A 288,358-nucleotide genomic window follows, 5' to 3' on the forward strand; every position below is an offset into this window, starting at 1 on the left:
ATCACAAACATGGTTGTGATTTGGTTGCCTGAAAAAGGATATGTGGCTGGGCATAGTGGCTTATGCTTGTAATCCTAGCTACTCGGGAGACTGAGACTGAAAGGATGACAGTTCAAGGTCAGCTCAGGCTCATGAGACTCCCATCTCAGAAAAAAGCTAGATGAGGTTGCATACACTGTCATCCTATCAGAGAAAGTATTTATGTAAGCACATACATAAGTTCAGGCCACAAGGAGCAAAAAGTGAGTCCTTATCTCAAAAACAGCAAAAGCAAAAGGTGTGGCTGAAATGGCAAAGCTCATGCCTAGCAACTGCTAGACTGAGTTCAGAACTCATTAACACTACTTCCATAACAAAAGAAAAACAAGGGGAGATATGTCTACTAAAGTCAGATATGTGTTTGTTGTTGTTGTTGTTGTTGTTGCTGCTGCTGTGTGTGTGTGTGTGTGATAAATCTAACCATTGTTGCATAATGAACAACTAAGGAGACCTATGCTAGGCTTATTAATATAATCCTAGCTATTTAGAGGCTGATATTTGGAAGCACAAGATCAGCTGAGGCATAAAAGTTCATCAAAACACTTCTGAAACAAGAGGTAGGTGTATCAGCATGCACATATTATCCTAGCTAAAACAGGAAACCCAGAATAAGTGACCATGATCACCAGACAGAATAACTCAAGAGAAGGAGATATTTATTTCAGCTCACAGTTTCAGAGATTTCAGTCTATAGTTCTTGGCCTTTGATGAGGAGTGGCAGTGACAGTAGGATCATGCAGAAGCCTCATGATAGACAGGACTCAAGAACAGTTTCTATCATGGCAGGAAGCAGAATAGAACAGTGACAGGAAGAGATCAGGGCCAGGCATGCCCCAAGTCCTCACAGACACGCCCTCAGGTACCCATTTCCTCCACAGTCCATAGTTTTCCAACTTTCAATAGCCCATTTGGATTTTGGTTGTATGAATATGTCAAACTACTCATAGGTCAGAGCTCTCATAACCAAATCTTCTCTGGAAACACCCATAAAGACACATCCAGATGTGTATTTCACTCATCTCTGTCATTTCTCAGTCCAATCAAATTGTAATAAAAGTTAACAATTACACTGCCCATTTAATTTAATATAATGGAGGCCAGTAAACATGAATGTAAAGAGAATTTAGATCCTGAGGTTTCTTTCTCAGTCATTCTTTGTAAATTACTGGGGTAGATAATCAATTGTGAAAAGACATGCTTGCTGTTTATACGTTGAATTTAGGGGAGAGAGCACAAGGAAGTAAAAGGGGCTATTAAGATATGGAAAGAAAAATAAGGAAATGGAAGGGAAGGATAATCAGTGGTAATAGCAGGGTGAATGTGATCAAAGTTTATTGTATCTATGTTTAAAAAGTCACAGTGGAATCTATTCTTTACATTAATATACACTAATAAAATATGTGCAATAAATTTATAAGATCATATTAAGCCTAAACTGTGATTTTGATGTCAAGGTTCTAACATTTATTGGTTGTATGACCTTAAAAACAGTTACTAAATTCTTCTTTATTTAGCTTCCGTATCTAGAGAAAAGTCAATGATATGGCCTACATTGTTAAAAGTCTAGACTCTCAATGGTTAATGTGTTAATAATTCAATTCATGCATGATTCAATTCATATAGTGTAATAACTGATCAACAAATTATTGAACATCTCTGAATAAAAATTTTGAGGATGGAAGCAAGCAATACTTGTTCAGTGGGCACGTATTGCATATAATGTGTACAAGTGAAAATTTATTTATCTCATTGAATCTTCATGACAATTACCTTAAGTAGATCTCATTAATTTCTTTCAATAGAGGAAGGAACAAATCTCAACTAGTGGCTGATATTGAACCTTTGATAAATATCAAAACTTTTGATATTTGCTTAACTTATATGTTCTCAAACAAAAATTTCATTCTCTGAATATTGGTGTGTCCCTTGGTCATTATTCATTGCTATTGTCAAAATATCTTATCATTTCTTATTGATTTAAATATTTCTGCTGATGCTGAGTCTGAATGCCCTGTCTTGAATTGGGGCTAGTAAATATGTATCTATCCATTTTAACTGTCAGGAAATCCATGTTAGTGATTTACTCGTTAGCAGATATAGGAAGAAGGGATGTGATTTATACAGGTTACGTTGCTGCACTAGTATTTATCTTCAAAAACAAACCCATTTATTGTACATGTATTTAATAAACAAAAGAACCAATGATAACAGATTCTCTGATCTTATCCTGAAAAGCCTCAAATGTAACAGATTTATTTTAAAATTTCATATTAAATCACATATGGCTTTACTCTTTAAAAAGGCAAGGTTTGCATATCTATGTCAGAAGCTGACATGGATAAAAGATGAAGTCATTCAGGATTGCCAGAGAATATTAATTACATGGCTCCCAAGAGTGGAATTGCTGTTATCTATGGATCCACCTTTCATAAAGCCTTGTAGTAAAGGTGTGGAAAACCAAAGGTCTGGCAGTTGTACGATGAAGACTAGTCCAAAATGATTTGAGAGGAGGAAAAGGACAATTATTGATTTTGAAATAGTCTGATATGTCAGTTCTAGCCTTAGCCAAATTCAATCTTTTAAAAGAAATGGAGAATTCAGACACAGGATAAGTTAAATTCATCTGTCACTCTTCCTCCCATCTTATGGCTAAACTTATATTTTCTTTGAAGATAGTTACTGGCAATGCAAAATAAATATTTCGCAAACTTAATTGGACAAACCATTGGATAGAGAATGCAAAGCAGTCTGGTGTTTAAAAGCATTTAAGCCTGAAAACCTTTAAATAATTTCATTTAAAAAGAAGCAACACAAAATAATCTTTTTTTTCATATATTTTTATTGTAATTAATAGAAGGGTTACATGATATTTGCCAGATAGATGGTGCATTAATTCCCATACATTGATACCCTTTCACATGTCTTGGTCCCCATTTCCCTCCCCCCCACCTCCACCCCTCATCTTGTTTTCCCCCGTTTCCTATCCAATTTCAAATAACCAAATACAAATATATCTGATATATCAGGTAACAAAGTGAGATACAGTTACAATATGAGATAACCAAGGGACAGCAAAAGAGATGAGAGATGACATGGTACCTTAAGAACAACAATCATTCATTATATGGCTTATGTTTCTATATTCCAGAGATCCTTTCATTTAGCGTCCTACTATATGGCCTTTGGTATCAAGGTTTTGCTCTATTGCAAATCTCTGCTAGGAGATTGCATTAAACTGCAGAGCTTTTGTATAGCAAAGGACATAGCTGGTAAACTAATTAGGAAGCCTACAAACTGGGAAAAGATCTTCCTTAACCATACAACAGACAAAGGCCTCATATCTGAAATATATCAACAGCTCAAAAAATTGAATCACTCCCAAACTAATCTCCAAAGAAACAACCATCCCATTAAAGATGGGCCAAAGACTTAAAGAGAATCTTCTCTGAAGAAGAAACAAAAATGGCCTATAGACACATGAAGAAATGCTCAACATCTCTGGTCATAAAGGAAATGCAAATCAAAACAACTCTAAGATTCCACCTCACTCCAGTTAGAATGGCCAGGATCAAGAAAACTAATAACAACAGATGCTGGAGGGGATGTGGCCAGGAGGGATCACTACTACACTGTTGGTGGGAGTGCAAATTTGTTCAACCCCTATGGAAAGCAGTATGGCAGTTCCCCAAAAGACTAAACATAGAGCTCTTCTATGACCCAGCAATTCCACTACTTGGCATTTACCCAATCATCCAGAAACAAGGACATACTAAATCCACTAGCACAACAATGTTCATTGCAGCACTATTTACCATAGCAAAGATATGGAACCAACCTAGATGTCCCTCAGTTGATGAGTGGATCAACAAGATGTGGTATTTGTACACAATGGAATTCTATGCTGTTGTCAGAAAGAATGACTTTGCCCCATTTGTTAGGAAATGGAAAGACTTAGAAAAAAATCATATTAAGTGAAATAATCCAGACTCAAAGGAACTTAGGCTCAATGGTTTCCCTCATTTGTCATAATCAGTAGAAAAATAAATCATTTTTTTAGCTTACAATCAGCATGAAAATGGAATTACCAATTACGTTAGTTTTGCTATAAAACATCATGGCATCTAGGGATAACATTCCTTAACTTCTCACATACTGCTCACAAAGCAAAATTTCTAAGGACTGAAGAGAACACAACTTTCAAATCTCTGTCTTTTACTGGTTCCATAGTCTACCCAAAACTTAGCAAATAACAGTGCTAGCAAGAAAATAGGACAGAACTCTCCACATTCTGCCCCACTATGCACTTCTGTGTCCTCCAGTTAGAAGAGAAGATCTGACAAAACTGGTTAATTCTCTAGTGCTGTATATCTCAGTTCCTCCTGTCACATTGAGTTTCTTAGGCCATTCACGATCCCCTGCTCTCTTTTGTCACTTATCTCCTTCTCCACTGGCTCCTTTAAAAACTATAAGCATACATATTTATTTTAAAAAAGCCTACTTAGTAATAGGACTTATTTTCTGCACAATGAAGAGGAAGTGTTGAGTGAAATAAAAAAATAGAAAATAAAAATGATCTACTCATATTGAAGTTAATATTTGGGAGGGAAGAAAGGAGAAAGTTTATGGCAGATTGGATAGGTAATAAGGGGTTTACTCATAAATCAATGTACTAGAAAGGCTTCCCTGAGAAGGTAATAGATGTATAAAGATGTATAAAGAGATACTCATACAAATTGTTTACAAATGGCTGAGGGTTCTTTTGCTTTCTTGTGACAAAATTTTGTAGACAGGCAATGAGTAGCTGGCCTGATATTGTCAGTGCTGAGCCTTTGATTGGGAGAGGCTTATAGGATATGCAGAAATGTATTAACTGAAATGATGCTTTCATGGGAGAATTGAAACTTTGTAATTCTTTGGAAAAATGAATTCCCAGCCCAACAAGATGAAGCTCATGAGAGGTGTTGGAGGGAGGTCATGGGGAAGAGGGAAAAGGGCAGAAGAATGAAGAGAAGTAGGGATAGGCAGTCAGGATATTCAATGGATAGTCATGAAAAAACAGGAAAATGAGAGGAAGGACGGAGGAGGGACTGGGGAGAATGATGAAAGCAGTGGCACTGATCAAAATGTATTGTACTTACAAATTGTTTGGTTGGATGGCAACTCCTTTGTAACAACTACTTAAAAATAATTTAAAAAGACAATAGCTTTGAGAACCAGACTTATAACTGTAGGTTTCCAAAGCTAGAGACTTGGGGTATAAGGACCTCATAGCCAAAGGCCTACTGTTCTCAGCTTTCGAGTACCCTCAACTTTCAAGCTGAGATGTCAACACCAGAGGTTCATCCCTCTAAACCCTGAGCACCAGAGACTTGCAGCTCTGGAGTTAAGGCAATTCTGGGTCTTGGGGAATGGTAATGGTCAGTCTTGGAGGAAGGTAAACAAAATTCTTATCATCTGACCGTGGCTTTTCTCAGTGCTGTGGTCTGAGGAGGTTATCTCTTATATTCTAAAATAGTCATGATGATATTTTTGCCTCTGAATAGTTACTAGTTTGGGAGATAAAAACAAAGGAATTCTGCCATCTTTTAGAAATCACCCAGAGTTTTAGTAAAAGACAATATGCCTACAATCTATTTGAATAGTATTTTACAAGAACAAGATGGTTAACTTTTTTTAAAACCCAATCCAGGGCATCTCAGTTTGTTAAACTCAGATGCTCATGAACACATATTTCTAAATATCTAGTGCTGTGTTTTATTTCTTTTTTGCCAGTCACTGGGCTTGAGCTCAGGGCCTGAGCACTGTCCTTGGACTTTCTCAAGGCTAGAGCTCTACCACTTGAGCCTCATCACCACATCTGGCTTTTTTCTATGTATGTGGTACCAAAGAATCGAACCTGCATCTTCGTGCATGGTAGGGAAACACTCTACCACTAGGCCAAACCCCCAGCCCTATTCTATCTTTTCTTGCTTTATATGGGAGCATCCAAAACAATTTGTAGGTACAGGGGCATGTCTTCTATCTGGATGCAATCTTTGGCTGTTCTTTCTTTTCTTCTCTGCCTTTAGAGTGTTACAGAGGAAATGTGAAGGGTAGAGAATTAATTAATTAAATTAACCATATATTTTAAAGAACTTCTATAACACACCTTTTCCATATGTTTTTTATGCTTATAAGCATCATCTGGGACAGGTATAATTCTTTTTTTTTTTTTTTTTGGTTGGTAGTGGGGCTTGAACTCTGGGCCTCGGCGCTATCCCTGAGCTCTTCAACTCAAGCTAGCACTCTACCACATTGAGCCACAGTCACTTCCAGTTTTCTGGTGGCTATTTGGAGATAAGAGTTTCACAGACTTTAGTGTCTGGGCTGGCTTTGAACTGCTATCCACAGATCTCAGCCTCCTGAGTAGCTAGGATTTATACCTGCCAGCCTGAGCTGGGCAGGTATATTACTTATATACCTTCCATAAATTAGATTTAGATATACTTTGTGACTTTCCAAACGGTTTGAAAATGTTGGAGTTAGGTCTTCTGTTTTGCTTTGTGCACGAACAAAGCAATACTCCTAACTATAATTAGCTATTATCTTATTTAACAAGTCACCGCATATCTAGTAATTTATGCTAATGCAATGCTAGAGATGAGGGCAGAAAGAAAAATTATCTACGTTTGATCCAAAACTTTCAGTCTTTGGATATTTCCCAGAACACCCACCAAATTTGTAGGAAGTACATTACAGATATATATATATATATATTCTCTTGAATTCAAGGACACTAGTTTGCTATGCCTTATTGACCTTGGAGATTATATAACATTATAAATTAAATTCATATACCCACTAAAATATTTATATACATTTACAAAGCTCATGTATGAACTATAGATATCTCTCTCTCTCTCTCTCTCTCTCTCTCTCTCTCTCTCTCTCTCTCTCTCTCTCTCTCTCTCTCTCTCTCTTTCTCTTTCTGTCTCTAGTCAAGAGACTGGGACACATTCAATACCTGAAATTTTTACTCCTCGGCTGGTGCTCTACCAACTGAACCACACCTCCAACCCTCTATTGCATCTCATTCAAACTCAATCAAGACTCCTGGATTCAGGTTCAGAACTTGACTTCTAAGGGAAGAACCATGACAGTAAACATGAAACCTTAACAAAGTCTTAATCACAGTGTGAAGTCATGTAGGCACCTTTGCCTATTATCTTAGCTGCCAGCCATTCTAAATGATAGTATATAGTACTGGAAAGTTGGAGAAAGATAAAAGACTTATGAGGAGTTAGAAGGCAACACAAGCAGCTTTTGCATAGCAGAGAAAAAATCACAATCATACAGAAGAGAGCACCAATTCCTGCCTTATAATGCCCTAGAGCCTCATAAAGCTTTGCTATGTTGGGTGACATGTTTGAGACATGGCAGATCTATCTAGGTATCATGGAGTTGTTGATGTGATTCATGAGGGATTTCCAAGAAAAATTTAAAAGTTAGACCTAAATGAGATGAAAAAAGAGAGCCTTTGTAACAATACTTGCTCGAAAACTCCCACATGTTCACACACACACACACACACACACACACACACGATCATTGTTGTTGCTATTATAATACCTTACTTTTATTATTATTATAATTATTATAAAATTGTAGAAGAGAGACTGGAATGTGAAGAAAACATTACTTAGCAGGGAAAACAGAGGAGAAACACACGAAGAGTGGGGTTTCCATTAGTGAAAGAACAAAGGTATTACTTAGAAAAGGATATAGACTTATATCTTCTATTCACTCTCTTTTTTTTCTCTCTTTTGTCATGGCCCTTTTTAATTATGCTGAAACTATACAAAATGCATTTCTCAATAGATTGATTTGTCAAACTATAAATGTATTGTCTAAGAGATTCATATTATTTACTGTAATTCAAATATCTGTCAAAATAAAATGTTAAGTGCCTCTCCAACTAGAAGAGTCTCTTTAGACTATGAGAGAAATGGTAATTAAAGAGACTCCCCACTGTATTCCATTGATATTTCGCTGAAGATGAACAATCTTTTCTGTAAGAAATCAGAACCAACATAACAAGTTAACACTTGCATTTAAAGTGTCAATAAGATATGAGTATTTAATTTTAAGAGCTGATTTCAAAAAGGAAAATAATATATCTCAAAGCAAATTGTCTGGCTTCATATATGTTGTCTCAATCTATAATCAAGGTGTATAAATTATGTGTTTTCTACAATGTTTCTAGGTTTTCAGTATTAAACTTGTATTATACAGGCACTAGTTATAGCACAAAATTGGATTCATTATGGTATTTTATATATTGTGTAATATACTTTGATCATAATCACCCTGTTACTCTCTCCTTCTCCCATGGTCCTTTTCTCCTTGTCAAATAGTTCTGCTTATGCTTTCATATATTTTTAAATCTATATCCTACAGATTAAAAATGTTATTTGTTGGTTATCATGATGATCTTTACTTCTATTTTCCACAAATGACATGATTTCAATTTTTCTCGCAGCCAAATAATACTCCACTAAGTTTACAAATCACATTATTTCCATTTATCTATCTCCAAAAATATGTCCTAAAACCAATTGCCTCATCTAGGAATATCATACTTACACTTCTGAAAAATAAAGATGAAGAAAACATCTTCAAAGAAGATAGAGAAAACGACATTCCTAGTAGATAAAGATTTAAAAAAAAAACTACACCCAAGTGTAGTTAGCTAGTAAACTAATTAGGAAGCCTACAGAATGGGAGAAGATCTTCACGAACCATACAACAAACCAAGGCCTCATATCTAAAATACATCAACAGCTCAAAAAATTGAATCACTCCCAAACTAATCTCCAAAGAAACAACCATCCCATTAAAGATGGGCCAAAGACTTAAAGAGAGTCTTCTCTGAAGAAGAAATAAGAATGGCCTATAGACACATGAAGAAATGCTCAACATCTCTGGTCATAAAGGAAATGCAAATCAAAACAACTCTAAGATTCCACCTCACTCCAGTTAGAACAGCCAGGATCAAGAAAACTAATAACAACAGATGCTGGAGGGGATGTGGCCAGGAGGGATCACTACTACACTGTTGGTGGGAGTGCATACTTGTTCAACCACTATGGAAAGCAGTATGGAAGTTCCTCAAAAGACTAAACATAGAGCTCTTCTATGACCCAGCAATTCCACTACTTGACATTTACCCAATCATCCAGAAACAAGGACATACTAAATCCACTAGCACAACAATGTTCATTGCAGCACTATTTACCATAGCAAAGATATGGAACCAACCCAGATGTCCCTCAGTTGATGAGTGGATCAACAAGATGTGGTATTTGTACACAATGGAATTCTATGCTGCTGTCAGAAAGAAAGACATCACTCCATTTGTAAGGAAATGGAAAGACTTAGAAAAAATCATATTAAGTGAAGTAAGCCAGACTCAAAGGAAGATAGGTTCAGTGGTTTCCCTCATTTGTCATAATCAGTAGAAACCTTGGGCTCTCCTAGCAGAGATTTACAATAGAACAAAATCTAGAGACATTAGACCAAATAGTACGACACTAAACTCCAGAATAAGGAAACAAAAAACATATAATGAGTGACTGTTGTCCTTATTGTACTATGTTATTGCTCATCTCTTTTGCCATCCCTTGGTTATCTCATATTGTTACGATATTTCACCTTGCTATCTGTTATATTTTATATGTGCTTAATTGGTTATTTGAAATTGGATAGGGAAGGCGGGAAATCAAGGCAAGCAGATGGAGGGTGGGAGGGAAATGGGGACCAAGTCATGAGAAAGGGTATCAATGTTTGTGAAGTTATGTACCTTCTATCTGGTGAATATAATGTAACCCTTCTATTAATCACAATAAAAATATGACTGAAAAAAATAGCCTTCTTGCCCAGGGACTTAAAAAAAAACTACACCCAAGTTCCCTTCAAAACCATGCAAGCAGGAGGAAACTAGAATGAAATGAAGTTCAGAAAGAATAAAAACCAGCCACACATGCAGTGCACTGTAAAATTCTCCTTCAAAAATACAGAAATTGAGACTGCATCAGGCTAACAAATTTGGGAGAATCAGAAAATGTTGTTATCTGAAATACCAAAAAATAAATAAAATCTTAACAATAAAAGTTGAATAATTGATCTTCAAATGGACAAAAGATTTGAAGGGATACCTTACCAGAGATTTAAAGATGTTATGCAAGAATAGAGAAAGATATTCAGTAGCACGTATCATTGATGAATTGCAAATTAAAGCAAGAATGAGATACTGAACACAGAATGGCAAGATTAAAACTATTAGCAATACTAAATGCTAACAAGAAAAGTAAGAACAGAAACTCTCATTTGTTCCTGGTGAGGAACAAAGTGGCACAATCACATTTATATGCTCTTTGAAAGTTTCTTATTAACAGTACTCTCACCATGCAATCCATTAATTTCAACCCTTTGGATTTACCTAAATAAGTTGAAAGCTTATGTCTCTCAGAAACTTATACATGGATGTTTATAGCAACTTTATTCATAATGGATGAATAAAGATGTCTCAGCAGGAGACGAGATAAATATTACAGACAATGGACTATCACTCAGCATTAAAAATGGAATGAGCTGACAAGTAGGAAAAGGCCTGGAACAATCATAGAGACAGATTACTAAGTGTAAGAAGCCCATCTGAAAAGGCTGCAGATTATCTAAAGCCAGCTCCATGACACTCTATAAAAGGCAAAAACATGGCGATTGTGAAGATGTGCGTAGCACTGGGGGGGTGAGGTTGTGGGAGCACTGTTGAAACTGTTCTGTACAGCAATGTGAATACCTGTCATGAATTTTCTCATAACTTTTCTTCATCCTGTTACCCTCAGATTGCAAGAGCCAATTGTGCAGAGGCTGGAAATGGCCGGGCTTGATGTACATTCTTACAATCACCAGGCCTCAAGGTCCTTTGATAGCTTTCCTTTCTACTTCATAGTACTCAATATATATGTTCAAGGTTTGTCTTTCCTGACAGTAGATAAGCAACATCAGTGGAGAGACAGGGCTGTCAGCCCACTTCCTCATCCTTAGTATCTAACCCAATGTGTGACACCTAGATTCAAATAGTTGTCAAATGATTCATGAATTAAACCAAGAATGGCAAGATTAGAGAATTAGTGACATAGCTGCAGTTTTTTTAAAACACAAAGTACATAGTTCTTAAATGGACTTAATAAATTTAGATAGAAAAGTAAGCTATACTATTGAGGCAACATAAGTCCTTAAGAATCCCATTGCCAGAGGGTGTGGGTGGCTCATGCCTGTAATCCTAGCTACTCAGAAGGCTGAGATCTGAGGACTGAAGCTTGAAGCCATCCTGACTAGGAAAGTCTGTGAGACTCTTATCTCCTATTAACTATCAAAAGAACAGCCAGAAGTGAGTTGTGGCTCAAGTGATAGTGTTAGCCCGAAGTACTACAACTCAAAGACAGCCTAGGCCATTGTCCAAGTTCCAGGACCAGCACACACACACACACACACACACACACACACACACACACACACACACACAGGTGTATGCGCACGTGCGCAGGCATGATCAGGTGAGAGTGCACATGCAAAGACAAGAAGGAATAAATTAAAAAGGGTAAACTAGGGACCAATTACTGTTGAGAACCAAAATTATCTTAGTCATTTTTTCCTGCTGAATCTATCCTTTCAGCTATGCAGTGATGACTGATGTATTGATGTTAGAATGACGCTTCCTTGTACATCATCAGTAACACACGGCCTGTGCTGTGAGCCCCAAATCACCATGACTGCTCCCATCTGCTCCCCAGGCTGAGAGCAGCAAATGGTTCATGGCCTTTAGAAGTATCGAGGAGAAAACCTGCACACCACCCCGCACCCGGGGGCCTCTTCCTCGGTTAAAGAGCTGGCCATTGCTCTCAGTCACAAACATCAGAAGGTTACAGGTAGTTTCTGAATAATTTGGGGGCAAAAAAGTTATAGAAGAAAAAACAGAGTAACATCAGCAAAAGTCAGTTTCCTAGGCTGGCTTGCTTTGAATTTTATCTACCACACTGAACCAACTCCAGTTTTTGGTTTCTAAATTTTTTTTTGAAGTCTTCTTCTTCTGTGAGCTGAATACACTTCACCCAATATAAATGCCAATTTGGGGTTGAAACATGGAAAAAGATGTGCTCAATAAGCATGAGACCTGGCCTCTAACTTGTACCATCTTTCCTTTGGGAGATAAAGAAACTTTGCTCCAGATAAAAGAATTAGGCTCTTTGGTGTGAGTTGAATAGATTCCTGAAGAGGAAAAGTCAATGTACATTGTCTGTAGCGATGTCTTTTTTTTTTTTTTATAGAAGCCTCATGTTAAAGCTTTAGCAGTTCCTTTACCATATGAAAGAATGAAAACTCTTTTGACTTTATCTGCTATAAGAACAGATGGTTTAGGTATTTTAAAATCCAGTTATAAAGTCTGTTTAACTGAAAATTCAAATTATATTTTAATATGTAATTATTTATTGATGAAGGTTACTTTTGATAAAAATTTTATTCACAATAGCAAATGACATAAAATAGAGCATAGCTTGTGGTAGTTCTGTCTTCTTTTTCATTTTGTAGAAGTTCATTTGGCATTTTCTTAAATGTTCCTGTAAGTTTAAAAGTCATTTTAGATTCCTAAGGGTTCATATATTATAGCTCCTTCAAAAATAGTCAGTGAGGGGCCGGGAGTTTGGCCTAGTGGTAGAGTGCTTGCCTAGCATGCACGAAGACCCAGGTTCGATTCCTCAGTACCACTTAACATAGAAAAAAGCTGGAAGTGATGCTGAGGCTCACGTGGTAGAGCTCTAGCCTTGAGAAAGTCCAAGAACAGTGCTCAGGCCCTGAGCTCAAGCCCAGGACTGGCAAAAAACAAATAGTCAGTGAAATTACCAAAGATGGCTAATAGATTAATAATGAGAAAGAAAAAAATAGGAACCAAAAAGTAGGAAATCTGAGATATTGACTGTAGTGGCCAATTCTGTTCATGCAACTGGACTTTGAGGTTCTGGACTTGGTGATTGCCAGACAACAGTCCAGTGAAGTGATGGTAAAGAAAGAAAGGTATCCAGGAAATTCATCTGACTAGTCAGAAATGCATTTCACCCTTAAAATGTGAAAACTGGTTTTGAGAAACACCTTTGTGAACTGCTAGGTGAAGCTCCTGGAGTCTCGCCCACACCCAGTGATGGTCAGAAGCCAAAGCTCTGTGCTGCTAGAATACTGCACTCCTCGTTAGCAAAGGAATCCGTTACTGTGGAAGTCATGATACTGTATAGTATGCTATCACTTCAGACCAGGATCTTCACAGCTAAAGGCTCTGGGATAGGAAAGAAAAAACCCTTTTATAATAAAGACAAAGGGAATTATAAGCTTGAAACAAGGAAGAAATACAAAGTTTAAAAAATAGTGTTTTAGAAGAATATACATGAATCTCAAGGAATGAGGTTGTATCTTATTTAGGCAGGAGTCCCAACATTAAAACTGATTTTAATAATAGGGTAATTTAAAAAAACTGAAAGAGAAGGAGAAAGGAAAGGGTAGAGAATAAGAGAAAGCATTGTGGAAATTGGGGAAAGACTAACACTTCCCTAAACTTTCAGACTTAAAATCTCTAGCTGCATTAAAAATTTCTTGACATGAAGCTCACAGATTGGCTCTTCATTTAGGCAATTTTTGCTAGGGTTTTGAGTTCGTTTACACGAATGTTTCACTTTCATTGTGTAAGATGACTAGTTTTCATTCCCACATATTTATTAGTCCTATGTATTAATGGAGCTCCGTGTCTCTAGTACTGATGATTTTATTTTCAGATTACTTTTGCTGTCTTTGTCTTCCACAAGTGAAATAAACAACACCTAGTACTATCTTCTTGGTCCATCTTTATTTCGCCTTTCCACCCAGTTCCACTGTTTTTGCTGAAAATGACAGGATTTCACCCTTTATAATTGCAAAATAGTCCACTATGTAATTTACACATTTCAAAAACAATCCATTCATCTCTTGATGGATACCTAGGTTTTTATGATATAGTAGTTATTGAGAATGGCACTGTAATAAACATAAGTTTGTGGGTTTTATTTCCCTTGGTATATATCTTTCTACAGCCAAGAGTGGAATAGCTGGACCTATTATTCGTTCTGTGAAATTTTCTAGTATATGTAACCAAATTTAATTTATACATTCATCCAATGACGAGAACCCTAGGCTGGTTCCATGAGTTAGCCATTATGAAATTGTGAATAATGTCACAAGGAGCAAGGCAATGCAAGTAACTCATATTGTATGCACACCTTGTTTCTTTGGGGGAGACATCTCAGAATGGTACTCTAAAGCTCAAATTGTAGTTTCGTTTTTAGTTTGTTGAGAAAACTTCTTTGCATAGTGCTTGAACTTACTTTCCTCTCCCTGTCCCCACTCCCGCAAACAGTGTTTCTTTTCCGTGACATCATCACCAACACTTGTTTTTTGTTGTTGTTGTTAATGATAGACATTTTGATGGATGGAAGCCCGATGGGATTTCAGTGCAGTTCTTATTTCCCTTTCCCTGACGGCTAAGAAGTTGAACGGTTTTATGTTTCTACTAGAAATGTAATGTAAACTTTCTTTTTTTTTTGTAGCCAGTTGTGGAGATTGAACTCAGGGCCTGGGCATTGTCCTTGGACACATTTTTGCTCAAGGCTAGTAATTTGTCACTTGAGCCACAATACCACTTCCAGCTTTTTTTTTTAATGTATGTGGTACCAAGGAATCGAACCCAGGGCTCTGTGCAGGTGATGTGAGCACTCTACCACTAGGCCACGCTCCCAGCTCAGAAATGTATACTTCTTTTGAGAATCATTTGTTCAGTTCATTTGCCCATTTATTGGTTGGAATACTTTTTATGGTTCCTATATTTTTGACATATTTATGTTTATTAATCCTTGTCAGAAGAATAGTTGTAAAGACGTTTTCTCCATTCCATTTCGTATCTCTTCACTGTGGCAGTTGGGTTTTTTTTGATGTATGGAAGTGATTTTTAAAAATTTTGATTCAATTCCATTTGCTGATTCTTGGTATTACTAGAAGCCTAATTATTAGAAGCCTACTTAGAATGTCGATATCTATTCCTATATCTGGAACTTTTCTCCAGGTATGCTCAACTAGTTTTCATTTTTTAGGTCTTACATGAGACTTTGATTCACTTTGATTTTATTTAATATAGCATGAGAGATTAAGACCTAGTATTTTTAATATGTGGATATCGAAACACTATAGGACCATTTGTTAGAGGCAGTCTTTTATCCAAGTTTTACTTGCCTTTGTTTGTTTTTAGGTACTCCATTCTATCCTATGTTTCTGATTTCATACCAGCACCATGCATTTTTTTAATATTGCTCTGTAGGATAATTTGGAATAATTTTTGGATGAAAGGGGTAATATTAGATGGTTGGACTCAGTAACTTACACTAGCACAGTGCCAATGTGCCACACCTCCAGTACTAAATTCTCTGTTCAATGTTGGGTTTCTGGCTCGTAACTGTACCTTCCTTCCCGTGGTGGTTCATTTTGGATTCACTATTCAGGCTAGTTTTGAAATTGTTGTGTTTCTGGTTTATGTTTGGTCTACATTTGGCTTATGTTTGCTCTGTGTGTGGCTTGTGATTCATCTAGACTTGTTAGCGAAACAGAAGTGGGCTTGAGACATACTAAACCTCTAGAAAGGGATGCTGAATCTGTAGCTAACCATCTGGGTGGAAAAGATCCTTCTTCCCTATGCGAGACAAGTTCTGGGTATTACATCCTCTTCTCCAACTCAAATCTTCTTTCCATTTTGGCCTGTAAGAAAGTATCTATTTTGCTCTTTGTCCTATCCAAGGAGCACATGGTATATAAGGCTGCTGATGTGGAGTAACCCATAGTCTCATTATGCATGTATCAAACTCTATGTTGTTAGCAAGTTTCCATCTTCCTCTATCAACAACTGCCCCCCCTCAACATGTACTTGAAATTATAAATTCATTTGGCATCCAGATATGCTTGTTCCTTCTTTCAAGAGTTCATAGTCGGTCATTCTTATAGCCTAGTGGGATTATATATTCATTAAAATATCCTGAAAATCATTTTTGTTCAGAGGCAAAAAAGAAACTAGTATTTAATCTGATATTTTGAAATTGAAGTCTTCATCTCCCAGTGATATAATAAAGAAATAAATAGTGGTGGAAATATTGTTTTAAAAACATACTGTTCATGTATGACAGACTAGCGTTCCTCATTTTTCCATTCACACTCACTCTCTTGTCATTAGACATGGCAAGACTGGATGAATATCTTAGTATGTGTTTGCATACTTAGAATTTATTCATTTAGAATTTAGAATTCCTTTATATGGCAGTTGATACTACTTCAGCATTGATTTTTTTCAACCATCCTGTATGGCTCCTTTGGTGAGCAAACTATTATTTTTCATGGACTTTTTTTTGGAATAAAGGAGGTAGTAAGAACTTTATAATACCACAACTATTTGGTATGTGAGGAAATAGACTCAGTGAAGTTTTTCACATGTAGAGAACTATTTTACAGTCATGCTGAACTTAAAGAGCCAACATTTGTCTGTCTACACACTCTTCGATGCACTCTTCCAGTTACTAGACTTTAATAGACCTCTGCAAGGAAATGATTTTCATTTCTCTAAGTTCGCATTAACTAATTCCCATTCTCTGCCTCACCCTCAATCTCTTCATTATCTGGTGGATGCTCTATATGAAATTATTGGTGTTGTTCGAAGATGGCCAAGTAATGGCAAGTTCCTTTGATTCTCCAGAAGCAACATATGCATTTTCCATATGAGCATCCTGAGCCTATTTTGAATTTATCTAAGTCATTTTTGAGATAGGCATGTCTTTTCCAGAAATGAATGCTGACATTTTAATGTAGGTAACTTTACCACTGAGATGAAGGGATAATGGACAGCAAGACACTTACTACAGAGGGCAAATTCTGAGACTTAGTGGAGGCCACTGCTTCCCCAGATCAAGTGAAGGACTCTCCAGTGCAATCTTACTTACATAGAACAGATGGTAGAAGTGTCTGATGGTATCCAAGACACTCTTCTTCCATCTGTGTCTGAGGCAGCAGCAGCACCATGTGTCAGGAGCTAGAGCTGGGTTTCCACAGATGGCAGTGGTAGGCATTCATTGAATGTTCATTGAACTAAGGAACAATCATCCCAATTATACTGTCAGTATTTCACTGAATGTCACATGGGATGATCTGAATTTCCTACAATGCCTTAAGCATGTGCTGAAACATGAAAGGCATTCATTAAAAGCTAGATTGTGATTGTCAGTCTATCAGCTTCAGAGCTGGTTTAAAAAAAAAAAACCACTGTCAAGATATGTAAATTAACCTTTGTCCCATGAATGATAAAATCATAAACTTATGAAAGTCACCTAAGACAATGGTGCCAGTCATTTTGATCGATGTATCTGTCACTTGAAGTTGAGGCTAATGCTAAATGTAGGAATACTTATTTCAGAATCTTTTAATGATTTCCAAGGAGTACCAGGGTAAATATTTTCCTGTTTATGCTTTGGTCATGCTCTCCATTACATAAGTAAGAGCCAATAATGTGTAAGCTTCTTAAATAATTTTCTTAGTGAATACAATTTTAAGTGTATGTGAATCATAAAAGGAATACAATTATTTAAGATAGATAATAACAAATCTTTAAGAATATTTTAAAAAATTCTCCACATAATTATCTTAATTTTTAACTACATGAAAACAAAGAATAGTACAAATTAAGATATTTCTGAATATTAAGATCCTCATTGCAAGAATATTTAGAAACATGCCCTGGCTTGTGTTTAAGATACTGGATCATTTCCATCACCACTGCCAATAGAGGCATAATGATATTTAGTGATAAGTAGAAATCTACTCAACAAAGGGGAAAGATCTGGAAGAAGAAAAGCACACATACACACACTCACAGATGAGATTAAATAATTTATTACCATTGCTAAGATGAACACATATACTTAATACTCAATTTTAGGTGGAACTTTAAAAAAATAGCTTTAATACAGTATCAAAATTTACACAAGTATTTTCTCAAAAGACGTGGGTCCCTCCAATTAGCTTCTTCAGGCTCTGCTGCCCACATAAACACTTGTTTCAAATGTCTTCAGGTGGAGGAATGCAACAAGTTCAGGATGAAAGTTCCTCTGTGAGGGAGGGTGTAAAGATGGCGAGCAATTTTCTTTTTCACAGTAATAATATTTAAAAATATAACATCTTAAAAGAAAGCTAAAACTCTAACCCAATTGTGATACTGAAAGAGATAATTTTATAGTAAATGAATTCACAAAACTTTTCTGAAAATAGAGGGCTAGTTTTTTTTGTCACAGTTAAACCTTTTTCTTTTAAGTACTACAAAATTCCTTCACATTTCCCCACTAATGAACATTAATACATTGTAGTGAGTCCATGTAGAAACAACAACAAATATCATTTGCTGTGATTTGGAAGATACACCCCAAATGGGAATTGTTGCATCCATAATTTTATAACCTTAAACTATAGTAAAAAGGTAGCATTCTGTCAACAGGCCTCTTGCACATTCATACAAGAAATTATCATTGCATTTAGAGAAACACAAAATATCTATTGTAGCATTTCTGATACACACATTCTAATATTATATATCTCTACCAAAAATAATAAGAAAAAACTAAGCAAAGCTAGCACGCCTCTTTTTCAAATCTCAAGCAATCTGAACAAGAGCTTTTAGCCTCAATAATGAAGGGCATGCGTTAGTTTCATAAAATATTAGATAGCTAGCTGCAGTAGACACAGAAAGCTTTTCTCCCTATAAATGCAGTGCAATATCTTAAAGTTTACATGAATTTTATTAAACATATGGCATGTCTAAAAACTAAGTTGTAGAAATTGATAGCACAGCTTAAAACACTTAGAAAATTATATTTGCTTGTCAGTTGAAATTGATATACTGAGTATGATGGTTAACACGTCCCCAAGATGAGCCTTTATGAGCAATCATCAAGATTAACAGAAAACACCTATTTATTTTGTTCAGCTGAAATAAGTGATGCTCTAGTGAGCACTTCACAATGTCTCTCTACCCTTCTAGCTGGCAAAACAATTTATGTGGTATATTTAGCACCTTGGAAGTCAAAACAAAATCCTAGAAACCCAATATTCTCCCATATCCATATTAAGTATACAGGAACTAATATTTCCTTTACTGAAGTGTAAGAGGTATAAGGGAGATTTTCCCAATTCTCACCCTCAGGAAGCTGGACAAAGCCTCTTCCCATCCCCTTACAACATGGTAAATGTTCGCACATTCAGATGCCACGAGTCAAATCTACCAAAGCCAGTGAGGCTCTCTTGGACACCAACAGTCATGAAGGTTTCCCAATTGTGATCTTAAGTCTGGGGAGCGAAAACCATATTCCATGTTAGCTCTAATGAAAACATTACTACTAAAATGGTTATTTTCTTTTCAAATCTACACTGTTTGAAACTGCCTGTTGTGAACACTGAAGTTAGACACACAAAATATCAGCTTGATGGGGAGAGTTGTAGAGGGGAGATATGTGCAATGTACAATCATTTCATGAGTCCAGGTTGATGGAAGTACACTCTTTCTTCTTCTATGTTTTCTCTGGCAGTGATGATCTTATATCTGAACAAAGAGTGGTTTTCACATTGGTCCTTTGTACTGGTTGCCTGACAAATGTTGCCTAATTCCAGGACATGAACCTGCAGCATCTCCAAGTTTCCTCCACACAACCTTAAAAAGAGAAAGGAAAGGAAAAGAAATAAGTATCTTACATGTCTTCTTCCACAAAGAGAGCTGTGCATCTCAAGAAGAATCTATGAGAAGAGCAGAAATGGATGTAAAGACAAGAGACAGGACAGCCACACAAATGAGTTCAAACACACGGAAAACAGAAGGACTAGTCTCTGAAACAACAGACCCGCTCTGCAGATGGGAATGACTATACTGTGCTAGCAACAAGGCTCCAAATGCAAGAAGAGCTCATTTATTCTGGTTGCCCAAGTGGCCCTCGGCTTTCAGTGTACTCCAAGTACTTCCGCAGTCATTCCTGCCCTCAGAATTTGTCATTTTACTGTGAAGAACCCTTGATTAAGGACATCCTGATTCCTATGTCATACATCTATAACAATAGCTATAAAATATCTATTTCCTATAGGAAGATGAAAAGGCATCTTCTCTTAAGCATTCTAAGCTAGAAGTCAGGCCTATGAGTAAGTTTGCCTACACACTGCAGCAAAATAGGGATTGTAGTTGTTACCCAGGTCCTAGTTACTGGAAATGTCCTCAGATTTCCAGAAAACAACCTCACTATAGAGAAAAAAATAAGAGTGAATGTAGGAATTATTGAAATAAATATAATTACAACCTGGTGAAGTGGGTTAATTTACAATTTATTGAATTGGGGCCAGCTTTTTTTAGGGCTGTTAGCAAAAAAGATAAAGAGTTACAGGAAAGAATAAAGTTCACCAGTAATATCCTGGTATACTAACATTAACTGTGTGCATGGGCACACACACGAGATGGCCATAAACTTCCTACAGTGTTTTACTACAAGAATCATGTTAAATTTGTTAAATCCACAACAAAAAAAAATTACAGGATGAACTGTGAAAGGAACAAAAATCCAGTTTGTTTTCTGCTTATTCACAAAATGTGTTTTTTAGCGTGCTTTTAGTATTCAGTGAAAATACTGAGGGAAGCCCAGTAACGTACATAGTAACATGCAAAAATATAGGGTTCTGCTTATCTTCATTTATATGTTAATGAACTCTATTGGTGTCTGTGTCAGTAGACACCACTACATGGCAAATATGGCCTGCCGAACTCAATGGAAAATTGTAATTATGTTTCTTAATTATTGGGAAAAGAAAATACAGCAAGGGACAGCTCAAGCTATGCAGAAAGAAGATCTCATTTTGTAATGTATTCACTGTAGAGGTATAAACAATGAATCAAGAAGTGAAAAGAGGCTGTGAACTTCCCCTTTCTACTCAGAACATTTGGTTGTCTGGTTTGGAAGCATGAGGTAGACACAAAGACCTCACAAGGATCAGAAACATGAAGCGTTATGCCGGTCACAACCCCAAAGTGTAACTGGATTCTTAATTAGTCCACTGCGGGACAAAGTGGGCCTTTCTCCAGACATCATGACGTGGTGGAAAGAGACTCTTGTAGTAGGCAAGAATAAAATCAAGGAACTGAAAAGAGCTACCGAAAAAAAAAAAACCTTACTACAAAAATAACTATTTGTTTATCTTTTAGAAGAGAGGAACCAACCAACCATACACTTACTATCCAACTGATGAGGCCATGGCACCCTGTACAGATGACAACAATTTATCTCCAGAAAGATTACTGAAAACTGTGATAAAACCTATTTGCTTAAATCCCCCCTGAGTCTTCTGAAAGCTATAGTCTCCTAACAGTGAGAAAACTTTATAATTCTATGGTATTATTATAAATTCATGCAGATCCTTCTATGGAAGCCAAGTCTTTGAAATATTCATTAGTTTCCAGGATGTTATTATTTATGAAATTGCCTTGTAATATTTTTTAATTCCCCAACATTTCCTATGTGGGTGAATTTTCTTCTTCACCATATCTGGTGGTACTGATGCTGAACTCAGAGCCTTGTATTTTCTTAAGCAGCTACTCTAGCACTTGAACAAAACTCAGCCGTGTTTCAGTGCACCTTGACCTTCCTATACCAGATTCTTATCTAGCTTGGAAAATAGGAATACACAGCCATAGCAATTTTATCATTGGTTGAGATGGAGATGTATATAAACTTTTATCCCCTAGCTGCCCTTGAATCGCCTTCCCTTCTTCCTCTCTCATGTATAACTAGGATTACAGGCATAAGCAAGAAATGCCCAACTACCATGGGTATTTGGCAGTCCTGTAATTTTTTCAATGACAGTACAAATATTTCATTTTTATTTTTACAAATATTATTTTAAATCCATACTTTTCTTCTTTCTTCATTTTTAAATTGTTTCCAAATATGAGTGCTTAAGAACAATTAACAGGGTTTCTTCCTCTGTGCATATTCTAGGGCTTAAAGACAATGTGGCCAGTCAGAAGAGACACTCCAGAGAATTGTAAAAGTATAAAAGAAGGCAGGTTAGCTTTATAAAAAATATCTATGTAGGGAAGAACAACACCCACACCACATGTTGCTCAAACAAGCAAGCGAGCAAACAAACCAAGCAAAATAAACTTACAACTAATAACGACCCAGTGCTGTGACATGTTTCTTCTGAGACTAAAGAAATGGAATTTCTATTATCCAGAAATCTTTCATAAGGAAGAAATAGGAGGAGGAGAAAGTAAGTGCAGGGAACAATTCTGGCATTTCTTTACAATGTAGGCATTGAGGACAAAAGGGATGGTTTTATCTATCAGATATATTTGGTTTTCATTCTCTAGAAAGGAAAATTGAAGTTTCCAGATTTAACATTCTAGGGAAAGTGGCAGGACCTGCTCCTCAAAGGCGACCTTGATCTACTCCCAACTTCACTGCTCATTCGAAAATAGCTGTTGCCAATAACTACTGGATCTTAGTTTTTTCCTTTAAAAACAAAATGTGAGTGCTGGCCTCTTACCTAGGGTTTCATCTCCGAATCACCTGTGAATGGACATTGAGCCAGTAGTTCTACACACTCCTCATTGGAGACCACTAGACTCATATAGTTCCTATTACCTGAACTTGACTTCTCAGTCCACTGCAATGGGGTGAGAAGCAGTCCTCCCTAAGTGACAAATGGATCTAAGGGAAATGTTCAAATTAAAAGTCTTAAGCCCAAGTTGAAAATCTACAGGAGGTGGAGTGGTAAATTATGACATCTAGATCTAGTGATCATTTCAAAACAGACAACATATATGCAGGAAAGCAAAATAACTAGGCAAACATTACAAAAGACAAAGCAGTTACAACACAAGCAAGTAGGAGGCTAAGATTCTCGCCCCAGCCACATACAAAATGCCCACAGGACGGATTATGTAACAAGCATCTACGCAAGGTAAAGAAGCATCTGAGAATACCAGGCCTTAATAGACCTAGAATTAAAGAACTCCGTGTGTGTGTGTGTGTGTGTGTGTGTGTGTGTGTGTGTGTGTGTCTGTGTGTGTGTGTCTGTGTGTGTCTGTGTGTGTCTGTGTTGTACTGTTACCAGAGCTAGAACTCAAGGCACAGACGCTGTCTCTGTGCTTTTTGTGTTCAAGGCTAGCCCTTTACCACTTGAACCATAGCTGTACCTTCAGCTTTTTTAGTAGTTAACTGGAGATAAGAGTCACAGATTTTTCTTTCTGTGACTCAGCTACTCAGACTACTGAGTAGCTAGACTTAGAGGCATGAGCCACTAGTGCCTAGAGATATATCTAAGCGAATTTGCTAAACTAACGAAGAATAGAATATATGAAGAAAAGCATAATACAAATGTATAATCATGCTTAATCACAACTAAGTCACAATTTTTAAATCATTTGTGGCATTTAAGAAAATGTTTCCTCTATAATATTTCATTTAGTTCTTTGAAAATTACAAATTGTATTCTTTATCAAATATTATAGCATGTGTACATTATTTATAAATTAAACTTTAGTCAGTGATTAGTAAGAAATTCCAGATACTAGCAATTACACTGGATAAATATAAAGAAATAACCTCAGTTCCGTACTGGTCCTCTCTGACCTCATGGATAGATTTGTATTTTGCTCTCTAATGCTCATCTCTGTCTCACCTCACTGTTTTCTAAGCTTGTGTCAACTATTGAAAAGTGCACAATGCTTTGGATGACATGAGGCACATATACGTATGAAGAGCTAAGCAAATATTACCTAGCAGAGTAGTGATATTTTTCTCAGAATAGATAAAAGTATGTCTGAAGAGGTCATTGGCTTTTAGTGGTCTTTTAAAAAAATCTTAAGAGTAAGAAATAGAAACCCATTTTTAAATAAAATTTAGTAACTGATGTTTGGAACAATAAATTTAGTATTTAGAAATATTCATAGATCATTTTGAACACAGAATTGGATAATTATTTTTATGTAGTTTTTATTTGCAGCAGGCTGGGGATCAAACCCAGGGTTTTGAATGTGCTGAGTAAATATTCCACTGCAAAGCCCTCTGATCTCAGTATTTTGTAATGTGATTGTTGTGTTAATAAACTTTCAATAAAAGGTAACAAAGGTTTAAAAAAGGTACTTATTACATTTTTTCATATAAAACTGTAAAGGCATTTGGTCAATACTTATAAATTAATGCATCAATAAAGCAATAACTAGGCTATGATGAGGCTTCCAACACAAAATACACAGTAAAGCACATCCAACTTACATTGCACATTTCTCTGACTATAGCTTTTTCTGTCTCACTAAGGTCATGTTCATACTCTTTACCCTGTGGACGATCTATAGTTTCCTGAACATCCAAGACCTGGATTTGTTGAAAAAGAAGAGCAAATTTCACATGGAGAAAAATGTGTTAGTTATGACAAAACCATCACGGAGCTCCATTTGTCACACCTTTTAGTTTCATCCATGTCTGTATATCAGAGTGGATTAGTATATGGCAAAATCATTTCAAAATAGTTGATTGTCCTGCAATGAATTCAATCTGATTTTCAGAAATGGCCATTCAAAGCAATCCTTTGTATCACTAATAGTCCATTGAACATGTTAATGTCTAAAATAGATGCATTTATTGTTGTCATTCAGATAATCTAAAAGTATCAACCATTTTGCAATGGTTGATAAAGCTTGGGCCCCTGCAATAGTGAAGCATAAGATTAATTATGTACCTAACAGTCCAAATGATATATAGACATGGCCTACAGATAAGGTGACTGAGAATGAACATCCACATAATCACTGACCTCACAATTCCTGACTGGACACGCTCCCCATGCCTGAGAGAGGAATGTGGAAATAGCTCTTTGACAGAAACAAAGAGAGCACTGGCTTTTTTTTCCCAGTGGAAATATTTAAGCAACATTACAAATATTTTTTTCACTAGAGCAAAAATATGTAGGGGATGAAATGCTTTTAATAATCTATGTTTGTGCTTCTCTAAATGGGTTGAAATGATAATGCTTTAAAATGTCTAATGTCTTCATGGTGATACTTTCTATGAAATTCTGGCTTTGAAATTGCTTTTGGCATGTTTTTCTATAGGCTTATAAATGGAAGCAGTACAGTAGTGTAAGACACTAGTGCTTTACCCACCAGCTTTTAGAATGTACACTGTGCAGGGAAACTACTACCCCATTGTCAGTACCAATGGCCACAACTAAAAGTGTCCTCTAAAAATTTGTATCAGTGAACATTTGGGACCTTCGTGTCAAGAAGACATGAAAATAATAAGGTTCTAAGCATCATAAATACTAAAAGTACCATAGATACTAAGACTAACTAGATGTCAGTCCTGAAATAACTAAGATATTTCCTTAGCTATATTCTTATTCATTCAAACATCCTACCTATACTTAGTATATAGTTCCCAATCATTTCTTAAATGTTTTGCTAGTCACTGCATATTAATTCCATATTCATTATTTACTTAGGAGAAATAACTGACTGTGTTCAGTGAATATTCATAGAAAATTTAAAGAGCCTCTTGAACCAGCTCACTTGCCTACAAATTCAATTTGTAATAAACCTCAGAGAAGTGTACTTCAAATCAGTTAATTTCTACTAAATGAAGTGAAGCTCTAATTAATAAAATCACGAGTTTTAAAGCCAGAGAAATATGATGTTATTACAAATGGGCTAATTTCTCACACTAATTTACAATACTTCCACAAACCATGAGCACAGAGTTCACTAAGCCTGGAGTTTTCTGTGAAAGTCCTTGGAAGAAAGACGCTAAGACTTTTTCTAAAATATATCAATTAGAATTAGATAGATGACCTTTAAATACAATGTTTTGTTTTTTTGTGGTCCTTTGTTGAGTTCACAACATTCACCCACAGTGTGTTTGCACATACTTATGTCTTCATGACACAGTTAAGCCATGGTTGCAAATACGTTTTATATTCAAGGGTTTCTAGTTATCCAATAAAGATGCTTCAGTTGCTCAGTCTCATCCATCTGCAGACCAAGGACACGTAGGTATTATCATAATATTTTCCTCTAGAGATAAAACTGTACATGGGAATTAAAGAATGAATTTAGAGAAAATTGGGGAACTTTTCCTTGTTCTCATGTCCTCTGTGACCACACTAACAGCTGCGCTGAAAAATCAGGGGCAGATTACAAAGTGACCTACTGTGCTCATCGGATCCAAACACTTGAAGAAGGCAACAAGCAGGCAGAAATGGCTTTCAAATGGTGTGAATAGTACAGCAATGAGCGTCTTTTGGGTTTCATGCAGAAACTAAAATGCTACAAAATCTAAACTAATCTCTGGTTCATTTTCCCCATTCTAAAGTGCTTTCAAGAGCGCCTGTGCATGATTTGTAGTACAGTGTGTCCACATGCCGCTGCAGAGAGCAACATGTTCACCTGTGGAAGAGCCCAAGCCCACCAACAGCTGGGGACTGCCCCTAACGACTGTGCCTCCCCACAGCTGCTCCCACGCACTCCCTTGGTGAAGCATTCTCACTAAAACTCCTACCTTCCCTCATCGGCATTCAGTGTTTGGTGTGGAAGCACAAACTCACTAAAGCAAAATATACCAAGAACTACTCATCACCAACAGAAGAGAAGAGCTTTTGAAGTTCTCATCTAAGATTTTGTTATATGCATGCTGCAAAAACTGTGGTCACTAAAAAATAAAATAAAAAGCATCTTCGGTCTCATGACCAGGCAGAAACTGAAACAGCTTTTACAAAAGGTGTGAAACTTATGCGGCATAGAGTTATTCTATCTACATTACAGTTGAGAAAGTTTTGATCAAACATATCAGAATTAAAGATGCGTTTGAAGGAGGAAGTTTTATACATTGGAATCATCTCAGATTTAAGATGATTTTCCTGGCTTCTATCAGCTGTAAGTTAATTATCACAGGTAAAATGTATTTTATACTTATTTTAGTTATATTTGTTTATCATTAATTGAATTTTATTAATTTAAAAATAAAAATAATGCTCAAAATTTTGTGAAGTCAAAGTAAAACTTAAATTAGCTTTACTTATGACTATAGTAGAAGAGCATAATAGGTTTCTTTGAACACCTTTGACAAGATGCAAAATTTCAATAAAGAAAGAAAAATATGGTCATCTTCCTTATTTTGTCACTCTACACTGCAGGGCATCTATACTAAGATACTACACATGTGAAACCTGTAACAATATTTTGCACACATGGATATACATGCACATTGGACTCTAGCTTCAATGCAGAGAGATATGAATCACATTACTCAAAATAAAATGATAAAGGTGTAGAGGTTCAACTGTAAGTATTCAAGCCCATTGTCAGTTCAAAGAAATTTAAAAATCACACTTAAAAAATAAGAATAAAAAGATACATCACAAAGATTCCAAAACATAAAGTATCTATGGTTCAAGCAAGACTGTGAGACTACCAGACCACAGCAAACAAGCCACGACACAACTGAAGTTCTGGAGAAATGGTGCATACAGTTGGTTACCTTAAGAGAATGTACCACAGGTTCAGGCTGCTGAGCAGGTGTGGTATGTCCACTGAAGCTAGCTGGAGAGTTGGATGAACTGTTACTCCCTTCTGCCCCTGAGGACAACCTAAAAGAACCCTTAGTAGAAAATCAACAACTTTGTTATTAAAACAAAAGTCGTTTATAACTACATAGATGTTATTCAATATTCAGTTGCACTGCCAGATTAGAATTAGCCATCTGATTATTTTTTATTCTCTATTATTCTAAGACACCATCACCTTGTTCTGTGGAATACATTTACTGTTCAACCAGCAAGAAATCTAAGAGCCATCACTATACATATCTTTATGTCGTCCCCAATTTGCCGAAGAGAGCAATGTTTCCCAAGAAATGGCCATTAACAACATTTCAAGAATGAGTTTTGAAATTTAAAGATACTAGAGAACAGGGAATTCATAAGTTTTTCCACAGCCAAGTTAAACATGCTCACTCAGCAGGTCAGATGTCATATTCCATATGTCTTAGGAAATGCAAACACAGCACATTTTGCATTTGTCTCTTATAATTCCCCTCTCTGCAGAAAAGATCTATAGTAAAACATTTTTAAAAAGAGGTATCCAATTCAATATTTTCCTAAAGAAGTAATTCTCTTATTTTCTAACCTTTTTTAAAAAATGAAAATCAATATTTTTACAAATTATACATTTTTAAGATAGTGGTCCTTCAATGCTATTGGTGAGAAATCAGAACTTAGGAGTGATGAATTAGACCTCTGTTAGTCACACCCATCTGTACTAGGAGAGCTCCCTCAGGGCTCTGTCCTGTATCTAATGATAGATTGCACACTGATGGATCAGTGAAGAAAAAAAAAAAGCAAGAGCAATAAGTATCTACTTTCCTTCAAAAGTAGAAAGGACTGGGGAAATGTCTAAGCCTGCTTTCCCTTTTGGAATTGTTAATATTAATCACTGCTCCTATCAATCACATTCCCTGAATTTCCTAAATACCCTACTGAAAGTGTATCATCTATGAATGAATAAATATAGAAACTTCAGAGGGACATTCAACTGCAACATCTCCATCGGGGCATTCAGGGTGTACGGGTTAGAGACTGTGCACACAATGATTATAGGGTGTGGGATGTCTGTGCCATGTACATAGACATTAATAACTACCATTCGTCTTAATAATGATCAGTACTTATGCAATTTGGAATATTCTTTTCCCTTCCCTTATTGCTGTCAATCCTTCCTGAGTTCTTGGAAGCTCCTTTCTTGACAAGTCTACTAAGGTCATGTTCTTTTCCTTGCTCAGAACTGTGCAAACAAATCAAGTCCACGCCCAACCTCACCAAACAGCAGCAAGAGGAAGTGCTGGTACATGACACAGAGATGACTTCTTAAAGCCTTTGTCCTCTACAGCTAAGCCTCAGTTAAGAGCAAGGGTTGAAATAGGTCCCTCATTGATGAAGTCCCATTCCCTTCTGGAGTGTGAAATTATAAACATTGTTTTCCTATATTTACAACTCAGATCAAACTGGACAAAAAAAATCTTTGACTCAAAATAACAGAAGGGAAATTATTTGAAGGGGCACTCCGTCCCTGCCCTCAAATTTTGTACAGTGTTTTCCTCTGTCAAGATTAAATGGTTCCCACGCAATTGGGTTACAGAGAGCTCTTCTCTGAGTAACACCAGTCCCTAGCTGTTCTCCTCTATGGACCGCCCCTGGAAGCTATTTTGAACACACTGCTGAGGTTATAGAGAATTCACATGTCTGCCATTTGGGAAGCAGCTCTGCAGTCCCCTTTCTCTTCTGACTCGTAGTAGAATTTGGCAGGCATTAAACCTTGCCATTCAGGGCTAGTCTCCTACCAAGTCTTCCTTTCAAGCATTTTATGCCAGCTTGGGTATTCAATGACATTACCACATTTGTCCAAAAGGTACTTATATCCATACTAGCACAATGTGCTTAGGCAAGACAGTTCTTTCAGGGTATTTTGGTTTGAGATACGCAGTAAAATCAGTGTTAAGAGCATCCTGTATCAGGTCATCTGGGTAGGCCATTAAGCATGATTTAAACCTACATAAAGTTCTATTCTGATCACATTTATTCAGATACAAAACAAATACTCTTTTATTAAAGCAGTTTCCTTTCAAATGTGCATGATGGAGGATTATAATTGGATCTTTCCTGGAGTATTCAGTGGGGAAAAGATGTATCTTTTCAAGATTAAATTTCTACTTCAAATTAGCCTTAAGAAACATGGGCTAGTGATCAAGGTTCATATTTAATGTTTTTCTTTTTGTCTTTTTCTATCCAAAGGTAATCAAATGCCTGGTAAAGTTTAGCAACAGGAGGTGCAGAATGTTTTATAATTATAAGAACATAATCTAGAACCTGATTTTATCTCATTTAGTACTATAACATAGAAGGTTAGCTTTCTTTATGCTTGGTTGAATAAGACAAATATTTTGAGAATTTTCTAGGTTTGGTTGCCATGTACTCTCAATCGACCAATATATTTTCAAAAATTGTTTTTTTCTTAGTGCTACTAAGGGGAATGCCAAGATACTAAATGATGGTAAGTAGTCTCTTGGAGCTTATTTAAATAAGATTAAGGCATTTTATTTAAATGGTACTTGGTACAAGGAATGTAAATGGTGGTTCCCAGCTCCAGTTGCTTTGAAGCTATTGGTAAATGCAGAGTGCTAATATTTGAGTATGCACTGCCTCAGTCAACAATCAATCAGAAAGTACAGGAACACTTTTCTGGACTGGCCTAGAAAACTAACATCGCAGGATGATAGCTCATTTTCATAGCCAGTGGCCTTTCATATCCTGTTCATTAAAGGGCCAAGATTCTTTTGTACTCCTCTCCTGTTTGGGATGATTCAACTTAGGGAAAAAGCAACACTGAAGACCACTGGTTAGGAATTACAGGGCTTATTCCCATCCTCCCTCCCCAGTTTTAGACATGTGCTTACTTCCACGTGTGCAGATGTATGCTCTACCCCCAAGTGTAACTTTTCTGGTTATGCACAAGCAAATGCAGGCAGCTGACTTGTCTTCACTCACCGGGAGAGTGGGCAGGCAGCGTCCTACTCCTCGGCACCCTTGCCACCATTGCAAGACCCGCCGGGCTCTGGGCCCCCAGCCTTTCTCCACATTTGAGCTGTTTCTAGTTGGAGGTTGCCTTCTATTCTGGGTGGCCTTATATTTGGAACAATATGGTACAATCACTCAGAAAAGTACTCTTTCCCATGACTCAAGAAAGCAGATAGAATGAGACGCTTAATGAGATGAACCACAATGACCACAATGGCAAGCTATAAACAAGCACCCCTTCGCTAGGCAAAAATAAATAAATAAATAAATACATACATACATACATACATACATACATACATACATCACACATACATACATGAATGCATACATGCATACATAAATAAGTACATAAATAAATCTAACAACCAAATGAATCCCTGTATGTTAGTACTAATACCTCCCTTAACTGTTTCACAAAAATGCAATTACACTCTACAGCTATCAAAAAGGTAGATGACAAGAGGTAGAAGTATAGAAAAATCTAGAAACTACTTAAATAACTTTAGTTTGTGGAGTTTACCTACAAGAAACATGATTATCATATGTCTTCCAGGTAAGTTGTGCAACTTCCGAACTTAACAGAAATTGTTTAAAATGCATTTGGAAATATTACACTCTTTTGTAAAGTATTACAGATTATATATATATATATACACAAATACATGGAATCTAGTAGTCATCTATAAAATCTATATAAGGACTAAACATATATATATATATTCAATAGTACTCAGAAAAAGTTGACACCATCCAATTTTCATCAACATTCCTGCATAAAGAAGAGCATAGTAAGCTAAGAGGACATGATTACATTAAAGTAACTGCATAGGATATTCACATAATTAAAAAGTTTTCTACTAGTCAATTCATTCCAAATTTTTATACTTATTGGAACCAAAGGTCACTAGAGTCATAATAAACATGTCAACATAAGAATATTAATTTGAACATAGCGCTTTGGGCCATTGTTTTATATATAACTGCCTATGCCATTTCCATCATCAAAATAATTATATATAAATGTTTATAATATAGTTGACGGCCTCAACTTTACTACCTACCCCAATCTATATAGTTCTCAATGACCATTACGTAATAATACAAATTTTGAAACTGCTTTCACTACTAAGAACATCTGTCATCTGTATTTGGCTATTTCCATGGTTTAGACGTGTTAGATTTTATGTCTTTCACTTTCATAAACCAAACAACATTATATGAGTTACTGCTTTTATCCTTTCATACTCATGACACTGAGGTGTGTCTGTTTTTTAGAGTCTACATAAAGAATGTACAATATATTTTCTTTTTGGGGGGGAATAAAAGTTTATTCCTGGAGGAGTTAAATTTATCATTTAAATTGGTTATGATATTGTGAACTTCAACTGATAAGACTTTCATGCTAGTGAGAAATGACTTTGTATGTTAAAATATTCATTTCCTGTATTCTTTATATCTGAAATTACAATATGGCATGCACAACAATAATTTAAAAGCACTTAATGTAAAATTATTATAAGAAAAACAACTATCAGATCAGGAGCTTAAAATTCTGTAATAACAGCGAATCTAGAGGGAACTTAGTATATTCAGCAGATTATAGTTTAAAGACAATGGAAAGATTATATTTAAATAGTAAAAAAAGGTCCAACATGTATATATTTTATGAAAACTCAAAGATTTGTTTTATTTTCAACTTATGTGATCTTTATTAGATTCACTTCTTGTATCATCTCTTCTTTTGAACTTAAGTTTTTATGTAAAAGTTAGCATTTCCATGGAAACACTCACCCCAGCTAGAGCTAAAAGAGCCTGGTGTGGGCAGTAAGTGGACTCCTACTTAATGGTGGAACCAGAGAGGCAGTGATATCAAAGAGAATCCATCACTATTAAGAAAAGCTTCTGTGCTGTCTAGGTGCCAATACTTGGAGCTTGGGCGACCGTCAGTGGCAGAGCACTCACCTAACATGAGGCTCTGTGTTCTATCGCGAGCACAACCAGAAAAAAGACAGCCACCACTTTAGGTGAATGATCTTCCAGGACAAGAAGAAAGTACCTGGTGGAAAATGTCCTGAACCTCTTCTGAACAATAAACTAGCCTCTTTAGAGTCACATTTGCTTTCATTCAGATGTCTCACCTGTCCTTGGGTAAAGTCATGGTGCTATTAAGTTAGAGCCCCAAATGAGTGTCAGCAACATGCCTAAAACCTTGAAACTTACAGGAAAGAGTAGGAAACAGACTAGAAAATAAAGTATCCATATCTGCAGGAACTGCAGAAGAGAGCTTCGATGACCAAGAAGCTAAAGAGACATATTTTCAGAAGAAATAGAAATGGCAAATAAAGACATAAAGTAATGCTCAACATCCCTTTCCATAAAGGAAATACAAATCTTCATATTAAGGGTCTACTCACTCAAAGTCAAAGTAGTCATCATCAAAAATAGGAACAATGACAAATTCCATTGAGAATAAAGGGAGAAAAGAAACTTCGCACACTCCTGGTGGAATGTAAATTAGTACAACCACTAAGCACATCAGTTTGGAGGTTCTTCATAAAACTAAAAATATGATCCAGCATCTTCGCTTCCATCACCACTGCAGCACTATTCCTAATGATCAAGTTACAGACAAAGGCTCGATGCCCTATGACTAACAAATATAGTAAGTGAATCAATAAAATGTGATATTCTCTCAACCAGTACACATCATCTCAACCAATACAAACAATGGAAGAATAATATTATCTCATTTGCAGGGAAATGGATAGCCTAGTCACAGCGAGTAAAACCGACTAACATATGGTATGTAAAAGAGTTAAGATTCCACGTTCTAGTTTCTTTAAACGATTAAGAATTACTTTAATGAAATGGATTCCAGGAAGCTAAAACATGTCTTGACTAGGGAGATGTCAAAGTTAGAAGGAGGAGCCAAGACAAATGCAAAGAGGAATGGTGAGTAAAAATAGCTATAATACTTAAGGTCAATGTGAAAATGGGTCTAGGATACTTGATGAAATAGGGACATGACATGAAGATGACAGAGGAATAAAACTCCCATACATCGCCTTTTCAAGAATGTACAATATATTTTCACTTTCACAGGCTGAATGGTAAGTATAATGTCTGTACATTTAAGCCTTTAAGAGGCTCTTCCTATATAAAATATATGACTTACTTATCTCCAAAGAAGGATAAATACACAAGAAACAAATTTTTGTGGAGGAATAAAGTATTTGATCATCTGTTTTACAAGCTACTTGTGTAGAACTGGTATTATTGATTTTCTATTCATGTCACCAATGCTTTATTTTTAAATCTAGGTACAGACCAACCATCATCTTTGACCTTCAAAATATACTATATCTGAACAGAATTTATATACTCGCTAGCTCAACAATCATCCATCATGGTATTTGCTGGACACAACTTCATAAAATATAAGAAGCCTTCAGTAACTCAGCTGCTGGGAGTTGTTTCTGGCCAACACTGGTGCTCAAAATGAGAAAATACAATTTAATCAAATCAGAGAACTATGCAAATTATTTTTCTGTTTTCTGAGTAGGGTCTTTTTTTTGCTTAGTTTTATTTTCTACAACTTTCAAAAATTCCAAACTTAACTTTTAAAGTCAGATACCTGATGACCTCAAAGAAATATATCTATTGGCAGGCTATTTCATATAGAGATATAAATCATATATTTATATATGTGCATATACATACATATACAGATGTACATATTTTTGCTATATGGTAAATGTTCATTACAGAAATCATTAGTCAATATTATCAACAAACACCCTTGATTAAGAAACAAAAGCCTGTGTTCATATCCTTGAAGAATAAAAATACACAAATACTTCTGTAACTCTTATTACATTTCTGAAAGTTGAAGTTTGGCATGCTTTCTAATTGACCTCTATTTCAGAATCAAGTAAGAAAAGTATATCTTAAAAGATCATCTGCACAGACAAAAATTTATATTATATATTGTCTTGCTAAGTTAAAATTACTGTAATTTAGAATATAACTTTAAAGAAAATTGACACGATAAAACTATTATGATTAAGTTGTGTTTTTGCTCTTGTGTTATTTTGAATGCAGTTATTTTTAGAGAAATTATTTTAATTAACACTCTTGAAGTTTCCATTCTTTTGTCTTAGAGGATAAACTAAAGCTTTTAATAAAGAGGTTCTTAAATTTTTTGTGACTGCTCTGGCAGTAAAATAAAAGAGAATGTAGGAGTCTTATGTTTTAAATATTTTTGTTAGTAGTATTATTTTCAAAGCAAAAAGATAAATGCAATTCTGTTGCTGTAGAAACTATACATTTACACCTGGAGTAAGGCAATTATCATATCACTATTTTAAATCCTAGTGGGATCCACAAGTTTTATTGGAGAAACTAACATAATCATTAGTATAATTCAGGGACTCTCTTCATAAGGGTGAGCATTGTATCTCAGCATTCCAACCTGTTTTCATCCTGAGCCCTAATCTTTTTTATGAACAAGAAGAATTTATCATAAATTTCATTTGGCTAAAAACCTATCTAAAAAGTAATAATGTCCTATAAAACATAAGATTTTCACTTGATATAAATCAGATGCAATGCTCTTGAAACAAATTTTACAGCCCAGGCTTCTCATCTATGATAGGAAGTCTGAAGATTGATCGGTTAAAGTGGTTTCCTGTTACTTAAAGATGTTTAATTTTTTATAAGACTTGCAGTTTGGTCAAACTCACAGAGATGCTTCCTCCCTCACTAGAACACATGCCTAGTTTGAAATGAGGGATAAATTCAGACTTTCCTAATCATAGGTCAAGAAAGGATGTGTAGCTAAACCTCACTAGGAAAACATTATTTTTCAAGTTTGGCCAACCTCCATTCTGACATATTATAAAATTGCACCAGCACAGAATAGCAACTCCCATTAGATAAGAGACTTTAAAGGTCACCTTGGAAAATTCTATCTAGACATTCTTGTTTATAAGCTTAGAGCTGCTGTGACTCTATACTGCAGCCTCAAGATAATAGATAGTGGTTGTTTTTAATAAGATATCATTTCTTATTTAAATTGCCTGACTAGTCTATTCAATACTGAACTAAATTAAAATCTTTGAAAATTTCATGGATTTATAGATTCATTTATATATTTATCAAGTGCTTATTAGAGAAAGAATGTATTAAATTTACAGAATTGTTTATTCTAATGTAGTTTTATTTAGAAAGAAACAGTGGGTTCAAATCAATACTGGGGTCATACTGCTTAAAGTGTGTGCATGTATGTATATACGCATAGATGATAGATAGATAGATAGATAGATAGATAGATAGATAGATGGATAATAGATAGAGTTTGCTAGTTGGTCATGGGGCTTAAACTAAAGGTCTGGGTACTGTCCTTAAGTGTTATGCTCAAAATTATCTTTCTGCCCCTTTGAACCATAACTACACTTAATTACACACTTCTGGTGTTCTTGGAGGTTGATGGAGATGGGAGGCTCATGACATTCTTGTGGTCCGTACATCTCAGCCTCCTGAGTATCTAGGATTACGAGCTTGAGCCACCTGCACCTGGACTATGTACAGAATTTTTTTTGCTGTACTGCTCTACCACTTAAGCTCAACCCCACCCACATTTTTCTTTCATTATTTTTGAACTTGATTCTTGCATTTACCACAAGGTTGGCCTGACCGTGCCCCTCTTATTTATACTCACATGTGGGTGACCTAATAGGTGTGTGCCAGCACATCTACCTTTTTATTGGTTGGAATAGGGAGTCTTCTTTTTTCCCTAGGCTGTTTTGAATCATGAACTTCCTACACTCTGCTTTTGGAGGAGCTCAGCCTAGGCACAGGTTAGCTAGCTAGTACCCAGATAGGCATGAGCCACAATACCCATAATAAATTATTAAACTGACATCTGTGAACTACATGACTTTGGACCAATTTTAAGGCCGCAGTCGACTCATTTACAAAATGTTGACAATGATTGCACAGTGGTTAGTTGTTCTGTGGTTTTAGTAACTTCTCTGAAAAGAGCTCTCAGGAGAGAACCTGTGTCATATAAGTTTTTGCCATCATCACTGTGAATGTTTTTGCTTTGGCTGTCAACACATTTTATCACGTCTCAATCACCTCTATTATACAGAGAGAAGTAGGTCTCAACCAGTAGCAAGTTACTTACCAGGGTACCTTTGGTAATCATGTCAATAGATAATTTCAGTTCATTTACTGGCATATACCAAGGATGCTCCAAAGTATCATGCAATACACAAGACATTTCCTGCCCGATCAAGAATTATCCAGCCAAAACAAAATGTATGCATCTCTGAACTTGAGAAACTTGATTTAGAGAAAGAGAACTATGCTAGAAAACTGAAGCAACACTTCTGCTAACAGCTTAGTCCCTGTACTAGAGAAGTTGATCATCAAATTTTGAGTTTAAAGTGATTTAAAAGGAATCTCCTTAAGCTTCAGCCCTTACATGGTCTAACCAAAAGAACAGAATTTCAAATGTCCAAAACACCCTACTCTAACACTAGAAGAATGAGAACATTGAATAGACAAGCACACCATAGCAGTGCAAAGGATAAAAGGTTCTCTAGGTCCAGAGATACAAGGAGCTGCATCACCTTGAAAATAGAGCCAGCAAGCCCACACAGAGAATGAAACAGGAAGTCAGTGTTTTATCAAAATAATGGAAGAAAATAAGGGTTCTTTAACAACACACCAGCAAACATTTTCCACTTAACTTTAAACAAGACACTAACAAAATTGTGAGTCAATGTAAGGCTTGACACACAGAATGAACGTCATGCTGCAGTGTGTCATACAGAGAACAAACACAATGAGAAATTTGGTCATCACAGCAGTGATTCTCTCCTTGATACATGGCTGAAGGAATAATCTGTTTCCTCTATGGGTAGAAAACAATTTAGGGCATATCTTAGTCATAACTTCTCTCAGTCACTAAATTCCCACGACAAGCGAGGACTGCCCAAATTTTGTTAATTAAAACAATAAGATGGCCTATAAAGAGTTTCTCATACATATGAATTCCTTATATGATACTGTGACTAGCCAAACTATATAAGGAATAAACCTAGGTTAAAAATGGACAAAGAATCTGATTAGACATTTGTCAAAGAAATCCAATAGATATATGAAAAACACCATTAATCATCACTGAGAAAATGTAATGAGATACCCTACCAACTCACCCCAGTTAGAATGGCTGCTATTAAAAAAGAAAGGATAACAAGTGTTGTGGCAAGGGTGGAGGGAAAGTGGAACTCTTACACACAGTAGGTAGGAAGGCAAATTATCACAGCTATTGTGGAAAGCAATGTACAGCTTCTCATAGAACTAAAATTAAACTGTTTGATCCAGCATATCAGCACTGGGTGTATACCCAAAGAAGGAAATCAATAGACAAAGGCAGTATGCATTCTCACATTTAGTCACTGCATTAGTCACTGCAACCAAAATATGGAATCAACTCACATGTCTATTGAGGGATGAATGGATGAATGTGCAAAATACATATACACATATGTATATATGCACACACATACTATATATATACTATATATAGACATTCTGTAAGTATGCATGTATATACATATATACACATAAAATGTGTACGTATATAGTATGTATATATATTCTGTATGTCTGTATATGTATATTATGGAAATATGTATATAGACATGGAATGTGTATATACACACATATATATACACACAAAAGTAGATATGGATATACATACACTCACATAAATAATAAAATGCTATCGGTCATAAACTGTGTGAAACATTGTCATTTGGGACAATAGGGATGAACCTGAAGGGTACTACGTTCACTCAGGTAACTCAGATATACAGAAAGATAACTATCACATCTTCTCACATAGAGAATCTAAAACTGGTGATGTTAAAGGAGTTGACTGTAGAGTGATGGTAAACTGGGTAAACAGGTGGTAAACAGGCTGGTGAGGTGGGGAGTATCTGAAAGATGTCCGAAACATAATACTTTACTGAAAATGAGTATGTTCAAGAGACAAGGCATTCTTGAATATTGCTGAGAGTCCCAACCACAAAAATGCTAATTGCATGAGAAAACCTAGATGCTAATCACCTAGATTTAATCATTCCCTAAAACACTTGTGTTTCAAAACATCAGATCCATCGTGAACACAATTTTATCCACCAATGTGGAAAATATTTATGTTCTCAACGATATATAACCCAATGTCTCCTTGTTTGTCTGGGACCCTAGTGAGCGTTTAGTTTTGAATTCACATTGTAGCTCTTGGCTGAAGGGAGGTGGCCAGCACGGTTGAAGAATCAGACGAGGAGCATTATCATTAATAACTAGCATGGATGAACTTGTCCACAGAAGCTGAACATCAGCTCCATACTTGTGTGACTTTCTCCATTCCTGGAACATGGCTACTGCATACCACTTCCATACAGTCTAGCAATACAGACAAGATTGTTGTTGACTCTTCCAATTTTACAAAATTACCTAAAAGAATTGTTGAGAATCATTGATAAACCTCTTTGGAATACTGCATAGATCATGCTGCAAATGAAATAGAATGGGAGCTTTGTTAAAAGAAAAAAAAAAGTGGTCTTGGGCCAGGAGTTTGTCCTAGTGGTAGAGTGCTTAGCAGCCTTGCATGCACAAAGACCTGGGTTCGATTCCTTGCTACCACATACATTGAAAAAAGCCAGAAGTGGTGCTGAGGCTCAAGTGGTAGAGCTCTAGCCTTGAGAAAGTTCAAGGACAGTGCTCAGGCCCTGAGCTCAAGCATAGGACTGGCAAAAAAAAAAAAAGTGGTCTTATCAAGAGTACAGTCTGACTCCTGTTTTCATGTCCTCTTCTTTGGGTTTTACGTGCCATTGCTACTATTCTGGGTCCCATGCTTTTTTATATCCATTGGCCACTGGATGTCGCCTCCTTTTTTTGGTTTTGGTTTGGGTTTTGTTTGTTTTGTCAGTCCTGGGGCTTGAATTCAGAGCTTGGGCACTGCCCTTGAGATTCTTCAAGGTGAGCAGTCTCACTTAAGCCACAGCACCACTTTTGGCTTTTTCTGTGTATGTGGTACCAAGGAATTGAACCCAGGCCTTCATTCATGCTAGGCAGATACTCTACCACTAGACCAAACTCCTGGTAATGTCACCTTGAATCTAGTTCCTTATAGTTCCTTATTCATCATTACATTCTCTCTCTCTCTCTCTCTCTCTCTCTCTCTCTCTCTCTCTCTCTCTCTCTCTCTCTCTCTCTCTCCTCTCTCTCTCTCTCTCTCTCCTCTCTCCACTAACTCTTCACTTGTGATGTCAGATGACAGCTAGGACTGGAAGTCTGTAGAGTTGCATGCAATACAGTTAGTGAGAAGCTTCAATTCAGAGATTCAGAGAATCTGATTACATACCCCAGGAAACAAGAGTAATCCCAAAGGATGTGAACCCAACATGTAAAGAAAAGACCAGCAAAAACTGAGAATGAGATGACAGGAGGAGCTATACGACATAGGAAAATACTCTATGTCCCATTCATGTTACTAAGTAATAATATATGCATTGTGAAATGTCATGGGAAGACTCCTTTGTCTATATGCTGAACCATTTTCTTAAAAAATGAAAGAGATTGCAAGGATGGGCAGGTCCTAGTAGGAGTGAGGAAGGCTAATGAATATGAAGTTCCCACAGCGAATGAGGGCAATTGTGGTCAAAACACTTTATGCACAAGAATGAAAACAGAACAAAGCAACCTGCTGAAACTGTTTTAAGGGGAGGGAAGTCTAAGGGATGCAATAGAGAAGATGAGTTTTATTAGAATCCAGTGTGTGTGTGTGTGTGTGTGTGTGTGTGTGTGTGTGTGTGTGCGTGTGTGTGTGTGTGTGTGTGTGTAGCTTTCCTTGTAGAATGAATATACATTCATAAGATAAAGGCTGTAACAAAATCTGATTTGCATTATATAGACTGATCTAATAATATGAAGAATGATTCAGGTCAGATAAAACTAATTATACTATAAAGTTCTAATTAGGAGATTAGCAATAGAGATAAGTGAAAAATAATTGCTTATAGCCTATGCTGGATAGTAACAGAGAACCATAAAAGGAATGATGGATTCAAGAAAGGGTAGAACCCTCTGATTCTCACTGTTTACTTGAATGTAGACTAGACAGTGAGGTGGAAAGGAATGTAGGATTCGCTCCCAGCTTTCTGGCTGACTCCAGGGCTAAATGGTCACTCCATTAGCTGAGATAAGAAACAGCAAGGGAAGTAACAGAGTTTACTTCTTCCTCAGATTTTTAATGTTAAGATCAAAGAGACGATTATGAATACAAAGCCCTGAAGCATTCTTTCTCACAGATACCTTCCAAATGTTTTTCTCTGCACAAATAAGATAAAAAGGAGTTTACAAAACATTTAAATTATAAATGATTCTATAATATTTAAATTATAAATGATTCTAACTTCATGCAATGATAACTGCGCTGATGATTAAAGTATCATATTAAATGTTGCAATGTTCTTTGAAGAAAAAGAAATTAATTTAGAAATATTTGTTATCCCAAGGGAATTTTCAGACATATAAATATAGTTCCTGGAGTGGGTGGGGCAATGAAAGTAATTACACAAGACTAGCAAGATGCCTTTTGATAAGAACTATAGAGGGTAAATCCTAGGAAGAAAAGTATTCACATCTTGAAAAGGCCAAGACAGCAAACAACAAATGCCTTTGTATATCTGGAACCAGAGTAGCAACAAGGAATAAAAAAGGTCTCTCCTTTTCTCTCTCTTTTGCTTAAGCAGGTGCTAAACAATAGATAGGAAATGTGGATAACTGCTTTTACGTACATTCTGTTTCCAGGTAGTAAGTTTATGTGCTTAATATTTTTATTCCTATTAACCTTTCCATTCCCAGTGAAAAAAAAACACAGAAATCTCTAGGGAAAAAATTATACATTTACCTTGCTTTCTGATCAGGTATACAAAAAGTAGTAAAAACATTCTGGCACTGTTCAGAGAAATATCTATCTGAAATAGGTCTTGGGCTTACATAGAAGGGAGGGCGGTATCAGGACAGGACACAGAGGTTAAAGGCACTGTGTAGAGAATAAGTGAGAAAAATAAGTGGTGCTACTTAACTCTGCACTGGACTTGCAGAGTACAACCTATAAATACTTGAATTAAAAACCTCAGCATGCCATCAGTATCCAATAGAACAAGGTACAGAGCTGGAGCCCCAGAAACTAAACAGCTATTAAGAGTATACACTTGTTGAGCTTGAGTAACAAATATTACAAAGTATGGTGGTGTTTGTTGTTCTGGTTTTAGCAAAGAGAATGCAGACTTTTCAGTAAGTCTAGTACATTATAAAGCTCACACAATAAAATGGTAATGCCAGTTCACAAGATAGATCAAGGGAGAAGCAGAATGTCAAAAAGTCAGCTACTTTTCTAGGATAATTATCAATAATTTAAATAAGTACAATTGTCTGTTAGACTGAAATTTCACTGGTGCCATCTGTTGAAAGCTGTGTCCAGAGTTTTAATGATGACCTATGTTTAAAGGTTTATAAACATTAAGAGGTTCTAAATTATTTTAAATGCATCTAGATCATAATGATCTACAGTATAGCCTCTGCCTACTTTCTCTTGCCAATAGACAAAAAATGAACTGTGCAAATAGTAAGAACATCTTTGAAGCACAAAAGTAATCTCACTAATTCTTATCACAAATACCACTTACTCAGAAGAAAGTGATTTCAGAAGTGTTTATTTGGGAATTGAATCTGTGAATTAAGTGGCAGGGTACTAAACTTCAGAAGAAAATGTTCAAGCCCCATTACCAATACACACACACACACACACACACACACACACACACACACACACACACACACACACACACACAAAATCTATCTTTGCTGGACATCAGTGTCTCATGCCTTTAATCATAGCTATTCATGGGGCTGAGATTGGGGCATCCTGGCTCAAAGCCAGCCTGCACAGGAAAGTCCATGAGACTCTTAGTTCAACCACCAAAAAGCCAGAAGTGGAGCTGTGGCTCAAGTAGTAGAGTGCCAGGATTGAGAAAACAAAACTAAACAAACAAACAAACAAAAACCTAGGGGAGAGCACCTACACACTGAGATCAAGTTCCAGCATTGGCAAAAACACAACATTTTCTTGCACTCTACTTTTATATAAAAATAACTTATGGAAATAAGATTTTTCTGAATCACAGAATGTTCACTTAAGTGTATGACAGGTTTTATAAAAAAATTAAACAAGGTAAACATAAAACAACTCTAAAGAGCTAGTTCTTTATGTAAGTCCTCAACTGGCTCATAAAACTGAGAGGATTAAAAAATCCAAAATGAGTTTCATCTTCAGGTGTGTGACACTTGATCTTTTCTTGTGGTCTACCTTTAAATCTTGGTATTCTCTATGACAATCTAAAATCTCCTTTTATTCCTCACTATTCATTCATGAGAAGTTTCATCTAGTTATATGGTCTTAAAATATCTGTAATAACAATTATACTTGCACATAAATACATTTCATTCTTCCAATTTTTTTTTCATTCTTCCAAATTTTTATCTCTAGCTCTGATTTCTCACCTGGGATCCAGATGCACCCCTCCAACTCTATGTGGGATTTCTTTGTTGATATCTACAACCTCACATTTGCCATGTCCAAACTAGAACTTAATTTTCTGGAACTGCCTAAACTGTTCCTCCCATCCTCCCTAATCCCAGAAAACAGTAATACCAATCAAAAGCCATGGCTTAAGTCAAAATCCATGGAGCACTTCTGTCCCCTACAGGGCTTCTACACTGCACCATGGCAACACAGACTTTGTATGTGGCTCTTTTGCAGCTCTCTGTTCCTAGCCTTGGAAGCCACATGCAGCTTCCTTTCTTTATACTCCATGCAATCTCTCATTAAGCATGATTAGCTCTACCTCCATATATACTGACTCCAAGTTATCCAAGCCATCTCTCCTATACCATTTAGCTCAAGACACTATCAAATCCCTTTGTCCAGCAAAGGAGCTCCATGATGATGGTTTTGAAGTGCCTTGTCTCTCTCTGCCTCTACCTTCTTCAAGATGATCTCCCAACATGAGGAGTTACCTTTGGAAAATGTAAATAGTGAATAATGTGGCTCTTCCCTTCTACTTTCTTTCTACCTACTCAGACCCAAATCCAAACATGATCTTGGGCAACAGGTTTGGTTCCTTTACCTATCCATCCAAATTTTCTACCTCCACATCTTATACTTTCTCATCCCTGTCACTCTCCAATTCTATGTCTTGCTTTGGTTTTCTTCAGTGATTACCACTTCCAGGTATTATATTTTTATGGTTTAAAAATAAAAATTTACTAATCAATATTATAAATATACATATATACATATCTCCAAGAGGTGAAACGTAATAAATGGCCTTCAATGATCTGCAGAATTTTATTCTCTATCAATTAAGGGTTGCTTGGTTGGTACACTGAGAATACTAAAGAACTGCCATCACATATCCTTAGATGAGTACCCCTGAGGCATTCCAGTGAGCAATGTCAGCATTTCTGATTCTAACCAGCAAGGCCTACATAATACGCTGTGAATAAAAATCACTACCAGAAGCAGATGAGTGGAGAAAGAGAGAGAAAAAATATGGGCAAATATAGTCATGATACTCAATGGACATATGTAAAAAAGCATCCAGGTAACCTGAGAGGAAGAAAAGGACTGAGAGAGTTGGTGGGGGTCTGATCAAGGGGTGATGCTGATCAATACACACTGTAATCATAAACTGACTTATTCAGTTGAAAACCCTTTGTATACCACTTAAAGATAATAAAACTACAAACACATGGATAACTGGAACAAAAATATAGTTTCACCTCATTTCTCCAAACAAGTTTTAACCATAGGGAAATCCATTAACTAAGGCTGTCTGGTTAAAATCTGTTCCATTTTCCCAAGGTCTCTAGCTGAGGGGCTTGAAAGGATTCAAATGGCCCAAATCCTTGAATGTATTACCTCAACAAAAGTAACTTTAAGTAACTTTTTCTGAAAAGTTGACTGAAAGTTCTGAAAACTAACACCATAAAGTGGTGGACATATGAAGAGAAGAGGAAGAGAATGTAGTCAAGAAACCAGTGTAAGCTGGGCTCATGCCTGTAATCCTAGCTACTCAGGAGGCTGAGATCTGAGGATCAAGGTTCAAAGCCAGCCTGGGCACAAAAGGACCTGAGACTCTTATCTCCAATTAATCTCTACAAAACAGGAAGTGGAGAGAAATCAGGGACAATACCCAGGCCCAGGGGTAGGATAATAGCCTTGAGCTGAAGATTCAGGAACAGTACTCAGGCTGAGTTCAAGCCACATGACCAAAAAAAAAAAAAGGAATCCAGTGTATACCCTACAAAATTTAGAAGTGTAAGAGAAGAGGTTGGCAGGGGAAGGATGGGTGAGAATACTGAAAGAGATAACATTGATCAAGATAGAGTGTATTCATAAACTGCCTTGTTAAGTGGCAACTCCTCTGCAATAAAAAATAAGTAAGTAAAGCACATTATGAAAGGTCATGGGATAAGAGAATATTAATATAAAAGACATGAAAATGCAGAATTATGCTAGAAATGCACTTCTACCAACCAGTGGTCTGCCAATTTCTCATTCTTCCCTAAAATGCTTTTGCTTAGGGAAAACAGGACATTAACTGATTTCAGAATTTCTCTTTAGCCAGAATGGTTTTACTCATTCATTCATAAACATGGATGAAGGACTACATAAGAATTCATGGTCTTTCTGAGCTACTCTCAAGTGATGGCTTTTTAAAAATGAGCCTGTCCCATGTTATTTTCCTAGCAATCTCTCTAAGACATGCAAGAGTAGCCAGAACATGAAATTAATAAAATCAATCACTCACTGAAATCTAGCTATAGATACATGTTTCAGAGAATTTCTTATGCAATGGAACCATAACAAATGCCTCCTCCATACAAAATGGCAATGCCTTTTCAAGTAAAATACAACTAATTCTAAAGATAATGGTTTCTCAAGTAATTAGACTTTGTCTCTTAATACTAAACTACCTCCCTGGTTCAATCACCAGACATTATAGATCTCATACTGATAACTTAGGGCAGATTTGGAGACAAAAGGACAAAGGTACTTAGACTAATTTTTAAAAAAACAGCAAACATTTACCGAGAAGAGTCTTTATGAACAGATGAAAATTTAAGTAATATAGAGACCACCTATTTTTTCTTTTAAGAAATTAAAAGGTAATGAGAGTAACTGGTAGATCGATGATTAGTTTTCAAATTAAATCCATGCTATTGCTTCTTTAGTAAGTAGTTTTATTCAAAACACCACACATAGTATTTGTTTATTTTCTTTTTTTAATATGTCTTTTATTTTTTTAAACTTTTTTATTGTAATTAGTAAAAGGGTTACATGATATTTGCCAGATAGAAGGTGCATTAATTCACATACATTGATACCCTTTCACATGTCTTGGTACCCATTTCCCTCCCCCCCCACACCCCCCACCCGTCTTGGTTTTCCCCCCTTCCCTATCAAATTTCAAATATCCAAATACAAATAAATTCAATATATCAGATAACAAAGTGAGATATTATACCAATATGAGATAACCAAGGGACAGCAAAGGAGATGAAAGACAACATAGTACATTAAGGACAACAATCATTCATTATATGGCTTTTGTTTCAATATCCTGGAGGTTCTTTCAATTAGCTTCACATTATATGGCCTTATGTATCAAGATTTTGCTCTATTGCAGATCTCTGCTAGTAGAGCCCAAGGTTTCTACTGATTATGACAAATGAGGGAAACCATTGAGCCTAAGTTCCTTTGAGTCTGGCTTACTTCACTTAATATGATTTTTTCTAAGTCTTTCCATTTTCTAACAAATGGGGCAATGTCATTCTTTCTGACAGCAGCATAGAATTCCACTGTATACAAATACCACAACTTGTTGATCCACTCATCAACTGAGGGACATCTAGGTTGGTTCCATATCTTTGCTATGGTGAATAGTGCTGCAATGAACATTGTTGTGCTAGTGAGTTTAGTATGTCCTTGTTTCTGGTTGGTTGGGTAAATGCCAAGTAATGGAATTGCTGGGTCATAGGGGAGTTGTATGTTTAGCCTTTTGAGGCACTGCCACACTGCTTTCCATAGTGGTTGAATGAGTTTGCACTCCCACCAACAGTGTAGTAGTGATCCCTCCTGGCCACATCCCCTCCAGCATCTGTTGTCATTCGTTTTCCTGATCCTGGCCATTCTAACTGGAGTGAGGTAGAATCTTAGAGTTGTTTTGATTTGCATTTCTTTTATGACCAGAGATGTTGAGCATTTCTTCATGTGTCTATAGGCCATTTTTGTTTCTTCTTCAGAGAAGACTCTCTTTAAGTCTTTGGCCTATTTTTTAATGGATGGTTGTTACTTTGGAGGTTAGTTTTGGAGTGATTCAATTTTTTGAGTTGTTGATATATTTTAGATATGAGGCCTTTGTCCATTGTTTGGTTGGTGAAGATCTTCTCCCACTCTGTAGGCTTCCTGATTAGTTTACTAGCTATGTCCTTTGCCATACAAAAGCTCTGCAGTTTAATGCAGTCCCACTTATCCAGCCTTTCTCTGATTTGTTGTGATTCTTGGTCCTTATTAAGAAAGTTTCGACCTGTGCCAAGGAGGCCTAGTGTATCTCCTATTCCTTCATGTAAAGTTTTTTTCTGTGGTTACTGTTTGACATTCTTTGGCACCATTGAAGGGCATGAATGTGGTTATGATAGGCTGTTCCTGTGGTACAAACAGCAGCCTACCCCAAAACCCTGAGAATACTCACTGTTGAGACCCCTCCAAAAAGTGTGATTTAACATTCTAGGCACAACGAAGATATATTACTATAATCTTGGAGGTTTATTTGTTGTTTTTATTGCTATTTTTGTTTGTTGTTTTTTGGTGTGTGTGTGTGTGTGTGTGTGTGTGTGTGTGTGTGTGTCCATGTACACATATGCTAGTATGGAGGCTTGAACTCAGCACTTCATGCTCTTTTGTGGCTTTGTTATTCAAGGCTGGTGTTCTATCACTTGGGACACAGCTACACTTCCAGCTTTTTGCTGGTTAATTAGAGATAAGGTTCTCTTAGATTTATTTGCATGGGCTGGCTTTGATCCTCAAGTTTCAGCCTCCAGGGAAACTAGAATTATAAGTGTGAGCCACTGGCACGTGACTACTCTGGAAAACCAGAGTCTCAAAGAGATGCTGCAAGTGAACCAGAAGGAAAGTGTTGGGAACACAACTAATCATTTAATTTGGGGATTAATACTATCCCTAAGATTTGCTAAGAAAATGCTATCTTATCATGCTGAATCAATTACTATTACAGTAATGGAATTTCATGGTGAGTATCAAAACATATGGACCAGAAACACCACCAGATTTCTTGCATAACTCTCCATTCAGACCACAATGATACCACACCAAGAAGTTTGTTTTGGCGAGGATGGTGGTGAGGGAGACAGTGGAAGATATGCCACCTTCACAGCCCATCTTGCTTCAAAAGAAAGAAACTTGCCACATGTCAGATTTGAACAAAATGGGAAGAACAGGAGATTACTAGTAAAAGAAAATATCAACAGAAACCTTGCTTCTAGCCACTAGTGAACACTTAGAGAAGCGCCAATTTCAACCTAGAAATTATCATCAGACTGGAATCGGGGTCAGTTTCCTCGTATTCTGGCGATAGTTAGTATCTGAGACAGACAAATGTTCAGGATGAAAAGAGTAAGTCCACTGATTCTATCCGCACAATCACAGATAGACTTCTCTAAGAGGTTGCAGATTCTTATAAAACACCATAATTCTACGGACCAAAATCTGTTCCTCGTAGAAATACAGGCCCATTCCATGAAAATTAAAGATAGTGGACACTATTATTTTTATAACTTACAGTATCACCTCTTGAACCACAAGACTCATTGAACACATAATAAAAAAATATTGATTGATGCTTCAAAAATTAAATCATCTAATAATATAAATTAACAATATGAAGCAATGTTATATATCTCATATATGTGACATAGTATCTGATCTATCTCAATTCATATGACATCAATACTGACCAATATTCATAACTAAAGGCTTTAAAAATTTTGGTGCCTGTCCTAGGGCTTGAACTCAGGACCTGGGCACTGTCTCTGAGCTTCTTCTGCTCAAGGCAAGTATCATACTACTTGTGCCACAGCTCCATTTCTGGCTTTTTTGGTGGTTTATTGGATATAAGAGTCTCAGGAGACCTTCCTGCCCAGGCTGGCTTCAACCTCTGATCCTCAGATCTCAGCCTCCTGAGTAGCTAGGATTACAGGGGTGATTCACTGGTACCCAACGCATAGCTGAAGTCTTTTGACTTAAACTAATGTGGCATTATTGATAGTCTTAAGAAACTATAAGTGAATGAAGTCCTATTTCACAATAAACTGATTCTCATGGATTCTACTGATATTAAGATCCTAACTAGGATCCAGATTTACGTGAGTAACATTTGAGGACTAGCAACCTTTACATGCTCTTATACCCATTTCTGCTACATCTGTAAATGTCAAAACTGATTTTCCTAACCAAAAGAATCTTCTCCAACAAAAACCAATTCCCCTAGAGCCTAATGAACCCTCGTCTTCACAAGTGGCCAATTCTCCCGCCCTGCCTTACACACATGTCCCCAAGGTCAACTCCAATCAACCAAGATCCCAAGCGGCCCTCAGCAGCTATCTCATCCCGGTAAAACTCACAAGAGCAAAGACATCTTTTTGGTTAAGAAATCCTGGGTGACAATAGGCGAGGACTTGTTTCAAATGAAATAACACATTTCAAAATGCATTACCAATCCCCCAACCCTCTGTTTAAAGCTCCTGCCATCCAAATTCCAACTGCAACTTCTGTTAACTTTTGGCACTTGATCTTTGTAAGGCACCCAAAAGAGTAAAAGCCTATCATACCCACCCAATTTAGTCAGATTTACTGGATCATAATTTATTTCTGAGTGTGCATTTTATGTTTTCCACTTAGGAGACTTTTATAGTAGTTATGGATAATAAACTTCACAGCATATGAAAATGTTTAAATGCAAAAAAATCTCTATTTGACAGTAAGATACACCTGCCTTGGGTGCCAAAGCAGTTGATAGATCTTGGCTATTAAAGAGCCTTCTATCTCAGAGCCAGCTTTTATATCAGACCAAAACGGTTCCCATCTGGCCTTAAGTTTATTAGTTATTTGTTATCTGTCAAACACTAGAATTCCTGCCTGGAATGTTGTTATGTAGCAAATGAGGGGCATTTCAGGTTATAAGAAGACAGAGTTTAATCATGTATTTGTGCTCCTGAATTTGAATAAGATTTATATTTCTTTTGAAATCTGCATAACTCTCTGTACAATATTTTCCCAATGTAACTGATAAGAATAAAGTAGGAACAAGAGGTTTATCTTGTGTGATTGTTGTTCTTAACCTACTGTTATTTCTCTTCTTTTTGCCCTTATGGTTAATCTTATGTTGTTACTGTATCTCACTTTGTTACCTGGTATATTATATATACATTTATTTATTTATTTATTTGAAATAGGGAAGGGAAGGGGGAAGCAAGATGATTGGGAGGAAGTGAGGGGAAGGAAAGGGGGACAAAAACATGAGATTGGGTATCAATGTGTGAGAAGCAACGCACCCACTACCTGATGAATGTAACTGTAACCCCTCTATACATTATCCTGACAATAAAATTTAAAAAATAAAGTAGGTAAATATGACAAAAATAATGACCCCATGTTTTCAGTGAAGATGTATGCTGTCTGATTCCTTTATATAGTTTATATTACCTATTTTTCTTTTATATTTTTATGCTAATCCTGAGGCTTGAAGTCAATCTGGGCACTGTCTCTGAGCTTTCTTCTTCTCTTTTTCCTCTTCCCTCTTCTTTCCTCTTCCTCCTCCTCCTCCTTTTCCTCCTCCTCCTCTTCTTCCTCTTCCTCCTTCTCTTCTCCTCCTTCTCTTCCTCCTCCTTCTCTTCCTCCTCCTTCTCTTCCTCCTCCTCCTCTTCCTCCTCCTCCTCCTCTTCTTCCTTCTCCTCCTCTCCTTCCCCTACCACTGTGGCTCATTGAGCCATAGCATCACTTTTGGCTTTTACTAAGTAGTTTATTGGAGATAAGAGACTTTCTTACCCATGTTGGCTTTAAACTACAATCCTCAGATCTCAGCCTCCTGAGTAGCAGATGTGAACCACCATTACTCATTCCATTTGAGCCTTGTTTCTATGCCACTAACTGTATGGTAAAGACAAAAAAAAAATCTTAAAGTGATACCAAGTTTGAAAGAGGGCTTCACTATGTGGATTTCTCCATTCAGCATGTCTTAAATAAACAAATAACTGAGGTGAATTGATTTTTGTACAGTATTTGAAGTTTGGGGACAGAGTTCTCCACGGAATAATTAACCAACTAGGCCTAGATTAATAAAACATAATGAAATAAATTAAAAGGGAGGAAAATTTTTGCACAGATAGTCTCTTGGTAATTATTACTTCATACCTATTTCCTGAATTTAACACTAGAACCCTGGAGTAAGGATTTACATTATGGATTTGGTCCCTATAACACAGAGAAACCCAGAAAAAGTGAGGGAAGTTCTCTCTGAGAACATTTGGAAGCTGCAACTGCATGAGCCATGCCAACAGCCAGAACATTGCTGTGAAAGACAGGCTAGAACCAAAGTCAGTCCAGGGATTGCAAAGCTTAGACCTGAGGTAGGGAGTGAAAAACTGTACACATTAAACGGAGGAACTCCAAAAGGTGAGCTCATAATGGCTGATCCTCTGGAGGATCCAGATACCACCTCTGGGACCCCAATTTGGGCTGGGTTGGCCCTGAGAGAACACAGTCTACTATTCAATGATATTACTCAGTAGAGTAGTTTCTCCAAAATCCTCAAAATCCTGCCAATTCTGTTTTGTAGACTTTCTAAGGTAAATTCAAAACAACCCCTAATTCTTCTTCCAATAATTATTTACCAAGCTACCATTGAAGGTAAAACAAGTAAGCAAAAACTTGTCGTTTGTTTAATAGGCTATCTTTGTCCTTTTTCCCTAACCATACTTTAATTAGTGGTCTATCTTATCATGGTACATCCTATTATATCAGCTCCATAACAAATCTAAAAGGTACTCTATACACATTATACACTGTAAAATTGATAATTGTCCCAGAATACAATGAAAACTTTAATTTCATTCTCTGTCTCAACAGAATACACCTAAAAAAGCCTCCGACCATTGCTTTTAGGCTATTCCAAATGTGCTGGTTTACAGAACAGAGTTAATAAATCAGAGATCCTTTGAGAAAAAAAAACAATTTTTTCATCTGCACATTGTTTTCTCATGAGTAACACAACTTAGCTGGCTTTGATTTATATTCAAGGTCTCTTACATTATTCTTTTCAGTCTAGCTACAATGCAAAATACTAAAGTGTGCTATTTCCTGTTTCTGTCATCAGTTTTGCGTAGTATTTTATCTTGGCATATCTCAGAATTGAATTTCTGGAAATTATTTATATTATTAAATAAAGAACATTACTGTTTAAGTATAAAGTAAAGATAGATAAAAGTTTCCTTTCATCTCCTGTTGTTCTTTGTAATCATTAAAAAAATTCCTTCTGTAAAATGGCCCATTTATTACTTCTTTTAATATACTTCCAAGTGTCATTCTTTTAAAAAACATTTACCTAAACATTTTCTTTAGGACTGTGAAAAAAAATATACTGAATTCAGGTGATCACTAGAATTCATATCAAACTTATAAAGGTATTTTCTTCTCTAATAATGGTACTTCATAAAGAACATTGTCTATCCTAAAATACAGTGAGGATGATCATATTAAACTCCCTCTGAAACACTGCATTAATGAACTATTTTTAAAGTATAGTTTGATAGTCCTCACGGGATCCCATGAGGCCATGGAATGGCCTGCCATGATGTTTGGGATGAGATTCTACCTGTAATTCCTGTGACTGCTTCTCATCACTGAATGGATTCAACTCATTCATCTCTAATTTCTCTTCTTAAATAAGGAACCTACATCCCAGGACTTTGTACTTTTCATAAGTATAGTGTATAAAATTAAGCCTTTATTATATTTAGACTCAGGATATTCAAGGCTAGAAGGAATCACACAAAGAAGTGGGAGGAAAAGGAGCTTTATATAGAGATAGTATCTATAATGATCACATTTTTATTTTAAATCTGTATACTGTCGGGGGAAATTAGTATCATATGTTCATTGTGTATGATTTCACATCACAAAAAAGCATTAACTAGATTAGATTGCATCCCTTGAATAGATATATGCCAACCAATGTTCAGACTACATCAACCTACCACATGTGTACATAATTTGATGGTGCCTCAAACATATATACCTAGGACTGACATTTAAACTGATTCATTAGCAATCTGAAAAAATCTATTAACTTTAGGGACAGTGGGTTAAATAACCTATGATAACAGAAAAAGGCATTTTAAAATAGAACACTCTGCAGAGTGAAATGTTGAAATTTAGGGAAATTTTAGTGTGAGGGGCCAGGAGTTTGGCCTGGTAGACTGCTTGCCTAGCATTTATGAAGACCCAGATTCGATTCCTTGCAACTACATACATGGAAAAAAGCCGGAAGTGGTACTGTGGCTCAAATAGCAGAGCACTAGCCTTGAGAAAACCTAACGATAGTGCTCAGGACCTGAGTTCAAGCCCCTAAGACTGGCAAAAAAAAAAAAAGAAATTTTATTGTGAAACAAAGAACATACTAATTCTACATATACCTTATATATAAGCACAGATTCTGATAACTACTGAACTTCAGAGCTTATGCAACCACATTCATAGGAAGGTATTCAAGGTACACAGAAACTAAGGAATGTTAACATCAAAGCTCAGATACAGTTCCTATAAATCCTACTCTCTCTTCTTTCTAGCATGTCTGCCTCTTCCAGTCATTTCTTTACTAACAGGGTCAGCTTTCTCAGTATGACATTTAGATTCTGACCCTGTTTCACATAAGGACAATTCTTTAAGAAAGTCTCTCATTCCTTAGAAACAGATATACTTACAACTATTCTGTTAAAAGAATATAGATACTTGCCTAAATTGAATTTACTATACATAATAAGGTTTTAGCTATGTAATATAGAAACTGCCTATATCTTTGGCTAAGTCTCTGTGTAGAAGGGGGGATGTGGTGAAGACTTCAATGTATATCCTACAAAATTAGGAAAAGGAAGATAGTGGTGGGTAAGACCTTGTATCATCTTAGAAAAGTTCCTCTACTGACATTCCTCTTTCTGATATTTTCTCCAGCAGACAAACTTTTCCCCTAATTTAGTTTTCATTCATTTAGGTTTTCTAGCATGAACCCCCCCACACACAATTTACTCAGTATTATCTGCTTTTAATCTTCTATTCTGATATACTGACATCATTTATGAAGCTCCCCTTTGTTCCTTTAAAGCTTAATTGAACCATTAGACATTTCCTTTTTCTGAATATATGAATTGTTCACAAGCACTATGCACTTGTGGTGCCTAATTTCCCCAAATCTAACTCTAGGAACAATCAATTTTTAATGGGTTTCTCTATTTCCCTCTCAGTCATATCCAGATTCCACTCAAGCCATGTGACATAATTAAGGCTTCTCTATAACAGAGAGGAGAATTATGTATAAACTGATCTTTAGGATACTGGGGTGGCAATTTCCACACAAAACACGATTTAAGAAGATATTTGCTTTAAGTATCCTGCGCAGCCTTACTCTGTGACTGCTTTTTTGTGCAAGAGTTGCTGATTTTTCTTTTTCCAAAGCAGTTCTCCCTGTAAGAGAGACATATGCTTATAGCCCTATAAGACACAAAACAGACTGGCAAAACATAGATATACAAGGGAAAAAGAAGGAAAGAGAAAGAGAAAGAAAGAAAGAAAGAAAGAAAGAAAGAAAGAAAGAAAGAAAGAAAGAAAGAAGACAGACAGACAACAGTGACTAAATATATTCTCTACAGAAAAGAGAAAATTTCGGACTTGGAAAGAACAAAGAGCCCTCCCATCTCTGCCCAGCACCAGTGCTGTCTGCCTGCACTGGTAGGTGAAGGAGTGCTTCTGAGACGTGACTGGACTGGGCTGTGTTGCCATGGAAGTGAGAGGTACAATTTCCTCAGCTCCTGCGTATCCTTCTCAGCACTTCTGGCAACTGTGACAGGTTCCTTTCCCTTTGTTCAGAAACAGCTCTGGAAACAGCCCTGACTCCTCCACGAGGCACTGAAAGACCACATCATGCAGCCGCATTGTAATCAAATTACATGAGAGGGACGTTTTTCATTTCCATTCCTAAAATTAGCCTCTTTCTCTATGTGCTCACAGCACAGAAATAGTAACACTTGCTGAAAGGGGCCCACTCAGCCCACAGCCCTGTGGCCCTGCCTCTCAAGCGGGTCTCCCTGGGCCCTGTGCCTAGGGGGGCAGGCAGGTGGGCAGGCATAGGACACCTGGCAATTCCCTGTTTGCACTGATTCTGTGAGCCAGCCCTCAAGCGCTGGGCGCAGGGGTGGGTGGTGGTGTGTTTCAGGAAGGGCCTCCAAGGTGCAGAGCACATACAGTGCTTGCCAAGCAGATGTTGCTGCCAGAGCATTTGATCAAAGGGAACAGATTTCCCAGTAGGACTCTAAACAAATGTTCTTAATTGACTCTGGGCCAGCAGCAAACTGTTTGCTGCATGTCTCCAACCCTGTTCATGATGCAAAATCTAGTCAATGTGGAATATATATAAGAATAGTTTAAACATGATAATCTACGTACTTCGGGCGGGCACGAGTAACTAAAGTCTTCTAAGGGAAGAACTAACTTTTTCTAATAATACATCATCCGAAATCTAAAGAAAGTTTCTTTTTAATTAAATAGAATTCTTCACTACAGGTACAGTACATAAGCATTAGCTGTGCCTGAATTAATAAATCAATGTGACCATCAAGTGAAGCACAATGCAATAAGTAGAGAAGAGAGGTAATCAAAGTTTTGTATCTAGGCTAACCAACCACAACTCAATCTTCGAATTTCAATATAAAAAGCTCTGTTCTATCAATCCACCTCCCACCTACAAAAAGACCTTTATGATCATGTTCTTTATATATTCATTTTCCACACATTTGTGAATATTTGTGAGTGTGCAAGACAACTCTATGACTGAAGTATTTTTGGAAGGTGTCAGGAAGGAAGGACGTGGCCCTATCTTTTGTGATAGAAACAGCAATGTAATCTATCACAAATGGAACAAAAAATCGAGCATTAGGCAGGAACAGAATGAATAATTAACAAATCTTAGATTGCTACATATATACAACATTAAGATAAATGTTGAAAGAAATGAATTTGACAACAAGTTTTCAAAAATAGCTTTAGTAGCTTAGTACACTGAATTGCATTAATGGTGTTAAATGATAACAGAGGGCACTGTGCATACCGCTAAAAAGAACAGAAGCTCAGGATACATCTTGGCCTGAGTCCATCCTTAATTAGCTGTCAACCACTTCAATGCCCCTAACCTCTGGCAACCTGATATACACCTTCACTAGAAAAGGAATTATCCTGTGAAATCTATGGAGTTCTATTCATCTCTGAAAAATCTCTAACTCTGTATCCAAAAAAAGTCTGTGTCCAGAGCTAAGTATACTTTTTAATGAAAACAAGTCTATCCTTGAAATTGGATAGGGAAGTGGGGAAAACAAGATGGGGGGTTGGGGGGAGGGTAATGGGGACCAAGACATGTGAAAGGGTATCAATGTATGTGAATTAATGCACCTTCTATCTGGCAAATATCATGTAACCCTTTTATTAATTACAATAAAAAATTATCAAAAAAATTAAAATGTTATACTATATAGGATCTTTTCTAAATGGCATTCATGTTATTGTGGGTAATGCTATATTTTTGAAATCAGAGTTAGAAGAAGATCTTTATTATTTTTTGCCAACTTTTTTTTGTTGGTTGGTTGTGGGGCTTGAACTCGGGGCCTGGGCACTGTCCCTGACCCTTCAACTCAAGGCTACCACCCTATCCCTGGGCCTGGGCATTGTCCCTGAGCTCTACCTCTTGAGCCACAGCCCCACTTCCATTTTTTCTAGTGGCTAATTGGAGATAAGTGTCTCACAGACTTTAGCGCCTGGGCTGGCTTTGAACCACGATCCTCAGATCTCAGCCTCCTGAGTAGCTACGTCACCATGTCTGGTGTGAGTCACCACATCCGGTACCAACTTTTAAAAGAAATATTTCTTGTGGGATAAAATACCAAGCAAGGGCTGGGAGTTTGACCTAGTGGTAGAGTGCTTGCCTAGCATGCACTAAGACCTGGGTTCGATTCCTTGGTACCACATACATAGAGAAAAGCCAGACGTGGTGCTGAGGTTCAAGTGGTAGAGCTCTAGCCAAGGACAGTGCTCAGGCCCTGAGCTCAAGCCCAGGACTGGAAAAAAAAAATGCCAAGCAAATAATACTGCCTTTTCTAAAAATCACAAAACTGTTCTTACTGTAGGATACCACTGAAATCCACTAAATACCATTAAGTCCACAAACTGGATTTAAAACGCAATTCAGTGACAGCTCGGGTGTAGGACATGGCAGTCAGTACGGTGGCGGAAGGCCAGGGATGACCTGCCCTTATTGGAGCACTGAAATCCCCTTAGACTGGGTAGAATAAGCTCAACCTTTACCATTGCTCTGAGTGACATAAGATAGTAAGACTTTGTTTACATCCAGGAGCACACCATAGAAGAGTTGAGAGGAACTTTGTCTACATCTGAAGAAACTTTCCCTGACCAGAAAGAAACCAAAAGCATTCCATTCCACCTCGTTTATTTTTAAAAATGTATGTTGCAAAGGCAAGGTGGTAGCATTTTCATTATTCTACATAATACAAGGATTTTTGAGAGGAGCTACTTTCCTCAAAAATCACTTTTAATGACTGAACTATCATCAGCAGAGAACCTGGAACTGGCCATTAAAGATTACCTGCTTAAAAAAAAGAAAGAAAGAAAGAAAGAAAGATACCTGATATACTTGCTATTCAAATTGCTAATTGTATTCTGGGGGAAGTGGACACACTTCTGAAGATTTGGGAATAAAAAAAACTTCTAATCAAGGCACAGTGAGCAATCTCTCATAATTGAAAATCAAATGTTCAAATACTGAGACTAATATATTCAAGAATGTCAGCATGTGGCACTGAATTGACCTTGTAGCTAACACTGTACAGTCAGAAATAGTCTCTACAGGGAAAACTCATCTGACCTTACTTATAATATTTTTTATAATATTTATAATAGTACAAATAATCTCTGAATAACTTGTACATGACTTTGTGCTCTCTGGGACAAGTCTCGGCCTGTCACAGGCTGACATGTGGATACCCTTTAAATGATGTTCATTGCTCTGGGATCTCTTTACCTGGTTTAATCCTAGGATCTGATGCTGATGTTTACTTTAGTTTGAGCTTATAGAAGTAATTATGAATAGTGGTGCTATCATATCTATCTTAGCTGTAAATAAAGGCAATACTCAACTTAGCATTGTTAAAAATTTAACAAATATTCTTTTAAAACAGACCTATTACAATGTTTCTGTGTACCTACTGGCATACTTCAAACAATGGATTTTCTCTTTTCTCTTTTGTACTCAAATACACTGATAATATAAATGCATGTTTAATTAAATCTAAGACTTCTTTCCCATTTTTAATATCTCTGAAATCAGCAAGAATCCAACATGGTATATTGGCATCTTTACTCTTTTGTAATGATATACACAATCATAGCACTTCATGATTTTTGCTTGCCATTACTGGGAGGGAAAACTAAATAACATAAAGAACACCTTCTTCGACAGAAAAATAGCAATGTGTTTAAAAGCATTCCATTGACCAGTTGAACTTGATAAACTGTTTAATCTCTTATAATCTTAACTTTGCAAGCATTACAGTACTTTGTCTTAAATAAATAATTTCAATATAGCTAAGGAATATTCAGGTTTCCTTCAATGATTTTTAAAATGCTACAGATCTTTAAAAATCAAACTTGTCCTTCTGATAGCTGTTGGGCCTCTTTTTTTTTAATAATATAGCATACGTGCTAACAGTTCAATGGTTGATACAACCCTCACATCCTACTTAGAGAAACTAGAGAATTATTTATGGATTTGTTCTTGTTTCTTTGATACTCCCTATTGCCTGAAAAAAGACACAGTCATGTCTTATATCAAGGGTCGTATAAAAGTTATAGCATGAAACCAACGTAAAGAGAAAAGAAACAATTTAAAAAATGAAAAAGAAAAAGGGGAAACAATTTTTAAATCACTGCATTGTATCCTATTTAATAAAGAAGTAATCTCTTCCCTCATTGTAAATGTATACATATATATATATACATCAATAATTTGAGAAAGAGGAGATTAATTTTATTAGTCCTATGATTTCTAGGCAAATAGCTGGCTAAACAATAAGAGAAAAAGTCTTTTTTATATACAGTATATGGTAGTCAAAACAGTCATAAAAGATCAAAATAAGTTTTTATAAATGAGCTTAAAAAGAATTTGAAAAGCGTTTTTCCATTAGTGTTTAAATCTTTCTTCCTGAAATATACTGTCTTAAATTACTGTTTACTAGTTATCTGAAGTATAGTTTTCCCTTAGTATCTTCTAAAATGCAAAAAATAAGCACCCTAAAGTGTCTTTACACTTTAGAAAACTCACAGATGTCAAAATACATCATGTCTTTACTTTTACTAAGGAAACTAACATAGAATCAGTTAAGGTGTTCAAGTCCTCAACAAAACATTTTCAGTAAACCTCCACCTCAAAAAACATCATTCTCCCAAATTTATCATCCTACAGAAACAACTGTGAAAGCAGAATATAAGACAAGGTATTAAATATCTCAGAGAAAGAGCTCCATTTTATATTCACCAGGGGGAGAAAAAGGAGTAAGGTTCCAAAGTAAAAACTGTCAGTTACTGTCAATACCTTGTTGCACTAAAAGAGCTCAATTCTGTCACAAAGAAATTTAGAAAGTACTAATTTAATTAAAATATGGAACCTTCGAACTTCCTCCAACTTTACCTGGCTCATAAATTAGCATTTTTAAGTTAATCATTTCCCTGTCTCCTCTGACTGCATGTATGATGTATATGGAAAGTACTACCAAAGTGTCATTTATTTTCCTATTCTCCTTTTAACATTATTTCACATGTTTATATCAGCCCCCCACATACTCCAGTATACCTATTGGAAATCTGGGTAGTAGGATGACCATAGTGAAACATTATCACACTCTACATGATGAATGGCTATTTACAAAATGATGTCTACCATTGAAAGGAGAACATGAAATTGAGACTACATTTCAAATAAGAAAACTAAATTCCAAAGGCACTGACTAGCTATGAGCTTCTGGAAGTCACCCACCTGGGGCAGCATGCGATTTTCTTCTTCCAGCTGTCTTACTCTTGCCTCCAGCTGCCTAACATAGGACAAGGTTGATTCTAAAATTGAAAAGAAAGAACTCACATTATCCACATAGGTCTTGTTCAGTACAGTCTCAGGATACTTCTGGCTTGATTTATTCAATCAGACTAAGTAATTACTCAGTCTGTTATTTTAAAAAAGAAAAGGAAAGAAAAAGACTCCCCAGAAAAAAACAAGAGCAGAAACTATCGAAGCTGCACAATTGAACAATGTTAAGCAGAATTAAAGAAACTTCTAGATCATGAGATTGATGGGTTTTACACAAGTGAGCATTCTGAACTCTAGGCATCTTGAAGACAGTTACCCATGTTTTTTCATTTTGTGCATTTTTATTTGTTCCACACACTAGGCATTTTTTGCAATATAATCCACAAGCAAGATAAATTACCAGGAGTATTAAAAGCACAGTACAAACAAAAGCATCAAATACCTTATCATTGTTTTCCATTAAATTTTCTGAGTTTCAAGAACTACATTTGTTCTTAGAAATCTACAAGTATTAACTATAGTAGTTAAACGTAAGGTGAATTTTCACTCAAATTAGGTTGTCACAGAGACCCAAGTTGGTGTTTTTTTCCCCTTTTCAAACTCTTGGGGTAGAACTAACACTGATTTTCATTTTCAATTCTTCATGGACCACATGGATGCTTAGATCTCAGAATCAGCATCAAACCCAGCTTTTGTTCAGCACTCAAACTCTTAATAACAAGAGGTGATAACATTTTGTCAAAAAGAGAGTTCCAGATAGAGAACTATGGCATTTCATTTTGAAGGAAGAAATTTATAGTAACTCTCCACCACTAAAATAAAAATATGCAAGCATACTAGAGTACATAGCTGCAAGTTTTTCAGTATCCAGGAACATATTTTGGGTGTGATTAAAAGTACATAATAACAGAATCCCTCCAGAACATAATTCCATTAATACTAATGCTGTAGAATCTTCTGGTTCATCTTCTTTGGCCCTCGAAACACACAAAAAAGCATAAGCCTAGATGGCAGTGCATTCAAGGAGCAAATATGGAGCCCCCTAATCCAAAGTCAGGAAACATACTGTCACATCAAAACCTTGACTTGAAACCCATCATGTACAAACAATGCTATTTAGTCTGGGAAGTGCTTATATAAATCCAGCTCCTATTTTGTGTATCTCAAGATGTTTTTTGTTAAGTCTTAGACTTTCTAAACAAACCATTCCTTTCTATGTATTACTGAATCTACATGTAAAAGCTTATAGCAACTTTATTTTTACAATAAAACAAATGCCAGAAATGTGCAAAATAATTCTTCTAAATACTGCATTTTCTAAATAAGTCCAGTGTTTGAGGTAGAATTTATCTTAGAGGTTTCCAGAATCACCCTGTCTCACAAGATCTACACTCACATAGGAAACAAGAGAAGTGCATGAGCCCATGACATTGACCCCTACAAATGAGATATATTTTGTCTCAATAAGAAGGTACCACAGTGATTCTCATGTGAGATCTAATCATGTGAGGTCTAGCTTCTTGTAGAGATGACTAAATGCTAAATACCCCGTTCTCCTTGTTTTGGATATTTGTGTCAGATTTACTTTTGAATAACTTCATAGTTTTATTAGAAAATATTCTTAACTTAATTTCACTTCAGTTCTCCTGAAATGTATTCAATGATACAACATAGCTCAATGTTTTCCTCTGCCACAGCTCTGAGCTCAAGGCCCTGAATTCAACCTCCAGTACTGTACCATAGAAGTAAAAGCATTTGGGTAAGAGAAAATTTACCCACTTTACACATTTTGACATTCCATTGTCATTATAAGGGTATTAAGGGATTATTTATGAGGGTTCTCCTCTTATGGGTAGGATAGGCATCTCTATAATAAAGAGTAAATTTGGCCCCTCTCTCACCTTTTAGCCATCAATGATACTGCAAGAAGATCCTTACTAGATGCTGTCCATTGATTTTGGCCTTTAGAGATGTAAGGTAATACATTTCCGTTCCCTATAAGTTACCCAGGCTATGAGATTCTCTTATAGCAGCACAGAATTGACAACAGACTCCTCAACAAATGGTGCTTGCAGAATTGACTATACATGTTCAGAAAGCTAAAACTAGGTCCTTATATATCATCCTGCACCAGAATCAATCCAAAATGTATGGAAAACCTCACTCAATGTAAGGCCAAATACCATAAAAACATTACAGGAAGGCATAAGAGAAACATTAAGAACTCTTGGCATGGGACAAAACTTCCTAAGACCCAGAATCACAACAAATCAAGGACTAGATAAATTGGGATTGCATCAAACTGAAGAGTTTCTACATGGCAAAGGACAAGATAAATAAAATGGCTAGCAAGATAAACACAAAAGTCCAAAGAATGGAAGAAGATCTCTATTAGATATGCATTAGACAAGGACCTCATATCCAAAAAATGCTTGGAGCTCAAGAAAATTAAACCCTCCAAAGAAAATCCTCAATGAAACAGCAAACCAATAAGTAAATGGATAAATAACTTAAAGAGAGACTTTTTCCAATGAAGAAATAAGAATGGCCAACTGACACACAAAGAGCTGTTCAATATCTCTGGCCATAAAAGAAATGTAAGACAAAACAACATAACAGTTCCACATTATCCCAGGTAGATGCTCATTATCAAGAAAACTAACAATAACTTGCTGTTGGGGATATGCCTAAAAGGGAACACTACTACACTGTTGGTGGGAGTGTAAACATGCTCAATCAGTCTGGAAAGTAGTATAGATGTTCCTCAAAAGACTAAAGAAAAAATTCCTTTTGACCCAGAAATTCCACTCCTGGGTATTTCTCCAAATGACCACAAACCAGGCCACACTAAAGCTACCAGCACAAGGATGTTCACTGCAGCACTATTTACCACAGCCAAGATATGGAATCAACCCAGATGTCCCTCAATGGATGAATGGATCAAGAAAATGGCAGATACACACAATGGAGTTCTATGCTCCCATCAGTAAGAATAGCATCATCCTATTTATAAGGAAATAGAAAGACTTGGAAAAAAGTATAAGTGAAGTAAACCAGACCCAAAAAAACGCAAGTTGCATGGTTTACTTCATTTGTAGTAATTAGAATGTGCCTATAAATCTACAAATAAATCCAATGGAAAGTAAAGGACAAATTATACTTGGCTATAAGTTAAACAGGACTCTAGATATTCACAGCATGAGACCAAAGGAGTGCATTCTTAGGAGAAATCACAACGCCTCAATAACTATGTGTATATGACAATATACAATGATGCTTATGGAAATGAACTCCAGGAAATCAAAACAAGAGTTTTTATTTTATTTTATTTTTGTCCCTGTTTTTGATTTCTGTACCTTCTGTCTTGTAGGAAGGTTTATCTGTTTTGGGGAGGGGAAGCAGAAGGACTGAAACGGTGGAACAAAGGGTGAACTCAATTAGCAGTGATACTAGACACTATGTGAAAATGAACTATGCAACTTACAGAGGAGGGAAAATGCTGGGAGAAAAGGAGGGAAGAGGTGATACTGTTCGAAAAGAAATGTACTCATTACCTGACTTATTAACTATAACTTCTCTGTACATCACCTATTCAACATGAAAAGATATCAAGCACAAAATAAAAGTAAAAAAGTAAAAATTTAAAAAATGAAAGAATAGACAAACATAAATTCCTTCAGCAAGAACCCAACGGACAGCCATTTGATTTCCAGTTCATAAGCAATCACTGCAAGAAACCCCAAACTCAAAACACATGCTTGTACTAGTTCCAGGTTAACCCTACTACTCACAAGCCTTTAGACATTCCTATGGAAATTACTTCAGAACTATACAGTTAAGGATATTCTGACAAAATGCTTTTCTTTCTCAAGCAAAGGTCAGCTTCCAATTAGAATTCATATTATCTCTACAAGTACAGTGATCACATTTCATAGTGTAATTTTGTGTTTTTCTTACTTTACAAAAACCTCCAGAGTCAGCATGTTTAGAGGTGTCTGGATTTTTAATTCAGACTACACAAAGGGAAGAGATAATTTTATTTTAATGGCGCTCTGTATCTTAAGTAAGTATAACTGACATCTGGTTTTCCTGTAGTCTACTATCCACCCATCAAGTTTCAATCTTTCCAGACTCATTTTCTCTGCCAGCCTGAAGGGGATAGGAAGAGTTCTTTTCTATTCCTCCTCCAGGGAGGAGAGTTGTCCAGTGTTCCACTGGCCCACACTTCTCTTAACCCTGTCTCTACCTATACTAGCCACAAGTGCTCCCCTCCTCTAGCCAGCCCAGAAAATTTTCCCCTATTCTAGCCACAGAAAAACAAGTCTTTCTAATGATTAGAACTGCCAAAAGTTTAGAAGGTTTTTCTTTGTATAAGCATGTGTTTCCCATCGTTCCGGCAGTCAGACACAACTAACACAATATTACAAATAGTTCTGCACTGAGTGCTGTTGGGTTGACCTCTGTAAATATGAAGGTTAATATTTTTATAATTTTAAATTCACTCTACAAATCTCATCTGTTTAGTTCTCATGTCCCACTGAACTATATTGACTGCCTTGTAATTCCTCTACTTTCTCCTATTTTTATTCTCACTGTTTTCTCAAATATACCACATGAAAATATTCCTCTATCTCCCCACACAGACGAGCACTGCTCCCTGCAAGGGTTAATGCATACTAGCATCATCTTCTTTGATATTAAGGAAGTCTTCATCCCTTAGTGATTGTCTGTTGTATGTCAGATGCTCTCCTAGGTACTGAAGCTAAAGCAGCACTTAAGAACGATAAGATTTTGGTGTTCAGGGAGCTCACATTCAAGGAAGAGAGACTAACAATAATAAAAGGCAGACAATTAAGGTATTTTATGAAGTGCATCAGATCAGAGTGCTAGAGAAAGGCATCCTGGAAAGAAGCTTTAGGGAGCAAAGCCAGGGGAAAGGCTCTCTGAGGACACTGACCTGAGAAAAGGCTCACTATGGAAAGATCCTAGAGAAAATCCTAGGAGAATGAAGAACACTGCTAAGATCTTGTCTGAGAAGACCCAGATTCTGGAACCCAGGCATGAAGAGAAGTGACAGCAATGCACAACAGAGATCTGTTTATCATCTCACCTTCTTCCACTGCTTAAATTTCTCAAACCTTGTGTTCACTTTTGGCTGTTTACACTTAGACCTCATTTTAGACTATTTGACTCTTAAGCTTTGCTTGTAACAAAAAACTCAGCATTGTGTGTTGGTCTTTTCTCACAATCTACTTTCCATCCGCTCAAAAGATTTGCTAATGCCACCTCAGAATTCAATTTCAGAAGAGACTATACTGATTGTCCCTGTTGCCATTCTTGCCTCCCTCCCAGATGTGTATTTATTCGCAATCAATTTGAAAACCACAGCAGCCAGAGTTTTCCTTCTGAAGAGCTAAGCCTGATCATTTCCTTCATTCCAAACTCCACAGTAATTTGATCTACATAAATCCCAAGTCCTTAAAACCTCGAGCGGGGTCCAACATGATCAAAACACTCGCTACTTCCATCCCAGCTATGAAATTCCTTTTCTCTTCCCGAACACCACAGGTATGCTCTGCCTGGAGATTTAGCTCTAATTTCCCCTCTTAACAAGTTCTTCCCCTCATAGTTGTATCTCATCTTCACACAAGCTTCTCTATTTTTAATCCAACAATCGCCTACCACATCTCCTTGACCCTGTTGCACTTCTCTTTGTCAAAATACCACATTGACTTCTGTTCTGCAAATTAACATGTTCATTTTTTATGTTTATAACAAAAGTTCTATCTTTCCCATTAGCATGGAAGTGTATAAGACAAGGATCTTTGTCTAAGGTGTTACTTGGCAAAGTCCAACTTCTTCAAACAGTGTCTAGCACTGTGAAATTTTACAGAATGAGCAAATTATCTAGTTATGTAGACAAGGTCCCGAGAGTACATTATTTCCTAATACAAGTCTACATTTTTTAAATCAATTCTGGCAAGGCTATGTATTTAAATGAGGGTAATACCAATTCTGCTGTGTTTTTTGAAATTATTTTCTGGATGGAAATTTAGGGCAAATTTCCAGTGATATCAGATTCAACTATTTGTGGCTAATTTCTCTAAGAAAATGTGGAAGTTATTCTCATCAGGCTCTGAAAAATGTATGTGTGTAGGTGGGGGGTACGCCATCATCTGAATGCCTATGTCCCAACCAAAACTCCCATGTTGAAATCTAAGCCCACAGTGGTGCGCTTATGGGGCCAACAGCAGGATCTTAGGAATGGGAATGATGAGGAATGAGATTATTGCCCCTTCAAGAATGGCAGGGAAGAGCTCTTTTCCCTCCACGATGTGAGGACACTGAGCAGGGTACCTTTGAGGAGTAAGACCTCATCAACACCAAGTGTGCTTGTGTCTTGATTAGACTTTCCCACATTCGATACTGTGCACAATAAATATGAACTCATAAGTAACCTATTTGGAGCTATTTTGTTACAGCAGCTGAAAAGAACTAAGACAAGGCTGGGGTGTAGGGAGATACGAACAGAGAGAAAACTTAGCAGGAGTGCAGGGTGTGTGAATTATTCCTAAAAATGAAATCTAAAGTATACAAGTGTCATTATTATCTTGGACTATAAATGCCCTTCAGCTGGAAAACTGCTTATGTCATTAAGGTTCCCTTTTGGTCATAAATACCTACTGAGAGGAATCTCAAGTTCGTCTGGACATTTTCTCCTTGCTTGTTTCTTCACAGAGTCTATGGAGGGAGGAAGAGCATGGGGGCATGGAGATGCTGCAAGGAGCAGGTGTCGCACAGGCAATGATGGAGGGGCTCTTGGCTGTCAAAGGCAGTGGTCCATATCAAAACAGGGGTAGTTTTTTTTCATATATTTATTATTGTAATTAATAGAAGGATTAAATGATATTTGCCAGATAGATGGTGCATTAATTCCCATACATTGATACCCTTTCACATTTCAAAGGGAAATAAAAGCCAAGCAATGTGCTGTCTTGTTTGTTTTAATTAGAATGAAGGTAGAAAATACTGACTCATGTTCTGTAAGGGGTTTGACAAAAATAATGCATGCTATGATAATGCCATGGAAATGCTGCATTTTTTAAATAGGACTAGTGTTGTTCATTTATTATTTTCTGTAAAAGAATCACTACATGGATATCTGACATGATGATTTATATAATATACATGTATTAAATATACACATAGAAACTATTCGTATACTTATAGTATGGACTTTTTATATTTTTTCTGATAAAAATCTGCCTATATGCTAATGCTGGTACCTGAAAACAATCACTAAAAACTTGTCCCTCTTGTCTCTTGCCTCAAATGAGGCTTTTTAAGTGGGAGGAAAAGGACATTTTTGCTGCACATGTGTTATCATCTACATACATACTAACTCATTCTTCGAGTCTGTAGGTTGAATGCGTCCCCTGAATTTTTTGTTTGAGAAAGTTAATCCCAAAGCCATGTGTTAATGGTGTCTGAGAGGTGGGACAGAGTTCTCATGAATGGGTTAATTCATTTGAGATTTTATGGGTCATGAAGAGTCTGGCTTTATTACATAAATGAGCCTTCAGTGGCATGCTTGCCTTGCCTCCTCATGTCATACTCTCTACTGACCACACTATACCTACGGAGCAGCCCTTAGGCTAAGTTGAGCAAATATCAGCACCCAACTTGTGGACTTCCCAGCCTGCAGAAGCTGTAAGAAATGTCTCTTTATTATATATTATTCAGTGTCCTATAGTCTGTTATAGCAATGGAAAATTGGCTGGTAAGACACTAAGGAATTGGTGCCTGGTTGGTCTAGTTTCATTTCTCTCTAGGTAAAAGCTGGAGGTTCCATGTGGCAAGGCCCTGCCTTATAATTCTTTTCCAAGTTGCCCTAAGATATCCACAGTGCTATGTGTAGATAATATCCAGTGACTTATGCTTGAGTGAAGGAATGAAAGTCTTAGTCTGTTCCAATTGTATGGGTGTTACTAAATGTTTTGTGTTCCCAGGACAGTTTAAAGCACTTAGCCCATATGCAGCCAGAGTTCCACCTATAAAATACACAATAACAAGCAATCTCACTAAACACTGGCTTAGAGGAACCTTTTTATGCTCCGAAATTGCATTCACTTTTACTCTTCCCTTTGCAGTGTCAATACCACAAAGGAGGTAGCAATAAAGTGAGCTAAAATAAAAATGGGAGCTCTATGGGGAAAAAAAGGCTCAAACTCTAAAAAGCTATTTAGCATGAGTACCACTTCAATAGCTATTCAGGGTTAGAATGGGTCTTACTTCCCACTGTTCTGTTGCTGCTGTTACTGTTGTCATTTTCCTAATGCCAAAGGATAAAAATGGATGTTATTTTAATAAATGTAACAATTTCCTCTCCCATATGTGGCCCTCTTGTAAGTACATCTGTCAGTATTGTCAATAAATGCAATAAGGAAATCTGTTTAAAACTTTTTTCAAAATACAGTAAATCTATAAAAATATTATTTTCTCTTAGGAAAATTAGTATTCCTTTTTAGGTACATCTAGATATCTTTATAAACTTTTTCGAGTTGCTTTCTATAGACATACTTTTAAGAAAAAATAATTTTTTCAGATCAAAAAGTATTGTTGAATATAGCTTTTATGTGCTCTCTACAGTAGCAATGAAACAATAGTTGGCAAAAAGAAGCTCAAAGTATCATAATGCAAGAATAGTTTTCATCTATAAGGAAAGAAATATAAGGAAAGAAAACAGACACACACATAGATACAGTCACAAAAATAAATACACTGCTTACCCCATATACATCTAGATCACCCGAGAAATCTCAAATATCCTGTTGAACATGGCCAACACGTTAACCTGAATGTTCTTGCTCTGTTCCTCTAGGGCCCTTGATTTTAGGGACATTGTATGACAGTGTGATATGAGAAGGTAAGCTCTGGCCAGGAAAGTCTATGCTGACCTCGAAGTTCATTTGGGCTCTTCTCCTCCCATACAGATTTCATTGTTTTGTCTTTGCTTAACAGTTACTAGGCAACAGCAGAACAGTGAATACTTTCAGGCAAGCAAAAGCAAAAGACATAAATAATGGCTAATAAGTTCCATTTGATTTATCTTGTCAAATATTCTGCTAAAAAGGTATAAGCATTAATATAGTTAATCTTTATTTAAAAAACTAAGGGACAAACACTTTGTCCACACTGGAGTGATGGTGAAGTCTTCAATATGGTAAGTAACTTCTCAAAGTCATGGGGATAGTGCACTATAATTCTAGAACTCTGGCTAAGGTCTGCTTTATAGTTACATTACAAATACTCCTCAATGCTGGAAAACATAAACCCCACAAAGAGACAAAGTCTAGGCCAAATTAAGCAATTATCAAAGAAGTTAAACTGTGACAAAACAGCCTGGTTAAAACCATCTTCTTTATCATTAAATCTGAGTTACTGCTCTGTCTCTTACCTGGTCTATTTGTTGAAGGAGTAAAAATGGCATTTTTCCTAATGGATGACTCATGCATCATCTTTTCAGTTCATTTGGTGATGCCCCTGGGTCAACAGGAGAAGCCAAAGTAAAGACAACAAGTGTCACAATCAGCAACTAAGCCAAGTGCCAGTATCATTGAAGTCAGAAATGGGCATAAAATTTTCACACACTTCTAGGAAGACTACAGAATCAGGAGGAAATGATAGACACAGGTGCGAGTTTCTTCTGCTTTTTAGTATCTAATTTTAGTTTTTAAAGGGACTGTTCTCTAAAAGCTCTCCTGCATTCTCTTCTGGACATCTAAGAAATCCAGTGAAGACCCTTTCTACTTAAAATCATGTTTGCTGAGGCTATTGGCATTATTCGTGAGGGAAAATAAAAGAGAATTTGATGAGTATTCACCTCACAAAAGTAAGCACTGGCATTGAACAGAAGTTAACATTTCCCCAAATCAAAGATCTCAATGCATGGTTTTAAGAATAATAATTCTTATGTACAAAATCCTACATATTCTTTAAGTATCTATGTGTATTAATGATATTTGGGAAACTGGAGTATATATAATAAACTTTTGTACTGAAAGTAACCATAATGTTCAAATAATAGAGTCTTATGGTAAAGACAATCCCATAAGCCTGTAATTATACACAACAACCAAGCTGGTATATTAAATTTGTTTTGATCATTTTGTTATGTTTTGTTACATTTTGTTCTGCTTGCACTGATTTTCAGATTGATTTTACATAGCCACAGAAGTATTCCATGCTGCATTATAAAATGGCATTGTTATTTTAATTGTTTGTATTTACCTTCACAAAATACAAAAGCATTGTTTTTACTTCTAAAGCACAGCTGGTTGATGATAGCTTATACCTACAATCTTAGCTATTCAGAAGGCTGATAGCTGAGTACCACAGTTCACAGTTGGCCAGGAAGAAAAATTAGAGACCTATCCCCAACAGACAAGCAAAAAGCCTAAGTAGAGGCACTGCTTGAGTGGCAGAACATCAGTCAGCCATACGTGAAAAAGTAAAAACAGAGTGTGAGGCCTTGAGTTAAAATATCAAGATGCACAGAAAGTTAGAATTGAATGTCTAGACACACAAAAAGTTAGACACACAAAAAGTTAGAATTGAATGTCTCTTTTTATTTTAGTAACTTATTTTCAGAAGTCATTCTATATAAGGAAATCCTTAAATCATAAATTTACAAACTGGACAGTTAAAAAAATTTAAAGAAACTTCAACATTCTAAAATAGTTGGGAATTTACGTCACTTGGAAGGATTGTGTTTCTAAGCTTGTGTTGTAACAATATTAATATACCCTGAAGAGTCACTAAAAACTGAAGTGTATATCTCTTCAATATGAATATTACTACTGAGGTTTTTAAGACTCAAAATATCTAGCATTCATCCAGGAGCCAGATGGCTCATACCTCCAATCCTAGCTACTCAGAAGGGCTGAGATTTAAGAATCATGGTTCAAAGCCAGCCCAGGTAGAAAAGTCTATGAGATACTTATCTCCAATAAACTACTTAGAAAAGGTCAGAAGTAGCCAGGCATGGTAGCTCCCACCTGTGATCTTCGCTACTCAGGAGGCTGAGATCTGAGGATCAAAGTTCAAAGCCAGCCAGGCACTGAAGTCTGTGAGACTCTTATCTCCAATTAACCACTAGAAAACCAGAAGTGGGGCTGCATCTCCAGTGGTAGCCTTGAGCTGGAGGGCCCATGGACAGTTCTCAGGCCCAGAGTTCAAGCCCCATGACAAACAAAAAAACAAACAAACAAAAAGCAGGCCAGAAGTGGTGCTGTGGCTCAAATGGTAGGGCATTAGTTTGAGTACAAAAACCTTCAGGGATGGCACTTGAGCCCAAGTTCAAGCCCCATGACTGGCCCCCAAAAAAGTCTAGCATTCAAGCTACTGACTGCCAAAATAAAAGACAAGCAATTGGTTTGTGGAATAAATAATATTGTGACTATAGAAAGTATAGGGGGAAAATTACAATGGAAACATTCCTCTTAAGGACATAGTAAGATTAGAAAATAATCCAACTTGCACAAGGTGATTTGGATGAGACATCTAAAACTAATGATAATAAAATGATCTTTTATGATCTTGGGAAAATTCCATTCTGATAAACTATTTTGAGATTTTCTAAGTAAGAGGAAACTAGTGTTATTTAATATTAATGTTATTCCCTCTTGGCTCCTCTGAGAATACATAGCCAGTGTATAAAGTGTGTTATGAGTCTGTTTTCCCAGTGAGAGTAAACAAAAGTTATTCAAGATTTAATGATTATGCAAGAAATTGAAAGATCTGCTGATAGGATTCCTTGTAAATATATCCTTTTCTTCCTCTGTTGAAAGCTCAGCTTTGTCAGTACCAACAACCCAACTGGGACTTCAGTTTGAGACTCTTAGCAGAATAACTAGGAAAGGCTTCTTAAATCATCATGTTAGATCGAAGAATAGAACACAGAGTTGTTTTTAATTTGTAGTCTGTGCTTACAAATTAACCAGGAACACTAACATAAAATAAAGCAATAGACACACAGCCTGTGTAAATTTGAATCTGTGGGAAATGATGGATTCCTCTTACATTTACAAATGTATATAGCCCTCCATAAATGATCACTTTAATGAACTGTTCTACAGAAGATTAAGATTAACCTACCGAGAGATTAATCTTCTTAGTCTAAATAAGAAGTTACTTGAAGTTTTTTCTTCTCGGTTCTGTCTGCATGGGGGTGACTAAGAAACTCATTTGTCACTGAGACTGAGTTCTCATATCTCATCATTGCAATCAAGCTTGGAATCTAGTTCCTCATATACATGGAGGGTAATGATTTACTTGGAATGGACGCACACAGTCATTCCTAAGCAAAGCTCCTCCATTCTGTGTAATAAGATTCAATCAGCCTTTTGAATTAAGATGTACAAAAGAACTCTTTTTGTGATCACAATCAGGAGCCTACTTGATAAATCTGGAAGGAAGGAAAGTAATTTCAGACATATAGAACACCCCATTTTAGAAGCTGAGAGAAGGTTCTCTGACAAAAAAAAAAGAGGGGCACTTAGAACTTCCTTCCACAATCAGGGGTTTTCTCTTTCTTCTCATCAGCTTGGCCTAAACTGGTGAAAACGTCCCCTAAGTCTCGCATTTTGTTTGGCTCTAGAACTCCTCCCCTACTTTTTAGAAGGTGAGTTCTCTTTCTGTCCATTCTCTCAGCACCTGAGATCAGTCACTTTATATGCAGCTGTCAATGAATTCCCTAGGCAACATCCAGAACATTACCAATGGATCCTGTTCTGTATAATACATGTCTTCTACCTGACTTCCAAGGAAACTCAGTAAATATTGAATTCCTTTGATAATGGCTGGCACAGTTTAGTTTATCTTAGTTCCTTACATCATTACAAGTGCCAGCAGCATGGGATGCTTATTTTATTGTCTTTTCCATATACTTGCTCTTAGCAGCATCTGAAAAAAATCATAAAGTACGTATTGCAAAATACAAGAAGTTAATGTTCTCTTTTTAAAATCATGTTCAGGTACTTAAATTTGTCTGTGCCAATATTTCTTTTATGCTATTATACAACAGCTAGCCTTCTAAACGTATTTGTCTAGGATTTGATATAGACTAGGAGAGAAAATCCTGTGACCCACAGCTAGACTTCTTGGATTTGACTCTGCCTCCATCACCTACACTGTGGTTTGAATGTGTTATTAACCCCCCTGTCTCACTTTTCCCACTGTAAAATGAATGAAAATAATACTTGTCCAAGAAGATTACTGTGAGAATTAAATTACAATGTACAAATTACCCACAATGGTGATTGGATTATGGTGAATCCTAGCTATTTATCATTGCAAACATTTATTCTAATATTAATGGTGGCTTTGATATCACTACCACCCTAGGCTTTGGCCTCCTCTTGTACAGCAGATGGTTTGCTTTTGCTTTATCCTCTTGCTCCCATGCCATAATTAACAGTGGTGTATAGTCCTATAATCCTTTCCTCAGTAGCCAGTGTTCAGCTTAGCTTCCTGTCCTTGACCTACACAGGCTGCTCTATCATTCACCCACCAATACTTAACACCAGCAAGAAACTACTGCAGCTGTCAATGAGAACATCTTGACTGTAGTATGGTGCTGTATACTGTGGACTAAACACAACTGAGAGATCTGTGAAAATCTGATGACTACAAATGGATAAGAAGCTTCAAAGGAAAGTTCATGCCTTATATTTTGGAGCAACAGTGACTGAATGACTCTGTACACAGAATTTTTTCAGCTAGCAATATAAAACTAACAGACTAGATACAGTCTGATTATTCATGAACACTAAACTCAGGTGACAATAAAGGTCATTTACATAAATAGTATATTGATTTACATAACTAACATATGAATGTTCCAGAACCTAAGGTATAATAGAGAACAAAGAAACAATGGCTAAAAAATGAAATAATTTCACATATATTAAGTGCTAGAAGGAGATGAGCAGATGGTCTCAGGAAGCATTTTTTTTGACAGTCTCAGGGCTTGAACTCAGTGCCTGAGCACTATTCTTGGGTTTTCTCAAGGCTAGAACTCTATCTCTTGATCCACAGTACCACTTCTGGCTTTTTCTATGTATGTGGTACCGAGGAATCGAACCCCAGTCTTCGTGCAAGCACTCTATCATTAGGTCAAACTCTTGGCTTCAGGAGGCATTTAATTGATAACCCAAATAGTGAATGATAGCCACAATTTGAACCTAAACAGCCTGTCTTCAAGGGAAGCTCACACTAAGGCTCTTTGGTGGGAATGAGGAAGTTTGGTATGATAGCAACTGAAAAGATAGAACCTAATTAATAAGGCTATAAAGTAAACAAGAGTAACCCCACACAGAGTCAGGCAATAGGCTAGGCAATAGGAAAATGACAAAGTATTTTTTAAAAGAATACCAGTAGAAAAGAGTGTCCATAAAGCATGAAGTCCTGTGTGTGTTGTGAAACAGCTGGTTTATTAGGGACATGTGATTTCTTCCAGCTGCTAAAATTCTATAAATCTCCATAGAAAGTAATATAGGCAGACAAACAGATTGATTGGCTCCAGTAGCTTGAAATAATAATACACAAATGCCAGGGGAAGATGGGTCAGTATTTGACAAGCCCAGTGGGTGTCAGCCTTCCTTACAGAAATAAAGAAGAAAGGCTAGATTTGGGGCACTGCAACAATCCCATTGGTCAAAGAGTAGAGTAATTGTGCATGCAATCTCCCTACTTCAATCCCAGAAGGCCTCCTTGAAGGCACAGTTGATATGGATGGAGGAAGCAGGAAGCAGGAAGCAAAGATTACGAGGCACCCAGAAACCAGGTTTAGGGATGACCTAGAATCTTAAATGTTATTCTAATTCTTTCTTCTAAACTGATTTTTTTAAATTTAAACTCCAAAAATTGTTCACCAACTTTAGTCAAAATACTCTGCTGTGAAGTAAGCACCTCCTCAATTCATTTCTGAAAAATTTATTTCCAATTACAAGTCTAATTCCTGTTTTCAGATATAAATTCTTCTTGGCAAGAAAACAGAAGAGGTCAATAACAGATTAACTGGATTGCCTGCGTAGGTATTTAATTTTCCACTTAGCTTTGTAAAAGAAAGGAGACAACTACATTTAACACAGAATATTTTTAAAAATGGCATAAACTTCCATTTGCAAGGAAGATTTGGGGCATCCAGATAATGTTAGTTTAGCCTTCAAGATAGTTCCATGTTAGCATAGGTGTGCTCCTAACACAGAAAGTAAACCTTCAATTAACATGGAACTTACTTAGTGAAAATGTCTTTATAGATAAATTGTACAAATGGATGGCTAAGAAACCATAGCAACTATTTTTCCTTTTTTCATATATTTTTATTGTAATTAATAGAAGGGTTACATTATATTCACCAGAGATAAGGTACATTACTTCACAAACATTGATTCCTTTTCTCTTGTCTTGGTCACCATTTCCCTCCCCCCACCCCTACCCTTCATCTTGTTTTCCCCCCTTCCCTATCCCATTTCAAATAACCAAATAAGCATATATACAATATATCAGATAACAAGGTAAAATACTGTAACAATATGAGATAACCAAGGGACAGCAAAAGAGATGAGAGATAACATAGGACAACAATCACTCATTACATGGTTTTCTTCATTTCTATATCCTGGAGGTCCTTTCATTTAGCGTCATCCTATATGGCCTTATGTATCTAGGTTTTGCTCTATTGCAAATCTCTACTAGGAAAGCCCAAGGTTTCTACTGATTAGGACAAATGAGGGAAATCATTGAGCCTATGTTCCTTTGAATCTGGCTTACTTCATTTAATATGGATTTTCCAAGTCTTTCCATTTCCTTACAAATGGGCAATGTCATTCTTTCTGACAGCAGCATTGGATTCCATTGTGTATAAATACCACAACTTGTTGATCCACTCACAACTGAGGGGCATCTGAGTTGGTTCCATATCTTTGCACCATAGCAACTATTTATCCGCATTAAAATTTTCTGCTTGAAGAAAAAAATTTTTCTAAGTACGTGGTGCCTACAAATCTTTGCTGAATTGGGTTAGATGAGAGATAAACAGGGTTTTAATAACAAGGAAATAAATATTTTCTCTGTCATCTTTATGTATGCATCTGTTATAAAATGAGATAATCTGAGTGAATTTCCTAATATTAAAGTCCTAATATATAAAGTACATTTGAACACAAGAGAAAAAAAATTATGTCTGGTTTAGGAATATTTTTCTAGCCATATTTGTTTGATAAGACAAAATAGAAAAAGGCATTGAAAAAAGAAAGCAAACTTTTGTGACAACTAATATTAAGACCTTCAGTTTAATGAATGTTGATGATATCTATTTACTGGAGAAAAGTGACACTTTGCCATTTTGGGAATAATTGTCTGAGACAGAAATGAGAATCTGCAACCATAGATTTATTCAAACATTGATGGGCAGTCAACTTACATGTCTGTACTAAAATAAAAATCCTCAGAGTATATTTAAAATAATATTCCTTGAGGATACAATTTTTGACACATTTTTGTTTTATCTTAATATTAGTGCCTCTCGTCAACAACTAAGACACATGGGATTTACCAAAGTGACTATTTCCAAAGAACCATGATCATATGAACACCTGTAGACCAGATGATGTCAACAGAACTGACTACTAACCCTTTCCTTAAAGTAAAACAGGTAAGTTATTGCACTAGTTCTTCTGTGTGAGACCTCAGACACTGGCTAAAAATACTATGACTTGTACAAATAAAGGAGAAGAAAAAAAAGTTTTGTTTCTGCTATCCAAAAGCATTCTGTTAAGAGAATCATATAATCTAACAGTCTCCTGGCAAATACTAATCCCTAAAAACTCCAATTAAATCTGATACTGGGTCAGCTCTTAGGATGATTTCAAATGAAGACCAACTGTCAGCATTTTATGTGGTTTATAAAACTTATGAGTTGTTAACCAATTCAAATCTCTAAGTTCTTTCAATAGATGTGTCTCAGAGACCATGTTTATCTTATGTGATCCTGTCATCATTTTATCTAAACCTAAGAGCAAGTGTATCACTGAGCTTATCCTCTCTAGCTTTTTCACACAATTCTACCATGCTTGGAAAGTATAAACTATAAGCAAGACTGGGATTTGGATTTTCTTTCAGTCTATATTTTATGTACATTCATTCACAGGGATCCTGTAAGCCTGCCTGCCACTTCAATGATGGAATTAGGGGTTTCAAATATATTTTGTCTGATAAGAGTTTACTTTGTTATGCTAGTTATTTTTTCCATCTAATCATTATCTTCTTTCTCTGAGAAATGTACAAATTCCAACTGTATTTCAAGATGTACCCTTTACATCTTCCCATCTTGGGGAAATGCCTCTTTTGATCCATTTTGAATTTATACCCCACTTTCCTCAGTGCAATGACTATTGCATTATGATCAATGCTGAGCCCCATTCTCACTACTCAATGGTGCTCTCACTTTCTAGGTTGCACAAATTCCTTAAGGAAAGGATTTTGGTAGATAGGTATTATGACTACTTAAATGCTTACTATCTAGGTAAAAATGGGAAGTAACAAATGGGGCTGGGAGGGAGAAAGCTTCAGTAACGACATAGAAGTAGATATGGAAATGCTAACTTTCAGTACAACATCTAGATGCAGAGAAGACAAGGAGGGAGCAATTAAGGCACTGATCACACCCCTTCCTTTAAATGATGATCTGGTGCCGAGAGAGTCTCTGCTTCAATATGGGGAGACAGGAAACTCCAAACAGCAGCGGGGTCAAGAAATACCAAGTTAAAGTTATGAGAAGGAAGAGCACCACCCTGGCTGCTCCATGGGAAAGACTATTTTTTTGTTCATCAGTAGCCCATAAATGAATGGTAGATGTCCTGGGGAAGATGCTCGATCATCAGGCATCTGAGAAAACACCAAGTCCCATCTTCCCACTCTATTTCCTTCAAACTCTGGATTCCAACACCAACTCAACAGTTTCCCAGTAGGAAGTACCATCCATATCAATAAGTTTGATGGCTAAGCTAAATAGAATCCATCAAAGTTCAGCTTGGATATATTAAGTTAATAATGAGCATGGTAAATCTTAAATATGTTGAGTTAATTTTAGAGTTAATACATGGAAGAAAAGATATTCGAATGCAGAATTTTTCAGTTCAGTTTTCTCTCTCTCTACATATATATGTACATATATATGTATTATGACTGCCCAAATGCTTGCTGTTTAGGTAAAAATTTTCACTTTAAAATCATTACCATAGTGTGTGTGTGTGTGTATGTTCTGACTCCAGCTGTGGTCACTGGTGCAATTTCATTCAGCAGATGCTCCTTTGTACCCCACCCCTTCTAATCCTGAGGTTCTGCTTTCCTCCTCTCCATTTCTTACCCCCAGGTCTAAGTGTCAGAGTTCACGCAAGACTTCCCCTGACACCCGTTCCTGATCTAGTCCACTTGATATTAAAAACCCAGTCTCTCCTGCCAGCTTACTCGCAACTCTGCTGATGAACTGCCACCAGAATCCCCATCCTAACATGGCTGACCACCACCCCAACTATCACCTACTACCTAAGTGACCCCCTCACTGTTAATTATCTGCTTGCATCAGTATCATCTTCTGATACCACAAACTTTCTCCATAGACCCAGACAATTCTGACTACCTGAAAAAGAACGAGTCCCTTAACCTCTGCTAGGTCCAACCAAAGTCCCTCCCTGAACACCTAGTACCAGCCTTGTTCTTCCCACCACCCATTGAACTATTTGTTGCCATAGGCAACATCATGTACCAGTGCCTGTAGGACAACCTTCTGCCACAGCAAGTATCCATGGCAACCAGATGGGGCTGGAAGATAGAATTAAAGCCCATAGATAATTCCTCTAAGTTAGCCTAGCCAACAGACAATTTATCGGAGCAATGAACATTTGGAAAACCTAAGTATAGTGTGTTCCAAATCCTCTCTGCTGCACTATGGCCTGTTGGGCAATGACATGGCTTAAGTAAAGGCCTGGACAGAGGTCAGAGAGGCCCAGGCTTGACAAGGTCTGAAGAAATAACACTTTTCAGAGTGGGACAAATGATGATAGGATGCAAATCAGGCTATCAGTTCTTCTTACTCCCACCTACATCCTACTCAGTAAATTGAAGGCCCTGTTCTCAAAGGAATACCATATGCGTAAAACTTGCAGGTTATTTGGCAAAAATAGAACCAAAATATACAAATAATAAATATAGCCTGAAGATTATTAAGATGAAGACAGAAAGCAGAATTATCCCAAAAAGCAACATGAGTAATTGCTAATGGGGCTCTACAAGATAAAATGATTGACATGAACATTCAGGATAAGATAATTCCTCATCTCTAAATGTAAGAAAAGACTCTCAGAAGGAACAACTGCAATAGCATCATCTGACTAATCTTTCTATAAAATAGGTATATTAAGACAACCAATAGGAAGACTCAATAAAATGGTATCTATAAAGGCATTCTGAAGCATAACAAATCTAACAAACAGATAAAATTCTGGAAATGCTATATCAAACTCAATCAGTGGTATTCGGTCAAAATTTTTTTAAGATTTTCAAAATTAGAAATGAATTTACTTAGTACATAGCAAATACTCAACATGCATCAAAAATTAATGTTTGCATGAAAGTTCTTTATAATCAGAGCAATGAGACAAAATCTTACTCAGTTAAAATCCTTAAAAACTACCGGGCACCAGTGGCTCATGCCTGTAATCCTGGCCACTCAGGAGACTGAGATCTGGGGATAATAGTTCAAAGCCAGCCCAAGCATGAAAGCCCATGAGACTCTTTCCTCCAATTAAACACTAGAAAACTGGAAATGCCACTGTGGCTCCAGGGGTAGAGCAGTAGCCTTAAGCTGAAAAGCTCATGGACAGTGCCCAGGCCCAGAGTTCAAGCCCCACAACCAACAACAATGAAAAAAATCCTTAAAAGCCATTGTACGAAGTACATGTGTGTCAATCCAATCATGCTTTCCTAATAAAACTATACCATAGGTTGAGGTTTGTCTCTGGCCAATGATCCTGTATAGTAGCCATCACAAATGTGATATAAATCTTTATAATGGTATAAAGTTATTAACATCTGTAACATGGGCATTGGGCATGGTACACTCTGATTATACAATGGGCCTTAATACATCACAGATAATACCTACATTACAAATGGCAATGCTATTATATTCTGCATTCAAACCTAAAATACTATGGTAGCAATAATAAACATTAAACAGTTGATTAAGAATTACTTTTTTGTTTCTAGTACTATCACAAAGTGTTCAAATACTGTCCATGAATCTCTGCCTTGGGTTTCCATTTTCTCATAAAATCTCTTTTGGAGAAATGAAAGCATCCTAAATCATTTCATCAACTGAAAGCTGCCTTCCTTCCAAACCTCAACCATTGATGGAAAGGTATTGGAGCACAATGGATATGCTCATGGCTGCTCATCCTGCCCCAGGTGTAAGACATTGAACCATTCCTCACACTTCAGAACTGAAACCACATCCTGAATCCTTCGGTATTATGACGAGGAAAACAGAACTCCTACAAGCATGGTGCCTGAAACATGGTTACATTCTTACTAAAGGTTACTTTGTCTTCATTGAAGTCATTAAAACACAGTAACTATAGCAGCAATTAATACTATATTAGCTTGAGCTTTTAGAAGTACTTTGAAAAATAACTGGTCAGAATTTTTCTTTTTCTCCCCCCCCCCTCTCTCTCTTTCTTTTTTGTGCCAGTCCTGGGGCTCAAATTCAGCTTTTGTGAGATGTCCCTGAGCTTTGTGCAAAGCTAACACTCTACTACTTTAGCCATAGCCCCATTTCCAGCTTTTTCAGTGGTTAATTACAGATAGATAATAGGCTCACAAACTTTCTTGCTGGGGCTGGCTTTGAAACATAATCCTCACATCTCAAGTTCCTGACCAGCTAGGATTACAGGCTCTGATTATAGTAGCTAGGATTATAGTGTCCAGAATTTACCAGAATTTCTAAAGCCAGCAAAAGCCAAATAATGGGTTTGATCATTGGTGGAAACTGTTAAATAAATGGAATAAGGCATTTGGAACCTGATAAATGGTGTGAATTATGCAATGTGAATGAGGGAAGAAGAAAGGAAGGAAGAAAAGAGGGAAGAAGGAAGGGAGGAAAGGAGGGGAAAGCTGCCATTGGTGATTGATTACAGAGTTAGAGGCATGATTTCTTTTCTCTTTCTTGCTTGCCTCTCCTTCAAGGCATATTTTTAAATGGGCATTCTGAAATGTTCAAGTAGGTCAATTCCTTTGTCACTGATTGACTTGGTTATTAATGAAGAATCATCATTATGACTCAATGTTGCAAAAGCCTCATTATAAGTTTGAATAGGGAAAAACATTTTGCCTACAAAGAATTCTCCTGAAACACGTATCAGATTCCAGATAAACACTGGGATATCTTGCTTCTGGCAGCCAACAATGACAGAACAAAGCTAAAATCAAGCAAGAATGCATTCTAACCTAGGTCAGAAACTGCTTTTTTATACTTGGGTGGTCCCTGCCTAAATCTATCCTCCCTGTCAAAGTAAGCAAGACCCATTCAAAAATCAGTGGACATGGACAGGACATACCACCCAAGGCATGTCCCTGTCTCACTGGAGACTGTGTGTACGCTAAACAGTGGCTGGAAATAGAGATGGAAAATGACTCTAACCTGTCATGAATTGGATGGGTCCTAGAACAAACCATTTCTGTAGGTCTATGATTCTTTTTGTGTCATGCTGAACAAACAAATACGAGTGGGTGACAAGTGTGACTTGGCTCAAGGGTAGAGGTATAGCCTTGAGATGAAATGCTCAGGGACAGTTCCCAGGCCAAGTTCAAGCCCCATGACACACAAAAAAGGCTATACCTTTACCCTTGAGCCAAGACCCACTTCCTGTTATCTAGAGGTTAATCGTGGGATAAGGGTCTCAGATGCTTTTGTACCTGGGCTGGCTTTGCACCTTAATCCTCAGATCTCAGCCTCCCTAGTAGCTAGGATTATAGGTGTGAGCCACTGCACGCAGCTAGCACCAGTAATTTCTGAGCAACATCTTAAATTATGGCATTAAATAATCTATCGATATATCATAAAACATTTTAGAAACCTAGCCTATCATACTAATGAAGGACAGTGAAGCTTCCATAATAATTAAGGGAAGGTGAGCAAATACAGCCATTATATTAAATATACATTATGTAAAAATTGAACTATGTGACTTTAGGATAGAAGTGGGATGGGAAAAAGACGAGGAAGCATGATGGAAGGGGTGATACTGGCAGCATGCAGTTTAATGATAACCTGACTTCTGGAATTGAAACCAGATGTATAATTGCTTAATAAAAATAGGTAAATACTTCAAAACACGAATTCTGATCTATAAATGAAAAGGCCTTTCCATCTTTAATATCTTTTATAATTTCTTTTTGTAGTGCTTTATGGTTTTTACTGTAGTACATTTTGATGAATATCAATGAAATATATGCCTTGCATGACAAAGTATTGAAAATGATGACCTATACAAGCCTCTTATGACTGCATACAGGAACTGTCAGGACTTACCCAAGAATTCTCCAGAGATCTTCCTCAGAGTTCTCCTCTGGCTATCAGAATGAAAAGTAGAATATTGTTGGAATGAATGTGCTTCAGATATATAGCATGCTGTGAATCACGTGAAAGGTAATCCCTACAGACAGCTGTGACAATGGCACCATCACAGTCCTGTTCAGAAATGTTTTCTCTATTCTTGAATACACCCAGTTTTGTTTTAACTGGCAATAGCCATTGCTCAAAGCACCCAAGAAATTAATCCTATATGTGAGTCATATTTGCTTGTCTGCATTAACAATAAATTATATCGAAGTTTCTATATGTCAAGTTATCTTACATTGGTTTGCTTTAGTCAGCTATCCAATATCTTCTACAGCAATGCTGGAAGCAGGCAGCAAGATACTGGGTAGTGAGTGGATAGTTGACTAGAATTAAACAACAACCATTAGACCATATTCTACTGGCTTTGCTCCACTTCAGAACCATGTTGCAACGCCTCTAACATCTCCATCGTCTGCAGTGCTGACATCATAGAAATGTGTATTCTAATCCTGCTGCAGAGCTGTAAAGATAAAAATTTACTAAACTAGAAACAATTTAGTTATCCAATATGCTAATTATCATCACTTTATATGCCTATGTTAATGATTAGTAGATTCCATTTTCATAAATCACAGCCACTCAATATAAGAAAAGGGCTGGTTTATTTAACAACTTAGTTCATTGACTTTCAGTATTCTCTCCTCTCATTGACTTGGAACTGTGGGTTTTCCGATAAATGAAGGGAGTTTGCAGGGGCACTGCTGCTGCTACTGAAAAGCTGTTCTTAATTTCCCTGGGACTACACTAGCTGTTGGGTTTTTTAGGCATGTTCAATATTTTCTGTACTATAAAATGAACATTGTTCATCATGATAAATGCTATCACCCATTTCTTATTTATTTCCTACTTAAAAGTAGGATATCTCTGTAACTGGTAAAACTATATCTACAAAGAAAATATAAGCTCACAATTTCTTCACAAAAATCTCCAATTGTATATACATTCAAAGCATAGGCACTAAATTACAAAAATAATTCTTTAGATTTTTCTTTTCTTATTTTGTTTAGTTCTTGAAATTTTATGTGCTTCACCTTCTTTCCCATCTTCAGGTCTAAACTTAGACTATTACATACAATCTATATCAAGCAAAATGGTTAATTCTGATTTATCAATCTATAATAAACTAAGATTTTCTGATCTAGGCTAAATGTCTTCAGGAGAATGTTGAAAAAGGAGAACTATAACCCAGTAAGTTCGGATAATAATTTCATCAAACGTAGCAGTATACTAACTAGTCATTTGATCAGGAGGGCAAACTCTGATTCTTACTGTAATTTACTATATAGTGCAGACTTGGCACTGAGTAGCTATTCAATAAACAGCTCCTGCCAAACCAGTGAATATACTTAATGAGATCTACAATTGGAAGATCTCCAGTTAGAATAGTATTGGTCATTATGTAGGTTAATACATACCATAAACAAATAGTAATAAAGGATTTGTAATTCATCATTTTACTACCTTAAGCTTATAACTGCACAATTGTTTTGAACATCTGGATATATGATTTTATAAATGATTACTTAATGTGGTTAAAATTTACATATTATGCCAGCTATTTCAAACCAATTCAATAATAATTATTAAGATCTGATTTAAAAAAAAAAAACCTGGGTGCCAGTGGCTCACACCAGTAATCCTAGGTATTCAGAAGGAATCAGTTTGAAGCCAGCCTGGACAGAAAAATCCATGAGGCTCTTATTTCCAATTAACCATCAAAAAGCCAGAAATATAGCTGTAGCTCAAGTGGTAGAGCACCAGCCTTGAATAAAAAGCTAAGGAACAGTGCCCAGGCCCTATTATTCAAGCTCCAGTACTGGTGCACATGCAAGTGCACAAATACCTCCCCCCCCACACACACATTTGATAAAGAAGTCCCACAGAAATTATCATAAAGGAAGAGAAGCCATGGCCTTCATATTCCATTCACCCCTGTAGCTGTTACACTTTAACAAAATCTGTTGGACATAGCAAGACTTCATGCAATGTTTCTGAAGGCTGTGAAAGAGGTTGGGGAGAACAGGACAAAGAGGGACTTGCTCCATGGAATATGCTCACTTAAAAAGACCTGTGTCGGGGCCGCGAGTTTGGCCTAGTGGTTAAAGTGCTTGCCTAGCATGCATGAAGACCCGGGTTCAATTCCTCGGTACCACATATAGAAAAAAGCCAGAAGTGGTGCTGAAGCTCAACTGGTAGAGCTCTAGCCTTGAGAAAGTCCAAGGACAGTGCTCAGCCCTGAGCTCAAGCCCAGGACTGGCAAAAAAAAAAAAAAGACCTGTGTCATATTGTTACAGTATTTCACCTTGTTATCTGATATATTGTATATATGTTTATTTGGTTATTTGAAATTGGATAGGGAAGGGGAAAAAACAAGATGAGGGGCAGGGTGGGGGGAGGGAAATGGGGACCAAGACATGAGAAAGGGTATCAATGTATGTGAAGTAATACACCTTCTATCTGGTGAATGTAATATAACCCTTCTATTAATTACAACTAAAGTATATGAAAAAAGACATGTGTCAATCTTCAAATTGTCAATTTTAGGTGCCTAATATCATTATCAAGGAAACAGGAGAACTTGATTATTACATCAGCAATGCTGATTACAGAATGAGAAGCACTCTCTACCAAATTAAATTCAGCAATTAATCAAAGCCAATGTGCCCACTTGTATAATATCAATATTGAGTTTTAAGCATCTAAACCAGCCAATCAATTAAAACAGAGACCATGACTTTAATCAGTAAAAGTTGAGATACAATTTGTTGAATTCTACAAGTAATGAAATTTAAGTCATTGAAATCTAATCTCACTGCCTGTGAAGCAGATATACAAGTTACAGAATCTCCTGGAAATATCATCTATGTGCTGTACCCTTGTCTTTGAATAACACTAGCTGCCATGTTATGAAGTATTCTTCTAAGTTCAAACTCAGAGGGAAGAAAACTAGAGTGTCTAAAAGCATGAAAGGGTATCAATGTATGTGAATTAATGCACCTTCTATCTGACAAATATCATGTAACCCTTTTATTAATTATAATAAAAATATCAAAAAAGAACTCTCAAGTTCACCATATACCAGCCAAGTGACCCTAGACCTGTGATATAAACTTTCTATATTTTAGGTTTTTTAAATTGGTTTTATTGTCAGGGTGATGCATAGAAGGATATAGTTACATAATAAGATAGTGAGTACATTTCTCACGTTTTTCTCCCACTTATTTTGGTGTGTGTGTGTGTGTGTGTGTGTGTGTGTGTGTGTGTGTGTGTGTGTTAGTAAGCTGGGTACAGTAATAGTATTTGCCTCATTTGCTTATTGGAGGATCAAACATTAGCAATCACGAAATATTTGCAAGAGTATTTCCTAAACTGAGACTGTTTAGTAAACATTAACCATGACTAATAAATGTATACATGATGAATTCACCTGTTTTGCTTAAATTCAACTTATAACCATCATTATTCTCTTTTTTTTTTTTTGCCAGTCCTAGGCTTGAGCTCAGGGCCTGAGCACTGTCCTTGGACTTTCTCAGGGCTAGAGCTCTACCACTTGAGCCTCAGCACCACTTCTGGATTTTTTTCTATGTATGTGGTACCAAGGAATCGAACCCGGGTCTTCGTGCATGCTACGCAAAGCACTCTACCACTAGGCCAAACTCCTGGCCCCATTATCCTCTTTTATTCCCTAACGTTCCTATGTGCGTATGAGCGCACATGTATGTGCACATCAGTCTGAGGGCTTGAACTTAAGGCCTGACCACTGTCCTTGAGTTTCAAGGCTCTACTATTTCAGTCCAGCTCACTCTGGCTTTTTTTTGGTAGTTTATTATGGAGACTCTATCTCTCCTCTCTCTCCTTTGTTCCTCTTCCTTTTCTTCTCTCTCTCTCTCCCTGTCTCTAATTTCTACCTGGGTTGGCTTTACATCATGATTCTCAGAGCCCAGCCTCCTGAGTAACTAAGATTACAGACATAAGGCATTAGTGCCTAGCTTTTCCTAATATTCTTGAAGGTAATATATCATATAATTTCATTTAAAATACGTATTAAAGAAATAGATTAAATAATGGATGTCTTCTTTAAAATATTTGCAAAGTGTTTCTACCTTTCAGATATCCCTATGACTATACAACTATTTTTTGTATATTTTGCTGCTTCAAACTTCCTTGATTTCATTTTCATTAAATTGTTACAGGTAGCCAATAGTTCCTCCTAATAATTTGAATTTCCTATCGTAACACAGATGCAAATAAAATCACCAACTATTCCTTTACCTCATAATTGAGTCTATTTGGCCCAGTGAACTCTCACATAAATGCTGAGTCCTAGAGGAAATTATCAGTGTCACTGCACAAAAGTCAAATTTTCATGCATATCATATTTCTCAGACTTAAAATTCCACTCAGAATGTATCTCCAATGTCATTGTTTAACACAAGCAGAAGAGCATCTCAAAAATAATATTTGTGTGAAATGCCAGTTGTATAAATTCTCCTTATGTCCAGAAAACCCTGCTTACAGGTGCTGCATTCAGTTATCACTACAGAAAGAAAGGCGAAACTTACAGCAGCAGCACAGGTCACAAAATGGGATGGGATTTCAGATGCTCTGTCCTATTTGCTGATGAGAATGTTCTTACAACTCCATTCACAGCCATGCAAGGAACAATCACAGCTGTAACCTAATTGAAATAATTTACATGGCTGCTTGCATTTGATGAAAATACAGAGCACACAGAAATCCAACAAGTACTCTTTCCTCTTTTTTTTTGTTCCATTTCTTATCTCTCAATAGTGCCTTCTAGCTTTACTTGATACCATAGACTGTCTTGTCTCTGAACGTCAGTCTCCTAAAATGTCCTTGTGGACTGATGGCTCCTATGCAATTTCCATTAGGAGACAGTCACATCAACCCACATATTACTTGTCCATTGATGATGCTACGGCACAGCATTTTAAAGCACACCTTATCTTTACCAAGCAAGCGATCCTTAAATTCTGCCAACACAGTTCAAACCCTTTATAGATATAGCAATTTTCATCTCTCAATCAAAAATAAAAGGGCTTGGTGATGTCTCATCTGCACTATAAACATAGCAACCATTCAGAGGAAAAATAATAATGCAGTTCCCATAAGAACGAACTCTTCCCTCTCCTAAGTACTTTGCTCACAGCAAATCTCATCCATGGAATGCCTTTCCTAATAGTGCTCACTGGCAAAGCCAAGGGCAAAGCCAACTTAATTTGAACAGATTCAGGGTTCAAATCAAGTCCTTTTCTATTTGCAACAGCCCTTGCTAAATTTTCTCTATTTTTCCATGCAATAAACACCCACTGAGTGCTTACTGTGTGCCACATATTATGCCAAGAATTAAGGGCACAAGAGAAGAGAAAATAACAGCTGACTGTTCTCTGAGCTCATATAGTCCAGGATTATGTTTTTCAAACTACTTTTATTTAATTAATCTTTTATGCTAGTCCTGGGGACTTGAACTCAGCACCTGGGAGCCACCCCTTAGCTTTTGTAGTCAAAGCTGGCCCTCTACCAATACAGCCACACCTCTACTTTCACGTTTGCTGGTTAACTGGTCTCATGGATCTTTCCTGCCTGGGCTGGCTTCAAACCACAATCCTCAGATCTCAACCTCGATTAGCTAGGGTTATAAGCATGATGCCCCAATGCCAGTTTATTTTTAATTTAACCAAAGAATTATTTCATTTAACCTTTCATTTAACCTCACGTGGTGATTATTTACTACCTGTCAGGACTGGAGATAGACACAGAGATCTAACCCATAGCTTCATAAAGCTCACTGTAAATCTAGTACAAGGGATAGTAAAATAAATGAAGAATAGTGATGCAAGGAGACGGGTCTGTATAAAGATTACCTCTGGGATGAGAATAAGATTGGGGACATCAGCAAATCCATAAAAAAAAAAGAGTCATGAAGTATAAGAGAAAATCCACCGGCTTTGGAATCCCAAAACTTAGTTCACTCCTCCCTCCGGCAGTCAGGCATGATACTGAGCACAGGGTTTAACTTATTGCCTCAACTTGGGTTTTCAGAGCTAACGTGCCCTAATAAAGCCTTCAATTTCATCTATCTGGCAGGGCTAGTATGAACCTCCAATGAAAGAGAAAAGAAGAAAATGTGACTTGTCTAGGCCCTAGTCTCAATTCTTACACTAGGCTGGCTATGGTGAAGAATAAAAGCAAGATAAAAGCTTCTTTAACATGTCCAAATAAATATGATGCATATACACACACTACATCCAACTAAGGTATTTGCCAAAATGAGCTTTATGTTAAAGTTACAGTCTAAGAAAATTGTCTTTCTATTGGAATGATAATTCTGGTAAAAGTAAATTCTGTCCAGAGCTCACAGTACTAAACAACTAGTCTAAAACCAAAAATATTTCTACCAATATTTATTTGATTTTTTCTAATCCGAAAGAATATATCTATTTCAGTCTTACAGATAATCAAAAAAACCACCAGCAACCACAAAAAAAGAAACAACTCAGGTATGTCAGCGTACTGCATGCTACCTTCTTCAGCAGCTTTTCTGGACTTATTCCTGTCCCCAGGCCCAACTCCAGGCAATTTCTCTCACAAAAGCCTCATCATAGTTATCTTGCATTCACTGACCTACTGGACTATGCCCTTTCACAGCTCTAGATGAAGTAAGTCCTTCACTCTCCTGGGGAAGATGTCTGAGCTTTCAAATTCCACCTTTTGTTTACAGCCATGACTATGCATGAAATGTTTGCCTCAACACCTAGAAAAAAATCAGATTCTGTATTTTCTCCAAGGTTTTCTTCCAGAACTACTGATACTATCTCCAGTGACTTTTCTCTTCTTACTTCTTATTCACTTGATGTTAATCATATATTGCCCAAAAAAGTCATGATTCATTACTATGTGTCACACTCACAGAAGAGAGATGCTTGCTGGAGAGACAGAACCTCAGCTTCAAAGAATTCTGACTTATCACATGTGGCTAAAAGAAACCTACATTCAAAAAAGTACCCAAGTGATTCTGTCACAAGTAGTACAATGATCATACTCTGAGAAACAGCCAAATCTATTTTATGATAGTATTCTGTAAACTCATGTAATTTGTTTATATATAGCACACCACGTATACATTAAACATACATAACACATTCAAACACACATGCACACACATCACATTCTGTTACAAACACAGCTCATTCACACACAATATACATTATAAATATAACTATCACTGCCAAGTTATTTGCTTTGATTCATGAATTCATCATGGAATTCTAGGAAATATTACTTTGAGTAGGAAAAGCTTTTAGGGCAAAGCCTTTTATTATTTCAAGGAAAGCATCAAGTGTAGATGATGAATATAAAATTTTAGTTGTACATTTATCTGTGGCTTAGATGTAAATGAAGCTGTTGAATATTTTGCTTTCCACTCACTGCTGCTTATTAAATAAAACCAGGGTTTCAAAAATCCAGTTTACTTAGATGGCACTCAGACTAAACATGGTGGCTTGTGTTTACAGAAAAAAATAAATATCATTAAATGTGACTCAAAATATAGGCAAGATTTCTTGATTGCAGGGAAAACATGATAAATGAAGATACACTTAGAAAGGGTTCATTCCCAAGAGGAACATTAGATATCACTAGAGTGGGCCAAATCCACACTAACTCTAATGGGGTTTTATTTTGTTGTTGTTATTCTTTTGATATCACATCCCATTATGTTTTGTGTACTTTTGGATTCCTCACATCGTCTACTGAGCAAAAAGAGCATACATTCATTGAGTTTATAAACTGAAAGCTTTTCTGTCCTTGAAAGTTAAAGCACAGTATGCTTGAGTAAGTATCTGTGTGCCTGTGTTTTCTCCTCCTGTGTCTCTTCAACCCAGCTTCTAACATTCGACCAAGCCTGGTAATCATCAGACTAGGAATACCCAAACCAGCTCATCAAAAAATTAACTTTATATTATTCTTGCTGCTGGACTACAACTGAGTGCATTCATTGTATCAAGAAACCCCTTCTGGGCCACAAGTATAGCCTAGTGGTACAGCTTGCCTAGCATGCATGGAACCCTGGGTTGAATTCCTCTGTTACACATACACAGAAAAAGCCTCAAGTGGCTCAAGTGGTAGAACACTTGCCTTGAGAAAGCTCAAAGACAGTGCCCAGGCCCTGAGTTCAAGCCCTAGGACTGGCAGAAAGAAAAAAGGAAGGAAGGGAGGGAGGGAGGGAGACTGGGAGGAAAAGAGTGAGAGAGACCTATCTCCAACTTAGTTTTCTTTAAAACTCTACTACTTGGTAGGATAACTTCCAAGGGTTTATAATCTATATAAACAAAATCAAACTTTATCTATCTTTCCTTCCCCTGTGGTCACACTGTTTCATTTGACTACCAAGGCTTGGAGCCTTGTCCTAATAACTTATCTAGTCAGCTAGTTCCTCTAGCTCTTAGGAGCCTGACTAGATTTACATATTCTGATTATTTCTGAATATTGGTCACCTCCAAGGTGATATACCTGTACTATCACCAAGCGTCCCCTTTCACCTCCCACCACTCTCTCGCCCTTCCAAGAATAAGGCCTACTGAACATGCCAAAGACCAAGTGTCGTACTCAGCAGCTCACCTCTTCCAGGTCTCCCCAGCTTGGCAGGGTGAATTCATCTCTTCTGCCTGAACAGTCTGAGTCACTGATTAAGGAAATTCTGAGAAATGAGTCCCCATTGTACTTACACTGAACCATATCAGGCCATTGATTGATTGATTAAAACTCAACGCCTAGCCCCATTTTCAACTTAAGAAAAGGAGGCATGAGGTGGTAACTGGGCACCAGGGGCTCACAGTTGTAATCCTAGCTGCTGAGGATGCTGAGATCTGAGGATTGTGGTTTGGAGCCAGCCAGCCCTAGTGAGGGACCGGGATGAAATAGGAGCCAAGACCGGCTGTAAATTTTCAGACAAAGAGCTAGGCCTAAGTTTTGCTTTCCCGCCAATGAGTTGCAGTTTCCTGAATGTCTTCTGCCATCCCATAATATTAGGTCCCCTAGCAACAGCCACAGGAATGCAAAGAATGTGGGCTTAAAACTATGGTCCCAGAAGACCAGAAGATATTGAAACCAATCAAGACAGGACAAATCTCTTTGTTCAAATTCTATCCAACCAGGGTATACTGGAATTAGACCTCCCCTAGACATCCAGCCCTTGATAATAAAAACCCCATCCCCACACCATTCTGGCCTCCCTCCCAGCTGGCCCTGCTACACTGGGATGCGCTGGTGTGGCTCGAGCTTGCCCTTCAGTAAAGACCCTTTGGCATTTTGCATCAGTGGTGGTCTCCTAGTGGTCTTTGGGGATACCTCAATCTGGGCATTTCACTGGCAGGAAAGTCCCATGAGAACTCATCTCCAGTTAATCACAAAAAGCCAGAAATGGACCAGTGGCTCAAGTAGTAGAGTGCCAGTTTCCAGCATATGATGCTCAGGGAACAGGTGCCCAGGCCCAGGATTCAAGCCCAAGGACCAGACATAAAATGGGCAGGGGGGGCACTCATAGGAGAAAATGCCTAACTAATATCACTTTCTGTCTTTTTACTTAAAATGACCTATTCTTTAGAGTATTGGGCTTCTCAATTCAGAGCAAGTATCCCACTGACTATAGCCCTTTCTAATCCATATATTCACTGGACTCTCTCCTTGTGGTCACACAAAAGACAACATTTTATCTCTTAGTACTTTCTCATACTCAGTCAATGATCAGCTAACTTGCTAGGAATCTGTTTCCAGTGACAAAATATGCAGAGACAAAAAGACATCTAAGCTCCAGAACAGAGTACATCCTCAGAGATAATGAATTTTAATTCTCCACAGTAGCACAGACACATCCAGACAAGAGCATCAGGGAAGACTAATCAAGGAAGAAATCAGCAGGGGCATCCAGGCCGAGGATTCTTGACAGTACTCTAAACTTAGCATAGTCAAGGCTAATAGCCTCTTTTACATCCTCTTCTCCCATTAAAGATGCCCTGGAAACAAGCCACCCAAGAATACTGCCGCAGTTATCACAGTTACCAAATTGGTAGGCAATGTTCTCCAAGTGTGTGGGGCCAGGAGCAGAGGATTTCCTGTGCACCCTCTTGCTGTTCCAGACTGAGTGCCATTATAAGAGGAGCAAAAGCAGAGACACCAGCCATAAATAATGCATGAGAACTTCAGGTGAAAAAGCTCTATTCAGCTCTGCCACACACTAAGGCATGCTTAAGCCTGGCATTTGCTACAGTATGCCTGGATTTGCTACCCTGTGTTTCCACGATGGTAATGAGAGTGACAGGGTTGAGGAAGAAGCTATACCTTTGATCTCATTCTTAGCTCCTTCTGCACTTGGTGTCCCTAACCAGACCTGTTCCCAATAGACCCTTGAAATTTGGCTAGCTAATAAAGACCACTGCACTTCAAAGGCCAAAGGTAAAGCAATGTGAAGAGCATGGATAAATTTCTCTATTTGTAAGACCCCAAACTGCAGACCTATTGTAGCAGCCTCTCCTGATTCCCAACCATTTTCTGATCTTCTCACCAGTAATCTTTTCTACAGTTTGGATGATTTCTGGGACTTCAGTTGTCCTAGAAGGAACTGAAGAAAATTTGAAACTGGCAAAGGGTTAGTGGGTTTAACACATCAAATTCAGAGGGAATACACGCATTATACCATATTTATTAGAAGTTTGTCTTAGAGTTATCTGAATTAAAATTTAGCTAAGCACTAATACAGGATTCAGGATCTAAATGCTTAAAGTGTCAATTTGCTCTTTGAACCAACTGTGTAAACCTCATCACACTGTATTCATTATAAACACTTACACTGTGGCTGAAATGAAGACTTTCTGCCACATAGATTCCTTTCTGATCTGACATTCCCAAGCAATGCAAAGTTTATTCGTACACTGGAAGCCTCACTTCAGCAACATCCAGCCCCTCTCCTGAACTCTGAGTACTGGCTTTAAGGAAAATTCCTTTTCCATTCTCCTCCATTTTCCTTACACTGGCTATCACTTCAATCTTCTCTCCCCTGCTGCCATTCTGCAAATAGTATGACTCTGTCAGATTCCAATTACATGAAATTTCTTTGCCACATGCTGATATTCAACTACCTTGTTTACTAAGGTAGAATTATTTCTCAATAGATCATCAACTCCAGGAAGACTCTATGTCTATGCAAGCTGGCTCTTATACCAAGGGCATGACCTTGGGCCTTCTTCCTGTAGTCTGAGTGGAGTGAAGAGCCAGATATCACAGCTTTCCCAGGCATGAATATTCAGTTGATAGCAGAGCATGGTGTCCCAAACATGGAACAGACTGGAAAGTACTCCCATTTCTAGTCCTTGTTACAGCCTTAAGCACTGCCAATGGCTAAAGCCAAGCTCCAGTTAGCAATCTGTCAAACACAATCCTGTTTGGTTAACTGGCCAGAAGAAGAATAAAACTCCAGACCCATTTCTACCTATCGATACCCAGGCACCTACATCATATCAAGCAACAAAATTTGAAAATCACCTGAATATTTTGCCCATTGCTCTGTACTTTTAGACTTTCCCAAGGTGAGGGTACCCTGACCTTCAGGACCTCACAGTTTAACACAGAAACCTGGCCAATAAGGACCCCCTTTCCATAGTCAATTAATTCTTGCTGTCCTGTTATACAGTCAATTAATTCTTGCTGATTGAATAGCTACTACACAAATGCACCAGCACATGTCTACATGCTCTGGAAAGAGAATGTATGCTTTATTTCACACAAGGATCACACATAGTACAAGAGTAAGTACCCCAACAAACCAAGAGAGGAATGCGGTTTTTTAAACATGTAGCTAGGAACAGAGAACTTCCTCCCCAAGCTTTTGGATTCACCCGTAACCCACTTAGCATACTGGTAAGAATGCATGACAGTGCAGCAAACTTGCCAGGCTTGACTCATTTCCTATGATCATTTTAGTATCACTGTGGGAAACATCTGTAAAGCCCTCACAGACACATGCCCCCACTTCTCAACCAATAAGTATTACCTCAGTAAATCCCACCACTAGCACACTCCAGAAAAACCAATGCTTGCAAAACATCTCCTGTTTATTTCTCAGAATTCAGAATGAAGTGACTAACCCCTGACATACAATAAAAATGATTAAAGGCAAATACTACTGAGCCTGGATAATAAATATTTTATACATTAATATGTTTCCAAAAGTCTTATTTCACTTTCACTGCTTTTCTATATGGAATTATTCTATTTTAAGTACATGCAAAGAAATAGTTTTCCATGCCAAAAAAGTAGGCATTTTTGGACCATTTTAAATAAACCAATGGATAATTATTGTGCTGTGTGAATAGCTTCAATTGGTGAGTTTTTTTCCCTTCCCATTATTGGAGACAACTCACTCCTTCTCAAGGAAAGTGGAAAATTACTTTCTAAGTAAACTTTTCCTTCATATTCAAGATATATAAGCCAGGTGCTGTATAAGGATTCTTTTCAAAACAGGCCATAATCCCAAAGCAAGCTCATACAATGTTCATCTCATAGCACCAAATTCCTTCCCCACTCTACAATCGTTCACCTTGAGAGAAGGAAAAATTCTTACTGCCTGCATGCTTCACATAAGTGCCAGCAATGTATCCTGGCGATAGCTCAGCTCCCTCCATCTTCTGCAGGCCAGGAACACTACACAAGCACCTCTTCCCATTTTCACTTGCTGTTTATGGAGGGGGGCAGGGGAACATACCACAACCTGGGACATCTCAGTAAATACAGTAAAAAATTCTTTCCTAATGTCCTGGTGTAGTTGGGCAAAAGGATCATATTTATCTTTGGAGTCATCCTTTAATGTAAGTGCTTGATGTGACAGCAGATGAGGGCACGTGTGCACTTGCCACACCTATTCTGAAGCTCCTGTAAGTAGGGAAGATTGAGGAGAGAATGAAAACTGTGCACGAAAGCTACCTGTATGACATCCTTTGGCACACTAAAGTTCTTGGAGTCATTTTCACATCAAGAAAAACTGCAACTTGCACATTCCTCATATTTAAAACTAAGTTCTTTCTCATTTTTAGAGTGGCCTGACTCCCTCTCCTTTTCATGTTGTAAGAAAGATGTCAACACTTACAGACTTAATTGGAAAGTCATAGGAGAACCTGTCCCCTGCAGACATGGATCCTGCACAGTGCAACACCGGAGGCCTCTAGCCTCACCCTCTCACACTGGCTTGCTCAGGAAACTTTGCCTGGAGCCAAATGCTAGTATAGTCCAGAAGGGTCAGGGATTCCAACACGCATGGCCTGCCACTCTGTACTTCCAAAGACTTCCCTGACATTGGACAGTGATGCCCAAGCTCTCCAGGAAATGACTCTACACAGACACACTGCCTACTTAATTTGGATCTGGAATAATGGAATGCCATACTTCCAGAGAGAGAAGCCCATTTCTCTTGTCCAGGTAGAGTCAGGTACTTGCTATCTATACCTACTGCCATTCTTCTGGGTCCCTATGGTGGAACCCAGTGGCATCCTTCCAGAAAAAGCACAGCTTCCTCTCTAAGAACTGTGGGTAAAACAAGTTATAATACCACAAAAACCATCTGCATGTGATTAATCAGTTATAACTATATCTTGTGAAAAATCCAACCAGCCACTGGGAGGAAACCAAACCATAACAGATGAACATGGTATAGAAAACACTGAAAACCTTATTTAGATCTTAGTTGCACAAAAGAAACATCCATTTTTTGTTGTAAAGTTCAGATCTCGGAAACAATTATGAGGTTAGACATGGTAGAATGTGCCTACAACCTCAGCTACTCAGGATGCAGACAGTCAGAAGTTCATTGTTTAAGGGCAGGCCTGGCACAGAGTTTGTAAGATCTCATCTCAAGAAAAACAAAAGATGGGATGTGGTTGTATGCATCTGTAATCCCAGCTGTTTGGTGGATAAGAGGATACCAACTGGGGGTAGGAGGATCACAGTTCAAAGCCAGGCCGGTGTGGGGGGTTGGGGGGTGGAAACCATAAGACCTTATTTAAAAAATAGCTAAAACCACAAACAGGGTCTATGAAATGAGCTCAAGTAGTAGAGTGGTATCTTTCTAGCAAGTCTTCAGCCCTAAATTCAAATCATAATGCCACCAAAAAGATAAAAGGTAAACACACTAGTCAAATGTCCTTCTTATTTTGAGGATGTGAGTCAATACTTTTTGAGAAATGGGTATTAAGGGAGAAGTTTGACTCATTGAGAAAAAAAGCAGGAAACAAAATCTGATCCACTCTGAGAACAATGTAATCAAAGAACCTCAGAATTAAGATCAATATGATATACATGGTGCAATGCTTAGAATCTTACTCATATCTGAGATACACACAACTCAATGATCCATTGACTGAAGCTTTATGTTATTAGGACTTTATTTAGTTTTCAACATTGCCAAAAGCAATCCCCTAGCTACTATTAAGACTAATAGCACTCACCTATCCTGGGGATCCTGGAGACCTAGAAATTGAAGTATGGGCCTGAGGTAACACCATATTCTCCCTTGCAACTAACTCTCTCTTCAAAGCATCTGTGTTTCTAATGAACTTTGTCTTAAATAGGAAAAGTTTCCACTTCTCCTTTCCAGATCTTCAACCTGAAAACATGATCATCCTTTCACACATAGATGATGCTTAGATAAGTGTTTTATCTTTCATAGGCAGTTGCTTCCTATGTGATCACAGAGCAAGTGACTAAAGAAAGATGTAAATCAAGCTGTCAACTCTGAATGAGTTATCTGATTGAGATGGGCAGAAAATAATCTAAGTCCAAGACACCACTCCCACACCAAGAATGTTTGGGAGAAGATAACACTGGCCTTACTTACCATTTCTACACAATGAAAATGCATGTCAGTTTTAGGAAACTGAGTTGAAAAGCTTATCTCTAGCATATCCTTAACATTTCTTTATATGGAATCCTGCAAGCATAGAACAATCCAATTGGCATATTGAGTAGGTAGCTTATACTTCTCTGCCATCAAAACTGTCACCCAACTACCCAGAGAAGGTAAGCTCTAACTCTGGTCTTCTTCATCTGGGAGCAGCTCAGTCTACTAATTCCACTGCCCTGCACACTGGCTTTTCTATGTGTGCTATGTACACAAAAGGCTGGAGTACTATTTTAATCCCCTTTCTTGGCCATCAATTCATAGATTATGTACTCTGTTTAAAAATCTAGGGCTGGGAGTCTGGCCGAGTGGTAGAGTCCTTGCCTAGCATGCACAAAGACCCAGGTTCGATTCCTTGGTACCACATACATAGAAAAAGAAGCTGGAAGTGGTGCTGAGGCCCAAGGGGTAGAGTTCTAGCTTTGCGAAAGTCCAAGGCTCAGGCCCTGAGTTCAATCCCTAGGACTGGCAAAAAATAAAAAAATAAAAATCTGTGAGACAATGTGAGACCTACATAGTTTTCCACGTAACCTCATTCTAGCCTTTTTATAGAGACAGTATCATTAATGTTGGTCCTAATGAAATGTCATTTAACTGGGAACTAAATCCTACAATGCAGAAATCCTGACACAGCACATCCTGTGTTTCCTGAGAGGCTGTGTGTTCTACCGATGTATCCAAGGAACTCAAACTACAAAGTAGACTCTTGGTAATTTAGTACAGATGACATAGAAATTTTTTATTTTGACATAGATGATAGACAGGTACAACTAGCCTACAATGATCAAATCAAGGAAAATTAGTTTCTCATCCTTTACATTCAACTGAATATTTATGTCACTCTCATCTTCTCTGGAGACTGAGAAGGTTATAGAAAGTAGAAGAGTTTGTAACTCCTTGTAAAGTCCAAAAACAACCACTGCAGACACCAGGGAAATAAGAGAGGAAATGTTGAGTCCCCTGTCATGTCCCTTGACAAGCTCAGAATTGCACTGCAAGTCAAAATGTATCTTTGCTCTCATAATGAATGTTTTAATTGAGCATCTTTTCCATGGAGACATATGTTTCCCATTTGCCCAATCCCTTCTGTCTACCTCTATAAATATCACCCTAATAAATGCTATTCTTTTCTATCTCTCACATGACCCTGCACTAGACTCCCGCCTGCCTCTTCATTCTACATCTTCCCCTCAACAACTCTCTCTCAGCTGACTTGTAACATGTAAGTCAGGATATGAAGATATGAGGTACATCATCATTCTCCATAAAACTCTATTTCCTCTTCCATTTTTTTCCTAATGAAATCTAAACATAACTCAGCTGACAGGGCCTCAAATGTACTACCTATGCTTATGACTTTCATTTCACTTACACTCCCCTTAGTCTACAAAGCTCTAAGCCATATTAGGGGCTAAAAACCACCGAAATGTTCTTTTATTAGCCTTTCTTTTTGTTACTTCTTCCTTCTTTCCTACTAGTTTGTAACAAGATTGCTCAAATCATGTCCCAAATTTTCAAGAGAACAGTATCTTCTCATTTTTTATCTCAACTAAAATATCACCAACTCAAAGGACCTTCTCTAACTATACTACCACAGTAAACCCCATATTGTATTTCCATAGTATTCATCACTAGCTGTTTTCATTATCTAACCATGTGTCCTATTTTCATGACTTTGAATGACTCATTAAGATTGTCTTGCACACCATTGTGCACCCCCTCCAAGCACAACAGAGCCCAGCTCGGAGTAGAGGTATCACAATATTTGTCAAAAGGTTAATAAATGAGAGCCATAAAATCGTTGGATCCACTTATTCATTCCTTGTTCTCACTGAGCCTCTGCTCACAGATTGGGATATCATGACTTTTACTTCTCTTAGTATTCTATTTCTAGTCAATGTCTGTCACTTAAGAGAGAAAGCAAGCAATTTAAATTTTTGTAAAATTGAAGTTCCACAACTCATCATCAGTTGTGTTAATAGTGATTATTATCATACAACTCACAACATTTGTTCTGAAAATTATGACCTGAAATAGTTTAGTGGTCACATGATTTCTGGAACATTTTCTTTTCTTTTTTGGAAATTCACAATGCACATTAGCATAATAAAGGCTAATAAAATTACAGTGAGAAAATTTGATTGTTTAACCTTAGAATGTTATACTGACTTGACAGTGGAAATATTTTGGTTTTTAACTAATAGCAATCAGTATCTCTCAGAACTAACATTTTTATAATTATACACAAGAAATGTCAAATGTATTTTCTTTCTTGCTTTTGCTTTTATTAATTTATTATTTATTTATTTATTTATTTATTTATTTATTTATTTGTGTTAGTCAAGGGGCTTGAACTCTGGGCCTAGGTGCTATCCCTAAGCTCTACAGCTCAAGGCTACCACCCTACACCTTGAGCCACAGTGCCAGTTCTGGTGGTTTTTTGTTTCTTATGGTTTTTTTGTCAGTCATGGGGCTTGAACTCTGGGTCGATGTTGTCCCTAAGCAATTTAGATCAAGGCTACCACCCTTCCCCTTGAGCCACAGCACCACTTCTGGTTTTCTAGTGGTTAATTGGAAATAAGAGTCTCATAGACTTTAGTGCCCAAGCTGGCTGTGAACCTCAATCCTCAGTTCTCAGCTTCCTGAGTAACTAGGAAAATGTATTTTCTTTAAAACTATCTTTTAAACTATCTTAAAGACACCAGCACTGGTGATCTATATTGAAAATCCTAATAATGATGGTTAAAAGTTGATCTTTCTATATATTAAAGGTATTTTAACTATACATGATTTTTGAATTATCTGTATTAATTATCTCCTCATTCTGATACATTCTTTTTTTTATGAATGATGTCACTGAGTAAGATTGGCATTAGTAAACAACAAAAATTTCACACACACACACACACACACACACACACACACACACACACACAAACTTCATTTGACTTGATTAGTCATAATGAAGAGGCAGTGAGGAAAACTGAGTTATCATGTAAAACATGGCGAGTTCTCTTTCCCAGCCCCTCCTCACCCAATAATGGATCTTTATAGGACTCTCCCACCAAAACCAGGAGATATGTTTATTATTTATTTGAAATAGGATAGGGAAGGGGGGAAAACAAGTTGAAGGAGGGAGGGAAATAGGGACAAAAGCATGAGAAAGGGGATCAATGTTTGTGAAGTAATACACCTTCTATCTGGTGAATATAATGTAACCTTTATATTAATTAGAATAAAAATATATTTAAAAAGAAAGCAATTGGAGCTCTTCATAGTACAAGACAGGTATGAATGTTCCAATAAGCCATGCCCTGGATTCTTAATACTTCTTATATTATTATGTTTTGGAACCATTAATATTGTACAATATGTCCCTTTTTTAATCAGCAGAGCCAACTTTTTGCAAATGAATCATACAGCATATACAATACATTATTGGAATATTTTATATTATAAATACTAAACCCCACTTTTATTACTTTTTTAATAAAGGAATGTTGTTTTCTCCTAAAGGAAGAGCACATTGAAAGAAACACAGATGTCCTTCTAATACTTTCAAAAAGTCATAATTCTAGAATTTAAATACATTAGGTAGTTAATAAAGAATCCCAATAGCTAGAATAACCAAAAGATGGCTAAAATCTAAGGACTAATCTTTGAATGATTATAGAGCCATGGAGAACTTACTGTGAATAAAATGGTCTGTACTGATGCAAGAACAAGAGCAGTAAGTTGCAGAGGGTCGTGACTAAGGTGTGGCCAGACTGAGCAGAAGATTGGAGTATACTTCAGCAGATTGGAGTATACCTCAGAGCCAGAAAAGAACAGGAAAAGAGGGTCTGGGTCTGGCCTGGAACTAAGACAATCACAAATCCAATTCCAAGAAAAGCTCTTCAATTTCATCTGTACATGAAATACAAAACACTTAAACTGAAAGTACCTAATAAAGAGATTACAGTTTACTACAAGCATGTTATTAAAGGATTCAAAAACACTGGCAGACTTTAAAAATAATAATACCACTAAATTAAGTGCCACTAACTGACACTTGAATACATGACAAGTTAGACAACAAAGATGAAATTGATATACTCTAGCAAAGCACATGAGAAACAGATGAATAGTGAAGAAAATACAGTAGAATAGCAAGTAATCTGGCCTTTTTAGAACTAGTCAGCCATATTTCTTCAATGTCATCTCTCCTTCTTCATGCCACCTATACCACAGATGTCCCAACTACCTCTGACTATACTTCCTAATGATGCCATATGCTCTTTGCCTAGAACGTTCCTATATCACCCACACCACCTCTCTCTATCCAGCTATCAAGATTTGGCTCAGATACATTGCTTGAGATTCCGTCTCTCTCAGCCTAGGTTCATCGCATTATCCAGTTACAGTAAAATATTGAACACTCTGAACTGAATTTATTCTATATGAGATAGTCTACTCACTTGACAGTTTACATCTTGGGCTTATGTCCCCAATGTCTGCCACAGTAAGTTGTAACTAGTGACTGATAATAATACAATGAATAAATATTGACAAAACTCATATGCCAAAAATGAGGCAAAATACCTGAAAAGGATGTGAGCAGCTAACCAGAATTCATAATATCAGTTAACTTTTGATTTATGAATATACCTCCTTTCATCTGACATTCTAATTGCTGCTTAGATAGTTCTGTCTGTACCCTGGAACCATGGCCTGTATCCAAGATGCTGAAGTACTTCCAGAGATATTCTAATGCTACCACCATTGCTTATATCACCAATAGACTAGATGCCATGTTAGTCAAGTTTGAGCACTTAATGGGCCCATGTATTCACAGACTTTTCCATGTAAATAAGACTCCCTGTATATGCACAGATACTTCCATGTAATGAACTTTTTCTGCACCAAATGGATTGCGTGATAGCACTGTAGAAGTCATTTGAAACACTATCTACAGCCAATGAACTACAAAATTTTAAAGTTCATTGACTAGAAAATGGTGCTAATTGTTATGTACTTTGTCTAAGGATTAACAACTTGGTCACAAAAACATTTTGTTTTAAAAAATATTCACTGGATTTGAATGATGTTTAACAGAAGCAGAACTAAGGCCACAGGAAACAAAATGCATTTGTTTATTAGTGTGTCAGAAAATATACCCCACTGTGGGGAGCCAGAGTGGCCGACAAGGCGGCGCCTGTCCCCTGCCTCGCTCATTGTATACAAATTTCTTAGTTCCCCTTAGTCGGTGTGTGAGTGCAGAGCCTTTGCTCGCTCCGCTGAGTCTGCGCGTATGACGTCAGAGGCCTGACCAATCCCGAGTTTTAAAATGACCTTAGCAGCAGAGCAGCCAATGGAAAAAGTCCCGCGTTCTTTGATTGTTTATAAGCAGCTGCACTTCCCTGCCCCGCGCCCCTCCGCTTCAGCTGTACAATAACCGAGTTGCTCTTCATTAAAAGCGTGATACAAGAAGGATCCTCGGGTGGTGTCCGTTCTTCCCTGCTGGTCAGGGGTGCCGGGCGCCGCAACTGGTGCCGAAAACCCGGGACCTGCGGAGGGGCCAAAGAGGATCCAGAACTTGACACGTGAAGAGGTATCCTTCTAGGTATGTTGTTCTGAGAAGTTTTTGTCTGGGTGCTTGTTAAACATCAGTATGGGTAACTCTTCAGGAAGTGTGTGCCGTATAAGGGACTTCTGTGCCCCCTTACAGGCCCTTCTTAAACAGCGTGGGCTGAGAATTTCCCGCGGCACAATACATAGAGTCTTAACAGATATTGAGATACACGCCCCATGGTTTGCGGAGTCTGGAGATCTCTCACTGGCCTGTTGGGATATATTAGGCCAGGACCTGGATAGAGCTCTAGAAAAGGGAGGGGTCTCCCTCGCCACGTTGCCCATATGGAGAATGGTGCGCGCTTGTTTGGAGGAGGGCAGAAATACTGATATTATTAAAGAAGGGAGGAAGGTATTAATTAAGCACCAGGATAGTCTCTCGGAGTCATCGTACAAGGAAGGAGGGACCACCAAGAGTGGGGTAAAATGTAAGAGAAAACAAAAGAATGGAATTGAGGGACTGCAGCCCTCACAAAGTACAGTGCAGGAGGAGGAGAGAAGAGAAAAGAAAAAACAGGAGGGACCAAGGAGCTCCCTCTATCAGGATGCAGGAGAGTCAGATCAAAGCACAGAAAATGAGGGGGAAGGGCCCCCGGAGGAGCTAAGTTCAAAGGAAGAGGAGGAGTTAGAGGAACAGGCTGCCGCATACAGCCCCAGGGGAGGATTTGGTGCAGACAATGGCCAGGCCCGACCTGCCCCCTCTGCCCCACCCCCCTACGTCCCAAAGGGAAGTTTCTTTAAAGCGGTGTGGGTGCCTCAGTGGCCCCTGTCCCAAGAAAAATTGGAGGCTATAACTCAATTGGTACAGGAACAACTAAGGTTTGGACATGTGGAGCCTTCTGTTTCTCCATGGAATACCCCTATTTTTGTTATTAAAAAGGCCTCAGGCAAGTGGAGACTATTACATGATCTCAGAGCCATTAATGCTCAAATGCAAATATTAGGGTCAGTCCAACGCGGCCTCCCACTGCTTTCTGCTTTGCCCCAAAGATGGCCCATTATATCTATTGATATTAAGGACTGTTTCTTTTCTATTCCTTTGCATCCCAGGGATAGAGAACGTTTTGCCTTTACCCTGCCTTCTGTTAATCATGAACAACCTGATGCACGATTTCAGTGGAGGGTTCTTCCACAAGGAATGGCTAATAGCCCTACAATATGCCAACTATATGTTGACACAGTTCTTTTCCCTGTGAGACAGCAATTTCCCATTGTTGGAATTCTTCATTATATGGATGATATTCTAATAGCTGCCCCTGAGCAGAATATCCTTTTTCAAGTATTTAGTAAATTGTCTAAACTTCTTGCAAAGGCAGGCTTAAACTTGGCACCAGAAAAGGTGCAATTTTCAGAAAAGGTTCAGTTTTTAGGTTCCATAATTTCTCCCATAGCTGTGACACCCCAAAAGGTCATCTTGAAAACAAATCATTTGCATACCCTTCATGATTTTCAAAAATTAATGGGGGACGTAAATTGGGTCCGAAATTTTCTTAATGTCCCTCGCTCTGAATTGTTGCCCCTCTTTTCCTTATTGGAGGGAGACCCGGATGTTACTTCACCTAGAAAATTGACTGTTCAGGCTAAGAGTTCCATTCAGCATCTTGAACAGGCCATAGAAAATGCACAACTCTTGCGTGTAAATCCATCAGCGCCAATCTTATTGTGCATATTTAAAACAAAAAATTATCCTACAGGAGTATTATGGCAAGAAGGCCCATTGTTATGGTTGCATGGAAATTCTTATGGCTTAAAAACTATTCAGTATTTTCCAGAATTAGTTGCTTTATTAGCTCTTACAGGTTGCAAGGCGTGTTTGACTCACTTTGCAAAATTTCCTGACAAATTAATTATTCCTTATACCCGGCAACAAGTACAAATATTGGCTGCCTCTGTTGACTGGTGGGCAGTTTTGGTGTGCTCCTTTCCAAATATAATTGACAATCATTATCCCAAACATCCACTGCTGAATTTTGTGCGTGAAGATTGGGTGTATTTCCCCAAAGTTACGAAAAAACTGCCTCTGAGTAATGCCCTAATTATATTTACAGATGGGTCAAAAACAGGCCGAGGTGCCTATGTAGTTCAAGGAAAAGAGCCAGTAACTTTAAATTTTCAACCAGAAACTCCACAAGTAGTTGAATGTCTAACAGTTTTAGAAGTATTCAGGAAATTTCCTGAGCCTTTTAACCTATATTCTGATTCACAATATGTAGTTAATGCAGTGGCATCCCTGGAAGTCGCAGCCTCCATAAAAGGTAGCAGTACAGTTTCAAATATATTATCCCAACTTCAGAGTTTAATTTTACAAAGGAAAAATCCCTTTTTCATTGGTCATATTCGGGCACATACTGGCTTGCCTGGTCCCATGTCAGAGGCCAATGCCTTAGTGGATTTGACTGCCAGAGCCCTGGTGGGCCTTTCCCATAATTCTGTTCAATTAGCACGAGATTTTCATCAACTTTATCATGTTTCTGCAAAAACCCTTCGTTATAAGTTTTGCATTTCACGCCAACAGGCTAGAGAAATTGTTAAAGCTTGTCAATCTTGTGTAGTATATCACCCCTCTTTCATAATTGGAGTTAATCCTAGAGGCCTTTGCTCTAATGCCTTATGGCAAATGGATGTTACTCATGTGCCTGAGTTTGGCAGGACAAAATATGTTCATGTTTCAGTGGACACTTTCTCTGGCATAATGCATGCCACGGCCCTTACAGGGGAAAGGGTGTCCCATGTTAAAGTTCATTGCTTGGAAGCATGGGCAGCATGGGGAAAACCATTAAAATTGAAAACAGATAATGGCCCTGCTTATGCCTCTGCCGGATTTCGCTCCTTTTGCACTCAAATGCAGGTAGTTCATTCTACTGGCCTTCCCTATAATCCCCAGGGTCAGGGAATTGTGGAACGCGCCAATAGAACACTTAAACAACTTTTATTTAAACAAAAGGAGGGAATAGGCCGAGATGCCTCCCCCAGAGAAAGGCTGGCCATTGCACTGTTTACCTTAAATTATGTAACAGTGGATGACAATGGACAATCAGCTGCTGATCGGCATGCTGGAAAAATGGCAATACCACCCACACAAAAAGTAATGTGGAAAAATGTCATCGATAACAAATGGTATGGACCGGATCCTGTAATTCAGAGATCCAGGGGAGCTGTTTGTGTTTTTCCACAGGGACAGGAATCCCCCCATTGGGTGCCGCAGCGCCTCGTAAGGATATTGGAGGAAAATCAGACGCCTAAAGAGGATGATGCGAAACAAAATCCTGGGAATAATCCTGTTAATAATTCTTCTGCTGCCACGACTTTGGATGAAGAGACAGAAGGGAAAAAGCAACAAGGAAAAGACGATGTGGGCAGTGATGAAGACCTTTCCATTACCAATGCCTGTGACTAATGCTTCTTCCGTTTTTCCCCTTTGTGCCACCAATTCTTCCTTTCAACTTCCCTAGGACTGCAAGGTTCCCTATGCCTTACCCTGTCAAAAAAAAAAATCTGTCCTTCTGTGTTAGGCTGGTTTCTCAAAAATTGGGTCGCTCTGATTATTTTAAATTGTTCTGCCATAGAGTGTAAATTGAGTCAATGCTGGAGCCGTTGCCTACATTTGTTCCAGTTCCTGTGAATGTTTGTTGCAGTTTGTTTTGGGTTTTGTCTCTTTAGCCTTTGGTTGCTCTGTCAAATGAGGTCTCGCAATAAGAGAGAGAGAGCAATGCTTGTTCATGCACTCACTGCCTTGGAGCAGGGACACTCCCCCAAAATTTGGCTTGCAGCTTTAAAGGCCAACTAAAACTGCCCTGTACTGCCTTTGCACCCTCAAGACCTTAGTCTATTGCACGAGGAATAGGAGTATAGGCAGCCAAGAGTTGTGAAATGATGGACAAAGTACCACTCCTGACCCTAACAGGTCAGGGAGAGCATGTGCGTCAGCATATGGGTCTGCGCCCCTAGCCCATCTCCACAAAGGGAAAAGAGGACCTGGAGGGGAGGGATCCAGGGTTGGCCGCCTGGGTCACTCCTCTAGAGTAGGACCTCAAGTTTTACTTTGGAGGACAGCACCTCTACTCTCTTCACAACAGGTATGTTGGCCTGCTGCGTTAAAACAGAAAGGGGGAGATGTGGGGAGCCAGAGTGGCCGACAAGGCGGCGCCTGTCCCCTGCCTCGCTCATTGTATACAAATTTCTTAGTTCCCCTTAGTCGGTGTGTGAGTGCAGAGCCTTTGCTCGCTCCGCTGAGTCTGCGCGTATGACGTCAGAGGCCTGACCAATCCCGAGTTTTAAAATGACCTTAGCAGCAGAGCAGCCAATGGAAAAAGTCCCGCGTTCTTTGTTTATAAGCAGCTGCACTTCCCTGCCCCGCGCCCCTCCGCTTCAGCTGTACAATAACCGAGTTGCTCTTCATTAAAAGCGTGATACAAGAAGGATCCTCGGGTGGTGTCCGTTCTTCCCTGCTGGTCAGGGGTGCCGGGCGCCGCACCCCACAACCTAGTATTAGAATTGTCATTTTCATGTCAAATTAAAGGTAAACATAATTATTCTAAAGCATCAAAAATATCCAATTAAACTCAATCTTTTAAGCTAAAATATGCTAGTAGCATAAGCCATTTTAACTTATTACACAATAATTTCATTATTTATTTGTTGAAAATTGTCAAACACACAGAACTAGCTATTGGCTTTTCAGAGAACTAAAAACGAGGTGTGAGCCTGTAATCCTAGCTACTCAGGAGGCTGAGATTTGAGGATCAAGGTTCAAAGCCAGCTCGGGCACAAAAGGACCTGAGACTCTTATCTCCAATTAACCTCTAGGAAATGTGAAGTGAGGCTTCGCTCAAGGGTAGGGCAGTAGCCTTGAGCTGAAGAGCTCAGGGACAACGCCCAGGTCCATAGTTCAAGCCCCATGCTCCTCCTTCTCCTCCCCCCAAAAGACAGCCAAAATATTCATTTCTGGTTTTTTACTTAGAAGAATACAATAGTCAAGTGATAGAAACAACCCAGATACCCTACTACAGATGAATGGATACAAAAAACGTGGATATATATATATGTCAAGATCAAAGGAACAAAAGGTACATGGTGTCCTTAATATGTGGATATTACATCCAAACAGTACAAGAGCAATGACTCAATATTCGGGTACCCAAGGTTATGGGCATGGTACATAACTACATAGACACAATGTTTTATTACATAAATTAATATGTAGCTATGACATACAAATCCTCAGCTTAATTTTAATTATGTTCTAAAATCTATGTGCCAGTGATTGTATATAGAGAATCCCTTCTTGAATACTTGTTTATTAAACATGACATTTGAAATATGATGCAAAAATCAATGTTAATAAAATATTTAATATATATATATGGTTATTTTGATGCTAAATGGAAAACATAAACAACAAAAGGAAATGTTAGGTAAGGAGCAGTGGCAAATGAAGAAAAAACCCTCGTGAGTCATGATGAGCCTGTCATAAACAAAACTTCTGGAATGAGTGCCCAGCTTAAGGCTGCTTTGCTTATCACAGTTACACAGGCTGCTGTCTCCTCGGTCAATCTGTCCCTCTATAACCATGATCTCTGTGGAACTCTCCAACTCCATGGAAGATTCTGAAGTAAGCTGTCAATCATCCTAAGAAGCATCAGGCTCTAATGTGTTATACTAGACTTGTAATGAACCTCCAAGAAAGATCTCTACCATGTCTCTAAAATATCCCATGACAGCTCTCTGAGAAAGAAGGAAAACCCAAGGGTAACAAAAAAAAGGAACTTAAGAGGCCTAAAGTCATGCTCCAAATTGGGAACAACATTTCACACTCCCCAAAGTAGTTCACATTTATATGCACAGAACATTGTGTGCTGGGTGCAGTGGTGTCCCACTTCTTAAAATTAGGCAAACAGTGAAAAGAGGAAGAATGCAAATTTTTTTCAAAAAGGATAAAAATGGGGAAATAAAGGGGGGGAAACAACAGGCTTGGAGCCAAAGGAGCTATAATGGGTTGAAAGGCTGATCTTGGTGTAGATGCTGCAGCAAGTGTGAATGATGGACGATCATCATACATCACTGGCATGCATTCCACAGAGAAAGCGACTTCCACCAAGAGGCTTGGCAAAAGAGTTAGGACAATACTCAACAACTAAACCACTGGCTAGAACACTGGCTCTTGTTTTCAGACATCAGGCAACAGGCAATGGAGACAGAAACTGGGGAAGTCTTCAAGAAGAGCCGATGTGTAACTCGGCATCATGCTGCAGCACTTTTCAGACTTGTATATGGCAGTGGAGCCCAAGCAGAGCACTGTGTCCTGAGCCAAGGAGATGCAGCATATAGCCACTAAAGAGATGAGGCTTAGTGAGGTATACTCCAGGAGCCAGACAGTATCAGGAGAACTTGGAGCTCTACCACCAGGTAATGGGTGACTAAAGATGAGATGCACAGGTGCAGAGTGAGACTGCCAGGCACAGCAGAAAATAGCTCTGCTAAACAAAAATGCCAGGTGTTGCAACTGTGCTGAGACACTGGAGAGCTGGTAGTGTCAGAACAGAGCATGTTTTAAGACCAAAGAAAGACCAGTCGCTGGTACCTGTAATCCCATACTTAGTCCGGATTCTGAGATCTGAGGATCAAGATGTGAAGACAGGTCTGGGCAGCAAAGTCCATAAGACTTACTTCTTAACTGTCAAAAACCACGAGAAAAGAAGCTGTGGCTCCAATATTAAAGAGCCAGCCTTGGGCCAAAAAGCAAAGGGACAGTTCCTACATCCAGTACCCACACAAAAATAAATTAGTTAATTGGAGGCCACACCTTTGGGGGGGGGGAAATCTACCATTCTCAGAAGTAAAGGCCATGACTTAGAGCCATCATAACAGAGATGAAAACCAAGTCTGTCAGGATCAGAAAGGCCTACCACTAATTTAACTCATGGGCAGAAGGAAACTCAATTTCCTCTGGAGGAAAATGACCTGTAGAAAATAACCTACAGATTCTCTACAAGGAATTATTTTTAATGTCTAATCCACAATGAAAAGTTACAAGTCATACAAAGCAGCAGGAAAATGTGATAGAAGAAAGCAACCAAGTAGAAAGCAACCAGTAGAAAGCAACTAAGGGATAACCAGGATATAGAAATGAGAAGATTACAGTTCAAAACAGTTCTTATAAATATGTTCAAGGGCTCAGAGGAAAATATGGACATATGAGTGAACAGATGGAGAAGTTCAGCTGATGATCTGAAAAATATAAAAGAGAACCAACTCCATATTACTTTACCCAGTAATATATTTTCCATGAAAAATTCACCAAGTGACCTTAATAACAATAAGGAGATCAGTGCATATAGCATCCGTGAACTTGAAGCAGATCCTTCCCCAAAATAATTTAAAGACATAGATAAAAAAATTGTTTAATGAAATAGAGATTCAGTGAAGATAGCCTCAATAATATCAACTGGTCTAACCTGTACCATAATCAAATAAGAAAAGAGAGGGAGATATTTAAAAGCATTTTAACTTTAATTTCAATTTTAAAAGGAAAGTATTAAAGATAAAATAGCTGAGGATTTTCCACAGATCCCCCAAAAGCTGAATGAGCCACAAACAGATAAATATAAAGAAAATCACAAATAACTATGCAATGCCAAACCATTGAAAACCAAAGACACATAGGAAACCTTAAAATCTTTCGAAGAAAATCAAATGTATATTTGGAGATTAGTTTTGGAGTGATTCAATTTTTTCAGCTGTTGATATGTTTTAGATATGAGGCCTTTGTCCGTTGTTCGGTTAGTGAAGATCTTCTCCCACTCTGTAGACTTTCTAGTTCATTTGTTAGCTATGTCCTTTGCCATACAAAAGCTCTGCAGTTTAATGCAGTCCCACTTATCCAGCCTTTCTCTGACTTGTTGTGATTCTTGGTCCTTATTAAAAAGTTTCGACCTATGCCAAGGAGGCCTAGTGTATCTCCTATTCCTTCTTGTAAAGTTTTCAGTGTGTCAGCTTTTACCTCCAGATCTTTGATCTATTTGGAGTTAATTCTAGTGCAGGGTGACAAAGAAGGATCCAACTTTAGTTTTCTGCTGGTACTTAATCAGTTCTGCCAGCACCACTTGTTGAAGAGGCTGTCTTTCTTCCATTCCATTTTTTGGCTCCCTTGTCAAAGATTAGGTGGCCATAGGTCTGTGGTTTAATATCTGGGTCTTCAGTTCTATTCCATTGGTCTTCAGGCCTGTTCTTGTGCCAGTACCAAGGTGTTTTGATAATTATAGCTCTGTAATAGAGTCTAAAGTTTGGTATTGAAATTCCTCCTGCCCTGTTCTTTCTGCTAAGAAGTGTTTTTCCTATATGGGGTCTTTTATTATTCCATATGAAATTTTGGATTGCCTCTTCTACATCTTTAAAGAATGACATTGGGATATTGATGGGTATTGCGTTGAATTTGTAGATAGCCCTTGGAAGATTGTCATTTTCACGATGTTGATTCTTCCAATCCAGGAGCATGGGAGGTTTTTCCATTTCCTCAGTTCTGCTTTAATTTCGTTTGTTCAGGATTTTAAAGTTTTCATCAAAAAGGTCCTTTACATTCTCAGTTAAGATAATTCATAGGTAATTTATTTTCTTTGGGGCTATTGCAAAGGAGTTGTTTTCCTGATTGTTGCCTCATTCCTCTCACTGTTGGCATAGAGGAAGGCAACTGATTTTTGAGGGTTAATTTTATACCCTGCTACCTTTCCAAAGTTTGAATCAGCTCAAGGAGCTTGGGAGTGGAGTCTATAGGATTCTTTAAATACAGAATCATGTCATCTGTAAACAACCATCCCATTAAAAGATGGGCCAAAGACTTAAAGAGAGTCTTCTCTGAAGAAGAAATAAGAATGGCCTATAGACACATGAAGAAATGCTCAACATCTCTGGCCATAAAAAAAAATGCAAATCAAAACAACTCTAAGATTCCACCTCACTCCAGTTAGAATGGCCAGGATCAAGAAAACTAATAACAACAGATGCTGGAGGGGATATGGCCAGGAGGGATCACTACTGTTGGTGGGAGTGCAAACTCATTCAACCACTATGGAAAGCAGTATGGCAGTTCCTCAAAAGACTAAACATAGAGCAAACTCATTCACCACTATGGAAAGCAGTATGGCAGTTCCTCAAAAGACTAAACATAGAGCTCCCCTATGACCCAGCAATTCCACTACTTGGCATTTACCCAATTGTCCACAAACAAGGACATACTAAATCCACTAGCACAACAATGTTCATTGCAGCACTATTTACCATAGCAAAGATATGGAACCAACCCAGATGTCCCTCAGTTGATGAGTGGATCAACAAGATGTGGTATTTGTACACAATGGAATTCTATGCGGCTGTCAGAAAGACATTGCCCCATTTGTAAGGAAATGGAAAGACTTAGAAAAAATCATATTAAGTGAAGTAAGCCAGACTCAAAGGAACTTAGGCTCAATGGTTTCCCTCATTTGTCATAATCAGTAGAAACCTTGGGCTCTCCTAGCAGAGATCTGCAATAGAGCAAAACCTAGATACATAGGCCATATAGTATGACGCTAAATGAAAGGACCTCTAGGATATAGAAACAAAAGCCATATAATGAGTGATTGTTATCCTTAATGTACTATGTTATCTCTCATCTCTTTTGCTGTCCCTTGGTTATCTCATATAGTTACAGTATCTCACTTTGTTATCTGATATATTGGATATATTTGTATTTGGTTATTTGAAATTGGATAGGGAAGGGGGGAAAACAAGATAAGGGGTGAGGATGGTGGGAGTGAAATGGGGACCAAGACATGAGAAAGGGTATCAATTTATGTAAAATAATGCACCTTCTATCTGGCAAATACCATGTAACCCTTCTATTAATTACAATAAAAAATATATTAAAAAAAGAAAATCAGATGTAACAAATATTGAGGGAAAATGATTCAAAATAAGATGACTTCTGAAAAAAAAATGTAGCCAAACAGGGCCAGGAGTTTGGCCTAGTGGTTGAGTGGTTGCCTAGCATTCACAAAGACCGGGTTTGACTCCTCTGTACCACATACATAGAAAAAGTCAGAAATGGTGCTCTGCCTCAAGTGGTAGAGCTCTAGCTTTGAGAAAGCCCAAGGACAGTGCTCAGGGCCTGAGCTGAAGCCCAGTACTGCAAAAAATATATATACAGCCAAACAACAAACAGAAACTTAACACTGCTGTAGTAGGCAAGGAGACATGTCAATCCCAAAGCCTATACCCAGTGACTATGGGCTTCTCAAATGAGGTGAAACAAAGACATATTTAGACCTTTTTAGACATTAAAAATGTAAGCTCTATCCCCAGTAGGTTCACACTAGAAAAAGATATTTTTCAAGTTGAAAAAAAAATCACCCAGATTAAACACTAGTATGACAGTAAGAGTAGCAATGGAGACAATTAATATAGTGTTTATACAGAAAGTAACTTGTTCCTTCAAGTTCATTATGAAAAAGCAGCCAAAAGAATACTATGATAAGATTTATACTGCACAGAGAAGGAAAAATATAATACTGCACACACACACATATATGCATACACACAGATGAAAGGCAGTAAAATGTAATGACATAATTAAGACTTTCAGCTAGGCATGATGGGCCATGCCTACAATCCCAGCATGTGAGAGGCTGAAGTAGGAGGATCGTGTGTTGGAGGACTGTGTGAGTGCTGTAATGAGATCTTGTCAAAAAGAAAAAAAAAGATGCAACAAAAGAAATCAGAAAAAAGGGAGGGAGAGAGGAAAGAAAGGATTTCTCCATTTATCCTTAGCATCTGGCTTTCTTTGTGGAAATAGATACAATGTTTTTTTTAGATTTATTTGACCTCAAATGGACAAAATGACATAATTTGAAAGACTCATCCTATTTGACCTCAAGATTTACTATATAGTTCCAGTCATCAAGATAGTGTTTTATTAATTATCTTAAAGATATACAATCAAAAAGTTAGAATCCAGAAATTAACTATACCCATATGAATCCTAAAAAAGACACCAGGATAATACAATGTAGAGATACACGTCTTTTCAAAAATTTTACCAATACCAGCTATTTAATTCTCCCAAAAAAAGGAATTTCAAAATTTTCATCACATGATAAAAAATAATAACTCAAAGTGGATCACAATTCCCATGGTAAAATTAAAATGTAAAAACTCAAAATGGGATTGTTATCAAGTGTTAACATATATTTGACAAGACTTAATTTCAGAACATGTAAAAAAAACCTTAAACAATTCCTTAAAAGACTGAACAATCCAAACAAAAAGGGCAAGATGGATGAACATCTTTTCACTTAAAAATAGACAATACGCACCACAGAATGTGTTCAATACCATTTTCATCAGAAGAATGCAAGTGAAAAAACATTATAAATTTTTTATTATATACATGAGATGGAAAACACTAAGAATCTTGGCAATACTAAATGTGACACTGATATGAAATAACAACTGGAATTCACACACTGAGGATGGGAGTGTAAAATGATGTAATCACGTCCAAAAATTATCTGGTGGTTTTCATAAAGTTCAACATACACTTATGACCTGCAATTCCACTTTATGGTTATCTTTCCAGAAGAAAACACATGCTCACAAATAAGATTTGTACATGGCTTTATTACCACGGCCCCAAAGTGAGGCTCAAATATGTATGAGTATATAAATGAATTATGTATATTTATGTAACTGAATAGAAAATATATTCTTCAAATGGATGGACTAACCAGGTTTTGGTTGTCCCTGCCTAAAAAATTAGTTACTTAGGAGGCTGAGAATGAGAGGATCATGGTTGGAGGACCAGAACTGTAGAGAAATTGGTTTGACCTCTTCCAATCCATAGCTGGATATAGTGGTTGTCATTTTAAGCCGTGTAGGAGGAGTTTATGCCTCCATGTTACTATGCCAAATGGAAACCGTAGCTACATAATCTCTAATGGTTTCTTCTTGACCAAAGGTTTCTATGATGCCCATAATCTGTGCTCACTTAGAATAGTAGGAAAGTGGACAGAAGCTATTTGAGTCAGCCATAAGAGAAAAAAATAAGAGACATTCTGGGGGCTTTGTTTTTTTTGTTTGTGTTTGGTTTGTAAGAGAGGGTCTCCATACATATTCTAGATTGGGCTTGAATTTATAATCCTCTGTCACAGACTCTGGAAAGAAGAGATCACAGTCATGTGTTACTATACCTGTCTAGGCCTTTGTATTCTTAAAAGCGTTTCCAGGAGGAAAATAACCAACCTCTGTTCTAAATAATTCAATTACACCCATAAAATTTTATTTTATATGCCCATAAAATAAAAATTTGCCTGAAAAGTGATTTTTAAACAGTTACTTCCATTCCTCTCGTAGATGCTGGAACATGGAGTTTATAGGCACAGGTAGAAGACGAGGGGGAAGTTCCACACACATGCCGTCCCAGTATCCATGATCAAGCTTGAAGGATCACAAAGAAGGTAGTGGCTTCAGAGTCCTCATTAACTCAGACTAGCTTAGAACTTGTCTGATACCAGGATGTGGAGACAGCACCCTCTGCCTCTGAAGCTCAGCAGTCATTCAAATATCCAGTGTCCCAGCACTGAGCAGAAGCTAAAGCCAGCTACTGAGTTAGATGAAGCTTGGCTACATGATCATGGGTCTGCATTTCAGTCTAGATGTAGATCTACCTTCAAGTCTGAACACACACAGCAAGGTTTCATAATGGTTCTGAGCCACTCCAATCAACAGTCTCAGAGAGTAGTATCCCAGCAAGCAGCAAGCAGACAGGAGAAAAAAATTTTTAAATATTTCTGCACCCATAACTTCATTGACCAGTTTTAACATATTCCTGGAAATGATTTAACATTTCCACCCTCAAGTTCCAGTAAAAAGAAAGAGATACCGAGTCTCTGAATTTATCTAATAGGAGCACAAGAATTTTACAGTGTAAAATTCTCCCAAAGCTATCAAGCTGACTAAACTGATTATGTGCATTTTTTCCTGATTATATGTCTTTCCTGTAACAAATTTAAACTGGACACTTAGAGTGGAGAAATACCACAAAATATCTCAGAGATATCAGCCTTCTGATTCTCTATCTTTTCTCCCAGTTGGCAAAAATAGACCTATAAAAGGTACCAAGCGGATTTCCTCAGGTTCACAATAAAACTTATAATTTTCAAAAGTGAGAACTTCTTTTGCTTGAGGGCACAAATAGAACAAAAATAAATCCATTGCAAATGAAGCTAGGTATACAGGTTATGGTGAAAATAAATAATGCCAAGAGTAAAACTACTATTTGAGGGGCGGGGGAGGTTGTTGCTCTATGAGCAAACAACTGGTGACATCGATTCTATTTAAAAATTGCACATGTGGCAGGGATTATTTGTCCCATTGTAGAAGATTCTGACTGCGATTTTTCAGCTATATTGAGTCCTTGAACTCCATTTGACAAAGAGGAAGTCTACAATGGCTTATAAATCTGTGCTATATCATTCACACCACACCGTAGCTGAGGTGGCACCTAAAGGCCAGCAAACCTAACATGAGAACTGAGGTTAGACTGCAGGAGACCAGTAGTAGATTTCAGCAGGTTGCTATGGACAAAGTTATGGTCTTTTGAAATTCACATACTGATTCTAGTGTTTTAACTTTCAAAGATAGACTCCTATCTGGTAGATAAATGGGTCTAAGTGAAGCAATTCCCTTCTGATGAGTGGCATGAGTGCCTTTAGAAGAGACACTGCTTCCTCTCACTACCTACACACAGAGTAAACACCACTTATAAGAGAGCCCTTACCCTAATCAAACCACTCTCCAAAAGCTGTGAAAACTACACTCTGGTTTTACCCACCCAAATCCAGGGTATTTCATCACAGTATCCTGTACAAAGAATTTGGATTTATATGCAAGAGGCTATAATGCTAACTTCATGTGTCAGTCTGGCTAGATATGAAACCAACTATCCAATGAAATCCTAGGATACATGTTATTCTGAAGGCATTTGCATATGATTAATATATACATGAGTCTTAAATAAAGATTACCCTACATAATATAGATGGGACTCATTCAGTCAGTGGAAGGCGTACAAACAAAGAGGGAGGGTTCTTTACAAACAAAGTCATTTAAAGCAATTTACCCACTACCTGACGAATGTCTCACCCCTCTATACATCACCCTGACAATAAAATATAATTAAAACAAAAAAAAGAAAAAGGCAAAGTAATTTTATTAACATAAAAACCCTCTCCTAATTTCCAGATTGTTGACCTGGATTTTGGTCTCAATATTGTAATATCAAAATTTCCAAACTTTTCAGCTCATGTCATACTTTTTAAAAATTTCTCACTTAGCTCAGCAATGGTGGCTCATATTGTAATCCTAGCCACTCATAAGGCTGAGAGCTGAGGATTGAGATTCAAAGCCAGCTTGGGCAGGAAAAGTCTATGAGACTGTTATTTCCAATTAACCAGCAAAAAGCCAGAAGTAGAGCTATGTTTCAAGTGGCAGAGCTCATCTTTAGCATAAAAAAAAAATCTAAAGGACAATGTCCATGCCCTGAGATTGAGCCCAACAGCAGTACAAAAATAAAATAAAATGTCTTTCTCCCTTATCTCCATTTTTCTACCTACCTACCTACCTACCTACACACACACACACACACACACACACACACACACACGCATGCACGCATGCACGCACACACACACACACACACATACAATTGGTTCCGTTTCTCTCCAAAGCCCTACACATAGATTAAACCAAACTAGAATAAGCATGAGACAGACAATGACGAAGGTAGACAGAGATCAAGTAAGCAACATGAAGCTTTTCCAAGTTATCTGCAAGTTTGGGCATAAGTTCAAAGATGTAACTAAAGCACAATATTTTGTCTATGATGTTTGTTTTCTTAACCATCTTTTCCTTGATTTAGAGATTACTGACCAGTTTTACTCACCAGCATAGTTTGCTACTCATTTTTTAATGTTCATCATCACCTATGCCTTAAACTTTACAAAAGATTTTCTACACTTGACTCCTCTCTCATAATTACTTGCATGGCATCCCTATTCTCTGATCTACCACATGGCTATCTTGCAAAGCCCCTCTCTTCCTTTCCCTCGCTCTCCCTCCCCACCACCTCCCTTTCTCCTTCTATCTCTATTGTAAGACTATGTTCATTTCTTCATATTCTGTAAGGCATGGCCTTCTTTTTCTTAGTTTACTCCATATTTTCCTCATTACATCCTCTAGTATCTTTCCAAGAAAGGCTACATGGGGGCATACTTTAAACACATTTCTTAAAGAAAAACCATAATTATTTTATTTCATATGATCATTTGCCTAGATTTAAGATACTAAGTTGAAAGATATTCTCATTTCAATGCATTACCTTTTGCTGCCTAGAAATCTAAAGTTGTTATTTTAGTAGCTAATGATTTTTTATTTCTTTCCTTTGAGTTACAAATTCTATAATGCCTTCCTTGATCTAGGCTCTCTACTAAGATGCTTAATGTAGCTTTTAGAAACAAATGTCTTTTAAGGTTTGAGAATTTTTAATATCATTCCTATGCTCATTTCCTGAGCCCCATTCTTGTGATTCCTCTAAAATTCATATGAAGTCTGAATGTCATCTCCTACTTTTCGTATATCCTATTCTCTATCATTACTTTTATTTACTTCTAAAATCGTAACTTTTTTTCTTTCAATATTTGAATGGAGAGAGAAAATGTGAGCAAATACAGTCATTCTATCCAATGTACACAAAGTAAAAATTGAACTATGTGGGCCAGGAGTTTGGCCTAGCAGTAGAGTGCTTGCCTAGCATGCAGGAAGACCCCGGTTCAATTCCTCGGTACTACATACATAGAAAAAAGCCGGAAGTGGTACTGAGGCTCAAGTGGTAGAGCTCTAGCCTTGAGAAAGTCCAAGGACAGTCTTCTGGCCCTGAGCTCAAGCCCAGGACTGCGCCCCACCCCCCCGCAAAAAAAAAAAAACAAAGAAAGAAAGAAATCTAAAAAATAAATAAATAAATAAATTTAACTATGTAACTTGAAGGTAGGGGTTGGCATGGGAAAAGAAGTGGAAGAATGATGGAAAGGTGACATTGACCAACATGAACTATATATATACCTTTCTTTAATTATCTCTTTACAATAATTTCCTGCTCAGTTCATAAATAAAATGTCATTCTAAATCCTCTCTAAGTAATTTAACATAGTTATTTTGACTTTTCATATTTTTGTTTTTTCTGTCTTTTCATCTACTCGGTCTTCCGCATTGAAACTTTTCCCCAAACTCCTTTTCATTTTTGACTATCTCTTCATACTCAGACACTGAGGCACTAAAACCACTTCAGAAGGTATGAGCAGGAGCATGAAGCCTTTGGGATCATCCTGAAGAGCATTTTTTTGTTTTTGAAAGACATTCAAATGTAATGATTTTTGTTAAAAATAGCAGAACAGTACTGAGGTCTAGGGCGACACAGGCCTTTCCACTAGGCTGCCGCTTTACCATTTGAGTTGGAAAGTTATTTTTATTGCATTTAAGGTAGGGTCTTGCTTTTGCCTACACCAGCCAGGATTTCAATCCTCCTATTTATCCTTTTACAAGGAGCAGACTAACAAGCATGGGCACCAAATCCAACTTTTGCCTTAGAGATGGGGAACATTTCGCTTGGCTGGCCTCAAACTATAATCCTCATTATCTCAACCTACCAGTAACTAGGATTAAGTGTCCTGGAGACCATCACACCCTGCTCTGTTAGAAATATTTTTATTCTATTATGTACCAAGAACACCAAGAGGCTGCTCTCCAGCTCCAGATGCACCTTCTATTTACAGGCACTGAATCTTCTGGTTTTCAACTCCATGGTTTGCCTTTCCCTTCTGCTACCCAAAACACCATGAGTGTAGAGCTTCTCAGTTACTTTATCCAAAGAACACACTTCAGTTCTTCAAGATGAAGTGTAGGAGGCAATGGGAAGAGTACCACGTGATCATATTATATGAAAGACACCAAGAATCCCCCAATTTCCTGTTCCTTATAATCCTTCTGAATCAAAGTACGATAGAATTTGTGGGCCTGTCTTACTGATACCATATGTAGGAACTGCTACAAATTTTGGTTGGTCCCATAGTTGGTTCACTCTTCTTTCTACATTTTACCTTGCTATAATTTATCAAAACCTCTAACCTGGTGAGGACAGTGGCTCATGCCTATAAACCTAACCACTCAGGAGACAGAGATCTGAGGATTACAGCTTGAAGCCAGCCTAAGCAGAAAATCCAAGAGGATCCTACAGCCTATATTAACCACAAAAAGCTAGAAATGAGGTGTGTCACAAGTGAAAGTCATAGCGAGTACCAGCTGTGTGAGGTCCTGAGTTCAAGCCCCAGAACTGGTGTAACACACAGACACCCTCTATGCTATTTTCTTTAGGCATGGGAATTAATATTGACATTTAAAACCTTGCAATTATTTGGTAACATTTAGACCAAAGACAAAAGGAGTCAATTTTTGTCATTTTAAACTATATCCTTCCAAAGATAAAAATAAAGCTGAACTCCAGTAGTTCATACCTGTAATCCTACCTACTCAGGAGGCTGAGATCTGAGGATTGAGGTTCAAAGCCAGGCTAGGCAGGAAAGTCTGAAACTTTTATCTCCAGTTAATCACTGGAAAGCTGGAAGTGGAATTGTGGCTCAATTTCCAGAGTGTTAACCTTTAGCAAAAGAAATAGTGTAGCTAGGCGCTCACAGCTCACACCTGTGATCCTAGATACTCAGAAGGCTGAGATCTGACGATTGTGGTTCAAAGCCAGCCTGCTTAAGCCTCTGAGACTCTTATTGCCCATTACCCACCAGAAAACTTTGAGCTATAGCTCAAAGTGGTAGAATGCAGTGCCCAGGCCCTGAGATCAAGCCCCACAACTAACCAAAAAAACAAAGACCAAAAAAAAAAAAAAAGTACAGTGACCAGGTCCTGACTTCAAATCCCAGGACTGGCACACACAAAAAAATACTTCTTAAGTCTTAGATACACAGCCACGCCAAACGTATTTGAACATGGACATGACACATACATAGTCCTATTTAGTATCTACCCAAGTTCCAGCTGTAAGCATAAATTAGAGAAAGTCTAAATACACGCTCATAAATGCAAATGGTACAGGAATGCTAGTAATGCCATCATTTGCTAATGATTACTTGGGCCAGGCCAGAGGTAGCCTGCCATTGACTAGAACAATCCTATTCTGATAAAGTGTGCCCCTGAGAATAGACTATATGTCTATTAGGTCTGAGGCAGCCCAGCACTGGATTTGATTGTCTTACATGCAGCTTCTGTCTTGCCCACACACAGAGGAAAATTATGGTCCTGTCTGTGTCTTGGCACAGATAGCTGGCTCAGCAAAGGAGGGCTCTTACTTGGCCCAAATCTTTGACATGTAATGACAAATCAGGAAGAATTTGACATAAAGGAAAGAAGGTAAAATAATCTATATCAATGGTCTGATGTTTTATGAAGCAACCTCCAATATCTCTGCCCTGCAATTCACCTGTATGCTCAACACAGGCCAAGAGCCAGAAGCAAGCACTCTGCATGGCACAGGGTACAGAACATCTCCTGATCCCTCCCTGCACACTGCCTCCAATTAGTACTTTGGCTTTTGTGGGCCCGAGTCCTGGCAAGCTAGCCAATCATACCAGTCTGCTCCTCTCCATTGTAGCTTAGCTGTCTACATCTGACTCTATGCTTGCTCAAACACACTGGATCTATCAAACTGCCACAGTGCCATTCATTCAGTGGTAATGGATTATTCTTGCTTATTCCTACTTAAAACTGACCAAGATCTGTAGCTCTTTGTAACTACCCCATCTCTGACCCAAATCTAATCCTGGCCTCATCATTTCTCTTCAGAAAATCCTACAGTTGAGATGATATAATATACCAATAGTTGGTCTCAAGCTAGAGCAAGACATACTGGGGTCTGACTCTAGCTCTGCACTTAAATAGCTGTAGAATCTTGGCAAGTCATTGCATCCTCTTGAGCTTATGTCCTTTTCCTGAAAAACTGAGCTAATTCTAACCTTAAAAAGTTGTAACTATTTCTTTAAAGAATGACCAAAGACTTAAAGAGAGTCTTCTCTGAAGAAGAAACAAGAATGGCCTATAAACACATGAAGAAATGCTCAACATCTCTGGTCATAAAAAAATGCAAATCAAAACAACTCTAAGATTCCACCTCACTCCAGTTAGAATGGCCAGGATCAAGAAAACTAATAACAACAGATGCTGGAGGGGATGTGACCAGGAGGGATCACTACTACACTGTTGATGGGAGTGCAAACTCATTCAACCACTATGGAAAGCAGCATGGCAGTTCCTCAAAAGACTAAACATAGAGCTTCCCTATGACCCAGCAATTCCACTACTTGGCATTTACCCAATTGTCCACAAACAAGGACATACTAAATCCACTAGCACAACAATGTTCATTGCAGCACTATTTACCATAGCAAAGATATGGAACCAACCCAGATGTCCCTCAGTTGATGAATGGCTCAACAAGATGTGGTATTTGTACATAATGGAATTCTATGCTGCTGTCAGAAAGAATGACATCGCCCCATTTGTTAGGAAATGGAAAGACTTAGAAAAAAATCGTATTAAGTGAAGTAAGCCAGACTCAAAGGAACTTAGGCTCAATGGTTTCCCTCATTTGTCATAATCATTAGAAACCTTGGGCTCTCCTAGCAGAGATCTGCAATAGAGCAAAACCTTGATGCATAAGGCTATACCATATAGTATGATGCTAAATGAAAGGACCTCTAGGATATAGAAACAAAAGCCATATAATGAATGATTGTTGCCCTTAATGTACTATGTTATCTCTCATCTCTTTTGCTGCCCCTTGGTTATCTCATATTGTTACAGTATCTCACTTTGTTATCTGATATATTGGATATATTTGTATTTGGTTATTTGAAATTGGATAGGGAAGGGGGGAAAACAAGGTGAGGGGTGGGGGTGGGGGGGAGAGAAATGGGGACCAAGACATGTGAAAGGGTATCAATGTATGTGAATTAATGTACCTTCTATCTGGCAAATATCATGTAACCCTTCTATTAATTACAATAAAAAATATACAGAAAAAAAAGTTCTAACTATTTGACCAAATAAAATGACAACCAGCCCTGTGCATGAAACAGAACAAGCTTCAAGGACAAGACATGCTATATATACATGCCTGTAATCCAGGTAACAGAGGTGGGAGAATAATGGTTCACATGCAGGGGTGTGGCAGCAATATTTGTCTATGATCCTAAAAACCAGGGAATTGGGAAGGAAGAGATAGAAAATTTTGAGCAACTCCAGATAAAAGTATGAGACATCTGAAAAATAAACTAAAGCAAAAAGAGCTGATGCCATGGCTCAAAGAGAACAATTATTTAGCAAGCATGAAGCCCTGAATTCAATCCTCTATGCATTCTCCAAAAGCTCAAGCATTTAGTAATGGGTTGTTGTTGTTGTTTCCATGGTAGACAGCAAAGAATATCTATCTGCTGTGACATAGGCCTGAATTCCCAAATCAAGTGGCTTTCTCTTTATTGCTGACTTCTGGACACTTTCAAATCCCTGGTCCTTCAATTATAAATGTAAATCCAATCTTCCACTCTTTCACTAACCATGGCACATTAAAGTAACAAACCCTAGAAATGAGAGGTCATTAAAACTAATTTAATCCCTTAAAATAACTTTATAATTCTTCTGGGTTTAAAAGTTCTTTATTTAAATTTAAAAAGAAAAAACAACTATGCTTCAGGGTACAGAATAATTGGCAAATCACGCATACTCACAAAGTATGTATTACTTTTCATCCCAGGTGTTTAAATGGAATGCTAGGACTCTACTCCATTCAAAGCTTTGCTTTAGCATTTTATTCCCCAGTTTTCTTTGAAATTCTGAACTGCAGTAGCATGCTACCTGACTATCTAGGCCTCAGGCTTCAAAGACATTTAATGAACTATTTGGAGAGCAAAATAATTGATCTTTTTAAAGTTATTATTTTGGGTGCCAAATATAAAATTATATGAAACTATGCAAATTCTACTCACTTAGCTCAATCATCATATCTCTGTGGGTTCTACTACTAATTAGTATAAACAGGAAGTTGAAATGAGCCAAACAATCCAAATTGACAAAAACACAGGCATTCCTTTCTCCCTCAATATGTGAGGAATTCCTGAGGTTCCATGGAAACCTGGGGCCAGTTTGATAAGCCATCTCTGCACAAAATGAATGGGACACTCACTTAGCCTGACAATGCCCTTACTCTAAGGAAATGTTTACCAGATCAGATTCCCAGAAATGTCCAACTGACAGATATACATACGCTATGTAAAGTTCAAAATAAAAACCACCAGCAAAACTCAGGAAGATGGGAAATATACCAGTGTGGTATATGGGAACAGATTATCTGAGATAACCCAAAGAGTAAATGGGTATGAACTTTGTCTCCTGCCCAGGGTCAGGCTAATGTTTGTATATTTCATTTCTGAAGTGGGGAAGCAGGCTGCTGGTGGCTCATATCTGCAGTCTTAGCTACTCAGGAGGCTGAGATCTGAAGACTGAAGTTCCAAGCCCTCCGGAGCAGGAAACTCCACGAAACTCTTATCTCTAATGACAGTTTTGATGGTTATATCAAAAAGCCTCAAGTAGAGCTGTGTGTGGCTCAAGTGGTAGAGTGTTAGCCTTGACCACAAAACCTCATGGACAGTACTCAAGCCCTGAGTTCCATCTCTAGGACTGGAACAAAAAAAAGTAGGGAAGTAGAGAGGCACTCTGGGATGGCAGAAGTGAGGAAACTGCAGAACTAGCGAGAGGAAGGGAAAAGCATCAATTAAATCAAAGGATGTGGCAGCATATGCTTAATTTAGGAGCTCTGAATGAGAGTTCAGGACTGGAGCTGCTGGTGAAGGAAAGTTCCACAAGGCCTCTGGAGAGGACTCTTGAGGATGCAGTTGGTAAATCATGAATTCATTAGCAAAGGCAAGCGAATAAAGCAAAGATAATGGAGTGTAGGTTTCAGGGCTCCCACTTACATGGGTTTCTTCCAAGAACCCGGGAGGAGCCTCAGAAATGTTCCCACAGACTTTAGTTTTTACACATTCTGAAAATGTGTCATCTTTTACTACTATCATTAAGATTACTTCCTTCCAGTCCAACTCCACACACACACACACACACACACACACACACACACACACACACACACACACACACACACACTTCCTTACTGAGAGACCTGGAATATATGGGGACCCATTCAGAGAATAATTAAGTGAGGAGATCACTTAACCAGGACTTAATGAGATATGTTTATGTTCTTCCATAGTAAGAAAGTTAATGCTATGAGTCCTGCTAGGGAACTGGCTTCCCAGAATGCTCCTGTAATTTGCTCTCCTGATCACCTCTGCCTTGTGACTCAACAAATACATGGACAGAGATTATAAAACAAACTTGGCTACATTACCTTGCAGCAAGAACGAAGTAGAGAAAATGGACAATATAGTGTTAATCCAAATAGCTCATGTCAGTCTTCCAAAAATATAGACTAACCTGAAAAGTGGTATTAAAAACATAAATTGATCTAAGATTTTATGAGTATATATATATATATGCAGCTTTAGGTCTAGCATTTAGCTATTATGTTGAAGGATTTGAAACAAAAATACAATGTACATGAAATTTAGTCAAGAAATTTTAAAGAGAAATTATACAAATAACCTTTGTGAGCCTATTAAACTTCATAGCAAATGTCACCAAGTTCTTAAGATCACTATGCAATTAGTCTGCTCCTCTATGTTATCTTCAAGGAGAAACTCTAGATGTTTCTAAAAGCAGTTAGAACTTTGATTAATTAGACTTTATCATAAGTGTAATTCTAGAGCATGTTCAAGAGTCGAGAATGACACCAAATCCCATTCTCTAACGTGCTTAGTGAAATACAGATGTAATCAGTTCTCTTCTGAGGTTCCCTGTTTAGAACATAGCCAGTGTTATGCTCTGTAAAGGCTGCAAGCACTCAGTAAAACTCAAAACCTCCTGGTTGGCACTGGATGCCAGCATGCCTGAGCCACATTGGCATTCTACACTTGTCCCATCTGGTCCTAGTTATAATAAACTAGATTCTGTGTACTATATTGAATACCACAATTGTCTTTGTGAGGAAAAAAATCAAAATCTGTACAAATAAAAATAAAACCAGATCACTTAGTGTGGATCATGAATAAAAAATAAATAAATAACGAAAATACTTATTTACCAACAGATTTCATCCATCTTTCACAAGTCTGTGGCTTTCATTTTAAAAGAAAGTCTGAAAGAACAACATTGTTAATTAAAAAATAATACAAGAGCAAGATCTTCCCAGGGTGCTGGCTTGAAATCGATTTTGTAGCCCTGGCAAGGGGCAGTGAAAACCAGAGCCCTGGCAACAAAGCCAGGTTGGAAGGGGGGAGGAGGAGGAGGAGTTAATCACTATTTTTAGGGCCCTAAAGACTGTCCCATTTTAGAACAATGTCTACTTCTCAGTTGGAAATATCACAGACCAAACCCATGAACATAATTCATTGTCCCTAATTATATACTCAGGAATTCATATATTACATTTTGTAAAAGAGAAGACTATCTTTGTGCATGTAAAAACATGGATATTCACAAACAGAATAACTCACATTCTCCTCTCCCCAAATGACAGCTAATCTCTTTCTTCTGAAAGCAAATTATACCACCCTCTTTAAAGTTTATAATTTTTATATTTTTTTCTTTCTTTTTCTTTTGTTTATTTGTGTGTGTGTGTGTGTGTGTGTGTGTGTGTGTATGTGTGTATTAGCACTTGAACTCAGGGCCTGTGTGGATATTACCACTTATGGAGCTCTACCACTTGTACCACAGCTCAACTCCTAGCTTTTTAGTGCTTAATCAGAGGTAGGAGTCTCCCAGAATTTCCTGCCCAGGTTAGCTCCAAACTGTGATCTTCAGATCTCACCTCTTGAGTAGCTAGGATTATAGATAAGAGCCACTGACACCTAGATGGCCAATTCTTTATGTAACAGAAGGGTGAGTTCATGGCTTATATATCTTAAATATCACCAATAAAACATTATTCTTTTTTTTTCCCTTGGGCCAGATTTTGAACTCAGAATCTTATGCCTGCTCAGCATTTTTGTTCAGCTTGCATCCTAGCAAAAGAACCATGCTCTAGTCCAGCTTTTTGTTGGCTATTTCAGAGATGGAATCTCAAGTTTTTCTGCCTAGGCTGGCTCTCTGTACCACTATCCTAAAGGTATCAGCTTCCTGAGTAGCTAGAATTGTAAGGGTGAGGCACTAGTACCTGGCTTGATATTTCCTTTTAATGAGGATGACATACTTAAGGACCAGGGATATTAGAAGGTGACAACAGCAAGCACAAAGAGGCAAAGCAACCAGAAGAAAAGCTCCGATAAGAATACAAATCCAGACATTTCTTAACCCTGGTAAGATTCTGTGAAAATTCAATCATGAGCCCTAAATCTACAAAACCCAAGTCTTTCTGCACTTCATGTCATCAAAATCTATTATTACACATCTGTGTGATCAAAACTTTTCCTCAGCAATCTGTGGATTCAGTGAAAATAACTTGGATACCCCTTGCCCATGATACATGAAAGGCATATTGGGTTACTAAGTCACAGAGAAAAGGGGTCTTTGGTGAAAAATAAAAGGTAAGGGGCCACGGTGACCCTGAGAAGGGAGACTGCTCTCATGCTGCTTTATAGAGGCATGTTCTAATAAGCTTCCTTTAAAATCTGACATGTCACCAGAAACCTGAATGACATAAGGAACTGAAGGAGAGGGGAAGAGAACACAGGTAAGAGTCCTGAGACAGAAGATTAAGAATGCAAGGATAGTCTGAAGAAGGATGAGTAAGGTGGAGAGACAGAGCAAAGAAGATACAGAAGTTCTACCTTCAAGGTCCTGTAAGGATCTCTGCTTTCATACGGGAAAAAGGAAAGCCAAGTGGGAATATTGCAATTAGAGATGGGGTTGTCTCACAGAGAGGAGTCTGTAGAAAGTATATGCAGCCAAGAAACCTTAGCAGGCAATTTCAATAACCCACAAGGAACAACAGAGGTTTAGGCCAAATGGTCATATATGTAGGGAAAGGAATCAAATTCATATTCTGAAAATAGAGATAGTAAGATCCGCTGGCATTCTGAATACTAAATTTGAGTGAGAAACAAAACATGAGAGAGTCAAGGGTGATTTCTAGGATCCTAGTCTTAGAAAAAGAGAGAATGATATTCACTTCTGCCTCTGAGACTAGAAATTTATCCAGAGGATCAGGTTTCAAGAATATGAGGAACTGCAAGTTTGAGACATATAAAATTTGAAAACTTACAAAAGTATCAGGTAGGTTATTAGATACAACAATCTGAAGTTCTACAGGGAATCTGGGTGTGAGATCAAGCTTGAGAGATGAGAGCTTGGAGATGACACAGAGAATGGTTTAACACCATGAGACTGGACTGAATCACACACAGTGAGAAAGGAGGGAGAAAAGAAGGGAGGAATGAAAACCCCAGTCAGTCCACTGTGCTTCCTTCTTAGCTGGAGGAGACAAAAATCAGCAAAGGAAGCTAGGGAGGAGCACCATATAAATTATCCTATTTTCCTCAACTTCAATTCAAGAATAACATGTTGGCTATAGGAAGAAAACTGGTTTAATGACCAACCCTCCCACTCATCTTCTACCCCAGAACACAAAGCTCATCTGTACACACACACACACACACACACACACACACACACACACACACCTTCAAACCTCCTCTGTACACACACCCTCACACCCACCTTGCATACGCACAGAGCCAGATCACTGTATACCTACTGTACAAATTCAGGTTATATGGAATACTCTAAGGGTCTCTGTGTGTTTCACTGCAACTAGCAGCAGAGCCTCTACCTCGACCCACTCAGGCATGCAGGAAGAGAAAAGAGAACGGAATGGGAAAACTCACTCTGGAATTTTGTGATTCTGTTTCAATTCAATTACATAGAATGTTTCCCCAAAAGGGAGCAAAATCCACAAGGTAAACCATTTTACTACTCTCCACATATTTATTTAATCAAATCTTATCACTTAAAGAAACCAACACTAACCTTGTTATCTGATATATTGTATATATGCATATTTGGTTATTTGAAATCGGATAGGAAAGGGGGGAAAACAAGATGAGGGGCAGGGGTTGGGGGAGGGAAATGGGGACCAAGACATGAGAAAGGGAATCAATGTATGTGAAGTAATGCACCTTCTATCTGGTGAATATAATGTAACCCTTCTATTAATTACAATAAAAATATATGGAAAAAAAGAAACCAACACTAACTAGAATTTCTCCTTAACTATTATTCAAGCCGTACAAGACAAAAAACATCATGCTACCCTCAGAGCCATGATACTTTCTTTCATGACACGTGAGGACTCTAGCAACCCTGGGGTGCTGGGCTCTTGGCAAGAGGAATTCTGTGCCTCTTGGTTATTTTACTTTTTCTACAGGAGTCCACAGTGCTCAGGAAAGGTCAAGTTTTATACGTTCTAATTAAGGACTTCCACTTGCTTTCTGCTGCTTGCTAAATTTTTAGCCCTATTTTAGACTAAGTACTCATTTAGTTCCCACTGGTCTTTTGTTAATCAAGCCTTTAAGTGGTCTTGAAAATAAGATGTTCTCTAAAAAATAGAACTGAAGCTGTAGCTATATTTTCCCCCAAATAACAGAAGAATAATTGAGTAATCCAGTGAAGGAAGAAGGAAAACAACGTCATACCCTGGTACAGACAGTGACTAAATACTTGGTTTTTTTTTCTTTAATTTTTTTTTCCATTTTCCTTAAGTAGTTGTACAAAGGAACTGCCATTCAGCCAAGCAGTTGATGAATACAATGTCTCTCAATTGATGCCACCCCTTTTAAGATTCTCACCTGCCCCTCCTGCCCCACCACTTCCTCACTTTTCTTAATGTTTGTTACATACACAATTACTGTATATAATGTATCTTGATCTGTATTGCCCCTTCAATATCTTCATCCCCCCTTGACCCATCCCTGCCCTTATATTTTCTCAATTCTGAGGTATACACAACACATACTTGCCTGTATTCTCCCCTACTTCTCTTCCTCATTCATTCTGCCCCCTGTCCCCGCCCTTGTAAGTACGTATTTCCAGGGTGCATGGTTTCCCTCATTTGTGGGCATCAGGATGTGTCTATAAATCTACAGGTGAATGCCCTGGGTGGTATCCAGCAGTTCCAAATGAATTAGCTGAAGTATATTAATCTCTGTGGAGAGCATGAAGAGCACAGTTCTTTAGAAAGACTATGTCAAAGCCCAGCAAAGTATCAGGAAACGAGTGCTTGAATTTTCCACTTGTAAGCTATAGTATTGGCCTTAGATGGATGTTCTGGGAGCCAAGAGTTTGCCTTGAATGGGTCTATTTAAAAAGCATAACACTGAGAAACAGTAGACAATGATGTTCTGCCTTACTTTACTTTGGACTGAGGCCTGACCCTGATGCTTCTCTCACAAACCTGATTGCCCCTTGCTACCAAACACCACAGAGAGTTTAATGAAATCTTAGCAATGTGCGGCTGGTCTATTGATGGCCACCACTGGGGATGAGTATCTCCCAGTGAGGTGAAGACAACTTCCTGATTACTTACAGGCACTTGGTTCACACCAGTTTATTCAGCAGTATCTAATTTCCCAATCTGGCCCTTCTCATGCAGAAAAACTCTTTAGAATGAAACAAAGAAATCTGGGAGACAGCCAATTTGTATTAGACTGAGAAGAAATGTACATTTTCAGCAATTACAGGAAAGAGTGAAATCAATCTTTATGAGCAATCTTGATCATTCTGCTGGCAGTCAGTTCCCAGAACATCTGATGCATTCTTATTTGTTTCAAGATAACAACAAAATTTCAAAACTAATAATAAATTCAGAAAAGTCTTCCCTTCCATTATCCATACTTCAATCAAGGCTTAAGTAGAAGAATCAGCTTAATATATGAGGGGTAACTGCACAGCTACAGGAGACTTGCTTGCCCCACTAACCTCTCAAATTCCCCACCAACCCTATCCCTGACACATGCTAATTCACCACCAGAGTGAAACTGGGCTCAGGAAGTATCATTTCTTAATCTGATGACAGTCCAAAACTTTCTAATACATTATGGGACAGATGTCCACTAAATTGTCACTGGATGGATGGATGGATGGATGGATGGATGGATGGATGGATGGTGGATGGATGAACACTGGACAACTTTCATAGCTGGACACCTGACACTGGACACTTGATACTTAAAAAGTGTTGAGGAAAAGGTCTAGAAAACGACTTTGGGCATTGAAAGCTACAGTTCACAAGACCATGTAAAGGCTGCTTCAAAAGTTCTCATCTCTCAGAACACATTTAACACAAGCAATTAGGCACTGTTTCTGCTTTCCAAGAAGCAAATCTATGGCTAGCTTCTTACATCATCAGAGAATAAAGCCTTAAGGAGAGACGTGGTACCATGCCATGCATATCTCTGCATGTTCCACAACAACCACCACCATACCATGCCTATAGTAGATGCTCATTAAGTACATGTTAGAAAAACTGGTCTAACACGAAGCACAAACAGTAGGAATAGAAACAAAGGGACCCTGCTAGGATGCAACACATATTGAATTTCAGATGGGCTTAAAGGAGACAAATCTTAGCATGTGAACTTGACAAATGATAAGTAAATGCTCAAAAAAGGAGGCCTCTGACAATCATTTTTGCTAACTGTTCTTCCAAATGCATCAGTAATGTACACATAATACCTAGAGATGGGGAAAAGAAGAATAAAAAGAGCCGGGCATGGAGGCTCATGCCTGCAATCCTAGCTACTCAGGAAGCTGAGATCTTAGGATTGTGGTTCAAAGTCAGCCTGGGCACTAAAGAACCTGAGACTCGGGGCTGGGAGTTTAACTTAGTGGTAGAGTGCTTGCCTAGCATGCATGAAGACCCAGGTTTGATTCCTCGGTACCACATACATAGGAAAAAAAAAGCCAGAAGTGGTTCAGAGGCTCAAGTGGTAGACCTCTAGCCTTGAGAAAGTCCAAGGGCAGTGTTCAGGCCCTGGGTTCAAACCCAGGACTGGCAAAAAAAAAAAAGAGCCTGAGACTCTTATCTCAAATTAACCACTAGAAAAGAGGAAGAGGATGTGACGCTGTAGCTCAAGGGGTAAGGTAGTAACCTCACAACCCACAAAGGAAGGAGGAGGAGGAGGAGGGAGAGGAACCTTGATTCTACCTCAAAAATAGTCTTTTGTTTTCGAAGTGTCCTCACTGAAGAAATATAAACACAACTAGATAGACTTAAAAATTTATGACTCTAAGAGTTGGGGATTTAGCTCAGCGGAAGAGCCCTTTCCTGGCAAGTGCAAGGCCCTGAGTTCGGTCCCCAGCTCTGAAAAAAAAATTATGACTCTATAGATATAGTGTTTTATTACATAGATTAATATGTATCTATGACATACAAACCCTCAGGCTAATTTTAACTACGTTCTAAAATCTAAGTGCCAGTAATTATATATAGAGATTCCCTTCTTGAATACTTGTTTGGTAAACATGTCATTTGAAATATGATATAAAAATAAATGTTAATAAATTCTTTAATAAAAAAGTCCATAAATAAATAAATAAAAAGAACTGAGGAAACTATGACTGCAAGATACTTTGCAGATTTCCCAAGATCCCCCAAGACTAAATACAACCTAAATACAACTCTAAATTTGTGTAAGATGCTATGTTAAAAAAAAAAAAAAACATGTCTTTGTGAAGAAAAGCTATATAATAAACAGAACATCCAGTCATTAAAGGTTCAATGCCCTGGAACAACACAGACACAAACCGAACTTGTTAAGACATTGAACCAATAAGTGCAACCACTAGAAATGTTTAAAATATGACATCTTTTATTTGTTCAAATGACCTTTGCTTCATACTAAAGAATCTGGAGGGTTGGGAATGTGGCCTAATGGTAGAGGACTAGCAATGAGAAAGCTCAAGGACAGCACCTAAGCCCTGAGTTCAAGCCCCAGGACTGGCAAAAAAAAAAAAAAAGAAAGAAAAGAAAAGAAAAAGAAAAAAAATCTAGGTTATGGGCATGCACCGTATATACATCTGCTACACAGCCAGTCAGGTTGATGCCAGATCTAGCAGCCTCACCTCCAAATGATACCTCTGTCAGCAATACTTAATGGAAGAGCTCATAAACACAGCATGATTACTATATGGCACCCCTCTGTTCATTAGGCAGAACTATAAAACCTATCATATTGTTATTCCTACTGGCAGATAAGCCACCATGATATCAACAGCTTTTAAAATGGCAAAAAAAAATCATGTTCATGTAAGCCCAGGTTTAAATAAATTAGTTCTACTAAAGTTTTATTTCAAGCATCGCTCCTCCTATTATGGGCAATGGCAAATATCTTCCTGAAACGAGTGCCTTTCAAAGGAAGGATTCTTGTGATTCTCTGTCAGAATCTACTTTTATTATTTACCCTCATTCTTTCCCCAGTTCTCACTGAAATCCCTAAGAAAGAAAAGCTCAAAAAATCTACTCCCAGCATAGGCCCAATGGTATTGAAGGGATAACATGAGTTACTAATTATCTGTCTATTCTTTGCTATGACTTTGGTCTTAAACAGTACTCAGCAAAAAGATGTACCATCTTCATGTCATCATTTCACTGATTTCCATTATTCTTCCTAATGGTTTCACCTCTGGTACCTTCCTATCCTGCTTTTCTTTTCTTATCTCAAACATTAACTTGGTTATTAAACTGCCACTTTTAATAAGTCCTTCAATTCAACAGCCCAAGTGGAGTATGCCCTCAGGGAGTGTTGAGGTTTCCCTTATTTGACTCAAAAGGAGCAGACCTTCCTGGTTTTGGTGGAGATGAACCAACTATGAGATTGGGCCCTTTCCCCATACATTCCTGCACCAGATTTCAGTGAGATCCTAATCTATAAACCCACAGGCACTTTCTCATTTTCATATCCTCCACTCCCTGCTTCTACAAACACATCCTTCCATTACTTCTCTCCCGCTGTGCTGGCTTCATTCTTTGTTTTTTCCCTCTACTGCTGTTTCTCCTTCATTGTCTAAACCTGCTCTGCCACTTCTTGTCCACGGGTCAGTTGCTAGATTTTTTTTTTTGTGGGTCATGGGGTTTGAAGTCTGGTCTGGGCACTGTCCCTGAGCTCTTCAGCTCAAGGCTACTGCCCTACCCCCCAACCCTTGAGCCAAGCCCCACTTCCCATTTTCTAGAGGTTACCTGGAGATGAGAGTCTCAGGCCCTGACTGAACCTCGATCCTCAGATCTCAGCCTCATGAGTAGCTAGGATTACAGGCATGAGCCACTGTGCCCACATGGCAGTTGCTAGATTTTATACTCTGTCTTTCTCAGCATTCTTACACTCTCTCCTCTAAGACTGATTCCTTAAATTTCTATATTAATTTGAGTCATAGTTGTGGGACCCATCACATTCTAATTTGCATTTAATTTATTGGTGATGTCACTTTGTCTCTACTACTATAAAATCCCTTACATAAAGAGCTGAATTATACATCATACATTTGTACTTTCAGAATGTCCATACCACACCAGCTTAGGCATGTGATGTTTGAAAACTGAATAAATGTGTCTTACAGTGGAGTCCCAGTGCCACTTCAAGAACTTACATTCATGATGTTGGAAGTGCAGTACTGTATAGAGCTCAGCTGAATACTCTCCCTATAAGAAAGTTCTTCCCCTTTCCCTTGCCAATATATTTGACAAGTTGAATCTGTTTGGAATTGCTACCAACTACTTTTTTAAACCTTCGAGTACAAAATGAATAATAAATGGTATTCATCCAGCAACACCAGTGCCTGATTTTGTTCTTAATCTTTTCCCATGAGTCTGAAATCACACAAAATTTCACAAATGTAAATAACAATCGCTCATACAGCTTAGGTGTGAGGCCAGAAAGGTTACTTTTATCTGGTTGGGCAAAGGAGTCAAATTAATCTGAATAATACTGAGGTCAATTGAAGATTAAGAAAAAAAAAAGCCGACTTGGAAGTGAACAGGGGAAACCTGTTCCCCTCAAACGTACCTAACAATACTCAAAATGAATTCTGATGGGTGTAATTCATTTTCTCCTTATACATGAACTATTTTAGTCAGCCACTTTATAATTGAATTTTCTTCAGGCAATTCACAGCTAGGCGGACTGACAGGTTTTAAACTGATAACGGTGATCAATAGGCCACCAAGGACACATCATGCTCACTTAATAAATAGCAATAATAAGTAGGATACTGACATCAGGAAGCTAACTCTTATTAATTAGTTCTCATACACAGTCCTACAAGGTGCCCTGACTGCATAAAAAGATGGGTAATCAATTCCACTCAGCAGGCTGGTGCTGTGTCCCCACGAAAATAGCAGAATGGTAAATGCATAGCTACTCAAAATGCAATGTATACTACTGTCTAATTTCCCATCACTAGTTGTTTCATAGGGTCCTCTGTATTTTGCCGTGTAATCAAGATATGTTTGAATTCCTACCTTTTTGGACTAACTTAAATACATAGTCCTCCTGCCACTGTATAAGTGCACATTTCAGGATTATGAACAGGTCATGTTTTAAGTATCTTCAATTCTATCTGAGAAATATATCTTTCTATTTCTTTTATCAACCCGTTATCTCTTAATAGTCCTCTATATTTCCAAACACTTATCCATTGCTCTTGTGTAAAATAAAAAGTCCTTCCCTGTTCCTAAGGCTAACCCCCTATGGTCAATTTACTCTTTCTCCATCTTTTCTTCTTCCTTGCTAGATTAGCTATGACTTCCTAAGGTTCCCAACTCAATGAGTCAATGAACAGGTCTTACCTCCCCCTGTTTTCAATATCTACAGTGCTTGACAGAGCTGAACCCTCCCTTCTAAAATGTGTTCATCCTGGCTTCCATGACTCTATATTTTATCTTTTCACTTTGGCCCTTCTGATTTCCTTGATTATTAATTTTCCCTTTAGCGCCAGACATATGGAAGTGTTCCTCCAGTTAAAATTCTTACCTGTCTCATTTAGTTTTAGCTTTTGTCCTTATTTATAATACCTCCAAAATGCCATCTATAACCTAATTTCTCTGAAAAACTGTAGGTCTCCAGTACCATTACCTATTGCACTCCTCTCAGCATGCCAGTCTAACTAGGATCTCAACCATACTTACCTCCTTCCTCCCTACTTCTTTAACCTGGGGCTAAAGGCAACATGCTTTTTTATAACTCCGTCCCTGCCTACATTTTATCAGCCATTCAATCATTGTGGAACAGAATTTATATGGTTATTGATATACTTTACTTCTTTTGCAAAAATCATCATCACTGTGCAGTGACTCGTGATCTCACAGAAAATGGCACCACTCAGTCCCTTGCAGATAGATGCAGTCATACGATTAATCTGGCCAGTGCACCAAGAGAAACGATATGTTGTTTCTGGAAGGTACTGGGAAGATGAGAGGTATAAAAACTCAGTAGATTCTTTTCTCAAATTGCAATGACCAGAAATGCTTCAGCTTCTGTCGACCAGTGTTCACTAAGTAGCTATGAAGACAAGAACTCCTTTCTGAGACACATCATCATACTCTGGAAATGGAAGAAACAAACCTTTGTGTTGCTAAGCTCCTAGAATCTAGGAGCCAACATGTTCTTCACACACAGCCTAACCCGCCTGTAGTGTCACCTTTTCAAAATGCCCTACTAGAGAGCAGCCCCTTTCTCCACCATCTCTTGTCCAAATGATACTGCTTTTCACCAAAGTAATCACCACGTCTTCAGGAAAGCCTCTGTTGAAAGCCTCTGTTTATTTACATGTTATTATGCTATCATATATGTTTCCCTTGTGCATATTAGTCTTATTTTCAAGTTGATTTTTTTACTTAATGTCTACTTCCTCTGCAGGCCTATAAGGTCCATAAAATCAGGGATACCATGTTTATTTCATCTACTCATCAAAACATAATGAGCAGCACAGAACAATGTAATCTAATAAATCTAACAAACACTTGAGAATCCAGTCACTGCTGCCATTTTTAGATCTGCTATTTTAGGTTTCTAATAGGAGTTAATGAATCAAATTGGCACTGTCACACATAGTAGATAATCATTTAAATGGTTTATCATGTTACTTGAACTGCCTCATGGCAGATTCCACATTTTTTTCCCCTGATAATCCTGCTACCTACTTTCCTGTATACAGAGAAATGGCTTCAATAAAACCTGTTCTGCAGCATCAACAAGTAGAATGTTTGGGGCCTACTGACAGCTTAAGAGGACTTCATGGGCTGTAAACAGAAGCAATGTATTACTCAATAATCTGTGCCTGCTAGAAAAGAAAGCACACATAAAATTTATGTTGAAATATACATGTAAAAATCTATATAGGTATATGACTACATGTCTGTGTGTGTGCACACACACAGTAAAGAGGAATAAGAGTAAAGAGGAATAAGATAAGGATACATGGATAAATGTGGTAGATTTAGTTAGTAAGCAAATGTGTGAATCTATAACTCAGAGCCATGATGACCATTGTTTCCTTAGAGGCCACAAAGCCAGTCACACCTGTCCTGTTCTCCCAATATGAATCTGGCTCCGGTCTATATGCTCCAGGGCCATTTATGTGGAATTGGCTGACGATCTCAGCAGCTGGCTTCATTATCTCTCCATGTTTCCAGACCAAAAACCCAGAAGTCGTGCTTGCTATATTTTTCCAGTCTTCATTGTCTACCCATTCATAAGCCCTATCAATATTTGTTTGAAACCATTCACATATACCCACTTCAACACACTGCTTCTATCACTTCAAGCTTTTCCACCTCTACTATTGCAATAGGCTTACTCATTGTGCCACCTCTTTAAGCTGAGGCACCTGCTTTCAAGCCAGAGTAATCTCTTTGAACGCCATTCTACCCACAATTATCTCTTTGAGACTGAACTCTATTCTTCTTCCTTCTAAGTCTACTGCTTATAGGATGAGTCAGAACTCCACAGGAGCTTCTGCACTGGCCAGCCTTGCCTTCCACCTCAGCCCCATCCAACACCAAGAGCCTCTCCCCGATCCCACTGTAGTCTTCAAGTTGCTTTAGTGTTCCCTGCCTGGGCCTCTATGAGACGTCTCTCCTCTCAATCTTTTCCTTAACGCCTGTCCAGCCAAAAAGCCTTTTCAAGGGCCACCATACTAAGTAAAATCTCCAGACAAACCGTCAGCTGAGGTCAAAGTTTCAGTCACAGTTTATCCTTTGGTAGGAGATAGGAATTCAGAGGGGGGTAAGTTGACTCTTGGGCTGATACTGTTTAATTTGTAGACATAAAGCTAACTATATAGAAGTATTGAATTTGTCTGGATTTTTCAAGCTTTTCATCTGTGAAATGTATGCTCTTTTTCCACACATAAACTTTGCCTTTATAAAAAGCTTTGCAAAAATATATGCTGAACATAGTGTAATTCTCATTTTACATGTTACACATTTTCACAGTTGTAATTTTTAGCTTATTCCATTAATGCTTAACACTAGCCCCATTCAATATCCACAGAGTTCCATGCAAGTTCCACAGAAGCAGGCTGAGCGTGGTCACCATCTAGCCTACAACGTGTAGCCTCAAGGATTACATAAAGTGTATCCACGCCATAGGAAATGTGGTGGGGTGAACCTCCTAGGAAAATAGTTTAAGTCAAATTGAATGGTCACATTTCTAACAGAAGAATCTTCTCCTTTGCTCTGGTCATTGTACTTGCCAGAGTTCCTTCCACTGTCCGGTGTTCATCTTCCTGTAACGAAGCAGAAGTTCCAGTAGCTAGAAAGAGTGAGCCTATATTGCAGGAAGGCAAGGGAAGTGTAAAAGGGCCATGGAAGGAGAGAAGCAACAATAACCACAGGGACAGCCAGAGGAGGCCATGTAGATAAAGAAGAAAGGAGCTGGCACTTGGACAGCCCTGGAGGAAAGAATGGACAGACATGGTCCAGCAGCAAGATCCTAAGGGAGGCTAACCTAAAGAGGAAAATACAACATGATGAAATGAATTCATAGAAAGAAACAGTAGAACCCAGAGAAAATAAGCACTGTGAATGAAACAGATGGTCAAGACAAAATAGCAATGAAAATGGCAAAGCCTTCATGCCCAGGAACAAATCCAAAGAAAACTGACATTATCCTAAAGAATAACTCAGTTTTCCACCATTAGAAGCCTACTTTCGACAGAGTACCACAATTTGTTCAACAAGTATTCACTAAGCACCTACTACATGCCAAAGGCTAGGCATACTTGGGGATCATGATATGTTTGCTACCTAGCAGGAGAGAGCAGAGTCAACCTTCAAAACCAGACTGCCTCAAGAAAGGTCTTTTACAATCAAGACTTTGTTTCTCCAAAGGTTACAAGCATATTCTTTACAGGTTCCATGGGATATTCCTCTGGGAAGGAGATAATTAATAAGACCTACTGATCAGATATCAGGTAGAGTATCAGACCAAAAAGTTCTAGGAAAAACAGACTAAAGAAAAACACAATAGTCAGTAGTAAATAGAATAAATTAGAGCAAATCAAAACAGAAACATAGGGAAGTAATCAAACAGGAATATTAAGACAAAATAAGGAGCCTGACTCAGGTACTCAGGAAACCAGAGACCTGATTTGAAGCCTAGCTTGGGCAGGAAAGCCTGTGAGATTCCCATCTCCAGCAAAACGCCAGAAGTAGAGGTGTGACTCAAGTGGTAGACTAGTAGTATTAGCCTTGAACAGTAAAATCTAAAGAATAGCACTAAGTTCAAGCCCCAGCACCAAAATACACACACACACACACCCTCACACACGTGACATTTACAGTAAGAGTTCTGTACTTCTAATTCCAACAAAGCCTTTTATACATACTTTTAATATTCCCCTATTTGTTTTAGTTGAGCAGATCATGATGACTGGAAATAATAATGGTAACTCAATGAATAAAGGCATGCAAATACTAAGCACATGCCTCAAATTTGGAGATATTTTAATCCTATTTTCAGAACTCATATATCACCGGCAACTTAAATCGCATAACTTTTCATTTGCCCTACCTCTTCAAAGCCAGAAAAGAAATTGTTACCCAACTACCCAGAAGACCTAGAATCCTATCCTCAGGTGAGGTTTTCTGGCCTGGCTCCTCCTCCTTTCCTCTTAGCTCCCAGTTTAACCGTTACACAGCCTGGATGAACTCTTCCCAACACATAACTGTGTGCGTTTAAGAACAGAATGTTTATCAGCTGAAGAATCCTCTAATAAGACCAGATGGAAGCAAGCAGATCCAGGTGGCCACCTGGACAATCTCCAACAAGCCCCGAACCTCATTTTAATCCATGCTGTATCAGTTGATAACTGGCAATGACAAACAAGGACACAAAAGAACTACAACAGTGAGATCAAATGTGGCAAGTACACACACACACACACACACACACCTATTATTCTGAGACCAGACATAAATATTTCTCCTCAGAATTAACCTACCCCTCCTCCTCATTTCTTTTAACCTATACTATGCTTTCCCCACACCACTGGAATGATAGGTTAATGTGGGAGCTAGACTTGCCATTTTCCACTATTAAACACGGATAAAAATGTTACCAAATGCAGAAGAGGTATCCCTTTTAGAACTCCTAATTTAAGGAGAAGGGCCAATAAACTGGGGGTAGCACCTTACCTTCTCTCCCATCTAAGTTCTTCCCAGGTTGGGCAGAAGTCATGTGAAAGTCTCTAAGAATGCCCCACCAGAAACCTTATCCTGCTTCCTGACTTCAAGCAAAAAATCTTTCCCAAAGGCTGCACAGAAAATAATTATAAAACATCACGGGAGTTTCTGTACCAAATACAGGCTAGAGTCCAGGGATAGTCCTACTGCTCATGCATATAAGAAAATTCTGGCTTAAAATTTTAACTGTGTTTTGAGAGGACTTCAAACAAGTGCCACGGTTTTGTTTCCAGCCCTCTTTTTTATCTCTTTCACACTCAGTATTTGCCAATGCTGTTCTTGTTCCTTTTTGTTTCCAGCTCTGGTGTTTGAACTAAGGTCTTGTATTTGGTAGACAATCGATCACGGGCCTGGAGTTTGGCCTAGTGGTTAAAGTGCTTGCCTAGCATGCATAAAGACCCGGGTTCGATTCCTTGGTACTACATACATAGAGAAAAACCGGAAGTGGTGCTGAGGCTCAAGTGTTAGAGCTCTAGCCTTGAGAAAGTCCAAGGACAGTGTTCAGGCCCTGAGCTCAAGCCCAGGACTGGCAAAAAAAAAAAAACAAAAAAACAAAAAAAAAACGACAATCGATCACTTGTCTCATCACTTGTCCCTGAAGTCAGTGAACACACAAATCTACCTATAGAGCCTGGCCTGCCCTTCATGGAGCCTGTTACAACTTAACTACTGCAAGATCCTCAAAAGCAGAAGCAATGCAAAGAATGAGCCAATGAAACTATTTAAATGGAGTTATAGCCAGATCTGGCAATGTTACAGCAAATTAAATTTTAATGAGACAAAGAAAATGCTGAACCTTTAGAAAGTTTATCAGGGGAAGAGGCATCCAGAGGACACAGATGCCCCAGAGACCAGGTGTAGACACGAAGGAATTAACTGCATGGCAAGACCACTCAAGGTCAAGAATTTGCACAGTACATAAATGTCCAGATGTGGTTAAAACCTGCGCTTTGGAAATAATCTCACTCTACCTTGGAACTTCCTCTTGAAGACGCAAAGAAAAGTAATATACAACAAGGTCACATTTCTGTTTCGATGAAAGGTGTTGTGTACCCAAATAGAACTTCTGGGTTCTTAACCCAGTAACCTCAATGCTGCCACTGTGTCTTCTTCTGCAATTGTCTTTTCAGGAGCTGATTCATATAGAGGCCCTGTATGGCATGGTTCCAAGATTCACTGTAATCTCCAGCTCTGTGCCCTTGGAAGACTGCATCAGGGCTGGCTTTCATGTCTTTTTGTCAGGCACAGTCAATAAGAGCTCTTTGCAAGAAATAAGAGTAAAGGAAAAACAGGGATTTATTCCTTAGTAGGTGAGGGTTTGATAGTCAGTTTAGTCCTCTACTAAAAACAAAATTTGCGTTGGTTCCTGTGGCACGAGCCACTTCCGTCCTACAGTCCCTTCATCTGTGAGCTGATAGATTCAGTACTGTGTTCTCCTGGCCTCTGGCTTCCCACTAGGCTTGGTCACTAGGAAACAACTGCAGTATACTGGACAGAAGGCAGAGAGTAAGGTTCTGGTGCTTAGCCTACTGCTTCTGTCCAATGTTATCCTGGATTGGCAGTGTTACATTCCTTTAGTCATTGTCCTTACCTTGCCAAGTGGCCCTTTTGCTCTTGACAGAGCCCTGACCAATCAGCCCAAACCTACATGATCTGCCAGACAACTACAATAGCTCTAAGTAGAGGCTATGGCCTCAGACTATCTGAGCTAAATTCATGTTGCCAGTGAATAGTCCCATCGCGCATGCAAGTCATCTGCCCTCTTCAAACCTTCCATGGCAGCTACGTCACAAATATGGCACTGAGCTCAGCTCCTGCCATGTGAAAGTGATCACCAAATGGTAGTCACGTTTGTTGTTGTTGTTCTATTATTTTTTCTAGCTCTCACTTATTGATTTCCTCTACTGTCTGATATGCCCACCTGTGTGTTCAGTCTCTGTACTGCAGAAATTACTAATAAAAATAGGCGCACAAGGTGCAAGAAGTAATGTACCCACTACCTGATGAATGGAACTGTGACCCCTCTTTCCGTCACCCTGACAATAAAATACAATTTTTAAAAAGATTTAAAAGAAAAAATAAACAGAAACACCTTTGGCAGGATTGATTTGTCTGCCATACTGAGAAACTTAGGAATTGGGGACTTTGGAAACTGAGGCTACAGGAGAGAGGCGGCCTCAAGGCAGAGAGGCCACCACATAAGGGAGGAGGCCAGATACCAACAGCTGGTGCTGCTGCTTCTCCAATTCCCAAAGCAAGCCAATCCAAGCAACACAGGGGTCCTCTTCTGAGGGTACTCACATGTAGTACAACATGTTCAATAAAGGCAGACTGGATCCTGCCCCCTGCTTGGAGCTATCCTCGAAGCAGAAGTCATTGAGGCTAGAGACCCAGGCACAGGGGTCCTTGCAGGGCCAGGCAAGACCAGAATATGCCTTTCACCCAAAATCCATCACCCTTCCTGCCAGCTGGCAGAACATTCTCCCTCCAGAGCCAGCATTCCTGTGCAATATTCAGAAGCGGAAGCATCTATCACAATGACATATTCTGACTTCCAGAAATTGAGACATCTAGAAACAACCATTTAAGTAATATCACTTATATCCCCTGTCACTCTCTGAAAGGATCCAGCTAGACAGAAAGATAAAGCTGCTGCTAGTTTTTGCAGCCCAGGTAAAGCATGCATACAGCAAATGACAAAAGCACTTGTACAGGATTCTTCTTTCCTCTCTCAGTAGCTCTGCCCTCTCTAAATAGCTTCCACTTGCATAAAAAAGTAGTCCAAAACTCTCCTTGCTTATTTGAATTAATAGCATGATTGGAATGAATTGCCTTTTTTTCTAAATAAATACATTTTCAAAGCATGAACTCAGAAATATAAGATCCTAAAGCCATCAACCTTCAAAAGCAACAGAAAATCTCAATAAAAAGTCTAGTTGTGCTGTGAAACCAAGAGGTTCCAAACCAAACTAACCATTCTACCATGTGCTGACTCTTCTTCTATGTCCCATTCCTTACTGACAGCCCTGATTTCTCCTGTCTTCAAAAAGACTATATTTTAAACCTTTTTGTTTTGCCAAATACAATACAGATATATAAAAAATTAGTTTTACTTCTGTACATTGTGAATGAGTAATTCAAACATGAAATTAGAAAAATAATTCCAATTACATAGAAAAGAATAAGTAAAATGAAGGAAATATAAGATTTATATACTATAAACTTCAAAACACTGTTGAAATAAATCAAAGACTTAACTAAATGATAAATGAGTGCAGAAGAGTTAATAGTCTTTTTTCCTCCAGTAATGGGGTTTGAAGTCAAGGCCTTGAAGTTGCACCGAAGCAACTTCAAGAACCATATATCTAGCCCCTTCTCCTTTTGATGAGCTTGCTTTGCTCAGCTGACATTACCACAAGAGTCATACCTCCAACCCAGCTATTTGCTAGTTAACTAGAGGTGGACTCTCACAAACTTTCCTGGCTCAGACTTGAATATTTGTTTGTTAAACACGTCATTTTAAATATGATGTAAAAATCAATGTTAATAATTTTTTTAATAAAAAAGAATAACATGCTAAAAAAGAAAGAATATCATGCTATACAACAACAAATAATTTAAAAATAAATAACTTCTCCAGTTGTTGAAAAAAATCTGTATATGATTCAAGCTGGAATATGTTCCTGAAAAGTTGGGATATACTGCATGTACCTTAACATGTACTCATTTGTAGCTCAGGATTTGAGTATATTGACAGAGTTAAATAACAATCAGCATTGGGTATTTTTTTTTTCTTTTGGTGGGTCATGGGGCTTGAGCTCTGGGCCTGGGTGCTGTCCCTGAGCTCTTCAGCTCAGGGCTACCGACCTAACACCTGAGCCACAGCCCCACTTCCCCTTCTGTAGTGATTAATTGTAGATAAGAGTCTCTCCTGGTTTGAAGTGCCTGGGCTGGCTTAGAAAAATGATCCTCAGATCTCAGCCTCCTGAGTAGCTAGGATTATTAGTCAAACCGCACCTGGCTGATAAATTTTTTATTTATCACTCCAAGAAGAAACCTCCACACTGCTTTCTAGAGTGGCTGAACTTGCTTACAATCCCACCAGCAATGCAGTAGGGGTCCTTTTTCTCCACATATACAGATTTTTTTTATAGTATACTAAGTGCCATTTCACTTGGGCTTCCTTACCCAGAGGTCTCTCTCCTCTACCTACCACTTTCAAACAAACGGAGTAATATGGCATGCACCTTGAGAATGATCACATTTAGTTATCTTTTTCTCTGACCCAAATAGGCTGACAATACAGACAATACAGTCACTTAGTAACCTTGAATTTGGCTGAAATGTGTATTTGGGAAATAATACAACAACAACAACAAAATAACAAAAAACAACTCACCAATTACTCAGAAGTAATTTAAGCACTCTGGAGAGGAACCCTGTTCTTCTCAAGATTATTTGCATTTATCATGTTTTTGGATAAGTAGCAAACATAAAGGTATAATATTGTATCTCATAAGGAAAGCATAACATTTTTAAAGATTTTATTAACATTGATTTTTACATCATATTGCAAATGTCATGTTTAACAAACAAGTATTCAAGAAGGGATTCTCTATATAACATTTTTTTTAAGTTCACTATCACTACCATAATCCCTCGGCAGACCCACTGGGCTAAAACTGTACATAACTCCTATCAACTGGATCTATCTTCTACAAAAAAAAGAATTAATTTTATGTAGATTAAGCCCATGTTTTAAAAAATAATATGAACGTTTCAGTGCATAGTAGCTTTATATGAAGAAAACAATTTATTCTTTGATAAGAAAAATGCCAGTCATCATGTGAACAAATTTCATAATTTAGACACTGATTAACCAATCTAGTGTTCCCACATAAATACACAGCCTCCAAATAATTTTCAAAAACCATTTTCATATACCCTATGTTTCATTTTTCCAATGAATACAAATTTAGATGATACTCATTTTATAGAGAATGTTCCACCTTTAACAAAAGGATGTATACTACAGGATTATTGATTAAATAAGATAAACTGAAGGCTGAATATCACTAATGTTAACCTGCTACCATACAGCACCATAGCTCTGTGGAAAAATCAACCACGAATAGCAAACCACTGTCCCGAACTGGTTCTTTGTCAAAATTACCTCCTCTGTCATCTTCCCTTCCTGTAACATCAAACACCTTGCACCTTTTCAGGTTGCCATGCTGATGCCTCAGGAACATAAATTGGGCAGCACGCAACACTAGAGTCAACCAATTCCTATTCTACCATATAAGCATGCACCTAATCAAATCCCTTCTCTCTACCTACAAAGAAATATATATATCTTTTATCTTAGCTAGCTTTGATCTTTTTATGAAAAATGTATTTGTTAAGGACAGTACACTGTCAGCAAAAGATGATGAAATTGAATTTGAATCTACATGCTTATCACTAAATTTGGTCAAATTTCACCACTTCCCAAACTCAGTCTGCTTGTCTTTAAAACGGGCTTAATCAGGTATCTCCTTCAATAGATGGCTGTATGGTTAAAAAGAGACATTCTTTTAAGCTGTTTAATACAATGCTAGGCTCAGCCATTATTCTTGAATTTTTCTACAAAAATTCCTTTTTGTGCAAGTTTGTTGAATCTATCATGTTATATCAAAGCATGTTATATCATAGCTTATGACAGTGTACAAGCTATCAGCTGAGTGATAAGCTCCCTTCATGAAGCAGCCACCAGTCATGAGCTAGCAGGTTTACCCCTTGTGAAACTCCCCCAAAAACAAATACTCCAGTAAGCACCATTAAGACATGTCCCCTCTGCAACAAACCCACATTTTGTACAGAATACTAACCAATTTAAACACATTTTGATGGGCCATGTAAATAAGGAGTTCCTAAGGAAACTGGATGGGACAAAAGGGTAGAGTGAGTTGTCATTCTTCTAGGAGAGAGGTCCTGCCTTATAACTTCCCTAAAGTTCAGTAACTCAAATACATCCAGGCTTGCAAGTACAGAAACAGAAGAAAAAATACAGAAGATATAAGAGGTCTGAAAAATTTCTATAGGGACAAATGCTCAAGCCTCCATTTACACAGAAAGAGGGACTTGCTTACTCGTGAGTTGGGGCCTTCCAAATTCTGCTACCATGTAAGTCTGGTGCTTATTTTAGCCGGTCTATCCTGGGTTATTGTCCCTTGTCCTGACACCCTGGAGGACAGTTATAGGTTTTGAACTGGGATGTATAAGACGTAGGAGGAAAAGTGAAAAAAAATAAAAATGAATTCTCATATACAAAAGGCCCAGAAGTGTGAAGTCTACCTCTACCTTCATTAGTGGTTTCTTTTCTTATAAGGACTAGCAACTGACTTCCAACTTAAGAAAGGGAGGCCAGGAGAAAGGGGATTACATGAGTCACACACAGATCACAGCTTGCCAGCTCTCCTCAACTCCCAGCTGCCTCAAGTTTCTCCCCACCACAATCCACATGTGTGTGTGGGTCACAATGATATCATTTCTCAGTTCAGACACAGGGACACCTACCCACTGCCTTTCTGTGCCAGTCATAGCAGCCATTGTGGTACTTACTAAGTACCAAGATCTGCAGAAGGAACTTCCTTCAGGATTCCCAGTGCTTACCATGACCCTAGAACGAAGGCACAATGATATCGGTATCATCTTCGTCGTCGCCATCATCATCATCATCATCATCATCATCATCATCATCATCACCACAAGCACTGCCAATGTTATTTATACTTTAATTGGTTTTTTTTGGGGGGGGGAGGTTGGGCACAGTCCCTGAGCATTTTTGCTCAAGACTAGTGCTCTACTATCTTAACTCACAGTGCCTACAGAGGTAGTTAATTGGAGATAAGAGCCATACAAACTTTCCTGCCTTGGTTGGCTTTGAACTATGATCCTCAGATCCTGTTATTTAATTTGAATTCTGACCTTCAATGGAAGTTAAGAGAACAATCTGTGCCAAGCATTTTCTATTCCTATTCTAGTAACCATCTCAGGAAATAAGATTACCCACCATTTCACTTAGATATGCTTGCAGAATAGCAATGAGTTAGTATTTAGCTCCATACTCTTCTCTCATCACACTGCACACTTTTGAGGAAGTCATTTCATATAATTCTCTGAAGGTATTTTTAGCTTGCTCATAGGTCTCCATGGTAATTTAGTGGAAATTAGTGATTCCCAAATCTTACATCTACTTTGATTTGTTTCTGATTTAGTAAATTGTCTTTTTTCATAACCTGGGATGAACTCATTTATGCCCAGGCTTATAGGTACATGTGAACATCCACTAAGCTATTTCTATCAGCAGAGATGATAACAAAAACTAGTCAACCTTTCATAATGTGGTAATTATTATGCAAAAAATAATTAAAACATGGTGGCTTCTCTAAAGTCAGAAAACTTGCAAGGCAAGAAAAAGAATGTGTAAACACTTATGTGAAAGAACAAAAATACATAATCAAAAGGTTAGGAAGATTAGGTCAATTCTGACTTAAAAAAAAGTCTAAGAGCTCTATAGAGAATATGTATATTTGAATGGGAAAAAACACAGGGAGTAAAAAAGGCAAATGATTAAAAATGAAGAGCTAAGCCAGGCACTGTGGATCATAGCTGTAATCTTAGCTACTCTGGAGGCTGAGATCCGAGGATCAAGGTTCTAAGCCATCCCGGGCAACACAAAGCCGAGAGACTCTTATCTCCAACTAGTCACTAGAAAACTAGGAGTAGGGTTGTGGCTCAGAGGTAGGGTGGTGGCCTTGAGCTGGAGAGCTCAAGTACAGCACCCAGGCCCAGAGTTCAAGCCCCATGAACAGCCCCCCCCAAAAAAATAATAATGAATAGCTACAATAAAATAGATAAAAATTAGAGGAAAATACTGAAGGTCTACAAGATAAAGCAAGATGGAAATGAGCATTAAATAAAAGAGATAATGGAAATCCATGCTTATCTAATATTTTTAATCATAAAAGTAATTATGACCAAGCCACTGTGAAGTGATGAGGACAGTGGTTAGAAATGAGGGTTAAGCAAGGTTGGAGAATGGTTACTGCAATCCAACAGGAGGTCATAAGGTCCTACCAAGTACAAGACATGTGGCTGCAATTGCTGAGTAGACCTTGCCCTCGAAGAATGTAAGAACTTTGTAGCCCAATTAGATAATATAAACAAAAGTAAAAAAACGCAAGATACAGATGGCAAACTGGGATAATTCCCCTAAGAACAGAATTCCCAGATGATGGGGAGGAGTGGAAAGCTTTGCAGTGAAATAGGTGGCAAACTCACCCTAAGCATGCTTGAGCACACACGCTAAGCTCATCTACAAGGAGAACTGTTAAGTGAATGTATAAAATAGCCTTGCATGGAGAAAACAAAATAAGCCAGGTGCCAGTGGTTCATACTTGTAATCCTAGTTACTCAGGAGGCAGAGATCTGAAGATCATGGTTTGAAGTGAGCTTAGGCAGGAAAGTCTGTGAGACTTTTAACTCGAATTAATCACCAAAAAGACAGAAGTAAAGGTATGGCTGAAGTGGTAGAGCTCTAGCTTTGAGTTAAAAAAAAATAGCTAAGATACATACCCTTGCTTTGAATTCAAGTCCCAGTCCCTGCATATATACACACACACACATATACACACACACACACACACATACATACATACATACATACATGAATAAATAAACCACTCTTATTTTCATGCAGTTATGTGTGAAAGAAACAATATAGAGATCAAAGAAGAGACAAACAAGTGTCAGAAGCTCTGGGTACAATCTATATGAGGAGGTATCCTTTGTTTCAAATACCAATGACCAGCTTAGTAAAGAAACCTGTGTGTGTGTGTGTTTTATTTATTTGCAACACTGAGGACTGAATTCAGGGCTTCCTCCTCACTAGGAAAATGCTCTACCATCTAATCCATGACTCCAGTTCTTTCTTTTTTTTGTTTATCTTCCAAAGGTCTTAATTCTTTGTCTGAGCTGGTCTAGACCAAAGATCTGCCTATCTCCATCGACAAGCACCTGGGAGCTTATTAATATTATATATTATGTAGTATATTAAAACACTAATTATTTCACTAAAACTGTCTAAAAGGAACACTTTTGGACAAGAGGAAGCTGTGTAGGAGCCTAGGCTCCTTAGAGATTATCTGTATTCATAGACTGGAAAAATTTATCTTATTACATAGCTTGATTTTCCTTTCAACTCAGGTTAAAAAAAATACAATTAGCATAAGGTATATTACCCACAAGGCAGTTATTTTTTATTCTTACAGGAGTAACTGATGTCACCATAATTGAATGAGCAGTCATGTTATCAAACCATCATACCCTCCAGGGTCAGAATGGGATAAAGACAAAGTAGAATTCAAAGAACAAATATTTTCTCAACTCTAGCTGGCCTGTCACCCTTTAGTGTAAGGGACAGATACCACCCTGTGTGGTATCTTACAACAGAAAAACATAAAAATATCTTTGTGATTTATTTAAAGCACCTAAGCAGAACCTCAGATGGCAAAAGAAGCCACATCAAGAATGTGAACTTGAAATCATTCATGGTTGTTTTCTGATTTCCTGCAGCCCTCCCAGTAGCTCGAAGGTGGGGCCAAGGTTGAATGACAGCAAGGTCCAAGCACACAAGGGTTCTTCTGCTGGCAGATAAAAAAAAAAAAAAAAAAAGATGGCCCACAAATCAAAGCAAAGAAATAAACAAGAAATGTTCAAATGAGGACTGCTGCTTTGAAAACAATAACTAGAATGGAAAGCTTTTCAAAATGTACTGGGTAAGAGAGAACTTGCTCAGAAAAGGGAATATGAGGACCAAGAGAAAGGGCCACCAAGTTCCATTTTAAAATCACATTTCTAACATGGAACTGAAAACCACTAGCAAATAACCTGGGGTCCTGCAGTTAGCAGCAGTATTTCTAATAGCAGAGAAAATAAATATGAGCTCCTGGGATTGCCTATAAAAAGGGAATGAGTCATTACTTCTTTTATGAGGTTTTCAATGACTAATTAAGAGAGCAGGGAACACAGAAAAAATAACAACTGCTTGTACTTTTGCTGCCATGCTCAAGAATTACATCATCCTCCCAATGTATCTTTCCCTAGAGGAATTCTATGTTCCTAAAGTATCAGTCATGAGTTACGAACAGCCAACACCATAAGAAGAGAAGGGGTTAGTGCAATCAATCTAAGTAATTGTACATACCGCAGGCAGCCTCAAGAAAATATTCAAAGCCTAGCAATTTACAGTAGACATAGCATGATAGCGAGGCTAGGCTTCATGTGACCAAACACCTTTCTACATTTCATTGGTTGACATAACCATGAGACTGTCCTGAATCTTGAAAAATGTTTGGTCCAGAAACACTTACTCAAGCATAATTTATTGCCATCCTCCCCATTAACATTTTTTTCAACCTCACTGAGGTTCTCTAGTAAAAAAGGCAATTATTTCCTCCAGTAAGATATCAGAGGCAAAACTCAGATGCACTGTGCTTTGCTAACATAAAATTAGCTCAAGGTGAATATCATATTGATTCCTTGGTGAAAATCCTTTGTTGAGACTGATTCATCTTTGCTGACTTTAAAGCACAAGGACAAGGCAGGCTCTTTAATCCCAATTTGTACCATATTTTGTTTTGAGGATCTATCTATGACTCACTTAGAAAAAAAAACAATATCTAGAGTTGTAGATTTGACTATTTGCAACCATGCTCCAATATTTTACATTAAAAACAAACAGAGCAAAGCAGAATGATCACATTTATGCTCACCCAAAGCAGAAGCATATGCTACTTGCTTTTCTCCTGTTCCTTCATTCCAACCTTTCTTTTTCAACTTACCTTCACTTTTCAATTTCCAGTATTCTCACTTATCTTTAAAACTCAAATTCTAAGTTCCAAACCCCAAATGGCAGGAAAATCTTCAACAACTAAGGTATAAAAAGGCTGGCAATCACTGATGTATATCTTTGCCCTAATTACTAGCAACAAATACAAACTTTAGCATATAGATAAAAATGTATCATTTCCCAACTTGATTTTGAAATTTAATGTAACCAAGTAAAATGGAATTAGAAAAACAGGATGAAAAGGAATGGAGAAAGAGAAGAATACCAGGTGTATAATTAATTTAAAGTATTTAAATACCAATACAGTGCCCCCTACTATAAAACCAATAGTTATTGTATAATCACTACTGGTCAGGTGATATGTTATCTCATTTAATTTGGAGAACAGTTTTGTAAGATAGGTGTTAGTGTTATTATCAGATAAAGAAACAGGCACAGGAAAGTAAGAGACTTACCAGTATCATTCAGTTTATAAGACTCAGAGCTAGAAAGTAATGTGGACTGGCTGGCTATATAAAGGGAAGAACCTATCTATGGAAGTACATGAACCATCAGTTCTGCTCTAACATATCCATTTAAAAAAGTAAGTATCTCTTCAGCTCTCAAAAAAAATTCCTTATTTCTATGAATCTGAATTCAGACTGATGTGCCTTGGAAATCATAATGAAGGTTCATAACAGAGTGAAAGTACTGTTTAGAGATTACTGGTGTCCGAGTTATATACTGCTCACAATTCTTAAATCTATGAGCATACTTCACAAAAGGCTATGAGACCATCAACAAACAGTTCTGTACTAGGCTTAATGCTATGGTTTGGATTCTAAATGTCCCCCTGAAACCCTTAGTCCCCAGCCCACGGCATTACTGGAAGGCTGTGAAATATTGAAGGTTGTAAGACAGACATTGAGATTGTACCCTATAAAGAAACAGTAAGACTCCTGTTCCTTTTTCTTCTTCTTCCTCTCTTGTTTAGTCGACCAGGAGGTGAACTGGCTTCTCAGCCACACGCCCTATTCTTTTACCTCTGCTTTCTGCCATACCATGTTAAGGTGTAGTACAAAGGCAGCTACTCAGAGCTAGCACCATGCTCGGGTTTTCCAACTTCAGGAATATCACCCTGGGTAGCTGTCTAACAGGACCAACCTATCGATTCTCATTGTGCTGGATGTAAAAGAAACTAGCAAATCAGGTGCAGAGAGCTGACTATCACACTTCCAGACACTAAAATTCTAATAGGCAGAGGGGCTGAAGCAATATGGAATCACTGGAAATATCAACTGAAAATATGGCAAAGGCCCAATGTGTTCCAGGATGGATATGTATACTCCTAATTCCAGGATGGCTTCCTAAAGAAAAAGAGATGTATGGCCTTATGTATCTAGGTTTTGCTCTATTGTAAATCTGCTAGGAGAGCCCAAGGTTTCTACTGATTATGACAAATGAGGGAAACCATGGAGCCTATGTTCCTTTGAGTCTGGCTTACTTCACTTAATATTTTTTTCTAAGTCTTTCCATTTCCTAACAAATGGGGTGATGTAATTCTTTCTGACAGCAGCATAGAATTCCATTGTGTATAAATACCACATCTTGTTGATCCACTCATCAACTGAGGGACATCTGGGTTGGTTCCATATTTTTGCTATGGTAAATAGTGCTGCAAATGAAAGGACCTCTAGGATATAGAAACAAAAGCCATATAATGAGTGACTGTTGTTCTCATCTCTTTTGCTGTTCTTTGGTTATCTCATATTGTTACGGTATCTCACTTTGTTATCTGACATATTGGATATATTTGTATTTTGTTATTTGAAATTAGATAGGGAAGGGGGGAAAACAAGATGAGGGGTGGGGGTGGGAGGGAGGGAAATGGGGACCAAGACATGAGAAAGGGTATCAATGTATGTGAAGTAATGCACCTTCTATCTGGCGAATATAATGTAACCCTTCTATTAATTACAATAAAAATATTTAAAAGAGATGTGTAAGCCATAATTTTTAAAGAATATTGAGAAACAGAAAACAACAACAAAAGAATATTCTTATCCATAATGAGTAGCTTATGCAAAGATCTATCCACACAAATAGACAAAAGGACAGTTTCTGCTTAAGACATTTCCTACATGTTAAAGATAAGAAAGATAGCTACCACGGTCTATTTTTTTTTCCCTTCAAGCTATTTTCTCACAAATAATGAAATCATTTTAATAAAAAACGAATGCTAAAACCTTGAATTATTTTTAAAACTGAAACATTTTTTCTTTGCTTCTGTTGCTGAGCAACGCGTTTTTTGCTATGCTACAAACTGAGACCTGGATTAATGTTCTTCAGTGTATAGAAGGGATAGCAAAATGGAGTTTTCTTGATTACAGAATGTTTAAAAAATAAATACAATAAATGAAAGAGAAAAGAAAATGAAAGGATTCAGGACTCCTATCAAATTAATGGATATTTTCACAGGAAATAGCCAGCCATGATGTCCTCCATTTCAGATGCCTCCCTCCCATGTGGAGTCAGCAAAATAATAAAGAACCATTCTCTGCGTTCTCAAACTACTGCAGACATATAATAATACAGCAATGTCACTCTCACCATGTTACCCTCAATTATGCACTTTCCGTTACTGAATGGTTTTCATTAGCTTTTGTCTAAACTAGAGTAGAAGGTGCTAACGTTTGCCTGTTGAAATTACTCAGGATGCATTCCCCAAGCTGAGCTCAATCCGCTCTCTGGAGCTCCACACTTGTATCTGGAAATTCCATGAACAACTGATGGAAATGCTCTGAAAAAAACAATCTACACCTGTACTGTACATTCAGATTTTCTTTGTCATTCTTCCCTAACTAAAAGCAGTATTACCACTGTCTCCATCATACTGTAGTAAGCCATCATGAGATAAACAACATGGCCGGAGGTTCACATATTACAGATCCTAACCCTGTTTTTCATAGGGACTGACCACCCATGGATTCTGATACGATGAGGAGGGAAGGTGTAGGAGCCAAGGTCCTGTGGATACTGATGGATGTGAACATTCCCTCACAAATAACAAGCCACCAACACTCCAGTATAAAACGCCAGAGAAGCTCAGGTCTTCCTAATGGCCATCTGCTTGGGCTAAAAGTCAGATGTTCAAATTGAAATGGAAATGGAGCAGAATTTGAAAAAGAATCACTAAATTAATCAAGCATATAAAAACCCATGGGGGGGTGGGGCTGGGATATAGCTCAGTGGCAAAACACTTGCCTAGCAAGTGCAACATGCTGGGATCAACCCTCAGTACCAAAAAAAGAAAAAAGAAAAGAACAAAATAGTAAGGTCAAAACAAAACAAAAATCACAAACACAAACACAATAGTGTGAGGATGGAAAGGGAGCCAGGGGACAGTTGGCTGACAAAAGAGAAGATGCAGAAATTGAACAAGATGGCAGATAAAACAATGTCAACAATACCAAACTGTAATAGCATGCATACAATTTAAAAAGCTTTATTTGTTGAGGGTTATGAGCTTTAGTTGAATAAGAATTCAATATGAGTCTCAATGTGACACAATCACTAAAAATCTTTTTTTTAAGGAAATGACGATGATTGCTCAGTGCTGGGCACTTAGAACAAGTTAAGTACCTTCAGTCCTTTGGGATTAATAGCCCTGTAGTCACCCATTCATCAGATAGATCACCTACTCTGACCCTGGCAGTGTACTAAGAATTGGGTAATTGGGCAAGTAAAGCAAAACAGTCAGTCTCCACCCTGCATAAAATCTACAGTCTACTGAATTCCTATCTATTATTATTGTTTTATGAATGAAGAAATTATGGCACACTTAAGTAACTTGCCTTCTGAACTAACACGAGGCAGAATTTTCTTTTCTTTTCTTTCTTTTTTTTTGCCAGTCCTAGAGCTTTTTATCTTCTTTCCAGCATCTTAACACAGATGTTGGTATATATTATAAGACTGGCTAACAGTGATCAGAGTAATGATCCTGATTTCACTTCCCCACTGCTTCACTTAAATATCCTAGGGTAAGCACTCTGTCAGGTTATAACAAACAAACAAACAAAGGAGGAAAGGCAGGAAGAGGTAAAGGGGAAGAAGGGGAGAAAAGACTTTCAATATCAATAGAAATAGCAATTTATTTTTCTTAATTCTCTCATTACTATTCTGACCTTGAATACTTTACAAACCAGCTACAAAAGAATTTTTTAACTTTTTAGTCTCTTCTTGATAGGGAATGATGGGCTCAGAAATATAAAATCTCTTACCTTACTTCAGATATATTGTTATCGTTTATGACTCTGCCTAGGGAAAAAAAATTTGCTGAGAACAAATTTGGTGCTACAATGAAGTGATCTTAAAACTGTGAGAAAAGTATAGATACTGAATAAAAAGTGAAAAAGGATGTTGACCAACTGTAATAAACAGATCTTTAAAATGCTAACTGATAGTGACATACATTAAAACCTTCCAAAAACAAAAAGAAAAAGAAAAACCACCAGTATCAATAAATGAATTCACAAAGATTATAGTAAATAAGATCAACATAAAAATCCATTCTAAGGGCCAGGAGTTTGGCCTAGTAGTAGAGTGCTTGCCTAGCATGCACGAAGAGCCAGGTTCGATTCCTCGGTACCACATACATAGAAAAAAGCCAGAAGTGGTGCTGTGGCTCAAGTGGTAGAGCCCTAGCCTTGAGAAAATCCAGGGACAGTGCTCAGACCCTGAGCCCAAGCCTAGGACTGGCAAAAAAAAAAAATCCATTCTAAAATGTGGCTCAAGTGGTAAGAGTGGTAGCTTTGAGCTGTGCCCAGGCCCTATGTTCAAGACCCAAACATTGACAATTCACAAAACAAAACAAAGAAAATATTTCCAGGTGCATCAAAAATAATAAAATAGATTGTAATAGATATGACAAAAGAGATGTAAGGTTTGTACATTCAAACTATAAAACATTATTTAAAGAAAATAAAGATTTAAGGACTGGAAAACACATTCCGTATTAATGACTTATTGTTACTGACAACACCCAGTTCAGCTATCTCAATTGCTTTACCTTTATTATTAGCTAATACTAAAACACATTTGCTAACCCAAAGACCTAGAATAGTCCAAATAATCTTGGGGTGGAAAACAACATGCTTCAAGACTGCTGATAGCTCAATTGCAGATGTGCTATGTAACCACAGTGATCAAGACTGTAGTACTGTCCTAAAGACATGCATGAAGGCATTGAAAGAAAGGCTCAGAGAGAAGCCCATAAATTTGCAGTCAGTGGTTTTTGATAAGGATTACTAAACTACTCAATGGGGATAGCACTTCTAATAAAAGATTCTGGAACAACAGAAAAACCACAAGCAAATGAATTAATTTAAATCTACTACCTTACCTATTACATAGAAGTGAGTACAAAAAGATCATTGAATTAAACATAAGACCTAAAACTAGAATTCCCAGAAAACAGACATATCTTCATAAACTTTGACTAAGGAATGGTTTTTTAGATATAAGCAGTAAAAGAAAAAATTAAGGCCTCATTAAAATTGTGCTGTAAAGATCACTAGCAGACCAGTTCCAGGTGCTCACACTTGTAATGCGAGCTACTCGGGAGGTTGAGATCTGAGGATTATGATTATAAGCCAGCCAGGGCAGGAAAGCATGTCAGACTCTCATCTCCAATAAACTACTCAGCAAACAACACAAGTGGTGCTGAGGCTCAAGTGTTAAAGCACTAGCCTTGAGCAAAAGAAGTACAGGACAGCACCAGGACCAGAATTCAAGCCCTAGGAACAGAAAAGAGAGGGGGGAGGGAGAAAGAGAGGGACAGGAGAGGGAGAGAGAGAGAGAGGGAGGGGGAGATAGAGAAAAAGAGAGAGAATCATCCTATCAAGAAAATAAAAAGGCTAAAGGATGGAGAAAAAATTGTAAACCATATCATCTAAGATACACACACACATATATGTATGTATATGTGTGTGTATATATACATATATCTGGGAAAACTTTGCCACTTACTGGTAACCAAGTAGCTATTTGGAACCAAGGTGATTAGTCATGATAGGTAAAAACTATCATTGATTTAAAACCAAGCACGTCTCTGAAGTAATTCAGGTGGCATTCCCACAAAGCATGTAAATTGTCTTTGAAAGCAATTTCAAATAAATTCCAAAAAATGATTTTGAATAAAACAGCATCTTTGAAATAATTGTTGAACCACCTACTGTCATTACTTTGAAAAAGAGAGCTCATTTGTATGTCTAAATTCTGGTATATTGGTTAAATCTGTCTCTTTATTCCCCAGTCACATCTCCTATTGGAGATTTAGGCAACACTTGTTATCCATGGATGGGAAAATGTGGCTCATATGCCCCTGAATATTATGTGCCAGGAAAACAGATTTACAAAGGCATTAACTCTCTGTGCTTCAATTACCCATGTTAAGTCCTCTACTAACAGGAAGGCTGCAGGTCTCCTTCCAGTAAAACATCCTATGAAAGTCCCATCCAGGCTTTCACACAGGGCATATTCCTCCTGCATGACTTTATATAAGAACAAGGAGATCTTATATTTCAGAGACTTTACAAGGATTTTGTCTAAGATATATCTGCTAAATAGGTTAGTGGAAACTAGTTAAATGCACATCTACATTTAAAAAAAAAATTTAGACCGGAAGTATGGCCTAGTGATAGACTGTGTGCCTAGCATGCACAAAGCCCTGGGTTCAATTCCTCCATACCACATACACAGGAAAAAGTTGTGAGTGGTGCTGTGGCTCAAATGGTAGAGCACTAACCTTAAGAAAGCTCAAGGATAGTCTCCAGGCACTGAGTGCAAGCCATGGGAATGGCAAAAACAATAATAATATATTATGTGAAGTTATTTCTTTTTTTCTTGTGTTCTCCCCGTGGTTGATTCCTATCGTCACTGAATCTGATTCTGGTACCTGGTGTATTGTATATATATTTATTTGAATTAGGAAAGGGAAGTGGGGGGACAAAGGACTAAGGCTAAACCAATACACACATGCCAGTCTATTGGAAATGAACTTTATGACTTGATGTGAGGGGAGTGAGAGGAGGGTAAGTGGGAGATAAACGTGGCAGAGATTAACAGTGTCTACCAAGAAATATACTCACTACCTTAGGTGTCTAATTGTAACTCCTCTGTACATTACCCTGACAATAGAATTAAATTAAGACAACTACATCTTCTATACAGTGTGTCACTGTGGTACCCAAATTTATCGTGAGACCTAAATACCATGGAAGCTCATGCTACACACATGTTGACTCTATTCTTGGGCAGCCACCTCTGGGGCCACGCCCATCTCAGTCATTTCTATGTTGGTTCATTTCTTATTCATGTTACTGCTCGTTATGGATATACCAGGAAATAGAGCAAAAAAATGCAAAGAACCACAGAAAGTGTCAAGAGAATTAACATCTTAAAGGTAGATGTTTCACCAAAGGGCATTTTTCTTTGTAAAGACAAAAGATACAGTCCATTCAGCCTGTCCTAGACTTTTGGGTAGCAAAGGAGAGCCATTTAACAGCCAATCAAGAGTCCCCACACTGTTGACTATCTGTACAGGTTTTCCCTCTAGATTTATGGAAATTTTCATTATACTTTGTTTTTTTGCTAAATAGGGAGAGAAATGGAAAGAAAATATAAATGGAGACCAACTTTTATTGCTCTTTCATTGGGTAAAGGCAGTCTTACTGAGCTTTTAGGCAATCCATTTGTGGCTTGTTCTGCCATTAGCAAACTGCCATTCTGATGTGTGATCTTCCAGAATGCCATTTAGCTACTAGGAACACAGAATGAAGTACAAACCACATCTCAGAAGTGCCTGATCTGCTCTGCTATCTGAAATGAAAGCAATATTAAGTGATAAAGTTTCTGGAAAACAAACAGCCATTCCCTCTATGTGGTTTTCTGCCCTCATTTATTCTTGAGGGTACATTGATTTTTCTCCAGAATCATTATTATAAGGTACACTGTTTTAAATTATAGAATGATAGCTTGCTGAATTGCTACAATCACATCTCATTCTCACTACCTTAGTGTTTTGTACATATATTACATGTAATATATTGGCTTCATAAAATACTCCTATTTTCAATACAAATACTTAGCTAAACAGCTGTTTAAGGAAAGAATACAATGGTACAGTTTAAATTAAAAGAAAAAATCATAATCGAAAGAGGTTACATGAAGAAATATTTGTGGCTATCCTGACAAATGCACTTCTATGTAAGAAAGGATCTCCCAAGACCAGTAACATCCATCTCCAAATTCCTCAACTAGCTTTGACTTCTGACTACCATCTGGTTCCCACACACACTGGCCCTGTACCCCACCATGACCTCTGTTATCTTCGCCTGCAAATTCTGTATGTCTTTACAATTACCCTCAGCTGTCAACTTAGAAAACCTTTCATTACTCCTTACATGATCATGGCATTTATCTGTTTTACCTCTTATATACTGTACTGTGATTGTTTCCATCTACTTGACTAATCCCCTGAAAGCAAGGACAGTTGCTGACTATTATTTACCCAGAGTAAAGTATTAAACAACAGATACTGGAATTCAAAAAATGAAATAAAAAAAGAAAATGTTTGCTAATGAGTAAAGCTAACATCAAGGTACTATTTCAAGAGAAGTAAAAGAATATTATTCAGTCATTCTCTTTGATGATACAAGGATCTCTAAGAGCACCAAGGAAGGCAAACTGCCAGATAAAGAACTGAAGAAAGAGGTTAACCTTGCAAATCCAGTGGGGTATATTTTCTCCCAAAGGAAATAAGCAACATATAAAATATACTGAACAGTTGTAAGGGCATGGAAAGGTCAGATTTGTGTAAGACATAACAGTTGCTACTATGGAAGGATGAAGCAGAGCATGACTCAAAAATGACACTAGATATTTAAAATGAGTGTTTTATTGTAAGTAATAGCTAAAGCAATTGATTTTAAAATGTCACATTGTGAAGTAGATTTAATAGCATCTTCTTTATGGTTCTAAAGGTGTTTTTTAACTTGTTTTTCTCTGTCTATATGTCTCAAAGATTATACTTCTAAAATTAAATGGTAAAGATTCCTGAGAAAAAATATTGCAGATCTGCGGTCTTCCATAATACTTAACACAAGGAATAGCACATTAGAGTTCCATAAACACTGCATTCAGCAATGGAGCTAGGGGTAAAGAAAAAATATGCTTTGGAGGGTGTACATGCATGGACACGTGCATACATACATAAAGTCAGCTAGAAGCAAAAACAGCATAGAACCAGTACAGTCAAAGCATACCTGCATTACTGCCAATCTCTTTAGTGTATTGATGCTTTCTGCCATCACAGTCAATATATCACATATAAAGAAAGAACTCAAAGAATTCAGAGCTTCACAGTTTGGAATTTATCTCATAGACTGGAGTTGTAAGTATGAAAGAATTGGCATACTCTGGTAGATAAATAAAAATATTTTTCATGTTACTGATATATAAAATGTCACATAATATATGCAATATATTGTATTTGATATATTCAATCTTATATATATGCACCTTCTTCTTTCCAAGAGGCTGCTGCTTCTAATCTTCTTTAATTTTTGTAAAGAAATGAATTTTTAACTGATTCAACAGTTAAATATTCTTGGGCATTTATCCAAAAGATTACAAACATACAGTAAAGCTACCAGCACAACCATGTTCACTGCAGCACTATTCATCAGAGTCAAGATATTGGATCATACAGAAGTCCATCAATGGATGAATGGATCAGGCAAATGTGATTTTTAACTCATCCAGGAAAGCTAAAATTCATTTATAAATATGTAAATGAATACTTAGAGCATTATGCAACTGTACACAAATGAATTATTATTATGCATTCAAGGGAGAATTCAAACAGCGTAATTCCTTAGAAAGGCTAAATCATTGGGTCCGGGAGTTTGGCCTAGTGGTAGAGTACTTGCCTAGCATACAGGAATCTCTGGGTTCCATTCCTTGGTACCACACATATAGAAAAAGCCAGAAGTGGTGCTGTGGCTCAAGTCGAAGAGTGCTAACCTTGAGGAAAGCCCAGGGAGAGTACTCAGACCCTGAGTTTAAGCTCCAGGTCTGGCAAAAAAATAATAATCATAATTTTTAAAATCATATTTTAACAAAATTAACACCAGGAAACAGGAACTTGTAAAGGAGAGAATATGATCAAGGTGAGGGAGTGGATGAATGAAGAAAAGAAAGTGGGAGAATACAATAAAAATTCAATACATATACTATAAAAGTAAGAAAAGTAAGAGAAAGACAAGAATGTTGAAAGGAGCAACATTGATCAAGATGCATTTTATCAGTAACTACTTTGTTGAATGGCAACTCCTTTGTTCAACAACTCAAACACAATAAAGTATATTTTTAAAAAAGAAGTTAAAATCCAATGGAAAAAAAAAACTACTTGTGCAAACAGGACAGGTTGTTCAACCTCTTTAACCAGTTGGTGTCACAGGAAACCAAACATAAATAAATAAAGGAAGAAATGAAGGAAGGGAGGAAGGGAGAGAAAGAGAGAGAGAGAGAGAGAGAGAGAGAGAGAGAGAGAGAGAGAGAGAGAGAGAGAGAGAGAGAGAGGGGGGGGGGGCAGAGAGAGGCAGAGGCGAGAGAGAGAGCGGGAGAGGGAGAGAGAGGTGGAGGGGGAGAGAAAGGGCACATGCCAGGCACAGTGACTCATGTCTATAATCCTAGCTACTCAGGAGTCTGAGATCTGAGGACCAAGGTTCAAAGCCAGCCTGGGCACAAAAGGACCTGAGACTCTTATCTCCAATTAACTTCTAGAAAATGGGAAGTGGGGCTGTGGCTTGAGGGTAGGGAGGTAACCTTGAGCTGAAGAGCTTGGGGACAATGCCCAGGCCCTGGGGTACAGTGGTAGCCTTGAGCTAATGAGTTCAGAGACAGATCCCAGGCTGAGTCCAAGCCCCATGACCCACAGAAAGAAAGAAAAGAAAAAGAAAAAGAAAAGGAAAGAAAGAGCAAGCCTCTTAAGCAAGTTACTGACACAGGAAAAAACTGCAGTGATGACTGTCGTAGGTGAAAGAAGTACAAGGGACATAATAAATGGATGCAAAGAATGCTTGAGGTTAGAATCCAGGCTGGACAAAATCTGCTGAAGGATCGTTTTGGAGGCGGTTCTTACCATTGTAATAGGGACCTTGTTATAGGTTAAAATATAAAGTTATTGACATAGTAATGATACAATAAAGTTGATATTACTAACTGAAAAACAACTAGACAGAATGTTGAATATGACCTTAGTTTGGTTTTAGAAAAATATATATGTACATGGAAATGGATGTACATGGAAATATAGGTACGTGGAAGCCCTGGGTTTGATTCCTGGTACCACATACAGAGAAAAGGCTGGAAGTGGCGTGGTGGCTCAAGTGGTAGAGTGCTAGCCTTGAGAAAAGCCCAAGGATAGTTCCCAGACCCTGAGTTCAAGCCCCAGGACTGGCAAATGGAAAAAGAATGTAAAACATTAACAATGCTCATCTGTGTGTGGCAGGAAGATAGTGCTGTTGTTTTCTGAAATGTGTTTGTTTAATTTCTAATTTTCTACCATGGTTCTTCCTTGTGTTACTGTACAAACTTCAAAAATTGGGGAGAAATTGTTTATTCTTTGTCTCATTTATGAGGCTTTACTCTAAAATCTTTTTGTTTGCAGTTTCCATTTTTAAGTTTGTTTTAAAATCCGCTTTCTGACAAATAAAGGAAAGATAGTTAACACTGTATCTGCAGTTAGAAGGTACATTTGTTTAAAATAATTAAGAGCATTCTGACTGAGAAAAATCTTATGTTTTTTGAAGCTTATCCTTATTTTTGTTTGTGTTTTGATTTCTCAGCAAGAAATTTCACACAAGATGTTGTATCAGACGAGATACCATATGTCCTTATTCCTCGGCAGGAGCAATGCAGAGTCTGTAAAACAAATTTTAATGATGCTTTTCCATAAACTGACTCCTTCCCTATGATCCTTAAAATATGCACATATTTTAAGAAACCAATAATCAGGCAACCCTAATTAAGAAAGAGATAATTAAGACTAACAAAAAAGATAGGTCAATCACATTCAGAGATAATGTATTTGGATGTTTTCCATAACATTGAAATACAATATAGAAGCTATAGATCAAATGATTTAGTGCTTGGGTAATTAAGATATATACTACTTAAGCTTTTATAGAGAACTTTATTATTTTGAGCTTTTCATTTTTATTCAATATAGAAAAATATCTCCCTTCCATTTGAGACACTGGAAAGAAACCATCTTACCAATGCTGGTTCTTTTTACATGACATTAGCACAGGTGGCTAGAAAGTGAAGCCAATCACTTACTTTCTCTTTACTTTCTAACACAACATTCATTTACTTTAAAGCACCTAAGATGCATGTCTTCCTGTTAAAAATGAGTAAGCAAAGAATTCTCCTTCTTCAAAAAGGATCAAAATAACCCAAAACATTGAAGATAGAAGACGCTTACATAGTAACAGTTCTAAAGTGCCGACATTAAGACACATCTAAGCAATGTCTCCTGAGATTTCCCCAAGAGCAGGATAGAGCAGCCATGTAGAGGGTCACAGCAGGCACCAGGCATGGCAATCAGTATGGACAGACACGGGGGTGGGAGGGCAGGTCTGGATGATGGGGAAGTAGCAGTCTTGAACATTCTGCTCAGAGAAGACTATGTGGGTAAACCAAGCATTGTCACCATTAGTGTATGACATCTGAAAGACACAGATCTGGGAACAATGGTGTGAATCCTGGCTTCTCCCCTTCGTGCATATATGACTATGTAGAAATTATGCAACTTCACTGGTCTCAGTTTTCTCATTTGTAAGAAGAGGACCACTAACAATTCCTACTGTGTTAGAGGTTGTACTGAAAAAGTCAATATAAGGAAATCATCAGAGTGATACCAGTACACAGAAAGTGCAGTGCAAATACTTTCAATTATCAGGATTTTCCATTTATTGTCATGTTTGCTTAAAAACCATAGGTAAGAATCAATGAAGATATATATATTTTAAAAACTTTATTAGAGTGCTAAATAGTAGGACATTTTTATGATTTGTATTTAGGGATATGATTTGAGTTAAATTCTATTAAGATGTGAAGTTAATGGCTGTGATAATTTGGGGGAGCATTTAGCTAGTGTCTCAACACCAATTGTTACATGGTTAATTATTGATCGATACATTGGAAGCACTGACATTTGAACTCAAGGCTTGAGTCCACATGGCTCATTGGCTCAGGTGTTGCTCTACTACTTGAGCTATAACTCCAGCCTAGCTTATTCTAATTATTCTAGTGGAATTTTCTTTCTTGGTTGGTCTCAGACTGTGATCCTCTGGATCTCAATATCTTGAAACAGCTTATTATCAGCATGAGCTACTGGTTCTCAGTTATGAATGTCATGCTTATTCTATTGACCTGAATTTTTAAAATATCAACTGCATGGCTCTAATTCCCTCCATGTTCTCTATTCCATTTTACTGATGTGTGTACTTGTTCTTTTTGTGTCCTACTAGAGTAATTATAGGAACTGAGGTGTGTGAACCCTTCAAACTTATTGTTCTGCAGTATTGTGTTGTCTATTCTGGGACTTTTGCTTTTCTACCTAATCACTAGAACTCATTTATTGGTATTCATAAAATATTTTTTCTGAGATTTTGATTGAGATTTCATTGAATCTATAGATCAAATTGGGCAGAACTGATATCTCAACATTATTAAGTTTTCTAATGTATGAACACAGAAAGTCTCTGTATTTAGGTATTTGATTTTTTTCATCAGATGTAGGATTTTCTTGCAAACAGACCTGTTTTTGTTAGATTTATATTTATTTGTAATCTTCTGTTTTGGGGTTCTTCTGAAAAGTCCAACTTCCAATTGTTCATTACTGTCATTCACTGCAGTGTGTGTGTGTGTGTGTGTGTGTGTGTGTGTGTGTGTGTGTGTGTGTGTGTGTCCTGGAGCTTGAACCTAAGGCTTAAGTGCAATCTTTGAGCTTCTTTCCATCAACAATAATACTCTATCACTTGAACCACAGTTCCACCTTCGGCTTTTTTGTGATTAGATGTAAGAGTTTCATGGTGCTTCTGCTCGGACTGGCTTCAAACTGCACACCTCAGATCTCTGTCTCCTGAGAAGCTAGGATTACAGGGCGAGTCACCAGTGCCCAGCAGTAGACTTTTGTGTCTTAACTTTGTACTCTTGACTGCATACGTCCTCTCATAGAATTCGAAGTCACTATGAAAGGTTCCTCTACCAAATCCAAGCCATCTCAGAAGGGTCATATTTATTACAAGTGATTATTTTGGATATTCTATTTCAGTTATTAGACTTTGCTCTTCCTATGTCTAAATTGAGGGGGAAAATCACTCCAACAGCAATATTTTATACTTGAAATAAATACTCTTTAATATCCAGTCATTAAAAGTGCATTAGTCTCTTTTCAAAGGGTTCCTCGAGTGCAGAATAATAAAAATTTTAAGAGGCAGTTCAGTCTGGCAAAGATCCTAGAGTCTGGAAATTCAAGCAAAAGTCATCTATCTCTCCTCTTCCTCTAACTGCCTCCTAAAAAGAAAAATAAAGGGAGGGGGGAAGAAAGCAGTTCCTAGAGGAACTTCTTTTATTTGAATCATGAGTAATTTTAGCTTTGACTTAGCAACAACAACAAAAAAAATCCTGCTCTCAAATTACAGACAAACCCAAACTTCATAAAACAAGATTATGCATCTCAATTAATTCAGTGCTACCCAAGCCTTTCTGAGCCTGCTTCTACAATGGGAGAGATAATACCTATGAATATGAAATACTAGCTTCATTCCCTAATATCAGCACTACATGAGCTTGCAAATAGAAAAAAAAAATTCTGCATCCATGTACTTCTTTGCTCCCAGAACTAATGTAAGAGTATAAAGCCCTAACTATGGTTTGGTGAGAGATCTTCATCTCTCATTTTCTTTATTACTGATGTTATATCTTCTTTCTACATCATCAGTGATGATTAGCATACCTGTAAGGTTTATTGCTTCATTGTTTCTGAGATTAAAATGACAAAAATAAGCAGCTAAGAGACGGAGATAGCTATCCAATTGTCAACAAGTATAAAGTTAGACGCACTGCTATTTTCTCTCTGCAGCAAGAAAAATATCTAACATTCATCAGCAAATGGCTGCCTATCTTTTAAGTGAATACGGTGAGGCAGTGAGAGGTGAAGTAAGCTGTGCTCAATGACAAGAATCTCAGGAAACAACTAGAACCAAAATCTGGCTCTTAAGTTTACAGCCTTGCTACTATCCCTAGAACTGTGCTTCCGAAAGAATTTCTGGGGATTTCTATAGAAATGGAAGTTCTGCCTGCTCACTGAGGGCACTAAGAAATGTATCACAAGTGCAGGTACACACAAATAAATGTATGTCTTCACTTTTCCTAGTGAAAATTATATTTAAGACTCAATATAATCAAGATACATGGGTTTTAGATATGTATATTTTATAGTTCACTTCCCAAATACATATTTCTATTTGCTCTTTCAGTGTGGGAAGCAGAGGGAATGATGCATTCCTGCTCTCAGAAATGAACCCAAGCACACTCCAGTGACTCATGTCTAGATACTCGGGAGGTTGAGATCTGAGGATTGCAATTCGAAGCCAGGCTACTCAGGCAAAGCTGTAAGTGGTGCTGTGGCTCAAGTGGTAAAGCACTAACTTTAAGCATAAAGAGGTTCAGGGACTGCACCCAGGCCCAGAGTTCAAGCCCCAGGACCGGCTTAAAAAAAAAAAAAGAATGCAAAGCATCTTCTCTGCCACTGTAAGTAATCTTTAAGTACCATGATTCAGCAAGAGTAATTTAGGAATGGAATAATTTCTGGGCTTTAATCAGTCAGCCATTCCATAAATATTTATCAAGAGCCCTATTATGCCAGACACTGGTGAAGAGAGACAAAGGATGGTTTCTCCACTCAAGAAATCTAAATTAGAATTGAGAAGACAAACAGTAAACAAACTATTACACTGGGACACACACTATGGGTTAGTACAGAAACATAAAGACGAAGCATTTGGCAGAGAATGGGAATGAGACATAGCACCAGCAAAGGCTTCCAGTTTAGAATCTAGCCAGGTGTGTCTGGCACATACTTGGAAGCAGGTGACTAGTTATGAGTTCAGAAAAAACGTAGGGCTATGAACAACTTCGATATGAGGTGTAAGCTGGATCTGGATCTTATAGACCATCATCTACTGTGTACAAAACCAAGATTCATGTTTTATCCAGAGGCATAGAGATATCACTGTGGAGACATATGATCTGATAAAGACTTTAGGTAGATCATGTTACAATGGAGAACAGTTTGAAATGGAGAGCACGGGAACATAGAGGCTGCTACTAACAGTCACGTGTGTAGGTCTTAGCTAAGTGAATAACAGGTAAAGGTAGAGACAAGGACAGATAAAGGTGTACAATAAATGACTCAAATGTGTAGACAATCTGGAATGTTGTACAATAAAGGAGTATCACCCAGTATTCTACCTGAAGCACCTGTAATCCCTGCACCAGAAGATGGGACTTCAGTGAAAATGAAAACAAAGACTACACTGTTAGTTCTAAATTATTTTCCTTAATCTTATATATATATTTTTTTGCCAGTCCTGGGCTTGAGCTCAGGGCCTGAGCACTGTCCTTGGACTTTCTCAAGATTAGAGCTCTACCACTTGAGCCTCAGCACCACTTCTGGCTTTTTTCTATGTATGTGGTACCGAGGAATCGAACCCGGGTCTTCGTGCATGCTAGGCAAGCACTTTAACCACTAGGCCAAACTCCCGGCCTATTTTCCTTAATCTTATTCAGACTTTAGTTGCTTTCTTTCTAAGGTGCCTATTAGTACAATACCACTAAATAAGACTCTACTATCTACAATGATAGTGATAAAATATACAGGTTATTTAAAAATAACACCCAAGCAATGGCCCATAATAAAGTAATACAAAAGGGAATTCACGTGCTCAAGAAGAAGAATTAAGGAAATAAATCTCTGAATAAGAGAACATGTTTCTTCAGGTGTAATTATAAGACATGGCCAAAATGAGCAGGACTTCTCCCTCAGTGGATCAACAGCCAAAAATCATTTTAAAAGGAAATAGCACTATGAGTCCATGATGCTTCTCTCTGTCCCCAAAGAGAACACTCAGATTTATCATTATAAGCACTGAAAAGACATGAATACTAATTAGAACTTAAGAATTTATCTGGATTTGTAAGTACAGAGGTAAAACAGTGATTCCCAAATTCAAACTCCCTTAGATAACAGAAATTAATGAAGAAGACTTAATGTAATGTAAGAGGGAATACTTACAAATATGACAATTAAGAAGTTTTGCTCCTGTGAGTGCTTTTATATTATTTTATTTTATTTTCTGCCAGTCCTGGGGCTTGAACTCAGGGCCTGAGCACTGTTCTTGGGCATACTCAAGGCTATGACTCTACCACTTGAGCCATAGCACCACTTCTGGCTTTTTCTATGTATGCAGTACAGAGGAATTGAACCCAGGGCTTTATGCATGCTAGTAAAGCACCCATGAGTGTTTTTAAAACATAGTTACAAGTTGGGTGCTGATGGCTCATGCCTGTTATCCTAGCTACTCAGGTAGCTGAGATCTGAGGATCGAGGTTCAAAGCCAGCCCAGCCATGAAAGTCCATGAAGCTCTTATCTCTAATTAACCACCACAAAAACCACAAGTGGCACTATGGCTCTGCTGAAGAGCTCAGGGACAGCATCCAGGCCCAGAGTTCAAGCCCCACAACTGACAGGGGAAAAAAAACAACAGCTACAAAGTCTTAATACTCAGCTCATCAAGAATCAATGACCTTATATCTTGGTGGACTTGTGTCTGCCTCTGCCAATATAGCAATCAACAGAGGCATAGTATGACTTCTGAAGTTAGGACCTAAAAAGCCAGGTGGCTTTTTTTCTTGTTTTACTGGAACATTCGTTCTTGGACCACTAAGCCACCATGTGGGAACTATGAGTACCCTAAGTTTTTCTATTTCCTTACAAATGGGGCAATGTTGTTCTTTCTGACAGCAGCATAGAATTCCATTGTGTATAAATACCACATCTTGTTGATCCAATCATCAACTGAGGGACATCTGTGTTGGTTCCATATCTTTGCTGTGGTAAATAGTGCTTTAGTTCTCAATTCCCATTGGATTTTCTAGTCCATCATTTAACTACTGAAGGCCATAGTGATGATTACAGAAGTAAGAAGCCATTTAAGTTTGAGTGACAAATAGTAGTTCATGTGACATGCCTGGGAACCTATGACCCATAAAACAGGAACTCAGACATGCAATTAAAGGTAAGCACTGTGCCTAATGCATACGAGTAGCTCAATGTACAAAGAAATGAGTGTATAAATAGACTTCTTCAGCAGAGGATTGATAGAGTCTTCCCATGTACTGCATTCTAGCATCTTAACAAAGATAAAATCACAGCCTCATTTAATTAGTAAACTAATATACCTTGTTAAATCTCAGGAACAGAAATGAGATATTTTCCCAACTTTCTGTAATCAGTGGATGCCTAGCATTACTGCTAGTTCATTGCAGTCCAATATATATTAAAATCTCTTTTCAAAGTAACAGTATTAAGCAACTTTAAAAAAAGCCATTCTCATTTGAACTATTAATGGAAAATTTTGTTCCAAGTCAATGATTAGTTCTAAAGGTTGGGGGATAGGGTTATATCTTGTCCTTTTCCTATATATCAGGCAGGCCTAAATTAATCTTGGTGGTGCAAAACTTTTATGTTTGTTTCATATTTCTTTATAAAGAGCACAGGGAATAATCCACAGAAGTTTCTTCAAAATAGTCTCAATGTAACAAATTAGCATTCTATTTAGTGTTTGTGAAATCACTGTACCATAGCATCCATAGTGAATTGTAAAGATTTGGATACGTACTCTACAAAAAGATTAAATCCGCAACAATTCTCAGGTCTGGTCAGCAGGTCCTTGGAGCAGGATAGCTTAGTATGGCCAGACTTTTGAAACCACAACCTAATCTTTGCTCTGCATTCTGACTACTCTAGTTAAACTGTTCCCAGTCTGTTTACACAAGGAAATCATTGAGAAAGTTACCCTTCTCCCATCTTCAGGAGTTTTGAGGTTTGATATGGAGTCCTGAGGAAAACTGGGGAAAGAAAGTACTTTTAAGTGCATGCTTAGGAAGATGATGTGTCACTGATTTATACACTAAGGGGAAATATCCCAAAGCAAAGAAGCAAAACTTCCAATTCTCCTGATGATATAACCTTTGTTCCATCCATGTGCTGGATAGGTCTGGGAGGAAGCCTATGAAATCTCTCTCTCTCTCTCCCTCCCTCCGTCCCTCTCCCTCCCTCCGTGTGTCTCTCTCTCTCTCTCTCTCTCTCTCTCTCTCTCTCTCTCTCTCTCTCTCTCTCTCTCTCTCTCTCTCTCTCTCTCTCTCTCTCTCCTCAGCCCCCCTCCATCAAGACTTCATTTGATACCCTGGTAAGTGTTTACAATGTAACAAATCAAATTTCCCAAGATCTGCTCTCTGCTCACCAAACTAGGCATTTCTTGATGCACACGAGGCCACCATTCCAAGAGCTATGACTGCAGGGAGTAAAGGATCCTGTGTTGTAACATACAAAACTGCTTCAAAACATCCTGCCACAGTGATTTTCCTTGAGTTTCAAAAACCAATGTTGGCTTGGCATATGCTTGTATAGATGGGTATGGGTGGTCAAGGAGATAGCTCTATAAGTTCACTCTATAGATGGAACTAACTAGAAATAACAATTTAGCTTAGTTCCCTGTGGGCTAATAGAAGTTTATATCCTGAATAGTATAAAAAGCTAGCTCCAGGGCTGGGAGTTTAGCCTAGTGGTAGAGTGCTTGCCTAGCATGCACGAAGACCTGGGTTGGATTCCTTGGTACCACATACATAGAAAAAAAGCCAGAAATGGTGCTGAGGCTCAAGTGGTGGAGCTCTAGCCTTGAGAAATCCCAAGGACAGTGTTCAGGCCCTGAGTTCAAGCCCAGGACCGGCAAAAAAAAAGCTACTTCCTATTTGTAAAGGGATATATATACCTATAAGACCTTAGAATTGAAAACAGATGAAGAAACCTAAAACTCAAACTCCGTATTTTTTAATAGTTAGAAAAGGTCCTGTTTATCTAATTAAATCATTAAAGCAAGTTCTACACAAGTAGTCCCATAGTGCATAGAGGAAAAAAGAGTGAGATGAAAGCATTTTTAACTTAAGAAAAACGCTAAGCATTAGATGATTCAAATGTAAATATCAAGTTTCTTAAGAAAAGTTTTTTATACCCTCTAAAATCATTAAATATCAATCTATATGCTTGCCTGAAGAGGTTAGCAAGATAGAGGTTAGCAAACAGGTTCTTTCTAAAAATAAAGTTATTTTGTTTCCTCTCGAGAAGATATCACAAAAGAACATGGTGGACATCAAGGTAAAGAAACTGAAGGTGAAGGTTTTCAGAGTTAACAAGGATTTAAATGTCTGTCATGAAAGAGACAAGCCCCATGGCTCTAAGTTAAATTGCTTGTATGTTTTAATGAGTCTGTTAGGCACAAACCATCAGTGACAGTAGACACTGAGATACTACCCAGTTTTTTGGACCTGTAAATGGATGGTCCCAAACTAGGACCAAACAAGGACCATCTTTTTACTGGTCCAGAAAATTGATAGGCATATCCAAAATGACTACCTCTTTGGGAGCCAATGAGTGAGACCAAGGTTTCATAAACTTTAAAAAGTTACCTTTTCTCAAACAAGACATAAAGAAGAAAAGGAAGCTATAAACTAGTTTAAAATACAGAGATATTCTAGATGAAAGGCACCTGTAGTAAGTGGGAGGGTGGTGGCTGAGTTGCCTCCTCCTTTATAAACAACCCCACTGCCCCAAAGAATTTTCACAAAAAGTTCTAGACTACAATGGAGCATTGTGTGAAAACCATATGAGAGTGCAGAACACAACAAACTAGTCTGAGATAAATATACTAAAATGGAAAAAAATGTAAAGGAATAAAATTTAAAAGCTAAATTAACTTTACTATACCAACCAAAGATTATTTTTCTACATTCATTGTACTAAGAGAATTAGCTAGTTAGGTTTCACTTAGCAATATTGTTGCTCTTCTGGGCATGCAGGCCATGCTTTTCCCCAAAACTGCAATGTCTTTGGCATAAGATGAGTTCCCTTAACTCATGACTCCCTTCCTGTAAACTCCTCCAACCAACTCAGTATAACATTTTCTTGGAAAATAATATTGGGAAAAAATGGGAGAGGATTAAATGGTATAAGTCCGAATGCATGAAGCCCTCAAGTACTGACATAAAATCCAGAACGCTTAAAAAATAGAAAAAAACTATTTTAAACTGAGTTATAAAACCTCTACAGAGATTACTTTTAATGCTAAGCAATCAAGTTTTCTGATCCACTTACTTTCATCACAAAATCTAAAGGCTAGAGAAAATTTTATATGACCGGCTATGTGAGAAATTAATATTGCTATTAAGAAATACTCTGGATGTCATTTAATACCCTATGTAACCTGATCTCAGCCAACTGTCCAAAATAATCTGCTACAGACTAACAAAGACCTTAGCACTTACTAAATCTCTTCACTGTTCCTTCACAATTTGCTCATTTTCTCCTCCACTCTTTCTTTCTGACATTCTCCTTAAATCTAATCACTGCTCAGGAGCAGTGCTTACAAGCTTAAGAAGCACCCTGCTATGCGGCCTGTGCTCTCTCCCTAGCCCCCAAAACACAACACCGATGCTTATCCTATCTGCTACTTAATTGTACGTCTTCATTATAGCTCACTTCTTCCCGTGACATGCCGGATCTTTAGCCTACCTGACACAGTATCTGTCAGCATGTGCAGCCACACAAAGCCAAACATTTGAGGAATAAGAGTGTGTGTTTATACTCAATCTCTCTTCTGCATATGGAACAGTGCAGAAATTTATACAAAGCGAATTAAATCTGAACAGCTTTTGGTTTCCTTACTATATCCACACTCATGAGTCATCCAGCAACTTAAGCTTTCCCGTATTGTCATTTATGTTGTTGTACTATGTTGTTTATCTCAGGACCCTGTCAGATAGCCTTTATTTGCTGTAATAAATCCCTCTTATCTCTGGTTTCATTCAGAATGCCTGGTTAGCTAATACAAAGATGTATGATAAAATTATTACAGATTTTATTCTCCCATTCCCCCCTCAGTTTCACTGTGGAATCTTACTCGGAACTAGCTCAACTGTCATTTGAATGTTAAAGTACAAGAAAGAGAATGTCTTCCCTTTTGCCAAAGAATTCATGAGAGGATCATCAAAATCTTGCATTAGGTTTAAATATGATTGTTCCCTACTCAAACTCAGTGATGCTTGGTCCTCTGTGTACTGTTATTGAGTGGTGGTAGAGTCTTTAAGAGGGATTGTCTTTCTTGTGAGGTAGAATTAGTTCTTATGAGTGGATTAACTATGGAGAGTGGGCTGTTTTTAGAAGCCTGCCATCTTGCCCTCACCGAAGTCAAACAGATGCCTAAGCTACATTCTTGGATCTGTAAAATCATGAGTTAAACAAATTTCCCATTCTCCTGTGTTCTCTTATAGCAACAAAAACCATGACACTGAGTTAAGTGAACATAATAAAAGCACAAAAAGAAAGTGATATTACTGCCTTGCCATTGGTTTACTCTCTCCCAAATTTGACTTACCTATATAATACAGAGATACAAGATATTATTCCACTAAACATCACAGGAAAACAGATAACAGATAAAACATATCCATTTCAAAATGGCTAAATATATTTGTTATTGCTATCAGAGACTGATCAAAGTAGAAGTAACCAAGTATCAGCAGACTTAAGAACTGTTCAAATGTCTCTTATTTCTTATCCGCCCATAATGTTTAGACTCATCACTTTGAGAGATTCAAGAGAAAGGCGTCCATTCTGACACTACTGAATGAATTTCTACAATACTAACAAATTTGCACTAGGCACAAGGAGGCAGACAAGATTGAGAACAGTTGTTTAAGCCGTGTCAAGCATGGTACACTCTCTACCTATGAACAAGCTTTCTCCTGGGAATGTGTTCACTGTCACGTTCTAGGAGAGCAAGCCTCGCAGTACAACCTTTGAAAGTTGGGTGCACAGAATTTCCATGAGAAAGAAAATTCCCCAGTCCAAGCTATTCACACCTCTAGGTCTAAGACTCTTTCTTCCTGTGCCGAAAAGAAGGGTACATACCTTGTAGCTCCTAGTTTACTCACCCAAACTCTGCCTGAGTAAAACTGAGTTAACACAGGGGTCACGTTTGCTTTTTAATGATACTAGGGTTTACACTAAGGGTTTTATGAGTGCTAAGCAGGTACTCAACCTTTTGAGCCATGTCTCTAGCCCTTTCATGACTGTTTATTCTGTGATAGGGTCTGGATTTACGTCTATGCCAACTTGGGCTGAAATCCTCCTGTTGTGCCTGTTGAGTCACTGCAATGACAGGCATGTACAACCAGGCCCAGCCATTTTGTTTCCCCTATAGTTTAGGATGACAGGTATATGCCATTTTTTTGTTTGTAATTTATTTATTTATTACAAATGGTTATATTTGGGATTATAACAACCCATAATAAATTGGCTAACGTCATTTTTCTTATTTAGAAAGAATGCAAATCATTGTTCTTGGAACATTCATGTTACACCAGAATTACAATAGTTAGATTTTTAAATTTTAGCATGAATCCATAAATTGGCAATCACTTTAAAAATGATTTCAACATTCTTTCGTTGTCTTAATTTCTCTAAATATTATTTTGTTTTGGTATCTTATATTGTATAAATATAAAACTTGCCTAAGGTTTTCCCAGTTTATGAATGAGATATTCTTTTTTTTTTTTTAGACAGAATCTCCCTTTTTGTTTGTTGGTTTGCTCAAGCTGGCCTTGAATCTCAATCTGATCTCCATCTCCCACACAGCTAGAATTATAGACATGAGGCACTACCTCCAGCTATACAATGTCTTCTATATTTAACCAATGTACAGTTTGTGGGAAACCTGAATTTTTACAATGGCTAAGATAAAAATTAAGGTCCAAACAATGTTCTGTGCTAGAAAGACACTTTAGATTACATTGTCAATTTCAAATCCTGAGTTGTAATTACTATTTTTAAAACCAGATTTATCAGTACAATATGATCAGCTGTTTATTTGAACAGACTTCCCTTTAATAATTGCATTTTTGTTTTTTAAGTGTTTAAGGTAACTTCATTTATGAAATTATATTACTGTCAATACCTAATGAAGTAAAAATCTGGCAATTTTCCCCCTCAGGTTTCCCTGTAAAAATCCAAATTCTAGGTTTACTGACTTAGAAAAATCTCTTTCCTACCCCCTTTCTTGGTAGAAAAATTATTTTGTCCCAGAAACTGATGATATAGTGAAGGTCACACAGAAAGAAAGTGGCAAAATCATTTCTGTATCTAAATGTCCAGTGAAGTAAGTGTGCCATCAAGTCCTGTGTGAAGTAGAATATGTTATACTGTTTGGGGGAATTTATTTTCATTCAGTAAAAAAAAAATTAAATAAATGACTTTAAAATATTTTAAAGCAACCTTTAAATAAATGACATTTTATTCGCAATTAAAAGGGAATTTAGCTGGAAGAAGCTTATAAAACTGTTTTCCATTGTTTTAAATCTAAGAGTAAAGCTTAAATGCCATATGCCAATTTAAGGATGGGTATCTCCATATTGCTTTAACATATGGAGTAAATTCTATCAAGATACTCATGGATATAAAAATAACTAGATACATTTTGTGAATAGGGATAATACCAGCATACTAGCACTGTCTTCTTTTTAAATCAATGACTGTTGTGCTAAATATGACTATTTAGACTCAGGCATAAATCTTTCCTTCAAGGAGGCTTAAGTGCTACACAAATAAGCCTTTCTGTGGGCATTTTTATACTGCAATAGACAAAAGCCAAAGAACTAAAAGATAAAATTCATATGGCATATAGTTTTAAGATAAGAAGTGCTGAAGAACTTATTGCAAGAGCTAAAGAGACACAGTGAAAATTAGCAACTTTTCAAGTATTTTTCTACAAATTCTGTAAAGCTTTATTCCAAACTATTTCTCATGAAAGTCACCTACTAGGGGAGCTATTCATGGCAAATTACCTGATTCTTAATGATTCTTCCTGGACTTCAGCTAATCTTAATTATAAGTGCACTTTCTTCATAAGTGTTCTCCTATGTAAAACAAGCCCATAAATCCAGTCAATTTCCCCCATAGCTCCATAAAAAGATGATTCTGGTGAGTTCCTACAACAATGAATGCCTATAAGACCATTAACAGAAGACACAGTTCAACAGATTCCTTTCAATGGTTTTATGTTCCCCTTTACAATTATCTTTGTCTTGATTGTCTTTGTCTACTCTTTTTCTTTTTTATTACAAGTTGACACTAACTTCACTTTCTTGTTAAATCACATCTAATCCATCATCTACAGATATGAATAATGACTCACCTTTAGGGGTCTTACTCTGCTTGGGTGGTAAATTTACTGTCTAGGGAAATGGGAGCGATGTTGAATTAATGACCATGGTAAATTTGGATTCTCAAGAGTGGCACAATAGACCAAGCTGCTAGGAACAAATATCTGCAACTCCAAAATTCTGACCTTTTAATGCTCTCAAAAGTAGATATAAATGCTACTTTACTTCTTCCTATAAGAACACAAAGCAGCAAAATAACTAGTCTAATTATTTGAAATAAGCTGAGTTATTTAAAACACACACACACACACACACACACACACACACACACACAACTCCTTGAAAGCAGTTAAAGGACTTCTAGGCTAAGAGTAGGAATAGTTTTTCTATGAAGAATGAATTATGCACTTGTCCATCTACCTGTGAATTGTATACATCTGGATGAGCCAGAGACCCCTGGGAAATAGACTAAGCTCATCTTCTAAATCACTTTGTTTTACTTCTTTTCAATTCTAAACCAAAGTCTACTCTAGTAATGATCATCTGTCACACGCTCTCATTGAACATTTCTAATTTTCTAAAATTTCTAAAAGGAAATGAATGGTTCTCTACTCCTCTAAAACAACCCCTTTCCCAAGTAGCCTTGAAGACTAGAAAAACATTCCTTCTTTATAAAACTGGTTCTATGCTCTGGAGTAGCCTGAGTCTTTCTATTCCTCTACCAATTGGAAACTAGCCTTGGTTGATACACTAAACTTCTCTTTCTTCATATATTTTTATTGTAATTTATAGAAGGGTTACATTATATTCACCAGATAGGAAGTGCATTACTTCACATACATTGATACCCTTTCTCATGTCTTGGTCCCCATTTCACTCCCCCCACCCCCATCCTTCATCTTGTTTTCCCCCCTTCCCTATTCAAATAACTAAATAAACATATATACAATATATCAGATAACAAGGTGAAATACTATAACAATATGAGATAATCAAGGGACAACAAAAGAGATTAGAGATAACATAGTACATTAAGTGTGCTCCTGTGACTCTGTGCCTGTCCCCTCCCACCTGGAGCAGAAGCTCCTGGATACTCCCTGAAAGTGAGGCATGTCTCAGGACACCATTGACTGACAGTCGCATTCGGGAAAGACCCAACAACTGCTGCTGGTATGACATGGTGGCCACCCCTCAATCTGTATTTTAGTGAGCACGTTTCCTAAAATAAAGTTAGATCTGCACCGAGAGTCTGGTCTCCAGAGTCTGTGTTCCTGGGATTATTTGTGGACTCTGTTGCCATTTTACCCCCCTTATAGATGTCTAAGAAGGACCCCAACTAAGGACAACAATCACTTATCAAATGGCTTTTGTTTCTGTATCCTGGAAGTCCTTTCATTTAGTGTCATACGATATGGCCTTATGTATCTAGGTTTTGCTCTATTGTAAATCTCTGCTAGAAGAGCCCAAGATTTCTACTGATTATTACAAATGAGAGAAACCATGGAGCCTAAGTTCCTTTGAGTCTGACTTACTTCACTTAATATGATTTTTTCTAAGTCTTTCCATTTCCTTACAAATGTTCTTTCTGATAGCAGCATAGAATTCCATTGTGTATATATACCACATCTTGTTGATCCACTTGTCAACTGAGGGACATTTGAGTTGGTTCCATATCTTTGCTATGTTAAATAGTGCTGCAATGAGTATCGTTGTGCTAGTGGATTTAGTATGTCCCTGTTTCTGGATGATTGGGTAAATGCCGAGTAGTGGATGTGGCCAGGAGGGATCACTACTACAATGCTGGTGGGAGTGCAAACTCATTCAACCACTATGGAAAGCAGTATGGCAGTTCCTCAAAAGACTAAACACAGACCCAGCAATTCCACACTAAACTTCTCTAGAAATCAATTTTCACACTCACAATATATAAGTGCTAAATACCTTATATATCTAATGTAAAATACTTTATAGGTCTAAGTTCCATGATTTTGTATCTTTATAAGCAAAACTATATTGTCCTAATTGCTTCTTATTCTTTGTAATTAAAATACTCTCAAATAAATAAGAAAACATAACTAAAAACACGAATAACCATGTATCAACTAATGATGGAGATGTGTTTGAAGAAAATAGTTAGGCGATATTGTCATTATGCAAACATTAGAATGTTTTTCTATAAACCTATATAGTTAAGCTATTGTTTAATATAACTAATGCTCAGGCGAGGAGTTTGGCCTAGTGGTAGAGTGCTTGCCTAGCATGCACAAAGATCCGGATTCTTTTCCTCAGTACCATATACATAGAGAAGCCACAAGTAGTACTGTGGTTCAAGAGGTATAACACCAGCCTTAAGGAAAGTCTAAGGACAGTGCTCAGGCCCTGAGTTCAGTCCCCAGAACTGGCAAAAAATAAAACAAAACTCTAATACTTTTGACTGCAACCATGGTCATCACATTATTGTGGAAAAAATGGTAAACATTTGAGTATATAAACATGGAAGATGTGCTTTCAAGATGTCAGACAACAGGAACTCTACAGCCCATCATAATCGTAAGGAACTACCCTATCTTACACATTTGTGAATCATCGCCTAGAACATCAGTTATAGAGTATATGACTGCATACACATACACACACACACACACACACACACACAACCAATAACTTTTTGCACTCATAAAAAATATCATGTGTTTAAAAGCAATTCATGCTTCTTAAATTTTTAATCAACTAGTAATACTGAATAGTTATAACTACATACAACCCAGATTAGGTATTTCTCTAAAAGTCAAAGAATCACCCAAGTTAGAATAAATATAAGGGGATCCTTATATTTCCATTCTAATCAAAACCAGAGGAAAAAAATATCTGAGTTTAATATAAAGATGACTAGACTTGACTAGAAAAGCAAACTCAGGAAGAAAAGAGACTGCCAGTATCTAACCATCAAATGTTAACGAAGATATACTATCCCTCAACCAAATAAGCAGGAAAAATGATGCTCACTGTCTCTCCATATATAATATGTGCCAGATTTTAAAGAGATTCAACTTTACATAGCCGATAATGAAACTGAAAGATTGGGGGTGTCATTCAATGTCTTTTAATTAACAGAATTTAATGATTTATTAAATGTAAACGGCAGTACACTATAGGATCTATGGATAGGGAAGAAAGAGAGAGGGAGAGAGGGAGGGGGGAGGTGGAAAGACAGGGGAGCAGAGAAGAAGAAAGGTAGGGAAAGAGCACACAAAATGCCAATATAGTTTTTGAGCAATTACCAATCCAACTTCTCTTCCTGTTTCATAGAAAAACCTACAGAAGACATAAATAAGGTTCTGAAAAATAAAAGGAATACAAACCAAAACAAGTAGATTCTATTTCATTTATCTTAATTGAATGCATGCTTAGCCTCAAAAGAGGGAAGGACAATAAATCCCAAAACTTCTATTCAATTTTGGGTAATAGAAGCTCCATCATACAGTATTATGTGAACACTTTAAATGAACAGCCACGTGTGCATAACCCTGTTATTATTTTTATTCTTAGGATGAACAAACCCGCATTGCCTTTCTAAGGACGATAATGCAACCTACTACTCCCTCTTCCATTTCCCTTTTTCTCAACACCACTTTTGCCTCTCTGCTGTTAAAGGATCCTCTGCCTTAGAAAGAGCAACAATTCTTTCTATTGGAAACACTTGAATGGCACTCTAAAGAGACAGTGATTTGTGTCAGGCGCTGCCGTAACTTGAACCTCACTCCTGCGGATTACAGACTCATAAATTAGCACTGAGATTTCATGTCTGTAATTCTCAAGTATCCCATGGTCTACTCTTGCTATTGAGTCTCAAGTTTCTTACTTCTCTTGAAAATAAATCAGCCCACTTTCTGAAAATAAAACTATTCTTACTGTTTTTCAGATCTAAATTAAAAATTAGTACTTTTTACAAATAAGCACAATGTTCACCATTGAATATGATGCATTAAAGTATCATTAAAGGCAACTTGGTTAGGCCTATGCCTAAGATGTAAATATTTGAATTCTTATACTACTACAGAAATACCACAATTTTCTGAAGTACAGTCAAAACACAGAAAATAAGTAAACGACACACTTTACTCAAAAAAGGAGTCCTCAAGGCCATTTATTGTTTTCTTAAACATCAGTATATACAATATGATGGGCCACTGGAAGCAGTAAAACAGAATGTAGAAATAAGAAAATGAGTCAGGCCTGCTGAGGACATAAAAACCTACTTCTAGGGCCGGGAGTTTGGCATAGTGGTAGAGTGCTTGCCTAGCATGCACAAAGACCCAGGGGTTCAATTCCTTGGTACCACATACATAGAAAAAGTCAAAAGTGGTGCTGTGGCTCAAGTGGTAGAGCTCTAGACTTGAGGAAGTCCAAGGACAGTGCTCAGGCCCTGAACTCAAGCCCAGGACTGGCAAAAAAAAAAAAAAAAACCTACTGCTAATTCCATGGTATTACTATTTCTTTTTGAAGGAGATATTGTGGGGAGAGAGCTATCCATCCAGGGCCATTTAGAGTAGACAGAGTTCTACCCTAAACAGCAGAAACAGAAATGGCTAAAACTGAGAAAGAAGCTTAACAGCCTAAAGTCATATACTTTAGCGAGAAAATTTCATTGCCATCAAACACACATTGGATTTGTGGTGCTACTCAAGTAAAATATGACTGATATTTAATATCTGAAACTTTTAGCAACATCTGTCTTTATACTTTAATTTCTGACCAGTGAAGCTTGACCAAGATGCCTACAGCAATACATCCAGAATAATATACAATGAGCAACTAGATGGTCCTACACATTTACAGTTGTACTTATAAATATGTACTTATAAATATGTGTTCATGTATTCCTATTCATTTGACATTTCTGAGAAGTTGTACCTGATGAAAGGCTAATTCACTGAAGTTTTTCACTTCCCCATGCTTTCTTTTAGATTATTTCAGTTAAAATGAAATGATAAATGCATCACTAACTCAATGATCACATTGTATCCTATCATAAATCCTGAAAAGTTTCAATGAGCCAGAACATAAAAACATTTAATTGATTTCAGTTAGTTAAAAGAACAGCATCATAATCAGTTGAAGGATATTTTTTAATTCATAGCAATTACTAGCTTAGATGACTGGATGCCAGATGCATTTGAGATTGAAAAACAATACAATGAATTCTAGTTTTAAACTAGGAGTGGCCAGGATTGGTGGTACACTCCTATAATCCAACCCTCAAGTGAGAGAGGCAGGAACACAGCATGCTCCTGACCAGCCTGGGCCCCATAGTGAGACTCACTCCAAACAACAAACAAACCAGAGACCCATGATAATTTTCACACACCTTACCCTGGAATGTTTGTCAGTATCTGAAGACACTTTTTTATCTGCTACTGGGTAGAACCCAAGGATGCAGCTCAACCTCCCTTAATATACAAAGAATTTCCTGTTCTCTTAGTTCAACTGTTGAAATACTCTCAACTGAAGGAAGAAACAGCCTGCTCTTGTTATCTCTGGGGATACTTTCACTAAACAAGAAAGAAAGCAGTTAAGAGTTTAAGAGGAACACAAATGACTTTTGCATTTCAACCAAGAAGGTCAAAGTGCTTCTTATGTAACACAACTGAATCATTTCCATATGTGAGCTCCCAACAGGAGGGTGATATGTTTGAAGAGAAAGTAGCACCTCACAAGTAGTACAATAGCCTGCCATACATTTTCCAGCTCCATTCCATCTGCTGCAATGCAGTCGTTCTGTTCTAGTTTCCACCTGTTTTCTGTTCATGTAAAAATATACAAAGACTGATCCAAATCATCCACAGCTCTACCAATCCCAAATAGAGCTCTAGAAATGCTCAGTAGATCTGCAATTCAGGATTAACCTCACAACTGGGTCTTATCTGTTTTTACACCAATGATTCCAACAAATTGTGTGGAATTTAAAAGTATGAAATGGCATGTCTTATTATCCTTATCAAAAATTAATTTGTAACAGCAGGGTAAATATGATGCCCAAATTTATATGCTGATGATCCAGAAACATCTCACTGTGCCACTTCATTTTCCAATTAATTACAGAAATAAAATGCAATGCAAGTGTACTGTAAATATTCTCTAGTGTGAATATCAGCTCTCACTAAGCTTGTTACATATGAATGAGAAAACTCGAAAGAGCAAAAAGAAATGGTTAATATGGTCATTTTATAATGTAGCTGGTATACCAAATTTGTAAATAAATTACATTGTTAACTTTCAAGAAAGGTTTCCCTAACCCACTAAGTTAACGGGCATCCAGGCAGTAATAAGCTATGGTGTAACATCTACCAACTTTACAGGTTACTTAACGTAAATCATTCTTTGAAAGTTTTACCTACAAACATTCAAGTTAAATCAAGCATTAGTTAACCTGAGGCTTCAGCCTCAATAAAAGCTTGAAAAGAATTTGTCAAAATTTAACATCATTTAATCATAAAAACATGCCAACAGATTAGGGACTAAACGATGATTCCATACCACAAACTACAAACCCAAAGCTAACCTCCTTCTCAATCATACGAGCATTCCTCTTAGATGCCCATGCTCAGCGGTACTTTTCAACATAGTACTGGAAATCCTTGCCTGGGGAATTAGGTCAGAGAAGGAAATAAAAGGCAACAGGAAAGGAAGAACTGAAATTGCCACTACTTGCTGATGACATGGAGAAACTCATCAAGTACCCACTAAAAGCAATTTGTCTCAATGAACAAATTTTATAAAGTTGCAGAATCAAAAGCAACATGTAAAAATTAATATTACTTCTGTGTAGTCATAGCAAACAAGAAAAAATTTAAAACCATCCCACTTACAATAGCAACAAAAAGTAGATATTAATTTAACCTAGGAGGTAAAGGACCTAAATACGTGGCACATATCTGTAATCACAGTTGCCAAAAGCGTAAGAAGGAGAATCACAATCCAAAATTGTTTGGGCAAAAATACAAGACCTTAGCTCATAAAAAAAAAAAAAAAAAAAGCCAAAGCTAAAAGAGGTGTGGGGTGGGTGTGACTGGAGTGATATAGGGTCTGTCTAGCAAGCCAGAGGTCATGAGGGCAAATCTCAGTGCAAACAAACAGAAAAAGGAAACTGCAAATACCCAATACAAAACACAAAAATCCACCTAACCACCAAAATGGTTTAAAAGTTAAATATAAGAATTATTACTGTATCCCACTTTGATATAGATGTTTACTTATTTATTTGAAATAGGAGGAGAAACGTGAGGGGTGGGGGTGGAGGGAAGGAAATGGGGACAAAAACATAAGAAGGGATATCAATGTGTGAGAAGTAATGCACCTTCTATCTCGCAAATATACCTGTAACCCCTCTATACACTGAAATAAAAATTATTTTTAAAAAAGGATGAAATTCTACAATTTCTAGAATTTCCCGTAGGAGTCAAGTTTCACATCACTGGCTTGGGCAGTAACATTTTGGCTATTACCCTGAAATCTTAGGCAACCAAAAGCCAAAAGAGAACAATGGGACTACACCAAACTAAAACAGCCTCTACAGCAAAGGAAATAACAAAGACAAGTGACATAACAGAAGGCTATATTTGCAACTCAAACAAACATTTGATAAGGGTTTATTGTCCATAATAAATAAGGTACTAAGAAAACTAACATTCCAATTTCAAAATGAGCAAAGGACATGAAGAGGAGGGGTCTTTCTCAATAGGCATGAAAATATTCTCAGCATCATTTATCATTAGGAAAATGTAAATTAAAGCTATAATAAGATATATTTCTACCTATTCAAATGGCTTTTATTTTAAAAGTAAGCTCATGTTTGCAGTTCCAACACTCAACAGGATCAGGACTTTGAGGCCAACCTAACTACTTTTTGAGATCTACACACACACCACACACACACACACTGCTCCTTGGCAAGAAATGCTGGAAAATATACGGAGAAAAGGGATATACTGTTAGCTGAAAATATATAATAGTCATTGTGGAAAAAGAAATCACCTAAAAATAGAATTACAATATGATCTCCTAATTCTACTTCTGGAAATATATCCAAAGGAACTGAAATCAATATGTAGAAGAAATATCTTCACTGCCATAGTAATAACAATAGCCAAGATATGGAATCAGCCTAAGTGTTTATCAATGGATTAATGAAGAAAATGTGTTTTATACTTGTATATGTGTGTATAGATATAATTAAATAGTATTCAGTCATAAAAAAGAAGGAAATTCTATTATGTGCGACAACGTAATAAAAGTGTTAAGTGAGAAAAGCCAAGCCTAGAAATACATATGTCACATGATCTCACTTCTGTGTGGACTCTCTATGTGGAATTTCACTTCTGTGTGGAATAGAGTTGAGGATTACTACAGTTTTGAGACAGTAAGAAGGGAAAACAGGAAGAACTGTTCATCAAAGGGAATGAAGTTATAGGCACAAAAAAAAGATTTTCCAAAAGCCATATAATGAATGATTGTTGTTCTTAATGTACTATGTTATCTCTCATCTCTTTTGCCATCCCTTGGTTATCTCATAATGTTACAATATTTCACCTTGTTATTTGATATATTTTATATGTGTTTAATTGGTTATTTGAAATTGGATAGGGAAGGGGGGAAATCAAGATAAGCGAGGGGAGAGTGGGAGGGAAATGGGGACCATGTCATGTTTGTGAAGTTATGCATCTTCTATCTGGTGAATATAATGTAACCCATAACCCTTCTATTAATCATAATAAAAAATTATTTAAAAAGGTTTTCAGTTCTGTTGTACAGCAGGGTATCTGTAGTTGATGATAATGTAATATGCAAAATAATTAAGAAAGTAAATTTCAAATGATTCACCATAAAAAATGATAGGTAAGTGAGATGATTGATAGATTATCTTGATTTAATCATAACATATTGAATACATAGATCAAGACATTGAAATCTATACAAAATAATTGGTTAGTAAAATAAGATCAATAAGACAAGTTCAAGTACCTCAGGCTTTTAATCTTATCTATTTGGAAGGCTGAGATTGAAAGGGCATGTTTCAAGGCCAGGCAGGCAGAAAAGTTCAAGAGACTTCATCTGCTTGGGGAAAAAGCTGGTGGTGGCAATGTGTTCCTAACATCCCATGGGATTACAAGAAATCTAAATAGGCAGACCACAGTCCACACAAGCTGGAAAACAGATTCTGTCTTACAATAACCAGCAGTGAAAAGCAAGGCTGTTGGTTTAACTCAGAAGTGTCACTCTTGCTTAGCAAATATGAAGCTCTGAGTTTAAACTCCAGTACTTCCAAAATAAATTAAAATAGTATGAATTTTCAAATAAAATGGAAACAAACTGGAGTCCTTTATGTAAAGGGAATAACTGTTTTGTAAGTGAACCACCTGCTCCTAAGTATTTTCTTTTTTGGTTCAGTTTAAGAAATGAAGTTTCCTTAAAATAGTATACATAGTTACTTCTTAAGCTCATTAAAAAGTAATCAAGAAATGGAAAAGTCATTAACTTTACCTTCCCATTAGCTGCCTGCCACCCCTGGGGACAAGCATCATGACTGATGACCTATTTCATAATAGTAACATAACCAAAATACCTTCAGTAGTGACTTCCATCTGTTTGGAGAACAAGAGAGCCAAGGCCACAGTAACCAGGGTATCTCTACTGGTCTTTTAGAATCAGAGATGCAAGTTCAGTCAACCCAGGAAAGGTAACAGCAAGGAGGTCTCAACCTAACAGGTGCACTGGCTTTTCCTTGCCACCTCCCAACTGGAAAAGGGAAAAAGCAGCAGCTTCCTATCTCCCCAACCTTTTCTGCTTCCTTTTGTGCTTAACAGAACACTGAAAGCCTTAGAAGCAAAGCTTCCAGAGTCAATTTTCAGCACTATGAGAAAAGGATTAGGATGAAATGGCGTCCAACAGGTAAATCCCCAAGTACAATATTGAAAATTTACCCTTTGTGTCACTGCTAAAATTGGCAGCCTCCTCCATCACAGCTCAGAGCTGATTTCACAGAGATGCTAGAGCAGCCTTCAAGCAGAGGGGAAACCCTCAGGTAATGTGAATGAAAAGTGAATAAAAAAATGCCACAGTTGCTAAAACTAATCTTTTGAGTTCCAAGCCAACCACAGGAAACATAAAAGAACTGTAGTGGGGAGGGCACCTTTTGTTCTATTTAGGAAATGATTTAAGTTCAAAATGGTTTCAGAACCAAGAGGCAGAACATTAAGCCTCTTCTAAAAGGCTTTTAAAAAGCTCAGCAATGCATGAATCTCAAGCTTTGAAAACTAAAGGAGTCTTCACACACACATCTGTACATTACCATAGAGTGACCTGAAGTGACCCAGAGAACTGTCTCCTAAGAGATATAAGAACATCCTATTCCAACAGGGAGTGTTAGTGAGCACTGAGCAAGGAAATGAATTATTTGTAAAACAAAAGTCACCCACTCCTGCTACTGAGTCCAGCACAAGAGAGAACAGACTCAAGAAAAAGGTGCATTTACATGCTGTCATGCAAACTGACATCAAGCCTACTTAGACACAAGGTATTTCTTCAAAGAAGAAATAGCCAACATATATTTCTTCCTGGATGTGAGCTATTAACTAGATTCAAGCAGCATGTGGATACCTTTCTACAAGCTATTCCTAGTAGCAATCCTCATAGGAGGAGGAAAATGCCCAAGGTCAAGATCAAAGACGATTATTTTTATCCAACACAAAACAGACTTCATCCTGAAGATTACTGGTCTTCCCTTCCCTCTCCCCTCTCCCCAACCTTCTCCAGCTTTCCATGTCTGACTGCTGTATAAAACAACAAATCAAGCAAAAGAAATGTACAGCATTATCTCAGGACCAACGTCCCCTTCTCCTTCCTCTCAACCCACCCTCAGCCCTGCCTGTACTTCCTATTGTTATCGGGAAGTGCTTCTTCATCTGTCCTATCTCTACTGCCTTGCCCCAAATCCACTCCCCAGCACGTACTGACCCACCGTTCATGCCGCTGTAGACATTCCGATGATGGGGGGACACGTCATCCTGTGCCTGCCGTCTGAGGGTGCCCTCCCTGCTGCCTCCACCGCTGCCTCCACCTCCTCCTCCTCCGTGTTTGTGATCTGGGCTCCCCCCATAATGCTGTTTCAGCTGCTCAGGGCTAGTGCCCCTAGGTCGGGGCAGGTGCTCCAGGCTCCCACTAAGCCCATGCTTCTGAAGGTGCTCAGGGCTCCCCCCGCTGTGCCTGGCATGTTCCGGGCTGCCCCCAGGCCTGTGCTTCTGGAAATGCTCTGGGCTTCCGCTCAGCATATGCTTGGGTAGCGTTTCAGGACTGCTCCCTGGGTGTGGGTGCCTTTGCTGTTCCGGGCTGCCCTTGCATAAGGGCTTATGATGCTCAGGGCTAGGTCCTTTGAGTGCTTTGGGGTGATCTGGGGTGCCAGAGGCCCTGGGTTTTGGCAGATGTTCAGGGCTGGCGCTCCTGTGTTTGGAGTGCTCGGGGCTGCCCTCGGCCCGGGGCTTCTGCAGGTGCTCAGGGCTGCCGCCACTTGCATGGTGCTTGTGGTGGTCAGGGCTGTCGGTGCTGCCAGTGCTGGAGGTGCTACTGCCATCACCCACATCCCGCACATACGGCGCAGGGGAGGCTGTCAGTTGGCACAGGCTGGCCTGGCTGTCGATGGAGCAGCGGCTGCCTGCACAGCCGGCCCCTTTCTCCTCATCCAGCAGCACACAGAGCTCCTTGAGCTCCATGTTCTCCTTCACCACTTCCTCCTGCTTCACTTCCAGCTCCTTCAGCTTCTGCAGGTATAAAGCTACTTCCTTGTGCATCACCCCAGCTGTGTAGCGGCCCAGTCTCTGCCACTCCCGGGACACCCTCTTGCCTTTCTGCCGGTCATCATCCAGGAAACAGCAGAGGTCTCTCAGCTCCTGGTTGTCCTCCTGGAGCTTCTGGTTGATATCCTGAAAAGAAAAAGACAGCTGTCCAAGGAAAGTACTGCATAGGAAGCATCCTGAGCGTGGAGTTCCTGGAATCAGGAGAGCCTGGAATTGCTTATGTCTCTAGAATATTAAGGGGAGAGGTGGAGGTGGGAAAAGCTAGAGATGTTTAAATAAAAGCTATCAGCTATGTCCCCTATGGGATGCTTGCATTACCTTGTCTAATGTGCACCAGAAACAGGGAATTGTGATTATGGGTCTTTTATTAAAGAGGAAACCAGACCACACAAAGCTTCACTTGTCCAACATCACCAAATCAGTATATAGGGAGCTAGCCAGTGAGCTGATTAACAGGAAATCAGTCTGGAGAGAAAACAAGGCCCATCTGCCCCACCCTTAAGAAAGAAAAGTGGAAGGTTTTGATCTGTAACATGCTCAGAAGCTCTGAGACAGCAGGTCTTTCTACTGAGCAAATGAAGACTTGCTCAGGTCTTCAGGGATAGGGGATAAGCTGTGACACTGGCAGTGACCCAGCAGGGAGAATGCACAATTTGCCCTCTAGTGGCATTTCGGTCCTGCACACCTGACCCCTACTTGACACACCCACGTGGACACCCATGTGCCAGGCATCTTATTAACAACATGAGCCCTTGATATCCTAATCCCAGCTCCAAATCACATCTCTCAGCAAAGCTACTTCCCCCCACCGTACTGCTCACAGTGAGAATATGAGTTTGTCCTGTCATCTACTCCCCCGTTTTTCCACTTCAGAACCCACCAGGTCTGCAGGACTCATCCTCCAAAATTCAGTTCATTCTCCACTCACATGTGGAAAATCCTTTCATTGCTTCTTGTTGTCCTTAGAACATGGAACAAAATCCCCCTCCCATTCTCACAAAGTCCCCAAAAATGCTCCCATTCAGTGAACTTCTCCTTCCAGAGGGCCCATCTATTTGGTCATTCATTAATAAGCATCAATTATATGTCATGTACCAGACTAAGTGGAAGAGATGTATCAGTGGACATGACAAAGACTCTGACATCCTACAGCTTTCATTCTGGTAGAAAAAAAAGTGTCAAAAGTTAGTTTAAAATATTACGTCATGTAATGAAAATTGACCAGGGAGATATATAAAGCAAGTTAAAAAAAAACCCACTTCTTTAAAAGGAGTCACCACTGCATAAAAAAGAAACATTTGAGCAATGACCTTGATTAAACGAAAGAGCACACATCTGAGTGGAGAAACAGGACAAGTGCCAAAACTCTGAAACAACGGGTATCAACAAAGAGGCTACTGGGCTGGGTTGGTCCAGATAGCAGAAGTGAAGATGGGCATCGAGCGTGGGAGGGTCTCCCCCCCCCAGGCTTTGTTTGAGGTCCTCAAAGGGCAATTCCTTCTCCTTTTTCATTCCAATGTTTTCCTCGGCCTTCTATACAACTATCAATGCTCTCCAGTCAGTGCTCACTAACAAAGAAGCCATTGTGAAGAAGGTCCACTTCTACCCAATTCCACTTAGATTTCCCCTCTGTTGTACTGACTACAGTGTTGCCACCCGTGCATGAGAGTGCCTGTTACCTCATCACACCACCCCAATGAAGTCATGAAAGAGACCTCATCCTTTCTATCCAACTGTGTATCCAGAACACAGCACCTCTACCACAGACATCAGAAACTGAGGAATGTAACAGTGAGTTAAGGAAGTAGGGGAAAGTTCAAGGAGATCAGGATAGCTAAATGAAGAAAAGAAGTGGAGAAAATGCAGTCATAAAATTCAGTGTAAATATTCTACAAAATTAAGAAAATGGGGGGAAGGGGTAGGGTTGGGAGCAATGGGAGAAAATAATGAAAGGGGTGACAGCAGTCAAGATGCACTCTATCCACAAACTGCTTTGTTGTATGGCAACTCTGTACACTACTTGAAAATAATGTTAAGTGTGTTACGAACTTCCCCTTTATTCTCGGTTCACACAAATAGCAAAGGAAGCCCAATGGTTTGGTAAGGAGGAAAAAGAACAGCCAGAGCTTACTACCTAAGACTTAATCTTCTTCACAAAGACTCTGTCATCTGGTCCCAAATTAAAGATGCAGAGGAAACGCTTCTTTTTCAATTACAGGTTGGTTCCTACACTTTTTCTGATATTGACTAAAGAACAAACTTTGAAACATCCTTCCCTTTCTGACAAGTCCTAAGACCGAAGGCAGGAGGAAATTTCCAGGCAGGAATACAAAAACACGTGTAGCTTGTTTCTCACTTCCAGTTCTAACTCTTGGCTTTCCCAACACAACACTCTTTTGCTGATTTCCAGTGCCTCCTCTTCCCTTCATTTCTCATGGCCACTTTCTGCCCTCTGTCCTAGGCTTGACCAACACACACACACACACACACATCCTGGCCTCCTGCCTTTATCCATCTTCTCTCTTCCCTCACCTAATCTAATCCACTCCTAAACCAGGCTCATCTTCAAAACACTTCCCAGTACTGTGCTCCTCCTGCTAAGTCACCCCCAATGCTTCCCTCCTCTTTGCCAAGGAAAACAAATAAATCAATTAGCCAGGTCTGAAAAACTTGCTCCTGACTGTCTACCTTTAGCTCACTCTGTTGAAAAATCATGACATCTAATTATGTTGAAGCATTACAACCAGGAAATATCACCTTCTCACCTGTATGAACTTACTTGAGTTATTCCTCTGAGAGATTTCCCCTACCACTAGAACATTACTTACTTGCTGCTTAAGGCCTGAACTTTTTGTTTGGACATCAACTTTTCTCCTTTCTGTACAGTTCCCAACTTTCTGGAAGGCAGATGTCTAATGCCTTTCTTTGCATGTGCAAGATACTACCATGGCACTTTGCATACAGTGAACATTCAGTATATGCTTTTTTGTTGGTGGTAGTGGTATAGTTGTAGTCCTGAGGCTTGAACTCAGGACCTGGGTACTGTCCCTGATCACATTTTGCTCAAGGCTAGCACTCCACCACTTTGAACCACAGCTCCACTTGTGTTTTTTTGTGATTAAAGATAAGAATCTCACAGATTTTGCTCAGGCTGTATTCGAACCACAATAATCAGATCTCAGCCTCCTGAATAGCTAGGATGTCAGGTGTGAGCCATGAGTTCCCAGCTGGAGTATATGTTTATGGGCTGATCAACTCTCCAAAACTGTAGACTTGTGGCCCAAATAGACTATAGCTATAGCTACAGAGAAAGTATCATTTTCAGCAAGTCCTACTCTATGGCAGCAAGAGGTCATATTATCTCTCAACAGTGATGCTTCAGAGGAAGTAAGAAGCTGTAGATATTTAGAAAAAATACACTAAGTATTCATTGTAAGCTTCCAAAATTATTCAACACTAAGTTAAATCCTGGCATTTGATAGGAAGTTCAAGTCATGTCCTTCTTCTGGTTGAATTTCCAGCTGAGAGCATTTGCTTATAATTCTCCTATAGCTCCTCCTGATTTCTCCAAAACTGAAATGAAGACAGGGATGGTAGTACCATGGAGACTGGGAGAAACCTTCCTCTCAAAGCAAGTGAAATGGACTTTCTCTGAATTCCAGAACAAATGAACAGTTGGTCATAGCCTATTCATTTACACCATGGCTCCTCTCCCTGTGATTCACTTTTCTTGTGAGCATTATTTACTCCGTAATTCTGCACTTGATAACCTTGTGAGCTAGCTTATTCAAATGTGCCATGTTAAAACTTGGACTTCCTTTTTCACAATTTTAGGTGTTCTTTTAACATTTTCATAGGCCACCATATGTTATCCAAGTATTAAAATTAACATTGTTAGTGCTGGGCAGCAGTCCTGGGGCTTGAGCTCAGAGCTGGGCTTTTTGTTCAAGGCTAGGTCTCTACCAACTAAGCCCCAGCTCTACTTCAGCTCTTGGGTTGTCAACTGTAGATAAGAGTCTCATGGACTTTTTTTTGCCAGACTGGCTGTGAACCACAATCCCCAGACCTCAGTTTCAAGTAGCTAGAATTACAGACCTAAGCCATGGATACCTGGCTTTAAATTAATTTTTAAAAGCTTAAGTCTACTTCATAGGCTATAACCAAAGAGTTTAAATCATGCCTATATACTAATAAGAGCTACATCTATGGTTAAGAAAAAACACTGCACTGCATTCTTTTCCTTCATTGCTGAATGAGGCTGTTAGGAAATAAGTAGGAAAATTAATACAAATCCACAGACACTCAAATCCCCCAAATCAGCTTCCAAACAGCATTCTGGGTCAGAATAACCTTAATATTGGTACATGCTCAGCAGCCCAAAGAAGTGCTCTGGGAGAATCCAGATCCTTACAATGTCAGCACCCTAGCCAGAGTTGCCTGTCTTCATCTGTTTAGAGTTCACACACTAAGCAACTAATGTGTATTAGCTGAGAGAGAGAGAGACAGAGACAGAGACGGAGACAGAGAGAGACAGTGACAGACAGAAGGAAGGAAAGAAGAAAGGAAGGAGGGAGGGAAAGAGGAAGGAAGGGAGGAAAAGGGAGAGGAAGAAGGGAAGGAAAGAGAAAAGGAAGGAAAAGGGAAAGGGGAGAAACAGGAAACGGAGAAGGGAAAGAAAAGGAGAGGAGGGGAGAGGACCTTATTTTCAATATTTTGTGTCTCGATGACCTTGAGAAACTCTGAAAACTCACTCGGATTTCTGAATCTATCCACCATTTAACCCTCAAAAAGCCTCATGTGGAATTAAAATGACTACTAAGTAGATCAGATATATAAGGCTCAGAGAAGTCAGCAGTTTTCCCAAGCTGATCATACTGTACAATTATACTTTTATCTAGTAGCCTTAAAATTTCTTCAATGAAATTTCAGTCAGTTCACAAAATAAGGCATCAAAAGAAGTGCTGTGGCCTTAGTCACCCTACTATAGGCCTCAACTAAGCCTGACAAACCCTCAAATACCAAAAAATAAAACCCTTTTCTTCCAACTTAACCTCATAAATAAATATACCTACCATTTAGTCAATCAACCACATATGGTGCTCAAGTAAGCTGAGACCCCAAAAATGAAAATGAAGAATGCTAGGAGCTAAGCAGAGTCTTAGACCTATTGCACAATTAAGGCAGGCAAGAGGTGTTGCAGTCTTCCCCCCTCTAGCTGCCCAGAGATGTAAGTAACCTATGACAGAAAGTAACCAACCAGCTTCCATTGCTCTTAAAACCTGATATGGACATGGGCTAGGAGGTGTCATGATGCAGGTCATGAAATCAAACCTCAAGCTAATTACTCTTCCCTAGTCTAAGAGTGACTTTTCTAGATGAAGCTACTAGAGTGGAGACCAGGTAGCCTGTCACCTCTACCCTCCCCTCACCCACTTATACCCAGTTCCTAATACAGTCCCCTGCGCACAACCTAAAAGAACTTCCCTGAAGAATGTATAATCAATATTGTGTTGTCTCCATTCTATTAAAATCTTTGGGAAATTGATTAATTGATTAAAAACTCATCCAAGTTACATTACATTTCAAACCATGGAAGATTAAAGTGCAAGGTGACATTGACCAGCTTTGCTTTTAAAAATGAAAGAGAGAGAGAGAGATATCTTGGAGATGTATGGCCATCCATTTATGTTCTATCCTGATGAAAACCACCATATTTTGCAGTCAAGTCCAGTATTAAACCTTTGTATTTCACTCATGAACAAAATGAAGATCTGAGATATCACCCAAACTCCCCTTCCATCTCTGAGATTATCTTTCCATTGGTTAGCCCATCCTTTCCCCAAAGAGCCTGGCCGTTAATAAGTCTGACTGTGGGAACTGTTCTAACTGCAACTATTCTGGGGACCCCATACATGAGGAGAGAGCCGAGCCCTCTCCCACCTGGATTGGGGCAGCATACTAGTGCGTGTCGGGCATCCAGCCTCTCCCACTCCTCTGCCCAGACTCTTGGAGCTGGAGCACTAAGGCAATTCCCTAAGCAGGAGTGGGGTGGGTTTGGAAAGGCAGGAGAACAGCCTGTGCCTGCGGGGACTTAGCTCCCTGAGGCCCCTGCACCGATTTCGTTTGTGTGTGGCTTCCTATAAACAAAAGCAGAACAATGAGAGGAAGGAATACCAGGAGGCACCCGGTGAGCTCGCGAGCAAAGGAAGTTCTTTGGGCTGCAGTGCGTGCCGGCGGCAGGGCGGTTCCCTGCCACTGGCCGGCTGCCGCGGCCTGCTGGGCACATGGCTGGCCTTCCACAGCTCTCCAGGGGGAGTAAAAAGTTAGTGGTGGGATTTGGGGTTCAGTCCCTGCTTGCTCACGGCAGAGGGAGGGCAGGTTCAAGAAGGGGGCGCCACTAGCCTACACTTGTGGCCCACCTGGTGTAAATCCCCAGGCTTCCACGCTGAGTCCCTACCCCCAACTCCAGGCTGCAAATCAAGCAGGGATTGAACCGCAGAGGGTTGCAAGATGATAATGATGCCAATCAAAGTGGGGAGCGGGGCAGCGAGTCCCGGAGTGCACTGGTAGCCTCGGAGGCAGAACTCCGGCCCCTCCACGCAAGGCCTGCCCCGGGCATCCCGGGGGGCGCCTGGCCTCGTGCTCTCCTCCTTGGCAGCGGTGCCCTTTCTTTGCCCTCTGCTCGCCAGGTAAATGGGTGGCTCTCCGGCAGCTACATCCCCTATACCCCCCCCCCAAAGTCGAGGATGCCCCAGTTTCGGCTCTTTCCCCAGTTGGCTGAACCCCAACTCCTCAAACCATCCCCGGGGCCGTGTGCGCCCCGCCCGCCCCACCCCACCCCTGTCGCTGACTTTCCGCGTCCTTGGCACCCACTCCCTTCGTCTCAGAGGCGCCGGGAGAAAGCACGCCCCGTCTGGGGGAGAGGAGCGGCCAGGAATAAGAGCCGGCAAAGTTTGAACAACTTTGCGAAGGGCTGGAGCTGGGGGCCGGGGTGCTGACGGGACGCCCGGAGAAGGAAAGTCAGCCCCCTCCTCCCGGGCCGGATCCGCCCCGCCGGGCGCCCCGCGCTCACCTTGAGCCCTCGGATCTCGCCGAGGTGCAGCTGCAGGCGGCGGTTCACCTCCCGGATGAGGTTGCTGTGGTCCAGCATCGCGCTCACCTTCTCGGCCTCGGCGCGCCGCAGGCTGCGGATCAGCTCCTCCTTGCTCCACTGCAGCAGCTCCTCGTCCGACACTTTGGACAGATCCTCCACGACGGCGGAGGACGAGCCGGCCGCCGGGGCCGCGGGAACACTCTCCGCCGCAGCCGCAGCCGCCGCGCCTCCGGGCGCCTTCGACATGGTGTCGGCGCGGGGGGCCGGGTGCGAGGGAGTGGGGTGCGCGAGGCCGGGCGAAGGCGGGCGCGGCCCGCGGCCTCGCCCACGCCCCTGTGCGCTCCGCTGGGCTCCGCTCCGACGGTCAGTGGCACCACCTGGGGCCCGCTGCGCTCGGCCGGCGGGGCTCGCGCGGGGCCGCCATCCTACCTCGCCATCGCCGAGCGCGCACCCGCACACCCCCTGCGCTGGGCGGCCGACCGCGGGCGACTGCCTCGGCCCGTCCCAACTCCACGCAAGTCCATGGTGAAGGCCGCCGCGGGGAAGCGGGGGCCGGCAGTGGGGAGGGAATCTCGGGGGGCTGCGCCCTCGGCTCCCGGCTCGCTCGTCCTCCCTAACTGGAGCTGTCCCCCGTGACACTCGCCTCCACGCGCACTTTCCTCCTCGGTGCCCCACCACCACCACCCCCGCCCCGCTCCCGCCTGAGCTCCGCGGAGCTCCGCGGCTCTGCCCCGGTTGCCCGAAGGCTCCGAGGGGCCGGCCGCCCGCGCTCCGCCCGCCGCCTTCGCCGCGCCGGCCAGCCGCTCCCAAGCTGCTCCTGGAAGCCTTCGATTGGCAGAGCTCAAGCTGGGGAGGGGTGGAAGGTGGGGGGCCGGCTGGGGGCGGAGCCTGCGGCTGGGGAGGCCTCGGAGGCCGCTGTATCTCCCGCGCGAGCCGGACGAGGCTCTGCCTCCTCCGCCGCCACCTGGATCCCCGGGGCGCGCTCCGCACCGTCCCGCCTGGGAGGGCGCCCGGGACGCGGGCGGGTGGGGCAGCTGCCCGGAGCAGGTGCGGAGCTGCGGACGCCCGGGCTTTGCGAGGCGCGCGCGCGCCACCTTGTGGCCGAGGACGCTCCCTTGCATCCCTCTTCTGCCTGCAGGGGCTGGTCCACCAGGCCAGGGAAACAGCTGCTGACCAAGATGGGGAGTGCTGGGGTTGAGGGGGGGAAGGAGTTGGGGGAATCAGAAAAGATGTGGTAGTGGAACTTGAGGAATAACCCGCTGTGTGCATTTTAGAGAATAGGCGGAAAGATACAGACAAGGGAGAAAGAGGTTGGAAAATCATAAATGCTGCAAAGGATAAAAGAGCCACCAGGGCATGCTGTTTAGGGACTCTCAGCCCCCCAGCTCCAGGTCTTTGTCTTTTCTAAAACTCCACTGCCTTGTGAAGAAGCTTCAGATGAAAGTATTAAGTTTTGGCCGGGAGTTTGGCCTAGTGGTTAAAGTGCTTGCCTAGCATTCACGAAGACCCAGGTTCGATTCCTCGGTACCACATACCTAGAAAAAAGCCAGAAGTGGTGCTGAGGCTCAAGTGGTAGAGCTCTAGCCTTGAGAAACTTCAAGGACAGTGCTCAAGCCCTGAGCTCAAGCCCAGGACTGGCAAAAAAAAAAAAAAAGAAAGTACTGAGTTTTTTAAATGTTTATGTGAAAAGGATCAAAGCCTTTAGAAAGGAAATTAAATTCCTTCATCTGCTGCTTCCTGAGGCCTTGATTTTAAGGTCAGCACATTCCCTGCCCTTGGAGCAAAGCAGGTCCCCTTAAGGCAAGCTGAAAAGCCAGCCTAAGAGATTTTCCTCTATCACGTTTTCCTCTATCACGATTACTAGATCAGCTTTTTTGTGGAGGTCATGTGTGGGAGGCAGAACTCTGGTCTCTGGACTCTCACCTTTGGGCTCCTTACTCTTTGGTGAAGTGGGATGGAACTGGCTATGAAATTACTCTTTATGTCTAAAGAAGTATATATGTCGCACCCCGGGCTTCATGGAGACCAAGACATAAAATAAAATGCAGCAATCTACACCCAGCCTGGCCCTGCCTCACCCTGGGCCTCAGCTAAGTAGAGTGCAGAAGGAAGGCTCTCCATCTGTTGTTAGGGTGGGATTTAAATCACTGTCCTTCTGCCAGCTCTTCAGTGTGCAGCCCCTGTAACGTGGCCACCTGTTAAACAGTGGTCAACCATGTGGGGACTGAAACCTGCTTTTCTGAGAGCAAATGTGGCCTTGCTGTTCCCCTCTCTACTGAACCAAACACATGCCACTTCTTCCTAATGATGGCACTTGGCATTCTTTCCCTCAGAGCATTTACTTTAGCAGAGTTTCAAATTCTTTGGTTGGTAGAATTTGACTCTTATTTTCACTCAGTCCTAGTCCATTTACACTTCTTTAAAAGTTGGGCTACAGTGGTGCTGTGCCTCAAGTGGTAAAGTGTTAATTTTGAGAAATTTTCAAGGACAGTGCTCTGGCCCTTAGTTCAAGCCTCAGGACTGCCAACATAATAATAACTGGGCTAAGGCCTGGAGTTTGGCCTAGTGGTAGAGTGCTCTCCTAACATGCAAGAAGCTCTGGATTCCATTCCTCAGTACCACATACACAGAAAAAGCCAGAAATTGTTCTATGTCTCAAGTGGTAAAACACTAGCCTCGAGAAAGCCCTAGGACAGTGTCCAAGCCCAGTTCAAGACCCCGAACTGGCAAAAATGGGTGAATTAATACCACAAGTAAAAACCAGAGTTGTTTTTGTAAGACAGGAGAATATGAATAGTGGGTAACCAACCAATAGTTTCTTATGCAAACTTGGACTCTCTGGAAATCAATCATAAATATTTGGTCCTAAGTTTTTCAGTCCTGATGGCTTTATTGCATATGACATTCAGAATCAATGAGATTGTACGACAGCCCAAGTTCACAAGAGGCTTCCCTGACCCTCCACACTAGCCCTTCTGAACTGTTGTGCTGTCCACACTCAGGAATAGAGTCTGGAGAAAAGTCAAGGCCAGGAGCTATGTCTTCAAGGTTGACTAAATTACTGCTCATGGCTCTGAACAACCTCCCTACAAAGAGACTACACCCTTCCCTTGATACAAGATGTGCATATCTCCTAATCCCCAGCTTCCTGCCCTCCAGAACTGTGTGAGATTTCTAAGGTCTATGAACCACCTAGTGCTAGGTATTTTTCATAGCAGCGCAAAATAGCGAACACAGTATCTTCCTCCCTCTATTAACCTCAAAGCTCTTTCAAGAAAGGGTCTACTTCCTTAAAACCAAGTTGGCGTGAAGAAAAGAAGAAAGAAGCAGAGATGGAGACATGAGCTGGCCAGGGAAACCTGACTGTTTTATGATCTGAGTATCAAACACAGAGCAATGTACCTGCTAGGCAAGCCCTTACCCACTAGCTAGACCCCAGCCCCAGATTTTTTTTAAATCTTTCCCGTTTGGAATGCCTCATTTCCCACAATAAATGCACAGAACCTTTCCTTTTAAAAACATTAAGTATTGCTTAGTATGTGCTATTCGTGAAGCCAGAGGGGGTAGTAAGCAGGTTAGAAAAAATCAAACTCTGTGGAATGCCCTCGGGTGGTTTATGTACTGCCCATGTCAGATATGAGTAATCTGCATACCGAGGTGGCTAGGCCTCTTCTTCTCCAAGCTGTGTAGAGGAACACAGGCAGCGCTGAAACATCTTACCTTCCTCTAACAACAACCTCGAAACCCACCATAGACACATTAGATTTTAGCCTTTCCAGCCCAATCCAAAGAAAATAAATATTTGGGAATTTTGCAATAAAAGAATCCGTGCAGGTAAAAGAAGCTGCTGCTGAATGCCTCCATAGCAGCTCGTCTGGGAGCTTCTTGGGAGTGCTGTGGCTTATCCAAATGTTTAGATAGAATGCTGGGGAGCTTGCTGTCCTTTGTCACATCTCATCTGTGGTGTGTGATGGCAGTGACCACCGGGGATGCAGTGGTCTGATCCAAGCACAGGGGCCCCCAGAAAGAACGGCACAGCTCCCTAACCTCCGAATCTGGAGATCCCAGCTGTCTTTTGGATCTTGCTACCAGGGGCTCTGTCCCTTTGCCCATTCCCAAGTCTCAGCCACACCCTGTGGGTTAGGTGGAAGCATACCTCCATGGAGGAAAGCCCAAACTAGGACAATGTTTCCCTTCTTTGCAAAGAGAGTAAGCACATCTTTGTGTGTGTAATGATCCTTGGACTCAAAATGCTAATGGAAATATTAACCCTCCTGCAGGTCTCTGCTCCATAGATTCCTCACCTCAACAGCATGTTGAAATATCCAGTATGTCCAATTTGATAGGACTGGGCTGCAGCCTGGGAAAGGAGGTTGAGATGCTCCCCCTGTGATTCTAATGTGAACTTGCCTCAGAAGTTGTACATGGTCCCCAGGAAAATTCAGCAGAAGCAGAAGACAAACTACAAATACCAGCCACATAGGCATTTTTAAAGTTTTTACTAGTATATTTAAAAACTAAAAGAGCCACAGGTTTTCGGTTTGGGGAACTTTTTTTATTTTTTGATGCATTTTTAAAATTTAATTAATTAATTTTTATTGTTGGGGTAATATATTTCTATGGTTTGAAATCATTAAGTATGTGGCTACAACAGGAAAGCAGAATAGCATCATTTGTAAGCATAACTATACTGTATGTATCACAGTCTTCCTCATTTTATAGCTCCTGGGTACCTATTGATTTGTTTTTCTTTTTGTAGGGCAGGGATCTGTCTTATTCATCAGTGAACACTCTGCTACATCTAGCAAGTAAAGTGTTTGTTGCAGAAGCTCAGCAAACGTTCAAATGTATCTCAAGTTCAGTCTCTAAGGTGCCTATGTTCTGATGTGCACACAGGAAAAGTACAAAAAGAAAGCTGTTTCCTGAAGAGACCTCTGTCTGGGAAAGCCTCAGATCATACACAGTTCACACATCCATTGCAATACCTGCCTGCTCTGATCACTTGAAGTATTTGAGAAGCCATTACCCTAGGAATAGAGAAACGGAAGTACTGAAAGCAAAGACTACCTGCAAGTCTGACCTGTAAGGCAAAGTCCCAAAAGAACTGATCTCCTGCCTGTCCCAAGACAAACCTAAAAGGCTGAAGTCTCTTCATTAAGATGCCTTGAAATACACATGAGGAGCTCTCCATGTAAAAACATCTCTTTACACATTTGCCCACTTCAACTACTTTCTCTTAGCACAGAAATCAGTAGCCCAGTGGGTATCCAAGTCTGATTTAGAAGGTTGCTTTTAGATTAGGAACTTTGCTTTTGATTGTTTCTTACTTCAGACTCTGGCAGCTGTGGTATCACCTGGGATGTTTGCTTCCAGATCCCTAAGATCTTATAAATAATGACTAAAACTGACACAGTCACTTCCAAGATGGCAGCCATAGTAAGAGTGAACAAGAGCGTTCATGAATGAGACACAAGACCATATCATCTGTGGGTCACATAGTGTTATTATTCAGTTTTACAGGACAGGAATGTAAGGCTTGATTTAATACACAATTATATCCCATGTAAGTTTTATTATAAAAAATAATAATTTATAAATTATGTTCTTTAAAGTAATTATTTAAGAAAAGTTTATTCTTGGCTAGCAACATACCTGTAATACCAGCTACATGGGAAGCAAAGCATGAGAATGGTGGTCAGAGACTAGCTAAGACAAAATTAGCATGTCTTTTTTGAAAAACAAACTAGAGGCAAAATTATGAGGAGTGTAGATCAAGGGGTAGAATTTTTGCCTAACGAGCACCAAGGCCCTGACTTCAATCCACGTTAGCACAAGAAAGAAAATTACACTCCTGGGGCCGGGAGTTTGGCCTAGTGGTTAAAGTGCTTGCCTAGTATGCATGAAGACCCGGGTTCGATTCCTCGGTACTACATACATAGAAAAAAGCCGGAAGTGGTGCTGACACTCAAGTGGTAGAGCTCTAACCTTGAGAAAGTCCAAGGACAGTGCTCAGGCCCTGAGCTCAAGCCCATGACTGGCAAAAAAAAAAAAAAAAAAGAAAATTACACTCCTGGATATATTCTATTTTTAAGGTAGATTCAAAAAGAATACCTAGGGACAAGGATGCCCACTCTCTCCACTCCTAGCCAGAGCAATAAGGCAAGAAGCAAACACAAAGGGGATCCAAACAGGGAAAGAGGAAGTGAAACTTTCCCTCTTTGCACATAACATGATTCTGTATTTAAAAAACCCTATAGACTCCACTCCCAAGCTCCTTGAGCTGATTCAAAACTTTGGCAAGGTAGCAGGGTATAAAATTAACCCTTAAAAATCAACTGCCTTCCTCTATGCCAACAGTGAGAGGAACGAGGCAACAATCAGGAAAGCAACTCCTACTGCTTATCTTAATTAAGAATATAAAAGACCTTTTTGATAAAAACTTTAAAACCCTAAAAAAGGAAATTAAAGCAGAACTGAGGAAATGGAAAAAACCTCCCATGCTCCTGGATTGGAACAATCAACATCGTGAAAATGGCAGTCTTGCCAAGGGCTATCTACAAATTCAACGCAATACCCATTAATATCCCAATGTCATTCTTTAAAGAAATAGAAGAGGCAATCCAAAATTTTATATGGAATAATAAAAGACCCCATATAGCAAAAACAATTCTTAGCAGAAAGAACAGCCCAGGAGGAAATTCAATACCAAACTTTAGACTCTATTACAGAGCTATAGTGACCAAAACAGCTTGGTACTGGCACAAGAACAGGCCTGAAGACCAATGGAATAGAACTGAGGACCCACATATTAACCCACAGACCTATGGCCACATAATCTTTGATGAGGGAGCCAAAAAAAAAATAGAATGGAAGAAAGACAGCCTCTTCAACAAGTGTTGCTGGCAAAACTGGTTAATCACCTGCGGAAAAATAAAGTTGGATCCTTCTTTGTCACCATGTACCAGGATTAACTCCAAATGGATCAAAGACCTCAAGCTAAAAGCAGATACACTGAAAACTTTACAAGAAGGAATAGGAGATACACTAGGTCTCCTTGGCACATGTCAAAACTTTCTTAATAAGGACCAAGAAACACAACAAATCAGAGAAAGTCTGGGTAAGTGGGACTGCATTAAACTACAGAGCTTCTGTATGGCAAAGGACATAGCTAGCAAATTAACTAGAAAGTCTACAGAGTGGGAGAAGATCTTGACTAACCGAACAACAGACAAAGGCGCCTCATATCTAAAATATATCAACAGGTCAAAAAATTGAATCACCCCAAAGCTAATCTCCAAAGAAACAACTATCCTATTAAAAGCTGGGCCAAAGACTTACAGAGAGTCTTCTCTGAAGAAGAAACAAAAATGGCCTATGGACACATGAAGAAATGCTCGACATCTCTGGCCATAAAAGAAATGCAATTCAAAGCAACTCTAAGATTCCACCTCACTCCAGTTAGAATGGCCAGGATCAAGAAATCTAATAATATCAGATGCTGGAGGGGATGTGGCCAGAAGGGATCCCTACTACACTGTTGGTGGGAGTGCAAACTCATCCAACAACTATGGAAAGCAGTATGGCAGTTCCTCAAAAAACTAAACATAGAGCTCCCCTATGACCCAGCAATTCCACTATGTGGCATTTACCCAATTTTCCAGAAACAAGGACATACTAAATCAACTAGCACAATGATGTTCATTGCAGTACTATTTACCATAGCAAATATATGGAACCAACCCAGATGTCCCTCAGTTGATGAGTGGATCAACAAGATGTGGTATTTAAACACAATGGAATACTATACTGCTATCAGAAAAAACGATATTGCCCATTTGTAAGGAAATGGAAAGACTTAGAAAAAATCATATTAAGTGAAGTAAGCCAGACTCAAAGGAACATAGGCTCCATGGTTTCCCTTATTTGTCCTAATCAGTAAAAACCTTGGGCTCTCCTAGCAGAGATTTGCAATAGAGCAAAACCTTGATACATAAGGCCATATAGTATGACACTAAATGTAATGACCTCCAGGATAAAGAAACAAAAGCCATATAATGAGTGATTGTTGTCCTTACTACTACGTTATCTCTCATCTCTTTTCCTGTCCCCTGGTTATCTCATATTGTTACAATATTTCATCCTGTTATCTGATGTATTTTATATATGCTTAATTGGTTATTTGAAATAGGAGAGGGTATGGAGGAAATCAAGTTGTGAGTAGGGGGGGAGGGAAATGGGGGCCATGACATGAGAAAGGGTATCAATATTTATGTAGTAATGCACCTTCTATCTGGTGAATGTAACGTAACCCTTCTATTAATTACAATAAAAATATATGAAAGAAAAGAACACCTGGGCTGAGCTTGGTGGTGTATGCCTAAAATCCCACCAGCCAGGAGGCTAAAGCTGGGGAATCACAAGTTCCAGACTAGCCTGGACTACAAAGTAAGATCCTGTATTAAAAAAATCAGCCCAATAAGATGACTTAAACTTTAGTTGGCTCACAGGTAATGGCAGAAAGCTCCTAGGAAGCTAGACTACAACTTCAATGGAGACCCAGTCTCATCATGAGCCATCTCTAACTGGGCTGTGGGGCACATGCAAATATCTTTTCTCCAGCTCTCTTTCCATGACCTTCAAATGAGATTTATCACCCATATGAGACCCCTTTATCAAACAAAGAAAGGATCATGTTTTTGAAAATAGGACCTTGAATATTTTCATTAATGTCACTCATCCTATTTTGTTATCTCTTTCTGAAATCAGCAGAGGACTTCTAAGGGCTCACCATTACTCAGAGACAAGCCCCCTACTAGGCAGTCTTGAAACCTACCTTCCACAGGTAAGGGGGACAGGAGCACAGAAATGATGAGCAACAATGTTTTTCTAGCATAGCACTCCAGGACAAGGTTGGTGAGGCATCATCCTGCAACGTGTGACCACAGCGCTGTCCCCCACACCCAATCAGTGGCATGCTGCACATACCACATTCGACAGATGTTCTTACTTTCTGCAGGGGTGCTGCAGAAAGAGATCTATTAATTTAAGCTTCCCAGGAAGTTCTTTATTCAAGAAATTGCAATATATAAACATTCATTTGATCATCACAGTATGTTAAATTGAGCGTGAATGTTTTTCTTCTTTTTTTGGACCTCAGAGTATACTACAAGATTTTTTTTTCCAGCAACTAGAAGCAAAAATCTTAAATGTGCTCTTAACAAAAAAGGATGTAATATGTTTAAACGTAATATTTAATAGTAGAAAATATAAGCCAAAATAAGATTTATAAATAGCAATGTATGCAAGATAAAAAAAACACACACACATATAGCTGAGCAGCAGAGGTTCAACCTGTAATCCTAACTGTTCAGGAGGCTGATATCTGAGGACCAAAGTCAGCCTAGGTAGGAAAGTCTGTGAGACTCTTATCTCCAATTGACCACTGAAAAGGTAAAAGTGGGAGCTGTGGCTCAAGTGGTAGAGCACTAGTCTTGAGCAATACCCAGGCCCAGACCAACACATACATACATATATTCAAAAGAACAAACTCCTATATAGTCTTCAAGGAAACATGCATGTCCAAATACATGTGCCAGGCACTGGTGACTCATGCCTGTAATCCTAGCTACTCAAGAACCTGAGATCTAAGGATTGCGGTTTAAAACCAGTCTAGACAGGCAAGTCCAAGTCCATGAGATTCTTATCTCCTGTTAATCACAAAAAAAGCCTTATGTGGTTCTTTTAGTGGTAGAGTGCTAGCCTTGAACAAAAGAAGCTTAGGGACACAAAGAAAAAAAAATATATCGCAACCCATTTGAAGCTAAAAACTATATCAAAATCCAAGTTGGATTTTACTTAGGTAATGAAGAAAGTTCTATTATTGGTTTGTTTATGCACTAAAGTATAAATCTAGGGTAGGATGAAGCGATAAGCCAGAATAGAATGAGGTCAAAATCTAAACACTGATAACATTTATATTTTCTCTGTGTGCAATAGACAGTTTTAAGATCTTATCATTTTAACAAATAAATCCTCCTCAGGGGAAATAAAAATCTAACTAAAACATTTTTTAAAAAACTTGCCTAGATCCAGATTTAAATTTTAATGCAAGCAAATGTTACCTTGAAAGGCATATCCTTTTAACTCTAGTGTAATGGATATAGCCATAAAAACAAATATAGTTTCCTTCTATTAAGTAAACATAAGTTAAAAATCACTTGATATGTTAGTAGATACATTCTTCCATCAGTATTTCTTTTGTTGTTGGTGGTGGTGGTCATGGAGATTGAACTTTGGGGTCTGGGTGTTGTCCCTTAGCTCTTTTGCTCCAAGCTACCCACTTTGAGCCACAGGGCCACTTCCTTCCATCAGGATTTCTAAGACAAATTACCAAGGTAAAAACTTTTATCAATATCATTTAAAAGATTTTCTTTTTAATGTTGTGGTGTTACTATGACTTAGAAAGGCACATGATCCTTTTTTTGTATAACATACATTTACAACCCAATTACCAATTATTACTTTGAACCTTTGGCTTCTTTATGTCATTTTCAAATTGTACTATGTAGATTTACATAGTTATAAGCAATAGCCTATAAAATTAGATATGCTTATAACGTGTAAGTGAAGATCCTATGAAAAAAATGAATTAAGGAATCAATTCTGTGTTTCCTTTGTTGATGATTACTCTACCTAGACCTACAACTTCTGTCTACAACTTCTATCCCTTTCTTCAAACTGGAAACAAGCTTATTCTTATATTACATATTATTATAAACTAAATATTCCTGGCCTCCCCAAACTGTCATTGAACTGGAATCTGCAAGAAAGGAAAATTAAATGACGTCATAAAAGTAGGGTATTCTTACTCTTAGGAAGTGTAAGAGAACTCATCGGGCTACTCCTTATACCCAAGTGAAAAAGGTCATAGCAAGCACATTGCAAGAGGATGACCATAGGGGGATGAAATTGTTGAAGAGGTGACATGGATTAAGATGCATCGTATTCATATACTGATGTTAAATGAAACCCCCTTGTACAACTATTCACACTTAAAAATTAATAAAAATTATAGAAGAAGGAAATCACAGACAAGCCAGGAAGAGATCTCTCATGGGAACCTGAATTGGCTAGAGCTTTGATTTTGTACAATAGCCTCCAGAAGTATAAAAAAATAATTTCTATTGTTTAATCCATTCAATCTATGGCATTTCGTTACAACAGTCCAGTCAGATGTGTGTATATTACTAATGTGTACGTGTACATACATACGCATATACATATACATATGTACTTGTTGGTACTTTCTACAAAACAAATCTGAGTGGTTGACTGAATTATAAGCTTCTATGGGCTTAACTATGAATGTACACTTCACATTAGAGACTACAAATATGTTGTACATGCTGCTCTTCTACATTCCTGGTACCTGGTAGGCGATGCTCACTAATCACAATACTCTTTTCTACTGAATCTAAATGGATCCTCATAAGCCTTATCTGCATTCCAAGTAACCACTACCAATTGAGAGAAGTAGATGCTTAAGTTGAAATCTGTTCACCATTCCCATGCTCGACTAGTAGCTTACTGAATGCTTGGATAGTTTCATTGCTTTTTTATAGCCTATTGCCCTTCATATAATGGGAGCTCAGTAAATACTTAATAAATTAAAGAACCTGTACTCTGAGTATAAACTGATAAAGAAACATGTAAGAAAGTTCCCCCATACAATAGCTTTAGGCTGTGCATAGATGGATAGAAAGTTGATTCTACACAAATACAGAAATGAGAGTGTCATGTATACTTTTAACTCTGAATCCCCATCAAGCATGAATAGAGTCAAATAACGTTTGAATTAATAATTCTAAAACAATTCAGAATCCATAATAATAATAAATGGTACATTGCTATATTAAGTCGAAAGCTAGAAAATAAAAGGCACAGATAAGTGGAAATCCCAGTCACTAATCTCTACTATCTAGTTGGCATATTCAGCATCACAATATGAGTAGAGCAAGACAAATGCCAGGACAAAGTGAATGGTTTGGGCAAGTGGAGCATAAGCTATTTAGAAGAAGGAAAGAAATAAAGGTTTGGCTTTAAAGCTAAAGGTGAGACAATTCTTGAAGAGTTCAGTTATTTTCCGATGATAAGTTCCCCTGTAATCTTTGATTGATATATCAAATTAGCTATCAGGATGATAAAATTGGCTATTTAAGGTGCATACTTTCTATACCAATCATCATGTGAAAACAGAAAGACTGATTTTCTCTATCTCTGAGCAGCTGTGGAGAATAACTCCATATGACCCACTGTTCTATTGAGGCCAGATCTTTTACTTAACAGTCCACAAAATCCAACAGCTCACCCACCTTGTATCTGTATATTTACGAACTTACTTCTCATTGTGAAAGCTTGCAGTGGTATTCATTTGTGTAATGCCATTTCCCCAGAATAAGCATGGAGCTAACTGAGGAACTTAATGACAAATTTTCCAAGACAAACAAGATGTTCATAGCTCCTTTGGCATTCAAATTTGTGACCAGATTATCTGATTTGGCTATAAAGGCAATAATCACACCTTACACTCCAAATAACATAAAAATCAACATTCAGCAGAAAAGTTAATTAAGATTATGAAATATTAATTATCCTTTTTGATCTTTGCATTTAGATTTGGTTGTAACTCCATTTGCCCTTCATTTTCTCTATTTCCAAAGCTGTACTATAGAAGATGTACCTGAACTTATAAAGTTGTAACTAGTGATATTTACAAGATAAATCTGCATCGCATACACTGAATAGTCAATGAGGAAGAACACACTGCCCAGTGGCTCCTCTATTATTGATATCCCTGCTTATCTGGAGGGATTGTAAATTTTTACATATGTATCAAATTAAGTTTGCAATCACATATAAAATGCCTGGTATTTCAAGCCTCAGGACATAATGGGAAGAGATATTGTCACCCAAGGTCTGTCTAAAATAACTCATTTCAAAGGAAGCCAAATGCTGTGCCCAGGAAGAATCACTAAAGTCATCTCCAGAGTAGGTCCCACATTAATAAAATCCACCTCTCTGTGTTTAGGAGCAGACTACATTGTTCATATATTTCACTTTATAATTTTTGGTTTTGTACTTGGTGCACATCTATCTGCAGCTTTACTCCACCAAAGCCTAGGAAGCAAGAGTTTATGCACATGTGTGAAGTAAAAATGCACAATCGGGGCTGGGAGTTTGGCCTAGTGGTTAAAGTGCTTGCCTAGCATGCATGAAGACCCGGGTTCAATTCCTCAGCACCACATACATAAAAAAAATCCATAAATGGTGCGGTGGCTCAAGTGGTAGAGCTCTGGCCTTGAGAAAGTCCACGGACAATGCTCAAGCTCTGAGATCAAAGCCCAGGACTGGCAAAAAAAAATGTGCAATGGTATGATTTCTTCACACCTACTCTTTTTACACAGCAGGTGCCACTTTTACAATTTACAGGAGAGGTGGTTCCTATGTCATCTTTGCTATACTTTTCAGACCCTGTAAAAGTTTTACTTGATGCTTTTGGTACATTTGAGGGCCAGTACATTACACACAAACTGAGTTAACATGGAGAAGCTACCCAGTAAAGACAACCTCTGCCGATTTGATATTAGAAGAGATTTTGTTTAGTATGTGGAAAACATCCAGGGTGTTGTCCCTAGAAGGGGAGATGTGAACACCCAAGAACCAATTAAATAGCCACGTTTATAAAAGGATGTAGAGTACTCCACTACTCAGAACAAAGGAGAGGCACTATGGTAACACACACACACACACACACACACACACACACACACACACACACACACACACCTATCCAAACCCACCCTGCCCCACCTCTACCTTCTCAGGGAGCTATACTCCAAATGCCTGTAATTCTGCCTATAGAATCTTCTCTGGTAGGAAGTGGGCACTTAGCTCTTCTCAGGACACGTGAAGAGTGCTGGATAACTAATGCCTACAGGAAAAGCCCTTAGCCAATAAGTTACGACAGATGCTATGTTCTTTGCTTCTTAGCTGGACTAATCCTGGCAGACATTCCACAATGTCTTTTTGAGTCTGGGAGAGATGTGCATCAGCTCACCCAGTAACTCACTTGACTCATTGTCCTTTAATACTTTTTTGGTCACTCTTGCATTTCGTTCCGCAACTCTCCTACTGATATTTCCTGGGATCACCTCCGAAATTAAATGCTTAAGTCAAATACTTAACATTGAGGGAATCCCATTTGTTCTTCTTTACCCATCTAATAATAATTAACCACAAAAATGACTTTTCATCATGAGACCCACCCCAAGTACTCTGATAGGCCACACCATTGGTACTGACCTTTGTCTTATTTCCTGTACATCTCAAGGATGATTTCTAAGGAAACTGGAGTTTCCGCTTCACACACACACACACACACAGAGAGAGAGAGAGAGAGAGAGAGAGAGAGAGAGAGAGAGAGAGAGAGAGAGAGAGAGAGAGAGAGAGAGAGAGAGAGAGCGCAAGTAGAATGGGCCACTGCTTCTGTAGTGTGGACTTAGAAGAAAGCTCTGTGAGGATATTCAATTACCATCCCCTCTCTAAAATTTATTGCAAAGCAGATGTAAGAATCTCAGCTCCAAACAGCTAAAACAAACAAACAAACAAGAGAAAGGATTTATAGTCAAAGCCAGTAATGCCTCATTGAATCTATGGAAGAGCTCCTTAGCCATTAGCAGCAGAGAAGGGATGTGCTGAAGGCCTTGGGAGAAATAGACATGCGCTTCTCCTGGGCTTTCTCCATCCTGCCTTCCTACACTTTCTAGGTGTTCCTCCTTCCATGAGGAATATGTGAAAACAGCCACAGCATCAAATCCACGCTTGAGAACTCACAGAAAACAGAGGTGCACTCTGTCTTAACTCATCCCATGGCTTGGATCATAGGGATATGCAAAAGGACTGCAACCCTCATGCAAATCAAATGACCAGAACTGAAAAGAGAGCAGCAGTTTCCCAAAGGAGAGAAGGAGATAGAACTTGGCTGGGACACAGCCAGTGGGGAAACTCATAGGGGTCTGCTATTTCAATTAGAATATAGAGAGAATTAAAGACAGAATTTTGAGAAAAAGAAGAGCAAGAGCTTTTCAAAAGTGTTATACTTTGTAATGTCTCCCAAAGCCCCATGTATTGAAGGCTTGGGATGAGAAGCTAGAGTGATAAGGTGTGGGTAGAAACTTTAGGAAGTAGGGCTAGCTGGAGTAAGGCCATTTGGGGTGTCCCTTTGCAATATATAATGGGAATCCAGCCCCTTGATTCTGTTTTTCTTTTGCTTCTTGGCCATCATAAGGCAAGAAACTTTCTTCTACCACACATTTCTACCATGATGTGCAGCCTCGAGTAGCAGAACAAGGGATCATGAACTGAAGGTCTGAAACTGAACCAGAAAAAACATTTATTCCTTTGAAGTTGTTTATCTCAGGTATTTTGTCACAGTGACAGAAAGCTGACTCAGTCTGTCCTTCCAAAATCTGTATGAGGCTTGATGGTAGTAAAGCCATGCATTTTTTTCACTCACCTCCAATAACACACAAAGGTGGCAGTGAAATGACAGATCCACAGAACAATCGCCTCCAATTCAACAAACCAACTCAACAACCCCAAAATGTAGAATTCTTCCATAAGAACCAGGTTCTCAATGTCATTCTTTAAAGAAATAGCATAGGCAATACAAAATTTCATATGGAATAATAAAGGACCCCATATAGCAAAAATTCTTAGCAGAAAGAACAGCCCAGGAGGAAATTCAATACCAAACTTTAGACTCTATTACAGAGCTATAGTGACCAAAACAGCTTGGTACTGGCACAAGAACAGGCCTGAAGACCAATGGAATAGAACTGAGGACCCACATATTAACCCACAGACCTATGGCCACATAATCTTTGATGAGGGAGCCAAAAAAAAAATAGAATGGAAGAAAGACAGCCTCTTCAACAAGTGTTGCTGGCAAAACTGGTTAATCACCTGCGGAAAAATAAAGTTGGATCCTTCTTTGTCACCATGTACCAGGATTAACTCCAAATGGATCAAAGACCTCAAGCTAAAAGCAGATACACTGAAAACTTTACAAGAAGGAATAGGAGATACACTAGGTCTCCTTGGCACATGTCAAAACTTTCTTAATAAGGACCAAGAAACACAACAAATCAGAGAAAGTCTGGGTAAGTGGGACTGCATTAAACTACAGAGCTTCTGTATGGCAAAGGACATAGCTAGCAAATTAACTAGAAAGTCTACAGAGTGGGAGAAGATCTTGACTAACCGAACAACAGACAAAGGCGCCTCATATCTAAAATATATCAACAGGTCAAAAAATTGAATCACCCCAAAGCTAATCTCCAAAGAAACAACTATCCTATTAAAAGCTGGGCCAAAGACTTACAGAGAGTCTTCTCTGAAGAAGAAACAAAAATGGCCTATGGACACATGAAGAAATGCTCGACATCTCTGGCCATAAAAGAAATGCAATTCAAAGCAACTCTAAGATTCCACCTCACTCCAGTTAGAATGGCCAGGATCAAGAAATCTAATAATATCAGATGCTGGAGGGGATGTGGCCAGAAGGGATCCCTACTACACTGTTGGTGGGAGTGCAAACTCATCCAACAACTATGGAAAGCAGTATGGCAGTTCCTCAAAAAACTAAACATAGAGCTCCCCTATGACCCAGCAATTCCACTATGTGGCATTTACCCAATTTTCCAGAAACAAGGACATACTAAATCAACTAGCACAATGATGTTCATTGCAGTACTATTTACCATAGCAAATATATGGAACCAACCCAGATGTCCCTCAGTTGATGAGTGGATCAACAAGATGTGGTATTTAAACACAATGGAATACTATACTGCTATCAGAAAAAACGATATTGCCCATTTGTAAGGAAATGGAAAGACTTAGAAAAAATCATATTAAGTGAAGTAAGCCAGACTCAAAGGAACATAGGCTCCATGGTTTCCCTTATTTGTCCTAATCAGTAAAAACCTTGGGCTCTCCTAGCAGAGATTTGCAATAGAGCAAAACCTTGATACATAAGGCCATATAGTATGACACTAAATGTAATGACCTCCAGGATAAAGAAACAAAAGCCATATAATGAGTGATTGTTGTCCTTACTACTACGTTATCTCTCATCTCTTTTCCTGTCCCCTGGTTATCTCATATTGTTACAATATTTCATCCTGTTATCTGATGTATTTTATATATGCTTAATTGGTTATTTGAAATAGGAGAGGGTATGGAGGAAATCAAGTTGTGAGTAGGGGGGGAGGGAAATGGGGGCCATGACATGAGAAAGGGTATCAATATTTATGTAGTAATGCACCTTCTATCTGGTGAATGTAACGTAACCCTTCTATTAATTACAATAAAAATATATGAAAGAAAAGAACACCTGGGCTGAGCTTGGTGGTGTATGCCTAAAATCCCACCAGCCAGGAGGCTAAAGCTGGGGAATCACAAGTTCCAGACTAGCCTGGACTACAAAGTAAGATCCTGTATTAAAAAAATCAGCCCAATAAGATGACTTAAACTTTAGTTGGCTCACAGGTAATGGCAGAAAGCTCCTAGGAAGCTAGACTACAACTTCAATGGAGACCCAGTCTCATCATGAGCCATCTCTAACTGGGCTGTGGGGCACATGCAAATATCTTTTCTCCAGCTCTCTTTCCATGACCTTCAAATGAGATTTATCACCCATATGAGACCCCTTTATCAAACAAAGAAAGGATCATGTTTTTGAAAATAGGACCTTGAATATTTTCATTAATGTCACTCATCCTATTTTGTTATCTCTTTCTGAAATCAGCAGAGGACTTCTAAGGGCTCACCATTACTCAGAGACAAGCCCCCTACTAGGCAGTCTTGAAACCTACCTTCCACAGGTAAGGGGGACAGGAGCACAGAAATGATGAGCAACAATGTTTTTCTAGCATAGCACTCCAGGACAAGGTTGGTGAGGCATCATCCTGCAACGTGTGACCACAGCGCTGTCCCCCACACCCAATCAGTGGCATGCTGCACATACCACATTCGACAGATGTTCTTACTTTCTGCAGGGGTGCTGCAGAAAGAGATCTATTAATTTAAGCTTCCCAGGAAGTTCTTTATTCAAGAAATTGCAATATATAAACATTCATTTGATCATCACAGTATGTTAAATTGAGCGTGAATGTTTTTCTTCTTTTTTTGGACCTCAGAGTATACTACAAGATTTTTTTTTCCAGCAACTAGAAGCAAAAATCTTAAATGTGCTCTTAACAAAAAAGGATGTAATATGTTTAAACGTAATATTTAATAGTAGAAAATATAAGCCAAAATAAGATTTATAAATAGCAATGTATGCAAGATAAAAAAAACACACACACATATAGCTGAGCAGCAGAGGTTCAACCTGTAATCCTAACTGTTCAGGAGGCTGATATCTGAGGACCAAAGTCAGCCTAGGTAGGAAAGTCTGTGAGACTCTTATCTCCAATTGACCACTGAAAAGGTAAAAGTGGGAGCTGTGGCTCAAGTGGTAGAGCACTAGTCTTGAGCAATACCCAGGCCCAGACCAACACATACATACATATATTCAAAAGAACAAACTCCTATATAGTCTTCAAGGAAACATGCATGTCCAAATACATGTGCCAGGCACTGGTGACTCATGCCTGTAATCCTAGCTACTCAAGAACCTGAGATCTAAGGATTGCGGTTTAAAACCAGTCTAGACAGGCAAGTCCAAGTCCATGAGATTCTTATCTCCTGTTAATCACAAAAAAAGCCTTATGTGGTTCTTTTAGTGGTAGAGTGCTAGCCTTGAACAAAAGAAGCTTAGGGACACAAAGAAAAAAAAATATATCGCAACCCATTTGAAGCTAAAAACTATATCAAAATCCAAGTTGGATTTTACTTAGGTAATGAAGAAAGTTCTATTATTGGTTTGTTTATGCACTAAAGTATAAATCTAGGGTAGGATGAAGCGATAAGCCAGAATAGAATGAGGTCAAAATCTAAACACTGATAACATTTATATTTTCTCTGTGTGCAATAGACAGTTTTAAGATCTTATCATTTTAACAAATAAATCCTCCTCAGGGGAAATAAAAATCTAACTAAAACATTTTTTAAAAAACTTGCCTAGATCCAGATTTAAATTTTAATGCAAGCAAATGTTACCTTGAAAGGCATATCCTTTTAACTCTAGTGTAATGGATATAGCCATAAAAACAAATATAGTTTCCTTCTATTAAGTAAACATAAGTTAAAAATCACTTGATATGTTAGTAGATACATTCTTCCATCAGTATTTCTTTTGTTGTTGGTGGTGGTGGTCATGGAGATTGAACTTTGGGGTCTGGGTGTTGTCCCTTAGCTCTTTTGCTCCAAGCTACCCACTTTGAGCCACAGGGCCACTTCCTTCCATCAGGATTTCTAAGACAAATTACCAAGGTAAAAACTTTTATCAATATCATTTAAAAGATTTTCTTTTTAATGTTGTGGTGTTACTATGACTTAGAAAGGCACATGATCCTTTTTTTGTATAACATACATTTACAACCCAATTACCAATTATTACTTTGAACCTTTGGCTTCTTTATGTCATTTTCAAATTGTACTATGTAGATTTACATAGTTATAAGCAATAGCCTATAAAATTAGATATGCTTATAACGTGTAAGTGAAGATCCTATGAAAAAAATGAATTAAGGAATCAATTCTGTGTTTCCTTTGTTGATGATTACTCTACCTAGACCTACAACTTCTGTCTACAACTTCTATCCCTTTCTTCAAACTGGAAACAAGCTTATTCTTATATTACATATTATTATAAACTAAATATTCCTGGCCTCCCCAAACTGTCATTGAACTGGAATCTGCAAGAAAGGAAAATTAAATGACGTCATAAAAGTAGGGTATTCTTACTCTTAGGAAGTGTAAGAGAACTCATCGGGCTACTCCTTATACCCAAGTGAAAAAGGTCATAGCAAGCACATTGCAAGAGGATGACCATAGGGGGATGAAATTGTTGAAGAGGTGACATGGATTAAGATGCATCGTATTCATATACTGATGTTAAATGAAACCCCCTTGTACAACTATTCACACTTAAAAATTAATAAAAATTATAGAAGAAGGAAATCACAGACAAGCCAGGAAGAGATCTCTCATGGGAACCTGAATTGGCTAGAGCTTTGATTTTGTACAATAGCCTCCAGAAGTATAAAAAAATAATTTCTATTGTTTAATCCATTCAATCTATGGCATTTCGTTACAACAGTCCAGTCAGATGTGTGTATATTACTAATGTGTACGTGTACATACATACGCATATACATATACATATGTACTTGTTGGTACTTTCTACAAAACAAATCTGAGTGGTTGACTGAATTATAAGCTTCTATGGGCTTAACTATGAATGTACACTTCACATTAGAGACTACAAATATGTTGTACATGCTGCTCTTCTACATTCCTGGTACCTGGTAGGCGATGCTCACTAATCACAATACTCTTTTCTACTGAATCTAAATGGATCCTCATAAGCCTTATCTGCATTCCAAGTAACCACTACCAATTGAGAGAAGTAGATGCTTAAGTTGAAATCTGTTCACCATTCCCATGCTCGACTAGTAGCTTACTGAATGCTTGGATAGTTTCATTGCTTTTTTATAGCCTATTGCCCTTCATATAATGGGAGCTCAGTAAATACTTAATAAATTAAAGAACCTGTACTCTGAGTATAAACTGATAAAGAAACATGTAAGAAAGTTCCCCCATACAATAGCTTTAGGCTGTGCATAGATGGATAGAAAGTTGATTCTACACAAATACAGAAATGAGAGTGTCATGTATACTTTTAACTCTGAATCCCCATCAAGCATGAATAGAGTCAAATAACGTTTGAATTAATAATTCTAAAACAATTCAGAATCCATAATAATAATAAATGGTACATTGCTATATTAAGTCGAAAGCTAGAAAATAAAAGGCACAGATAAGTGGAAATCCCAGTCACTAATCTCTACTATCTAGTTGGCATATTCAGCATCACAATATGAGTAGAGCAAGACAAATGCCAGGACAAAGTGAATGGTTTGGGCAAGTGGAGCATAAGCTATTTAGAAGAAGGAAAGAAATAAAGGTTTGGCTTTAAAGCTAAAGGTGAGACAATTCTTGAAGAGTTCAGTTATTTTCCGATGATAAGTTCCCCTGTAATCTTTGATTGATATATCAAATTAGCTATCAGGATGATAAAATTGGCTATTTAAGGTGCATACTTTCTATACCAATCATCATGTGAAAACAGAAAGACTGATTTTCTCTATCTCTGAGCAGCTGTGGAGAATAACTCCATATGACCCACTGTTCTATTGAGGCCAGATCTTTTACTTAACAGTCCACAAAATCCAACAGCTCACCCACCTTGTATCTGTATATTTACGAACTTACTTCTCATTGTGAAAGCTTGCAGTGGTATTCATTTGTGTAATGCCATTTCCCCAGAATAAGCATGGAGCTAACTGAGGAACTTAATGACAAATTTTCCAAGACAAACAAGATGTTCATAGCTCCTTTGGCATTCAAATTTGTGACCAGATTATCTGATTTGGCTATAAAGGCAATAATCACACCTTACACTCCAAATAACATAAAAATCAACATTCAGCAGAAAAGTTAATTAAGATTATGAAATATTAATTATCCTTTTTGATCTTTGCATTTAGATTTGGTTGTAACTCCATTTGCCCTTCATTTTCTCTATTTCCAAAGCTGTACTATAGAAGATGTACCTGAACTTATAAAGTTGTAACTAGTGATATTTACAAGATAAATCTGCATCGCATACACTGAATAGTCAATGAGGAAGAACACACTGCCCAGTGGCTCCTCTATTATTGATATCCCTGCTTATCTGGAGGGATTGTAAATTTTTACATATGTATCAAATTAAGTTTGCAATCACATATAAAATGCCTGGTATTTCAAGCCTCAGGACATAATGGGAAGAGATATTGTCACCCAAGGTCTGTCTAAAATAACTCATTTCAAAGGAAGCCAAATGCTGTGCCCAGGAAGAATCACTAAAGTCATCTCCAGAGTAGGTCCCACATTAATAAAATCCACCTCTCTGTGTTTAGGAGCAGACTACATTGTTCATATATTTCACTTTATAATTTTTGGTTTTGTACTTGGTGCACATCTATCTGCAGCTTTACTCCACCAAAGCCTAGGAAGCAAGAGTTTATGCACATGTGTGAAGTAAAAATGCACAATCGGGGCTGGGAGTTTGGCCTAGTGGTTAAAGTGCTTGCCTAGCATGCATGAAGACCCGGGTTCAATTCCTCAGCACCACATACATAAAAAAAATCCATAAATGGTGCGGTGGCTCAAGTGGTAGAGCTCTGGCCTTGAGAAAGTCCACGGACAATGCTCAAGCTCTGAGATCAAAGCCCAGGACTGGCAAAAAAAAATGTGCAATGGTATGATTTCTTCACACCTACTCTTTTTACACAGCAGGTGCCACTTTTACAATTTACAGGAGAGGTGGTTCCTATGTCATCTTTGCTATACTTTTCAGACCCTGTAAAAGTTTTACTTGATGCTTTTGGTACATTTGAGGGCCAGTACATTACACACAAACTGAGTTAACATGGAGAAGCTACCCAGTAAAGACAACCTCTGCCGATTTGATATTAGAAGAGATTTTGTTTAGTATGTGGAAAACATCCAGGGTGTTGTCCCTAGAAGGGGAGATGTGAACACCCAAGAACCAATTAAATAGCCACGTTTATAAAAGGATGTAGAGTACTCCACTACTCAGAACAAAGGAGAGGCACTATGGTAACACACACACACACACACACACACACACACACACACACACACACCTATCCAAACCCACCCTGCCCCACCTCTACCTTCTCAGGGAGCTATACTCCAAATGCCTGTAATTCTGCCTATAGAATCTTCTCTGGTAGGAAGTGGGCACTTAGCTCTTCTCAGGACACGTGAAGAGTGCTGGATAACTAATGCCTACAGGAAAAGCCCTTAGCCAATAAGTTACGACAGATGCTATGTTCTTTGCTTCTTAGCTGGACTAATCCTGGCAGACATTCCACAATGTCTTTTTGAGTCTGGGAGAGATGTGCATCAGCTCACCCAGTAACTCACTTGACTCATTGTCCTTTAATACTTTTTTGGTCACTCTTGCATTTCGTTCCGCAACTCTCCTACTGATATTTCCTGGGATCACCTCCGAAATTAAATGCTTAAGTCAAATACTTAACATTGAGGGAATCCCATTTGTTCTTCTTTACCCATCTAATAATAATTAACCACAAAAATGACTTTTCATCATGAGACCCACCCCAAGTACTCTGATAGGCCACACCATTGGTACTGACCTTTGTCTTATTTCCTGTACATCTCAAGGATGATTTCTAAGGAAACTGGAGTTTCCGCTTCACACACACACACACACACAGAGAGAGAGAGAGAGAGAGAGAGAGAGAGAGAGAGAGAGAGAGAGAGAGAGAGAGAGAGAGAGAGAGAGCGCAAGTAGAATGGGCCACTGCTTCTGTAGTGTGGACTTAGAAGAAAGCTCTGTGAGGATATTCAATTACCATCCCCTCTCTAAAATTTATTGCAAAGCAGATGTAAGAATCTCAGCTCCAAACAGCTAAAACAAACAAACAAACAAGAGAAAGGATTTATAGTCAAAGCCAGTAATGCCTCATTGAATCTATGGAAGAGCTCCTTAGCCATTAGCAGCAGAGAAGGGATGTGCTGAAGGCCTTGGGAGAAATAGACATGCGCTTCTCCTGGGCTTTCTCCATCCTGCCTTCCTACACTTTCTAGGTGTTCCTCCTTCCATGAGGAATATGTGAAAACAGCCACAGCATCAAATCCACGCTTGAGAACTCACAGAAAACAGAGGTGCACTCTGTCTTAACTCATCCCATGGCTTGGATCATAGGGATATGCAAAAGGACTGCAACCCTCATGCAAATCAAATGACCAGAACTGAAAAGAGAGCAGCAGTTTCCCAAAGGAGAGAAGGAGATAGAACTTGGCTGGGACACAGCCAGTGGGGAAACTCATAGGGGTCTGCTATTTCAATTAGAATATAGAGAGAATTAAAGACAGAATTTTGAGAAAAAGAAGAGCAAGAGCTTTTCAAAAGTGTTATACTTTGTAATGTCTCCCAAAGCCCCATGTATTGAAGGCTTGGGATGAGAAGCTAGAGTGATAAGGTGTGGGTAGAAACTTTAGGAAGTAGGGCTAGCTGGAGTAAGGCCATTTGGGGTGTCCCTTTGCAATATATAATGGGAATCCAGCCCCTTGATTCTGTTTTTCTTTTGCTTCTTGGCCATCATAAGGCAAGAAACTTTCTTCTACCACACATTTCTACCATGATGTGCAGCCTCGAGTAGCAGAACAAGGGATCATGAACTGAAGGTCTGAAACTGAACCAGAAAAAACATTTATTCCTTTGAAGTTGTTTATCTCAGGTATTTTGTCACAGTGACAGAAAGCTGACTCAGTCTGTCCTTCCAAAATCTGTATGAGGCTTGATGGTAGTAAAGCCATGCATTTTTTTCACTCACCTCCAATAACACACAAAGGTGGCAGTGAAATGACAGATCCACAGAACAATCGCCTCCAATTCAACAAACCAACTCAACAACCCCAAAATGTAGAATTCTTCCATAAGAACCAGGTTCTCAATGTCATTCTTTAAAGAAATAGCATAGGCAATACAAAATTTCATATGGAATAATAAAGGACCCCATATAGCAAAAATTCTTAGCAGAAAGAACAGCCCAGGAGGAAATTCAATACCAAACTTTAGACTCTATTACAGAGCTATAGTGACCAAAACAGCTTGGTACTGGCACAAGAACAGGCCTGAAGACCAATGGAATAGAACTGAGGACCCACATATTAACCCACAGACCTATGGCCACATAATCTTTGATGAGGGAGCCAAAAAAAATAGAATGGAAGAAACACAGCCTCTTCAACAAATGTTGCTGGCAGAACTGGTTAAGCATCTGCAGAAAACTAAAGTTGGATCCTTCTTTCTCACCGTGTACCACAATTAACTCCAAATGGATCAAAGACCTCAAGCTAAAAGCAGATACACTGAAAACTTTACAAGAAGGAATAGGAGATACACTAGGTCTCCTTGGCACATGTCAAAACTTTCTTAATAAGGACCAAGAAACACAACAAATCAGAGAAAGTCTGGGTAAGTGGGACTGCATTAGACTGCAGAGCTTCTGTAGGACAAAGGACATAGCTAGCAAATTAACTAGAAAGTCTACAGAGTGGGAGAAGATCTTCACTAACAGAACAACAGACGAAGGCCTCTTATCTAAAATATATCAACAGGTCAAAAAATTGAATCACCCCAAAGCTAATCTCCAAAGAAACAACTATCCTATTAAAAGCTGGGCCAAAGACTTACAGAGAGTCTTCTCTGAAGAAGAAACAAAAATGGCCTATGGACACATGAAGAAATGCTCAACATCTCTGGCCATAAAAGAAATACAAATCAAAACAACTCTAAGATTCCACCTCACTCCAGTTACAATGGCCAGGATCAAGAAATCTAATAATAACAGATGCTGGAGGGGATGTGGCCAGGAGGGATCACTACTACACTGTTGGTGGGAGTGCAAACTCATTCAACCACTATGGAAAGCAGTATGGCAGTTCCTCAAAAGACTAAATATAGAACTCCCCTACGACACAGCAATTCCACTACTTAGCATTTACCCAATTGTCCAGAAATAAAGACATACTAAATCAACTAGCACAATGATGTTCACTGCAGTACTATTTACCATAGCAAATATATGGAATCAAACCAGATGTCCCTCAGTTGATGAGTGGATCAACAAGATGTGGTATTTATGCACAATGGAATTCTATGCTGCTGTCAGAAAAAACGATATTGCCCCATTTGTAAGGAAATAGAAAGACTTGAAAAAATTCATATTAAGTGAAGTAAGCCAGACTCAAAGGAACATAGGCTCCATGGTTTCCCTTATTTGTCATAATCAGTAGAAACCTTGCGCTTTCCTAGCAGAGATTTACAATAGAACAAAACCTAGATACATAAGGCCATATAGAATGACACTAAATGAAAGGACTTCCAGGATATAGAAACAAAAGCCATATAATGAGTGATTGTTGTCCTTAACTACTACGTTATCTCTCATCTCTTTTCCTGTCCCCTGGTTATCTCATATTGTTACAATATTTCACCTTGTTATCTGATATATTGTACATATGTTTGTTTGGTTATTTGAAATTGGATAGGGAATGGGGGAAAACAAGATGAGGGGCAGGGGTGGGGAGGGAAATGGGACCAAAACATGAGAAAAGGTATCAATGTTTGTGAAGTAATGTACCTTGTATCTGGCAAATATAATGTAACCCTTCTATTAATTACAATAAAAATATATGGGGAAAAAAGGACCAGGTTCTCCTCCAAAGCTTTATCTTGAGAGTATTTTCCAGATCATTCATATCTTTCATTAAAATGTATTCTAGGACTTGGTTAATATAAAATATAAGATATATCAGTATGATCGATGACAGTATGTTTTAAGGCATACACTCGCTAAAACTAAAGATATCCCAAAATGAACATTCTACTCTGATAATCTTCTTTCCTGGAGACTGGCACCCAAGCTTTACATGGTACCTAGTAGTGGCAGTTCACTACACAGAGCCATGCCTGACCTTGATTATCCAGGAAAACTTCCTCAAACACAAATGTCTTTCTGCAGAAGAGAACGTAACTTTTGAAGTCCTTTGGAGAGACCAGCTTTCTTCAGTTAAATATGTAGCTTCAATGAACAAACTAGAACTACCCATCTAATAGTCCTCTTCTGGGGCACATTAACTCAATCCTCTCACCTCAAACATAGAAAAGGGGGTTCCATGTATGAATTGCTCACGGCCTACATGAGTCATGAATGTCACTGCCAACCCCCATACTTACAGATCTTCCACACTGGCCAAACGCAATAGAAATCTGGTCTAAACTGGGGAGAACTCAAGAGCAAGTGCATCATCAGCATCTCTTTCTGACTTCTGTATAGTAGTTCACTGCTTTCTGATTTTAAAACCTGTTGATATCTTTGTTCTCAGCCACCCTGTTCAAGGGTGTCACAAAATCTGGCAATTCTTCATCTTACCACTTCCCAAGCCACTTTTTTTTCCCTCAAGCCTTTGGGTACATCTTTAGAGTTCTAGTTCATGGACCAGCCATCCATGGTCTGACAGCCAAATCTTGCTCACCACATGCATTTGGTGCATAAAGTTTTACTGGACCATAACAATATTCATTCATGCATTTGCTTGGTTGAGACAGATGGTCCACAGTGTGTGTGTGTGTGTGTGTGTGTGTGTGTGTGTTCCTGAGAATCACTGCCAGGTCTTCATGCACACTAGGTAAATACTCCAACATTAAACTGTTACCCCATGCCTATTATGCCTATCGCTTAAGATATTTGTAATCTTGACCTTTTCAGAAAAAAATGTTCATCTGTGCTTATCCTTTACTGTTGCAGGAGGATGGCCCTCTATTTTCTCAGGTTTTCAAAATTAAAAAAATCTAGTACTCATTACTATGTCTTGAATTACTAATAGATCTCATCTCTCTACCTCCCCCCCCCACACACACACACCTTAAAAGTTTTCCTTCTACTTAGAATAATTGCCTGCCTGCACTTTACTGGAGCGTCACTGAGCTTTCCCAGTTTCTTCCTACTGCAGGGTACCAAACCCTTCCCACTACAGGGCCAGTCAACCACTGTTCTCTTTCCATCCCCACTCACCATTTGGGAAATAAAGATGGCTCACTGTCATCAGAACAGTGCCACCTTCAGGTCTCTGCTTCAATGTCACCTACTCGGAGATGAGTCTATCCTTTCTAAAAATTTCTGTCACTCTGTTCTGTCCTAGCGCCTGTTCTTCCATTTTATAGACTAAAATTAATATATATTTGTTTGTATAATGATTGTTTTGTGCCTTTTTGAACATAACAGCCGTAAGAGGCCAAGGATTGTACCCATTATATTTATGGTTCTATATATGTTAAATAGTAAGCACTCAAAACACACATAAACCCTCTTCTTATTCCTCCCTAAATAACCCTTGTAGTTGTATGCCTTTCTATAGATAAACTGAGTCCACCATTAGTTCCCCAATCTCCGACACAACTTTTCACTTCCGAGCCTTCCTTGTCTCACAGCATTGCCTCCTCTATGATTTTTGATTAGGGAGAACTTTCTCTTCCAGGCTTAATTCAAATAATCATTCCATGAAAATACATTATAATGAGAATTGTGACTAGTGTCAAATCAAAGACATAATTCTTAAGGGTGATGCCTTAAAGAACCTTCAATATAGTTTGATAATTCCATGCCAAAATACAAATCAATGAAGGCAATTCTGTGTAGACTATGCTGTTGTACATTCCAAATCTGATTCCCTGAGAGGTTTAAGCCAGGAAGATATTTTAGAATAAGAGTGGATAGATTACATGATGTTTAGGCTATGTTCTGTCAATATTTTCTCAGCTGCAGTATTCAAAGTAGCTGAGCTCTAATGAATACTGACACAACCTCATTCTGTTTGCATTGCACTGAGCTGGAAATGTGACCCACATTACTTACAAGCAAGTTCTACCTGATGATGGATTGTCTACCCCTGCTCCAGCGAGGTGACCTCCCCAAAGAAGTCCAAAAGCCAGGGATTGAGTCTCAATCTCAGGCTCCAGATCTGACAACCTGAGAATCAACGATTGCCCCTAGCCCCTTCCTTTTACTGCATGGACTTGAGACAAGAAATCTTACCTGCTTTTCTCTGATTTCTGAAGCCCAGGGTCTCACGGGGTTCAGTGTTCCTCCATGACTCTCTCTACCTCCAGGAAATCTGGAGCACTTCTCACAAGATTCCATTCACGCCTTGCCTCCATATTTTGGTTAGAAATAGACCCAATACAGTTGTTCTGCTGGCTAGCACAGGCATAACTGGAACAAAGAGAAAAAAATAATGAAAATCCATCTGTAAGTCCTTGAGGATTCACAGTACACATAAGGAAGCATCAATTTCCACACCACGGGGCAAGCAGAAACATGTTGAGGGAAGGGACGGAGTGGGAGGACACACAAATGGAGGAAGAAAGCATATGAAATACAGTCATTACATTTTATGTAAAAACTGAACTACTTCCAAACTTGAGTGTAGGGATGGGAGGAGGTAAATGGGAGAGGGCTGCGGAAGAGGTGACATTGATCAAAACCATCCTAGCCAGAGACTGGTGGCTCATGTCTGTAATCACAGTTACTCAGGAGGCTAAAATCTAAGGATCAGTTTGAGGCCATCCTTGAGCAAGAAAACCCCTGAGAACCTTATCTCCAATTAACTACAAGAAAAAATAAAATAAAAACCACCAGAAGTGATAGAGCATTAGCCTTGATCAAGGAAGCTCAAGCTCAAGGACGATGCCTACACCCAGAGTTCAAGCCCCAGGACTGGCACAAAAGTAAAACAAAATGTGCTATATTCATAACCTGATTCATCGAATTTTAACCTTTTTGTACAAGTACTTAATAATACATTTTTAATTAAAAAGATACAAAGGAGCAAAGCTACTGCCAAGTCTGTCTAAGTCTAGACAACAGGAGAAATATCAAGTCTAGCCCACGGCCGTGTCTCAGGATCATTTAATTCATAATTATCCAAATGATCATTGGATCTAAATGAGCACCATCTTGGTAAGGTTGTTATAGTGTATCTCACTTGGCAAGAAACAGACAAGGCACATTTTGAGAGGTTGAATTGGGAGTCTTTTTTAGAGAGCAACATCTGCAGGTCTCCCTCACTTCAAGGAGAGGACCAAAACTGCTGCCATTTTCCAGCTGGAGAAGGTGGAATCACTCCCTGCTCTGAACCCCCACTGCTAATCTGTAACATAAACATGTTGATCTCAAAGGTCTTGGCCATTTGAAAGTTTCAAAATATATCATCAAGGAAGCATGGTAGAATTCAAATGAAAATTTTCCAGTGTTAAGGAAAACCTAGATTTCATATCTCTTTTCATGTTTTCCTCTATTTCACATTAATCCAGTTCTCCAAGTATTCGCTGCTTTGCAATGAGCCCCTGTTCTGTTCTTTTAACCTTTTGTTCTATTTCCCCAGTAGGTGGCACCCCATTACAAGCTTTTGCCTGCAGCCGCTGTTCAAAAAACCAAGGAAATAATTATCCAGAAAATAGAGTTAAGAGACTGTGGTGAGCATGTGTTTATTGAAAACAAATAAGAGGATCTTTATATGTTAAGCATGCACCTGAAATAGTCATGTATTTCATTTCTAAGTGTTAAACAATTTATATATATATATATATATATTAGATATAAAGTAATTAGGATGCTTGAGGGAAAGGGTGACATTGTTCAAAAAGAAATGTACTCATTACCAGACTTATGTAACTATAACCTGTCTGTATACTGCCTTTATTAATATCAATAAAAATAAAAGTAATTAGAATGCTTAATACAGACATGGCAGACTGTGAAGTACTAGAAATGAGTCTTTAAAAGATCCAAAAGATGCCTCTGATTTTTAGTGGGACTTGGGTTAAAATGTTTTTCTAATACAGAGATACATTTTTTTATTTTGAAGTTTGAATTGTTTTCCTTAAATGTCAAGAAAAACTTGATTTTTAAAAAAGGATCCAAAAGGCACTTTCACAGTGCTATTTAAAAACATTTAGAAAATCATTTTCTGTAAAATACTTCCAGGGCCAGGTTCTTACCTATATGAACACAATAGTCTTAGTGTCCCATTTTTAACAAGTCTTTTCCAGCAACCACAACTTCCTTGATAATCTTCACATTCAAGAGATAATTCTTTCCCTTGGAAAGGCTATTTCCAAATATTCCACACTGAATGAAATCTGGCCATCCACTTTTAAGTATTTTAGAGAGACTAAAACCCAGGCTGATCTCTCTACTGGGTGCTTTTTGCCTGGGTACTTTTCACTTATATTGAAGGACAATTTACTCCTTTTGTTGTTGTTGTTGTTGTTATTGTTGGGGTTTTTTGCTGTTTTGTGGGTCATGGGACTTGAACTCTGGGCCTGGGAGATGTCCCTGAGCTCTTCAGCTCAAGGCTACTGCCCTACCCCTTGAGCCACAGCACCACTTCCAGTTTTCTGGTGATTAATTAGAGATAAGAGTCTCACAGACTTTAGTACCCATGCTGGCTTTGAACTGCAATCCTCAGATCTCAGCCTCCAGAGTAGCTAGGAATACAGGCATGAGCTACCGTGTCCAGCCAATTTACTCATTTTAAAAATAAATGATATATATGTAGTTCTTGTAAAGGTGATGTACAAAAGGGTTACAGTTACATAAGTCATTTAATGTGTGCATTTCTTTTTGAAAAGTATCACCCCTACCTTTGCTCTCTCCCAGTTTTTCCCTCCCAACCTCCCCATGAATTCAATAATTCATTTTCAATATATTGTCTAATGTCACTGCTGCATTTGTTTATCCTTTGTCCCATCATTTCTGTGCCTCCCTTGCCCTCCCCAAAACAGATAAACTTACAAACAGGACAAAGGCACAAGAAAACAAAAATAGCAACAACAACAACAACAAAAAACAACCTTGCTTCTCTTATTAGTCAGAGATGGGAAGAGATTCTAGTATGGGAGAAAAATGACTGCTAATAAATTTAAATTTACTTTCTCAGAAATTTAAGAAAAATACACAAACATCAGTCTCAGCCCATGAAGGTCAAGACTTAAACCAAGCCATGACACAGGAACCACACAGCATCCAGGATTGATTTGCTGCTGTTAGCCCAGAAGTGGAGCTTCTAGGATAGAATAAATGATCTGATATCCTTGGAATAAGAAAGAAAAACTGAAGTGGTGCTGTGGCTCAAGTGGTACAGCACTAGTATTGAGTTGAAGAGTTCAGGAACCGCATCCAGGCCCAGGGTTCTGGCCCCATGAGCGACAAAGAAAGAAAGACAAACAGGAAAGAAGGAGAGAAAGAGAGAGAGAGAGAGAGAGAGAGAGAGAGAGAGAGAGAGAGAGAGAGAGAGAGAGAAGGAAGGAAGGAAGGAAGGAAGGAAGGAAGGAAGGAAGGAAGGAAGGAAGGAAGGAACCTAAATACAACCAGCTTCCTTTCTAGAAGGGAAACAGTCCTGGCCCCCTGAACATTGCCATCTATTATCTCCAAACCCAGAGAGAATGCACAAGTGTATGATGTCATCAGTGCAAAACAATAACATCTTCTCCCAGGGATCCCACACCCCATGTCCTACAACTCCTAAAAATCAGTGTCAACTACTACTTATTATGGTGACAGTCCTTCTCCTTAGATGCTACATGTTGTTAAACTATTGGGTTTGGACAAGACAGGGACACCACAGCACTCATGGTACTTTCTATAACTTCCCACTCCCTGTCAGAGAGTTTTGGATCATACTCAGAAGTCACTGGGCTGAGTTAACCCTAAAGGTCAGTTACATGGACACCTGGTAATAGGAGCAGTCAGGTTTCCCCTGCTTATGTGTGTGTAGGATTTTAGTGAAGGTCTTCTTTAGCGCCACCTAATGCTCTAGGTCCGATCTACCGAACCTCTGACTCCCCAAAGTCATGAGGAAACACACATTTTTAGTTCAGTTGGAGGTAGAACTAGGACAACTGTCTTCAAGATTAGGTTACTTTGGGTAAATCTTCATTGATTCTGAATGGTTTTCATTTTAACCTTTACACTTGTTTTCTTCAGTCTGTGAGAACATGCAATCTAGAATGACAATGACAGTTCAGTCAATGACTGTAATAACCGTTCAATTTTTTTCACTAATATTTATTGCTCATTATGTGATGTCCCTATTTAAAGCACTTGTTAACTTGTTTAATCCTTAAAGCAACCTTACCTGATTGGTATGATTATTACTTACATTTTTTTCAGAAGAAACATTGTCATACTTCATCTCTGTGCCATAAGCCAGAGAGAAAAATCAAATATTCATCTTCTAAATTCATCCACCCTCATTTATGAATCAAATAATCTGAATAGACTTTAATGAGGCCATGCTTACTGTACCAGCCTAAGCAGGCCATTTAGAAGCCAAAAAGCCCAAGGGAAAGTGGCCTATGGGGAATACTCCCACTGAACTCTACACAGAAATTTCAGATTCTAGTTTAGTAACACATAAGTAAAGCCCAGACTCCAAATAGGATTATAGAAGAAAAAGAATCAAAAGATTTCTATCTCTGAATGTTGGTGAGTCCATATTGTCTCCCAAAAATGTGACCAACTATGCCATTTGTTGGGGGAGGGGAGCAATGGGGAGACTTGGGAGACATTTTTTAGTACTAACACCCAGAAAGGATTAGGAAAACTGGGATGAGCTAAGCATTCTCTATTTTGCTATTTTGCTTCCAATTATCAGAGACTCTAGGGTCTCTTGTCTCCTATGACTCTTGTGCCCATTGTCTCTATTTCCTCACAATTCTGAACTGGAAAGAATGGGCCTTTTAGGGTCTATCTCGCCTGCTAAGGGTTTTCTTAGTTGGTTTTAGTTCAAATCCCTGAGTCACACAAAAGTAATAAAGTTATAGAATTTACTACAATAGATACCTGAACTGAAAGGAATTGCAGTAGTTCTCCTTATCTGTGGAAAATACACTCTAAGACTTCCAATGGATGCAGGAATGCACATAGTAACAGACACTCTATCTACTATCTTTTTTCTGTATGTTTTATTTATAGATTAGGTGCAATAAGAGATTAGCAACACTAATTATAACTTACAATAATAATAAGGTTATCAGCATCACTGCTTTTGCATTTGGGGGCCATTATTAAGGGTCATTTGAACACAAGAACTGTAATGTCTGGATCTGATAACCAAGGCAGCTACTATGCAAAAAAAAAAGAAAGAAAGAAAGAAAGCTAGGTATAAATATGAACAAAGGACCTGGGAATGTGGCTTACTGGTAGAGTTCTTGCCTAGCATGCATAAAGGAAGCCCTGAGGAGTTTAATTCCCCAGTAACACACAAACAGAAAAAGCCAGAAGTCATGCTGTACGTGGTAGAATGCTACTCTTGAGCAAAAGAAGCTCAGGAACAGTGCTCAAGCCCTGAGTTCAAGCCATGAGACTAGCAACAAACAAACAAACAACAACAACAAAAAACCCATGAACAAATAGATGGTTCACATTTCTGGAGGTCCTGAACAGGATGGCTCCATACTTGAATCTCTCTTTCCCCAACTCTTGACTTGTGTCTTTCAATACTCTGTTGAATTATTGTCTTTATATCTTATAGTCTTGGGGCTTAAATGTGTTCTTCCATCATCAAGATTTTAGCTATATTTTGTCCTAGATTTTCCTTTAGGTTCACTGAATTTGCTATGGGCACTGAAAGAAACTCATAGTACTAGATTTGACCCCACAAATCCAAACCACTCTCCAGATACTTAATGCAAGTCTTTCCTCTAAGTTACAAAGCCTGGAATTTAGAATTTCTAGAATTTACTACTAACTCTTCGACCTCTTGAGCCTTGGTATTTCTAGATTAAAATGGGTATATTCCTTACTCTTGCTCATCTTTATAGTATTTTTATTAAATACCATAGACTTTAATCATCTAAATATCACTTCCTATGGTACTTAATCTACTTGGACCAATTTCAAAAACTAATGATGAAGGCTGTTGTAATCCTAAGAACCATTTTTTATATAACATTGTTCTGGATGTTTAAAAACAGTCCCCATAGTTTCATATTTAATAACTACAACAAAAGCAGACAGCTGATTCAATTCCCAGCATAAAACAAACAAAACAAGACAAAGTTGACTTATGCAAACAAAGCAATTAAAATTTATGTAAACATGTAGCGATACTAAAATGTAAAGATATTTTCCAAAGTTGCTCCCCAGACTTGAAGGATATTCAGGTCTCCAACCTAGAACCTAACGCAGCATTAGGGAACTACCCAGAAATGCCACTTGGTATAATAAAATGATAGCTAATATTACTCCAAGACAGAATAATGGGTGGTGAAGACATCACTGTCTAGAAAATTGCTAAACGAGATTAATAGAAACCATCCCCCAAATTCCTGTTTTCCAGTATCGATAAAATCTTATCTCGTGCTCTGCTGATTTTCCCCCTGAAACGTGTGAGTCAGCCCTTGGTATCCTGGAGGCCTTTGTTCTGGGTTCAGATGATTCTATGTTTGGGAACTGTTTCCCAATAGGAAGAGTTTTCATCCAGCAATGAGACAAACTTTCTGGTAAACACTGTATTCTTTACTATATCTCTCATATGCTCTGCCTCCCAATTTTTACTGATGTCACTCTGGGATAAAATTGATTCAGACTTTTTAAAAAATAAAGTACATCTGCTGAACCTTGCTCTAGAAGCAACTTCCACTGCCCTATTTATTTTAATAATGCATGTGATCTACTAATGAAGGCTGAACTGTAAAGATTAAACTGAGGAAATCTCTCCCCAGTCATTCCTCATCCATTAAACACGTGTGAACCTGTGATCATCTCGGCTTTCCTTGTGCCTGATGACTAATTGAGTCTGAGACTATGGCTGTCAGATGCTGGGAGAGACATGATTTATGCTAGGGATATTTTTGGTGCTTGACATAGCCAGCTTTGGAGAGACTAAAAGAAGTCATTACTATATCAGGATTGTGACAATAGGCAGTTTCTAACAATGGAATTATCCTCCAGTTACTAGCCTGTCTGCTGAACTGAAAGCATTGAGTTTCTATCTTTGCTTTCACCTGCTGCTCCTAGACAGGTGATCCTGTAGATTTTTATTTGCCTTCATGTCGTTGGTGTAACATTTATTTTGTCCTCAGTTATCCTTCCCTGAGATCTTGTTGATGCTGCCAATGGGAACCATGGAAATAAGAGTATCAGGGAAGAGCCACCTTCCAGGGTGGCTTATGGTTCCGATGATATATGCCCCATCTGCCCCCTCTCTGAGACAACTCAGGGACAGTCCAGTTACTCAGGGCAGAAGCCAATTTCCAGCCCCTACACTAATTGTCACTGCTCTCAAGGGAAACTGCGAAATGGAAACAAGTAAATAGAAAGTTGCAGCTTGATGTGTGAACTGGGTTTATAAGCCTGTCCTCTTGAGGGACAATAGAAGAGCATAAGATGGAATGAGACCGAGTTTTTTTCATCATTCCAACAAACACAGGATGCACAAGTCAGAACCGAAATTAAGACCACCTATCGGCCTTACAAATAACAGCACTTAAGTGCTGAATACCAGTGATGGTATTCAGGGACATTTTAATCAATCAGGCAATCTGGAACACTGATTGATCACAATGCAGAGCCCTCTGGCATTCAATGATACTGAGTCCTCAAATGTTCTGCTTTTTCTGGGTGCTGTCTCTCACAGATCTAAGAACATTCTCACTAGTTTTTTCCATGTATAATCTCCTCCCAGCTCTATTACTACCTTCAGTTCTGCTCAGGGTGTCGTTAGCAGAGCAATCTAGCCAGCCCCCTCTCCTCAGATCAGCCCTGACAACACAGATCATCACTCTCAACCACAGCTACTGCTCAAAGTTCAAAACATTGACTTAGAAGTCCATAGTTAATCCATAGTTAACAGGTCTTCAGTGGCATGTATACAATGAAATAAAGAAAAAACACCTCTAAGCCTTAAACTTCATAAAAATGAGGACTCCAAAGGCCAGGAATTGACATCTCAGGGCAACAGTGGGTAACGGTTTTCATCTTACCCACCTCCCTTTTCATGTTTTACCTCTTCTGTTCCCATCAGGTGTCAGGCCCTCAGATTGCATCTACAATTCCTACAGCCACCTCAATATTTCTCGCTTCCCTGTGAAGGGCCCCTTTCTGCTCTTTCCCAAGCAACCTTGCACAGAACATCCATCAGCAAGAACTATATAGAAACCAGGTTATGGCCTTCTGCCACAAAAGACACAGAAATGCAACTCAAACATAGAAAACAGTTTACATAGATGGGAATTTCAAGGAGCAAGGAACTTCCAAGGATGGAGCCAGGGTTTGAGACAATATTTTCAGAAATCTGACTCCATTTATTAGCTTTCTCTTTGGTATTTTTGGTCTTGGCTTTGTTTCAAGTAACAGTCTCCCTCTTTGATGACAAAGATGGCCCAAGCAGCTCTATTCTATTTCATTCTTACAGCTACTAGTCTCAGCAGAAATGTTCAGGGTGGAATCTGATTGACCTGGCTTAATCATGTACTACCCCCGAATCATTTACCATGTCAAGGAGGAGTGTATATTCCAATTAGTCACTGGTCATATGTCTATCCTAAAGCACTTACAGTGATAGACATCTCATTAAATTAGGGGTTCTGTGGGGGGAAAGCAACTATAGTAATGATAACGGCTCACTATGCTGATTTAAATGCCTCATTCTAGAAAACAAGATCCACAATGGATCAATATGCAATAGATTGAGTATACAAGTTTACAATTTTTTGTCAGTCCTGGGGCTTGACCTCTGGGCCTGCGCACTGTCCCTGAGCTCTTCAGCTCAAGGCTAGCACTCTACCACTTGAGCCACAGAATCACTTGCAGTTTTAAGGTGGTTAATTGTAGATAAGAGTCCTAGGACTTTAATGCCCAAGCTGGCTTTGAATCGCAATCCTCAAATCTCAGCCTCCCCCTAGAATTTATACACTGAAACCTAAGCCGCAATGTGATGGTATGAGAGGTGGGACGTTTTGGAGGTTTTAGGCTGCAAAGATATATCTCTCATTGCGAGATTCACGCTCCTTTGACAGAGCCTCTAGGCAGTTCCCTCAAGCTCTGTCTCCCATGTGAGGAACACAGCAAGAAGTTGGCTATCTGCAACCTGATAATGCTAGCACCTTGACCTCAGTTCTCCATGACCCAGAACCAGAAGATACAAACCTCTGTTGTCCAGGACCCACCTATTCTATGGCTCTTTAACGCGTTGTATACTGTTCAGATGTCACGTTCAGTGTTATTTGGGAGTTAAATAGCAGTTCTTCACAGAATACTGACTAGTCTTTGCATAGAGGTGCCACTGGGTGGTGAGCAGGTCACGGCACCTGCTCGAGCACCTGGACAGTTTCGCACAGTATCTCTGGATCACACACTTTCACCTTGCTTTCAGAAATCAGAGGAAACATGGGAATTTTGTGATCCCAAGGTCCCAGTGCCTATAAACTTATTTAGAGTCTGTTATGGTGAGGAATTGGGCATAAGAAAGTGAATATTTTGCAAATTCATCTATCACAGAAGGGCATCAATCTACCTATGGAAAATTTGAGATAAATTTTTCATTCAGTAGAACATACAGCAGAAATCTATTCTCTGAAGGCTGAAAATAAGTCTGTACTTTTTTGCAGTGACAAGGAACTCAATAATAGTTCAGTTTGGGTTTTACTATTTTCTAGGCTTTGGCCTACAGCCTTAACCTTTCATTTCATTAATTCCCCTCACAGCTCTGCAAGGTAGCAATCATCCCACCAACTGAATCCAGAAGCTAAGGTTAAAAAGGGTTAACTAGCTTTTCCATAGTCACACAGCTGGGAATATCAACACAAAAAAAGGTAAATTATAGCCCAGGTCTTCTTAAAACCAGCACCAAGTATAGAATATCAATTAAAAGCATTAAGACAGAAGATTGTATATATCTATCCTGATCCAATCTACTTTAACATATAAATATTTGACTAGAATATTGAAAGGGATATATGCCATAGCATTAGTAGATCATCTAGGTTGGTGATACTATAATAGCCATGATAATAACATCTAAAATCTAAGCACTTAGTTCTTGTCAGGCACTTTGCTGAAGACAGTACATGTGCTGTCTCATTGAATCCTCATTCTAGCCATCCATGGTAGATGTGATTATTTCTCTCCATTTGACAAAATAAAAAATAGCAAGTGACTTGCCCAGAGTCAGACAACATATGAGTTGAGCTCGAAGTCAATGTCAGTCTTAAAAGACTATATGACAATACATTCCAGAGATTTCTATGTGCTTACAGTCAGACAAAATACAGATTAAAATCAAATCAGTGGACCGTGAGTTTAGCCTAGTTGTAGAGTGCTTGCCTAGCATGCACAAAGACCTGGGTTCAATTCCTCGGTACCATATACATAGAAAAAAGCCAGAAGTGGTTATGTGGCTCAAGTGGTAGAGTTCTAGCCTTGAGAAAGTCCAAGGACAGTGCTCAAGCCTAGGACTGGCACAAAAAAAAAAAATCAGGCCCAGAATCAATGTCTTTTCCACTCTGTGATTATCTAGTAGGACATAGGATCTGCCTGGACTCAAACCACTGTCTATCATAAGGTTCATCTGGGCTACAAGGCCTCTAATCCAACCTAGGACACGAGCCTGCAAGAATACAGCACCCTGCAGTCATCTTTCCCTGATCCATTGCTCCAGCTCATATCCTTCCTGGGACCCCTTCTGAGTGATCTAAAAAATAAGGTAGATAACTCAAGGATCTGATCACTGCTGACTAGAGAGACTTGCCCTTCCTTTTATTTTTTCCAGACTCTGACTTAGTTCCTGTTGAAGTAGGAAAGCTGAGTCTAAGTAACTTCTTGCAGCCATCCTGGTGCCTCTTACTGGGTAGAGGAAATTCCCTACCTAGTGCTGAAAAACGTAGAGGTAAGAGAGACCATTCATTAATGCCCATGCCTAGCTCAAGGTGAGCTTGGAGAGCTCTGCTTCACAGAAATGCAGATGTCATAGCATTAGGAAAGCTTTGCATATAGAGAATTCTCTGACTCTGCATTGAATAACCCCCCTAAACAGCTTGAATCACCAGGCTCTGAGTAGCCACTAAGTATACCCTATATGGAAGGTTGGGGCCTATCTTTCTTAGATGGAGAAGTTCTTCTGGTACCTGAGTATGTCCATCTAAGTTGTGCCAGCTTGTCTTCATAGTAGCAGAACCCTCTCCACCACTCACCTCCAGGTGATCATGGGAATGCCTGAATCCCTGGAGACAGAAGCAGGCACTTGGCTGATAGGTTATTCAACCTGTCAGTCCAGTGCTTGGGACAGGAAGCTTCCTGTGACCCTGACCCTATTTAGGCCTGGAGCAGTTTATTGTATCATGTCACATGTCTCCATGTTTCTGTCCTGTGTCCTGTCTCCTGGCTGTTCTCTGGTCACCATGGTGTCCCAAATCAGCTCTATATTGGAGCTGAATTGGTTTGTTGATATTGTTTTTGTTCTTTCTTTCCTCTCTGGCCTGTTTCCTAACTGTGTTAAGTTTATTTTCTGGCTGCTAGTCTTTGAGACATAAGTCCACCCTACAGTCACTGGCCTTTTAATAAAGACTTCAGAATGTGGCTTCTGTTTTCCCACTGTATAACAGCTTCAGAAGAGGCCTCCACACATGGGTAGCAGGACATGCCTTTCTAACTTCTCAAGTCTTCTCACAGTCTCACTTCCTGCCCATCTCCTGGGCTTGCTATCTCCCCTTTTGGCTTATGATTCTTAAAGTTTGAAGGGACACAGGTGGTCTGGAGACAGGGGATGTGGAGAGACTTAAAACACAAATCTGGGGCTCAGCCACAATGTTTCTCTATTTCAGAACAGAGATTAAAGATTTGTACTGTCTTAAATTCATGTCCTGAATGTGCTGGGACATAGTTTCAAACATCTGGTGCTAATTCCATTTTTTATCAGGTCACCTCAGAAGTCTCATCTCTGACTTGGAGAAAAGAGCTAACTCCCAAAGTTCTCATGAACTTTGTGTATTCTCAACAAGTAGCCTTTGGCTTTTGTTATGTCCTTTATGAATGTGAGCTCAACTGAAGCAAGGATGCCCTCTCCTTTGCAACTATTTTATAATAACAGTATCATTATTCCTGTGTGTGCCACTACTGGGGCTTGGACTCAGGGCCACGTATCCTCCTTTGGCTTTTTCAATCAAGGCTGGCACTCTACCACTTGAGCTATGCTTCTACTTTTGGCTTTTTTTGTTGTCTTTGTTTTTCTAGTTATTTGGAGATAAGAATCTCACTAACTTTTCTGCCAAGGCTTGCTTTGACCCATGATCCTCAGATATCAGCCTCCTGAGAAATTAGGATTTCAGGCATGAGCCTCTAGTGTCCAGTTTCTTATCTTAACTAGTTATACAAAGGGAAGGAGAACTGGCTTTTTTTCTCTCAGCAGAACTGGTGTTTGAACTCAGTATTTTTGTACTTGTGATTTCTTAGCCAAACACTCTACGCCTTAAATCATGTCTCCAGTCAATTTTGTTTTATGGATTATTATATCAAATAGGGTCTCATACTTTTTTCCCAGGGCCAGCCATGAACTACAGTCCTCCTATCTATGCCTTCCATATAGCTAGGGTTAAATTATAAACCATGATGCCCAGTTTATCTGTGAGATAGGAAGTTCTCACTAACATTTTGCCTGTTCTACCTTCCAACCTCAATCCTCCCAATCTCTTGTCTCTCAAGTAGTTGGTATTATAGCTGTTAACTACAGCACACCTGCCCTTCATGCTTACTTTATACAATCCATAGGGTCTCTCAATGCTGGTCCTTTTTTTCTCACCACAAATCAGGTTCTTGTATTCATCTTTACATTTGTCAAACTATTAAAAAATAACAGCTGGAATGTTTCAACATCCTCTAGGTCCTACAGATACTAACTAGTTTATAAGCATTCTTTCTGTGATACAGCACTATCATCCTACTTTTTTCTTGCTTTAGGTCTCACAACTTACAAACTGGGGTTTGAACTTCCAAAGCCATAAGAAGCAAAGCTCACTGTTCTTCAGTATTCTAGACCTAGCAAGTCAATTGCATGTCTTAATTATCTTGTCTGGTAACAGCTGCCTAGAGCACAAGATTATGAGACAAAAATATTCTAGATGAGGGGAAGGACTGCTGAGATTGATTTAAAATGTTTGGCTGCCACTGAAGATAGTGTCAAAATGTGGAATAGATATTTGCTACCCTTGCATTGTGCTATAGCAACACAGATGGTGGTAAAAGTCTCTTAATTTAATCAAAGGTTACATTTAATGATACACATATAAGGTGAATGCTCCAAGGAGTTTCAAATGATTTCAGATCTATAATGTAGCTTTCCCACTCATTTTCATTTAATCCATATGGAATTTCAATGTACACAAGTGGAGGAAAATTGTTATGGAGTGAATCATACCAGTAAGTGATCCCAAACATTCCCCTGATTTTAGACTTCCAAGAAGACTACTGTGCCTTAAATTTGTTTCTATACTATCTGGCATGCTTGATATTCCAGCACATTTACGTACTGTATTGATGAATTTAAAAATGGAAGAAATAGTCCATCTCCTGTGTAAAACTGGAATAAGTAAAACTTCTGTCTTCTGTAGTTGATCTCTGATCAAGTGAAGTTTTTCTCAACTTGTTTTATATACCAATTTTTGTCAAAATTCAAATGAGATTTCCAGGTCCTCACGTGAGACATTCTAATCCAGTGAGTCAAAAATGAACCTTCTTACAATATGAAGTTATAAGGTTTTAGGTAAGCTCCTTGAAAAGCTTTGCTTAATTCATACTATGAAATATAAGTTACTGTGGCTCTTCGGTGTGAGGGAAGATTTGTAGCTTGAGTCTTGAACAGCCCTCAAAGACTACTGCATTGAAGGTTTGACCTTTAGTGTATAACGCTATTGGGAGATAGAAGAATCTTTAGGATCTGGGTCTATTGCAAAGAATTGGGTGATTGATGATATGTGCCTTTGCTTCCTTCTCTTTCTGGCACCCATGAGGCAGCAGGTCTCTTCTGCCACATGCTTCCTCCATGCTATACCACAGATCCAGAGCAAAAAGACAAGTGTTAGTCAAGTTCAACTTCTGAAACTTTGACCCTAAACAAACTTTTCTTCTTTTTAACTTGATTGTCTCAGGTACTTGTCATAGCAATGGAAAACTAACTAGTATATTTTTCATTCAAAAAGTTTTCAGCTATCACTCTGTCAACTTAAATAAAGGAATTCATAGATATTCTCTTAAAAAGTGATAATTATTTATTAATAACAAAGCACTGAAATTGGAACATAGAACTCATGGCAAACCAAGGGCATTCTTAAAGAGGATGAGGCATGGGGAAGGTTTTTAAAGAATTAAAAAGTGAGGAGGATTATAACAAGGTATTAGAAACAATAATAACAATAATGAGAGTGGCAACATCCCAAGGCTTCTTGGTCAGAAGTCCTTATAAAGTATATTATACGTAAGATTTCAATAATCTCTGTGCATACTTGTGATTCTAGCAGACTTTTGTAATAAGTAGTCACTTTCAGGCAATATGCACAAGAACCCTTCTCTCACAACAGTATTTATTCTTTTGGTTAAGGTCAACCTAATCAATTCCATTTTGATTCTGATAACTTTCATATTCCTTTTAAAACTTGACAGTAATTGAGAGACTGTAAAAAGGCACACCTAATTCTGTACTGACTACAGACGGGTATTTTTTTTTTTGCTACAACAGTACGTATACATACGTTAGAAGCAGCGGGAACTCTCTGTAAGGGATCAAGCTTAACCTGTCTTTCAGCAATGCACTGTGCACAAATGGCTCCAAAATTGTGTGTGGATTATTCTGTAAACATGGTCTTTGCAGCACCTGCCAGGGAGAAGAAAGGAGAGTCAAATCCATAGAGCACTTACTATGGAATGGCAATGGACTCCTATCACTGCTTTCTATGAAACCAAGAATTTAATTTTCTCCCCCAATATTTGTACCAACAGAAGCAGGATTGAACTCTGATTAGATTTTCATTTTACTGAGAAATGAACAATGATCTGGGAGTGGTGGCTCACACCTGTAATCCTAGCACTCAGGAGGCTGAGATCTGAGGATCGAGGTTCAAAGCCAGCCTGGACACTAAAGACCATGACTCTTATCTCCATTTAGTCACTAGAAAATGGGAAGTGGGGCCATGGCTCAAGTCTTCAGCTGAAGAGCTCAGGGACAACACCCAGGCCAAGTTTAAGCCCCACAACCTCCCCAAAAAAATTTAAAAAGAAAAGAAATGAACAATGAGATGTGATATGAATAACATTTTTGTGTTTGAAATTCACATAATAATATTAACTCAACAAAATGGAGTTAATGAAGGAGTTGAACATCTGCTATGAACAAAGCATTATCTAAGCACCATAAAATCTTCATAAAAGTTGGCTCTGAGTGGCTAATTGGCCCATGTCTCTAATCCAAAATAACCAGCAAAAGAAAAGCCAGTCTGGAGAGCCGGATGTGGTAGCTCTATAATCCTAGATACTCGGGAGGCTGATATCTGAGGATCAAAATTCAAAGCCAGATCAGTGACTAAAGAACATCAGACTCTTATCTCCAATTAACCACCAGAAAACCAGAAGTGGCACTGTGGCTCAAGTGGAAGAGCACTAGCCTTGAGCTGATGAGCTCTGAGACAGCACCCAGCCCCACAACTAACAACAAAAAAATCAAGGCTGGAGGTATGGCTCAGGTGGTAGAACACCAGAGTAATTTCAAGTTCAAACCTCAGTACTGCCCCAAAAGAAAAATGTTACCTTGAGTTGAATGCAGGGACTCTATTAAAGAGCTAATTATGTACACACTATTAATTTGTACATATTCTATTTTATAAATTCTAAACATCTTAATCTGAGAAACAATGATACAGGACAACAGGATGCCGCCTCCTCTTTTTTTAAGACAATGTCTCACTATTCTGCCCATGTTGGCCTCAAGTTCTCCATCCTCCTGCTTCAATTTCCTGAGTAGTTAGGCTTACAGGCATGTATCACCATCTTGGTGCCATGCTGCTTTTTATTTTTTCTGCTAGTCCCAGGCTTAAACTCAGGACCTGAGCACTGTCCTTGGGCTTTCTCAAGGCTATATAGCTCTACCACTTTAGCCATAGCACCAGTTCTGGCTTTTTCTATGTACACGATACTGAGAAATTGAAGCCAGGTCTTTTCCATGCTAGGCAAGTACTCTACCACTAGGCCAAATTCCCAGCCCCATAGTGTGTGGGGGAGCATGCTTTTTTTTTTTTTATTAAATAAGCAGGGGTCTCCTGTGAAATTTCTGATTAGAGAAGGGAAATATTAGTCTAGACTTTAAAATTCACAGAGAATATCTGTAAAACTCTGTAAAGAAGTAGTTCAAACAATGGAGTGATAGTCTTGAAAAAAAAAATCTCAGAGACAACACTCAGGTTCTGAATTCAAGTCCCAGGACCAGCATACTCAAAAAGTGACTTTGGCGCAGGGAGTTTGGCCTAGTAAAAGTGGTAGAGTGTTTTCCCAGCATGCACAAAGACCTGAATTCAATTTCCTGGTACCACATATTTAGGAAAAAGTCAGAAGTGGTGCTGTAACTCAAGTGGTAGAGCTATAGTCTTGAGAAAGATCAGTTCTCAGGCCCTGAGTTCAAGCCCTGGGACTGGCAAAAAAAAAAAAAAGTGACTTTGGGGTTGGAGGGATGTCTCACATCGTAGAACTCCAGCAAATGAGCAAAAATATCAGATACCAAGTTTGATTCCCAGTCTCAGGGAAAAAAACATATGAAGAATAACTTTATAATTTTAAAATAAATACCCGTAAGAGACATCAGAACAGACAGCAAACACAGTTATCAATAAACAGGCAGTAATACTCATCAACAAAGAACTGAGTTGCCCTATCACAAATTGGTTTGATATTTCATAGACAGTAATAGTAAAGACTTGGACTATAGTGGAAAACCCACAAAATGTACTAACATAAGACAAAAAGACTCCAAAAGGTAGTTTCATCAATAGTGTTAAGCATTTCTAGTTAGACTATGCTTGGCTTTAAAACCATAATGTTTATGAGTAATAGAGTCGTCGTTCATTCAGGAATATATTGAGGAAGTGAGAAAGGAAAAAAGAAGTGCCTTCACTGGAAAATTATTTTAATGTGATTTGTCTTTATAACACCAAGGAGAAGCACAAGGGGATTCAGCAGCTTTACTTGGTGGTTAATGACATTTCACCTCTCCTGACCTCTAACCTGACTGTTTCAATCACAGACACTGAAGCTGGGCAAAGCAGTTTTCCTTTGCAAGTGCGATGATAAGGAAAGAGATTGAAAATAAAATCTTCCTGGCAAATCGTTCCTCTGCTATAGCTGACAAGGGGTTAACAGAACCTTAGGTCCAGTTTCTTGCTTAGCTATTTAATTGCTGCCTGCCAGGGAAGCATGTGAAGAAAAGAGGGCTGCTAACAGAGGCCTCATTTGTCAAAGACCTGTCAGAAAGCTTGTCTACTAAGTGGGTTTATACAGAAGGCAGGAATCTGGTGTGTTCCCCCAATTCTAATGACTAGGGCCCTATTGACGTGCCACCCAGCAGGAATGTCCCATTTGTTGGCTACCATTTTCCGCAGGCTAAGGATATACCAGTTCTACTGCACAGGTGCCTCCACAGATGACCTCCCATGGGGAGGGGTGTTGGGAAGTACAGGGAGAAGACAGGACTCAGGAGCGTCTCCTGGGGCTTGATGGGGTGTCAGCATCCTTTCCCTATGGCTCCTCTCAACCAGATGCCATGCATACCCCCATATAACACATGATTTAGGAAGATCAGCAGACAGAAAATTATAAACATATAATGTAATAAGTGATCAAAAGAAAAACAAAATAAGAAAATAAGAAGCTTCAATGATCCTATTTTAGATCAAGTGTTTATTTCTCTGAAGAGATAATATATTTCAGAGCAGAAACCTAAATAAGGTAATGGAGCAAGCTATGTAGATAAGCAAGTGTAAATGTCCAATAGCACGGGTCATATCAGGAGGACTGGTGATAGAAGGAGAAGGGGAAGGGAATAACATTTAGAAGATAAGACTCTTGTTTTTAAGAACAATCCATATTTATAAAAAGTTCCTCAAGAAATTCCAACTACATCCAGATATGTGTCCAGGGAATAACTTCTTAGGTGAAATATTTTTCTAAATCTCATTGCTTCTCTTGACTTTTATTAGTGCTGTATAGATGTGAGATCTGTGAGTAGACAAATAGTAGGAGTATGCAACAATGATACATCCTAGGGTCTGGTGAATTGAGCAAGCCCAGGGACTGGGCTTTGCGAAGCATTAGATTTTTTGAGGCAGGGTCTTACTGTGTAGTCCAAGCTGACCTCAAATTTATAATCCGTTTACCTAGCCTTTAGAGTGCTCGAATTATAGTATTAAACCATTACCCCTGGATTACAGTGTCTTTATTCAAATAATTGTTTCTCTTAAACAAATCTAAACTAAGCGCCCTCCCACCTTTAGCATTACTAGAGTTGGAACTCAGGGCCTTGTACTTGTTAGGCAGGATCTCTAACATTGAGTCCACCTCTAGCCCTTATCGCTGTAATTAGTTTTTGAATAGGGTCTTGCTTTTTACCTGGGTTACCCTGGGCCATGGTATTCCTATTTGTGTTTCCTACACAGCCAGGTTGACAAGTGCACACCCAGCTTTATTGGTTGAGATGAAGACTCACACATTTTTTTCTAATGCCAACCGTGAACCCTGATCCTCTTGATTTTATCCTCCTAAGTAATGAAGGTTATAGATATTAACCACCACACCAGCTGAAGTCAAGACCTTATCTTCAGTGTAGAAATGGAGAAGGTATGACTCCAAAAAGGAGGAGTTACCTTTTAGTGATGAAGGCAAAGGAAAAAGGGAATAGATATGTGTGGCCATTAAAGGGATTTAAAGATAAATAGACATTACATGAGTACAAAGAGTTCAGTTCCAAATACATAAGTTGTACAAATGGAATTGTATGTGTGTTAGAGAGTAGGGCATGTGGCAAGACTAAGAAAAAGTTTATAGTTAGATACCAATAAATGATAAACACAGCCCCCAAGTATAATACAGTACATAAAAATGTAAGTGTACAGAAAGGGAAGGGAAACCCAGGACTGAGTGCTGGCAGGAAAAGAGATAGGGTCTTCAGCCAAGTATCAGGAAAGCATAACACCTGCTTATTACCCTGGACCACTGTTTGTGGCAGAGCCACAGCAAACACAAGGTGGACAAAGGTCAGTTTTCCTGTCCATCAAACATAAGGGGAGGAAATCATCTGGCTTTATAAAAGGGAACTTCCATTATGGAGAATACTTTATCCCACAAATAAGTCAGACTCAATTATTTTATATCAAAACAATATCTTAGCTTTTAACCAGCACAACTGCCAATACCCGGACTCACACATTATGAATCACCATTTGCTCCCTCCTACACTTTCTAATTTCCTGCTAAGGAGACAGGGCTGAATGGGGTCATTAATCTGAATTAGAAATGCTGTGACCTGCAATCACTCCCCATGCTAATACTGCCAGGCAGAGCTGCTCTGTGGGGCTTTTGTTTTGTGTACTGTTCTGAAGACATGGTGGGGGCAGGGGCAGAGGTTGAGTTAGTTTTATTTTTAAGTCTTGCTTTATTCCAGCTGCCATTTGGGCATCTCACATCAGGCTTTGACATCAGAGCTAGCATGTCAATGTTTTTACTGGGAGCTACAGTCAAATGACAAGCACTGTTTAGCCTTTGCCCAGAGCTCTAAAAGGTTTACTACCTCTGCAGGCTGAAGTAATACACCCCTCCTGTTAGAAAAATAATGTGAGTCAGTAAGGTATCATCAATATACTAATTACCTGACATAGTGAACTTATATAATATTGTAAAATAACTGTCATAATTAATTTAGGGAGAAAAAACTTTTATTTGGAGAGTCCAATACAAGATAGGGCAGAGCTACTGCTGTGGGCATTCTAGATGGCAATGGTGGGAGTGGATAGTGGGACAGACTGCTCATCTCAGGGCAGGAAGCAGAAGAGAAGGAAAAGGCCAACATCTCACAAACTCCCCTTCAAAGGCCTCCTCCAATCATCTAAGGGCTTGCTACTAGACAAACCTCCCAAAGATTCCTCCACTTTCCAACAGCAGCACCCTAGGGGCCAATCCTTTAACACATGGGCCTTTCAGGGACATTTATCCAAACCACAGCAGACACACATGTACATGCACACACACACACACACACACACACACACACACACACACACACACACACACAATCCAAACCACAGCAGACACACACACACGCATATATATATATGTATATATATGTATATGTATATGTATATATATATATATGGAATTGATGTAAGTCAGTGACTATTCAGCTGGTGATATCATGGAGGGAAGACTCTAAATGGAACAAGAGTATTTGCAAAGTGATTGGTCCATAAATCTCTCAGTACTGTGGGCTGAGGGCAGAGAAAATAAAATGAGCAGTCCTTGCAAAAATCAAAATTGCAAAACCATCACTCCATAGCTGTCTGACATAAATTTCACGTACCCTGAGTACTTATTCAGGTGGTGAAATGATAGCACTTCTGCGCTAATTGGAGCTGGGGGTTATCTCGAAAGGTATCCTTGCATTCTCAGCCCTTAAAACAGTCACTAATGGCAGCAAGCACTCAGCAAGACTCGCACAGCTCACCTTTGGTGAAATGAAGTCTCCCCTGATGAACATCACCCTGCTCTGGCCCCTGATTGCTGGCTGTCCTCCTTGTTAACTATGCTTCCAGTAGAAATTCATATATTAACAAGAGATCGTGACGGGCTTGTTTCTAGCAAGAAAGTTCATTGCAAGTTTATCCCCAGTCTTCCATGCTTTGTCATCAAGAATAACTATATTTCCTCAGGTCATCTGTGGCTGTCTCTACTAGACTCCTGATACAGAGCTGAAAGGACCATGGAATTACATGAAGTATCACCATTGATCTTAACACCTGGGTTCTGCCACTCCCTTCCAAAGCCCTCAAAAACCAGTAGGCTGGGGGCCAGGAGTTTGGCCTAGTGGAAGAGTGCTTGCCTAGCATGCATGAAGACCGGGGTTTGATTCCTCAGTACTACACACATAGAAAAAGCTGGAGGTGGTACTGTGGCTTAAGTGGTAGAGCTCTAGCCTTGAGACAGTCCAAGGACAGTGCTCAGGCCTGAGTTCAGTCACCAGGACTGCAAAATAATAAAAACCAGAAGGCTGGGACCCTCAGATTTTCACCATAGCTTGTTCATGAAAGTGCCTCGCTTTCTGATTGATCTGCCTTGCCGCACCCTCTTCCTAGTCCCATGTCTTAGGGTCTCTTATATAGCTCTATTTGCAGTTTTGCCCAGAGCCTCCTGAGTCAGCCAGCATTCCTCCATTCCTCTGTATCCCCCCACTTCCTCCAGAGTAACCCAACTTGCTTTGGAGTCTTCGGCTTTGGGGATTTTGTTGCTATTCTAGAGCTACAGAGAACTCCAATAATTTTCTTCAGTCATAAGCCCCAGGGTCCCCAGGCAATGTAATTATAAGTCAATCACTTCTTTCTGTTTCTGGTTCCCCTTCCCTTTGACTTGGAAAAAATCATTACCATGGCTTCTCCCCTCTCCTCCCCCTCCTCAGTCATATTTTTGGGAAGGCTTTCTTTTTCATGAACCACTGAACACTACTGAAGTTAGATTTTATTTAACTTAGGACTATCTATCATTATTTTACTGACTTCCATAGCCTACAGTAACATCTTTATTTGTAAGTGGGAGTGCAAAGTTTGACCATCCCCTAAGAGAAAGCTCCCCAAGACAAGGCTCCAAGGATCGCAACATGCAGCCATCAGCTGTCCCTCCCCTCCCTTCCACCATAAGGCAATCAGGGTCCAAGAAATCCACAGGATACAGCCCTTTCTCTTGTAGGGAGGCACAGGGCACAAGATCCACAAAGAAGATGTTATCTTTGCATGAAGAATAATGAAGATTTTTTTTTCCAAACAGGTTCAAACCTAACTAGGAGAAAAATGGAAAATCTTCCAAAGTCAGGTGAAATAGTCCTACATACTCAATAGTTACTTATGGAAATAAATTGTATTAAGCTAGAATCAAGGGGGTTATAAAATCCTCTCTCCACCTCTAGGAAATAGAAACAAAAGCCATATAATGAGTGATTGTTGTCCTTAATGTACTATGTTATCTCTCATCTCTTTTGCTGTCCCTTGGTTATCTCATATTGTTACAGTATCTCACTTTGTTATCTGATATATTGGATATATTTGTATTTGATTATTTGAAATTGGATAGGGAAGGGGGAAAAACAAGATGAGGGGTGGGGGGGAGGGAAATGGGAACCAAGACATGAGAAAGGGTATCAATGTATGTGAATTAATGCACCTTCTATCTGGTGAATATCATGTAACCCTTCTATTAATTATAATAAAAAATATTAAAAAAATCCTCCCTCCAATTTGAGTGGCTCCTTCACTCAGCCCAGTAACCAAAAAAGTGTTCCAGGAAGGCTTGTGAAGTGGATGAGCTTCTTGCTCCAGTCTCAGGGTTTCCAGCCTAGAGGCCAGCTCAGGCCAAGCAGATACTCCAGCTCAGAGACTCTGAAAGTCCCTTGCAGGTTCCCTTATCCAAGGACACAGATTTCACATCTAACTTGGAGCCAGATTCAGTGTCCATTCCTGTCTCTGTAGCACGTATTTCCAGAGCCTCCTGCATTTTTAATTACGTAATTTAGCTGTTGTCAGCATTTCCACAACCATTTCTCAAGCTCCTTCCTTCAGCATTTTACAATGTAGTAGCAATTCCCTGAAGAGGATGTCAATAGAGAAGCCTAATGTCAAGGGAGAATGTGATCAGAGTCATTGAGGCCTTTGGTTCAAATCCCAAGTCAGCAATTCAATAGCTGTGTAGCCTTTGGAAACTGTCCAACTTCCCTATATTTTAGTGTCTTTATAAAACAGGGCAAGGAGAGAACCTACTTTATGTCAAAGTTGTGAGGAATAAATAATACAATGTACAGAAATACTCATTCTGAATCAAAATCAGCACTGCCCATTTGAAAAAGAACATGAACTATATATGTGATTTTAAATTCTTTATAGGTATGCTTTTAAATAAAGGGGAAAAATGGGTGAAATTAACCTTATTTATTTCATGTAACCTAAATATATCAAAATATTATCATTTCAACATGACAGGTCTAGAAAAAGTGAGCTGGGTGTGGCTGCCTCACGCCTGTAATCCTACCAGCTCAGGAAGTTGAGATCTGAAAATCATGGTTCAAAGCCAGCCCAGGCACTAAAGCCTGGGCTCCAGTTAACCACTAGAAAGCCAAAAGTGGCGCTGTGGTTCTGGGGCTAGGGTGGCAGCCTGGAGCTGAAGAGCTCAGGGACAGCACCCAGGCCCAGAGTTCAAGCCACAACCGACAAAAGAAAATAAGAATAGAAAAGGTATAAATGAGATTCTGTAAGTAACTTTTGTCACAAAATCATAAAGCTCATGTATTTTACACTTCCAGTGCATTCCAACACACACTAGGGCATATGACTAAAATATAGAGCAGTGCAGGCATAAAATGGTAACTGTTAAGTAAAAGCAAGTTCCTCTTACCAAGGTGTTCTTTCAATGCCTTAGTTTAGAGATATGTGAAAATGAAACTCCAATGAATCCAGTGCTAAAAGCTTTTGAGTGTTTCTGTGATGGTCATTTTCTATAGAAAAGAGTAAACAATTTGGTGACCAACCACCTGTGCACTGGCAGTTCTGAAGATGCTGTGCTGTCTTGTCTTGAATCAAACAGGCAGGTGCTGCAACCATTCTGTTTTATCAGAATGTTCTGCTCTGAGTTGCATGAGTGACCTAACCTAGTCTAAGGTCAGGTGCTTGAGACTTATACAACACCTATGCAACTCCCTCAGCGCTTCTTGAATATCCCCAGGCATGGTCAGCTAGCCATGGCCATCTCACTCTCAGATAACATTTTTATCCGTCATAGGGCTAGAACTCTGGGCCTGGACATTGTCCCTGAGCTCCTCAGCTCAAGACTAGTGCTCTACCACCTGAGCCACAGCCCCATTTCTGGTTTTCTGACAGTTAATCGGAGATAAGAGTCTCATGGACTTTTTGTGCCCTGGCTGGCTTTGAACCATGATCCTCAGATCTCAGCCTCCTGAGTAGCTAGGATTACAGGTGTGAGTCACCAGCACCTGACCCTCAGGAAACTTTAAACCTGAGATAACTTTTACTGAAATAAAGATGCTGGGTCTAAGTAACAATACCCTGTTCTCACAACCATCCTGGCACCTTGCTGGATGGTGAGGGCTTTTCACCCAGTTCCGAAAAGCCTAGAGATGAGATAAACCTTTCATTGAACTGCACATGTGTCATGCAGTTACAGCTAGCCCCAGTAACAGTTTGCTACAGTGAATGCTTATCCCTGAGTATTCCCCTAGATGATTGATTTGCTTTGTAAACCACTTTTGTTGAACTTGGGTTCCCATCCCAAATATGTGATTTTTTTTTTTTTACTTTCTTGTCTACAGGTCTTCGGAACAGGAATCCATCTGCAGTGTCCAGCTTTCTAATAAACATTCCCAATTCAATCTCTCAAAATATGGCTTTTCTGTTTCTCAAAATTGAATTCTTGTATACCAATATGAGATTCATCTTCTATGTTCTACTCACTAGTCCTAATTCCAACCTCAGGAAAGATGTAGAACAAGTCAAAGCTACACTCTGTGTGTAAATCCTGCCAGTAGCAGCAGTTGATTGTGAAGTACTCTAAGTCTTTGTGTCCAGCCTAGTTATTTCCATGGCTACTTGTATGACTGAAAGCAAACTCTATCTCCTCAGTGATTATCAAGTAAAGTAATCGTCAAATGTTCTTTGTGAAGTTCAGTCCTTAGTACTAAGCACAGGCACAGTGTGGGCCTTAAAACAATGGGTCCTAGTTAGAGATGACCTCACAATCTCTGCCACTTCCACTGGAGCCACATTGCACACACACACACACACACACACACACACACACACACACAGAGTCAGGCCTGTGTGGGAAACCACTTTAGGGGGCTGGTCTATGCCCATGCCAGGCCTCCATCTGTTTGCTGAACAGTCATCTTGAGCTTGCCTTCTTGCTCACACAAGCCTTCTATGTAAGGAAATGGGGTGTCTTTCCTCCCACATGCCAGCTTCTGAGATCCTCCCCACTTCTTCCCAGCTTTGTACCACCCAGGGCCAGGGAAGTCTGATCTGTGACTAAACCCTTTGGACACTAGGCCAGCTTCCCTTCAGCAGATAACTGAAATTCCTAACTTGCCAGGCTAAATATCTGGCCCCTCCTCTTGGTTCTCTAGGTATTTCTCCACCACTAGTTGGTTTATATCTAGCTCCCACTGAGAACCAGTTCAACAGTGGAATGGGCAATGCTAGGGATGTTGGTACAAACCAAACACACCTCTCCAGCACAGATACAAGAAAGGAGCAGCTGCAAGGGAAGATTAAACTCAGCTTTGCTCCCGTAGATCAATACATCCAGCAATCCCAATTGAGCAGCTCTGCCCACACATGCTCATTAGCCAGCCATAGGCCCAGGAGGAACAAAATGGGATTTGAGGGGGAGGGGAAGGCCTCTGGCCAAAATACTTCACCTCACAAAGGTCAGTGGTTTCCCAGTAGGGTCTTTAGCTAATTTATGCTAAGGTGTTAATGACTTATCAGCTTTCAGGCTTTTAAAGGCACTCTAGCCAGGGGTAGAGCTCTAAGAACCCCTCACATGGGTAAAGCACCTAGAAGTAGATGCTAAATAAAATTTTCTGCAAAGCTTAGGATGCTGATATTAATTCAGGTTGAAACAGAAGGTAGAGTAAGGTGTTCTATGAAAGCTTTGATTCCTCTCTTCCCTTTACCAAAAAGTGGCCTACAGCTTACACTTAACTTCTTTGGATTCTGACGTCTCCCTAGGAAAACCAGAGTCTACAAGATAGAGTTGAAGGGAAAAAGCACTTAGTAACAGCCATTGGCTTTAAAAAAATTGGTAGTTTCTTTAGTTAATATTGAATTAAATCCAGAGAGTGAAACAAAATAGAAATGGGGGATGGTTCTTCCTAAGCCTTCACCTAAAACTATTCAAATCACGCAGGCTTCATTTAAGGTCTTTTACAAAGAGGATCATTTGGAAAACTGTCCAGACTTTTTTTTTTTTTTTTTTTTTTTTTTGCCAGTCCTGGGCTTGAGCTCAGGGCCTGAGCACTGTCCTTGGACTTTCTCAAGGCTAGAGCCCTATCACTTGAGCCTCAGCACCACTTCCGGCTTTTTTCTATGTATGTGGTACCGAGGAATCGAACCCGGGTATTCATGCATGCTAGGCAAGCACTTTAACCACTAGGCCAAACTCCCGGTCCCAGTCCAGACTTTTTTTTATGTCAGTTGTGGGGCTTGAACTCAGGGTCTATGCACTGGTCCAGACCCTTTTTGCTCAAAGCTATCACTCTACCACTTTGAGCTACAGCAAACCAAGCTACACTGCTTGTTTTATGGTGGTTACTTGGAGTTGGTTATCTCATATTGTTACAGTATCTTACCTTGTTATCTGGTATATTGTATATATGTTTGTTTATTTGAAATAGGATAGGGAAGGGGGAAAACAAGATGAGGGGAGGGGGTAGTAGGAGGAAAACGGAGACAAAAACTTGAGAAAAGGTAGAGAAATGTTTGTAAAGTAATGCACCTTCTACATGGCGAATATAATGCAACCCTTCTATTAATTTCAATAAAAATATTTTTTTTAAAAAGTCTCACAGACTTTCCTGTCCAAGGTAGCTTTAAATGTCAATTCTCAGATCTCAGTATCTATTAGTAGCTAAGATTACAGGTGTGAGCCACTGCTTCAGAAAAATACAAATCCTTAGGAAGCCTTTGCATAGAGAATGCTCTTTTTCTGCCTTGATTGCCCCTCTAAATGGTATGAATCACCTGCCTCTGTATAGCCTTTAAGATTTCCCCTACCTGGAAGGTTGAAGTGTTATCTTCCCTAGAAGGAAAGTTCTGTAGGCACCTGAGCTTGTATCTGAGTATGTCCACATATGGTCTGCTTCTGTTGGCACTGGGAGTTCCACCCAAGCATGTGTTTTCTGTCTTTAAAAGCATAGTGCAAGATCTGTCCCAGTTACTGGTCTTTGAGATGAGAATCCATCCACAGATACTGCCCTTTTAAGAGACTCCCAATTAAACCTCTCAGATTGTGGCTTCTCTATTTTCTCATGACTGGATTTATATCTGACTTAAGGTATAATGCTTATGCACTGTGAGTGGAATATATATCAGGCTAGGCACTATGGAAAACCACTATGAAGTTGCCTCAAAAAAACTCTAAAAATCAGAATTCCATATGACCCTGTCCTACCACTTCTTAGCATGTACTTAAAGGAATATAAGTCAGGATATACTAAAGACACTGCATACCCATGCTTTGTGTGGCACTATTCACAATACCCTGTTATAGAATAAAAGTTGTACTTAGCAATACATAAATAGATTAAAATATGGTATATGTATACACAATAGACTATATCAAGAATGAAATCCTAAGCCCTCCATTTGCAAGAATATGGATAGAACTGGAAATCATCATGATAATGGAAATTAACCAGTCTTGGACAGGTAAACATCACTTTTTTTCTTATAAGTCGAATGTAGATCTGAAAAAAACGTGTTTAAAAACAACAACAGAAAACACATGAGAGTAAAACGACCTATGGGGAAGGAGGAACCAATTGGGAGAGGGAGGAAGACACAAGGGGTTACCAAAGCACATTGTATAAAAATACCATAATGAAACCCAGTGTTTTTAAAAAATAAGACAGATGGAAGACAGACAGACAGACAGATAGGTAGATAGGTATATAACCAGGAATAGTAGAAAAGAGAACATAGGTTTCAGTGGTATTTATAAATTAGAAGAGAATTTAACAAGATGTGTAGAGTAATGTGAGGGAAAGATGAGTGGCAAAATAATCAGATCAACACAGGTATTACTGTTAAGACAGGGAGGACACAAACTGAGAGGCAGTAGAGAATCAGCTGTCCCATTTTGGACACATTAGCTTTGTGATATCTGTGAGGTGGGATATGTCAAACGCATAAACCTGACCAGAGAGAAATTCCGAAGTCATAGTATAAAAGAATCCAGCAGCCACCCCCCCCCACACACAATAGACAGACTATTATATTTGTTGAGTAGGCACTACAGATTCCCCCCAAAACAAACACATACATAATTAAGTAAAGCAGCAGACACTGCAATTTCTCATCCTATGACTCAGGTCAAAGGAGTACTGTTCATTGCCTTATGCAGTTCTGGGAGGGGCTGTTTACCCTTCCAAGGTTCATTGAAAATGTACCATCTAACCAAATGGCCACCTCAAGATGAAAGTAGGAGGAAAAGGACCATTTCTATCTTACTCCAGGCTTTTTGGGGGTAGATAAAGCAACTTCCCAGTAGTCTCAGAATGTTTTATACAAATGTATTTTGGGCATTATATACCCATGACCAAGAAATCAAATGGATAAACATAGAAAGTCTGAAAAACACTAGAGCAAGAAAAGACACTAGGGCATCTTTTACCTTGGGGATACATCCTAGGTGGCCCATTTTTTTCCATAAGGATTCATGTGATTTCAGGGTTTCCTGAAACATTACTCATGACATCTAGTTTTTTTCTAGTACTTACATTTCTCCCACTTCAGAAACCAAAGGAAACTTGGATTGCTTTCCCTTTATTTGTATAGAATTAATTCCTCAGCAAGACTTAACAAAATCCAGATTTTAAACTTTCTTAAGTAGTTCCAGAAGTAGAAATTTATAAAGGAGATTCTGGTGAACACGTCCTTCAAACATGCTATTAAACATTTCATGATGTAGTAATGCCTTCCATATAAAATTATAAATGTTATTTGCTACCTCCTTACCTACTTTCATCCTAAAGAGAATCAAATAAACTCATCAACATATGCCATGCAAGCAATTTTTTCGATGTAAACTGCACCAGGGAGCTTGAATTTGAATGTTAAAGCAAATGAAACAATTTGGTTTTATTTGCTGAACCAGCCCATTACTGTGCATAATTTGAGAAGACCGCAAAATTCAGCACATGTAATCAGAATGAACTGCCTCCTTCTAACTCCAAGAACATTGCGGTGAAACTAAAGGAACATTAGCTGTGATGATATATTGAGTTCTCATAAGTGAAACTGGTGGATTTTCTTACCAATTAGATTGCTATTACTCAAAAATAGTTTAAATACCACCTAAGTTTTAAGTTTTTGCATCTTCCCCTCTGAATATGTGGGTAGTCTCCTTACAAAGATTTGCCACTGCATTTATTTTCTTTGCACATAATCTTCTGAGCCAATTCCATTCTTTTAAGCCCCTAACACTAAAAGCAGTTTTGTTGCCTACTCTATAGAAAAGATTCCCAGGCTGTGACAATTTAAATTTCAATGCTTCTAATGTATTTATTTGCTAGTTAATAAAGAAAATATATGTTAAAAGAGATTCTTCATCTTCCTCTGCAGAGTACATGTGCTTGTATAAGCCTACAAGTGAAAATTAGAAATGTTCTATGCCTTCACCTAAAACATGCAAGAGGCCCAGGAATTGGATCAGAGCAGAAACAGAAAATCTACAAGTCATGATAAAGAAATACTTGATTAAATGCTACCCAGTCCTTTCTCCATGAACATGACTGGGCCCAGTTAAGAATAATCTCTTTCCTTCTTGCTTGAACTTTACAGACACAAAGTTCAAAGAAAGGCATAAGCCTGTTACAGGTAACTTCAGGTCAAGCTTTGAATACTATTTCAGTTTAGTACTTAGTGCATGCGAAAATAGTATAAAGCTTAAGTACTTTGGATAGTACTGAAACTAAAATTTTTTTTTGCAAGTCATGGGCTTGAGCTCAGGGCCTGAGCACTGTCTTTGGGCTTTCTCAAGGCCAGAGCTCTACCACTTGAGTCTGAGCACCACTTCTGGCTTTTTCCTAGGTATGTGGTAGCGAGGAATCGAACCCGGGTCTTTGGGCATGCTGGACAAGCACTCTACCACTAGGCCAAACTCCCAGTCCTGAAACTAAAAATTTTTCCTAAGTAAATTGAGCTTTAAGATAAGCCTAATTACTTAAAATTCATTCCGAAGTAACTGTTTTCTTGTTCAGAGTGCATGAACTGCTTGAGATTGCTGTGAGCCAAATGGATTTCCTACCTTCCATTTCTTTTTTTCTTTTTCTTTTTTTTTCTTTTGGTGCCAGTCCTGGGCTTCAGCTCAGGGCCTGAGCACTGCCCTTGGACTTTCTCAAGGCTAAAGCTCTACAACTTGAGCCTCAGCACCACTTTCGGCTTTTTTCTATTTATGTGGTACCAAGGAATCGAACCTGGGTCTTTGTGCATGCTAGGCAAGTACTCTACCACTTGGCCAAACTCCCGGCCCCCATTTCTTACTTTCTAGATCACTCCTAACTTCCATTATATTTCTGAGACTTGCATTGCCCATTTTCAGGCTGGGCAAGTTGTTCTACCAGGTATTATCCAAATATTCTGTAAGTCCTTTGAAACAAAAAGTACTGGCCCAAAAGGTAGAATGTGATTTGATCTAAAGAGCTTCTATATATAATTTTAACATTTTGGATTAGGTGATATCTGTGAAGATATCTGACACAAGATAAAGGGCTTTTCCACCTTTACTGAATGTTATTTTCAAATGATCAATCATACATTAGATGGCTCACAATAGAGATCAATGCTCTTTTTTCACTGACAAATAAAAACAAAACAAAAATCAAAAAACAAAACAACTAAAACTAAAATATTCTTAATAAAAAATTGCAGTTTTCAAATGTCAATTGGTACAAATGCTATATCCTTGTAGTAAAAACACAAGGGAATGAAAATAGTTCTTTTCTTCTTCCTTTCCCAGTCTGTCAAATAAAAGATCTTTTGCACTCGTATAATGCATGTTAGAAGTTGATCAATATTTCAATTCTATTTCACAGCAACCAAATAGTCATATAGGTCATTTGATAGTTCTTTGGCATTTTGCTAATTAAGTTATTCCATATTTATTAAATGTTTAGAACAGTATCTATCATATAACAGATACTTGGAGCTTTGTTGATAAATATGTCTTGACATTTCCTGGATGTAGACCCAATGCTATATTTCCTAGGCGAAATGATTCCTAAACAATAATGGAAACTATTTCCTCTCAGAGTCCACACTCCATGAAATCGTTTGTATACTTAAGAGTCTTCTGGCCTCTTCCTTCCTCTACCCTTCACCATTCCTACTGCTAATAACAAGACAAGTAATTCGAAAGCTTGAGTGATGTGTCTGTAAATTCATCTTTGATAATCTGTGGAACAGTATGCTCTCCCATTAGTCCACTAAAGGAAAACCTGCTCCACTTTAAACCTGAACCTCGCACTACCATGGAAAGATACATGAATCAAAAGCAGCTGGTACACTACACTGCAGTCACTGGCTTATAATAACTGCAAACAGCTTTGTATGGGTTTACTTGAAAGAGTAGCATTGTCAGAACTGACACCCAAATAGTTTTTACACAGAAAAAGCCGGAAATGGTGCTGTGGCTCAAGTGGTGGAGTGCTAGTTTTGACAAAGCCCAAGGACAGTGCCCCTGCCCTGAGTTTAAGCTGTTATGAGAATTTACAGAATGTACAGAAGCCACTCTTCGCCAGTTCGAATCTTGGACTCTATTAAAAGGTCCAGTGACTGCATGGCCGACTTACGTCTCAAAGGCCGTAAGACAGAAAACACACTCAATACAGTCAGGAAACAGTTCAGAGATGACAAAAACAACAAATATGATACCAATAGGCCAATTCAGCTTCCATGGAGAGCTGAACTGAAACGACTGATGACCAGAGAACAGCCTGGAGTCAGGAGACAGGACCAGTACAGGGAGACACGTGGCATGGCATAATGGTGCTGGTTCAGGCTTAAATAGACTCAGGGCAGAAGGGCAGGGTCACAGGAAATTCCCAGTCCCAGCTACTGGACTGACAAGCCAAGTAACCCACCCTGTCTCCAGAGATGCAGGCAACACCATTACCTGAGGAATGGGTGCTTCATTTCCCCCACCAGGAGGACAAGAGCCAGACCTAATCTCCCTATGTAAAGCTTTCCTGGGATTGGTTCTCAGAAGCAGAGCCCTCCCAATTCACCTAGGGCTACACACCTGTATTTAATGAATAGCCTCTGACCTCTAGGCTTTCCAGCACTGGGAGAATTCCCTTCCCCCAGAAAGAGGCCCAGGATGGGTGAGAGCCACCAGCTCCCAGCACCTGGGCAGGCCCTGGCATGGCTGTGACTCAGTTTCCTTAGTTAGGCTCAGCCACCTTACTGCAAAGCCCACGACTGGAAAAAAAAAGCAAAATTGTGTAGCATTGGAGGGAAATGAAAATACACAAAATATGCAGCTAAATGGATATAAAGGGACCCCAAACACTGTTTGGGATTTCTAAGCTGGGATAACAATGAGCTACCCCCGGGGTCGGTTCTTCTACAGAGACTAAGTTACAGAATAAACCTTTAGATCTACCATGGTTTCAATCGATGTTCCAGATGGATGTGGAATGTGAATAGCCCATTACTTTACAAAAAAAGAAAAAAAAAAAAAGAAGACAACTTCCTGAAGCTCTCACAGGGAAGTACTTCATCCATTAACTCATCAAATGTCCATCAAGCCCATATTAAATGCCAAGCAAGGACTGAGTTCTGTGACTAGAAAGATGAATAAGACAATCGCTACTCTCTAAGAGCTGACTATATTTGTGATAATAACTCCTGCTAAGTACTCATCAGAGGTCCCACTACAAAACATATAAACACAAAGAACACACACACACACACACACACACACACACACACATTGTATATGACAAGCAGCTATGTCATTCAGGATTCAGCACTCAGTGCCAGTGAAATTACTAGCCGAACCCTCACCATTCAGTCTTAGGATGAACCCCACTTTAGCAATTGTGTATCACTGTTCTATGATCTCAAGACCAAAGGCCATTGTGTCCCAATGCTGTGAATATCTGTGGACTGTACTACTATAAAGAAAAAGTAGGACATAGCTGCTGGGCAGAGGAGACTAGGAGCAGCCAACAATTTCAGCAAGAGAAAAGACTGCTTAATTCCCTTGCCTAACCTCCCTCTATCAGATAGAAAGGTTGTGATGGATTGTCACAGGAAAGTTATGGCTTAACTTAAAGTTATGGTTAACAATGTGTAATGTTTCAAGGGTATTCACTGGACCCATACCTTCTATCTGGCTTTTGGTGAGTTAATAAGAAGAGATGAGTCTCATAGACTTTTCTGCCTTCGAGGTTTTGAATTGAGGCCCTTTGATAACAGCTTCCTGAGTAACTAGAATTATAGACATGAGCCACAGGCATTTGCTTCATGAATAGTTTTATATCTATAGAAATAATAAAAATTTTAAACATGAGTTTTATTTAGAAATTGTTGTATTTGATGTATACAAATTATATTTTACCTCTTAAGAATCCCTGGCTATCTTCAACAAATGGTGCTGGAAGAATTGGTTAAGCACCTGCAGAAAACTAAAGTTGGATCCTTGTTTGTCACCCTGCACTAGAATTAACTCCAAATGGATCAAAGACCTCCAGGTAAAAGCTGACACACTGAAAACTTTACAAGAAGGAATAGGAGATACACCAGGCCTCCTTGGCACAGGTTGAAACTTTCTTAATAAGGACCAAGAATCACAACAAATCAGAGAAAGGCTGGATAAGTGGGACTGCATTAAACTGCAGAGCTTTTGTATGGCAAAGGACATAGCTAGTAAATTAATTAGGAAGCCTACAGAATGGGAAAAGATCTTCAATAACTGTATAATGGACAAAGGCCTCATATCTGAAATATATCAACAGCTCAAAAAATTGAATCACTCCAAAACTAACTTCAAAGAAACAACCATCCTATTAAAAGATGGGCCAAAGACTTAAAGAGAGTCTTCTCTGAAGAAGAAATAAAAATGGCCTATAGACACATGAAGAAATGCTCAACATCTCTGGTCATAAAAGAAATGCAAATCAAAATAACTCTGAGATTCCACCTTACTCCAGTTAGAATGGCCAGGATCAAGAAAACTAATAACAACAGATGCTGGAGGGGATGTGGCCAGGAGGGATCACTACTACACTGTTGGTGGGAGTGCAAACTCATTCAACCACTATGGAAAGCAGTATGGCAGTGCCTCAAAAGGCTAAACATAGAACTCCCCTATGACCCAGCAATTCCACTACTTGGCATTTACCCAATTGTCCAGAAACAAGGACATACAAAATCCACTAGCACAACCATGTTCATTGCAGCACTATTTACCATAACTAAGATATGGAACCAACCCATATGTCCCTCAGTTGATGAGTAGATCAACAAGATGTGGTATTTGTACATAATGGAATTCTATGCTGCTGTCAGAAAGAATGACATTGCCCCATTTGTTAGGAAATGGAAAGACTTAGAAAAAATCATATTAAATGAAGTAAGCCAGACTCAAAGGAACATAGGCCCAAGAGTCTCCCTCATTTGTCAAATTCAGTAGAAACCTTGGGCTCTCCTAGCCGAGATTTACAATAGGACAAAATCTAGAGACATAAGGCCATATAGAATGACACTAAATGAAAGGACCTCCAGGATAAAGAAACAAAAGCCATATAATGACTGTTGTCCTTAATGTACTATGTTATCTCTTATCTCTTTTCCTATCCCTTGGTTATATCATATTGTTACAATATTTCACCTTGTTATCTGTGCTTAATTGGTTATTTGAAATTGGATAGGGAAGGGGGGAAATCAAAAAGAGTGGGGGGAGGGGGGAGGAAATGGGGACCATGTCATGAGAAAGGGTATCAATGTGAAGTAATACACCTTCTATCTGGTGAATATAATGTAACCCTTCTATTAATTACAATAAAAAATAAATTATAAAAATAGAATCCCTGGCTACTTTAGGGGAAATGTAGTTTTTAATACATACAGAAAAAATAAATTTAAAATTTAAGTTTGCTCCTTTTAGTAAACTGTCAAATTATAGAATCAGCACAAAAATTCATTTTATTGTTTTCTTTTTTCATGTATTTTTATTGTAAATAATAGAAGGTTTACATTATATTCACCAGATAGAAGGTGCATTACTTCACAAACATTGATACCCTTCCTCATATCTTGGTCCCCATTTCCCTCCCCCCACCCTGCCCCTCATCTTGTTTTCCCCCTTCCCTATCCTATTTCAAATAACTAAATAAGCATATATACAATATATCAGATAACAAGGTAAAATACTGTAACAATGTGAGATAACCAAGGGACAGCAAAAAGATGGAAGATAACATAGTACGTTAAGGACAACAATTACTCATTACATGGCTTCTGTTTCTATATCCTGGAGGTCCTTTCATTTAGCATCATCCTATATGGCCTTATGTGTCTAGGTTTTGTTCTATTGTAAATCTGGGCTAGAAAGGTGCAAGGTTTCTACTGAATTTGACAAATGAGGGAAACCATGGAGCCTATGTTCCTTTGAGTCTGGCTTACTTCACTTAATATGATTTTTTCTAAGTCTTTCCATTTCCTTACAAATGGGGCAATATCATTCTTTCTGACAGCAACATAGAATTTCATTGTCTATAAATACCACATCTTGTTGATCCACTCATCAACTGAGGGGCATCTGGGTTGGTTCCATATCTTTGTTATGGTAAATAGTGCTGCAATGAACATGGTTGTGCTAGTGGATTTAGTATGTATTGTTTTCTTTTTTTTAATTTTTGGTGGGTATGGAGTTTGAACTCAGGACCTCAATTTGCTTGCTAGTTCAGATTGTACTCTAAAAACGTCTCCATCTACATTATATATTTTGTAATTATGAAGTTATAGCTGTCAAAGTAGAAATGAGAACACATTTTACCTAATAATCTGTAGCGTGACTTAGAATCATTGTGAGTGTGGACATGTGGTTTGTGGGTTTCCATTTGTCCTCTCATCCTAGTGCTGAATTGTTAGAGGTAGCCAGTAAGTGAATCACCAAGTTAACACAAAATGACCAAAGCTTCACAGCAAGCCAATGAGGAAGGTAGAAAAGTAAGTCTCTTTTCTTGAAGACAAGACTGTTTCCTGATCACTATCTGGTGAAAATCTTAGGGTCCCAGCCTTCTGGCTTTATTTTTTTTGCCAATCCTGGTGACTGAACTCAGGGCCTGAGCACTGTCCTTGGACTTTCTCAAGGCTAGAGCTCTACCACTTGAGCCACAGCACCACTTCCAGCTTTTTCTATGTATGTGGTAATGAGAAATCAAATCTGGTCTTCATACATACTAGGCAAGCACTCTACCAGCAGGCCAAACTCCTGGCCCAGAAGTCAATCTTGAATTATAGATTTATTCATAGCCCCATTCATAGTGAATCAGTGTTTAGTTCATCCTTTGTTTATCTCAACTGGACCTTGAAGCAAAATATTTGATTCAGTCTTTGAGTGACTAAAGAAATACATTTACAAGTATGGAAAACTACTTTGATGGAAGGGGTGACATTGACTAAGATACATTGTACTCATAAACTGACATGTTGAATTTGAGTACCCTCATATAACTGCTGAAAGATAATTTTTAATTTTTTTTGCCAGTCCTGGGCTTGAGCCCAGGGCCTGAGCACTGTCCTTGGACTTTCTCAAGGCTAGAGCTCTACCACTTGAGCCTCAGCACCATTTCTGGCTTTTTTCTATGTATGTGGTACCAAGGAATCGAACCCGGGTCTTCATGCATGCTAGGCAAGCACTTTAACCACTAGGCCAAACTCCCGGCCCAATTTTTAAAATTTTATTGAAGAAAAATGTTTCTGTCTGGTGATCCATGTGAAGTCCCTAGATGGTTTCTACCATATTAATAACTGTTTCTGGAGATAGTACTAGTTTCTCAAAGTGTGGTACTAGGCTAACCTACTTCAGAATTAGTCAGGAAATTTATATAAAAAAAATAAGTTAGGGGCTGGGAGAGGAGAGGAGAGGAGATGAGAGGTGGGGAGGGGAGGGGAGGGGAAGGGAGGGGAGAGGAGAGGAGAGAAGATGAGAGGTGGGAGGGGAGGGGAGGGGAGGGGAAGGGAGGGGAGAGGAGAGGAGAGGTGGGGAGGGGAGGGGAGAGGAGAGGAGAGGAGAGGAGATGAGAGGTGGGGAGGGGAGGGGAGGGGAGGGGAGAGGAGAGGAGAGGAGGGGAGGGGAGAGGAGAGGAGAAGAGAGTGATCTTGCAAATCTATATACATGTATTCATCAAAAGAAAAATATAGCTGAGAGTGGTGGCTCATGCCTGTAATCCTAGCTACTCAGGAGGCTGAGATCTGAGGATCAAGGTTCAAAGTCAGCCCGAGCACAAAAGAACCTGAGACTCTTACCTCCAATTAACCTCTAGAAAACAAGAAGTAGGGCTTGGTTCAAGGGTAGGGTAGTAGCCTTGAGCTGAAGAGCTCAGGGACAGTGCCCAGGCCGAGTTCAAGTTCCATGTCCCCCAAACAAACAAACAAATAAAGATAAATAAAAACATGTTCTTGTCTATTTGTAAGAACCAAAGACTAGAAATAACCCAAATATCCAAGAACAGCAAATGGATTAATTGTGGTACAGTCATGGCATATAATCCTCATCTACAATGGGAATAAACAATTTGCAACAATACTCAACATGGTTAAAATTTACAAATAATTCCAAGTGAAAAAATTCAGAAAAAAATTGAAAACCAGGAAAAAGTATATTGTTAGAAATTAGAATTTTCTTCCATCTTGGAGAGGGTGATGAATAGGAAGTCGGCAAAGAATAGTTTTTGGATTAAGTGTTGGATACAGTGAACTCATTTTATGCAAATTCCTTGAATAAACTTATTTGAAAGTCCACTTTCAAAATTAGTGAGTTTTGGCATCATTTAATGACACCCCTACTCAAATAAGCATCTAAGTGAAGATTGGTGGTTTATTTCACTATAAATAAGAGAACATATACATATATGTGTGTATATGTATATGTGTGTGTGTGCTCCATTTATAATGAAATAACCCATATATATAGGTATACATGTATGGATATATATGTAGACACACACATATATATGCTCAGAATTCAATCATATATGGAGTTTTTCATTTATCCTTTATATTCATATCTCATACTCACCTGGATATTTATCTATAATAAGTTGTCTCCTGATGCTGTCCCTACTTAGGCATACCTGTACTTACACTCACTTTCTCACCCAACACTCCTCAAGAAATACATCCTATCTCTGATTTTGTGTTATCTTTGCTTAGCTGTGTAAAGCTTAGTAAATACTTAAAATAAGACTCCAGTACTTTAAAGACATGCACAATATCTCTATATGTAGCTATCTAAGACAGACATCTATATAAAAGGAGTCACTTCAACAATATCGGTGGTCTATTTCAAAAATCTCTTAGCTGGGTAACCCATGGCTCACACTTGTAATCCTAGCTACTCAGGAGGCTGAGAACTGAGGATCGCAGTTCAAAACCAGCCCGGTTTGAAAGTCTGTGAGACTCTTATCTCCAATTAACCACCAAAAAACCATAAGTAGTGCTGTCACTCAAGTGTTAGAGCACTAGCCTTGAGCTGAAGAGCCTGGGGTCAGTGCCCAGGCCCAGGGTTCAAGCCCCCCAACCAACAAAAATAAATGAATAGATAGATAAATGTCTTTTAAGCCTTTTCCAGACCACAAAGTATTTTCGGAATGGACAAGTAAAAGAGCTCTTTTAAGCTCATCTCTCCCTTCAGGACCCCTTCAAGGTGGTAGGGCTGGGACTCTGCCTGGCTGCCATGGGATCAGTAAGGCTTCCCAGCCCTGCTGTCTTCTGCTCAGCCATGAGGTGGACATCGAACCAGCCTCTGCCATTGCAGGTGCTGCACTGATTCAGCCATGGCAAATGGGACTATTTGTGAAAGTAAGAATCGAGAAACATTAGGTATTACATAGTTAGCAGATTGATGTAAGATCTGGATAAGAGGAAAGCTGTTCCAAAACAGACGATTTTGTATTAGAATTTGCTAATTTGAAGTATGGAATTTCTCTGGACAATGGAACCACCACTTGTGAAGAGACCCTCAAAACTGGGAGTCACAAAATATAATACATAATAATGCAATTGACTAAAGACTCAATAGCTTGTGGGTAATGCATAATGAAGAAAGTACATGTTTCTGATGCCAACAAGAAAAATTAAACTAGAAATTCCAGGAAAATAAAATGCTCTATAAAAATTCATGGAAAAATGTTAGACTCTAGTGGTTCATGACTATTAATCTAGCTACTTGAAAAGTAGAGGTAAGGAGATAAAGGTTTAAAAGACCCCTAATCTCAACAGAAAAAGCATATTGGAGTGTGTCTGTCATCTAGCTACAGTAGAAAATGTAAATAGAAGGATCACGGTTCAGGTTAGCCCAGGCAAAATGTGAAACCCTATCTTAAAACTGTCTGGAGGTATGGCTCGGGTGGTAAATTTTGTTTAACAGGTATAAAACCATGATTTCAATAACCAGAATATAAAATCTATGGCAAAATATAAAGCATAACCTGAAAAATCCTGTAAGAATCATGCTCGGTGCAGTGGCTTATGCCTGCAATCCCAGCTAGTCAGGAGGCTGAGATCTGAGGATCAAGGTTCAAAGCCAGCCCAGGCACAAAAGGACCTGAGACTCTCATCTCCAATTAATCTCTAGAAAATGGGAAGTGGGGCTTGGCTTAAGGATAGGTCAGTAGGCTTGAGCTGAAGAGGTCAGGGACAGCACACAGGCCAAGGTCAAGCCCTGTGACCCACAAAAGAAGAAAGAAAGAAAGAAAGAAAGAAAGAAAGAAAGAAAGAAAGAAAGAAAGAAAGAAAGAAAGAAAGAAAGAAAGATGGATGTAAGAATAATGGCTTGAAAACTTAAAATACATCTCTACAGACACATTTTGGTTCCCTTGTAAATATAGTAATAAGAAGAAAGATCATGATATTGTAAATAGTGTTTCTTTTTTTTTGCTCTCAGAATCAATATATAGACAAAAAAGAGCAGATTTAATTAAAGCTACTATAAATGTATTAAACTTTGGCAATATAAAAATAGTGCTAGGACTGATAAATAGTAGCTAGGGGTGGGAGAAAAGATGCATGAAAGCAGAATATTTTTCATCTCTCTATCTTATACCATGGGCAATCATATGATATACCTTTGAAGTTTATGGAATAAGAGATCAAGATCCAACGTACTATTTAAAGAATAACCAGTATAAGAAGGGAAAATTATAATTAGGTATGTGGAAAAGGGGAGAGAACTTATATGTATATGAACTACAATAGATACCTTTAGTAGCAAATTTGAACTTATCATAACAATTTTTTATTTTCATGAATATATATTTCTAAACTTTTCATTAGTATGTTGACACTGTAATATCTCAAAGTTGTTATTTTTCCAATTTTTAAATTCTCAACAAATAAGTCAATGACTCTGTACTGTCTGTCACCAATACTTGACAGCAGGATACATTTCCATGGTCTTCAAATTTAAGATGAATAGCTCTCTCCCTGGTCATGCTCTATGTCTGATATGTTACCTTCTGAACTACTAGAGCTCCAACTACCAGGATCATCCTTTCTGCAGATCAATTTCTCTTACTATCAAGCATCATAAATCTCTCAGAAGGTATGCTAAGATTATAGGATTCCTCACTTACAGTTACTGGGAATGAAAAGGCTATGAAAGTAGAATTTAACTATAAGACTTTTTAACATTCAGCTTTAGATCCTACCAAGTAAAGAGACAGAAATCAGTAAGTTTTAGAGATAGGTTGTCTCACTATCACCAGACAAAGGTGAGGTTTAGTGCAGTTTCTCTTTAAAAATTAGAAACTCTTCACTGAGGGTCCTTGACTTCAATCTCAGAGTAGGAGTTTCTGGACAAGTCACAATAGTAAGAAAACTTGGTAGAGCTTTATTTAGTAAGTAAATAAGCAGGCAAGAAGATGTACAGACAAAAAAAACCCAGACAAACACAAAGAAGGACGGGCACACTTCAACAGAGTATGGGTGCTCTCATAGGGAGAGGGAGAGAGAGGGAGAGAGAGGGAGAGAGGGAGAGAGAGAGAGAGAGAGAGAGAGAGAGAGAGAGAGAGAGAGAGAGAGAGAGAGAGAGAGAGAGAGAGAGAGAGAACACTCAGTGAGATATACACAAGGAGACCCAGAAAGAGACACAGCTCCTTGGACTTTTGGGTATTTATAGGGTTTATAGGCAGCAGGTTTGACTTCAAAATTATGAAAAGATAGGCGTTTTTGTATTTGCTTTAATCATATCTGGTGTTACTTTCTGAGTTTCCAGGTAAGAATGCATCCTGCCATAAAACAGACCCTTATCCTTAAGACCTGGAAGGTGGCCCTGCTATTTCCTTTTTGGGGCAGATGGCTTAAGTTTTCTCTAGAAGCATACATCCTGTCTTACAATTGCTAATTCTTGGGTGAGAAATGCATCTCTCAGCAAGGAATGCATCCTGTTGTCTCTCCCTGAAGCAAAAGATGGCACTTCTATGTTTCTAGTTATCATATTTCTCAGTTGCTTTCACCAGGCCTCAGTTTTCTTAAGTTATCCTGTTTCATTTTTCCCTGAATAACTTTGTTCCCTTAATCTTGAGGGAAGTACATGAAGGAATATCACCTGTGTTTGCTGTAAGATGCCATTCCTCATTTTCCCTAGTTTGTCTGGCTTCATTTCCCCTAAACTGACTTTGTTCGCTTGATCTCTGGTAGCCATTTACCATCCCTCATTTTCCCTAGGCTATCCTGCCTCATTCCTACTTGAAATGCTAAGTACAGATGCTGAAGAACTAGGAAGGAAATTTTAAGGTTAGGTGATCTACAAGGGGTGAAAATAAAAGGCTGTGTTATTTACTTCAGGAAATGGTCATTCTTTCCTCTACTGCATAGACTGATCTACCTCCAAGCACATGGTGCCTTTGAAGCCAGATAGACTTGGACTTATTTGGTTCAATTTAGCTCCAGGATCACTTTGTTTCACTTGGTTTACCATATTTTAGCATCACTATCTGGAATGGTTGAACATACTATAACATTTAGAGACAAAGCAAATGAAAGCTGTAGCTGCAGAGATTTAGGCAAAAAAAAAAAAAGGAAAAATATATTCTTGTTTGCCAGAATAGTAAAGAAGGAGAAAGGGCAACGGGGAGTCAGAAAGAGACAAAGACAGAAAAAAATAGATCATATAGCTTACAAATGTTAGAATCCAGTCCAAACTACTGTGTTCTAACTAAATAATGATTAGGCATAAGGGGGATGATAATCCTCAAGCCTATAAATCTACTATAAACTTAATGAATTTTGCTGGGCCTGAACAATTGATGATAGTACAAAATTTTTTCCTATGTATTGGAAAATTTCTACTAAGGTTTATTCTAAGTCTTGAGAGGCTACTTAAGCTCAGGAAAATTAAAATGTAGATTTTCCCCCTTCACATAAATCACAAAGAGGTTGGGACAAAAAAAGTTCAGTACAGACATATGAATTACTGAGAATATTAAACACAAGAGTGCTATATTTCTGAAAACTCGGTATTATTTTAAGGCTAAGATTCCAACACTGTAGAATTAGCACAGTGTCTTTTGCCCCCAAAATACATCAGTCTTTTGTCCAATTGCTCTCTCCACTTTGTGGCTCATTTAGGGAGGCTGAGTCTAACTTCTTGCAGCCTAGAGGTGAGAGAGACATTCATTAATGTCCATGCCTAGCTCAAGGTGAGCTTGGAGAACTTTGTTTCAGAGAAATGCAGATGTCATAGCCGTAGGAAAGCATTGCATATAGAGAATGCTCTGATTCTGCATTGATTAACTCCCTAAATGGCTTGAATCACCAGCCTATGAGTAGCCTCTGAGTATACCCTATATGGAAGTTCCAGTTCCCATTCCAGGTCACACACTATCTCTAGTGTCCAGATGCATGGTACCTGGACCTGACTATGTGCCCCAATATAGAATGTTTTCTTGTGATAAACTAGCTTAAGATGTTTGGCCCTGGCTATAGAATGTATTGTCTGAGCTATGTGGCATAATCCATCTATAGGATGTTTGGCCCTCATCAGCTGATATGTCCAGGGTCCTGCTGCAACTTGAAAGATTTCCTTCTCCCAGCCCCTTCTCTGGTCTCCAGTACCCGGCACCCTATAATTACCATCCCTGCCTGAGAGCAATTCACTCTTCTCTATCCCTGGAGAGATTAGTCTGTCCACTTTGTTAGACATTAAATATTGCTTTCTTCTACATCACTCATCTCCATGTGATTTCCTGGGCCTGTGCTTACACCAAGAACATTTTTTATAGAAGATGAAGAGGAGGAGGAGGAGGAGGAGGAGGAGGAGGAGGAGGAGGAGGAGGAGGAGGAGGAAGAGGAGGAGAGGAAGAAAGGAAGAAAAAGAAGAGGAGGAAGAAGAAGAAGAAGAAGAAGAAGAAGAAGAAGAAGAAGAAGAAGAAGAAGAAGAAGAAGAAGAAGAAGAGGAGGAAGAGGAAGAGGAAGAGGAAGAAGAAGAGGAAGAAACAACAACAACAACAGATTATGCATAATATCCTGTAAAAACTTGGATTTCAAATATCAGAAGACCAGTTCTAAATTCCCTTCTGTTAACTCACTAGGTGGATACATTGTTAAAATTTTCTGAGGTTCTTTTTTCCTTATCTTTAAAATGCAGGTAGCAACAGCTTTCAACCAGGACTAGTTTACAGATTATAGGTGAAATAAATAAACTGTCTTGAGAAACGGTGGCTATAGTTTATATTGAAACAATGAATTGATAAAATAGGAAATACTCAGAATGTCAGGCAATACTCACAGAAAAAATATATATCTGCATTACTCATCAGTGATAATAAGAAAGGATAGTATCAACAAAAAGGACTAGCATGTTTGTCTATATATGGAAAAGCTAGAACTTCTACAATATGTAGAACTGGAAAAATAGTTGCAATTCTGTTAATGCAAGAGTCTACAGGCAATACTTGATCATGTTTTAGTATTCAATACACCATTTAGGTGGTACATTTCTTCAACTGGAAAGCCTAACTCATTTTAGCACATTGTTCTTTTCCTAATGTCACCAAATTGTGCTTCTATCATGCCTTTCTGATGAATGAGATCTGATTTTTTTTACCTTTTCTTGACTGTGACCAATACAGAAGCTGTGTATTATTATTGGTGAGAATATTCTAAGAGAATGAAGAGACCATAAAGGCAAAAATTCAGCTCTTAAAATACTAGATGTGTGTCTATTATTCATGAGTTGTCTGGGATCCCTTGTTCAGCTGGCTGGAGTAAAAGGTATGCAGATTAGAAGGTCAGCTGTTTGGCAATTGTCACATGTAGTTATTTGGAAACCAAATACAATAGCTTTTTCAGAAAGTGGAAGTTTTGTGGCTAGGCAATACATTCAGGTGAAATAATCTTTCCCCAGTTCCTAGTGATCTAGTTTTAAAACGGAGTGTTGGTGGAAGTATCTTCCCTATGCCCTACCCATTCCTCTTTTATTTTTCCGCCCACAGCATGAAATGGTTGCTAGTTGTTTTTTGGACAGCATTGTTTGTTGCGACTTATCTACTACTGATGCAGGCTGGGGAGAATATTTATTAGGATGTGTTTTACTTTCCACTGTCTTAGTGTGCCATCCAAGTCTCAGTTCAGGGATTGGCATATAACTCAGCTGGGCCCAAGCTCAAAAACAACAAGGACTTGGAAGAAAAAAAGATAAATGTGTGCCTAGTGGTATATATACATATATATATATAATTTTGTATATGCATATATACACATATGTTGCATTATATAAACCATTATTTATTATTATATTTTATACTATATATTTTATGTTGTTATATAACTTTTATTATTTCTTTCGTGTATTTTACATATTATTAGTATATATTACATATGTTTATATGTATGTACAACTGATAGCAAATGTAAAACTGATAGCATACATATATATATGCCTACATTTGCTATCAGTTTTACAATTTTGCTACATTTTAAGAAAACCTTTTTTCAATATCACTTGATATTGAAGAAACTAAAGGTATTGGGTAAGAAGGACTTGGCAGGAAAAACTGACTTCAATTCCTTTGGAATACAGTTGAACCATCTTACCCTGTGACCATTTAGCTGAAAACAGTCAGCTGGCTTTACAACTGTATTTCCTTCTACATCGAAATTCTTTGGGCACATCAGGAAATGACGTCATGGATGAGTCTCTGAGGCAAATCTCACTGGCCACCTTTGTTGGTTCACCAGGCGGTGTTTGTGTAGAAGATAAGAATGAATGGGGTTGCTGTGTTTTTGAAATCTTATTAATTCAACTAAGCATTCTGGCCACTTGCAGTATGGAACCAGCATTCAGACTCTACCTGGGATTCTTGCATGCTGGGAGCTGGTCCTAGGGCATCTACCATGGATAGGCCTCCTATGAGGTACATTTGATAAAGAATTGACTATGCAGATATGTTTCCTTCTAAAATGAATATTTTTGTTCCAAAAAGTTAACCAAAAATAAAAAATATCCTTTCAACAATAATCTCCATTAGAAAATGTAAAACATAAAATAAAATGAAAATTATAGTGAGTCAACAGATTATCATAGGGCACAAAACTTATGGAAATGCAAATGTGCTTCACAGCCAGCACATGGAGGCCATTTTCTTGGTAACAGGCTGAGTAACAATGCTCCACAATACTGGGTGGTATGTAAGAGTCTGAAACTCAGTATCTCCATCCATTTGGGTATCCATGGGCAAGAGACATCATCTCTCATGGACTCATTTCCTTGTCGGGGTTTTTAGCACTCTTTGCCTCCTGACCAGCAGGAAGGGCAAAGAGAACACGCCCCGACTAAGACGAGACTGAGAAAGGATAGGGCTGGCTGGCCGCCTTCACCCAGCCCTCCCTTCTCCAGAGGGAAGACACAGATGCGCCAGGGAGAATGTCACAGCAGACTCGTTTAATGGGAAGATACCAGGGGCTAAAGTAAGAAGCAGGAATCTATTAACATAAAAGTAGGCAGGACAGGGGGAGGTAGGTGCGGTCAGAAAGGGCGGCAGGGCCAATCCATGGGTTCGAGGTAGCCTTATTTTACATCACAAACCATAGCCAAACCTCTCAACCAGGAGACAGGCAGGTTGAATCTCCAAAACCAGGAAGTGAGCACTGGGCCACGAGGTAGGCCTTTTACCTTTGATGTGACGTGTCCCACATTTCCTCATCTTTAAAATGGGCATAAAAAAGGTTGTCTGAATTCCACTACTTGGCATTTACCCACTTGTCCAGAAACAAGGACATACTAAATCCACTAGCACAACCATGTTCTTTGCAGCACTATTTACCATAGTAAAAATATGAAAATGGGACCGGGAGTTTGGCCTAGTGCTAGATTGCTTGCCTAGCATGCACAAAGACTTGGGTTCAATTCCTTGGTACCACATACATAGAAAAAAGCTGGAAGTGGTGCTGTGGCTGAAGTGGTAGAGCATTGTCTTTGAGAAAAGGTCCAAGAACAGTGCTCAGGCCCTGAGTTCAAGCCCCACAACTGGAAAAAAAGCCAGAGTGGAGCCGGGAGTTTGGCCTAGTGGTAGAGTGATTGTCTAGCATGCATGAAGACCAGAATTTGATTCCTTGGTATCACATACATAGGAAAAAAAAAACGATATGAAACTAACCCACATGCCCCTCAGTTGATGAGTGGATCAACAAGATGTGGTATTTATACACAATGGAATTCTATGCTGCTATCAGAAAGAATGACATCACCCCATTTGTAAGGATATGGAAAGACTTAGAAAAATTCATATTAAGTGAAGTAAGCCAGACTCAAAGGAACATATGCTCCATGGTTTCCCTCATTTGTCATAATCAGTAGAAACCTTGGGCTCTCCTGGAAGAGATTTACAATAGAGCAAAACCTAGATACATAAGACCATATAGGATGACGCTAAATGAAAGGACCTCCAGAATATAGAAACAGAAGCCATGTAATGAGCGATTGTTGTCCTTAATGTGCTATGGTATCTCTTATCTCTTTTGGTTATTTCATATTGTTTCAGTATTTTACCTTATTATCTGATATATTGTATATATGTTTATTTGATTATTTGAAATAGGATAGGGAAGGGGGGAAACAAGATGAGGGGTGAGGTTGGGGGGAGGGAAATGGGGACCAAGACATGAGAAAGGGTATCAATGTTTGTGAAATAATGCACCTTAGATCTGGTGAATATAATGTAACCTTTCTATTAATTACAATAAAAAATATAGGAAAAAAAGAAAAAAACATTTTGAAATCCCTCCAGATGAAATATAAAAAAAAATGGTTGTCTGAAAACTAAATTGTGACAGAGACATGAAAGAATTCACTTAACCCCTATATTCAGTATAATGATTAATTTTGGTTGGAGTTGTACTCCTTAGGTGTTCTTGTATCACATTAAAACTAAAAAAGTCTGCTACTGTAGGCAAAGATCTGTACTAAGCTTTTAAATATTTTTGAGATAATAAAACTAAATCATTATAGCAAAAACCTCTCCTGCTATTCATACTTGGCATAATTTATGAATTTTTCTAGAGATGTATGCCTACAAAGAGTACTGAAAAATAAAACAGTAGAAACTCTTACCAGTTGAGTGACTAATGCCTCTGCCTAAGCAGCAGCTGCATTAGATACGTGTTTGCTCAAAGCTCACTCACTGTAGCACAAGAGAGCATGGAGCATTTAGTTTTGCAATTTACTCTCAGCCAAGTAAAGCATTGGGACAGAGTAAGTGACCAGGAAACATTTCCTCAAATTATTGAACTAGGAAACAATGAGACACAGATGAAAGACTTCCTATCCTTTGTTCATTAGTTTGTCTGACTGATTTGGTGACAAGCACTGGGGATTAAAATAAAGGCCTCATCTATTTGCTATACAAGTGCTCTAGCACTTGAGCCATGCCCCATTCCTTTAGGTTTAAGTCTTGTTAACTTTTTCTAGGTTGGCTTCAACCAGGATCTCCCTATCTATCTCCTCCTCCCAGTTTCTTACAGTTTTTGTTGTTTCCTCCATTATTTCCCATTTAAACTTACAATGCTCCAAGTGCTATCTAGATAGGTTGAAAGGCAATTTGAGAAAATAAGCACCCAGGCCCAAGAGCAAGATGAAAACAGATAAATGAAACAGCAAAACATTAATTTGGGTAAAACTGTATGTAAACTTCCTAAGGGTTTCTCCTACATCTTAGACCACAAAGCTTCCATTGAAATGTCCATTTGGGAAATCGGAAGCTTTTTGCAGAAAAGGATGCTCTGAGTCTTTCAACCAAAGTAATGTATAGTTAGAAGAAAGAAGTGTGCATTGAAAGGCATCACATGTAAATTGCTGGCCATAGCTCCATCTGTAGCCTGTCCCTTGAGCTCCCCTCCATAGACTTCTGATGGGCTGACCTTATCATATGCCTGGAGAAACAACCTTGTCCCAAGGCAAAGGACAGCTCAAGAGGACCAAAAGGAATATTTCACACCTTATATGAGGCAAAATAAGTAGAAATTCTAGCCTGACTTCTTAGGCCAGTGATGATATAATTGGATGGCCTTTGTTTATGTACCGGAAGTGTGTTGGATGACAAGGAATTTTTTTAACCATAAAGTAAATTAAATACTCACCGTACTTCTCACTGGTAATGTATGCATTGTAAATTTGTCAGCTGATAGTGCTAAAAAGAATCCTAAGGAAAAAAATCTCATCACCTATAACATGCTGAGTTGTTTTGTTCCTAAATTTCACTCTTTGTTGGATTAATAACAAATTATAACTTTAACTCATAAAATTAAAAATGATCTTTTATAGTCTTTTTTTATATCTTTAATCATACTATAACCTTCCTATAATAATTTCCCTGTGTTTTGCAATGGATGCTTTGATAGCATGGCTTCATCAAGACATTATTTTTATATTTTATAACCCTTGTGGATAGAGTCCAAGAACCCAAATTACTTTAAAATAAATTGTCCATTGTGACAAATAATATATTAAGATGTGTGTGTTTAATTTAGGGAAGACTCTCATATATATATATATATATGCATACATATGTGATATATATATATTTCAAGTGCCAGAAACCTAAACTAAGACATGTCCACTTGCTTTATCCCACACACAAATACAATATTATGACAGTGGTCTATAGTTATACTTCACACAAAGAAGGCACAATGGCACATTTTTGTCACTACACAAAATAAAGCTAGGTAAGCATGTCCTTTATCCTGTCCTACATACGTCATTTGACTATTAGGCATTATTTTGCATCTTTATTCTTATTTTTTAAGAAATTTATGTTCTAGCAAAACTTTATTTTTGTCCTAGAGTTAGTGATCAAATAGATTCCTCCTTGCTTGACAGAAAGCATCTCTCTGTCTGTGTGTACCTCCTCCTTCCTCAGCCCACAGCTCTTCACAACTGAAACAATCCTTTTTCCTTCTTTTTTTATTGAGACAGGATCTAGTAGAAACATGCAAATAGGCAGTAAAACACCTCCCAAAACATTCTCTTTTCAGAGCTTGCCTATTAGCGTAGTACAATTCTACCTGATATATATATTTTTTAATTTAGACAAAACTCCAGTGAGGATGTTTTGTTTGTTTGGTTTGTTGCTTTGGGTTTTTTTTCTTTTCCTTTTTCAGTCTCACAAAAACCAAGTGTTCTCCAGCAATGAGGCAACGGAAAAAAATCAATACTTGCCATGTACCATGTAACCAATAGAATAAGGGGAATGATTTATGTATGGATGGATGCAGCCTGAATCAGCTGGGGCCTCATACAGAGAGCAAGAAAAAGAGAGAAGAGACGGAAAGAGAAAGAGAGAGAACAGTAAAGGTAAGAAGCAGCTCAACCGCAGAGACTATTTCTAGAGTGGCCAGATTCTCTCTCTCTCTCTCTCTCTCTCTCTCTCTCTCTCTCTCTCTCTCTCTCTCTCTCTCTCTCTCTCTCTCTCTTTTTCTGCAGCAATAATCCCCTTCTCCTGCTCTGCAGGACATAGGGAAGCATGCAATTTTTGGACTATTGATGATGGCTCAGATTTTCTCTCTTTTCCTCAGAGTCCTAATGCCATGTTTACATGAAGGTACCTTGTGCAGGGAAGAATAAAATAGGGCCTGCAGTCCTTCAGCTTTTTCCAGTCCATCTCTATCCTACATATAAGAGGCTAGAGATGGATTGACAAGCACTAATTGACAGTCAAACCATCAACAGGATTTGAAAACACACCACACTAAGCACTGCTTTCTAAGAAGAGAAGAAGGATGGGCTTACAGATGAAAACTATTCTGTTCCTCAAGAGTTTCTGGTGGAAATATAGTTTGGCGAACTGGAAATCCAGACTGCTGCAACATTTAAAGGTATTTATTCTTGAAGGTAACTTTTAGAGTAGTGATACTCTTGTTCCAATCTTAGATGTGAACCAGAGTTGTGTATTTATGGTGGGAAAGTACAAATGGAAAGCTCCAAACCTAGCTACTTGGCATCAGGATCCGTGGTCCTATGATTTACAAAATTTGCATATTTGTGACTTTAAGCTGGGTTAATTAATTGCTTCTTGAAATTACAGTAAGTGTATTTTAAAGAACAAACTGGTTTGTAAAATTCCTATTGCGATTTTAAAACTCAGGATGAAATCAGACTTCCCAGAGGCAAATTTGACCATTTATTTGGAATCTATTCATGCTTTGATATATACAAAATAAATCCAAATTTATTTTTGTGGGTGACCATTTCTGGACATTATGTTTGAGAATACAGAAACTCAGACAGCATTATATTTCTATCATTCTATTCAATAAGACTGAATTCTGTCCTTTTATGAAGAACATTGATGCTGTTATTCTTTATTATATTTTTACATCCTGTCACTTACAATCTTAACAGCATAGTTAGACAATCCCCTACAATGTTCTGTAATCTGTATGAGGTTCATGATACCATCTATAATACATGGGAAGATGTTTTGCAAACTAAGTAGGTCAGGATGATGCCACATTGTTAATGTTGGCTTAATTTGGGACTGCTACAACTAATATCCTTAAACTATTAAAATAGCTCCCCCATTCCACTTGAAAATGCTAGCCAATTCATGATTACTATAAACTTTCTTGAAAAATATGACATATAATTTGAAAAACATTTATATTTACCATATCAAACTCTTGATAAAAGTGCCATACTATCTTTTAAATATGCAAATTAACTGTACAGAAATTATCTTAATCTCACTTAATAAAATTCCAAATTGTTTTATAAATGCATATATTCAAAGATACTGGGTTGGGTGTTAGCATTTTTCTACATATATTTTTATTATACAACTTTCATTTATCACATAATATTGATTCTACATATTATATTTAGCTCCTTGTTTATACTGCCAAGTTTGTGCATTGACTTAGTAGTGAGGTTTGCATACATAGAAGAAAGATTATAGAGTATAAACAGTAAGAAAAATATTAAAAAATGATTCCCAATAGTCCTTGACTTTTAAATGAACTTCATGTGTTAATATTATTTTGATAAATGCTACTGAAGAGCAATTAACTTGAGGCTTTATTAGTAAGTACTTTCACATCCTAATTTAAATAACTAGCCATTGAAAGATTTGATCTGCCTTGTTCCTTATAAAGTCATTGAGATTTCTATATAAACTGAATAAACATATCGTCCTTTTTTCTAAATAGAATTAAGAAAAATAAAAACACAGTCCACACGTAATCTGTACGTATCACAATATCTTTCAGCAAGTCCCTAGGCAGCAGGAATTATGCATACTCACTTGGAATGAGGGAGACCAAGTAGTTATTTGTGGCATCTGTGTAAGAAGAGATCAACATTTTTTTTGTATTGTTGATTTTGATAGTCATTTCCCCCTTGCTCTATTCTATTGCCTGGAACAGCACCCATTACCATCTTCACTTTTGGTTCTACTCACTCACGGAGCTGTCCGATGAGGTTTAATAAGGAGAACAAACCTCTATATGGTCCAAAGAGAGCAGGGACCATGAAGCTCAATGCTGCAGGTGTCTCAAGACAGGACTCTAAACGCAGGTATGCACTTACTAGAAAACAACGAAAGCCCGTGCAAATCAAGAAGTGTGATCACCAGCAAGGTGCTGTCCAACTATAAGGTAAGCACAACCAGGACCTCACTGCAGATTTATTTTTAAAAATGTGTTGCTGTCACTTAAGAAAAAACTGTTATCTATAGCAGAGAAAAAGATTAAAAACCTGCCAGAGGCCACAGAGCATGTTTAATGAGTCTAGTTAAGTCTATTAAATTATTTGGGGAAGATATTACAACCACAGAAACCTAGTGTGTTAACAAATAGAATCCTGGCTCTCACAACCAGGAAATCACACAAAATGAGTGATTAAAGTAACTCCAGGCAAGAGATGGGTAAATAAAGACTCTGAGGACTACATAACCTTCATAGTTTGTTAAGAAAGTCCCAATACACTTTTTTTTAAAAAAAAATCTGTTTTTATTAAACACAACTTTTTGAATCTTAATAAAAGCTAGCAATCTTTTGCTCCAAAATAGTCATTTCCTACCAACAACTAGAATTGAAATTCATAACCCAAATTCATCTTCACCTCTTAACCATGACAACAAAAACATTTCCTACTTGTGAAAAAGGGTCTGCAGTAAATACCCTTTATAGTCTATTCTCATTTATCAGTGGTTAAAATTTCACTGATAAAAGATCCATTAAAAAGAAAAATCAATATTTGAGTTTAACCACTTGCTACATTTTAATATCTTAAATTATTTTTAAAACTGATTAAAATAAAGAACTTGCTACTTAGGAAAATACAATAAAGATTTTATATCACTATTCTAGCCCACCAAGAAAAGGTATCTATTTCTTTTTACTTTATGATTAATAATCTACTTAATAAAATAAAACAATTGATTTCAATCTCTATTTTTAAGTCAATTCCATTCTTGCAGTGAAAACAGTCTAATATTTTAAAAGAGAAAAAATATTACTTGTGAATAATTAGTCTGTCTTTCATATCCAAGATATAATTTGCAGATGCTCCATAAATGACTGTTTATTCCTCATATCATGTTTTTCCTTTCCAACTATTCTATAGCAGCCAGCACATCCTGCATTAATCTACTTTATTCCAAACATAACTGAATGACAAATTTCTATTTTCTAATCTAACCTAGCTCATTTTAAAACCATCTAGAACTTGGACTCTAACAATAAAGACCAAATTGGGATTGAGAGCATGATAACGCATTTTTGTTCATTGACATTCTGTTAAATTATTATTAATACCTATCTTTCTAGACCTTGCAAAAGCATAAAGGCACAAGTAAAACTCTATTGAAAATATTAAAAGACCGATGCTCAAACCCACACTTCAACCAGTTCACCTAGTGAAAAGAGATTCCTTGGCCCTTATCCTGGCTGTTTGAATTCACATCTTTATAGATTATGAGGATATATAGATCCTTTCTATTCTCACAAAGCTGTCCAATTCCAGCCTCAATCTAAGATGTTTTTTACTGTATGGGCTGCTTCATTTATTCGAGCAGAATTTTTCTCTCATAAGATCTAAATGAGAATACATCCTCACTTCTTAGCCCCAGGGATTAATCTAAAAGATGGGAGGTTCCTAATAAAACAATTAATTGTGATACATTTCTGGTTTTTGCTCCTTTGTCCAGGGCTATTTCCATGGCAACACCTCTCCTCCTATTGTTGGGTTGTTCTTCATTCCCACTGCAGGTTAAGCCCAGGGCAGCCAGGGCAGGCTGATGGTCAGCCTTTATTTTCTCTGGCCCTTCAACAAAGGTTAGTTGAGGTCACCAAAAGCCAAAGGGTAATTACTTTTCCTCCTCAGGGTTAAAGGCACACAGATTGCTATTGGGACAACTGTATGGATGACCTTCAGCTTTTAATGTTCAGTCCTCTTTTCTTTCATCAAAAGGAGTACTGATAGAACAATTGTAATGTAACCCTCCTACCTAAAATATTAGGCAAAAAGTCAAATGTCTTTTTGTGAAGCTAATGCATATTAGCACAATATGCCCTTGTTAATTGGAAAACTTCAATGTGTAAAAAGGTTTGCTAGTCCTTAAATAAATAAATAAAAATTCTGTAGTAGAAAGCTGCAGCTGTACACTGGCTTTCCAATTCAATTAATCTGATATCCATAATTTCCCAGGCTTCAATCACTTTCCTAAGGAGGTGTTTATTAAGGCTGCAAAGAAAACAGAAGCTTTCCTGGCTTCAGGAGAAGCTCTTTTTGTCCCCATTAAACATTAGGTTTTGTCCAGGTAATGGTCTAAGAGTAAGTCAGATTAAATAGATTTCCTCTATTTACTTCTCATTTTCTTCCTCTTATTCTTTACTTTTTAAATTATCGTTAAGTAGATGTACAATTCAACATATCAATTTATAAGTATAATGCATCTTGATCAATGTCATCTCTTCTACCTGCTTCTTTAATTTTAAAGAAAGTTTCTAAAATAATTGGAAGAAAAGGAGTCTTCTGAGACTCGGTCCTATTGTTTTACTCAGAAATTTTAAAATAAATGATTGCTCTGGACTCCAAAATATGGAGGCAGCCCCGAGGTAGGCCATATTTCACTTTTCTACCATCAGGCTAAAAGACTTCTGACTTCCTAGATATGATGAATCTGTAGATGGCTCATCTCAAAACAGATTCACAGAGAGGTCTGCATGCCCTACTACAGACAAGAGATGGCTAGGATCATCTGTGATGGGTCACTTGACTAACAATCTTAACCAGAGGGAATTATCCTCACCTTGTCCAAACCATTGACTCCATGAGAGGAGCTTCGAGGCACTGAAGCCAGTTCCTCTGTTCCCACTCAGGGTTAAGACATTGTTCTGTCTGTTTTCTTACACTGACCTGTGTGTGGATCTGAGTGGGAGCTGAGTAACTGGACACTTGATTTACCTCCAGACCTTTGTTGCCCCTAGCAGTCCTGACCTCAGTCTTCCCTGCAACTACCCTCACACTGATCCTCTTAAGCCAACCCTCTGCTCAGGTACCTACTGGGAACCCAACTTCATCTCCCAAGATTACCATCCAGACAGCTTCATCAGCAGCTCCCTCCATGTGGCTTGGGCTTCATGTCTTAACCTCCCTGCTTTGGCTACTGTAACTAGAAGCTGCAGAAAACACATTTTAATATCTAAATCCTTCCAAACAACAACTTCTAAAACATCTACTGCTTTAAACTACTCCCATGAGCAAATTCAGGGGGGCTTTAACAACAATGTCTTACATTTGAATTTGTTACATAGCTGCCCGTATTCGTCTTGGAAAGTTAAAAAATTTCATTTTCTTAATTCTATTGTCTTTTTTAACATTTATGCAAAGTCTGCATAGCTATCATTGTTTTTTTGTGTCTGTGGGTCGTGGGGCTTGAACTTTGGGTCTGAGTTCTTCAGCTCAAGGCTACCACCCCACCCCTCCAACCACAGCACCACTTCCCATAGCTATCATTCTTAGAAGCAAAATATTTTGGTGTCATATCAATAGTGCTAAAAATTATCTTTTTGCTCTTAGTGACTGTCCAATAATATTTACTGCCATTAAGTCAAACAAATTATGACCACATGCAGGGATACTTTATTTTAAAAGTTTAAGATCAATAAAGATATGGATGTGGATGGTGAGTAGTAGAACAATATTTGGAACTTAAGGTTAAAAGAGACCTAAAAGAGTACCTGGTAAGGGCTACAAGGGAAATCCCGTAGTGCCCACAGCTAGTTAACAGATGTTCCCAATTGCCAAGAGAAATTGTCCTGTCCTCAACTACAGACCAAACCAAAGAGATCACATGTGTCCTATTGTCTAGAGTTCCCTAGCCAGAGGCATCTGATTGGGACCACTCTTAAAGCCGAAATAGTGGGTTCAAAGTAAGCTTTAACAAGGTTATATTTTCCTTCCTACATAATCTCCCCCTTTCAATGTCTGCACCATCCTCACATGGTCAGATCTTCAGAATCTCACATCACATCTAACTTTTAATGTCAGTTATCTACTCCTGACCTCTTAAGAAAGAGGCCTGGTTAAATACTTAGCCATAAGCAAAACATACCCAACAATATCATCGCAGGCATTTTGGTATGAGATATTCAGAATGATGATTGGCCTGAATTCCGACAGATAACTTTCATGCTCTCTGAATCAGTAAAAAAAAAAAAATACAAATATGTGTCCGGCATATATCAGATCAGTGATTCTGTCCACACAATATGTAGTCATTTCCATTTATTTCAATGAAGACACAACCCTGTTTCTTCTTTTGGTAAGAAATTCAAATGTATGTCCTTAGTTGCTTTTTTTCTTCTTCTTTTTGCCATGGGACTGTGAACTCAGGGGAGGGACCTGCGCACTATCTTTGAGCTTTTTCACTCAAGGCTGGCACTGAACCACTAGAGCCACAGTGTGACTTCTAGTTTTCTAGTGGTTAAGTAAAGATGAGAGTCTCATGGACTTTCATGCCCTGGCTGGCTTTGAACCACAATCCTTAGATCTCAGCCTCCTGAGTAGTTAGAATTACAGGTATGAGCCACCAGGGTTTGACATTAGGCTGCTTTTTACAAATTGTTCTGATCCTTGTAGTTGCTCTAGCAATCCAGAGCCATTGAGTCTGTGTCTATAGTAGGCTTTCCTTCTTCCTAGGATGTAGAAAAAGCATTCCAAGAACAAATATTTAAGAGGTAATATGAAAATCACAATTCCACAATCCATTCTTTCCTGTGTGGCAGAAATCAATGTGACTCATCACCCTTTCTGGCTGGCATCTACATGTGTGGGATGTAAGGGTTTCTCTTGAAGCGCCTGCAACAGAAACTACCCTAGCAGTTGCTGAGTAGATACAGAAAGTGAGAAGTGGCAGAGTACAGCACACTACGCTCCAGTGTCTGATGAGTTAGCATTGCTCAGCACCTGGCACTCAGGTTGAGGTGATGCCTTAAATCATGGAGCACTTCTGAGACTGTTGAACAGAACTAGGAAGAAGATAGGATCACAGAGCTATTCTTGTCTAAACACATACACTAAACACAGATTTCCCTGTCCCAAATCTGGTTCTAATAAGCTGTCAGGTGATGGTGATGCTTTCTGGCTATTGACCACACTTGGAGTAGCTCTGTGAAAAATTTCCTATCTCTACCTTTGATTCATCATTACTTTTTTAATGAACCGGCACCCTGCCTTTGGCCAAAGATTTTCCCCACATATTCAGAAATGTTCATGACTTCTAGACACTAATCTCTCTGTTGTGCCATTACACCTCAGTTGGGCATAGGCTTTTTGTTTGTATAACTCATGTAAGTCCTTAGGAATAGCTTTCAAAATAGCATTTTTTCTTTTTTTTGCCAGTCCTGGGACTTGAACTCAGGGCTTGATCATGTCTGTGCCACTTCTGGCCTTTTCTATGTATGTGGTACCAAGGAATCAAACTCAGGTCTCCATGCATGCTAGGCAAGTACTCTACCACTAGGCTACACTCCTGGCCCCCCTCTTTCCTGATACTAAGGTAGGCATCTCCTATATGCAGAGAATCAATTGCTACAAATTCTAAATCCTTATCTCTAAGAAACCACTAGGTGAGCCTTTCTCTTTTCTGAACCTAACAAGAGGTAAGAGATTGCCAAAATACATGATTCCATAAACCCTCTCATTAGAAACTTGTATTATTGGGAGGTACCTTACTTAGTAAAATGACACAGTTCACAGGCTCTACAGGCAGACAGAATATGTTCAGGTGCCAACTCTGTCTTCTACTAACTGTCTCTATCCCTTATTCAGCTGTAACCTTTTCTTCCAGTTTTCTTTCCTACAAAGTATAAATAATAATAATAATAATAATAATAATAATAATAATAATAGCAAAACAATAGATACATACTTCAGAGGGTTATTGTAAGTTCAGATAACATAATGCCCTGAAACCTAGCATAGTACCTGGAACACAATAAATTGTAGCTATTATTTCATAAAACCCATATTATGGTTAGTACAGGCTGCAATTTTTTCCTTTTAAATAGAGATAGGTTACCAGTGTGTGGGGGATGACTAGAAGGCTTAAAAGGAAGGCACTGGCACTGTTTCAGAAGATACTTCACCAAGGACTGCTACAAATACTATTCTTGCTCTGTATATTGCCCATTTTCCAGATGTCATTTAGATATGACTATATATGTTCCAAACTAGAATTTGATAAAGGCCACTTGAGCAATTTTTGTCAGAGAAAGACCAGTGTTTTCTCCTCTGTAGTGCATATAAAAGCCAAAGAAAAATAAGCATTCCTTTAAAATTTCTCTTAGGTGAGTGAAATGCATTAGCAATAAACTATGTACCTTATCCATAACAAATAGTGTTACGAATTCCTAGAGTAATATTTATTAAGAATATATTATGGAAAAAATTACATAGGGCTTTTCAATTATTAGATGATAAAACAACTCAGGGATAGAAAGGATTTTGATCAACTTTGCATTGGAAATTTCTCTCAATCAGCTAAGTGTATTATTAGGTACCTGAAAGCATTGTTTAAAAAATTCAAGGTCTGCTGTTTTAGTTGCTATTGCTTACTTATGACATTCTGCTACTGTTTAAAAAACATATCTCAGGGTCGGAAGTTTGGTCTAGGTGGAGTGCTTGCCTAGCATTCACAAAGACCAGGGTTCAATTCCTCAGTACCACATGCATAGAAAAGTGGTGCTGTGGCTCAAGTGGTAGAGCTCTAGCCTTGAGAAAGTGCTCAGGCCCTGAGCTCAAGCCCAGGACCAGCAAAAAAGTAAAAAATAAAAAACATGCCTTATTATGATATAGAATATTGTTCAACATCAATATCCTAAGATAAGCTTATTTCCTGTCTCCTCCCCACTGCTGGAGTTGGAAACTAAGTCCTATCTTTGACTTAAAAAAATCTAGATTCTAAACATCTCTTTGAATAATCTCTCCTCGCTTCTGTTCTCTAACTAAAGTTAACAAACACCATGGCTTTATTTTTGTGCTCATAGAGGCACAGACGATTCACTTCCACAGGGATTCCCAAATTTTAGGATTTCACAGATCAGCTTTTGTTTGTTGACTATGGACTCAGAATAGGATGTCAACTTGTTTTCCCCAGTATAATGGTCTTGTTTCGATTTGATTTGGTTTGGGGTATTTTTAATCATTATTTTTTTCTTTAAAGAAAAAGCCATTTGTGGGGACAAAAGATCAAAGGGGTTGACACTGTTCAAGATGCATTGAAGGCATAGTCAGACTTCTTAAATTAAAGCCCCTATATACAACTATTTACAATTTAAAAAAGAGACATTTTTATCACTGATAGGTGGAAACACAGAAAGGGTAGGAGGAGGAAGACTATCTTGCAAGTTCATGTATGCATATATATCATATGGTGTTCTTATTTGCCATATTACCATGGAGTGCCAAGTGGCATTTGCCTGGATCATAGCACTCTAAAGCACCTTGGCCCAGGTTAGCAGAATGGAGATCTGGTCTAATTCAGATCTGAGTTCCTTGTCACCCCTCAGCCTCTACTGAGCTGAAAAGGCAAAGCTTAGATGGAATCGCTCTTGCTCTGTAGTTGGGTTTCTTACAACCTGGCCAGTGTGGATCCCATCTGTTCTGGGCTCGCAGCTGCAGACTGCTACTTGTTGCTTCTCTGATACTGATCTCTTCACCCCACCAGTACCCATCAGGTCCTGTCAGCTTACATATCTGCAGAAATTCACATTCATGAATAGGTAAAATGAGATTCTAAAAGGACAAGAGACCAAAGGAATGAACTCCTCATGATAATCCTCTGCATCCCAGGACAGCATAGAAATAATATGAAATTAATATATTCCCTAGGCAGCAATGAGACTTCACAAGCCGAATTTTTTTTCAATATTTCAAGCTGTCCCATGGGAAATCAGTGGACATTTGTGGAGTTTCATAAGATATTGTACTAGGTTCCTGTAATACACATATGAAGATATTTAGATGCTGCCTTCAAGACAACAGTCTAGTTATTTCTTCCCAGAGACCCTGGAGAACCTTGTATAATTTTAATAAGCTATTCCAGCCACCCAGACCAGCAGGTGTGATGTAAATGCTTTAGGCAGGTGAGAAAAGCAGCCTTACAGAATGGAGCTGAAGGACTCTCTTGTGAAGAAAATCTTCACAAGTGTTCATCTAGATGAAAGGGCTCCTTTTTCCACAGTTACTTCAGAGAAGCTCTTCCTCTTGAAAATTTGTGTTTTTTCTACATTGAAGAGACCTAAAAGATTTGTCTTTTTTTTGTGGGGGGGTGGTGTCATGGGACTTGAACTCATCCTGGGCGCTGTCTCTGAGTGCTTCAGCTCTAGGATACCACCCTACCCCTGGACCTGGGTGCTGTTCCTGAGCTCTTCAGCTCAGGGCTACCACCTTACCCTTGGGCCAAGCCCCACTTCCCACTTTTTAGAGGTTAATTGGAGATAAGAGTCTCAGGTCCTTTTGTGCCTGGACTGGCTTTGAACCTTGATCCTCTGATCTCAGCCTAGTGAGTAGCTAGGGCATGAGCCACCATGCCGGGCTTGTCTGCATTTTTTCCTCATATAAAACTTTTCAACTTGGGCCAGGAGTTTGGCCTAGTGGTTAAAGTGCTTGCCTAGCATGCATGAAGACCCGGGTTCGATTCCTTGGTACCACATACATAGAAAAAAGCCGTAAGTGGTGCTGAGGCTCAAGGGCTAGAGCTCTAGCCTTGAGAAAGTCCAAGGACAGTGCTCAGGCCCTGAGCTCAAGCCCAGGACTGGCAAAAAAAAAAAAAAAAAAAAAAAAAACTTTTCAACCAAAACAAATCCTGATGACTTTAATCAACAGAGCACAGTGGGAGACAGTAGGAAGATTCTGACCTGAGCGACAGAAGACACATTCTCATGCAGGACCTGCCATGGAGCATATAAGTACCATGAGCAAATCAGTTCACCCGTCCATACCTCACTTTTCTCATACAAAAAGCAAGAAAACTAGTGCATATGGCACTAGCTTCATATGGTACAGATGCTGTTCTCAGGGCTCTGAACCTATTAGTTCTCTTAATCCTTGCAACTCTGTGAGGTTGGGAGCATTTAGCCTCACTTTATGGATAAGGAAAGTGAGGCATAGAACAGTCAACATTGGGCAACTAACAAGCAACAGAGATAGGATTGGAACTCAAATCTATTCTGGCATCAATCCTGACCACTTGACTTTCAGCAAGTAAAGAGACTGAAAAAGGTTTCACTGAAGGTTTTCCTTTCAATGTGTATGTCTTTTGGACTTAGGAGTTTAAAATGACTACAACAGGCTCAGATTATATACATTAGATGAAGGAAGCCAAAAGGTTATAAAAGACTTCAATTTAGTAGTCAAAAGCTATTCTTCATACTAGTGCGTTCACAGAGATGATCATTCTAGATCCTAATTAGAGTTTGTGGGAAAAGGAGCAGTAGTGAATACCAGACCAGGAAACAAAGCCTAGAGAAGTCAGGACTGACTATCTCACCCAATAAAACCAAAGGATAATTCTTACTTCTTCGCAAGGTCACATGGCTCTTGCCAGTGTATTGGGCCATCTAAACTGAGTGACACATGTCCTCTATGACTTGAGACTCAATAGAGACAGAGAGAGTAAGCCTTCCCCCTGAGACTCTCTTCCTGTTCTGGGTTACTCACAGGCACACCAAATCATTTGATCTGCTGTCAAGAGGATCAGTTCATGCAACCAGTCACATTCAGTCACTGAATAATGATGTATGGCCTCAAACCCCATTTTGGGCCATTGAAAGCACAATCTCACATTGGCAACCTCTGCTAGGCCTTCTCCTTGTATGAGGAGCTTTTTACAACCTACCTGTTCCCTAGAAGAAACTGCTCTTCTGAAGGTACAGGTGATTGCCCTAGTTTAAGAAACAGCTCTTGTTCCCTTGACACACCTGGTACTTTCCAGTGTCACTTTCTTCACGCATCTGTCCTCTCAGAAACTAGTTTCCTATGTCCTGCCTCACAG

The 288,358-nt window shown here is 38.5% G+C and overlaps 1 protein-coding gene across 6 annotated transcripts; it reads right to left on the reverse strand.

Annotated features, from left to right (window-relative positions):
• Positions 1-18,065: 18,065 nt before the first annotated feature.
• Ccdc85a (coiled-coil domain containing 85A) lies at positions 18,066-197,827 on the reverse strand. 6 transcript variants are annotated; one of them, XM_090336884.1, is made up of 7 exons: positions 197,147-197,827; positions 189,243-190,200; positions 60,432-60,508; positions 30,811-30,945; positions 27,750-27,869; positions 24,495-24,593; positions 18,066-19,888 (listed from the first exon to the last, which is right to left on the reverse strand). In XM_090336884.1, the coding sequence occupies exons 1-7, from the start codon at positions 197,411-197,413 to the stop codon at positions 19,799-19,801; spliced, it is 1,746 nt and encodes a 581-aa protein (XP_090193010.1). In that variant the 5' UTR covers positions 197,414-197,827; the 3' UTR covers positions 18,066-19,798. The 6 variants fall into 6 exon arrangements, with proteins under 6 accessions (XP_090193010.1, XP_090193012.1, XP_090193011.1 ...); XM_090336886.1 differs by lacking the exon at positions 30,811-30,945; XM_090336885.1 differs by lacking the exon at positions 24,495-24,593.
• Positions 197,828-288,358: the final 90,531 nt, after the last annotated feature.

The sequence above is a fragment of the Megascapheus bottae genome, chromosome 7 (genome assembly GCF_031878675.1).
Source record: "Megascapheus bottae isolate mThoBot1 chromosome 7, mThoBot2.hap1, whole genome shotgun sequence".
NCBI lineage: Eukaryota > Metazoa > Chordata > Mammalia > Rodentia > Geomyidae > Megascapheus > Megascapheus bottae.

Coding starts and splice junctions, on each gene's coding strand:
- Ccdc85a (XM_090336884.1), bottom strand. CDS start 197,413: ATGTCGAAGGCGCCCGGAGGCGCGGCGGCTGCGGCTGCGGCGGAGAGT. Junction 60,509..189,242: donor TGTCTACAGCGGCATGAACG/GTGGGTCAGTAC, acceptor TTTCAATTTTAG/AATCAACCTTGTCCTATGTT. Junction 19,889..24,494: donor TAGTCAGAGAAATGTGCAAT/GTAAGTTGGATG, acceptor TCTCTTTTTAAG/GTTGTGTGGAGGAAACTTGG.